Raw genomic sequence first — 288,358 nt, 5'->3', positions numbered from 1 at the left:
CCATTGGTTGGCGGCTTCTACCACTATACGGCTTCTTTCCCTTGTCATTCTAAACACATACAATATAAGAAATAAATACATTTTGTAATGAACGATTGATTTATCTACTTCTTTCTGATGTCTCCGAATGATACTTTTGGTTGTATGTTTTGCAAAAATTGTCTTGCTTTATGAAAGATGGTACAATAGCCCTTATTTTAAATGCATTAGTAAAACTCGGCATAACTTATTTTGGAAATGGGAAAAAATTGCAAAAAGATATACTTTCTCAAACGAAAGTTAACCCTACCATAGCATGTAATATTAATGGAGGACCGTGTTGCAACATTTTAATTCGGCGATGACATATTAGCTATATATTGTTCATAAATAATCTGGGAATATTATAAAAGAGGGTATACTTAAAAACAAAGGCAAAAAATGCCAAAAATAGGAGAATAAAAACTCAAAATGCAAAAGGAAACAGACAAAACCATAGTGAAACCGACATACGACGAACAGTTTACAAAACACTACACGAAAAAGTAATGAATGAATAACGCAAACTTGAAATCAGATGCCCAGAAAGGGTACGCATATTCTGTTTTATATGTGACATCCGTCATGTTTTTCATGGTAAGTACAAATGCGGTAAAGTTAAAATCAATAAAAAAAAAGAAATGTCAAAAGTCCAAATAAAATGATGAGAATGATGTCATTATACCAATCATACCCTATCTCCTTATTCTAAAGTTTTATTTTACCCTGGCCTTGTCCTTACATATTTGATATGATCCCGGTTTTGATACATGAAAAGACTGGCTTAAAGTTATTCCCACTTAGTCCTGTGCAGTTTGTACCAATACTATGATGATATACCCATCACATTTTTGTATTTAGAACTCTGAACTCTAGATAACTATATTGCCACAACATGATTCGGTATCACGTGTTTATAATATTTTGCTTACAACAGAGAAAGTATGAGACAAATGGAATTGGCACACGAAAGCCACGAATCATTTCCCTGTGTTTACGCTTCATAGATAGTATATAGTAGATCTGCATACTATGAAGTCATATTTCGAGGATATATTTTCCTTCTGAAATTGTCAACACAGACTAGATAACAGTTAGATAAAATGTGCTGGTGCATTAATGTACATGGTTGTATGTTCAAAGTGATATGTCAGCTCTACTGTTTTATGAATTACATTCCTAGATGATGTTTATAAATGCGATTTACGTTCATCTTCATTGATCAAAACATTATTTCAGCAATGACTTAACTACACAAAATAGGAACTTGTAAGAAATATCTATCATCAAGGCTTACTTTGAAAATCAAAATATAATTTATTTATTTCAATAAGGTTCACAAGAAGAGGAAAGAAAAACACCTTTTTTACAATAAAGAGTCAGAAAACATTAAACTGAAAATACAAAAAATTACTATGTGATGTTATCTTTGCAGTGAATGTTTTTGATCTTCAACAAACCTTAGGAAAACTCAAAGTAATAACATGTAAATTCAAATAAATAATAATAATATAATAAAACTCATATAATTTGAATATGCAAACTTGGTACGCATTAATGGAGATATTTCAATGAAATCCGACTTGGTATATGCTATTTTACTGCTGAAAAACGGAAAGTTAGAAATGTGCAAAATTAAATTGTCACGTTTGCCATAGATCGCAGCTTGAAGTTGTCAATGTGTGAAGGTGTGTATGTAACATATATATTTTATACTTATCTTCATAACTTTTCTAGTTGTATTGTCAAAATGATTTTGTGACATGGGGCTTGTATGAGATGCTTATGTTTACATAAATATCACTTACCTGACAAACTTGTAAAACGTCAGTATGAATAGAAATAAATCCATGTCGCCTGTGGTGTGGCGGATTATAGTTTTTAGTCACCAATTTGATAACGAACACTACAAGTTGACAAGTATTGAATATATCATTATGTATAATCACATCGACTATAAAACATTGCATATTATTATTTATATCCTTAATTGTTATATTACTGGAATGACTATACACCAAATATTTTTTTTCTTTTTCAAGTCGAGATATTCCATCTTATTTCAGAAAATAATCGCAGATAAAGTCATGTTGATTTTTTTATCCTAATTTTCCCTTAATAGAAATGATTCTAACGTTTCGACAGAAAAACGTAAAACATTACAAAACTGGCTGATACTATATCTAAGGTTTGCTTAAAATAACAATCATTTAACAATGGAATTGAACTTCTGATGAATATTGAGTTGTTCACGGTCGATTGTTCATTGTTAGGTTAATTTCTGGGAATTGCACTGGCTTGCTTTTGCAATTGTAATAATGGAGACATCAGTAAGGTTCAAACGGAAACAAGGAAATAATCTTTAACAAACTGTATGTAATATTTGGAGGAAATTATTTGTTTAGCCTGCCTAATTTCGCATTTTCCAACATAAAATTTTGTTATTAATGATAACAATCTATTAGTTTTTGTCAAAAATCCATGAAAGGCGTCATTGTTATTTATATTTATCATTAGGCTATTGGTATAGCTCCAAATCTACTAACGAGATAAAAAATAACAGTGCAATTTTTCTTAATTTTTTTTTTTATTTTAAAGGAAATTGATTTCCTCCACTTGATTCCAGTGCCACTGATCAGTATATTGTAGACGAAACATGCGGAATGCGCATCTGGCATTTAAAATTAAAAGCCTGGTATCTTTTGTGATTTGATACATGAAATTTGCATGCATTCCTTATGTTTGAATATCGATTGTCAATACACTAGTTATACTTGATATAAAACACACATAAATACGGGTATCGCTGAAAATAATGATACAAAATCGTTTGATTTAACCGATTGTGTCCCTTTCCCAATTCATTTAGACTGAGTGAATTTTCATGGCGATTGACGAATGCATAGAAAGAGCTGATTACTCTCAGGCCTGTCGATACCACTGGTCTCGCTCCTTTCTGATTATCCTGTCGACACAACTGGTCTCGTCCCTTTCTGAGTTCATGTAGTACCATCAGGTTTTTGTTTGATACCTTAAACAGTCTCTTTTTAATCGATTTTCGTGATTTGAACATCAGTAAACTATTTTTTTCTCTATCATGCGTGAAACCGGATCCCATTTCTTTTAGTTAAACTTTTAAATCGTCTCAGCAATGTTTACGTTAAAATATACATTGTTTCTTTTATATAATGTTTATCAACTAGTATTTCAAAGAAATATACATTTGTTTTCCAACGTTTTTCATGATAAAACAAAGGTGTCAATTCCTTCTGATATAAACCATAATCAATCGTGACTGGATGGCCTGTTTCGGATGTACCAATGAAGGTTTTCAATAAAAGCATATGTCTTGAAAACTGTCACACGGTAACATAGAAAAAAAATTTGCCTCCTACTTTGCAGATCTATATTATACGGAATTATCTGCAATGTTGTATTCATTATTTCTATAATTCAGTTGAAAATCAAACCAACTTTTAAACCATAATGCAACATTACAAATTAGAGGAGTTAAGAGAGACCTAGAAACATGAAACACTGTTTACTAAATCTTTGAGTACGTGTAGAGTAAAGAAATACATTTGAAAGCTATTGTAGAATGTACAATTATTAAAATTCATCTCAAAGTCAAATTTCAGTTGAAATTTAGTAGTAGAATATAGGCATATCTAATAACTTACCAAAGTCTATTCTTTTATGAGGTTTGCTACACGGGCAATGCTTTTGGTAGTAGTCATGACCATACTGTGCAGAGTTACCAGAATTGTAGTCACCTCCTCCTCCAGAATGGTGGTCATATACCGGATCATATGCAATAACCACAGCAAAAATTACAACGAAAAGGACTGCAACATATCTTGACATAATTGTTTTCTGTTCTGTCTACAAAATATTTCATTCACATTTAATTTAACGTATACGTAGAGGGTCCATATTTAAGAGGGTAGACCTGGGGTATGGGAAACAGCTCTTAAAAAGGTATTAGAAGTTATTTGTGCGTTTTAACCTAGCAGTAATTGAAACAGTGATCAAGCATTTATGTTGTTTACATTTGCATGGTTATGAGAATGATGCAGAAGCATCTAAGAAAATTATTCAATGCTCACTCCACCAAGCATTTAATAAAGGAATTACATTTTTTATTTAAAAATTAAAAAAATCGAAAGCTGAAAAGATAGAAAATAAACATTCATACATGAAATGCTTTAAAACAAATGAGGGAAACCAACATTACCTATTATAATGTTGACATATCAATTCGTCGCAAGGGTATTCGTCTCCTACTGAAATTCTTGATGAACTTGACTATAGTTGTTTATAGGGACCATATAATTTTCACTTATTTGCACAAATAAAGATTAAAAAAAATGCAAAGAGAAACTGTAGGAGGTTTTATAGAGGAAAAAACATTTTGTCCAAAAAATTCCTTTTTTTTTTAGATCTATAAGCCAAATTTATTGAAGATTTTGTAAATTTAAAGCGGTCAAACTCAATAAAAGTTTGTGCTTTTTAAGATTTATAAACAATAATTGTTTTATCATTATTTTGCAGGAAATAAACGATAACTTTTTTTTGGGAAAAGTATGAAAAATAAATATGCCTACTAGTGTTCTTGGTCGTTCTTTAAGGTACTCAAAACTGGTCATATTTAATATATTCTAAACATAAAATGCATCGGTGAATTTTAACAAGACTTTGCCAGCTGATACACTGACGACAAGCTTTTCAATGCTGTAAATATAAGAAAAATTAAACGAGAGGACATTTTTAGGGTTACCGAGGCCTACCTCCTTAATTTTAAAGACATTATTGCTTTTGATGTAGTTGTAAAAGTTTGTAAAATCGTTCAGCCATTCACTATATTTATCTTTTTTACGAGAGTTAATGGACTTTCTTTTTCCAGACATAATGTTTCTCTTTTAATCTTGTCAGGCTTGTTTTCCCAAATAAATGCATATATTGTACTAATAAGTTGTTTAAGAGGAGTAGTATAGCATAGTGCTTGTAATGTTAAAAACAGATGATTTAATTTTGAAATAATTAGTGTCTTGCTAACTGTTATCTTTCCCACTGGAATAAGTGTTTGTTTAGACCAAATATTTATTATATTTTCAATTTCTTTTATTTTAGGATAATAGTTCAAAGATTCCATTTCTTGCAAATTGACCGAAAAGTTTATTCCTAGTAGTGTAAACCTACTGGAACCCCATTCTAATCCCCACTTTACACACATGGTGTCTTGACTACATTTTGTCTTCCCTATTCACACCACCTTTGTCTTGTCCAAGTTCATATGAAGACCAGACATTTCAGCATATTTATGTAATAGGCGGAGAGATGCATCAAGAGATTCTGGTGTACCGTCAAGAATAATAGACGTGTCATCAGCATATTGAGAGATCAAATATTCGGTATCATCTATTTTAATTCCCTTTATTTCTTTATTTTTTCTAATTAGTATTCCAAGTATTTCTGCACATAAAAGAAATTTATAAGGTGATTAAGGATCCCCTTGTCGACAACCTCTTTGAATTTCAAAGAATTCAGATAAAAAACAATTTTGAGAAACTGCAGAACTTATATTTTTGTAAAAGGTTCTTACCCATTGTTTTATAGAGGGGCCAAAATTGAAAAAGTCTCAAACGTTTTCAATGAAATTCCATGATACAGAATCAAAAGCTTTTTTAAAATCTATGAGAAGGAGCAGTCCTGGTAAATCATTAAGTTTTGTATGAAATTAAATATCATAAATAAGACGAGTATTTTCCCCTATAAATCTACCGAAATGAAACCGGTCTGACCACTGTTTATAATTTGAGGTAGAACTAATCTAATACGCTCAGCTATGCAGCTTGACGCTTATTTATACGTGGTATTTAGTAAACTTATTGGTCGCCAGTTTTTCATGAACTGTCTTCGTTTATCTCCCTTTGGTATACAGGTTATAATAAATTGTTTTTGAGTAATAGATAATTCCCCCTTTTTGTAACCATTAATTATAGAGCGAAATACAAAGTTTCCTATATCTATCCAAAAAAACTTGAAAAATTCATTTGTGAAACCATCTGACCCAGGCATTTTTTCATTTTTCATTTTTCGCAAAGCTGTTGTTAATTCAATATAAGTAATTTCAACCTCTAAAGATTCTTTTATGGTATTATTTAGTTTTTTAATATCAGTATAAGGGATTTCACAATTAAGGTTCACATTATTCAAACTTTATTTTTTGGTATATAGCCTTTTGTAATAATTGTTTGCCTCCTTTAATATTTTATTTTGCTTATTGACTAATTTTGGAATAGTTTTATTTATAAAATGTTAAGAAAAAAGTTTGAAGGTTTTTCTTCTTCTTCTATCCATTACATTTTGGATCTGTTGTAGGACCCCCTCATTTTTTCTTTCCTTAATACTTTTAGATCAGTTTTCTTTTTTTCAATTTCAGTAAAGATTTCTTCTGACAAGATTTGTTCTTCTAGTTTTTTAATATCTTCTGATAGTATTCTTTCTTTTTTATCTTTTTGTTTCTTCCTAAAAGAAGCAAATGAAATTGATTTTCCTCTAATTTCTGTTAATAAAGTTTCTAAAAAGAGTTGATCGTTTATAGTAAATTGAATTTCTAAGTCATTTATCTTTTCTAATGTTTCTCTGTTGTATATTAGTGATGCATATTGTTCTATTACTTTATTTGTAGTCTCTTTAACAGCAGCTGAATATTCAATGTCTGTAAAAGTGAATTGTTAAATTTCCATAGACCTTTACCAATTATGAAGTTATTCATCTTTAAATGTAACATTATTGGGGAGTGAACAGATCTATAACTGTTAAGAATGTGTACATCATGTACATATTGATTAAGGCCTTGTGATATTAAAAAGAAATCCAATCTTGCTTGTTTAATGGGATTAGTTTTTCTCCATGTAAACGTTTTTAGTTCAGGGTACAATTCCCTATAGGGATCTGTTAAATCATAATTTTCTATTATATCTAAAACTTTCTCTTTGGCTTTCGGATAATTTACATTTTGGTAATTATAAGTATCAAGATTTTGGTTTTAGACTAAATTATAATCTCCAGTTATTATAACTGATTGGTTGTTCAAGTTTTTCTATTGTGTCACTAACTCTAGAATAAAATTCAGGTGAATCTTTATTTGGACCATATAAGCTTATCTAAGATATTCTTTTTCCTTCAGTTTCAATATCAATTCCTAACAGATTCCCTTGATCATCTTTTTTTATTCTATGTATCATGTATTCAAAGTTTTTGATAAAAAATATTGCTACCCCTCTTTTGTTTGTTGCAAAAGAATTGAAAATTCAGTCTCCTCCCCATAGATTTTTTATTGATATTTCTTCTTTTTCTGAAAAATGTGTATCTTGCAAACAATATATGTGGCAATTTTTTGCTTTAAGATAATCAAAAACACCTCTCCTCTTCTCCTTTGAATTTAAACCTTGACAATTGTATGAAACAATTTTTATACCATTATCACTCATTTATTAAATATTTATTTTTATAGCTGAACAAAAACTTGAGATTTGATAAGTGTATTTCGACCTTATTCTCCCATAATGTATTATATAAGTAAGTGATAATGTAACTCTGAAATGTCTGACATCCTCTACCTTGTCTGCATTAATTTCCTGCTGTATCCTAAATGCATCATAATTGCTGTACAATATTTAATACTGGGCCAAAATGAAAAAGAAACATAAAAAATAAAAGAAACAAAAAGAAAGAAAATTTGAGATCATAGTGTAAACAACAAACAACTAAGAATAATTAAAAACAAATCACTATTGTAATGAAGAGTAACATATCCACTTGTGTTCAAATATTTTTTAATACAGAAATATTGTATACAAAGGGAGATTATTCTATCTAACTGAAATTTTAATAACAAATATCTCCCTTATATAATGTGTTTTTATATCAAAATCTAAAAGCACTAAATATCACCTGTTTTAGTTGATTAAAGTAAGTTTTTGTTTTGTTTCAATTCAAATGAGTTAAACCCAAAGAAATAATGGATTATTTCAATATACGAAGATAAGAAATATGTGTATATATAGTTTTTGCTTACAACATGTACAAACAGATGTTTGGTTTTCAGTGAAATCAATAGATTTGTTTTCTTTATATTGTTCATGTAGTGTTAACATTTCCAACATTTTGCAGGTATTTTTTCTAGTTATAGTTTACTTTCAATTACAAAAAAAATATAAAAATTAAGACAGACCGTTGCTATTTTCCGTTGCGAATATGAATTCTTGAAGTAATAATATGTTATAAATAATAAATATGTAAGGTTTGTCATGATTGATCACATTAATAGATCGACCGTAGGGAGAAAAAACATCTTGAAAAGTACTTTAATTTCGCTTTAAGATATATTGATGATGTTCACTCACTCTGTAACCCATAATCTCAATGAGTGCTTACATCTCATATATCCAATTGAACTTGAAACTAACGAGACTACAGAAAGTAGAAGGTCTGATTCATATCTGATCTATTCCTCGATAATGACTTAGAGGGACGACTTCAAACAAGAATCTGTTACAAGCGTGACAATTTCTATTTTCCAATTGTGAACTTCTCATATCTCAGCAGTTATTTACCCCTTTCACCGTATGGCGTTAACATATTTCAGTTCATATGCTACATCCGTGCAAATTTTCACTATGTGGACTCTATTCACAGGGGGTGTGCTCTTTTCACAATAACATAGTTTTGATGAAGAATGACTGCAATCGACACTACATAAGTTTTACGTTCATTATTCCGAATTTGTTGACTGAAACGATGTGTCAGTGTCTCAACTAACTAGCGACATGTATTCGCAATTTTAGATCTTTAGATATATTTATTTACCAGTATAGTCGTTTGATCTATAATTTTACACAAATTCCCCTTCTTCTGATTACTTTATTGAATCAATACACAAATGACCTGGTTTTTTATTTGTCATTTTTTTTTAGTTATTATTGTTGCAATACGTTATCGAACTCAAGTATCTTTTTAAAAATGTTATTTACTGTTTAAATTAATAAATTGTGTATCGGAGTCCAAACTGAAACTTGTTTTAAAAAAGGAAAACAAAAATACCGAAATCATGTTTAAAGAATCGTTAAAACTTTATTAAATTACTAAATATTCTTAATCTGATATGCAGCACGAATTCCAAAGGTGGTAGATGCGTCGACAGTTTTTAACGTCTCATGTTATACATGCATTACCCGTTCTGGAAATACACACTGAGTTAAAATGTTAAGATAGGGAATTGGGCACAAAGCATCAAGTTTACAGATAAGACTAGTATTTTTGTATCTAATGATCTAAGCCCACGAAAACTACTCTCTTATGAGTTAGTTAAAGACACTTCGTATTGATCAACCAATTCCTTATGACGACTGTAAAACTTTTGCTGGTTATTAGAGTTCTTAGACAGGTATATCAATAGTAATTTGTTTTATGAATACAAATAATTTTTTACTTTTCTTTTAGCTCAATTATATGGTAAAACATAATTCAAAACCAATACATGAATGATAAACAACTTGTTCCTATTGAAAGTCATATATACAACAACGCCTTACCTTAATGAAGTGCAGGATACCACAATTGTTAGGTCTGAATAAACAGTGACAACCAGCTACTTATATATGCCAGTACCTGGATATTTTTTCTGTTCTCTACATTGTAACAGATGAGAATGAAAAGGTCAACAAACAGTTCGTTTCTCGATGAATATTAAAAAAACATGTATACTCGGTAAACTTATTTCTCCTTGATGACCTTTTCAATATTTATTGTAAAAGTAATTCTTTCTTCTTTATAACAGTTGACACTTTCCGAATTTGTTAAATAAAATTACATGTAACTATCTTGTTAACTTCTGCTGCTGTCGTATCAACACCAAAAGATACAAAGAAACATAATTGAGCACGTAGGTGAATACTAAATTATTATTTCCTAGTCGAGGCTGTGCAAAAAATAAACCAAAAACACTCAAGTATTTATATGATCAGATACCATCAATGAGCAATCACAACGCATCGTATTGCTTAAATATGTATTTCGTAATGCCGTGGGAACAATTAAACTGGTGATTATAATAATAACATTTAGAAAAATATTTTTCGTGCAATGTTTAGCGTAAAAACAAGAGGAACCTTTTTTTAAAAGGGTGCGGAGGGTAGGGGTTCGTATATTGAATGTTAACGTTGTACTGTTATTATAGAGATCATCAAATTTTGAGATTCCTAAACTTCTATACGTTTTTTTTTTTTACAAATTATACTTTCATTTTTATATTCATTATCAGTTGTACTTGTTTACGAAATTTACGAGGTTTGGAAAAAAATCAAGATTGAAACAGATTGCTTCATTCAAAAAATGTTTTATATGTATATAAGTGTAAAAACATTAATCCACTTTCTAAATTTTTAGAATGCCTGTAGCAATTGTTGGCATATTACAGTCAATAACCAATTTGTACATTAATGAAATATTGAAGAAATATTAGAAGCTCTAAATTGACAAAAATCTACGAACCATGGGCATTGAATATATTTTTAAGTTAAGCTCATTTGTGCTGTTTTTTTACACCAAATATAAAAACGTCAGGATAGGTTCTAACCTCTCTTTAAATCTTTTAGGCATTGTCAGGAAAACTATTCGAGATTTGTTTCGTACATTTCTGCACAAGATCAGTTTTTCGACATTTCTAGCTTTGAGAAGGTTGTCACAATTATAACTTAAAACAATTTTGGACAGTTCTATCCTTAAACAGATCCTGACAGTTATATCATAGAATAGTGATGGAAAGTTAAATTAGAAGAAATCTTGAAAAACCATATATATGTTTTATTTTCTACTGGGATTACAATCAAAAACGACAAACTGAAACTTTGTAACCTGTAGATTGTTCCGTGTTTACATAAGTGTACTTACAACTAATATTATATTGTTTTGTTTGACATATGCTCTACAAACCTCCTACTTCTATGAGCTATATAAACAGGTGTTCGGGCTTATGTTTGTCCTACTTACTAGTACATTAAGTTATATGAATCAGATGTTGGTAGTAGCAATTTTCAAAGTTCTTTCTTCTTTCGTATTGCACTATTTTACAGATGTTTTTGCATTGAACTACATTTAAATGTAGCTGTGTATACCAAATTCTTAGATAAAAATAAACACATTATTTTGGGTTTTAAGCTTTATGACTGTCGCATTACAACAGATCAAAAACAGTTAAAGTCTTTGTCCGACTCTCGGTCGTCTGTCCTTTTCAGACTGATCTTTTGAATCCGCTTTCCCGAAATCACTTATATTTTGCAGAACTATTTCATTTACGGTAGACATGTATTTTTCAGTTTTATTTCAAGTCCCCTACAGTGTACTTATCAAGATTGCAATAAAAGGGGATTGGTATATAACAAAACCTAGTTTAACACGTTAGGCACCCTAAGCATGTTTGTTGTTATGTTTTGTCTAAACTTAATGTGTCAATGTAATGAATATAGTCTTGATAGTAAACCTGTTTACTGGTACAGTATAATCTGCTGTCTAGTTGTCGTATACACAACATCGCCTTTTATGATATTATCTATAGATGGGAGATTCAATTAAAAGGAGACTAATGTTGAGATCGAATCAACGGAAGATACTTGATGCTATTTTTCTTTTCTCTTTGTCAATGTTTTATTTAAAAGCCATCCAAACCCACCCAAGCAGAAAGTATTGATCTGCGTAACAACGCAACGGATTTAAAAATATGCGTATGTCTTATTATATTAAAATACCCATGCAATCACGCATCCCATAATGCCTGATAGGACCCGAAACTATTATTATGGTATTTCGGTAGTTAAAGCTTGAGGTGGTCATCTTAAGATGATTTACTTTAATATAATCAAATATAACATATTGATATATTTATTTTTTAATTCTAATTCTTTATCAATAAATATGATGAAAGTTCTGCTATCATCAGGGGTCTAACTGTGAATTTTATGTTTAAGTTTTGAACTTAATTCTAGTAAGCATGTCTCCTACACTTTTATGCTTGCTATACGCAATTATTGGTTCATCATTGAATACTTGTACACATTTTTCGTCAAATTGCAATAAATGCCAGTTTTTCATGATACGTTTTGGTTTTCTTTATTTTACGTATATAAAAATTATATTTAATTATTGAAACTAAAGAAGTGTTTTCTTTTCTTCGATTTGTATTGCTGTAATAATTCAGTACGGTCAATTGGTAAAGCATCAGTAATACTATCATCTATTTTGACGGTATCATAACCCCAATCTAATATTATCACTTTGAATTTAGTTAGATTGTTTATTAATTTGTTATGGTCACTTATTTATCTCATCTGCCGTATTGCTTCACCTTTGATAAATCCTTGGAATACATACTGTAAGTGACAGCTATTCCGAGGCGATGCAGATATAGAAAAGAATTGGTTTCTTTAAAATGTATTTTAATGTCAAGAATGCCAAGCGTGTGTTGTAAGTCGTTAACCTATAAGTACATCAACATCTAAGAACGACATTGTTTCGATTGAGATTTCATAGGTGAACTTCAATAAGGTGCTATAATTAAATCTTTAATTTCCTCGGATGTTCCATTATATATTATACATTGTGAATCCATCGTCCCTATATCTGCTATGATGGAAGATGTTGCCTTTATTTTATAATGCACAAACTATTTGATTCAATATTTCAATCATAAATATGTCATAGATTTCCGGTGATAGGACTGACTAATTGCAGTACCTATCATTTGTTTATAAATTTTCCCGGAGCATTGTTTAGAAGTTTAATTTGTCAAAATTGTCATGTGCTCGTTCAACTGCACTTAATAGAGCAACTTGAGGAAGTTGACAATTGTGTTATATCATACGAAACCAAAAGGCTATTTGCCGTTTGTTTTAATTTCTCAATGAAATTTATGAAAGATGTAGTATCGTTTACATATGTAGACTGACTTTTAACTATTGGAATAAAAAATAATCTACATAATAGCCGATAAGTTAAGTTATTGTATATACATAAGTACGTCTAAACGTTTTTTCAGTCTAGGTGGCCGAGTGGTCTAAGTACGTCTAACGTTTGTTCAGTCTAGGTGGCCGAGAGGTCTAGAGCGCTGGACACAGTGCAGGCCGTGTTGTCTCGATATCCCAAAAGCTCGAGTTCGAATCCCGGCGAGGTAAGAACAAACATTTGCTTTCGCAAATTTGCAGATTTTAACATTGTTGTGCTGATATTTACAGTAATTATCACTATAATATGTGTTTTCAGCCGTGTATCACCTTTTTTACATATGTATTCTCATTGTTCGACTCATGATATACTGAATCCAACAAATAATCTATGAATCACAAGTTTCAAAGAAAATAAGATTCATTTGGCTGTAATTTGTCATGGCATTTATTGCAACAAAAAAAACACAACCAAGTTGTCAATCAAAACTTGATGACGATTAAATTACTGTAGGACCATCCAGCAGAAATAAAGATAGATCAGGAGCTACTGGGTAATCAATAGCAGCATAAAGAAAGTTCGGCCAAATTTTCCAGTTAAGTAACTAGTTGCACAACTGAAAATCTGCCACGAAATGTACCGCATGACAGATTTAACAGCAAGAATCAACACATTTCAAATCACATCAACATCAACATCAAGTTAAATTCAATACAATCAACACCTTTCAAATTTTTATTGATAAACTAAAACAATTTGAACTCAACATTTGAAGCTAGTTTATTCATTGTTAGGGAAAACTAAACAATGAGGAAATTTTAAAAACATTTCAAGAGCATCTTGATTCTGATTTAGAAATATATCATTGCCAATGAAGGAAAGGTGCACCCCATCTTCACTAAAAAGGCCAACATGCTTATCCTCAAAATCTGGATGATTAATCACGTAACCTCCTATTTTAAGCAAATATGAACGCACTCTCTATTTATTATCCGCCTAGTAGTTTCAATAGCTCCAGTGTTATTGAAGAACCTCCATTTAAATCTAGATAAAATACTTGACCACACTTATGCAATGCCAGGTAACATCTTTGAGAGAATAGCTATGGCAAACTTTATATGATGGAGTATTTCTATTATTACCCTACAGAGAATAATCACAGCAAACGGAATACTTCTTCAATTAATAATACATTGTACCAAACTAACCAAATGCTGCCATTTCATATCCGACATACCGAGTCAAACTAACTGACATCCAATTTTCTCTAATCCGAGCGATGCACCAACAGGCCTAATTTGAGCGTGAGCACTTGCTCTTGTGACAATTGAAGAGCCAATTACCGAAATATCTTTCAGGTACCCTGAAATTAAGTTTTTTAATATTATACGAGGTTTGTTCCTACACATGTATATAACCTTTGCAAGCAGCTGATTTCCATCGACCTTTCATTTTAATACTATTTTCATCTAAACCATCAAGAAAAGACTGTGTTGCAGCTCCAAAACAAATAGAACGTGTATTAAATTCAGAAGGATCGTAACATAAAAGGCAAGGGTTTCTTTAAAATATTAGAAAACTGGTACCTAGTTAGAGTTTTTTCTTTTGCATGACAAAATGAATGCCATCATATTTATGTCTCATTGCAAGGTAGTCTAAGGAGCTGGCATGTCACTAACTGCTAGTAGTCTGTTGTTATTTATGTATTATTGTCATTTTGTTTATTTTCTTTTGTTTCCTATTCTGACATCGGACTCGGACTTCTCTTATACTGAGTTTTACTGTGCGTACTGTTGTCATTTGTTTTTTCTACATTGGCTAGAGGTATAGGGGAGGGTTGAGATCTCAAAAAACATGTTTAACCCCGCCGCATTTTTGCGCCTGTCCCAAGTCAGGAGCCTCTGGCCTTTGTTAGTCTTGTATCATTTTCAATTTTAGTTTCCTGTGTATAATTTGGAGTTTAGTATGACGTCCATTATCACTAAACTAGTATACTTATTTGTTTAGGGGCCAGCTCAAGGACGCCTCCGGGTGCGGGAGTTTCTCGCTGCATTGAAGACCTATTGGTGGCCTTCGGCTGTTGTCTGCTCTATGGTCGGGTTGTTGTCTCTTTGACACATTCCCCATTTCCATTCTCAATTTTAACATCAACTGAACAGGACAAACCGAACTAGTTTTATTCCTTTTCAAAATTATCGTGACTGAATTACCCAGCTGATCAGTCTTAGAAGAAGGGATTGTTATATAAAGTGACCATGAATTAATATTGATTGTTATATTGATTCGTTTTACTATTTGGTTCTCATTAAATTTTTATTTTGCAATTTCTCCAAAACTGAAAAATCCAAAAAATGCAAATGAAAATGAAGCTTTCAATAAACATGTTTCATATACTGAAAAACAAACTAATTTCAGTGCATCTAAAAGTCTAGTTAATATATCAATAGTAATAGGCTTACGACAGTCGTGTCGTATCGTTTATCTAAACAAAGCATGCCACTGAGCATCTTAACCCATTAATTTTATGATAAAATCAAATGCCCGGAAGGTACGCTTTCGCAGTCGAATATGAATATTCTTCTTTAAACATGTAAGCTATATAATTAACTAAATGTGAAACAGGGCACGGCCATACCTCATTCAAATTTAGTTGATGTTTAAAGTTTTGAAATGAATTTAGTCCATTTTGATCCACGTAGACCAAGTATTTGAAGAATTTGAGGAATCTATTAGGCTCAACACTTCTGGTTTAAAATTATCCAAAAGTCCGCTGGAACTAAAGTGGGATGTGAATCTGCACACAGAGCCAATTTCTTGTATTTCTGAAATTTTCCACGAGAGATTAAATCAGCAAAAATATTTTAATAACAAGGAATATGAACAGTTTTTATGTGAAAACTACCCAGCAAGATCCACAATACGGTATGTCTAACAAGTGACATAACACGATGTGATTTTGATGAGCAGGAACTAATAACTTTTACAACCGACTGGTTATCGGAATGAAATATTATTTTCTTTCTTTTCCACTAACTAGCCCACAAACACATATCTAATGCGATAGGGATCATTTCTAAATAATTAATCTCTCCGAAAACGTCTTCATTCCAACTCATAGGCCAAGCTAGATATGACCATATCCCTTTCAAATATACACCACATCCGCCGCCTATCCCTTCCACTATCGATAAAGAGATTTAAAACAGAGCTTGACAATCACTCATCGTCCAAAATATAAGAAATCCCATTATAATTTCTAAAAAATAATTTCCAAATTGAAATATCATTCAAAATATCTTTTGATATTCTGATTAAGTGATGAGGTTTTTTTCACTCTCTGACACGCCATATATAAACGTCTACTGAAATCACGTCCAGCTGATAAAGCCCTGGCACAAAAGTGCCAATCAACCACATAAAGGCTGTAATGTTTTTTAAAGTTATTTTTTTATGATTATTTGTATCTTTCAATTACTAAAGCAATTCAATTATTTGTTTTTTTGGAATTTTAATTTGCATTATTTTCGTTTCAATTGTTATACCAAAATATGTTATTAACGTGCCTGGCCTTGTCCTCAGCTAAAGGAACCTTTAATTCAACACATTCATTGTAAAACGTGCTCATTAATTTCCGACAGTTGTCGGTATTTCCGCTCCAACATATAAAAAATCATCTAGATAGTGATCAATATCATTTAGTCCAGATTTTCTTTCTACAGCCTAGTGCAAAAATGAAGAAAACCTATTGAAATGACTACATGAGACCGATAACCCCATGGGCAATGTTTTCTCTATGAAATACCAGTCTTCAATATAAAGCCCAATAGAATAGTCGGGTGCCTCAGAGACTCCGGACTCGGAATCCTAAACTGTAAAAGAGATTACAGCTGGGGTTAATTTCATTACAACTATAGGTATTGTATCAACAGACCCTGCTATTATATTTGCAGATTATGATTCATTTTTTTATATTTACCTTAATCAAGTGAATACCCTGTACATGCTGTATGTTTCTGTCAGTTTTCTGCAAGGACTCCTCTTTTACAAAGAACAAATGTCCAGGCCTCCAAAAGTCCCAAGATCTGCTTTAAACTTGACGTTCGTTGTGGTCAGGATAGCAACAGCAAACTTAATTCTTTCTTCACTTCACACCAACATAATCTCTCTGTCTGAGCTCTACAGTACGTTTGTGTAATATCTGACAGGACATTTTCGTCAAAGATGTGCAGAAGCACTGAGGTGATAAAATGTGATAAAACCTGCAATTTCTCTAGAATTTTCTCTTCACATTGCAAAACTGACATCAATACAAAGTGTGATGTATCTTTATTCCACTCATAGACCTTAGGTAAGGCCCTACTATCGCAAACAAGCATAGTTTCAAGCGTCAGTGAAGTCTGCATCTAAGCAGTTAACTTCTTCACATTCTTGTGGAGAATGGTTTAAGGGGGATAACTCTTGATAACTTTTAATGAAAGTTGCAAAATCTTATTTATTTTGAATTTATACATTTGCAAATTACTTTATCTGAATTAAATCTTTGAAATGTTCAAAGTTGAACATTTCATATGTTTATTACATCATATTTTGTTTGATATCTACTCATAATTGATTTAGTTATAAATGTGGTAAAAGGCTTGACGTGGGGTTTTAAAGTAAAAAAATAAGGTAATTTTTACTAATTTGCCATGGGTGGATTTTTTATATTTTGTTAATCTAATAACAATTAGCAAAGAAATTTATTTTCCATTCGTTTGAGGTGTTTGAGCATTTGATTTTGCCAATTGTTAAGGGACTTTCCATTTTTAATTTTCCTTGGAGTTCGGTATTTTTGTTGTTTTACTTTTTTCATGTATTTATGTGCTCACCTTTTTGAAAACTAGTGACTTAAACTTGGCTAGTAAATGACAAACACAAAATAAGGCCTTATAGAAAGCACCCTATAAGTTTGCCCAAAAAAACGGAAAACGCTTTATAAATGCATAATTTACGACCTTTTATATATATTTCCACAATATAAATGACTAGAACCCCAATAGAAATTATCATGGTGACTTTTAAAGTACTTTTAACTAAACCTATATTTGAAGGAATTTTTAGCTCATTTTAATCAATTATGCAAATAAGCTTGTTACTAAAATAGACAAAATTCAGAGAAGTCTAAAATATATTTTCTGGTTTCGATTGTACATAAGATCTTAAAAATATTCATTAGCAGGAAAAGTTTTAACCGAGGGTGGTACCCTCCGAGACGATATTTTCAAATTTTGCATGGTTTTCTGTGAGACAAGCTCTTAAATAACACAATTTAAATGTTTATCTGCTTTTTTTTAAAAATTACAATTGTATTATCATTTTTAAATTGCGTAGTGCTATTCTTTCGCCCTTAGTAAGATTGTTTTTTCATGTTGTAGAAAAGATAATTCAAGCTTCATTAAACTGGTATAATTTTCCAACGTATGGCACGCAGAAGCAGGTTTATATCCTGTACTGTTACGAAATGTATTAATTTTGGTTTTTTCTTGACTGAACATATATCGACATCGTTGTTTTCTTGTAAATTCACTCAAATCACTAACATAAACATTTTTGAATTTTTGATTGATGGCGTTGGTATAAATTGCAAGTTATTTGCTATTTATTATATTTACTCCGTTCTGTTCTATTGTAGAATCGGAAATTTTGACATTTTCTATTAAAACGAAGTGCCAATTTCGAGTTCACATTTGCTGATTCTGTTAGATACGTTTCAACAGTAAAATTCTTTCATTGGGCTTTCTCAAGAATGGGATGTATCAATTAGCAGGCATGTTAGGTCGGAGGAGGGGTGTTAAATCCTGTATATTGCATACACAGGATGAATGGCACAGTCTCTGCATACTAAATAACACATTAGACAATTCTTTGATGAAAATGCATGAACTTTTTGCCACTGAACAATAAGCGAGCAACACTCGATCAATCAAAACATAAATCCGCAGGATATGCAGGTGTCTCTGTCTTATGTTTATAAAAAGACCTAGAAAACACTAAACGGACGTTACAACCGACACTCGTGAACGTCATGAGGGCAAATGTTATGACGAAAACAGGAGTAAATTATGCCCAACACAATTTGTAATTGGAAAATTACGATGCAAATGTAGTCGAACGTCAGAATTGTAGTGGTCTCAACTTGTTAACTATACACCAATATTATAACAAACTTTTTAAAACTACTGGTGTTCAGGGTATAAAACTTAATTTCACATTTGATGTGTTAAATTATATTTACATGTAGCAACAGGGAATTTATATAAACAAACCACGACGAAGCTGGAATATTTTATAAACTTTCTTTACTTTGCTTGTTTTGTATCAACTTTTGAAATTATACTTTTTTTTATATCTTTTAAATGTTTATCTTATTAAAGGTAGTTAACTGTTATATCCCAAACGGGGTATTAAAACCGTGATTGTCTCCAACCTGTCAACTTTCTCTTTCTTTGAAGTAAATTCCTCCACTATCCAGAACACCACAGGATGTCTGTGTAACAGAGCAACGGATTTAAAAAAAAGCGTATCTTAAAACTTCTTCTGCACGTGCGGGCCTAAGTTTATGTTTAAATTAAATTAACAAAATATTATTGACAGTCACGTGCAGGCGTCCTTCTCTTCAAAGCTGTGTCATTAACTTGAATTGTAGAAGCGTTTTAAAAACCGACCCCAGACAAGAGCTTTCTTAGTTTGGTATAAATTTCCTAGTTTTAAGAGTCTTAAGTTTTTTAATAATAAAGTTAGAATACAGGGGTGTATTGTGTCTAGTGCAATTGATCAATCTTTCAAAGAGGCGAAAGATATTAAAGGGACATCCGATGGAAATGAAATGGGCATTTGTTGACATTTTGTTGTCTCTATATGTCAAAATTATCCCGAGTCTAAATACAATTTGATTGAAAGTTGTCAATGAATTTAACAGAAGAAAACATTTTTACAATTAAAAATCCAATTCACATATAATGAAAGAACAACATTTAGATATACTGTTGAGGTTCATGATCCTTGACGGGACATGCAAATATGAGTATATTCCTGAACAAAAAGAACAAATCCAGTAGCAGAAGATTTGGATTAATGATGTATATTGTAAGATCTTGGACACTTTTCCACTAGTCATGTCTTTTAATGTTTAATGTTTAGGTCATTAGTGTAGTATATGTTTTAAAAGAGAAGAGTTTGATAAGTCATTATGTAGTATATGCTTATGCAGGTTGTATAATTTCCTCTATATTAATCAGGGATTTTAAAGTTATTTATCAACATGATCAACCTTCAGAGGTTTTCGCAGGTATTTTGGTAAATGAGACAAACGGTAATTATGCTCATCATTACTATTGCATACATAGTATGTTACCAGTACATTTATATACAATATAAAAATCTCCATTTGACCTCTAACGGTTAAAATTCCTTAAAGGTCATTATAAAGTCAAGAGTTTACAGGTAGATTAGTACTTGAAATCGTCATTGAACCGTCATTGAATTGAAAGTTCAATTCCATGGTAATCACTAATAATACTCTTCTTTATTGAAACAAAATACCACACTATTGACTTAAACATTATAATACGCATGTTTTGTTTCTATTATACAGAGAACAGACTATTTAAAGCAAAAAGCAAAATATTCGTGTAGGCATTTATTTTTATATTTCTTGCCTTCTTCTCTATTTGCATTGTTGTATTAACGTTGTCAGTCTCTCTACGACTTATCAGTTTTAATTCCTCCTTTGGTTTTTTCCTTCACTTTATTTACTAAAACACATGACTTGTACTATTATAAAGATTATTTGAACTCTGTCCTATAATTGAAAAATAACCATGAAGAGGGAACACATAATAAAAATATAAAAATTCATTTAATATCTTTTATTTCTAATGCAGCAATTTCATCAATGGTATGGACACTTTGCGTCATAGCAGCTTACACGTTCTGGAGGATGGCATTGGTCTATGTTAAAATATCTGTAGTAGCTTGGCTTTGTTGTGTACCCTAAAACATAAATAGTATAAATGACATTTGTATATCACAAACAGTTATTTTCTAGGCTATTGAAATTGCTATTAAAACATAATGACGGTTAAAAAAACCAAAAAAGACGACAGATTATCAAAAAGATATAAAGAGATGTAAATTAAATCGTAAATTTATGAGGCAGCAATTAAACAACAATGCTTCTAAAAGACATCAAGATAACAAAAATAGGCTTACAGCACTATCAGTAACAGCTATGACTGTATAAATCTTCTTATCTTTTCATAAAGTTTCACATCCTAGCTTTGTGACTAAAATAAGTTAACCCGTTCTCGGTTACTTTAAGACAGGCTTATCACTTACGTCATAATATTAGAACAGACGTTCATTTTTTTACAGGAAATTTATCTTTCGGTTTGCTAATGAAGGAAAATAAATCTATTGTTTCCATTATAAACAAATCCACACAAATACAATTACATCATATTGATTTTTTAAAATATCAGTTGATCATCAGAATATAAGCTCTCTTTGATTTCGTCTATTTTGCTCACTCGGCAAAACAAATCATATTATGACTTGCAGCTGATTTTTCACAGTATCAATATGCAGCACACCTTATAGTCGGTACATAGAAGTGTCTGCCAGATACAAAGCTGCAAATTGCCTTTTTTTACTGGTGTGTCAATAATAAACTAATGATCCCAACAGATTTGCATCAACACAATTGAAATAAAAGAAGTTGTATCCTGGATCTGCAAAAACATGATTTGTTAGTGTTTTCTTTGCCTAAAGCAATGGTGTGTTTTCAAATGGACAGAAACGCATTTTTCAGTCATTGCTTATTGTTTGATTTTAATATGAAATCATAGAAGTTAGTATACATTGAACACAAATTTATAGAAATACCGCATTCATTTTAATAACTTAATTGTTAATTTTTCTGTTCCTGCGGAGCAAATATATACCACCATGCTATTCGTATACCTTTTACATCATAGTTAGTCTAATGTTTGAGCAAGATTTTGTGTTTACTGTATTGCATGATATATGTCGCTAGATAAGGTTTAAGTTCAACTTAAACTGTTGTCAACACGATAATTGATTTTACAGTCGCCATCCAGGATTAGGCGATCATTAGGAGCTTTGTTATTTTAATAATAACAGATTTTCGTATTTTATTAAAACATGAACGTAAGGATCTATATTTTAAAAAGGGACCCTAAAGAATAGTGAAGTATGTCTCAGTTAGATTTGTCTGAGGTAGTTGGTTCTTACGTTTCTTAATAATTTCTAAATTTATCAATGGAGAATTACAGAAAGGTATTCATAAATCATGTCACGTGTACCAAAGCACTAGTAACCGAGCTGATGATGACATCGGAGACAAGCAGCGGTACCGAACCTATGCTTGTAAATCAAAATACATTTGGTGCATTCGAATAGTCTATCTGGATTTAAGTTTATCAAGAACTATACTGTTTAGATCAATAACATGAACAAAAACTTGACCATTGACAGTTGACCATAAACATTGTTTAAAGGAAGTTATGTCCAGTAGTTGAATATTCCTGTACATTCAAGATAATAAGCTATTCACAGCATCTAAATATACAGTATTGTATGATAGGCCGACACAGTTAAATAGATTTCCATGAGCAAACACTTTAAATAAGACTTCACAGGAGAACCAAAAAAAACTTGAGTTCCATCCGACCAGTCTTTTCTTTTTTAATCTTTAATGCTGCATGGTTAAGGAAAAAATAACACATGCCAAATCTAAAGTCTTTGGTTTAACTCGAATCCGGACTACAATTAGTAAGTGTAGCACATAGTACACTTGTATCAGAATTTAGAATATGCAAAAAGGTTTAACAGATCAAAAGCTTAATTAAATATTTTGATTGTGTGAAAATTCTCAGATTTGATAATCCAATTATTTAAAAAATGCTATTTACCTCTGACGATATAACATTTTCCTTCTTGCATGCCATCAAAAGGTCCACACCCGGAACCTACATTTTTAAGTGTTTCAAGTCTAGCCATTGGTTGGCTGCTTCTACCACTATACGGCTTCTTTTTCTTGTCATTCTAAAAACATGCAGTATAAGAAATAAATACATTTTGTAATAACTGATTGATTCAACTCCTTCTTTTTGATATCTCCGAATGATACTTTTGGTATGTTCTGCAAAATTTGGCTTGCTTTATAAACGATGGTATATCTAATTAGTAAATAGTCCTGATGGAAATTTCATAGGCATTATTAAAACTCAACATAAGTTATTTTAGAAATGGGAAAAAATTGCACAAAGATATACTTTCTCAAACGGAAGTTAACCCTACCATAGCATGTAATATTAAGGGAGGACCGTATTGTAACATTTTAATTCGGCGATAACATATTAGCTATATATTGTTCATAATTAATTTGGGAATATAATAAAGGGTATACTTAAAAACTGAGACGAAAGATACCAAGAATAGGAGAATCTAAACTCAAAATGTGAAAGGAAACAGACAAAATCATAGTAAAACCGATAAACGACGAATAGAAAAGCAACAGTTTAAAAAACACTGCACGAAAAAGTAATGAATGAATAATGCAAACTTTAGAAAAATCAAGAGTGATGCCAAGGAAGGGTACGCATATTTTGTTTTACATGTGACATCCGTCATGTCGCTCATGGGAAATACAAATGCGGTAATGTTACAATCAATACAAAAAGGAATGTCAAAGGTGCAAATAAAAGGATGAGAATTATGTCATTATACCAATCATACATAATCCCTTATTTTAATGTTTTATTCTATACTGGCCATGTACCCAAATGTTTGATATGATCCCGGTTTTGATGCATAAAAAAAGTGGCTTACATTTATCCCCACTTAGTCCTGTGAAGTTTCTACCCAACACATTTTTGTATTAAGAACTCTAGATAACTATGTCGCGACCACAGGATTCGGTATCACGTATAATTTTGTTGCTCGTATTGCTTACAACATTAGCTAAGAGTGAATATGATATTGATGGAACTGTCACACGAAAGCCACGAAGCATTCCTTTGTGTTTACACTTCTTAGATAGTATATAGTAGATCTGCATACTGTGAAGTCATATTTCGATGATACATTTTCCTTCTGAAATTGTCATCACAGACAAGATAAAAGTTAGATCAAATGTTCTGTTTCATTAATGTACATGGTTGTATGTTCAAAGTGGTATGTTAGCTCTACTTTTTTATGAACTATATTCCTAGATGATGTTTATAAATGCGATTTACGTTCATCTTCATTGATCAAAATATTTCAGCATATTTTATGACTAAACAACACAAAATAGGAATTTGTAGAAATATCTATCATCAAAGCACACTTTTGAAAATCAACATATATTTTCATTTATTTCAATAAAGTTTACAATAAGAGGAAAGGAAAAAAACTTTTTTTGTAATAAAGAGTCAGAAAACATAAAACTGAAAATATAAAAAAAGGACTAGGTGGTGAATGTTTTGATCTTCACCAAACCTGGGGAAAACTGCAAGTAATAATATGCAAATTTATATAGATAATAATAATATAATAAAGTTCATATAATTTAAACTTGGTACGCATCAATGAAGATATTTCAATGAAATCCGACTTGGTATGTGATATTTCACTGCTGAAAAATGGAAAGTTGAAAATGTGCAAAATTAAATTGTCACGTTTGCCATAGATCCAAGTTTGAAGTTTTCAATGTGTGAAGGTGCGTATGTAACATATAAATTTTATTCTAAACTTCATATCATTTCTAGTTATATTGTCAAATAAATGTTGTGACATGAGGCTTGTATGAGATGCTTAGGTTTACATAAATATCACTTACCTGACAAACTTGTAAAACGTCAGTATGAATAGAAATAAATCCATGTCGCCTGTGGTGTGGCGGATTATAGTTTTTAGTCACCAATTTGATAACGAACACTACAAATTGACAAGTATTGAAATATCATTATGTATAGCATTCATTTACAGTGATCATGCACTTAAAATCACATCGGCGGTTAAAACATTGCATATTATTATTTATATGCTTAGTTGTTCTGTTAATGGAATTATTATATACCAAATATTAAGAACACAACTAAGGTCAAAACTAAGTAAACTTAATTCTTTGTTTTTCTTTTTCGATTCGAAATATTCCATCTTATTCCAGAAAATAATCACACATAAAGTCATGTCGTTTTTTTTTATCCTTATTGTCCCTTAATAGTAATGACTCTAACGTTTTAACAAAACATTTTATCGGCGATGTATTTCCAATATCAATGGTAGTCAATACTATAGAAAAACGTAAAACATTACAAAACTGGCTGATACTATATCTAATGTTTGCTTAAAATAACAATCAATTAACAGTGGAATTAAACTTCTGATGAATTTTGAGTTGCTCACGGTCGATTGTTCATTATTAGGTTAATTTCTGGGAATTGAACTGGCTTGCTTTTGCAATTGTAATAATGAAGACATCAGTAAGATTCAAACGGAAAAAAAGATAATAATCTTAAACAAATTGTGTGTAATACTTGGAGGAAATTATTTGTTTAGCTTGCTTAATTTCGCAATTTCCAACATACAATTTTGTTATTAATGGTAACAATCTATTGACTTTTTGTCGAACATCCCCGAAAGGCGTCATTGTCTTTTATATTTATCATAAGGCTATTGGTATAGCTCCAAATTTAGTATCGAGATAAAAAAACAAACAGTGAAATTTTTCGGATATCTTTTTTTATTTAAAAGGAAATTGGTTTGTTGTGTTTGGCCTTCCAATTGGTTTGATTTCAGTTCCACTGATAAGTCATTTGTAGACGAAACATGCGAAATGCGCGTCTGTCATTTGAAATTAAAAGCCTGGTATTTTTTGTGATTTGATACATGTAATTTGAATGCATTCCTTATTTTTGAATATCGATTGTCAATACACTAGTTATACTTGATATAAAACACACCTAGATACGGGAGGGGCCTCGGTGGCCGAGTGATCTAAGTAGTCGAACTACTGTATCACTAGCCAGACAACTCTAAGGTTGTGAGTTCGAATCCCACACGTGGCAGGTGCGCTCGACTCCAATCTTAATTGACTAGGAATGTTAGTTTTTCTACCGAAGGTCTGCGGTTCTCTCCGGGCACTCCGGTTTCCTCCACGAAATAGCACAATAGCTTTGAAAGTGGCGTTAAACACCAATCAATCAATCAATCAATCAATCAATCATAGATACGGGTATCACTGGAAATAATGATAAAAAATCGTTTAATTTAACCGATTGTGTCCTTTTCCCGATTCTGACATTTAGACTGAGTGAATTTGCATGGCGATTGATGCATGCATAAGAAGAGATGATTACACTGTCGACGCAACTGGTCTCGCTTCTTTTTGAGTACCCCGTCGACGCAACTGCTCCTTTCTGAGTTCATGTAGTTTCATCAGTTTTTGTTTGATACCTTAAATTGTCTCTTTTTAATTGATTTTCGTGATTTGAACATCAGTAATTTATTGTCTTTTTCTATCATGCATGAAACCGGATCCCATTTCTTTTAATTAAACTTTTAAATCGTCTCAGCAATGTTTACGTTAAAATATACATTGTTTCTTTTAAATAATGTTTATTTACTAGTATTTCAAAGAAATATACACTTGTCTTCCAATGTTGATTTTCGTGATAAAACAAAGGTGGCAATTTCTTCTGATATAAACCATAATCAATCTTGACTGGATGACCTGTTTCGGATGTACCAATGAGGGTTTTAAAAAAAAGCATATATCTTGAAAACTAAGAATGTTGTCACACGGTAACATAAACATAAATTTGCTTCCTACGTTGCAGATCTATTTTATACGGAATTATCTCTAATGTTCTATTCATTATTTCTATATTTCAGTTGAAAAACGAACCAACTTTTAAACCATAATGCACCATTACAAATAAGAGAAATTAAGAGAGGCCTAGAAACATGAAACACTGTATATTAAATCTTTGAGCACATGTGGAGTAAAAAAATACATTTGAAAGCTTAAGTTAAAATTCAGTTGAAATTTAGAAGTAGAATATAGGCAGATTTAATAACTTACCAAAGTCTATTCTCTTATGAGGTTTGCTACACGGGCAATGCTTTTGGTAGTAGTCATGACCATGCTGTGCAGAGTGACTCTGTCCTCCAGGATGGTAGTCATTCAATCCTGCATAATGGGGGTCACCCCCTCCTCCATAATGAGGGTCACCACCTCCTCCATGATGGGGGTCACCCCCTCCTCCGGAATGGTGGTCATATACCGGATCATATGCAATAACCACAGCAAAACTTACAACGAAAAGGACTGCAACATACCTTGACATAATTGTTTTTCTGTTCTGTCTACAAAATATTTTATTCACATTTAATTTAACGTATACGTAGAGGGTCCATATTAAAGGAGGTAGACCTGGGGTATTGGAGACAGCTCTTAAAAAGGTATTTGAAGTTGTTTGTGCGTTTTAACCTAGCAGTAATTGAAACAGTGATCAAGCATTTATTTTGTTTACATTTGTATGGTTATGAGAATGATGCAGAAGCATCTAAGAAAATTATACAATGTTCACTCCACAAAGCATTTAATAAAGGAATTACATTTTTTTGTTTAAAAATTAAAAAACCGAAAGCTGAAAAGGTAGAAAATAAACATTCATACATGTAATGCTTTAAAACAAATGAGGGAAACCGAAATTACCTATTATAATGTTGACATATCAATTCGTCGCAAGGGTAATCTTCTCATACTGAAATTCTTGATGAACTTTTCATATAATTTTCACTTATTTACACAAATAAAAAATGCAAAGAGAAACTGTAGGATGTTTTATACAGGAAAAAACATTTTGTCAAAAAAAATTCCTTTTTTCTTAGATCAATAAGCCAAATTTATTGAAGATTTTGTAAATTTCAAACGGTCAAATTCAATAAAAGTTTGTGCTTTTCAAGGTTTATAAACAATAATTGTTTTAGCATTATTTTGCAGGAATTAAACGATAAACTTTTTTTTGGAAAATAAATGTGTTATCCTAGCTGCCAATAATTTTTGGCTTATTCGATAATTTTAATCAATTTATTTTCATTCAGGCTACAAATATTACCAAGAAGTTTCAGATTTACTTTAAAATACCATTCTACTAGTCATTTTAATAGTCATGGGTATTCTTAATGGAAACATGTACAAAAACAGACAATAATATATGCCTTCTTGTGTTTTTGGCCGTTCTTTAAGGTACCCAAAACTGGTCATATTTAATATATTCTAAACATAAAATGCAACGGTGAATTTTAACAAGACTTTGCCAGCTGATGCATTGACCCATAGCTTTTCAATGCTGTAAATATGAGAAAAATTAAACGAGAGGAAATGTTTAGGGTTACCGAAGCCTACCTCCTTAATTTTTGCTTTTGATGTAGTTGTAAAAGGTTGTAAAAGCGTTCAGCTACTCACTATATTTACCCTTTCTTTACAAGAGCTAATGGACTTTCTGCTAAAGTATTATCAAGTATGAACAATACAAAATGATGCGTATAGTTTACTTCCATTTACAAAAAAATGATAAAAATTATGACAGACCGTTGCTATTTTCCGTTGCGAATAAGAATTCTTGTAGTAATAATATGTTATAAATAATAAATATTTAAGGTTCTTGTCGTATATCACACAAAGGTTTGTCAGGATTGATCAAATTAAAAGGTCAACCGTAGGCAGAAAAAAAATCTTGAAAAGTACTTTAATTTCACTTTCAGATATATTAATAATGTTTACTCACTCTATAAACCATAATCTCAATGAGTGCTTACATCTCATATATCCCATTGAACTTAAAACTAAGGAAACTACAGAAAGTAGAAGGCCTGATTCATATCTGATCTATTCCTCGATAATGACTTAGAGGGACGACTTCAAACAAGAATCGGTTACAAACGTGACAATTTCTATTTTCCAATTGTGAACTTCTCAGATCTTAGCAGTTTGATAACCCCTTGTCCGTATGGCGTTAACATATCTTAGTTTATATGCTACACCCGTGCATATTTTAACTATGTGGACTTGAATCACAGGGGGTGTGCTCTTTTCACAATAACATCTTTGTGATGAAGAATGACTGCAATCGACACTACATAAGTTTTACGTTCATCATTCCGAATTTGTTTACTGAAACGATGTGTCAGTGTCTAAACTAACTAGCGACATGTTTTCGCGATTTTAGATCTTTAGATATATTCATATACCAGTATAGTCGTTTGATCTATAATTTTACACAAATTTGACTTCTAAGGACTACTTTATTGAATCAATACACAAAGCACCTGGTTTTTTGGTAATTAGTGTTGCAATACGTTATCGAACTCAAGTAATCCTTTAAAAAATGTTATTTACTGTTTAAATTGATAAATTGTATATAGGAGTCCAAACTGAAACGTGTTTTAAAAAAGTAAAACAAAAATACCGAAATTATGTTTGAAGAATCGTAAAAATTTGATTAAATTACTAAATATTCTTTTTCCGATATGCAGCATGAATTCCAAAAGTGAGAGATGTATCGACAGTTTTTAACGTGTCATGTTATACATGCATTATACACTCAGTCAAAATGTTTAGATAGGGAATTGGACACACAACATAAAATTTACAGATAAGACGAGTATTCTTGTATCTAATGATCTAAGCCCACAAAAACTACTCTCTTATGAGTTAGTTAATTATAAATTATATGGTAAAACATAATTGAAAACCAATGCATGAATGATAAACAACTTGTTCAATTGAAAGTCATATATACAATATAGCAATGCCTTACCTTAATGAAGTACAGGATACCACAATTGTTAGGTCTGAATAAACAGTGGCAATCAGCTACTTATATATGCCAGTACCTGGTTTTGTTCTGTTCTCTACATTGTAACAGATGGGAATGAAAAGGTCAACAAACAGTTCGTTTCTCGGTGAATATAAAAAAAAAATATGTATACTCAGTAAATTTATTTTTCCGTGATGACTTGTTTGTTTGACCTTTTCAGTCTTTATTGTAAAAAGTAATTCTTTCTTCGAGCTTCTTAATAACAGTTGACATTTTCCGAATTTGTTAAATGAAATTACATGTAACCACTTTGTTAGCTTCTGCTGCTGTCGTATCAACACCAAAAGATACAATAAAACATAATTGAGCACGTAGGTAAATACTAAATGATTATTTGCTGATCGATGGCTGTGCACTCCTATCTGATACCTAAAAGAGCGCAAATATTAAAATAAAATGAAATGAAATCAAATTAAAAAAAATTAAAAATCACACAACGCAACAAAAAGAACAAAATCAAAAGTATCCGACTAAAAGATTTCGCCACAAATTTGCAAAACATCGATCACTCAAGTATTTATATCATCACAAACAATCAATGAGCAAACACAACGCATCGTATCACTTAAATATATATTTTCGGAATGCCATGGGAACAAATAAACTGGTGATTATAATAATAACATTTAGAAAAATATTGTTCGTGAAATTTTAAGCGTAAAAACAAAAAGGAACACTTTTTTGTAAAGGGTACGGTGTAGGTGTTCATCTATTGAATGTAAACGTTGTACTGTTATTGCAGAAATCATTAAATCTGGAGATGTTCTAGACTTCTTTACGCTTTTTTTACAAATTATATTTTCATTTTTATATTCATTATCATCAGTTGTACATATACTTGTTTACGAAATTTATGAGGTTTGGGAAAAAATTAAAGATTGTAAGTGAAACACAGTGCGTCATTAAAAAATTGTTTTATATGAATATAAATGTAAAAACGTTAATCCACTTTCTGAATTTCTAGAATGCCTGTAGCAATGGTTGGAACATTACAGTCAATAACCAATCTGTACATTAATGAAACATCGAAGAGATATTTGAAGCTCTAAATTGACAAAAATCAATGAATCATGGGCTTTGAATATATTTTGGAGTTTAAATCATTTGTGCAGTATTTTTTTCATACCAAAAAAAAGTTGGAATTGGTTCTAACCTTTCTTTAAATCTTATAAGCATTGTCAGGAAAACTATTCTAAGTTCGTGATTTGTTTCTTACACTTCTGCTCAAGATCAGTTTTGGACAGTTCTAGCTTTGAAAAGGTTCTCACAATTGTAACTTGGAACAATTTTGGACAGTTCTATCCTAAAACATATCCTGACAGTTCTATCATAGAATAGTGATGAAAAGTTAAATAATAAGAAATCCTGAACAGCCACATATCTGTTTTAAGTTCTTCTTGGATTGCAATCAAAAGCGACGAACTGAAACTTTTCAAACTGTAGTTGTTCCGTTTTTACATAAGTGTACTTACAAGTAATGTGATATTGATTGGTTTGGCGTATGCTTAAAGAGCCTTCTACTTCTGTTAGCTATACAAATTATTTGGTCTTATGTTTAACCTACTTACATAAATATTACGTGTAGAGACCATATGATTCAGATGTTGGTTGTAGCAATTTCCAAGGTTCTTTCTTTCTTGTATTGCACTATTTTGGCAGATGTTTTTGCATTATACTACATCTACATTTAGCTGTATACCAAATTCTTAGATTAAAAAAAACAAAACATTATTTGGGGTTAAAAGCTTTATGACTGTCGCATTACAGCAGATAAAACAGTTAAAGTCTTTGTCCGATTCTCGGTCGTCTGTCCATTTCCTACATATCTTTTGAGTCCGCTTTCATGAAATCACTTATATGTTGCTGAACTGTTTATCTACGGTAGACATTTACCTTTCAGTTTTAATTCACGTCCCCCTACAGTGAACTGATCTGGATTGCAATAAAAGAGGATTAGGATATAACAAAAACTAGTTTTAGCACGTTAGGCACCCTAAGCCTGTTAGTTGTTATATTTTGCCATAACTTAATGAGTCAATGTAATGAATAAAGTCTTGAAAGTAGATCTGTTTACTGGTAAACAATAATCTGCCTTTCATTATCTACAAACTGGGGATTCAATCAAAAGGACACTATTGTCGATATCAAATCAACTGATGATACTTGATGCTGTATTTCATTTCCCTATGTCAAAGCAGTCGAATAAGCAAAAACTGATGTTTCTTATGTTGACATTATAAAAATCCTATATTCCAATATACTTTGAAAGATATTATTTCTTACAACTATATTTTCATATTTTTAAGAATGTAATATAAATGGACCAATCAAGATTGAGAAGATTTTGTGATTTAAATATGTTTATAACATGTTTGCATTGCATATAAAATGTTGATATTTTATCAAATAAATACATCAATGCATCTTTTTATCGTAAAAGAACTAAAACAGATGTTTTGCATTTATAGTAAATTAAAGATCAAATCTCTATTTAAGACTTGAATATTGCAGTAACAGGAAACCGAACAGTAGAACGTAAATATTTTCAAGGTTACATTTTTAAAATATGGATTATTACAGTTCAACGATAAGAATAAGGAGATCTGGTATGATTGTTAATGAGACAATTCAACTATCCACCAGAGTTCAAATGAGGTAAAAGTAAAGCTCATTGTTCATTATAACCCCATTTTGCACATTTCTGAAGGCAATATGTAGACCTATAAAAATACCATCGTTAACCGGTGGTCTTTATGTGCTGCGATCTCATTGACAATCTCATACAACAACTCTTTATTTTCAAACGTTTTATTGCAATGCGCATTTCAGTATAAGATATATAATTACGATCTATTATTGTCGAATAATTTTTTTGTTTGTGAAAAGAGCCCCTAGGGCTTATATATAAAGTATAAATATAATTCAGAAATGTTCAACAAACAGCACAGGTATATCCCTGACCAACCTATAAGTAAATGTTCAATGGATAGTAAAAATAAGTCAAATATCTACATTGTTTTACATTCATTTGGTTTATTGTTAAATTTGATAGTTTGTATATCGTAAATAAGTTTAAACAAAATGGGAAGACAACTAAGTTTCGAAATGTACAACTTGGTAACATGGTATTTTTGTAATGAAGGAACTTTTATCTGGATTCTGGAACAACAAATGCGAAATATAAATTGTCCTTTGGATTCTACATGGTCAATTATACCAGTGTCAGTAACTTTCATAGGTCCGAACTTTTGGTCACCGATTTTATTATTATTCCTTCTACAATATGTTTTACTACCTACCGTATATACTTTTTTAGATAGCTATAAAACCAGGTTTAATCCACAATTTTTTTCTGAAAATGCCTGTACCCAGGCAGACATATGACAGTTGTTTTCCATTTGTTCTAGATCTGTTGGTTGATAACGTTTGATTTTGTCAGTATTTATGAACTTTAACTTTTTGAATTTACCTTAAAATTCCTTACCTTTCACCAGCTATTCATTGGGTTTGTGTTGTTCAGTTTTTATTTTTGTATGTATTATTTGTTGTCTTTTTTGTTGTCTTTTCGTCGTTTTTTTAGTATTTTGCAATGACATCAGTTTCCCTATGACTTTTGAGTAAGAACGTACTCTTGGTATCTGAATTTGCGTCTTTTTTAAATGATTATAAATGTTAATTTTTTTACTAATTATCATGAATCGGCAAGATTCGGCAAGAATAATTCAATACAATTACTCTGCACATTGGAATGTCTTTGATTGTAACTGAATTCATTGAATTGTATTGTATTGGTTAGTAGCAAAGGGACTAATATCAAAGAACTAGTAAAGCAAATGGTTAATTGTGGATATGTTTCTTGCACAATATGTCAAACTCTAAATTGTCCTGAGTTTAAATTCATGTTGTTTGAAAGTTGTCAATAAATTTAACAGAAACGATCTGATATCTACCATTAAAACCAAAGTCATCTAATATAAAAAAAGAACAAAAAAACATTTAGTTAAACTACTACTGACAAGGTTCATGCTGTTGAACATGTTGAATAAGCACATTAATATACACGTATACTCATGAACAGAAAGAATAAATCCTGTTGCAGGGGTGCACAGTTAGTTACCTTTTGAATTATGTAGTATAAGAGGCAAGAACCTTAGATTTTTATGACGACAATCAATGATGATAACTCATATGTCTATTTGGTTATTTATATAAAATGAAACATGATAAGGAAAAAGTCAGGAATTATAAAACAATTCCATTGCAAAGATTTCGCTTTTTAATGTAACTGGTAAAAATTTAGAGACTTTTTCTCCGTTATGTATTTTAATGTTTAAGTCAAAAGTGTAGTTTGTTAAAAGATGAGTTTGATAAGTGATAACTATGGATTTGAACTTTCAAATCAATGAAGATTCAATGACCAGTTCACATTTTATGTTACCTGTAAACTCTTGACCGTATGATGTTTTTTCACCATCTTATAATAATGAGAGGTCAATTTGAGGTTTTTATTTTAATTTTATTAATGAATGTACTGGTTACAGATTGTAACATTAGTAACTATTAAAAGACAATATCAAAAGGGAAAAGGTTACCAAGTCCTATAAAGGCATAACAGATACTAAGTAATAGGGGATAAGAAATATTGACAGAAAAAGGGCATGTTGTAGAATTACCTCTGTATAAATTATGGATTTAAGACAAATATCAAGTTTCGGATGTTTTCATGGGGAATTTGAATTTAATGTGTAGTAAAATTTGCAAGGAAAACGCGAATTTTACTAAGAGACTTATTTCAACTATTGCTTACTTTGTATATTAGAAATCCTGACATAATAATTTATCAGTAATACATAGATTACGCTCATTGAAATCTAAAAAGTCACTACAGATACGAATAGGGGGACCGAGTTGTGGTATGTAAACACCGTAAGACGTTGGCAAAGGAACATCTCCATCAAAAAAGGAAAATTAGCAGTAGGGAATGATAAAATCGTCTTTTTTGTAGTAAAGTTTTGTGTAGAGTTTCTCGGGTAATTCTAGATCTAGGAAAGGAAGTTATTGCTGTTAATTTTTGATATATTTTAAGTAAGTTCCTTTTGGTAAAATTCGGCAGCATATCTAAAGAATTCTTGATTATTTAACAAAACAATATCTTCAAGATACCGATAAGTGTTGTTAAATTATTCAATTACGAGTCTTTTCTTAGATTGGCCATAAAATGTGATTAATAACAGTACAGAAATAAGTCTGCTATTATTGTCGTATGACTTTGTTGTGAAAAGAGCCATTTGGGCTTATATATTAAGCATATATATAATTTAGAAGTCGAATATCTCGAATGTTTTAGCGTTCATTTGGTTTATTGTCAAATTTGATAGTTTTGTAATTCGTAAATCAGATTTAAACAAAATTGGTGAGAAAATAATTTTCGAAGTGTACTAATTGGTAACATGTTATTATTTTTTTTTTATGAAGACACATTTATCTGGATTCTGGAACAACCAATGCCAAATATAAACGGTCCTTTGGTTTCTGCTGGTGTGTTTTCGCATGGGCAATTATACCATATACCTTATTCATATATTTAAAGTACTTAGCAGTGTCAGTAATTTTCATAGGCGCAAAATCGAACTTTTGGTCACCGAATTTATTATTATTCCTTCTACAATATATTTTATAACCGTCCGTATACATGCTCTTTCTTTTTTTAAAATAGCTATGGCACCAAGTTAAACCCACCATTTTCTGCGGAAAAATACCTATACGAAGACAGGAATATGACATTTGTTTTCCACTCGTTCTGTTGGTTGATAACGTTTGATTTTGTCAGTTTTTATGGACTTGCCTTTTTTGAATTTACCTCGGAGTTCGGTGTTTTGTTATAATACTTTCTTTAAGTTCCGTACCTTTCCCGAACACTTGAGAACATACCCAGTTATTCATGGGGTTCATGTTGTTCAGTCTTTATTTTTGTATGTATTATTTGTTGTAATTTTGGTTGTCTTTTCGTCGATTTTTTGTATTTTGCAATGGCATCAGTTTCCCTTTGACTTTTGAGTTTAGAACGTACTCTTGGTATCAGAATTTGCCTCTTTTTTACATGATTATAAATGTTAATTTTTTGACCAACTTTCAAGATTCGGCAAGAATAATTCAATACAATTACTCTGCACATTGGGATGTCTTTGATTGTAACTGAATTCATTGAATTGTATTGTATTGGTTAGAAGCAAAGGCATTAATATGAAAGAACTATTATAAAGCAAATGGTTCATTGTGGACATGTTGCTTGCACAATATGTTAAACCCTAAATTGTCCAGAGTTTAAATTCATGTTGTTTGTAAGTTGTAAATAAATTTAACAGAAACAATCTAATATCTACCATTAAAACAAAGTCATCTAATATACAAAAAAAAAAAAAAAAAAAAAAAAAAAAAAAACAACAACATTTAGGTCAACAACTACAGACAAGGTTAATGACGTTGACCATGTTGAATAAGCACATTAATATACACGTATACTCATGACCAGATAGAATAAGTCCTGTTGCAGGGGTGCACAGTTAGTTACCTTTTGAATAATGTAGTATAAGAGGCAATAACCTTAGATTTTTATGACGACAATCAATGATAATAACTCACATTGTCTATTTGGTTATTTATATAAAATGAAACAAAAAAATGGGAAAAGTCAAGAACGATTCCATTGCGAAGATTTCGCTTTTTGATGTAACTGGTAAACCTTTGGAGACTTTTTCTCCGTCATGTATTTTAATGTTTAAGTCAAAAGTGTAGTTTTTTTTAAAGATGAGTTTGATAAGTGATTACTATGGATTTGAACTTTTAAATCAATGACGATTCAATGACCAGTTCACATTCTATGTTACCTGTAAACTCTTGACCGTATGAGGTTTTTTCATTATTTTATAAATATGAGAGGTCAATTGGAGGTTTTTATTTTAATTTTATAAATGAATGTACTGGTTACAGATTGTAACATTAGAAACTATTGAAAGACAATATCTAAATGGAAAAGGTTATCAAGTCCTATAAAGGCATGAATAAACTCATCATAGATACCAGGGTTGAAATTTGGTATTTACGCCAAACACGCGTTTCGTCTACAAAAGACTCATAAGTGACGCTTGAATAAAAAAAATAAAAAGGCCTAATAAATTACGAAGTTGAAGAGCATTGAAGACCAAAAATTCCTAAACATTTTGCCAAATACAGCTAAGGCAATCTATTCCTGGGGTAGAAAAGCCTTAGTATTTCAAAATATTTAAAGTTTTATAAACAGTTAGTTTATAATTATGACCATATGGCATAACAGATACTACGTAATAGGGGATAAGAAATATTGACAGGAAAAGGGCATGTTGTAGAATTACCTCTGTATAAAATATGGATTTAAGAGAAATATCAAGTTTTGGAGGTTTTCATGGGGAATTTAATCTAATTTCTGGTAAAATTTGCAAGGAAAACGAAATTATACTTAAAGTCTTATCTTAACTATTGCTTACTTTGTATATTAGAAGTATTGTCCCCTATGGTCACACATATGTTACTTACGTACCGTAGTTTGTTGATCCCTGGGTTTTTTTCAGGGAAAAGTGTGTACAATTTCGATGTTAAAGGGAGATCAGCAGGATTGAATCACAGACAATGGTAATTTGCATACTTTAACATTTTTAAATGTCAAAAGTCATATTTATCAAACTCAAAAAAATTCAAAATGGAAATTCCCTTATCAAATGGCAAAACCAAAAGCTCAAACACATCAAAACGAACGGAAAACACCTATCATATTCCTGACTTGGTACAGCCATTTCCTATGTAGAAAATTGTGGTTTCAGTCTGGTTTTATAGCTAGCTAAACCTCTCACTTAAACTGCAATCATTATGTTTTTTTATCTTTATAAATGAATAATCAATGTTCTTTTATATACTGGTTGTTTAAAAAAAAATCAACAAATTATCTTCATCGATTTGAAATTGACTGTCATGGTCATGTCGGTAAAGGTATTTCAAATAAAAGTGCTGCTTTTAAAGCTTACCAAACTTCTTTGTTGCATGGTAATAAATTGATTAACAATTATGTTTCATGGAGTTGATTTTCAACGCTCCCTCCAATTTAGAACTTATGTAAAAATAGCCCTACTCTGACACAACATAGTGCTTTTGATGTCATTTTTTACTTAAACTAACCAATGAATTTGCAGAAAGGAAACTTTTGGTGAAAGAGAAATATATTTAGACCATTTTGAGCTAAAATTTACTTGTCTATGAGTTTGCATTAAAAATTGAGGATTAATGCGCTCCATAGTATACTAATCTAAGATTTCCTGAAAACCAGGGGTTATTTTTAGAACTACTTGTTTTCCGAAAGGCAGTTCTTTCTAAGAAGTCTTTAAACATGGGTTGGAAATTGGCATGTAGAAAGGTGATACATGTACAATTCAGAATATACCAGGTTTCTATGAAGTTAAAATAAGGTAAAATATTAAGAAAGCTGTGAAATTGCAAAAATTGGTTGAATAGATAGGGATTTTGAATTGGTGGTCTGACACCTAAAAGGGCACTACTGCATATTCGCAAAGCAAGACAGAATTGGCTGAGTATATATACACCCCACAAATCCAAGCGTACGCCACTAGGCAAAGGTTTCTGCTAAGGCTTTGTGCATCTAGAGAGTCCGGCGAATATCACGTATCTTTAGAGTTGGTTGCTAGTTAATATAATGCAAGGCCACGGACAGTCATAACGTATTTGGTGATTATCGTAGAAAGATATGTGTACTGTCACGGAATCAAAAACTTGAATATTATTTCAAATTGTTTGGACACAAACAAGACATCTGATATTTCAAAAAGGTCATTCCTGAATTCGATAGCTAAGAAATTACTTATTCGATAGCTAAGAAATCACAAATCAATACATGATAGAAGAAAAAAATACAAATAAAATAATATTTTTTGGATTAAACTTTTAAAATTGAACACCGAACGTTTGGAAGGTCGCAGAAGCGACTTATTAAGAGGTTTTATACCTGCAGTACATACATGTAGTTAATTATTTGTACCCTAAACGCAAATATGTATGTGAGACACCTACCCATAGTGGACTGTAATTGCCAGTTCGACAACATGTACCTGATCACAGCTGTAGAGTTGTATTTTACTTAAGGTTACCATAGAGTCTTAAACAATTCGATAAAGTACATGTCATGGTGGGTTTGCACTCATCAAATGTTAAGATAAAAAAAAATAAAAAATAAGGAGATATGGTATGATTGCCAAAAAGCAACTATACACACGAGTTCAAATATTATGACGTGGATATAATCAATTATAGGTCACTGTATGACCTTCAACAATGAGGAAAAAGCAATACCGTGTGTTCAGCTATAAAAAGCCCCGGTAAAATTCATTATCTTAGAGCAGTAGATAACAAAAGAAAGGAAAATGTAGAATCTTGATTGCGTTGAGGTTAATGTCGAAGTAAATGTACATATTTATATTAATCACTACATAATAAATCAATTACCCTCTATGACTTAAAACACCACAAAGAAGGCAGCGGACAGTTTTGTATGTGGGAAAATAACAAGATATTTTCCGCGGTTTTGAATTGTGGGTGTTTTCTCTCAGTTTGGCTTTCTCTGATCGATTTATAGAACGGGAAAAAGAATTTCAGATTTTGGATGTCTTCGAAACCATTGGAAGGCATTGGGTTTAATTGTAATTTTTGATTTTTCATTCTTATTCTTACTGCATTACCGTATGCAGGTATCTCCTACATTCTTCCGTGAATATATTTCAAACTTGCTCTCAGTTGCTCGAGTCGTATCCTTAGATCAATTATGGCCAATTTTAAAGAAAATCTATGAATTTGAAATGTGAAATTTGATGATTTTAAGACAAATTTTAGAACGTTTTCTTCACCTATTGTATGTGCTTTCTACACAAATGTTAAGCCGTTTTTAAAGAATGCAATCAGTAATATTTCAGATAATGAATAAAATCAATATATTACTTTTATGATTTTCAGATATAGTTCCTCGAGCCAAAGTTAAAAAAAATGCAAAATTTTACCAGAATCGATGACATATCCAATTTACTGTTCGTTGGCCTTAAATGATATTTATGCAATTTGCATTTTCAAAATTTTAGGTGTTAGCGTTCCTGATGATGGTTAGCCAAGAAAAGCGTTTAGAACATACGAAATTTATTTTTGGGATTTTCAAATATGTTGCTCGAGCATAACATGAATTATCTTAATACGTATCTGGTATTTTGATTTAGTACTACTATCAATATTAACTACTAGGTCTGGTGGTGGATTTTAAATGTGATAGTATCATCAGTCCAGTAGCCAGCCAGTAATATGTTATTGGTAATAACATACGGAAATGGTCTTTTTGAAATTTGCAGGTTTAAAACTTTGAAAAACATGTGTAATCAAGGAAAGCAAGTCCTTTATATGTAAATATCTGATTTCTTGTCCGGGTTTCGTTTATACCTTTGCTTTTTTTAAATCTAAAAAAAACTTTTTTCAACGTTTATGTTAAGTTCTGAATTTTCAATATGTTTGGCCTCGGAAATAACTAAAGCGACATTAATTGCCGGAATGCTCATTTGGTGCAGTATTAATGTAAATGATACTACTACCACTGGTTCGATACCTCTGTCGTTGTTTATTTAAACTAATACGAATACAGGAACAAAATAATAATAAAAGGAGTACAATTGAAACCCTTATGTAAGCCGTTTTAACAAATTAATTGTCATTCAAAAATGCAGCTTGATGATGTACGTTTCGGAAGAATTTTGTTTGAATCAGAGTTTGGGTTTTCCATTTTTGTTGATTGTTGTTTATATTTGTCCTTCCTTAAAAAGATTAATTGATTGATTGATTGATGGTTAACAACACTTTTAGCACTATTGTGCTATTTCGTGGAAACCGGAGTGCCCTTTGAGAACAATCGACCTTCGGTAGAGAAACTGACAATCCTAGTCAATTAAGATTGGAGTCGAGTGCACCTGCCAAGTGCGGGATTCAAACTCACAACCTGAGTGTTGACAGGCTAGTGATACAGTAGTTCGACTACTTAAACCACTCGGACACCAAGGACCCTCATTTAAAAGCTAACTGTATATAGACTAAAATGTACACGAGCAACATCATAATGTTTATCTAAGTATCAAATTACAAATCACCCTACAATCCGTGTATGTGAAACATGATTTGTTATTTCAGAATTAGTTATGGTTTGAAGAGCTTTTGTTGCAAAAAAAAAATCATGTAAAAAAAAAAAAAAAAATCATGTAGCCTTATCACCTATTTTTATTACTTTTTCTATTTCAGTCAATGTATTAGCATAAACAGTTTTGTAATTCCGTAATATGGGTGAAATTTACTTGATGTTCAACTGTTTTACTGTTTTCTGATGAAAATATTGCTAACAAACAATTTTGACCAACACACAAGTTGTTTTTAATGGGAGACTACTGAAATGTATTCCAAGTTATTCCTTGGTCCTAATATTGTCAAATCCGTGGTGTACGGGAGGCAACTCTTAAAATTAATCTCAATACAGACATAGTAAAAACACTGTTTTAAATAATAAAACTGTCGCACGGGACCCAAAAAAGGAAAAAAGTAAGAACATATCCATGTGTTCATAACAGTTCCCCATAATATTTAAGCTGTATTTGAGCAAGTTACCATGTGTGTAAAAATAACTAAATTTGTTTCAAATCTCTGGTAAATATATGCCACCTTTATAGATGAATTTCAGGGTCAAGCGTAACTCGGTGATATGTATTAATATATTTTTATTGACTTTAAACATTACTTTTTCAATTTTATAAATGCATGTTCCTTGTCGCAACTTTATGTCCGTTCTAAAAAGACATTGATATAACAATAAGTGCTGAAAAAGAATGACAATCCAAAAATTGTCCGTCACTTGCAACAAAAAATCTGAAATATGGTTATTCCCCTTTTGCCACCAATCGATAACTGTAAAGGCTAAATCATGTTCTGAAGAGCATTTTGCCCACAATATCATGTTTGTGAATTTGACTGCATACGCAACATCGCAAGAGGTATGAATCAACTACTGAACAGGTTGTTGGTCTAGGCCCCAAAAATTTACAATTGTCATTGTATCATCAACATTGTGCACTGACAAACACCATCTAAACACTTACCTTGGATTCATACAAACCAGAACCCAGTCAAAATTACTCACAAAATATACTTACTATTACTTATTCCAGGTGATATAACCCTATAGACCTGGTTTGAGGATATTTTCTCCATCCCTTTTTACAACATGTGAAAGGGAGCTTTTATGCTACGTGAATCGTTCAGAGATATACTGAAATAAGAAATGAAATGGCATTGACTAACAACAAATCATTGGCAAAAAACGCGAGGTCTACATACATAGGACACTTCCTTGGAAACTTTGATAGGACCTGTGTCCTGTCAATTCGAACACTTTAATACTTAATTCAATATTATACAATTATTTGTCCGCCCTAAAAGTGCAAATGTAATCAGAAAACAAATTTTACAGAAAACGATTTTAAGATGTACACAATAGAAATGTTGATCATCTTTAAATCTTTTGTATCATATTCAACTGTTAAAATACAGAAAAGATAAATGTTTGATCGGATTGGTCCACACTACATTTTATCATGATAGGGTGTAATACATTTTTTGTTTTAATCAATTCAACTCGGACTGCTGTATGATATGGTCTTACACATGTAACATTAAGCTAAGGTTCTCTACAACTACCGAACCGCCTCGGTGGTCTCGACGTGGTAGCGTGTTCGTCTCGAGTGTGGGAGGTCATGGGTCCGAACTATTATTTTCGATTTATGAGTTTGAATGTCCCTCTGGTATCTTTCGCCCCTCTTTGTTTAGCATACTTTATTGTGACGTTGACCAATAATGTCCTTGGTCTCTTTTTAATTTAGTTACGTGACAAGGTCGTGCTTAGAATATAAATTTCAATTTTATATTAAATGAAAATTTTTAAAAACTTAGGAATAATGTAGAAATATCTCCTTATTTGTGTCTTTTGGCGAGGCTATGAAATATGATAAAAATACACCTGTGAAGTAAATCATTTGTTTAAACTCTCCATCATTTTTTCAGGAATGGAAAGTTATTTTCTATTGTTCATCTTCACTCATCCAGACGTTTTGCCCTTTGGATATTTCTTTAAAAGTGTTCACCCATTGAAATAATTCTAAAGGACGTAGCGCGATATTGAATGAAGATGAAAACTGAGTAAAATGGCTGATACTGATTTTTTTGGGTGGGATCGTAGTAACACAATGAACACCAAATATCTCATTATTGACAAATATCTTTTATATGCGATTCGTTATTCTATAGTATAAAATATAGTATCGTACAATGTATTCCATAAAATTAACTACATCCGCAGTTACCCATTACGTGCCATTCCTCTTCTGTGCATCTTCAAAAATATTAACTGTTTTAATTCAGTTGAATTCTTTAGTAATATTGAACACATTAACATTATTCAATAATAAAAAAAAGAATGAGAAAAAAAAAGTTTCACTTAAAGATTTCATTTTAATTTACCGTTTAAATATCAATCTCCTTGAAATATAGAATGTTGTATTTTGATTTTGTACAGCAAAAATCGTTTGCTGCATTTTAATATATACATGAAAACAGAAGAGTTACTCGGATAGTTTCTAAAATGATATTGTGGCATAATAGAATTAATTGTTCAAGAAACTTAAATGATCAAAATGGCGTATTTGGTATATTTATTGAAATGTTCGTTGCTATAATTTGAATATAGAACTAATGAATAGAATTTGAGGGGGTATGGATAAAATTTGAATAAAGCTTCTGATACATATTAGCCGCGGTTTGTATTCAATTTTGGACAGAAACGCGTAATATAATCAAATTCATACACTCGTGTTGTTATATGTCCAGTGGCAAATATAACAGTTATATCGACAGTGCAAATAACGGAGTTAATTGTGAAATGTTTAAATGAAATTAAAAGTAGTTTTCCATTTAAATTAAAGACATACAAAACGGAATCCAGAAATGTTTTAATCATGCGAATTTTATTTAAAACTATTTTGTTTCCTCTCTGATAATAGGGAAGGAAGAAAATACTTTCAGTTTACTTGGATTGTTATCTAAGATTCATAAAAAAAATGCATACAATTTTTGTTCGTTATAATGAACAATAGGAAAGAAAAAATGTTGGTTTATGCATGAAACACTGTTTTCTTGTCTAATTTTATTTCATACAATAGAAGGGTTTAAAATATAGAATCACATTTTGTTTCGGAAATGACTTATAATCGAACACACCCACATTAGTTAAAGTATTACATACCCGGAAATGTATTCTAGTTATACCATTTCTTTTTCTTATACGATTCTACATATTTGCTACACGAAAAACACACATAAAATTGAGAATGGAATAATCCATAAACATACCTTTGATAGCCGACTATACGGTATGGGGTTTTCCTCGTTAATAAAACTTTTTAAAATTAGAGACCATTTTGCAACTCACACAGTACTGTCGTTGCACAATGGCAGTCAAATGTTCTGCTTTTCATCCCAGTCCCTAAACTTTGCAGGAGGATCATAAATGATTGATGAACAGTTTGATATAATTGTTTTTCAATCATAAAAGACTATGACTGAGCTTTTGTCAAAACCTTTCCAGTTGACGAAAGTAGGTGAAGTTAGAACAGTAAGAAGTGATGGGGATGATTTCAAAAGAATCGACACAATAAACCGAGATAATGAAAACTTTTCTAAAACGCATCCATAAAAGTTGCTTTACAGGTTGTAAATGTAGGCAAATAAATTAGCGTAATCATCAAAATGTATTCCAAAAAAAGTAAATCATGCAAAACGATATCTGACATCTGCCAAAAAGTTCTGCTACATGTAACCCCCCTTGACGACAAACTTGAAATGGTGTCTTCCCGATTTTCCCACTTTTTGAAATTACAGGTAAAAAAGTAATGAAATATTGTGGGACAATCGGGAAGATGCCTGTGGGACAATTGGGAAGTTTTAATGTGGGACAATTGGGAATTATTTTGATAGTGATTAATTTAAGCAGGTAATTACAGGTAATTAATCAATGTAACCCATGAAATTTGAAATAAACATGGAGAAAAGATGGTATTTACATAATTTAATTTTTTTGTGATATTTTGTTAAACTACTGTTTTAATAAAGAACTTCTTAAAAGATTAAATAGACTCTTATATTGTAGATTTTTCATATGGTACATAATTGAAAAATTTAGAAGTATCAAGGATAAAATTAAAATTACATGTTACAAAGTTTCAGGGATTTGTTCTAAAGTTGACAGGTTTTAGACTGATAATAAATATATTCATAAAACAAAGAAATAAAACATATTCCATAAGTCTGATCATAAAATTGTTCAAGTAAGTATTAAATTCAAGCGAACAAAATAGGGGAAAGTTTTTTTTAAATATTAATTAACTCGAATAATTCAAGCCCTTTCCGTGTCCGATTTTCTCCCACACGTTAATGTAGCCTTCGTAGATCAGCGGAATATAACGACTGAATTATTCGGGTTAAATATTAATAAGAAAATCCTTGAATTCGAAAATCATAAACAAATAAACTGCTTCGCTGAGCGCAGCTGGATACGCCCGCAGAGGTCCAACCCTGAACAGTTCAAGTGGGGTAAAATTGGACACAATATTCAAGCTTGATACAGGTCTGAATTTGGATTGTAATTAAATATTTGACATATTATAGGTTTCTGAATAAATGTATTCAAAGAACTTGAAATTGGTTATATGAATTGCATTTATATTCAATTAAAGATTTCTTGCTGTTGTGCAATACATTTGCTGTTGCGCAATACTTAGTAAATCTGTTGTCAGACTATAAACAAATAAAATTTATAAAATTCTAAAGGGAGCTTACATCAATAGATATATTCAATTCACCAAAGTTTCATAAGAATTGCTGAAAGCATTTTTGAGTTATTGTCTGAAAACTGGAAAATCCCCCTTTTTTTAATGAATAAAACCCCATAACTCGGAAATGTAAAATCTAAAATTTATAAAATTCTAAAGGGAGCTTACATCAATTGATATCAACAATTCATCAAAGTTTCATGAGAACTGTTGAAAGCATTTTTGAGTTATTGTTCGAAAACTGGAAAATCCCCTTTTTTTTATGAATAAAACCCTGTAACTTGGAAACGTAAAATCTAAAATTTGTAAAAATCAAAAGGGAGCTCATGTCAATAGATATAAACAATTAACCAAAAATTCTTGCAAGTTGGTGAAAGCATTCTTGTGTTATTGTCCGAAAACTGGAAAACCCCCGTTTTTTAATGAATAAAACCCCATAACTCGGAAACGTAAAATCTAAAATTTATAAAAAACGAAAGGGAGCTCACGTCAATAGATATAAACAATTCATCAAAGTTTTATGCAAATTGGTTAAAGCGTTTTTGAGTTAATGTCCGACATGTTGACGACGGACGGACGGACAGACAGACGGACAGACGGACAATGGTATACCATAATACGTTCGGTAAACGGGCGTATAAACACGAAATAATGTCCTGCTTATGCATTCAACTTGCCACTGGACGTTTAACAGCAATTACTTCATCTTTTTTAATAAAATCACATTTTTTCAGAGGACACTGATGACATTACTGGGCCACATTTATTTCTTTTCCCTAGTGAAAGTATATGTTGGGACCTTGCACTCTACTTTTATTAGATTGATGATGTCAACTCTAATTATTAAGAAACAAAATAGCATATGCTTATGTAACATTGTCATTGTAGATATTTGTTTTTTTAAATCAGTTTATAGACCTTTCAGTCTGAGCGGTCATAAAAATGAAAAGAAGACAAAATTGCGTCCATGTGTTTAAAATTCAAATAACAACTTTAAAATTAAAATAAATATTGATAATTGATTTATAAATAACCTAACATTATAGATATCGTTTATTACATATATGTTATATTAATTAATCAAAAGTGCATTTTAATGATGATTTATTCAACAGTTACATATATATAAAATTGATATAAACTACTAGTTTCTGATGAAAATGTTGTATTTGGCATTGTTTACGTACCCCCTCTTAATACAAATTGCACATCAGAAGAAGCTTTTAACGAGATTGATGTCGAATTCCAAAGATTTTCCCAAAACAGTAAATATATTGTACTACTTGGTGACTTTAATAGTCGCACAGCTAATTTGCCCGATTTTTATGATGAAAGTTCTGCCGATGAGTTTATTGTTCAACATTTTACTGATCAATTTGATTATACTGATGTACATATACTAGATAATTTGAATATACCTAGAGTAAGAAATACTCCAGATGATGTAGTTAACGGCTTGGTAGAAAATTATTAGACTTTTGTAAATCTAACAAAGTGTTTATACTAAATGGAAGAGTAGGTCAAGATGTTAATGCAAAACCTACAAGTAGAAACAATAGTGTTATTGATTATATTATATGTACCTCACATTTTCTACAATTTGTAAGCAATTTTGCAATTGGTGAGTTTTCCAAACTTTTTTCTGATGTGCACTCACCTTTATTATTGCAGATAGATTGTAAATCCTTGATTAAAAATAATGTAATTGAAAATAATTTTGTACAGCAAAATATGATTGGAAAATGGAATAATGAAAAAATAAATGAATACAGAAATAATATTGATACAGATAAAGTTGATTATGTTATAAGCAAGCTGAATACTTATAATGATAAAGAGAATATCTCAAAAAATGACATGAATAATTTGGTACATGAAGTTTCTGATATCTTGATTGATTCTGCAAAACTTACTTTTGGTACAAATATGTATACTAAAACTATTTTGCGTAATTCTAAGAAACAAAACAACAAATAATGGTATGATAAAGATTGTAACAAAGCAAAGAAAGAATTAAGAAAATCACAAAGACTTTATAAGCACTATGGGTCAAATATTTTTAAAGAAAGATTGCACCGAGTGAGATATATTAAAAGAAAGTGATGGATGAAAATATTAAGAAATTTAATGCAGATATGAGTGACAATATGAAACAAGAGTGCACACGCTAAAATGTCTCGCCTTCTTTACTAATCACTGATATTGTGTTGATATTCCTAAATATAAAGCTTTATTACAACTGTCACATAAACTTAACATTAACCAAGAAAACTAAACATTGACCAATGAACCATGAAAATGAGGTCAAGGTCAGATGAACCATGCCAGGCAGGCATGTACAGCTAACAATTCTTCCATACAACAAATATAGTTGACCTTTTGCTTATAGTTTAAGAAAAACAGACCAAAACACAAAAACTTAACACTGAGCAATGAACTGTGAAAATGAGATCAAGGTCAAATAAAACCTGCGCGACTGACATATAGATCATAAAATATTTCCATACACCAAATATAGTTGACCTAATGCATATAGTATTAGAAAAAAAGAACAAAACTCAAAATCTTAACTTTGACCACTAAACCATGAGAATGAGGTCAAGGTCAAATGACACCTGCCAGCAAGACATGTACACCTTACAATCATTCTATACACCAAATATATTAGACCTATTGCATACAGTATACGAAAAACAGACCAAAACACAAAAACTTAACTATAACCACTGAACCATGAAAATGAGGTCAAGGTCAGATGACACCTACCAGTTGGACATGTACACCTTACAGTCCTTCCATACACCGAATATATTTGACCTATTGCTTATAGTATCTGAGATATGGACTTGACCATCAAAACTTAACCTTGTTCACTGATCCATGAAATAAGGTCGAGGTCAAGTGAAAACTGTCTGACGGGCACGAGGACCTTGCAAGGTACGCACATACCAAATATAGTTATCCTACTACTTATAATAAGAGAGAATTTAACATTACAAAAAATGATAACTTTTTTTTCAAGTAGTCACTGAACCATGAAAATGACGTCAAGGACATTGGACATGTGACTGACGGAAACTTCGTAACATAAGGCATCCATATACAAAGTATGAAGCATCCAGGTCTTCCACCTTCTAAAATATAAAGCTTTTAAGAAGTGAGCTAACGCCGCCGCCGCCGCCGCCGTAGCCGCCGCCGCCGGATCACTATCCCTATGTCGAGCTTTCTGCGACAAAAGTCGTAGGCTCGACAAAAATTGAAAAATAAAAATCCAAAAGAATTTTGGAAATTGTTTAATAAGGGACGTCAAAGAGAAAAAAGCAATATATCTATTGGAACATTATTTGATTTTTTTTAAAGATTTGAATAAGAACAAGTTTGAAGATGAATACATAATTGAAAATGATGTGAGTTCATCTTATGACGATGACACACTTAATTGTGTTATTACACGAGAAGAAATTTTAAAAGCTGTTAAAAAGGCGAAGAATAATAAATCGCCTGGGGCAGATCAAATCATTAATGAATACATTGCTTCATCTCTAGACAGTATGATTGATATATACATAAAATTGTTTAATCTTATTTTTGGTACGGGTATATTGCCGGAAACCTGGCTTATTGGTAATGTGATACCAATATTTAAGAACAAGGGGTGCAAATTAGATCCAAAAAATTATAGACCGATAACTTTATTGTGCTTAGGAAAAATATTTACATCTATTCTTAATGACAGGTTGGGATTATTCGTTGATGAATTGAATATATTAAATGAAAATCAAGCCGGCTTCCGACATGGTTACTCTACTACGGATCATATTTTTCTTTATATGCACTTTTTGAACTTCTCAGTGTTAAAAAGAAAAAGCTTTTTTGCGCTTTTGTAGATTTTAAAAAGGCCTTTGGTTTTGTACACCGTAATTCTTTATTATATAAACTCCTTTTGAATAATGTAAAAGGAAAGTTTCTTAGAGTTGTTAAAAATATGTATGATGATGTTAAATCACGTATTGTACATAATAATAATTTATCTGACATGTTTGCAAGTGAAATAGGTGTTCGACAAGGGGAAAATCTGTCTCCTTTGTTATTCTCTCTATATTTGAACGATTTGCAGCAGTACTTAGAAAATGTTAACATTAGTGGTGTACAATCTTTAACATTGGATATAGAAAATGAACTAAATATATACCTTAAACTGTTTGTATTATTATATGCCGATGATACTATTTTACTTGCTGAATCAAGTTCAGATTTACAGTTACTTTTAAATAATTTTTCACAGTATTGTAATAATTGGAAATTAGGAATCAATGTTAGCAAAACCAAAGTGATGGTTTTTACAAGAGGAAGAATATCAAATAATTTGAAGTTTTATATTGAAAAAGAAGAAATAGAGATAGTTAAACATTATAAATACCTTGGTGTTATTTTCTCTAGAAGTGCATCTTTTTTCGAAACTAGGAAATATTTACGAGACCAAGCAACTAAAGCTATGTACAGTGTTATCAAGAAGAGCAGATTAAACCACAGTGACTTATCGACTGAATGCCAACTAAATATGTTTGATAAAGCTGTTGTACCCATTCTTCTATACGGGGCTGAAATTTGGGGATACGAAAATTTTGATATACTTGAGCGAGTGCATTTGAAATTCTGTAAGCACATTTTAAAACTTAAAAACTCGACTCCAAGTTTAATGATTTATGGAGAACTTGGGAGATACCCTATTTCTTTATATGCTAAACTACGAATGATCAACTTTTGGTGTCGCCTTCTTGATAATACAAATGAAGATAAATTATCCTGTTTACTTTATAAACTATTATACATTAATTGTAACAATTATGGTATTGGAAATAAATGGATGTTATTTATTAAATTAAGAAAATATTTGATGAATGTGGCATGTCAAATGTATGGCATTGCCAAGATTATTTTAACAAATAAAATTAAGTATTGAGCAAAAGCTAAAAGACCAATTTCGACAAGACTAGTTTGCAGATTTACATCAATCCTCGAAAAGTTTATGTTATAGAATTTACAAGACCGAATTTAAATTTGAAAAGTATTTATCGATTTTGCCTTTTAATTTTTTATATACTTTGTGTAAATTTAGATGTGGAAATCATCGTTTGCCAGTGGAGACGGGAAGGTGGCAAACTATTCCGAGATCAGAAAGGTCTTGTCACCTCTGCAGCTCTACAGATATTGGCGATGAATTTCACTACATAATGTCATGCAATTTTTTCAACATAGAAAGAGAAAAATATTTACCACATTATTGTAACAAAAATGCTTACATTATTAAATTTAATCATATATTCTCATCTGAAAATGTTGTTGAACTAGAAAAATTTTGTAGATTTATACGATACATATCATTGAAAGTCTGTCCTCCTGGTTAGAGGAACTGTAATATTATTATATTGTTATTTATTTTCACACATGCGAAACATAATATGTATTATATATGAACTGTTATTTTCTCTGTAGCTATGTACTAGTTTATTAGAATAAAATCATTCATTCACTAGAATGCTGATGTAATAATGTATTTTAACTTGATATTGCAAAACAAACAACAATTACATTGTTTATTTAAGAAGATTTAAAATATAAAAATAATGTCGGACAATCAGAACTTTTCATGTGGGACTATCAGAACTCTAAAATTTTAAAAAGTGGGACAATCGGGAATAAACCCTTGAAATAGTCTAATTTTAATTAGAGGCTATCAGGATCATGTATCAGTCACCTGATATTTTTTAATGAGATTGATGTACTGCAATAAGAACATTTTCGTGACTCATTAAAAAATATTTTGGTTTTTCATATACATGCAAGGTGAATAAGCTCTTTAGTTTTTTTACAAAAAAAGAATTTGTAAGAAGTAGCATTTCCTGTTTAATTTTAAGCAAATTATTTATTTTAATCAATAAGTTTGCCTTAAGAAGAAATGTCAAAAGTATGTTTTTAAATTATGTCACTTTGTTATCTCTTTTTGATACTTATATCAATTCTTTATTGAGTTATGCAAGCGAAATATGGGGTGCACATAAAGCCCCGGCAATAGAGAGAGTCCACATGAACTATTGTAAAAATATACTTGGTGTAAAATTGTCTACTAACAATGTTATGATATATCAAGAACTAGGTAGATTGCCTCTTATTTTCACAAGAAAATGCAAGATTTTCAAATATTGGTTTAAATTGCTAAATACTTCTAACTGTATATTGAAAAATTGTTACAATTACTTATATTGCGAATTAGAGAGATGTCCAAATAATAAGTGTAACTGGTTGTATTTTATAAAGAATGAACTCTTTGTTATAAGTTTAGGTGATGTATGGTATAGCCAAAACCTTATTTCAGACTTGCCTGATGTATATTTTGCTGTTATAAAGCAACGGATCATCATGTATGATTGTCTTAATCAAGAACTTGATGCTCAGTTGTTTACTTCTCAAAAATGTTCTAATTATAAATATATGTTAGATAATTTTTGTCTGCAATTTTATTTATGTAAACCAATTCTAAGGTTTACAAAACATGTATAACAAAAATAAGATTAAGTAGCCACAACTTAGCTATAGAAAATGGAAGATTTTATGGTATAACAAGAAATAATAGAACATGTACTTTTTGTAAAAATGATATAGAGAATGAGTTTCATTTCATCCTCAAATGTCCATTTTTTCAAGGTTTTAGAACAATTTACATTAAGCCATATTATTGGAAAAAACCATCGATGTACAAATTTATTTAACTAATGAGTTCAAACAATGTAAAAGAGCTGTGTAATTTAGGTAAATTTATATTTAGATCTTTTAAGTTTAGAACCGAAATGTTAAAATAATGTTTATGTATTACTACAACACCTTCTGCTATTCTGTCACATAGTTTTGTGTTTATGTATTTATTGTATGTATTATTGATGTTGGTGTAATTCAAATGTGTACCTATAGTTTATATAGACTTTGGTAATAAAGATATAATTATTCAAGCACACCATATTTCATTGTGCTTGACAGAAGTCAAAATTGCATCTTTGTTCATCATCTTTAACACAAGCAATATGTAGATTTCCCAATCTATGGGCAATTACTTTGATTTTATAATGTCATTAATTATAAATACAAGGAAACAGATAATTAGGAGATAACATTTATAAAACGAGATACTCTACGTATGATTGTGGTCAAGTTTGGTTCAAAACTGCCTAGTAGTTTGAAAGTGTTTTTTTTGTAAAAGTTATCGGACGACAGACGACTGACGCCAAAAATGAGAAAAACTCACGTGACCCTTTTTACTCAAAATGTATATGTTCAAACTTGATTACTAACTGCTGTTTTTTTAAAGATTTTGTTAGTGTTATTGAACTTTCGAAATATCGACTTGACAATCAATCAAACTATCAAATCATCGTGAACATAACATGTGTTTCAATTGTGGTTCCAATTGAATATTTATCTACCTGCATAGCCCAATAAGTTGTGTTCTGCTGGAAACTGTTGGCTGAAATCTTCTCGAATAATGCCACCAGACAGAAAAAATCATTTTTTTAATTTTTGTGGCGATTGGTAATCTACGATGACCGCCACCGAAGGAAAGAGTTTACAAAGGACCACGTGACGTGGGAAATAAATACAAACAGCTTTTTCGAATAAACCGTTTTACAGATTGAATTGATAATAAATGCCTGACTTATTGTATGATGGTTTACAAAATACTAAGGATTTTCTACCCCAGGAATAGATTTTGGATCCTCAATGCTTTTCAATTTCGTACTTTATTTGGTCTTTTTGACATTTTTATTCGATCGTCACAGGTGAGTCTTTAATAGAAGAAAGTAAAATAACAAAATATCGAACTCCAAGGAAAATTCAAAACGGATGTCATATTCCGGCCTTGGTACATGCGTCTGGCATTCATAATTGTAATCCTGGTATCTATGAGGAGTCTATGGTCCTATACTTAGTCTGCAATGTTGAAAATCCAAGATAGCTTCCACTTCAGAACATTGTTAACACAAGACCAATAGGAAAACAAATCTTTTTCTTAAGTATCGTTTGATAGATTGATTAGATAAATGCTAGTTTTCTAAAAACAAAATGGCCGCTGTTACTTATAATTAAATATCAAGCAAAAATTAACTTATTAAAATTTTATTTTCGTAAACTATTGGCCAATTCGGACCAAATTCTAATGGAAGAGTCTTTTACTGGTCCTTTGTTTATGTAATATGAACCTCCCTTCCGGTCATGATGGCTTCCATTGAAAATGAAACTTGCTAACTTCTACGTAATGTGGTCTCTGACTGGTTTAAAGGTGTCTCATTGACAATCATACCACATCGTCTTATTTTTATATTAATACAAAATTAGGGTTGGTCCTTAGTTACAAATACCCTTTTCATGTATCATCCTATCTATTGAAATCTAAATTGCTGCTTAATATCAAATCAATATCTATATAGCATTCATGTAGAAAATAATTGCTGGAAATAATAATCGTTTAGAAGGACACGAGGGAATTAAGAACGTTGAAATTTTCAGGTGACAATGATAAATTATTACATTAGTAATCCATAATATGCATATTGCTCCAAACATTAACAATAACATATACATGTGCAATATGTTATAAGCCAATTGAGTATAGAAATATTTATTGCGATTGTTTGAAATTATTTTTTATGTGTGTCGCAGGAATTATAACAATAATATAGTTAATTAAATTTAAGTATATGACTTTATTATTCATAAAGTAAAACACGTCATCATATAATGGCAAGTGAAGTTTTAAATTATTTATTGAAATTTTATCGTTCTTACATCTTTCGTATCATCATGATTATTGTAAACTACAAATAATGTATCGAATAAACTTGGTAACAGGATCTATTTTACAAAGTGCTCTTTTATTGGCAACCAGGGTGTACAAAACATGTTAAATTCAAAGGTTTTTAAAGCTGTTACATTTGAATGAAATAAAGTTTTTCTATAAAATACATGGAAGCCGTATTATTGCTTATCATTTTATTAGATATCGTTTCAATGTTGTCCTTTTGACATGGAAGTCGTATTATTCCTTATCATTTTATTAGATATCGTTTCAGTGTTGTCCTTTTCGCTTGATGACCTGTGTGACGACGATGACAACATATGTAAATATCCACAAATGTCTAAACCCGGAGAGATAATTTATGGACGTTGCCATCGGGATGTTGCACTTCGACGCTTACAAAGAGCAAGTTTTCTCACCTGCCTCAAAGAATGTATGAGAACAGCAAACTGTACTAACATTGGATACAGACGTAACTGGAAATTGTGTGATATCAACGGTGAACCAAATTCGCAACAGAATCTTTTCCAGGAAGATGGTTGTCAATTTTCAAATATTTCCACCTGGTCCAAGGTAAGCTACATGTATTGAACTACAAAAAAGTTCTTTGGATATCATGAATCTGATATAGGAAAAGATTTGTTCATGGATTGTGGAGTTCTACAATGGTCGGTTTAGACAGTGTACATGGACAGGGTTTCGATATCTGCAAGCTGAGACGCACCTGCAGGCACTGAGACTTAAACAATTTTGAAACAAGTTGAACTGTTTTTATGCCCCCGCCGCAGCGAAGGGGGCATTAAGTGTTACCCGTGTCCGTCCGTACGTCCGTCCGTACGTCTTTACGTCTGAACGTAGTTCCAAAATTTGTTTCCGTTCTTTAACTTTAGTTTGCCTCAACCAAACGTTATGAAAGTTACACAATGCGAGTGGGAATTGACAATGAAGGTCGGTTAAAAACAAAACTTTACGACTAAAGAGATGATTTTAGCTTCCCAATTGTGAACTTTCCATTTCTGTCTAGGGGCCAGCTGAAGCCCACCTCCGGGTTCAGAATTTTCTCGCTTTGTTGAAGACCCATTGGTGGCGTTGGGCTGTTTTCTGCTCTTTGGTCGTGTTGTTGTCTCTTTGACACATTCCCAGTTTTCATTCCCATTTTTACTATGTAGCAACATTCCAGCAGCGCCTGCATACAGAGTATATATCTACCAATTGATACGATATTTCAGGGCTTGTATTTCCTATCATGATTTCCTTGATAGACGGTTGCTGCTCGAAAGAAAGCTATTAAACCAAGAGTTCCAAGTGGTTAAGTTGAAATCATCCCTTCGTAAATTTTACGAACGCCATCACGAGTTGGTTGAATGTTATGGAATATCCGTTTCACAGATGATAGCTTACCCTTCCGAAGCACCTAAGATCACCCCTAGTTTTTGGTGGGTTTCGTGTTGCTCGGTCTTTTTGTTTTCTATGTTGTGTTTTGTGTGCTGTCGTTTGTCTGTTTGTCTGTTGGTCTCAAGATTTCTTTTTTAGCCATGGCGTTGTCAGTTTATCGACTTCTGAGTTTGAATGTCCCTTTGGTATCTTTCGCCTCTATCTTATTTTAAAAGGAGAAAACTGAGATTACTATAACACAGTGATTATAGTAATCTAAAAAAAAAAACAATAAAAAATGTTTGTACACAAAATGGAATCTGTCTATGTAGACAAAATTATCATAAATTCAATTTGCAATTGTTAAGAGCCTGTTCTCTTAACAGGTTCTGGTTTTAACAGCTATTACAAACAATTTAGTACATATATAATGTATACTTCCTGTTGATTCTTTAATTAAAAAAGTCAAATAACATACAGTGTTGTTACTGTAATTCATTATCATAATCTAATTAGCCACGAAATAATTTATTACAGTAACACAGAAATGTAATAAAAGTAATAAACATATAAAAACAAATAACTTAACTCAAAAGTATGAATTCGAGAACATGATACATTTACTAAATGAGATTTCTGAATTCTACATTCATACTTTACAGTGTCTTTTCTCTTAGGGGCTTATGTCCTATGTTTTGTTTTTGGTTTTCCTTTAAGTTTTGTAGGGGGTTGCTTTTGTTTGGCTCCCGAAGTACATACAAAGTCAATTGATATTTTAAATTACATGTTTTACTTTTCTTTTGAAAAAAATTAAAACCTGAAGATCATTAAAGGCATCTTCTTAAAATAAAATACATTGATAGAGGTATTGATTTCATCAATTTGACTTTACTTTTAATAACTCTACTTTTGACATAAAAAGAAAAAGTGATAATTGTCATATTAACATTAACTTTCACAAAAGACGGAAGCAGGATAACAGAAAACATTATTTTAACAAGTACAAATAAAGCAAATTTAAATTATTTAAAATATATTTGTATACCTGTTATTAGTACAATTATAATGTTGTCTGATTGCAGGATAAAATCGCCTTTTTACTTTTAAAATTCGTTTTAGTAATATATAATATATATAAAAAAAAGCATATAGAAAATTTTTAATTTTTATTGATTTTTTTTCTCTAGAAATTAGCTGGAAAGTGTGTTGCACATAAATGTGAAGATGGATACAAATGTATTCCAAACCAAACTTCAGTTTCATGTGAGCTAGCATGTAAGTAGAAAAACTAATGAATAGTCAACTTAAGTACGTATAGTAATAAATTAAATGATAATGATAATGATAATGATAATGATAACGATAAAAATATTAATAATATTTTTTTCAACTAGCTCTATTGAATCAATAACAATTACAATGATAAAGAAATATTAAAAAAGTATAAAGAAAATACACCTAAAAAATAGTAATAATTTGAAAAAAATAAATGAAAATAACAAAAGAGAGGGAAAACGAATTCCATTTATTTTCATGGCCACTGTTACTGTCACTGTGTCAACTCTATGTCCAAAAGTATTGACATGTACTTAACGCTTTACTCCTAAATATTGCATGTTGTCTAGTTTGTCAGACTTTCAAGACCAAGACATTTCTATAATTGAAAATTACCATTTTTCGTTTCTTGGGTTTTAGATTGTTCTGGAAATCCTGATGTTACGAATGCAACATCAAAGGAAACGTTTGGAATATTTAGAGAACTTGGATATGCAATGATGTATGGATGTAATAAAGGACATAAAATTCGTGGTAGACCGTTCGCTGTCTGTCAGAGATCTGGAACTTGGAAAACCTTGTTTATTTGTGGTATTACTTATCATTTTCGATAAATTATCAGACAAGTCTCACAAAAAAAGCTAAAAATAAGAAACAAAAAGCAAGACTATGTGACAGTAGGACACCTTGTCCCGTTTCAACTATCTTAGTATGTCCATATTCAGTGAACAGTGAAATTTTATTATATACCCTTATTTGGCATTTGTATTAAAACCGTTCACTATAATGGTTTACTTTTATAAATTGTTACTAGGATGGAGAGTTGTCTCATTGACACTCATACCACATCTTCTTATATCTACATAAATTAAATAATGAGCATATTTACTAAGTTTCAAATTGATGTGATCTCTAATTACCTTAAACCAACCTTTAGTCCACATTCAACCAAAATTTCAATCTGATCCGGGACAGACGGCCGGACTGGCACACAGACCGAAAACAAAATGCCCCTCGAATATTAATAATGGGATATACACAAGAAATTGGAGCTTGTAAATGAAAATTCTAATAAAAAATATGAAATACACACAAAAACCATTTGCCTGTTGTATATTTTCAAAACAGGGCCAGGTCAATGAATGTATCATCATTTGTATGACCTAAGATATTTCTGTGGCTTATCTTTGGATGTAAAACAAAGCTATTTTATGATGGTCCTACATTGTGTACATAAGATCGTCCTAAGACTAATTGCATCCTCCTCCTCCTCCTTATATTATCCTTATCCTCCTGAAAAACATCCCTTTCATCACCCTTTTTTTCAATGCGTCTTTAAGCAAATGAACTGTTTTATATTTCAGTAGATAGGTAAATATGCAAATTAAAACTAGTTCACAATAAAAAATGAATCCAAACTAGGCTGTTATCGTATTTGGTCATTTGCGAAATAAATTGATAAAATTTGAGATAATTACTGTAATTTGATTTTTTTTGGTGGTGGGGTGAAATTATTACATGTATACCAGTCAAAATTTCTTTGTCGATAGAATATGATATAAATGTCATTTCTACATTTAGGTGAAGGGGCTATAGTATCACATCGTAAGACAACTGGACAAAGTTCTATGTGGTCATGTTCGAGTCCTTATTACTGTAACTCTGATGCTGGTGTCGATGGAATCAAAAGTGTTCACAACATCTTTCACACAGATGCTGAAACCAGGCCTATGTGGTGGGTCGACCTTGAACGAGTCTATAAAATTCATAAAGTGGTCCTCACAAATGCCATGAACAGCTATGGTAAGTAACTAAAATGTTTATTGAAAAAAGTTATATGAAATCATCCTCTTTTAGAATAAAAAAGCAGATCTCACAAAACATGTTTAACCCCGCCGCATTTTTGGAGCCTCTGGCCTTACGGTAAGTCTTACATGCTTTTCAATTTTAGTTCATTTATGTGTTTTGGAGTTGAGTGTGACGTCAATTTTCATTGAACTAGTACACATTTTGATTAGGGGCCAGCTGAAGCCCGCCTCCGGGTGCTGGATTTTCTCGTTGTGTTGAAGACCCATTGTTGGCCTTGGGCTGTTTTCTGCTCTTTGGTCGGGTTGTTGTCTCTTTGACACATTCCCCATTTTCATTCTAAATTTTATTAATAAGATACATTCTTTGAAAAAATATACCGATGTCGAATAAATATCGTGAAATCGTTTTGAAACTAAAGCAGCTTAAACTGACGGGTCATGTTCAATATCTAATAAAAGAGATAAGCCAAAATTTAGGAAAATGTACAAATTTCTATCAAACCGTATCATTAAAATTTCAAAACGCTTGCCTTTAAATTAGCTAAATGATATGTATGATAGAAATATGATCACAATAAGTTTATGCATTAGTAATTTGTTTTAGTTTCACAATTCACTATATCAATTACATTCTTCCATCCAACGAACATGTTAATTGCTTTCGTCTTGGTTACATCCTTCTAATCTATTACAATTGTTGCGGATATTTCAGTTTGTATTTAACATCTTTATAACAATTTTGAAGTCGAAATGTTAAAAAGCACACAAACGATAGAATATAAAAATGTTCAGTGTCTCATTATAACGACAGTGGGTAAAGAATTTAGGTCAAATTGCCGCTCGTACTGGAACCTTAATTCTCAAATCTCTCGGGGAAATACACACGAATAACTAATAACCTTACATAACTGAAAGTCGAATGGTGTTGTTGCAATAATGTGGTTTAACCTTAATTTTCTATCAATACATTGTTTTGGAGAAATTTTTGATAAAATGTTGAAGGATGTTTATCGTTTATATCTTGTTTTGTTAAAAAAAAGTTAATAACCAAAGCAATTTGAACTGTAATCTGAATTATGTCTCATTAGAAACCTCTCCAAATAAAGTAAGTGATTTGCAAAAAAATATCAGATAAGATCATTATTTTCTTCATATTTCCAAAAATGTTTATATCTACATGTATATCACTATTATCTATCATTATACATTACAGCGTATCGACTTAAAAAACTGGAAGTTCATATAGAAAAGAGTACGAATCAAAAAGAACTGTGTGGTACACACGATTTCATTGGTTCTGCAACAGCAGGCGAAGTGATAGAAGTAAAATGTCCAACATTACTTGAAGGACAAAAGGTTATTGTAACAATGATTAATGAAACGCCAATTAATTTCCATCTTACTGAAGTTGAAGTTTATGGTGGCTGATGATCTACAGATTTTTATTCAATTTAATAAATTAAATTAGTGCGAAACATTAGTAAAAAAGAAGAAGAAAAAATAGTTTGCAAAATAATTGACAAAGTAATATCTATATTATTTTATTTCATAAATTTCATTTTTAGAGACGGATGTGACTACTTATACTTTCTGGTGTACCGGTAGAAGCCTACATTTTTTCGACATGGTTAGAGAAGCAGTCGGTTCTGTATAAGAACCGGACGGGAGGCGTTAAATCACGCGTTTAAAGTCTGATAAATTTGTATGTAAACTTTCAGCAAGACATATTCTATATTTTAAGCTATCCTACATCGGTGAAATGGAATGACTATAAGCAGTCGGATAAACCAGAATGTAGATGAAATAAAAAAAAAATACAAAGATAGTTAGTTGATTCAGTTTTAGTCATAAATTATGATAGAACAAACTCACCCTCTTGGAAGAATATCTTTTTGGTTGTGCCAAATGCGAAGTTTGACTGATGATCACTGCTGTGGCTAATAGTACATATTGTCTTGTCTGTGTGTAATTTTAATCGTTAAGCTGTTTTTTGGGTAATAGAGTGTAGTCTGTAAATATCTAAAAATATAATTGCAGGTGATAGTGAATAAAATTGCAACCCAACAACACGTGTTAAACATTTTTTATGTGTTTTTTTAGTAGAGAGTCAATTAATTATTTCTAATGGTTACCTGAAACAAATATTACAACCACCACACTTTTTGATGAGTTTTAATAACTTAACCACATAGGTCCAAGTAAATTGGCTTGTTCAAAAATGAAAATAACACTTTATAAAAAAAAATGATTTTCGGCCGAAGAGCTTTTCCGGCTTTACGTTCATAAGGAACGCACAAAACCAATTATTTGAAAGTGAAGGATCTATAAGACACGGAAGTTGTGAAGAGCTATATGACAATTATGGGACCTAAAATAATAGCCGACTCAGTTTAACATCAACTAGCTGTGCCTTGGGAAGTCGGAATCATTGTTTCTTAATATTTTTTTAATTTATCAACAAGTAAATTATCTTCGAATTGTATTTTCAAGAGCCTAACTCCTTTAGGCTCACAATGGCATGTGATTATCCAAAGTATACGATACATGCGTTAAATATGGTTAGTCAGAATCATTTTTACAACTCGAATGTTAATTTGAATATAATCAAACATTTTGTTGTAACATTTGTTCGTAGAATGAAATATCAAGTTATAAAAAGTAACAAAATCGGTTGCAATTTTCAAGGTTATATATAAAAAGAAGATGTGGTATGATTGCCAATGAGACAACTCTCCACAATAGACCAAATGACACAGAAATTAACAACTATAGGTCACCTTACGCCCTTCAGCAATGAGCAAAGCCCATACCGCATAGTCAGCTATAAAAAGCCCCGAAATGACAAATGTAAAACAATTCAAACGAGAAAACTAACGGCCTAATCTATGTACAAAATAATGAACGAAAAACGAATATGAAACACAGCAACAAACGACAACCACTGATTTACAGATTCTTGACTTGGGACAGGCACATACAGAATGAGGCGGGGTTAAACTAGTTTGAAGGCGCCAACCCTCCCCCTAATCTGGGACATTGGTTTAACAGAACAACATAAGAACAAACTATAAAAATCAGTTAAAAAGGCTTAACTCATCAGATGAATACAAATAGAAATACATCCAACAAAAACACAAAGTGGACGTGGACGGGTACTTGTACATCTCAACAACAAAAAGACACTTAGCACAGATCTGAGAGTACTCGCAGTTAGTAACAGCTAGTTCAAAGCCAATAACAACTAATAAAAAACATCATGCATCTAAGACTAAATTATAAATCCGTACACATCCAACATCCAATAGATTTAGTGTAAAGACGTCATAAACAGTCAGAGAAAAACATGACCTTGTGCAATGCCAAATACCGGTGTCGATAGATTGTAGAGCCATGAATGTGCATATGTATATAACAATAATATTTAGTTTGATTTTAATTTATTGATAACAAAATCAATATTAATACCAATAAAAAAATATTCAAAGATTTAATTACAGTGTTGAATTGGTAACCTTTTCGAATAAGTTTATCTAAAGGATCGATAAGTTTACCGGGATCATTTCTAAATTTCCGGGCTCGGAAAACAACATCTCCGTAAAAATGAGGATGTGCTATCCCGTTTGAAATAAGTTTTCTACAGGTACAACCAAACTTCAAAACCAAATCTTTATATCTATGGACGAATTTAGTTAAGGTTTTAAGTAATTTATGGTAACGAAATCCCTAATTTAATAAACGAGTTGTGATATATAAAGTTTAACACCGTAAGATGGTGCCAAAGGAACATCACCATTCAAAAAAGGAAAAAAAATAATAGGGAACGAACAATCGTCCCTTTTGTCGTAAATTTTAGTGTAGAGTTTCCTGTGTAAACTGAAATATCTAAATCTAGGAAAGGACAGTTATTACCGTTCATATTTGATTATTTAAAGTAAGTTCCTTTGGGCAGTATATTTAGAAAATTCTTGATTATTTAACGAAAGAATATCACCAAGATAACGGTAAGTGTTGTTGAATTTATCAATTAAGTGCAATTTAGACGGGTTTTTACTGAGTTTGGTCATAAACTGTGATTCATAACAGTACAAGAACAAGTCTGCTATTAAAGGGGCGCAATTGGTGCCCATAGGAATACCTACAACCCGTCGATACACTTTATTGCCGAAACGTACATAAATATTATCAGGAGAAAATTGTCAGCTTCAATCATCTCATCACACCTCTAGTAAGTATATCTAGCATATTTACCTTTCTCATTAGGGAAGAAGGCTTGAAGTGAGTTGAAGCAAATATATTTGCATTCAGATTTACCAAACGACCATTTAATTAAATAGGAAAACTTTTGTTTGATAAGATTGTGTGGAAGTGTAGTGTAAAGAGTTGAATAGTCAAAACTGTCAATAGAATCAAAAGGACCATCAAAAGCACGTAATTTATCTAAAACATCCAAAGAATTGTTTACACTCCAAAAATAGTTAATTCCACTTTTTTCATATATTCTATTACAAAAGCTAATGATAAGTTATTTGATAGTAGTTAAGAAACTAGTTAAAAGCACTAAAAGATTAGTTGTAGAACACTTACTAGAGGCCGAGATGAAACGATATTTTACTGTTTTTTTTTATGTTTGGTTTAGGTAACCAATACATAGCAGGGACCTTCAAATGTTCAGAAGAGGCCTTAAGCTGTGATGTGGTTATGATATGTTTGTTTACTATATGACTCTCTGTGGAGCGCACGGACTTGAATGTAGATGAATTTAAAATTTCATTCCTAAGAACGTCCGTGTAATATTTACGGCATACCACCACCACATTGTTGGCTGCTTTGTCGGTCGGTACAAACAAAAACCGCTTTGAAAGTACTTGAAGTTTGTTTCTTATTCTAGAAATAGGCGCTTTATGTACTCTTTCATTTATTTCTGAATTATTTTCAAAACGTGATATTCAAATATCAACAACATTCATGCATGAATTCTCATAAACTGAGTTTTACTGTGCGTACTGTTGTACGTTTGTTTTTTCTACATTGGCTAGAGGTATGGGGGAGGGGGGAGATATCAAAAAACATGTTTAACTACGCCGCATTTTTGCGCCTTTCCCAAGTCAGGAGCCTCTGGCCTTTGTTAGTCTTGTATCATTTTTAATTTTAGTTTCTTGTGTATAATTTGGAGTTTAGATGTTTAGTATGACGTCCATTATCACTGAACTAGTATACATATTTGTTTAGGGGCCAGCTGAAGGACGCCTCCGGGTGCGGGAGTTTCTCGTTGCATTGAAGACCCATTGGTGGCTTTCGGCTGTTGTCTGCTCTATGGTCGTTATTTACATTCAGCCCCATTCTCCTATTTAGTCAAACGTCAGTCGCTACCCTGATATACCCTATCTTTTGTTTTATTTTTCGGGTAATTTATGACGGATAGTTTGACGTCTTTAGTCGAACAGTTTTATCATATTCACATAATTCAATTTAATGTGTGCTGATTCATATTCTGGACGCCAGTCTTTGCTCCTTTCTAATAAAATCCACATAACAAAAAACAAATATGAAGCTTAGAAATGAAAAAAATATTAAATACTAAACTCGTTCAAAGGGTATCTACACGTCTCAATCTTCAAAATCGCTTATCTGAAAATACTACCATCGCTAACATTTTTACAATAAAAATCGTGGTTACCCTTCTATCGATAAGTGTCATGCCAAAAAATGACTTACATGTCCCTGTCTTGCCACCAACAATACGGTAAGGTCTACGTTTAATGGTCGCACATATTCTTTAAATTTTGAAACTGATATAATTTGAAAATCAAACAGTATTATTTATTTACTCACATGAAACAAACCGGGATGCGGTATTCATTACGTAGGTGAAACTTAACGATATTTATCTAAACGCAAGCAAGAACACCTGTATCGTTTTAAAAGACCCAATAAATTCAAAAGTATCATTTATCAACATCTTAAAAAGCACAGTCATCCTATTAAATATTTAACAGTTCAACCTTTAGAAGTAGTAAATAAGCAGCCTGGTGAATCTCATTCAAAGTTTGTACGATCACGGAAAATAATTGAATTAAATTGGATTAAAAAATTACAGACAGTCTACCCTCTCGGTCTTAATGATAATATCATGGGAATTGGTAATATATCAAGAACCGATTCTGTTAACATTTTGGATATAGCTTCTAAAACTGTTCCTAAAAACCGTTCTCATGGGCGTAGAAAAAATCGCAATCAAAGAAAATTTCGGACCAACCATACAAATATTTCGGACCTAATTTCTATTTCAAAAAACAACCGCAGACATTATCTATTAACCAAGCTCTGTTCTTTACCTATAAATAAATTAAATAAAATTTTAGAGGATTGCGACACAATTTCATATTGAAGTCCTAAGTATGAAATCGTTCAAATTATAATGGCATATTGTTATTCTAAACTGTTTCCCAAAATTGATCGCCCTGAAGATCATAAAAAAACATTTTATTAAAATAAAGTATGTCAATAAAGGTTTTGATTTTGTAAATATTCCCGGTATTTTTAACGACCATTCTGTTAAAGAACAAATTCCTGGATATTTTGATAATACTGAACTCCCTCTTATTTGTTATATTTACAAGAAATCTACACGAAAATTTGTGTTTAATTATAGCCAAGTCTGTAAAGATGTAAATTTCAGTGAAAATACACCTCCGTCATGTAATTGTAGTAATTCCGAATACACTTATGGCCATTTATAACAGGAGACCTTAACATCATTCGCGACCGAGAGTTAAAATCATTTCTCAGAAAAGGATCTAAATATCGTCCCCCGTCAATTATTAATTGGAATGAGTGTCGTAATATCATCCACGACTCACTTCGTGCTTACTGTTTGAAATGGATAAAACGGGAAAAAGCTGACAAAAAATCTTTGGACTATTTTTCTAATTCAGTAATGAAGATAGTTGATATACGTATACAACATTTTAAAGAACATTTTACTCTTAACAACAACCATAAAAATCCTATTTCTCGTATTAAACATAAACTAAAAGAACTAGCCAAGGAATTTGTTTTTGTCCCGGCTGCATGATAAAGCTGCTAATAATATTATTATAGTTTGACGTAAATTTTACATTGAGGTTCTGCAAAAGGAAATCACGAATTCACCAACATTCCAACTGACTTCATTTTCAGAAAACGATATCTGTAACAAACATAAACTATTAGCTACTTCTTTACAAGCAGAACCAAATACAATGAAAGTCCCAACTATGTACTGGCTTCCGAAGCTACACAAATCACCTTACAAATATAGATTTATTTCGTCTTCAAGTCATTGTTCCACTACTAAATTGTCTATTCTACTTACTAGTACACTTGGTACAATCAAAAACCTGATAATAAATTGATCAAATACGGCCTTTGAAAATAGTGGAATTAACTACTTTTGGAGTGTCAAAAACTCGTTGGAAGTACTTGATAAAATGCATGCTAAATTGGTGATTTTGAATCTGTTCAAAGTTTTGATTTTTCTACCCTATATACCACTTTGCCTCATATTCTTATTAAGAAAAAAATCACACTACTAATTAAATGGGCATATAAAAAGTCGGAATGCGAATACATATGTTCAAACTCTTTTAGGTCATTTTTAGTAGCAACAAACAAAAGAGCTATGTCAATTGGACATGCTTTGATACTATATCTGCCCTTGAATTTTTACTTGATAACATTTTTATTCGCTTTGGAGATTCCGTATATCGTCAAGTTATCGGAATTCCAATGGGGACTAACTGTGCACCACTTATTGCGGACCTCTTTTTGTATTGTTATGAGTTACAATGTATGACTAAAATCAGCAAAGACCCATCGAAACAACATCTGATATAAACATTTAACAATACTTTTAGATATTTGGATGATATATTGGCTCTCAATAATGACGACTTCAGTATGTATACTAAAGAAATTTATCCTGTTGAACTTACTTTAAATAAAGCTAATACTAACAATGACCACTGTCCTTTCCTCGATCTTGATATCTATATCATTAACGGGAAGCTTAGTACAAAAATTTATGATAAAAGAGATGATTTTTCATTTCCTATCGTTAATTATCCATTTTTAGATGGTGACGTTCCCTTGTTACCACCTTATAGTGTTTATATATCTCAACTTGTACGATTCGCTCGTGTATGTAACAACGTATTAGATTTTAGCGAGAGAAATTTATGTATAACTGAAAAATTATTACACCAGGGTTTTCAATATCATAAACTAGTCAAAACATTTACTAAATTTTATCATCGGTATAAGGACATCATTCGTAAATATAACTCAACATGCAGACATCTTATACGTTCGGGTATTTCACATCCAATCTTTTATGGTAATATTCTTTACAAAGCACAAACATGTCAGTCTTCAGCTCAAAAGCTAACAAAACCTTTAAACAGACTTATTAAGAAGGGATATAGTTACGATACTGTTGTCAGGTCATTAAAGATTGCATATTTTGGCTTTAATATTGATTCACTTATAGGGTCTTTGCATCGGAATTAAACATATTTATTCTAAAACCAGGTGTTGACATGACACGGGTTATGTTCTTCTCATATATTTTATGATGGTATAATACTAAACCCCTAACAGGAGGGATTTTGCCTGATATTCATATGATGAAGACACAATCTTTCAATCAGTTTAATTGAGGTCTGGAGCTGGCATGTCAGTAACTGCTAGTAGTCTGTTGTTTTTCATGTATTATTGTCATTTTGTTTATTTTCTTTTGTTTCCTATTCTGACATCGGACTCGGACTTCACTTAAACTGAGTTTTACTGTGCGTACTGTTGTACGTTTGATTTTTCTACATTGGCTAGAGGTATAGGGGGAGGGTTGAGATCTCAAAAAACCTGTTTAACCCCGCCGCATTTTTGCGCCTGTCCCAAGTCAGGAGCCTCTGGCCTTTGTTAGTCTTGTATCATTTTTAATTTTAGTTTCTTGTGTATAATTTGGAGTTTAGATGTTTAGTATGACGTCCATTATCACTGAACTAGTATACATATTTGTTTAGGGGCCAGCTGAAGGACGCCTCCGGGTGCGGGAGTTTCTCGTTGCATTGAAGACCCATTGGTGGCTTTCGGCTGTTGTCTGCTCTATGGTCGGTATTTCACATTCAGCCCCATTCTCCTATTTAGTCAAACGTCAGTCGCTACCCTGATATACCCTATCTTTTGTTTTATTTTTCGGGTAATTTATGACGGATAGTTTGACGTCTTTAGTCGAACAGTTTTATCATATTCACATAATTCAATTTAATGTGTGCTGATTCATATTCTGGACGCCAGTCTTTGCTCCTTTCTAATAAAATCCACATAACAAAAAACAAATATGAAGCTTAGAAATGAAAAAAATATTAAATACTAAACTCGTTCAAAGGGTATCTACACGTCTCAATCTTCAAAATCGCTTATCTGAAAATACTACCATCGCTAACATTTTTACAATAAAAATCGTGGTTACCCTTCTATCGATAAGTGTCATGCCAAAAAATGACTTACATGTCCCTGTCTTTCCACCAACAATACGGTAAGGTCTACGTTTAATGGTAGCACATATTCTTTAAATTTTGAAACTGATATAACTTGAAAATCAAACAGTATTATTTATTTACTCACATGAAACAAACCGGGATGCGGTATTCATTACGTAGGTGAAACTTAACGATATTTATCTAAACGCACGCAAGAACACCTGTATCGTTTTAAAAGACCCAATAAATTCAAAAGTATCATTTATCAACATCTTAAAAAGCACAGTCATCCTATTAAATATTTAACAGTTCAACCTTTAGAAGTAGTAAATAAGCAGCCTGGTGAATCTCATTCAAAGTTTGTACGATCACGGAAAATAATTGAATTAAATTGGATTAAAAAATTACAGACAGTCTACCCTCTCGGTCTTAATGATAATATCATGGGAATTGGTAATATATCAAGAACCGATTCTGTTAACATTTTGGATATAGCTTCTAAAACTGTTCCTAAAAACCGTTCTCATGGGCGTAGAAAAAATCGCAATCAAAGAAAATTTCGGACCAACCATACAAATATTTCGGACCTAATTTCTATTTCAAAAAACAACCGCAGACATTATCTATTAACCAAGCTCTGTTCTTTACCTATAAATAAATTAAATAAAATTTTAGAGGATTGCGACACAATTTCATATTGAAGTCCTAAGTATGAAATCGTTCAAATTATAATGGCATATTGTTATTCTAAACTGTTTCCCAAAATTGATCGCCCTGAAGATCATAAAAAAACATTTTATTAAAATAAAGTATGTCAATAAAGGTTTTGATTTTGTAAATATTCCCGGTATTTTTAACGACCATTCTGTTAAAGAACAAATTCCTGGATATTTTGATAATACTGAACTCCCTCTTATTTGTTATATTTACAAGAAATCTACACGAAAATTTGTGTTTAATTATAGCCAAGTCTGTAAAGATGTAAATTTCAGTGAAAATACACCTCCGTCATGTAATTGTAGTAATTCCGAATACACTTATGGCCATTTATAACAGGAGACCTTAACATCGTTCGCGACCGAGAGTTAAAATCATTTCTCAGAAAAGGATCTAAATATCGTCCCCCGTCAATTATTAATTGGAATGAGTGTCGTAATATCATCCACGACTCACTTCGTGCTTACTGTTTGAAATGGATAAAACGGGAAAAAGCTGACAAAAAATCTTTGGACTATTTTTCTAATTCAGTAATGAAGATAGTTGATATACGTATACAACATTTTAAAGAACATTTTACTCTTAACAACAACCATAAAAATCCTATTTCTCGTATTAAACATAAACTAAAAGAACTAGCCAAGGAATTTGTTTTTGTCCCGGCTGCATGATAAAGCTGCTAATAATATTATTATAGTTTGACGTAAATTTTACATTGAGGTTCTGCAAAAGGAAATCACGAATTCACCAACATTCCAACTGACTTCATTTTCAGAAAACGATATCTGTAACAAACATAAACTATTAGCTACTTCTTTACAAGCAGAACCAAATACAATGAAAGTCCCAACTATGTACTGGCTTCCGAAGCTACACAAATCACCTTACAAATATAGATTTATTTCGTCTTCAAGTCATTGTTCCACTACTAAATTGTCTATTCTACTTACTAGTACACTTGGTACAATCAAAAACCTGATAATAAATTGATCAAATACGGCCTTTGAAAATAGTGGAATTAACTACTTTTGGAGTGTCAAAAACTCGTTGGAAGTACTTGATAAAATGCATGCTAAATTGGTGATTTTGAATCTGTTCAAAGTTTTGATTTTTCTACCCTATATACCACTTTGCCTCATATTCTTATTAAGAAAAAAATCACACTACTAATTAAATGGGCATATAAAAAGTCGGAATGCGAATACATATGTTCAAACTCTTTTAGGTCATTTTTAGTAGCAACAAACAAAAGAGCTATGTCAATTGGACATGCTTTGATACTATATCTGCCCTTGAATTTTTACTTGATAACATTTTTATTCGCTTTGGAGATTCCGTATATCGTCAAGTTATCGGAATTCCAATGGGGACTAACTGTGCACCACTTATTGCGGACCTCTTTTTGTATTGTTATGAGTTACAATGTATGACTAAAATCAGCAAAGACCCATCGAAACAACATCTGATATAAACATTTAACAATACTTTTAGATATTTGGATGATATATTGGCTCTCAATAATGACGACTTCAGTATGTATACTAAAGAAATTTATCCTGTTGAACTTACTTTAAATAAAGCTAATACTAACAATGACCACTGTCCTTTCCTCGATCTTGATATCTATATCATTAACGGGAAGCTTAGTACAAAAATTTATGATAAAAGAGATGATTTTTCATTTCCTATCGTTAATTATCCATTTTTAGATGGTGACGTTCCCTTGTTACCACCTTATAGTGTTTATATATCTCAACTTGTACGATTCGCTCGTGTATGTAACAACGTATTAGATTTTAGCGAGAGAAATTTATGTATAACTGAAAAATTATTACACCAGGGTTTTCAATATCATAAACTAGTCAAAACATTTACTAAATTTTATCATCGGTATAAGGACATCATTCGTAAATATAACTCAACATGCAGACATCTTATACGTTCGGGTATTTCACATCCAATCTTTTATGGTAATATTCTTTACAAAGCACAAACATGTCAGTCTTCAGCTCAAAAGCTAACAAAACCTTTAAACAGACTTATTAAGAAGGGATATAGTTACGATACTGTTGTCAGGTCATTAAAGATTGCATATTTTGGCTTTAATATTGATTCACTTATAGGGTCTTTGCATCGGAATTAAACATATTTATTCTAAAACCAGGTGTTGACATGACACGGGTTATGTTCTTCTCATATATTTTATGATGGTATAATACTAAACCCCTAACAGGAGGGATTTTGCCTGATATTCATATGATGAAGACACAATCTTTCAATCAGTTTAATTGAGGTCTGGAGCTGGCATGTCAGTAACTGCTAGTAGTCTGTTGTTTTTCATGTATTATTGTCATTTTGTTTATTTTCTTTTGTTTCCTATTCTGACATCGGACTCGGACTTCACTTAAACTGAGTTTTACTGTGCGTACTGTTGTACGTTTGATTTTTCTACATTGGCTAGAGGTATAGAGGGTTGAGATCTCAAAAAACCTGTTTAACCCCGCCGCATTTTTGCGCCTGTCCCAAGTCAGGAGCCTCTGGCCTTTGTTAGTCTTGTATCATTTTTAATTTTAGTTTCTTGTGTATAATTTGGAGTTTAGATGTTTAGTATGACGTCCATTATCACTGAACTAGTATACATATTTGTTTAGGGGCCAGCTGAAGGACGCCTCCGGGTGCGGGAGTTTCTCGTTGCATTGAAGACCCATTGGTGGCTTTCGGCTGTTGTCTGCTCTATGGTCGGTATTTCACATTCAGCCCCATTCTCCTATTTAGTCAAACGTCAGTCGCTACCCTGATATACCCTATCTTTTGTTTTATTTTTCGGGTAATTTATGACGGATAGTTTGACGTCTTTAGTCGAACAGTTTTATCATATTCACATAATTCAATTTAATGTGTGCTGATTCATATTCTGGACGCCAGTCTTTGCTCCTTTCTAATAAAATCCACATAACAAAAAACAAATATGAAGCTTAGAAATGAAAAAAATATTAAATACTAAACTCGTTCAAAGGGTATCTACACGTCTCAATCTTCAAAATCGCTTATCTGAAAATACTACCATCGCTAACATTTTTACAATAAAAATCGTGGTTACCCTTCTATCGATAAGTGTCATGCCAAAAAATGACTTACATGTCCCTGTCTTTCCACCAACAATACGGTAAGGTCTACGTTTAATGGTCGCACATATTCTTTAAATTTTGAAACTGATATAACTTGAAAATCAAACAGTATTATTTATTTACTCACATGAAACAAACCGGGATGCGGTATTCATTACGTAGGTGAAACTTAACGATATTTATCTAAACGCACGCAAGAACACCTGTATCGTTTTAAAAGACCCAATAAATTCAAAAGTATCATTTATCAACATCTTAAAAAGCACAATCATCCTATTAAATATTTAACAGTTCAACCTTTAGAAGTAGTAAATAAGCAGCCTGGTGAATCTCATTCAAAGTTTGTACGATCACGGAAAATAATTGAATTAAATTGGATTAAAAAATTACAGACAGTCTACCCTCTCGGTCTTAATGATAATATCATGGGAATTGGTAATATATCAAGAACCGATTCTGTTAACATTTTGGATATAGCTTCTAAAACTGTTCCTAAAAACCGTTCTCATGGGCGTAGAAAAAATCGCAATCAAAGAAAATTTCGGACCAACCATACAAATATTTCGGACCTAATTTCTATTTCAAAAAACAACCGCAGACATTATCTATTAACCAAGCTCTGTTCTTTACCTATAAATAAATTAAATAAAATTTTAGAGGATTGCGACACAATTTCATATTGAAGTCCTAAGTATGAAATCGTTCAAATTATAATGGCATATTGTTATTCTAAACTGTTTCCCAAAATTGATCGCCCTGAAGATCATAAAAAAACATTTTATTAAAATAAAGTATGTCAATAAAGGTTTTGATTTTGTAAATATTCCCGGTATTTTTAACGACCATTCTGTTAAAGAACAAATTCCTGGATATTTTGATAATACTGAACTCCCTCTTATTTGTTATATTTACAAGAAATCTACACGAAAATTTGTGTTTAATTATAGCCAAGTCTGTAAAGATGTAAATATCAGTGAAAATACACCTCCGTCATGTAATTGTAGTAATTCCGAATACACTTATGGCCATTTATAACAGGAGACCTTAACATCGTTCGCGACCGAGAGTTAAAATCATTTCTCAGAAAAGGATCTAAATATCGTCCCCCGTCAATTATTAATTGGAATGAGTGTCGTAATATCATCCACGACTCACTTCGTGCTTACTGTTTGAAATGGATAAAACGGGAAAAAGCTGACAAAAAATCTTTGGACTATTTTTCTAATTCAGTAATGAAGATAGTTGATATACGTATACAACATTTTAAAGAACATTTTACTCTTAACAACAACCATAAAAATCCTATTTCTCGTATTAAACATAAACTAAAAGAACTAGCCAAGGAATTTGTTTTTGTCCCGGCTGCATGATAAAGCTGCTAATAATATTATTATAGTTTGACGTAAATTTTACATTGAGGTTCTGCAAAAGGAAATCACGAATTCACCAACATTCCAACTGACTTCATTTTCAGAAAACGATATCTGTAACAAACATAAACTATTAGCTACTTCTTTACAAGCAGAACCAAATACAATGAAAGTCCCAACTATGTACTGGCTTCCGAAGCTACACAAATCACCTTACAAATATAGATTTATTTCGTCTTCAAGTCATTGTTCCACTACTAAATTGTCTATTCTACTTACTAGTACACTTGGTACAATCAAAAACCTGATAATAAATTGATCAAATACGGCCTTTGAAAATAGTGGAATTAACTACTTTTGGAGTGTCAAAAACTCGTTGGAAGTACTTGATAAAATGCATGCTAAATTGGTGATTTTGAATCTGTTCAAAGTTTTGATTTTTCTACCCTATATACCACTTTGCCTCATATTCTTATTAAGAAAAAAATCACACTACTAATTAAATGGGCATATAAAAAGTCGGAATGCGAATACATATGTTCAAACTCTTTTAGGTCATTTTTAGTAGCAACAAACAAAAGAGCTATGTCAATTGGACATGCTTTGATACTATATCTGCCCTTGAATTTTTACTTGATAACATTTTTATTCGCTTTGGAGATTCCGTATATCGTCAAGTTATCGGAATTCCAATGGGGACTAACTGTGCACCACTTATTGCGGACCTCTTTTTGTATTGTTATGAGTTACAATGTATGACTAAAATCAGCAAAGACCCATCGAAACAACATCTGATATAAACATTTAACAATACTTTTAGATATTTGGATGATATATTGGCTCTCAATAATGACGACTTCAGTATGTATACTAAAGAAATTTATCCTGTTGAACTTACTTTAAATAAAGCTAATACTAACAATGACCACTGTCCTTTCCTCGATCTTGATATCTATATCATTAACGGGAAGCTTAGTACAAAAATTTATGATAAAAGAGATGATTTTTCATTTCCTATCGTTAATTATCCATTTTTAGATGGTGACGTTCCCTTGTTACCACCTTATAGTGTTTATATATCTCAACTTGTACGATTCGCTCGTGTATGTAACAACGTATTAGATTTTAGCGAGAGAAATTTATGTATAACTGAAAAATTATTACACCAGGGTTTTCAATATCATAAACTAGTCAAAACATTTACTAAATTTTATCATCGGTATAAGGACATCATTCGTAAATATAACTCAACATGCAGACATCTTATACGTTCGGGTATTTCACATCCAATCTTTTATGGTAATATTCTTTACAAAGCACAAACATGTCAGTCTTCAGCTCAAAAGCTAACAAAACCTTTAAACAGACTTATTAAGAAGGGATATAGTTACGATACTGTTGTCAGGTCATTAAAGATTGCATATTTTGGCTTTAATATTGATTCACTTATAGGGTCTTTGCATCGGAATTAAACATATTTATTCTAAAACCAGGTGTTGACATGACACGGGTTATGATCTTCTCATATATTTTATGATGGTATAATACTAAACCCCTAACAGGAGGGATTTTGCCTGATATTCATATGATGAAGACACAATCTTTCAATCAGTTTAATTGAGGTCTGGAGCTGGCATGTCAGTAACTGCTAGTAGTCTGTTGTTTTTCATGTATTATTGTCATTTTGTTTATTTTCTTTTGTTTCCTATTCTGACATCGGACTCGGACTTCACTTAAACTGAGTTTTACTGTGCGTACTGTTGTACGTTTGATTTTTCTACATTGGCTAGAGGTATAGGGGGAGGGTTGAGATCTCAAAAAACCTGTTTAACCCCGCCGCATTTTTGCGCCTGTCCCAAGTCAGGAGCCTCTGGCCTTTGTTAGTCTTGTATCATTTTTAATTTTAGTTTCTTGTGTATAATTTGGAGTTTAGTATGACGACCATTATCACTGAACTAGTATACATATTTGTTTAGGGGCCAGCTGAAGGACGCCTCCGGGTGCGGGAGTTTCTCGCTGTATTGAAGACCCATTGGTGGCCTTCGGCTGTTGTCTGCTCTATGGTCGGGTTGTTGTCTCTTTGACACATTCCCCATTTCCATTCTCAATTTTATTCATTTAAATAAGAATCAAGAGATTTTTTTATCAGATTTTTCCCTTTTACACCAATTTTAACAATACGATGAAAGTGCGTCTTTTGTGACCTGACGACACTGTTTCCAATAATTTTAGATGGAAGACGATATCTTGGTCCTTTTTTCAAAAAGTTTTTAACCTCTCGGTCTTGAACGATATTGAGGTCCCCCGTAATAACATGGCCATAGGGATCATATCTAAAATTCGACGATTCACAGTTCCAAGTTAGAGGAGTATTATTTTCTACATTGACGTCCGATGTTACTTCTGCTGTTTTTTTTTGTATGTATACGAAATAATAGGTGGTTCTCTGTTATCAAAATGGGAAGGTATAAAGTTTTGAATAGTAGAGTCATTAAATATACTCGATAAGTTGATGAAATCAATACCTCTGTTAATATATTTAATTTTCAGAAAGTGCCGTTTGTGATCTTCAGGTTTATCGATGCGCGGGAACAGCCTATAGTGGTAAAAAGCTGTAATCATACGCGAATATTCATAGAGTAAGCTGAGGAACGAGATTGTGTCACACTCCTTGAAAATATCATGTAATTTACCAATTGATATTTGACCCAGTTTACATAATAATTGATGCCTACCATTGTTTTTAAATATAGATAGGAGATCATCAAGTGTATAATTTATACGATGTTTAATTCGTTGATTACGATTGATACGTTTGCCATGAGACCTATTATTACGTTGTCTTTTATCGACAATATTCATGATATCAATAGAAGTTTAGATATGTTCCCTTGTCCAAGTATATTGTCATTTAGACCCAGGGGATATGCTGTCTGCAGTCGTTTAATCCAAGACAGTTCGATATATTTACGGGAATCTTCAATTTGTTTGTGCGATTTATTGTTCATTTTATACATATAATATGAGGAAAGAACATTTAATGTAAATTCAAACATTCTCTTCACGATAGTTTTTTTTATCAAAATGTGGAATTTATATGGATACGATTCCCAAATCTCGTATATCGATTACGAATATACAAATCAAGGTATTAAACAAAAAAACTGAGGGTACCATATGAACTTCAGAAGTAGTGAGACCGACTGCGTCAGCATGATAAGGTTCTCCTGCTATGCTTGTATCACCTGCAATGCTAATCCACACTCAGTAAAAAACGTCAGAGTCGGGAATAGGACACAATCGGTACAGATCACATGACTTTACTGGTATCTATAGAATTACAGATCACATGACTTTACTGGTATCTATAAAGAAGTTACACCCCGAAAACATGTCGCTGATGAGTTGAGACACCGACACAGCGTATCAGTCGACCAATCGGTGATGGTGACCGTACAACTTGTGTTGTGTTAATTTCAGTCGTTTTCCTCATAACTCTGTTGGAGCAGTTTTTGGTGAAAAGACCACAACCATGTTAACGAAATCTGCAAAAAAATTCATCTGAAAACCCGCGTATATTCATATAACCCTGGATTTATTCGATGTATATTCGATCTGGAATCAAAACCATCCAAAAAACTATATTTGGCGATGATGACAGCCTGTTTATATTTATTCGACTTGCTGTGTTTGTATCAATTGTAGAGTACAGTCGGGAAAGGTTAACACTTCACGGGGGGTATGAGAGTAAACACGGGTATGCCACTGGAATAATTTCCTTTTTTTATTATAGTTTCCTTTTTTTATTTGTGAAATGAGTGCGATTCGACTGAGATAATATATTAATGTGTAGAAATTGATTATGTCAATCGGTCAAAAATTGTCATCTTCTGATTAGATGTCTATAATGACGACTTGTATTCCATATCCGTGTTCTTTCTGAATGATTCCATGTGGTAAATATCTGTATGTGCTGAAAATTTTATTGATACAATTTAAATAGTTCTTTTAAAACTTAGTAAGGGGGTAGACCTAGGATGTGGGAGATATTATCTTACAAATGATTTGAAGTCATTTGTGCGTTAAACAAGGCAGTTATTGAAACGATGATCAAGCATCTATGTAATAAAAATACAAATAATGTGAGAATTATGCAACGGCATCACAGAAAATTTGACAAGTTTGAATGTCGCAAGCTTAGATTGATATTTAATGAAGATTCAATGTTCAAAACCTACTGATAAATATATGAATCGGTTATGATTTTGCCTTGAAATATATATGTTATAGTGAATTTGTAAAATGAGTGATTTTGTAAAATCAATGATTTTCAGGAGTTTTGTATAATCACTAAATTGGTAAATGAATTATGAAATCCCTAATTTTGCTCTATGGATTTACAAAATCACTGAAATAATTGACAACTTTTTTTACAGATTCACTGGCTGCATTTAGGGAATTTATAAAAGGAAATGAATATAATTTTGGTTTCAATACACTCTGGATGTAATTTCTATGACATTGCTATATCCTAAGGTTTCATTTAACACTTGCTCACTGTGCATTAGGAAAACTTTATTGTTAAAAGTTACGGGTGCCACATGTGGAGCTATCTGCTAACCCTTCCGGAGCACCTGAGTTCAGCTATAGTTTTTGGTGGGGTTCGTGTTGCTCAGACTTTAGTTTTCTATGTTGTGTTTTGTATGCGGTTGTTTGTCTTTTGATCTTTTTTCGTTTTTTGCCATGGCTTTGTCAGTTTATTTTCGACTTGTGAGTTTAAATGTCTCTTTTGTATCTGTCGCCTCTCTTTTATTAGACGTTCATTTGAATAGACAGGTCTTCATCGAGATAAAAAAATAGATAAATTTGACAGTTTTGTCTGAGGTCACTTAATTTGGTTAAAGTCTTATATTGAATATTTAATATCTGAAGCTATTTGAATTGCATGGAAGTACACAAGATCAGTCAGCAGGTTATAAAATTTCAATGAATTTTTTATTGTAAAGCAAAAGGTTCGGAATTTACACAAACCTTGACCATATGAATGGGGATGTATATAAAACTCAAGCTGTACGTCTGTATCCAAATTCTTATATTGATTCCCCGTGAATCATTTTTACAATATAAAGGAAAATATGAGTCATTCCGTGGCAAGGCACTGCAATAAAAATAGAATTGGACGTAAAAGTTGTAATTATTGTTTGGTTATGTAATAACTGATCTTAACTTATTCAGACTTTAGTTGTTTGTGAAAGATCAAAATAAAGATAATGATAAAAAATTACATTAACATTTAAATTCAAATGCAAAATTAAAACATGAATTTAACGTGAATATTATTCAACAGTGCCGATCTTTATTTTATAAATACTACCATATTTGGCTACATGTACTACCGGAAGTAAGTTTCTACTTTCGTTATGGTTGAAATTACTGTTTACAAAGTGTAAACAATATGAATGATACAACTGTTAACGTTTACGCTTTAAAACGAAGCATGGAATTTTTATTTTATTTTTTTTTAAATATGCTAAACAGTTTTCAACGTTTCAGAACACAATGGAAGGCTTCTTTGACTATATGAGACTGAAATATTTTGTAGACTGTGATCTTCAAGAAATCAAGGATATGATAGAGGCTGTCCAGGATTGTTTAGAAGATTTAAAGACAGAATTTCATAACAATGAAGAGTGTGGTCTAAAAATAGAAAAGATTTTTATCTGTGGAAGTATGTCAGAACAGACGTCCATTTGGTTGACATTCTCGCAATTTTCAAGCCGTTAACAATTGACATGGAAACTATTTCAACTTGTCCTGGACATGCAAAAATCGAAAGTAGGATGTACCTAAATGAACTTACCATGAATGATTTGCGAACTAAAGCATCACAGTCTTACGAAACAGATGATTGGGAAGGAGTGAATGTTTTTGAAAGGCCTTGGAAAGTAGTAAATCAGTCATTCCAGATATAAATGGACAATTGAGCAATAAAAGATGAAAAAAAATCAGTATCATTCGTGACGCTAAAATTTAACGTTAATGCGAAGCTATACATGTATATTTGTAAAAAACATCAAAAGCTGACACCTTGCATGAGTTGTTTTTGTCTGTCGCCAAAGCAAATGTTGGATGGTTGACTTTCTGCGTTATGGACATTAAAATGAAAATCTGGTTAGCTATATAATTCCTTTGAAGTGGTATTCATATTTTGTTTTGGTTTTTTGAATCACTATTGACAGGTGTATTACTATGTAAAATCAAAGAGTCTCTACTCATACCTCATTTAAGTTGTACCATGAACATTTAAGTTCATATTCTCTCATTTCAACATTTCGATTTAAAAGGTGATCTTTCAACTTGCCTGCTGTTAAATACCTTTATTTCTTAAATGTATGTTTCCCTTTCCTGTTAATTTCAAGCAATATAGACAACAAAAAACATAAATTTATATGTGTTTTCTACAAGCATGAACAATTTCTACTAAATTTGAATAATGATCTTTTCGTTATGGACATTAATCAAAGTTACACTGTATACCATTGGATTGAAAACGGAGTTTGAATTACCTTTTTTAGACGTTAAACACTCAAAAACATGTATCATGACATTATCTGAACATTTTATTTAATAACTAACAAATAAAAACTAACAAATATAACAAAAAACTTTTCAAGAGATAAAATTATATAACAAATGTCTTAAAATTTGAAAATTTTAACAGTTAAAACCATAAATTTCAATTTGGACCTAAATGATCGCTTCTATAATTAATCAGAATAGAACTTGCTTCAATTCACTAAGATTAAAACTCTTTAAATGTTGCTCAAACTTTCAATTTAGATCACAATGGTATTGTTACGGACATTAATCACGATCCTCTTTTCTACGTTGAAATACATTTTCAATGTTTTGCTTTGTTTCTGGTGATATTTTGAAACATCTCCTAGATCTTCCGTGTGGTTCAGGTTCTTTGTCTAGTTTCAATATCACTTGAGATTTTGGTATCCAAATTTCATCTCTTGGAATTGGCCACTTTAGCGTATCCCCGTACTTTCCGGCCTGACTCATGAAGTTTACTTGACATTCTGTTTCATCGACATCGGTAATGACACCAATGAACCAACTAGCATTATAGATAGCTGCCACATAACCACCGATCTCCAGTTCAATCTCCAATTCGTGAATTTCATGGTGTTCTTCTGGAATGTCATTTGTAACAGGCTGGTTGTCGGCATTTTGATTTTGATTTTCTGTCGCAAGAAGTCGATGTTGTTTCCAGTCATTACACTCTGTATTGTCAACATTTTCTATACATGTTTCACAGCTACATGATACCTCACGAGTTAACATGACTTTCGAATCTACTAATGATGGCACAACTGCGTGCAGTTTCATTGTTCCTGGAATACTGTTTGGTTGAGGTCTTCCCAGAAGTTCAGCAGATGCACTGTCATAGTCATTCTGGTCATAGAAAATGTATTTAACTTTGCTTCCACTTTCTTCACAATGCATACCCCATGCATAGAAATCAGACGCTCCCTGGATACTACACTTTCCTTGTTTGACTGCTTGATCTGCAGTTCGCTTCACGCTGGCCCCGAGGCCATCACAAGGGCCCTTTCCGTGACCCGCTTCAAGATAGTTCCATCTGCCTTTAATGCCAAAATCGGCTTCGTGATTGGCAAGAATCTGAAATACATATCTATTCCGATATTGGCTGGTCGGAGAGTCGGTAAGATAATGCACAGTGGTTAATTCCGGATATTCTTCCTTCACGATAGGAATGGTCTTTTTAAGAATTGTAAATACTGTTGTTGCATTGTGTGACACAAGATCTGATACTGCGACCATGCTTTGTAACTTTTTAGTGTGACCTTCGGGAAAGTACACAACCATAGTGTGTAATGAAACCATGGCTGTGTTCCAATATGCGGACTGGATTTCCTCGACTGCGGAACAGTTATAATTCTCTGCAAAGTCCATCCAGATCATAATGTTTCCTTCCTTGAGATTCTCTCGTAAACGTCTCATCTCGATGTACTGCGTTTGCACTCTCTGTACATGACCCCTGAACGCTGTCAGTTCCTTGTTAAAGAGGTCATTGAATGCAGTTTTACTAACTTTCTCTTCAACTTCTTTCCATCTGAGCTTTTCACCGTCTTGAACCCTTTTCCAATTGAAATATTTGACTTCTTCCGTGCATTTTTCATTTATTTCTCCTAGAATCTTTTCGTTACTATCGTACTCCTTAACAAAGACGTCAGGATTTTTCGAAGCCAGTATGCCATTATTTCGAAGACATTTCAGTTTTAGGCAAAGATTCTGATGCTTTGAACAAAGACATGTACGTCTGGAGGAAAAATTTGCATGTACAATATTTGATGGTTTCATCGTATAGAATGCAGACCTGCAAACTTTGACATCTGGGTTTTCCAGCATAAACTTTTCATGAAGATTGTGCATGTAATCTGTTAGAACTCTTTTTTGTTTTACTTCCCGACTCTCCTGATCTTTGAGATGATCTTTCTTTCCTGGAAGGGTGGTACTATTGTCTTCTCTTTCAAGAAACTCTATCACCTTAGCTTTTCTTTCTGAATTCTTTGATTTTCGTTTATTCGATGTTCCTGTTAAAGCTCTAGTTCGTCGGTGTATCTTGAGTTCTTTACTGAGACTTGACACACATCTATATTTCTTCACCAGTTTACATTTTCCCAAAAGACTTTTTAATTTTCCGTCTTTCCTCACTTGCTTTATATCATAGAACAGGGAATTAGCCAAGAGCAACTGCCTTCTGACAGATACATGTTTCTTCCCAGACAAACCATCTTTCTTCATTATATAGTCTGTTCTTTTTCGTGGTGTCATATTCTGTTCATCTGTAAGTTGTTCAACGCTTTCTTCTTCTTTTTCATATTTCCTTCTTAACCTTTCAATGCGTTTTTGAAGCTTTTTATTTGATTTTTTCAGAGATGTGTTTTTTGACTGAAGATTGCTGACGTTTCTGTTTGCTCTCTTTAGGGCTCTTTGGTACGTTTTCCTAACGCCTTTTGCTCTGTTTGGAATTGTAATTGGGAGTTTTACAAGTAAAGGTGCGTGTTGAGCATTACTTTTGGCTCTGGTTCCACTACTTGCAGGCAACTCATTCATTTGTATAGCTGTTTGCAATGTCTCTTTTTTTCTACGGTAGTGATTTTTAACATGTTTATTTATCATTGCTCTTCTCTTCTTTAAATCTTTTTCATTTAGCTCTAATGCAGGAATATATCTTTTCCTTCTTCTCACTCTCTCTTTTTCTAGAAATTCTTCTTTGTTTTTCTGTTTTTGGCGCTCACGCCATTTTTGTTGTCTTTCGGCGTTTGACAGGACCATCTGAAACAACAAAATAAGATTTTAGAGAACAAATACATGTATCTTTAAACATTATGTAATAACATTTAAAATAATTCTATTATTTTACCACCGTTAGACCCTTTATATCATGAATATTTACCCGGCGATAGCGAGGGATAAAAGCTTATCATTTCACCAACACAGTGGTGATACGGGCTTATAGACGGAAAAAGAGATGAATACATTCAAGGTAAGTTTGAAGGAAAGTAATGATCCTAATTCATTACTTTCATGCACATTTATTCACAAGGATTTGGAAAATAAGACATTTATCAAATTCGCTTAATGTCCGTAACGGGTCTCATAAATGACCACAAGCTGACACAAGTTTGGGAAAAAAACTTGGAGAGACGGACGGACGGACGGACGAAAGGACAAATGTCTTGACATTTAGTTGACCAAAGAGAATTATGAAGTATGAATTAAAATGACATTTTAAAAGTGCTCTTACATTTTCCTTATTTTTTTTTTTGTTCAGAACAATTTCGTTGTATGTCTACCTTTATTATATCCGTATAGTATGTCAAAAATGACCTAAAACCTACGTTTTACAAGATAACTTTTAAAAATCCAACTTGTTATGCATCTTTCTTTATCAGTTTTATCATTTTATGCAATTTTAGAAACATTGCTTAAATGCCGTAACGGACACATATAATGTCTATAATCAAGGGCGTTGTTTCGTCATACACCGTCCAATGTACAAACCCTGATCAAAATACTATTTTCAAGGTTCTGCCATATTATCGAATACTATTTCATCTTGATTGTTGAAAAAATATTTTTTTAAATAAGAAAATAACTTCTGCTTACCTTATATAAAGACGTTATTCAGCATTTATGATCATTTCCATCATCAATTTGAGATATTTTACGACGACAAACCAACTTCCGGCGGTGTTACATAAAAATGGTCCCGAAAATAACACCCGGATTAGTTCTATCCTTTAGTTTTTATTTCCGTTACGGATATTAACGTGTTATGTACATTAATGTCATTACTATTCCAGATCATATTGTGTAAAAAAATGCAATTATTTTTCATCACAGCAGCATATTTTATGTAATAATAGTGTGTTTGTTAAAACCAAAAAAGATTCAGGTCTTAAATGTAATGACATTAACGCCTTATATAGGACACATTGAAATTATGTTTTCAAGATCCAATTACAAAATACGGAAAGGCAAAATGCGACAAAGTGTTATGCTATATTGTTGTATATTCAAAAGTAAAACTTTAAACATCTAAATGAAAAATTAAAAGACTGATCATGTGTTTGTCTAGAGTCACTAGTTTTTGTTACGGACATTAAAGCTTTATTGGAGACATCCAAAACTACGAAATTTGAAACATATGATGACCACGGACAACTCCCAGCGTATTTTATTTCGTTAATACAATGCTTAATCTTACTACTAGTAATTATTTTGGATGTTGTTTGCTATTATATCAAAAGAATCATCATAGCGTAGAAAAAATAAGAAAAAGCGACAACCATATTTTACACGAAAATAACATTTCACAGCATCTATAAGTTTCAGAATCTACGATTTACAAGATTCGTTACGATTTTTTTTGCAAGCTTTTGGTGAAAATGAACATTTACCGTGAGAAAATTATCAGTATGATAAAGGAAAACACTAAATTTACTTTAAATAAATCTAGAGACGTATTTTTACGGCTTTTGTACAGATTTTTATGGAATGACTTAAATTATGAATTTCACAATGGGATGCTTTCAACAGTGAAAACGCGATTAAACGAAAATGGATGCTTCAAAAAGGAAACTGACACTGGTATCTGCACTTTGGAGTTCCTTGACTCGCACACCGAGGCTAATCCATTATTTATATGGATCAATAAAAATAATCAGAATATCATTGCTGGTAAAATAGACTTTTTACCTGCCTTTGAGACAACACACATGCCCGAGCCAACTTTCATTGTTGCAAAAACATGCACTCCTCATATGTCTATTTCTGAATGTATCACAGGGTCTTACTGTGACAGCAACTGTAAAGAGCAGTGTTGGAGAGTTTCCCAAAGTATTGAAGAAATGGCCTGCATTCGAAACTCTGCTCGACATCACCGGGACCTCTACAGAATAGTTAAAGTCTTGTGTGACAAAGTTACTAGACATAACTATCTGAGTAAAAGACTATTTGACATAACAGTTTCATCTTCCTTGTCGATTCCGACATCTTATCATAAAACTGTATTATTACACCATATCACAGACTGCAATTCGAATGACATTACCCATTGCTTCTGTGATATACTTCTCAAAATGAAGCAGCTTACAGATCGGGGCAGTATTTTAAACTGGAAATGCACATTTGAACTTGGAGTAGACTGGTATGAAATATATTTTTTTTTCATACTTTGGAAGTTATTTTATCATATTCATCACAAATCACCATTAGAATTTGAATTGGAAAACTGTCCATACGAACTTTTGACTGTGATTGAAGAAAAGATTGCGTTTCTTATCGCGGGTATTTTGGACGGAAAAGTATGTTATACAGATTTCGAAAAACGTTTAGAAAGCATCTTAGCTGTTCCATTATTGGATTATGCCATGGGAATCATGCGCCTAAATAAAGAAATAACATCAAGTGATCGATGCGATTTTGAGCTAGAAAAACGAGCTAAAGTATACGGGTGTAATGGAGTTGAGGTGGGGAGAGAACAATGCGATCCGGAACCTAAACTTATCAGAAGTCACAGTGAAAATGATCTAGATGCACTTACTAATTATTTTGATGACAAGAACTTCGACAAACATTGGGAGGATATTTTTTGGCGTTTGAAGACAAATGGTTTTCCGTCGGAATCTCTAACCCAGCATATACAAATGTCAAAAAATCAAACTGACGTCTTCACGTATCCAGAAGATGACATTTTGCCATATGATAGAGTACTGAAAAGGAATGGATTGTTGCTACGATACGTGAAGATGTGGATTTCTGGTACGATCGTTTGCAAGAAACCTTTGTCTTATTTAGTAACAATGTGGATCTTTAGAGAGTATCAAGTTAGTGTATTAAGGGCTTTATCGTTCCACTTGTAAAGAAAAATCGACATACAAATCATGTTATTGAATTGTAAATGTTCACATTAAATCTTCGTTTAACATGTATTTTTTTGAATTGAGACCAATTTTCAATGTACCTTTTTCACCAGCATACTATAAAAAAAAACAAGAGCTTTTAGATTTTTACCTAAATCATATTTCATAGCTTTGTGTGATTATCTGAAGGTTCTCAAAAGTCAATATTATAAAAACGAGGAGATATGGTATGATTGCCAACGAGACAACTATCAATCAGAGAGGTATCATTGCCAATGAGACAACTATCAATCAGAGAGGTATGATTGCCAATGAGACAACTATCCACCAGAGCGGTATGTTATAGAAATAAGGAGATGTGGTATGATTGCCAGTGAGACAACTATCCACCAGAGAGGTATGATATAGAAATAATGAGATGTGGTATGATTGCCAATGAGACAACTATCCACCAGAGAGGTATGATATAGAAATAATGAGATGTGGTATGATTGCCAATGAGACAACTATCCATCTGAGAGGTATGATATAGAAATATGGAAATGTGGTACGATTGCCAATGAGACAAATATCCACCAGAGAGGTATGATATAGAAATAAGGAGATGTGGTATGATTTCCAATGAGACAACTATCCACCAGAGAGGTATGATATAGAAATAACGAGATGTGGTATGATTGACAATGAGACAACTATCCATCAGAGAGGTATGATATAGAAATATGGAGATGTGGTATGATTGCCAATGAGACAACTATCCACCAGAGAGGTATGATATAGAAATAGGGAGATGTGGTATGATTGCCAATGAGACAACTATCCACCAGAGAGGTATGATATAGAAATAAGGAGATGTGGTATGATTGCCAATGAGACAACTATCCACAAGAGAGGTATGATATAGAAATAAGGAGATGTGGTATGATTGCCAATGAGACAACTATCCATCAGAGAGGTATGATATAGAAATAATGAGATGTGGTATGATTGCCAATGAGACAACTATCCACCAGAGAGGTATGATATAAAAATAAGGAGATGTGGTATGATTGCCAATGAGACAACTATCCATCAGAGAGGTATGATATAGAAATAATGAGATGTGGTATGATTGCCAATGAGACAACTATCCATCAGAGAGGTATGATATAGAAATAATGAGATGTGGTATGATTGCCAATGAGACAACTTTCCACCAGAGAGGTATGATATAAAAATAATGAGATGTGGTATGATTGCCAATGAGACAACTATCCATCAGAGTTAAATTGAAGTGGCAGTAAGCACTTATAGACCATCGTACGGCATTCAACAATGAGAACTATCCATACCGTATAGTCGGGTATAAAAGTCCCGACATGAAAAATGTTAAACAATTCAAAACAGAAAACTAACGTCCTAATTTATAACAAAACAATTAACCCAAAAAAAAAAACAAATATGATAGACATGAACCAACGATACTTAATGTACCACAGTCTCCTGACTTGGGATAGGCACATAAAGAATACTTTAAATAGGTACAAATAAGTTATATAGATGCGTATAAATGAAACAACAATTAAGACATTAATTGATTTCAGTATATATCAGAAAATGATTATTAAGGCCATGAAAAAAAAACAAAGCTAATACTTCAATTCCGGTAAATAAACTCATCATATTTTTCATAGGTACCAGGATTAAAATTTTGTACACCAGACGCGCGTTTTGTCACCAAAATATTCATCAGTAACGCTCGAATCCTAAAAGTTAAAAAGGCCAAATAATGTATGAAGTTGAGGAGCATTGAGGACCGAAAATTCCGAAAGGTTTTGCCAAGTACATCTACGGTAAATTCCTGGGGTATGCTCATGTGAATAGAAATTGTCATTTCTTACGCTTTGGACTTCAACTTACAATGAAGTATATTCATTATGAAAGAGATATAACAAAACCTATATTTATAATTATGCACAATAACTATATGAGACATATATTTCAAAGAGAGCAGCTGTACACATTCTTTCACTATACAAATCTTAACTTAAAAAAACACCAATAAAACAACAAAAAATAAAGAATAAAACAAAGAACAAAAAACAAAAAAAGCTAGAATAAATGCAAAATGAGAAAAGGTGGTATGGAACCTCATAAGGGGATGTTATGTCTTTATTTTTTTTGGGGGTGGAAAGGGGTGGGGGAGGGGGGGGTAAGGGAATAAGATGTTAGATTCGATGCGACGTAGTCGGAAAGAGTTTATACATCTGTCTATTGTTATTCTGAAAATTAACAATTTATTTCGTTAATTTTTTATCATATATTTGAAAGAAAATACCATATAAACACTAAGTATTTAAGAGAAAAAATCATGATGTCTTACTAGTTTTGTCCTCGGTCAATAATAATAGAAATTACTTCTTTTTTAAGATTAGTTTTATATTTTGTACAGAAGTGTTTTTACAATTTAGTTCATGTCTTTTGAAGTCATAGATCTCTAGATACCAGAATAGTCGACCAATCTGTAATTGTGTCGTTTTCCTGATATTTTGCCGAGTGTGGATTTGCAAGATGGGTTGTCCATGCATAGCAGGAAACGCTTACCGTGTTGACGCACCCTAGCTGTCTCGTTCGTGGGATTCCCTGATATTTTGAATTTTTATTCTTGGTTTGTCTTTTTAATCGATGAATGAGATTTTAACATCAGTAAAGTACGTACTGTTGCTCAATTCATTATGCCAACGCCAGCTTTATAGGCAATATTGATAAACACATTGTATATATTATTTGTACTTATAATTAAAGTGTTACTGTAAACATAAACAAATGTCGAACTTGAAAACTGGAATCTGGAATTACAGCCTTTCAAGAATGAATCGAGAAATGTCCAATTGAGTAGGAAAAACGGTAACTAGGCAATCTATAGTTGCTTATTTGCACGTTATTTGGAATCAGTGGCAATCATACCACATCTCCTTATTTGTACTGTATAGCTTTGAAATAATGGATGCCAAGTGTCCAGCTGTAACTGTTAAATGTCAAGTTGGAAGTTAGAAATGTTAAGTTGGAAGCTAGGTTTGAATTGAGAAATGGGAACTTTAGGCTAAGACATATGTGAAGTTCAAACTGAGCTATTCTAACAAAAATGTGACAACTGATCTTTCTATGTTTACTTTATATTTATAACACAGGGCTGCGATATAAAAATATATTTTGAAATCCATTTTCTATTTCAAAACTTTCATTGATCATTGTCGTATAAGAAACAAATATATAAATATTAATAAAGTAATGCAAATATTCTTTTTAAAAAATAGTTACCTAAGTCTAAAAAAAATGTGCTTTTGTTTTGAACTTTTTTACTTTCGATTTAAAAGAAATTCCACCAAGCCGACCATGTCATAAAATTAATTTTAAACGGTAAGTAGCAGCCATTTTATCAGTCGGTTTTAAATATATAATTTTCATTTTATTGTACGTGAACACGATACCTTTATATTTTGTATATCTGAAACTTATACTATTACACATTAATACAGTACACACGTACACAATTTAAGTCACTATAATCGTAGTTGAAGTGGAACACAATGCAATGTCGGCTTTTAACGAACAGGAAATAAAAAGAATGATAATATCTTCATCCTGATTGAAGAACGGTTACCGTATAGTGATATTCATGAAAGCATTTAACATTGTAGGACTTATTACTGTGATTGACTTATGTCTATATCTATATACAAGTATTTGTATGGTCCAATATATATATGTTTAAAAGAAACAACCACGTGTAATTAAAAGTTATTTTGAAACTAAAATTAAAAGACCATTTTTAAAAGTACGGATTTTGTAGATTGGTTTATTGTTATTACAATAATTTATTTCTGTTGATTCTTTGTTTTATAAAACAATAATTGAATTTGTGTACTCTCCTTTAAGTTGTTTTTTTTTTACTGTGTGATACTTAAGATAAGAATGACCTATTTAATTCTTACTTGATGTGAAGCAGTAGGTCAAATGATCAGACTCGCCTTGCCTAATTTGATTGACTAGGGAGATAGATGAAATCGGTCAGCACAGATAACACTGGATGTCAAAAAACACTTATGTCCATTCATTTATAAATTTGTATCGATTAACGTTTGTTGTAACATTGACAAAACACTTATTGCAAAATAGTTATATCTGAACATTCACATGCAATGTAGATTATAAATGTGTACAAAATATAAACTGATATAAATAAAATACAAAAGATCTTCAAAAAAGTTCACTATAACGTATTTATAGCAGTTTGTTCTTCAAAATTTATGAATTACATATTAACTTTCTTAAAATTTATACTGAAATCTGTTTAGAAGTGAAAGGAAAATGTATAATAAGCCAGGTCATTTTCTGGCTCCTTGAATTCGAAAATATTTTCAAAAAAAAGTATAAATATACTTGATAATATTCTTAAAAAAACACCAGTATTTATGCTTTTGAATTTTGTCTGTGTCCAACATGTTTGCATCACGGCTTCAAGCTTCTTATTATTTTGTGCATGACTGCAAAAACTTTCAATCGCCAATGGCAGTCAGCAGGGTTTAAGAACATCCGTTGTTCGACCTGTTAGTCAAATGCGTTTTGTTAAAATATACTTTTTCACTTTTTTGGTCTTTTGGAAAATGTTGTTTGTGCTGTATTTAGACCCCTCTACCAAGAAATTTGTTTTACATGCACACGTATAAAAATTGCGGTTTTTATCCAACGCAATCATAGGTTTGATCGTTGTTTTCAATTTAGATATTATATATTTCTTTATTAGGATGATTTGACGAATCCAGATAAATCGCAAAAATCGGTGTCCGGACAGGTGACATGGTGAAATAAAGATAGAATACTATAACAGTGCATTGGAGATTCAAAGAGATATGCAAATGTGTGTGCCTTGTGCAGGACGCTGACAAATCGAACAGTTATACCTATACAACTGATATATATATATATATATATGGTAAGTCTGATTGATTGTTGTTTGTTTAATGTTCAGTGGCAAGTATTTCATGTATATTCAGGACGAGAACAAATTAACAATAAATGCAATAGGTAGGTCCTGTAACAGGGGTCGACCGAGATGAAGGGCGGGGAATGTGTACTGCCACTGGAAAATGAGGGTTTATTAGACAGTGACAGAATTTAGTCTTGCAACACCCTTCAAACAGTTGTTGCAATGATTTATAAAGTGCAGAGAGTACAACTCGAGGCATCGGATTTAACGTCTCAATTTTAACCGGACGTTGCTGCGTATTTATACATCCCTCACAACCAAACGACTGCCCCTTTTTGGCAAGGGATTTATAACCGGTCAGAAGGAGACCAAGAATGACCATATTTCTATTCCATAGTCACCCTTGAGGTAAATATGGTAAGAAGAACACACCATGCTCAAATAAAAGATTGCAGATTTAAAAGACAACTAACTGTGTACGCCGTATTGCAGATACTGACAGCTGAAAAAATAGCACTCTCAGTAATTGTTGTGATACAAAAAATACACAATGCAAAAAAGACTATTTTACATTGACGCTAATTGCAGTTTTAAAGATATCAAAGGCGCAATTAATTAAAAATCATAGGTATGAAAAAGCGTCAAAATTTAACTATCAAAAGCGCAAATTTATCTGTACGATTAAGAGCTATTATATGTATATATGTATCTTGATATTACTATGCAGCAGGTAAGTAATACAACATTGTAAACGTGTGTCTGTTCACTAAAGTTGTGAAAGTCACAATCCTTTCTTATTTCAATCAATTGAATAATAAGAAGAAGTCACATCGTTCTGTTTTGGGTGATTGGTTGATTAATAGAAATTGTAACGCGAAGTATCGAATATTTCATGCATTTTATGGCCGAGAACAATTTAACATGACATTCAATACGCAAAATAATAATGATCTGTAATATAGGTCGATTGTGAAGAAGATCGGTAAAATGAAATTATTATACTGTAACAGTTATACTAAGTGCTCATTTTCTGTGAATTTACTGTTTATGAAATGTTGAATTATTTAAAACAAGTTTTTTCAACCCCAATGAAAAGATTGCCTACGCCATATTTGGCACAACTTTTTAGAATTTGTGGTTTTAATGCTCTTTAACTTCGTATTTGTTTTGGCCTTCCAACTGTTTTGAATCGAGCGCCACTGATGATATAAATAAGAAGATGTGGTATGAGTGCCAATGAGACAACTCTCTATCCAATTCACAATGTATAAAAAGTTAACAATTATAGGTCAAAGTACGGCCTTCAACACGGAGCCTTGGCTCACACCGAACAGCAAGCTATAAAGGGCCCCAAAATGACTAGTGTAAAACAATTCAAACAGGAAAGCCAACGGTCTAATCTATATAAGAAACGAGAAACGCCTATGAACCACACCAACAAACGCCAACCACTGAACAACAGGTTCCTGACTTATCCTGAGTCTGATTTAGACGGAACGCGTGTCTGGCGTACCAAATTACAAACCTGGTATCTTTAATGAGTTTTATACTAAAAAGAGGTGGTTTCGATAGTGGCAACTTTTTTGGCATTGCAACATGTCACCTACGGACCTAAGAAAGATTAGTTGCAAGGGTTTATAAACGACATGAGAGTGTGACAGCCGCTCTTCACGAGGCTTCGAATTTAACACCCAAATTCTGACCAGACGAGGCTGCGTTTTTCACATCTGTTAGCCAAACAGGCACCTTTCTCTAGCATGGGTTTTAATGCCAGACAGTACATTGGGACACTATTGCAGTACCCTATGGTAGACTGATTGGAATATTTAGCATTCGAAGTAATACACTCACTATCAAAATATTTTAATACCAATATGCTGTATCAATTGATGCGGTGCTGAAATAAACAACAAGAATTGACAAATATAATTGCAAAAGAAAATCCAAAATATATATTTTTTTTAATTTAAGATGGATGAATTAAATTGTGAGAAGATAGGTTTTATAACATGTATAATATACTTTTAGAAAATTAAAAGAACAAAAGTGTCACCGAACTTGTTTATCTCCTACAAGGAAAAAGAAAATTGCATTAACATTCCTTTATATAAATGCTATAGGAATTAACTCCCCTATGGCTAAGTTGAAAAATTAAATCGAACAAAAATAAATATTTGGTGTTTATCAAAACAGTCTAAATAATGCAATAAATCACTTATTTTTTTTATTTTAATGAGCAATCTTACACCTAAATTGCCATTCTGTCTCAAAATGTGCAGATTTAAGCAAAGAACTAGACCGATTTTGTACTGCTATTATTCATTTTGTTTCTGTTTTAGATTATCTATGGAGGAAAGACAATGGTACATTCAGCTGTTGGCATTTTCCTACGGTCCTGCTATTGACATTCTTCATCTGTTTTTTGAAAACAAAATTTTGCAAAACACAAGTTTCATACAATTTTTGAACGATACGAGGAATAAACATATACTTTTTCATGAGTTCATACCAACAGTTCAATGTTGTGAGTGTACAAAACTGTCATTGGCTGCACCATTTAAGCGAAAAAAACAGTTTGATGTTCTGTATGTCAGTACAGCTTCTATTAATTCAGGTCATGTCAAGAGGTGTGGTCGGGATATTATACAACATTGCTTATGCAGATATACTGCTAATACATCCGCTTTGGTTGAAGATATAGACATAACATTACTATATGCTATCATTTACCATTGCTGTCCACCACCCTCACAACAGTTATCATGGCTGAAAGATCTAAAGAAAGTGCGCAATTTATTAGTCCATCTTGGCAATGGTCAAATAGAAGAAACAAACTACAAGATACAATGGAAAATTTTGGAGATAGCATGTTTAGGCTTAGCTGGTGTTATAGGAAACTCATTTGTGCGGGTGTTTCAACGAGAAATAGAAAGACTCACTGATTGTTCTATTGATGCATTAAAGGACATAATCAAGAAATCAAAAGAAAATCTTTCAGAGGTACACAATAAAGTTATTAAGTTATTTTGAATATAAGTCATAGGAGCGGGTAGAATTTCAGGCATTTATTTTTTCATCACAATTATGTCTAGAACAAAAGTTGAAATATATTAAGAACTTAGTAAAATTGATTTATATGTACTGATATAATTAATCATGACAATTTGAATTTATACCAAGGTAAATTAGTGTCGAGGAAAAGAGAGGTTATATCATATATATCTATACTATTAAATGAGAAGACCTCATTCTTTGTGTCGCTTCTCTTCCTTCCACAATAAATTAATCATCATGCCTCTGTGTCCTATAGGTACCATGCAATAGTCGCATTTGTCATCCTCGCTTATGATTATTCAGTTTGGGTTATTTTGTGAGGAAAACGAAAATAAAGGCGTCCGGATATTATTTCCGTCTTTGGACGGACTTTGATGGAGTCATAGACAAGACTATCCACGGCGGTCACTGCATGATATATTATATAGAGAGTCTCTATATAATATATCAGTGACCGCCGTGGATAGTAAACTTGGAATTAATAATAAATAGCAAATACACTTTATTTATAATATATGTATGTTCATAATATACAGAAAAAACGCCAAAATAATTAAAATTAAAAGAAAACAAAAAATAGCGGACTTTGGAAAAAAGGGGGAGGGCTAAAAAAAAATTGTCCTGTCCCCAATTACCTATGACTTTTGAAAATTTTCCTGAAATTCTCCAGTCATAAAATCTTTTACAAAAATACATCCTACTACAGTTTACATACTTTCAACAACGCTCTAAATACCCGTGATTTCGCGGGTGTGTTCTAGTTATTCTAAAGAGAAGTTGTGTCATATGAATTGTACCCAGAGGAAGTTGTGTTAAAGAATAATGCGTCTTTTGTAGACAAAACACGCGTCTGAGATACAAAATATTAATCCATGTATCGATTATGAGTTTACATATATTGTACTTAAACAAGATTGTACCCTATATGATAAACGTAAGTAGGGTTGTAACACATGTATTAAACTAAACAAAAGTGTTGTCGGAAATGATGTACACAAGGTAAAGGATACTTAATTTGGCGATATTTCGGATTTTGATGAAATTTTGTATGCATTTTAAACTCGCTGAACTGGCAGTCTGCTTTTGAATATCGAGAAATTATGTACGTAGCCTATTCGTGGCGGTCAGTTTTTATATGTGGAGGGCCGGAGTGCCGGGGACAAAAAAAATGCAAAATGTCTTTAAAAATATAGAATAGAAAGAATGTAATTGATTGTCGGCGAAAATTGTGTGTATTTTACTTTAAATTGCGTTTTCATGAAAATCCGTCCACAGAATTTTGATTTTTGATATGTAGCGAAAAATAGGGTCAAAAGACAAATAATCGCTAAGTCGTGACGGCGTCACACTGCAAACTCGTAGTATTCGTGTTACTCATAGACATTTCCGGAAACTACATAGGACTACACTTAGACTTACGATTACAGTAGACGAAAAACAAGGGTCATCTCAAAATAAAAAAAAACCAAAAAATAAAAGAGATCATACATATGAGTAAAATAAAAAGATTTTTTTTTAAATTATATAAATAAGTCTTTTCGACGACACACAAAGGCAGCGCATATGGTCACAACAGATACTAATCGCTGTCTTGGATGTCGCCACAAAGTCTATACCTTTGTATTGTTTTAATTCTCCGATGGCGTGTTAATTCAACCTTTACTCTATAGCCTGTAATACATTTATTTAATTTACTACACTTTCTCTGCATATTCTTGCGTTTAAGAACAATCATTTGGCTTGTACAAGGTGTCAATACTGGATGTCTTTTCGGATATATTTTGTTGCCCAGCAAATATAGCTCGATCAGCCGGGAAAGATTGTTCTTGTCCAATATTTTTCATTAACATATATAATTACTAAGCATTGTTTTCATCTCATGTCCGAGAAATCAACACTTAACAAAACATATCCTGCCTTCGTTCGTTACACAATATAGTGTTCAAACCCACCGGAGGGCAGTTCTTTTAAAATAATATGGGGTGTCTGTTCGTCTGTGCGTTACTCCGAGTTTTGAATGCGCTCGCGTGGGATTCTTATCGTCAAATAACATCCATAATTTAATAATTTTTAGTATGTCTTTTCATGTTCGATACTTTTATAGTTGTTTGACTTTTTAAGCAGGACCTACAATTTTGATACGGTAAAAGAAAAATGTACCGGTCTCGGATCAGGCGGCACTGTTCATGCTTCGAGCATACCAACCGCACTCGTGTTCATGGGAGAGAAATATCGACACCGTAAAAGAAAACACGATTTAAAGTAAAAATGCATATTTGTCGCCGCTTGTAAATTGATATATTTTTTTTTTACTTTAAGAGGAGATCACTGTCTTTTCTGTGCTACCTTTTAAGTCAGGTGATCATAATAGCACGTTTTCCGTAGTTTTACATGAACAAGAACAGCAATCACTTCTAATCTCTTATGTCACGAAAAAGATTTATCAGTTTGAATCATTTGGATGCTAGACAGAGGTAGATCATTAACAGTTCGTTGGTTGGATGGACATCTCCTTCCATGCAAGAAATATCCAACTTGTCATTTCTATCTTGTGTCCTGTTTTGAAATCACGACTATGAAAGTTTTGGTCGTTGATTGATAGTTGTCCAATAAGCAATCTGCCACATCTCCTTTTTTATAAGGAATCCAGGAGAAATAACATTAAAATTAGGATCTATTGAAAGGAACATATGTCTTCGAATAATTCGGTCAAAAAGATTTCCTTACAATACACAGAATTGTATTAGGGATGTAGAGCTTGTGAAGTGTAGGTCAAAGACGTCATTTCGATGATATTCTATAAAGTTTATGCGTCCATGAAACTAAGATGAAACATCAATAAAATACTGTTGCCTATACATTCACCGGACCTAAAAAATAAAATAAAACATATCCTTAAAGCAATGTATTTCTTTTTTCTTTCAAGTTGCATCACGTTCTAAATGGAGTAAAACCATTGCAGACTGTTATTAACGAGTCAACGGGAGTTATCAAAGCGATATCAGTTCAGCAGAAGGAACATACCGACACATTGATAGCACAAGGAGAAGATATGAAAGACATCAAGTCAAAATTAGGTACTATGATTGAATTGAATATTTATTCTTTGACGGAATATTGTGTACATACCTTAACGGTTTAGTAAAGTTTATGAAAATTAACCATTGATTATTATTTCTTAAAGTACAGTATTTGACTACGATAAGTAACCAGTAACATAAAACACTCCTGCTAATGATGATTTCAAGCAATTCCGCAATTTTGTCTCAAGTCTACCCTTTTCGACTACCAATCTCTCATTGTCAAATTGCTATCCGATCTTTTCAAAATTGTTTTTTTTCCTTTTCTAATGCAAGTTGTTTTGTTTACTAAAGTAACAAATTAATGTCATTAGCATTAATACATATATTCTCTCCAAAACGTTTATTTATTTTCGACTTTTTCCTCTTGACCTCTGACTGTTTGTTAGAAATCAATTCCTTTTTAAAGTATGGGTTATGTTTGTTTACCATTGTCCACTACTTAAAACATTTCAAAATATAAACTTATAGAATTGACATAAACCAACAATAAAGCCATTGGATAATGTTATAATTTATCTTTTAGAATGTAGTCTTGTATCTTGTTCAAGTTACAAGTACATAAACTTGATATATTGTGTAATTTTATTTCAGATTTCCTTTTATATGCTCAATTTGGAGAATTAAAAACAGTTTCTGAAGTAAAGCGACAAGAAGGGGACTCCAAAGAGACAACAAGTTTAACAGGTATAGATACATCAAGCTATATGTTTTATTGTAAAAAAGTAAAATGACAGAAATACCGAACTCCAAGGAAAATTCAATCGGAAAGTCCCTTATCAAATGGCAAAATCAAAAGCTCAAACATATCAAACGAATGGAAAACAACTGTCATATTCCTGACTTGGTACAGGTATTTCCTTATGTAGAAAATGGTGGATTAAACCTGGTTTCGTAGCTAGCTAAACCTCTCACTTGTATGACAGTCGAATAAAATTCCATTATATTGACAACAATGTGTGAACAAAACAAACAGACATAATAGGTTAAGAAGTCAAAAATAGGGGTACAACAGTCAACATTGTGTTATAATCTTAAATCACTATAAAAACAAACAAATATGTCAACAAAGAAAAACAAAATGGCATATAGACATTGCACAGAAGCAAAAATGAAAGACACATGTAATGCTTATAACCAAAAAACGTACTCATAATCTACACATCCGTTTACGTATACCTTTTAACCTATCAGATATAATTAGATGTCTAACGACCTTTTTAGGACTTGCAGCGGCTGTGGGAAATCCGAGTGCTGTCCATACCAAAACATGGAAATTGCACACACTTTAAAATTTAAGGTGGACAGTTTCTGGCTCGACTTGTAATTTGTATTCACGAACTAACATCCTGTAGCACTAACGAAATTATTCCCATAAACCCCCGTGTTTTACTAGTCATTTCCCTTCTAATAAGTTTTTACGTGACTGCGTTAATTCATTCCGTACGCATAGAATGTTAATCTATGCATATGATGCTGGTGCCTGCATATATTAACGGGTTTATCTCCTTCTACCAATCCATTGTATGCAAAAGTAGCGCATTGATCATTTGCTTTCCCCAAAATTGGCTCCAATGATTACCACTGTTGCTAAAATGGAAGGTTGATGGAAACAAATCTTTCGTTTTGTCCTACATGGGAGCAAAAGAATAAAAGTTACATCTTTGTGCAGTTAAAATAATAAGGCATTGCATGATGTGTGATTTATCTACTTAAAATTGATCTTTCACAATTTCGAGACAGAAATTTACTACCCCAAGTCTTGGTCGGAAATATCCTTGTTTTGTATATAAAGACTGCGTTCTGACGTCCCACGGTCCCAGCAATCTCGTACTACTTATTAAAATTCTAGACTTTCAGTTTGAAAAAGTTGTAGATAACGCGTTTAAGTATATTGTTTTCATAAAATTGATTTAAAAAGCAGATCTTAAAAGTGGAAAAATATTCTTTAAAAATTTTGGTTATTTCGTCAATGAATAATATGATATAATTAAGACACGGTAGTCCAGAAATTTCAATTGCGATATGATGTCACTATGGCGTTATGAACATGTTTTCAGACAAAATGTACATAGTCATTATGAGATTTGAACATCTATGTACTTCCATTGCCTCAAATGCATATAAGAGTTCAAATGTCAGAAAATATTAAACATATGTAGTAACGTAACAACCTGAATAACATATCAATTCATGAATGTGCGCATAGCGCATTAGTGAATGATCAATTGTGTTTGTTCAAGAATTTAATATTTTACTACGATATTTAAAGTGTTTGGTTAATTATTTGTTTTATTAAATGTAAATAGAATTGAAAGTTCTAGGTACTTCATCTATTTTCTGAGTGTTACCTTTTTCATGCACTACTATATGACGTCAGAGAATTGAAATTACAATATTTTTTCACATGACAAATATGTGTTTTTGTGTCATTGCAACCATTTAAGTGAATGTATTTATATAATGTATCACGAACAGTTTCAAATTTGAGTATCATACTAAAATTAGGGCGTGTAGTGTTATTCGCTCTGAATTTGTCATTTCTATACCAAGATGGTTGTATATATATAATAATGATTTGAATACATGTCAATTTTTTTTATTGAAAAGGCGAGAACACTTCTTCAGAACATGACATTTTAATTAGACTCGAAACACCATTGTCTTGGAATAAAGAAAAAATAGAACAGAAGCTGAAAGAGAAACTTAAACAAGATAATTCCTGTTCGGAAGATGAGTTACATTTGATTAAGTTTAAATTCAAATGTTTGATATTAACAACTAGAGCATCGACGAAACTGATTAATGACAAACCTGCCTTAGTTGAAGCAATTGGGAAATTCCTAAAGGATATATTTGAGGACTGTGAAATAGACACCCGTGTACCAGAAACATTGTATATAACAATAGATATATACTGTCCAATTATATCAGGTAAGTTGAAGTAAACAAACGTTTGTCACTTTTAAAATGTTTTTTTTTTTTAAATATTCCTAATAATCAGATATAGGTCAAATAGATTGTAACTAGTGTGCTCATTGGACCAAATTAACATTTTGTAAAATTCTGAGTTTATTTTAAATCACAAATACATTGTAAACCATAAAAAAGATATATATTAATGTACTGAAAGTCATCTAATTTAATGTCCCTTAATCGTGAAAAATATGTTCATGTACAATGGGAAAACCAACGACGCGGGAATAATAGAAAAGTCACTTTTCTTATGATAATGTCGGCAAAAACCAACTGTCTGTGTTTTACCTGTAACCATCACTAGTAAACCAATTTTGATATGAACGGCTATTTCGATCTGAACAGCTCTTAAGGATGTACACCTCTGAGGAGCCAAACATTTCTTGAATTAAACTTTTTTTCATATCCTGGTTTTTGGGTTTATATGACCGAAAGAAAGCAATTGATTAAAGAAAAATTCATATGATGGTGCACTTCTTTTTTTGCTACGGCCATTTGAAAGTACCTTAATTTTAGTGATTTTTCCATTTTTCATCAATTTTTATTACAATTATCACAATTTAACTTATTTTCATACTTTCACTAAAGTTGAAGTGGAGCAATCTAAATAAATTCAACTTAAAAAAACTATAGGTTGGTGTTAATATTAGAAAGTTTTATGAAATTTTGTGGCTTTTTCGTGTCAAATTGATCATGCATGCTGTCAATTTTGTAAATTTGGGGGTTTTTTTTATATAGCAAAAAGCGTATTATTTCCACTTCTTTGTTAAAAATGATTGGAAAAATACATATCCAAGAATTTTGAAAAGAAAAAAATTGATATGGGATGTACATTTTTTTTTTGATAAAATCATTTCTTTGTACCCCTCACCCATTTCCTCAACATTTTGGCTGAAGACATTGACTGGATTGGTTATGAAATTTGAAAATTTTATTTCTCAAAAACTATTTATTGTAAGTACGTAATTTTTTCACAGAGTTTAGTTTGATAAAACACTTTTTAAATTCATTAATATTTTCGACTTGTATCACATGTTTTTGAAATAATTCCCGAACGAGATTTCAACGAGACTGAAACATAAGAAGAATACATGCTTAAAAGACCGAACAATGGATTATAAAGTCATTTTCTGTTTTCAGTCAATTTTCAGACTTATCCACTGCGGTAATTTCAGAACTGTTCAGACATTTCCCTTGCAGTCAACTAAGATCTGTTCAGTCAATATTCAGTAGCTGCTATTTACCTCTACACATCAACATCATACTGTATTTTGCAAACGAACTGTCTGAAAGTACTGAATTAAAATAATGAATCGAAGTTAAGTATGGACACTAATCATGTTCAAAATCGTAAAGATCATACCAACATCACATGTAAATATATAAATTTATTCAATATTAGAATTGAATAAAACTAGACGAAGTGCTAGCAAAAGCAAAGTTTTAATTTGGCAAACAATCTTTTAGTAGGAGGAGAAGCAGATATATTGTAAAGATAAATTGAAAAGTATGGATATGATAAAGCCAATGTCATTCCATTGTGAAATTAAGTGAATTTAAATAGGCGCAAAAGTATGTTGTATTGAGTATTTCTTTTGATAATAATCATTAACGGTTATTTTGTGTTCAGTTTTATAAAATATTGTCATAAGACGGGGGTAACTAAGTAAGCATGTAGATAATCTGCAGTGCAGATAAATAGTTCTTTGAATGAGCCGTTCATAAAGCTTTAAAGTGTTTCTAATATAGGATGAAACTATGAATGTTTTATAATATCATTTTCCCGTTCGCTATTTAAATTGACATTAAACCTTGAAATGTACTTTTAACTGTTGCCTCTAGAATTGTGCGGTATTGTATTTGGAAATAAAAGATTTTGAACGATGTCATCAAGTATGTTATATGTTTAAATTTGCTATATTTAATGACACACACTTGGATCTCATCATTTAATCAACCGCCATATTACAGATATTTATTACATTGATATGCATTGATATTCCAAGATTTTGCTGACAGGTTTAAGGACTAATGTATTTTGCTGCTGAATCTTTAAATGGATGTGGTTTGTTTTAAAAGAGGATTAAAAAAATCCGAAAACAAGAAACTTTTGATGTAAGGAAGACTTCATATATACTACTTATATTTCTTTATTTTGTTGTAATCCTGACATTATTGTGATAATGTGTGCGCCTCGGTTGACAACATTTCCTAATTGAACACACTAAGGTTTATGTAAGCTCATTTCAAAGGCTGCTAATCTGCATTGAAGATTTATCTGCAAGCTTCCCCGTTAAAGTTCATCGTATCAGGACAAAAATTAGAAACTATTCATATATGATATTCATATTGTGATGTTCTAAAAAAAAAATCTGAATGTTTGTAAAGAAATGTGTGTGGTTCTGTGGATTTTTTTTTATAAATTAGACACACTAAATCTTTTTTAATTTGAAGGCGTATCTGCAGTGGGAATTATCTACAAGCTTATTATAATTGAAATACAACCACTTACTACAATTTTATAAAGGAAAATACTGCATGATTATATAATGATAATTAATTTTGAAGAAAGTAAATAACATGAAACTGTTTGTCATACTTAGGTTAGGTTTTTTTTTATAAATTAGACACACTAAATCTTTTTTAATTTGAAGGCGTATCTGCAGTGGGAATTATCTACAAGCTTATTATAATTGAAATACAACCACTTACTACAATTTTATAAAGGAAAATACTGCATGATTATATAAATCTGCCTCATATCTTGACTTACATCTAGAAATTGACAATGAGGGTCGGTTGAAAACAAAACTTTACGACAAAAGAGATGATTTCAGCTTCCCAATTGTGAACTTTCCATTTCTATGTAGCAACATTCCAGCAGCGCCTGCATACGGAGTATATATCTCCCAATTGATACGATATTCCCGGGCTTGTTTTTCCTATCATGATTTCCTTGATAGAGGATTGCTGCTCACAAGGAAGCTATTAAACCAAGAGTTCCAAATGGTGAAGTTGAAGTCATCCCTTCGTAAATTTTACGGACGCTATCACGAGTTGGTTGACCGTTATGGAATAACCGTTTCACAGATGATATCGGATATGTTCCTTATGTCGTAACTACAATACCCTTCCCTTTTCACGAATGTGACTTACCGAATTAGACTATTTACCGGATTTGTAATAACATAAGCAACTCGACGGGTGCCACATGTGGAGCAGGATCTGCTTACCCTTCCGGAGCACCTGAGATCACCCCCAGTTTTTGGTGGGGTTCGTGTTGCTTAGTCTTTAGTTTTCTATGTTGTGTCATCTGTACTATTATTTGTCTGTTTGTCTTTTTATTTTTGGCCATGACGTTGTCAGTTTGTTTTCGATCTATGAGTGTGACTGTCCCTCTGGTATCTTTCGTCCCTCTTTTAGGGATGATAAGGTTGTGGACGTTAAATGAAAAATAAAATGCTTTATAATTAATCAAAACAAATTAATAAGAAAAATCTTGCATAAAATTTTTGCAGAAAAAAAAATCTTTTGTTTATAAAAAGTGCAATAAAATAATTGAATCAGTGATAATTACTTGTAGATATTCTTAAGTTAATTAATATCAAAATGTCCTATGCTAGGATTTAATCATTAAATGTATCAAATTTACATCTTACTTTAGGAGCTCGACATTGTCAATCTCATCGATATGGATATGCAGATTGTTTTTAAACTATTAATAATAGCAGCCTGTTAGAGGCTAACATAAGCCCTCGGTTTTAAGCTTAGTGTTAATGCTCTGTTTAATAAACATCAATTTATTTCGAATGCGTATTGATGAAAGACCTTTCTGGAGCATATGCTTTCATCCCTGGGTTTTGCTGGGTTCGTGTTTCTCAATCTTTAGTTTCCTGTGTAACTTTTTGTTATTTTTATTTGTGCTTTTCGTCGTTTTTATTTTTGACATGGTGTTGTCTGTATCGATTGGACTTATAATAATTTTTCTTTTTAAAACATAGATAAGTTGTTCTACAACTGTATTGTACCATGTCTTTTTCAAATATTTTGCGTTGTCAAATTTTTACATCCTAACAACCTGCCAGAATATAAAAAAACACAAAAGCAAGAAACACACCTACAGCCAAAACTTGACAAACAGTGTGATGTCATTTACTGTCATCAACATTATTTACTCATTTTCAATTATTCTATATCATTACATAAATTACACATTATTATGTTATGTTTTTTTTTTTTCAAACCAAATAATGATCAAGCAAAATATGTTTGAACAACTAACTAAATTACTTAAACATACTAAATCATTAACACAAGCACATTTCCCTTTTCTCCTGCAGAATAGTACCAAGCAATATATATATATAAGATAACAAAGAAGAAAAAAAAGAGAAATGAGTACTTTTCCTACAATGAACAACATAATATTTTAATAATACATAATTTATACATTTTCTCATCTATAATCTAAGAAAAGAAAGATAAGATATCAAGGTGATCACTTATTCCCTATTGATATTGGAGGACACAGTTTTTGCTATATAAGTGGCACTCGTAATGGTGCTTTGGACAGACAAATTCTTCTGACAAGTTACATCCTTGATGTCCCAACGTGAAAAGGGGAAAGGGAAGTCAGACAAATCGTCAGTGGTTATCTCTATTCAGAGGTCAGTGTTTTTTTTTCGGTTTTGCTGGCAATTTTTTGGAAGAGTCCGGTACATAAGTGAACATGAAAAATGTATGGAAGATGGAGTCTAGAGACTAATCTACTTGAATGCCTTTTAAAATAAAGGCGAACGATACCAAAGGGACATTCAAACTCTTAAGTCAAACTAAAATGACAACGCCATGGCTGATAAAAAGACAAACAGACAAATAACATTACACAAAACACAACATAGAGAACTAAAGACTGAGAACACGAACCCCTACAAAACCTGGGGGTGAACTCAGGTACTCCGGAAGGGTAAGCAGATCCTTTTTACCGTTAAAACAACATATGTTACCTCTCCTTTAGAAATATAAATGTGTCTTCTATGTGTATACATCATTCTGTTGAGGAATACATAATTCTGAAATACTACAAGTATCAAGAATGTACATCAAATCTATCAAGGATGCACTGAAGCTAAGATTAATTTTCAATTTTCAAGAAACCCGAACGAACGAATGTTGACACGTCGTTGGAAATCTAATCAACGTATCTAAAATATAACTGTTAATGTGATTTTAGATACGAAATGGGACCCTGCATCATTTCTATTAACTTAATTTAAAACTAAAAATAATAATTTATAGGTATTGTGCGTCTAAAGCTTTTTCTTGATTAAGCATCGTTAGGAACGCCCAAAGCCAAATTTTAGAAACCCAATGATTTATAAGTACCGAAGCACGTGAAGAGCTATATCACAAAAATGGACCTACAAATAATAGCCAAATCTATCAAAGTTCATATTGTTAATTGAGATTTTATTTTTTGATTAATGCGAATGTAGACAACAGATAGTATATGTATTGTCAACCTTCACTAACCTTACTATTGTTCAACTGTATGCATTTAGCAATAAAAACGGAAAAGAATGAAACAGATTCAGAAATTCTTTCTGCACATTCAACAAGGAAGCAAGAAGATTCAACAAAAGACGTGAACAAGTTACAAAAAGATGAAGCAGTTCTGAACGACATTGCAAATACACAACAAAAGATTAATTCAATGAATATTACCGACCCAAGAGAGAGTAAGTTAATTAATTAACCGATTAATGAAATATTAGTCTGAATCAAAGAAAGGCGTCAAAGAATGAAGAATAGCTGTTGACGAGATTGTGACATCACCGAATGAGACTTTTTATCGAAATTTACTAGCCATGAGCATCACAGGTGCCTCCAGTGGAACTGGAACTGTTGACTTTTCATGAGTTCATCGAATGTTTTGTAGTGATCCATGTTGTTCAAATCTTTAGTTTTCTGTGTAGTGTATTGTGGACTTTTTGTCGTTTTTATATTTGTCATGTTTCCTTTCCCCCTTTGTATTAGACTAGTGAATTTGTATTGCCCTTATCTTTCTTTTTTTCTATTTTCTACGAGATATTGAAGATATGGCCATCATCAATTTGCTGTCAAATCTTGATTGGCATTGCGCATTTCTTCTAATTTCATTTTTTTAATTTAATGTAGAGAATTGTCGAGTAATGCAAATCAAAACATGGACTTCAACAAGGTATCAACATCTCTCATCCACAGCCTATCTAAACAACTGGCTGCCATTACATTAGATATCAGAGAGTCGAATGGCTATGACGGGGAGGCACCCAATATCCGCATGCAAACCTTAACAACTGGCTTGAGTATTATGATATATTTTGAGAATGGTTCTAGTAAAATGCAAATCGGCACCTCCTATCTTTTTCTCTTTTTGATAACACTTCCAACTTTCTAACTGGTATTATCAGCAAATTATTTTTTGAGGTTTCTTGTCGGAAGTATAGACTGCCAAACAGACATTTGTCAATAACAATATTGTTGAAAACCGTTTGTTGACATTTTTGCTTTATTGTGCTTTTGGAGAATACCTTGAAAACATTTTGTCCAGATCTAAAATAACACGTTCCATTAATTCCAAAAAAACAGGATAAAAAAATCATTCCTGTGGTTTCAATTAAAATCTAAGATAAGTATTACAGGAAGTTTGAAAAATAAACAATTTAAACACAAACACACTCAGACCTTTGTCATTTGCCTTGGCTAATTCTCTTGTAGTGGCGATTGTAATTTTCATTTTAGAACCTTCTTTTTTTCTAATACCGGAATGATCATTTAATAAAATACAATGCATATGCCTATAGGTCACCAGCTTTACTTTTTAAAATAATTTCAGCTACCAAAGGAAAGAACAAATTACGGGGTACTATGAAAATGGCCACAGAATGATTATTATGTGACTTGTAAATATTGTTCTCAAACATTTTTATGTGAAAAATGCATGGCAAGAGGAACGAGAACTGCTTCATTAGAGGCTAAGCTAAACAAAATATTCAGCATTATTAAAGGTTAGTATTCATATATACAATTTATATCAATAATTTAGCAAACCGCACATTAGAAAATATAATTGTACCTATTTCAATGCGAATATAACTTGTCTTACTTTATATCTTATGTATATTATTCAGCTAGCACATCGATGTTTAATATATGCGGACAACAGTTTAAGTAATAAAGATACAAACTCTACAGATTGGTCATACACTTGGTTTAAATGGGAAAATTTGTACATATAATCGCAGATTTTTAATGTAATTATCAATAGGTATGTTTATACTTTAAAACGACCCAGCAAAAAAGAAATTTTCGATATTATTAGACAACATACAATCTGTAAACAAACCAGGGTATTCCAAAATGTAATTGAAACTTATTGCTACTAAATCTACTCATACAAAATTAATCGATCAAAATATTTTTTGACAAAAGTTGGAATCTCATGAGGACAAAGTGGAGTGAGACCAGATACACCTTCATGTTTGTGTCAGGAACAGATACATGATTTAATATTATAAGTTTTATGGTTTACTATTGACCCCGTACAGATCCATAGGGGGAGGGGGGGGGGGTGAAGCCGAATCCCCAAAAGAATTTTTCTAACCCTCATTGAATCCATAGAGAGTCGATTTTAAACCGTATACCAAATTAATCACACACCGAACTTTTCTTTCCAGGTTTTGTATAAAAATGAACAATGAAATTCAATACCATTTATAGTCATGATACCCCTATGAAATCTGCTGGAATTCTTTTCACAAAAGAATTGTTCGACAATAAATGATCCTAAATCATACCGATATTTTCATGACTAACGAGTAATTTTTCTCGTAAAATGTTATGTGAAGTACCCTCTATGCGTGCATAGGGGTCATCACGTGACAGCGTTACACCAATCACATTGTTCCTTATTTACCCGATGTTTTATAAGGGGATGATGTCAGATAAAGATTAATAATAAAGAACATAACAAGTTATATGGTTTGCTATTGATCCCTATGGATCCATAGAGGTTTAGTAAAAACCCTATGGATTTAACTAACCCTCTATGGATCCTTAGGAGGTCAGTAGCGAACACTATAACGAATTTATCGCACACAGGTATTTGCATGCCAAGTTTTGTATAAAAACAAACAATGAAATACAATAACATAACGTGAAGTCATGTTACACCTATGGAATCTAGTCATCCCCACGGATCCATACGTGATTATCAATAATTTACCCAGGTAACATGAAGGTTTTTTTTACAGAGTCAACATGTTACGGTCATCTCATTTCGTGGTTGAATCAAGACTGAGATGGCCGGGTTGCACTGAATGTCCTTAAATAATGGAGAATAGTATATACTGAATATTGAGTAATTAGGAATATAAAATGTAACAAAAGGAAAACAAATCTTTAAACAGCTCAATAATGGAAACTTCTTTTTAGACACTCTCAGCAATGCAGTAACCAGAGCATATTTGAATGTATACTCATCTCAGCAAAAGATTGATGAAACAATTTTACGGTCTGGTTACATATCTTTAGCAGATCTACAGAAATACGAAAATATGGTACGTCCTTCTCAATAATAATAATTATAATGATGGTGATAATAATGATAAAAATGATGTTTCAAATCAAAAAAAGATATGACATTCATGAAAATCTATAATAGTAAAACTGCACATGGAATTCATAAAACTGAAAAGCTTCAATTGCCAAGGTTGATGACATGCCATAGAAACCAGACGAATACTACGACCCTTTAACTCCGTGGTTTATGAACTATTCGTGTAAAGGATGATGTTCTCACCCTCTCTGTTCGTGTAGCTCGACATCCAAAACTTTGGTATATGTATATATATTTGGTGCAGTTAGTTTCAGGATAACGTGGTTGAAAAAATGAAAACGTATTTTAGTGTGTTCTTATGTTGTGCGGTTACACCACTTTCCCAGGTAAGAGGAGGGTTGAGCGCTTACAAACATTTCTCAACCCGCCTAATTTTATTTGTGCCTGTCCCAAGTCAGGAGACTGTAATTCAATGGATGTCGTTGATGTATGTTTGTCATATATCTTTTTGATAAATGGTATTGTGAAATTGGGACGTTAGTTTTCTCGTTTTAACTGTTTCACATTTTTTCATGACCGGGCATTTTTTAGCTGACCTCACGGTATGGATTTTTATCATTGCTGAAGACCATACAATGACCATAATTACTTTTATCTGCATCATTTTAACTTGGGTAGATTTTTGTCTCCTCGGCAATTATATCACATCTAATTTTTATAATATAATAAGTTTTACGGGTTTCAGTAAAAGTGCTTACGTTTTCTACATTTTGAATTATTCGTTAGATTGAACATGCAGCAACAACTTTCTGTTTTTAAATACAATTTGCATCAAACATTATTATCTAGCATGAAAGGAAATATTTTTTTTTAATCAGGATTGGGTAATTAAATTCTGCATTAGTCTTGTTGGTCCGTCAATCACACAACAGAAATAAAAAAAAAACACACTACACAAGATCTGTATGAAAGAATGATTGAATAATTTCTATTGCTACAAGTATTATCACTTCGACAATGTTATTATTTGAGAGAAATGGTTTGCTATAACTGTTACACTGGTTATATATGTCAGTGGTTAAAACACAATTTTTAAATGATCTTTATCAACTCTCTCGTTGCCTTTTTGAAACGTAGGCACTAGTATATGGTTCCAAGTAGAAAGAATTAAGAAATAACTGTATTATATTTGAAGCTTTGCGTCGGTAGTTTTACTGTCTCAAATTTAGTTTACCTGGCGATGCGCAGCGGAGACAGGTAAACGGATATTTGCGATTCTAAAACTATCGATGGACGTCAGCAAAGTTTCAAATGCTATACAGACATCCCTATTCTAATGCAAATAAACATGTCATTCAATTTAAGTCATTATTTCGGAGTGAAATTTTTATTAAACGAAAATGCCGCGAAATGATGTTATCTTCTTTGGCATCTAAAGTAGGTGACGTCATAGGTATGCTACGGGTGTCAAACGTAAACACATGGCGTTTTTCTGGGTTCGTGTTTGCCTCAGAATGTAATAAAATTTGATAAAAAGAAAGGTTTTAGTAGAAAAATGTGAGTGTGTTTGCTAATTTTTGGAGAAAATACACGTCAATACATTCCAGAATTCCCAATGTCGGTATCCCTTAGTTTCAGATAGGTATATAGAGAATTGTAGGTTGATTGTCTAAATCAGAACTATTGATACAACATAGTTGCATTACAAATGATATAAAAATAAAATATGAGTATACGAGCTTGATTATGTTTATAGTTTTTTAGCTCACCTGGCCCGAAGGGCCAAGTGAGCTTTTCTCATCACTTGGCGTCCGTCGTCCGTCGTCCGGCGTCGTCCAGCGTCGTCCGTTGTCGTCCGTCGTCGTCCGTCGTCGGCGTTAACTTTTTACATTTTGAACTTCTTCTAGAGAACCACTGAATGGAATGAAACCAAACATGGCATGAATGTTTCTTATGAGGTGCTGACCAAGTGTTGTTACTTTGTAGTCGATCCATCATCCAAGATGGCCGCCAGCGGGGCACTTAGTTTAACATACGACCCTATGGGAAATGCATACAAATGACTTTTTTAGAGAACCACTGAATGGAATGAAACCAAACATGGCATGAATATTCCTTATGAGGTACTGACCAAGTGTTGTTACTTTGAAGCCGATCCATCATCCAAGATGGCCGCCAGCAGGGGACATAGTTTAACATAGGACCCTATGGGAAATACATACAAATGTCTTCTTTTAGAGAACCACTGAATGGAATGAAACCAAACATGGCATGAATGTTCCTTATGAGATGCTGACCAAGTGTTGTCACTTTGAAGCTGATCCATAATCCAAGATGGCCGCCAGAGGGGGACTTAGTTTAACATAGGACCCTAAGGGAAATACATACAAATGTCTTCTTTTAGAGAACCACTGAATGGAATGAAACCAAACATGGCATAAATTTATCTTATGAGGTGCTGACCAAGTGTTGCTACTTTGAAGCCGATATATCATCCAAGATGGCCGCCAGCGGGGGACTTAGTTTAACATAGGACCCTATGGGAAATACATACAAATGTCTTCTTTTAGAGAAACACTGAATGGAATGAAACCAAACATGGCATGAATGTTCCTTATGAGGTGCTGACCAAGTGTTGTTACTTTGAAGCCGATCCATAAACCAAGATGGCCGCCAGCGGGGGACTTAGTTTAACATAGGACCCTATGGGAAATACATACGAATGTGTTCTTTTAGAGAACCACTAAATGGAATGAAACCAAACATGGCATGAATGTTCTTTATGAAGTGCTGACTAAGTGTTGTTACTTTGAAGCCGATCCATCATCCAAGATGCTCATCAGCTGGGAACAGTGTTTAACAAAGGACCCTATGGACAATACATACAAATGTCTTCTTTTAGAGAACCACTGAATGGATTGAAACCAAACATGGCATGAATGTTCCTTATGAGGTGCTGACTAAGTGTTGTTACTTTGAAGCTGATCCTTCATCCACGATGGCCGCCAGCAGGGGACTTCCTTTAACATGAGACCCTATGGGAAATATATATAAAAGCTTCTTCTAGAGGTGCAATGAATGGAATGAAACCAAACATGGCATAAATGTTTCTTATGAGGTGCTGATGAAGTGTTGCTACTTTGTTGCTGATTTACTTTTCAAGATGGCCACCAGGATTTTTTTTTTAAATTACAGGGCCAATATTAAATCAAATTTGGCCTCACTCATTATTAGGGTAGTTGTTATGATTTTAATCTATTTTAACATGATTTCCAAAACCAAAGTAGAATCAGGTGAGCGACACAGGCTCTTGAGAGCCTCTAGTTATTGTTTTAACAGGTTGTGTATATATAGGACGGCATAGCATGAAATTTTTTTTTCAATTTCAGAGGCGGGAAGAACAATGGATGCATGTAATAAACAATTTAACTGATGCCATTATACAGGTCGTTGAATTTGCAAAGCAGATTCCAGAGTTTGGTGGCTTCAGTGACTCTGATAAAATTATCCTACTTAAAAACGGTAATTATTAAAAATATATAATATTCTCTTTACAGTTTGATATGTGTTAGCTTGATTCAATAGAATACAACAATAGTTTACTTATGTTGAAATTGTATTTTAAATGTACAAATTATAAGATAAAAAAAAACCCTGAAGAAATCAGACCGACGCCGTGTGCGACCACAGGGCATTGTTTCATGTTATGAATGAATAATTCGCCATGCCAACAAAATGCGATGCAGTCAATAAATAAGTAAAACCTTATGCTGGTATATGCAGAATAATGGCTGCATAACATATCTTAAAATGGCACTTGAAGTAATTTAATATCAGCAGGAATATGAACAGGTGGATTAGTGCCTACCTAAGTACAGAACTATAGTAATGGGTTGCATTTGAGAAAACCAGTTTGAACCGACGCATTCCTACTGATCTTAACAATGATCAGTCTTCTGTTCATATTCTTGCATTTCAACTGCAGTCAAAGAGTTTCTTTATGAGTATTTGCTATTGCTTAATGTTTTACTTTTTAGGGACACGTTCAAGTTTCCAAAAGACATTTAGAATAACATAGGCATACATTAGAGGTGTCTAAACACATCTGAATTGACTTCGAGCGAACTTTCACAATGCTACTTTATCTACCACAAGGAATATAAGAGAAACATACTCGACGTTGGGATAGTCAGTTATCATAAATAGAATAACGGTTATATGATGAGAATCTCACAAGTTTTATCTTCTCTCAAAAATACACATATTAATAATTTATGGTTACCTTCAGCTGCTAAAGTCTACATCATTTGGTCTCCGGTGGAAAGTTGATTCATTGGCAATCATTCAAGGTCTTCTGATTTTTATATTCATCATTAATTGACGAAGTCAACAATATTCTTTGAAGTCATGTTTATCATACCGAGAAGTAACCGGCAAAACAACACACAATATAATACCTTAAGTTCTTTTTTATATGCTCATACGACGTGACAAATTTTATAATGATGCTAAAGGAAAAAAAATGTTATGTTGGATAAGAAGTCGCATTGATATGTTTGATGACAAATAATGAAAAATATGTGCAAGTATGGTCTCTACGAATAAGTGGAAATAAAAATTCAAATGCTAAATCTTCAATCAGGAAAAGATAATTCGAGGAAATACATTATGAATGCAAATACATGTCGATTCTGGTTGATTTTTTCAACGAAATGAGGGTGTGAAAACGAAAGACTTATATGTGAAAAATGAATTACCCAATGCGTGTGCAAAGAATAATACGCAAAAATTAAGAAATTCCAATTCTTTACAAATCACTTACTAATAGAGCATGTGGGATAAAACGTTATAAATCTTGGATCTGACGACTTTTTACAACCACTAGGTTGGTTCTACAGCTGACGGAATATGTTTTTGTCCCTTAGAGTTTCAACCTCCAAGAAACATCTCTTTGCTAGCAGGAAATATCATTAAGGCGTCAATTTTCTGTAAATAAGTGTTCACACAATGCAAAAAAATGGTGCAAAAAATGGTAAAATTTTAGTTCTATCTAGCAACCATTGTTCATATGTATAAAAATCTTTCGCACTCTAACTTGAAACCACCTTGTTGTTCGGGGATGAGGCTTTGCATGATTATTCACCACTACTAGAAAATGTGTCCCGAATACAGAGGAAATCCTACATTGAAAATCTTGCCCAAGAGCTTAGTTCAACTTAGCAACCCAGGTGAAATTTCACAAAATCCCAAATTTCAAACCATTGGGGGTCGGGATGAATTAAAGCATGGTTATAAGGTGTGTCGTGATCCTGATAGACAACCGTGCGTTCATGATTGTGGTCAAAATTTAGGTTAAACAAAACACCCCTGTCCATATCCATTTAGTTACAGTGTGCTTTTAACCTAATATGATAAACACGGGGTCAGTAAATTCCGTATGGTGCGGGAACAAGCGAAGCTCAAGCCCCATATGGAATTTATTGACCCCATATATATCTGTTTAGGTCATTAGCACATTGCGTAACAAATGTATCATACCGACTATCTTGATATAGGGAATTTAGATGTAGTTGTAAACCTTGATATCACAATTTTGCACAATATTTTACAAAACTATCAATTATTTACCGTGAGAAAGTCGGCGTCTCTCCGAAAAGATTTTGTCTAAAAGCATGAACAAATTTAATCATGTATGTTTACAATTTGTGCTAATTTGAGAACAGCAACATTTTTACAGGAACGTAACTCTACTACTAACTGTGTATTTAAAATAAACCTAGCCCACTGGCAGTGTATTTAAAATTAAACACACCCACTGACCAAATATTAAATATACACGGTTCCCACGTGTTCGCTTTTAACCAATGATATTCCTAGAAGTGGATAGGAGATTCGATAAATTGCTATACATAGAATAACCCTAATGCTAACACAATTTACTTATTTACATGCTGCGTGATCCTCTGCGATGACTCCCAAAACTATCCTCCCTAATTTTTGTAAGTGCTTAGTTTGCAATTTAAAATAGTTTCAAACTTTAAAATGAACTTTTCGACAAATTATTTACATTAGCAAGCGCATTAGAATGTGGAAAATTTATGACGACTGAAGTTAACCATTCTACCCAATCTGTGTATTTTCAGACAATAGAGAAAAAGTTTTGAAAGTCCTATAGCCTTTTAAAAGTTGCTTCCTATGCGACGAGACATTAAAAAAACATACTCTGTAATTGCTTTAAATATCTGATGTTTGAGTGTGATTCGACATTTTAGTATCAATCTAAGAGTGGTATAAAACTATCGTTACCTCATTGAAGTTCTTAATTTGCAACGTGCATTTCAACTGGTGTGCTGGCTTAATGGTTAATGTCTTGTGAATAATACATGTAGATTTTTACTCTTTGAAACGACATCGTTTAGTTCAGACTTTTGTAGCGCTCGAATGAGTTATTCATATGTTGCTTTTTTATTATCATCATGATGTACATAACAATGCTTCCATTGCTTTTCAGGAGTTTTTGAAGCTTTACTGATTCTCTGTTCGAAGGTATATGACAACACACACAATAATGTAGTTTTTGGTGGTTCATTGATGTCTCTACGTGCATTCAAATCTATCAGTAAGTCTTAAAACTATATGTACAAATTGTATCTAGATAATTCATATTTTTAATTTTTTATATGAAATATGTAAACATCTTCAAATAATTTTTTTCTACAAAAAACATGTCATCAGTGCAAAAAGAACATACATCACACCTTGATTGTTTGTGGTATACATCTAAAATTGACGCATAACTTCTAGTAATATTAAACATTTATCCGATTTTGTTGGGTTAAAAAGTAGAGTTGATAAAAATTGGTACTGTCATTTGAAAATTTAAATGGTTTGCAAATGACCCTATTTCACCATATACACAAAATATGAACCAATCTTTTCAAACCGTCAGCCCGCCCGACGTCATCTTACTATAAGCTGGATTTACACTTTCAGCATCCTCGTCAGTAATTTTCAAAAATCTATCAATTTCAGTTTGTGGCTTGCCTTGCAGCATTGATTTGTTCTCAACTTCTCAATACGTCACAACGGTGTTATAATTCGAACTTAACATGTATCACAAGTTTTAGAAAATAAAAACAAATTGAATTTAGACTCGCTTTTAAAACATCAAAGAAATGTAGGTTTGAGATTTGGTACGGTAGACGCGTGTTTACGGGAAACGTAGATACAAATTCCTTTGTTGAGGTCATGTCATAAAAAAACTGATAGTTGTGAAGAACCACACTGCTTCCTACAACAAATATACTGAAGATGATACCATTAAAATGCTGGACGTATTTGTTGAGTTTGGTGGCTTGATATTTAAGCAGACAGTCAGTATTCAAATTGGAACTAATTGTGCACCAATAGTGGTCGTCTAGTTTTTTATACTCTTATGAAACAGATTTCGTACAGAACTATCTCAAAGACAAATATAATCTTTAATTTCACTTTCGGATATATTGATGCTGTTCTGTCACTCAATCGCACACATTTAAATGAGTGCTTACATCTCATATATCCTAGGGAACTTGAGATTAAGGATACTACCAAAAGTAGAAGGTCTGCTTTTAGTACTTACCTTGCCTTGATATTGACACAGATGACTGACTTCAAACTAGAACCTATGACATAGATGACTTCACCTTTGCAATTGTCAAACTCTTCATTTCTCTGCAGTAACATGCTAATTGCATAATCGTATGGTTTCTACATATCTCTGTTAACGCGTTGTGTTCTTACATGTTCACACTATTCGGACTTCATTAACAAAGGTGTGCTCCTTACACACAAAATGGTCCCACAGAGGTTTGTGGTGTCTCAAATCACCTTTTTACGCAGTCTTAGATCTTAAGATACCAGTACAGTCGTCTGGTCTGTAATTTTAACGATTGTGACATTTTGACTGAGTGGGAATTCGCATGACGGGTGATACTTGCTCGGCAGGAGTCGCTTCTCCTATCGCACACCTGGTCTCGTTCCTTTTAGAATTGTTTGTTACTTTATATTTTCTCGTATTAGCGGATTTACAATTTACAGAGATTTGGTTAACTACTGTCGCCTTTAAATGTGTGCTTAAATCATTTTCCCTCAGCACCGTGTTAAACATACAATACGTTATGGCTTTTTTTCCCTTCCAGACAGAGAAGAACAGGATTTTTTAAAAGAAGTTTTTGAATTAGTTCAAAGGTTGAAATGTCAATGTCTGAATGACACAGAAATGGCATTATTGTTAGCGCTCATATTAACACAGCCAGGTAAGATTTTGCACCAATGTGTTTATATTTCTCCATAACATTTCAAATCAATTTGTTTTATATGGATTGTATGCTGTAGATTGAAAACAAAAACCCGCTTTATATCAAAGGCCAGTTATTTTTACACATTTGGAAAGTTTTGTCCGGAACCAAAAAACAACGTCTTAAGTCATAACAAACCATGTGTGTAGCCTAAATGTGTTAGCATGTAGACAAAAGATGTTGGAGAATCCCTCTTTTCTTTTCAACAACACTTAATAAATATGAAAATCTTTTTTTTGTGTGTTAATATACTCTTAATGCATAATGACGTCTTCTAGGACGAGAAGTAATTGATAAATTGAAAGTATACAGGTAAATGTCTAGCAGAAAGGAATAAACGACACAAAAAATACCTCTTGAGGTAAACATATCGCGTCAACTTTCGGCAAATGCCTTTACAATATTTCATGCTTCATACCGTACCCATTCTCAACGCAAGAAATGAATAAAACACACGGAAATTTTCAATAATCTGCCATTTGCACCAAATTACATGAAGGATTTTACATGTAAAACACAACTAAAGACAAACATTTTAAAGGTTCTAAACTTAGGACAGGCAAATATTCGCCAAAAAGTTAACTTAGTTTTTTTTTCATCATCCATTATTATCACCATGTTTTTAATCTCGATCAGTGAAATAACAAACAATACATAAAAGATCACTTCAGGTAAATTACTTATATAAAAATAAGGAGATATAATACGATCACAAATTGTACAAACTTTCCAGAAAGATCGTAGGAAGAAGATGTGAACAATTAAAGATCACAATGTCGACAAAGCCCAATATAGTGTAATAAGACTATGTCCAATATTGCAAAAGGTGAAACAATTTATAAGGGAAAATCAACAGTCAAACTTATACCACCAAAATGAACGAAATACAAATAAGATACACAGCAACCTACGACAACCACTGAATTATATGTTCCTAGTTTGGGAACAGCGGAGTTTAACATGCTTTTGAGCGCTCAATACCTCCAATAACTCATGACAGTAACAACTCATTATTGGAATGAACTGTAAAAATCGGTTGGAAAATGCTTGATCGACAGTAAGCACAACACAAATAAATTAACAAAGAGAAACAAAAGAAACACTTTAATTATAATTAATCCAAACATACATTTCTATTTCTCCAAGCAAATAAAGATACATCTGTTTGTTTTAGATTTGCATGGTCTTATGGATGCTGAAGGAGTAAAGAAACTACACGCCGCATTACGGAATTCTCTTAAATTTGAAATCTGCAAATCACATTCAAACAAACGTGGAAGCATGGATATACTGTTTGACATACCAAAAGAACTTCGGAGATTAAATACTAAACATGCAACGCTTCTGTATAAGTTTTCTCTATCAGTCCCAAATATTCAATTTCCTGCTGCTTATAAGGAGGTATTTAGTACAGCAAAATTGACATGATGTAAGATGATTGAATTGAGACAAAATGTAACTATTATGATTACACGGTTGATAGTGCGGTAAATACAAACAGACCACGCTGTAAAGATAATAAGAAAATACATTCAATCAAAAGAAGAACTGGAATTTTTAATAGACAATATGAATTCGAAAAATTTGAACAGAGCGTAATTGGTGGTTATTGTATTGACATTAACAAACTATACAATATTAAACAGCGCAAACTGTATAAATTGGCACACTTCCAAAGAACATCGAATGTTAAAAGAAAGTACAGAAAACTGCTAGGTCAAGAATTCTTGAGGTGACGGAAATTGTTTCTTTAGATGCTGCTTTTTATCTAACTATGTAATCGACAATAAAGATTCTAATCCCATTAATCGAGGAATCGAAAATATGATGAAAGCTTTGACATTTTATAGAGGACCAGCACGCAAATATTTTTTTTATTTACTTTACAAAATGTTTCTCATGATCATGCACTTGCTTGCAAACACGAGCTATTTAGGATTTTGCTTCACCAAACAAATAAAATTATAAAATTTATCGTTTATGTTATTGCTTACTTTAAACAATGTTTAAAAACATCTTTTATCTTTTTTTACTAAATATTATTTTAATCTATTGGGGAGTATAATCAAGATTATCATGCTTTTAGCATGAACAATTTTACCAAGAATACCTACATTCGACCCGAGAGTATGGCAAGCCGTTATCGTCAAAACTATGTTTAAACCCTATTTCGAAAAAATTACACACTGAAAACTAAAAAAACCACACTGAGATTTTACCCTAAAATAACACACTGAGAAATCGTAATAACATAGTACTCAGATTTTAAAATTACGCACTGAGATTTAAAAAAAATGAAAAATACACACTGAGAATTTAAAATTACACATTGAGATTTTAAAAAGACACACTGAGATGAAATAAAATTGAAAAACACACACTGAGAATTGTTAGTTACACACTGAGATTAATATGCACATTGCTAATGAATATTCATGAGATGAATAATTCAACAGATTAATTTCTTGGTCTCCCGAACTCTCGTCATTATAATGAAATGCGGTTCCTTCAACCAACATTCGTAATAAATTTCAAGCCTTAACCTTGTTTTTAGCTAACTCATATCCATAGGTTTGTTGCCTATAATTTAGATTATTACTAACAGTTTAAGCAAGGGTCCCTTTTCAAAAGTCTTTCAACTGTTACCCTGATTTCGCAAGGTAATCTTTTTATTACGTTTCTATGTTATAATAGGCACTTGGGTAAAAATTTAACTGCATTGTTTGTCTTTTTGCAGATTGTTCCAATGTTTTCGTGTAATTTTGATAAAGATTTTCACCATTTGGTTATATTTTGTAATGAGAGTAAGTGGGTATTTTTCTTGTTCTATTGGTCTTTAATAACGTAGTTTTTCTATACGTTGTATTTCTAATGTTTTTAGAAAACATTTGCCGCCAAATTGAAGGACTAACGAGTTGTGTCCCCTAGTTGTTTTAAGCTTGTTATAGATTCAGATTAAGTATGCTAATTAGATATGAGCGCATAAAAGTGCGCACAAATCTCAGTGTGTAATTTCAAATTCTCAGTGTGTGTTTTTCAGTTTATTTCATCTCACGGTGTGTCGTTTAGAAATCTCAGTGTGTAATTTTCTATTCCCAGTGAGTGTTTTTCATTTTTTGTAATCTCAGTGCGTCTTTATGAGATCTCAGTGTGTAGTTTTTAATTATCAGTGTGTTTTTTTTTAGGTTCTTTACTCTCAGTGTGTTTTTTTTTTTAATTCTCAGTGTGTAAATTTTTCAAAAAATGGTTAAAAATAGTTTTGACGAGAACGGCTTGCCATACAAAAGTCCGCTTACGGGATTGAGAATATTGTGTCAGGATCCAAGCTCGTAGTTTTTAATGGGTTTCGTTGAAGAAATAAACTACAGGGCAGTTTGTAACTAAGCTTTTATTTGATTGCTGTAGAATATGAAAATTAAGGAGATGTTTGAATACACCCAAAATCACAAATAACCAAAAGACATATGCCTGTCGTCATATTTCTATAACCCACTAAAAACGAAAAAAGGTTCACGTTTCTTAGTGTTTGTAAAAAAACAATGAAGCTTTTGTTTCAATTCTACTTCTACGGAAGTCAGATAAAGTACATGTAAGGGTTTAGTTTTATTTTAAGTCTGTATAACGAGTGAGCTAAGTCGTGATAGCAAGTTAATGTAGCTAAGTCGTTATAACGAGTGACTAAGTCGTGACAACGACTTAAAATAAAACTATACACTCCGACACTAACAGGCTTCGGTACCATTCAACCGTCCTGTTGGTTTTTTTTCTTTCTTTAACTTCACTGAAATAAATATGAATGCATGAAAAGATCATGTTTAATTGTACAATGTTCTGTTGTCTAAATGTACTTTTGGGTTAAATTATCGTTTTTTGTCACTGATTTGATATTTAAAAAAATAGTATTAATGAAGATACGGAACTCTATACAGTGACGAAAATCGAATTAACGATTGATTTGATTTGATTTGATTTTTGGTGTTTTAACGCCACTTTTAAGCACCGCTTTTGGGCTATTTCGTGGCGGCCAGTTTTTATTGGTGGAGGAAGCCGGAGTGCCCGGAGAAAACCACCGACCTTCGATAGGAAAACTGACAATCCTAGTCAATTAAGATTGCAGTCGAGTGCACCCGCACGAGCGGGGTTCGAACTCACAACCTCAGTGTTGACTGGCTAGTGATTACAGTAGTAACTACTTAGACCACTCGGCCACCGAGGCCCCTAATTAACGATTGAAGGCAGTAAAGTAATAGAATATTGATATATTGATATATATATGAACAAATTCGATGGGTATTTAACGCTATAGTATACCCAATAGTAGTGTCAAACATGTATCAGATGGTATCGAAATACCAAGTATAATATGATATTATCAAACCAATTTCAATGGCATAAAAATAAGCGTGTCAAACTTACATGTATGTAACAAAATTTTACCGAATATCTATCATAGCCAGAAATTAGTAGTACTTTTGCTAATAAATATTCATAATATGTAAATGAGAATTGTACCACGTGATAATAGTTTGAACTTGACTGGCTTGGTATCATTAAAATCTTTAAAACACGGATATTATAAGTTGCCCGTCACAGAGTCCTTGTTTATAATCACTCTGATATTTCTGTAAAGTTGTCAGGCGGTCAAAATCAAAACAATGAACGCGAATTTAGTGAATTTTTCGTGTTTTCGTGAGTTTATTCTTCTTGAAATTGGGGCATTTTAACTTTACGTGGGAACCTAGAGTTCAACGACTACACATACAAGGTTTGGACTTGCTTATTCTTTGGACATTCAAGTTTCAAGTTTCATCCCCGCAACCTGTTTTTGTAATGACCTTGTTAGCCAATTTTCAACACGAACTTTGCAAATTTGACGTTTCAGCCATTTTATAGATATAAGAAGATGCGGTTTGAGTGTCAATGAGACAACTCTCCATCCAAGTCACAATTTAAAAAAGTCGACCATTATAGGTCAAAGTACGGTCTTCAACACGTAGCCTTGGCTCACACCGAACAGTAAGCTATAAAGGGCCCCAAAAATTACTAATGTAAAACCATTCAAACGGGAAAACCACCGGTCTAATCTATATAAAAAAAGAGAAACGAGAAACACTTATGAACCACATCAACAAACGACAACTACTGAACATCAGATTCCTGACTTAGGATAGGTGCAAACAAATGCAGCGGGTTTAAACGTTTTAATGGTACCAAACTTTTAGCCTGTATTTTATACTGCAATGTTAAAAGCCTCTCGCTTCGATTTTTAAAATAGCTCAAGAACCTTGATTTTTGCAACGACAGTCATTATGTTTCGTTTAAATGGTGTATATTGTTGTGTATAAAATTGAGAGTGCAAATGGGGAATGTGTCAAAGAGACAACAACCCGACCATAGAGCAGACAACAGCTGAAGGCCACCAATGGGTCTTCAATGCAGCGGGAAACTCCCGCCCCCGGAGGCGTCCTTCAGCTGGCCACTAAACAAATAAGTATACTAGTTCAGTGATAATGGACGTCATACTAAACTCCAAATTATACACAGGAAACTAAAATTAAAAATGATACAAGACTAACAAAGGCCAGAGGCTCCTGACTTGGGACAGGCGCAAAAATGCTGCAGGGTTAAACATGTTTTTTGAGATCTCAACCCTCCCCTATACCTCTAGCCAATGTAGAAAAAACAAACGCACAACAGTACGCACAGTAAAACTCAGTATAAGAGAAGTCCGAGTCCGATGTCAGAATAGGAAACAAAACAAAATAAACAAAATGACATATTCATTTTCTGTCCCCGCGCAACCTGTCTATCACTTAAATTAAAGTTAAAACAGACATTTTTGTCAAAATTCCCTATCATTTCAATATAATTTCCGTGACCCGTATCCGATTTCTTTAGTATAATATTCAAATAGGCAAAGTGGCGTTGATTTCTGGATATGATACTACTAAAATAACGAGGTCCACGAGGTCCAATTTGTTAGCCGGCATGACGCAAAAACGACGAATCAAAGAATTCAACTTTATATATAACTAATATAGGACAATGGTGTTGATTAAAAATTACACCATTACAGGCCCTTTTGTTTTCCACATAATTAATATTACCAATAAATAACAAGTTCCGGATCGAATCAGATACCGATACCAATAGTAAATGTCACATGTAGTTTCCGGTTGTAGTTTTTCTTTTATTCTTCCCTCCACTATCTGGAATACCACTACTATATTATAGTAAGAAAACCATGACGGGTTCAAACAAAAAGATTATTAAAGCAGAGAAAACGGTAAACCTCATAATCAGCATGACTTTATCAAATGACATGACGAATACTGAAAATCAAGGATAAAAATAAGGCGTAGGGACTTTATTCAGTCACGGACCCGTGATGTCGCGGGTGTGTTCTAGTGCTACATGTGTACCTATGATCACAGTAGTAAGAGATAGACTTGTATACTGTAGATATTTTTTATGTTTTCTTGTTACATTGTAACATACGTATGCACAAATCAAGGAGAGGTACCGTAGCCAGACAGTAGTATATAAAAGTAACTCTTTGTGTTTGCGTCCGATTAGGCTTTATTTATTTACCTTCACCAGGAACCCTAAAAACCATTAACAATCAAAGGTAAGGATGCATAAGTACTTGAGGAGCTTAAAAAAAGGGCCATAAAAGAATAGCCAAAATCATCTAACGTCAACTTTTCTTGAGGAAGTAAGAACCTTAATTTCTTGATAACTAATCAACCTATCAACGGAATATTTAACAAACGTACGTTAAAAATAATGTCAGTGGCGAAGCACTGATTACTGGATATGTTTTCCCTCTGAGACTTACAGGGTCCTTCAATTCTATATTCAGTTTATATTTTCAAAGTCATTTTTCTCTATTTTTTTTATAAATTTTCTTTATATTATAGCTCCCCATTATTCTCTATTCTTTATTTTTTGGTCCATTTTTCTGCAGTATAGCCCCATTATTCTCTATTCTATGAACCCCATCCAGACTCTAGCAGATATCAATAATCCATTAACCAATTACCGAGTTTGTTTCCAATTTTAGATTGTTTGCAAAGGGAAGACAAAAGTTGTATTCCTGCTCATACAAAGCAATTGGAACGTGCATGGAGTGGTGTGCGGTGGAAACTGATGATATGTTTTACTACATATTATACTATGTGCATTATACATTTATGATAAAAAAAAAAGGGAATTGCAAAATAGGGGATTATGCAATGAAAATTCATAAAAGTTTAAGTACATTAAAAGCATCTTTACATACGGTTTGTATGGGCAGTTTAAAGTTTGTCCTGCCTAAGTGTTGTTTCCCTTTGCAAAAAATATAGCATAAGAAACAAAGTCGGTATTTCAAAAATGTACAATTAACCAAGATACATCGAAAGGGCAATACACATTGAATCCATGGGTTAAAACATAGATACACGGATATATGGGGGTATACCTCAATTAGACTGCATGACAATAAATCAAATTGAAATTATCTAGTAAACAAACAAACAATAAAGTAATAAACTGTTTGCACAGAGATGTGTCTCGCCTTTGTTTAATTTTAGTAAATTGCAAAAATTACAGGGCTAAATAATCCCCATGGAAATGAGATGTGCCAATGATTATACAACTGCATACCAAATGTCGTTGGCTTATAATAACTGATTTCTCTTAAACCGATTTATTCACAAAATTAAAAAAATTGTTGACGCCGCCGCAGGAAACAGCATACTTAAGTCTCGCTTTTTAACTCCGTCAAGGCGAGACAAAAAATAAAAGTTTTCACTCTTGGTTATATCAGAGTTTCTTCCCTTTATATAAGTTTCTGCTATTGGTCATTTGAGTATAACACAAGAATCAGAACCTCGATTTAAATTAAAATCTCCCTAATTTAACAAGACTTTTATGGAGGTAAAGTTACTGAATTAGGTTCGGTTGGGACATGAAATAACAAAATGAATATAATTATAAATGAATAAATAAAGTAGAACATAATAAAAGAAAATCTTTAAATTATACCAATCTTAAATTGTTTTTCACGTTTAACGTGCGTAAATGGGCGTTCCCAAGGGATTTTATGAAATGTTTCATGAAACTGGAGCAAGCAGCAAATGAATATCGCAAAATTGATATAATTATGTAACGTGTGTACTAACCAAGATAAAGCGATTTGAAATGTCTACAGATAGTAGAAATGAATAGAATGCACGAAATATTAAGTTTAATATTCTTATTATAAATTACCCTTTTTCAAAATTGGTTCTATATATAAAGTTTCTTTTAACAACGATAAGTAATTGACAAAAAAATCCATGTTTGGAAAGGGGTTACCGAATTAGTGTTTATTGAAGTTTTCCATCGAAATCAAACGGCACGCTTTCGATGAGTTCTTGCAGAAAGATGTGCACGATGTGCAAGTCAGTTTCGGTCGAGGGTGAAACTCGTTTGTATATTCAACTGCTCAACATATTCAAAACAACGAGTTACTATGTTACCAGGTTTGTACTAACATGAGCAACACGGCGGGTGCCACATGTGGAGCAGGATCTGCTTACCCTTTCGGAGCACCTGAGATCACCTCCAGTTTTTGGTGGGGTTCAGTCTTTGGGTTTTCTATGTCGTGTTTTGACTGTTGTTTGTCTGTTTGTCTTTTTTTTTTCAGCCATGGCGTTGTCCGTTTAATTTCGACTTATGAGTTTGAACGTCCCTTTGGTATCCTTCGCCTCTCTTTAATAGACTATCAGAATCAAACCAAATTTAACTCTAATCTAACAAATATATCAGATATGGACAATCTTCATTTGAACTTTGTTCGATATTTGGCTCATTGGCAATCTCACCACATCTCTTTATTTTTATATTAAAAATTTACTCAGTCCAGGGATGACAGAAGTTGCCAAATTCATTAATGATATTTTTTATTTAACATTCGTACACAAAATGTATCTGTAAGTTAATAGCCAACCTTTTGCACAAATGAAATTGATAAATGACTTTCTTCGAATAATTGATGTTTAAATATTTTATTAAACAAAGTGCTGCTTAAGCCTATAGATAATGGCTAATATTTGTATTGCAAAGTGCATATATAACGCTGTATATATTCAGGTTGCACTATAATAAACAAATACATATATCAAATAAAATTTTCAAGTGTGTGTAATATCTAAATACATCGACAAAAATAAGATTTCAATGCACAGTGCAGCCTCTGAGTCACGAAGTTACCTAAAAAGAGAGGCGGAAGATACCAAAGGGATATTCAAACTAATAAGTCAAACTGACAACGCCATGACAAAAAAACAACAAAAAAAACAAACTGACAACGCCATGACAAAAAACAAAAACAAAAAAAACTGACAACGCCATGACAAAAAACAACAAAAAAAACAAACTGACAACGCCATGACAAAAAACAACAAAAAAAACAAACTGACAACGCCATGACAAAAAACAACAAAAACAAACAAACTGACAACGCCATGACAAAAAACAACAAAAAAACAAACTGACAACGCCATGACAAAAAACAACAAAAAAAAAACAAACTGACAACACCATGACAAAATACAACAAAAACAAACTGACAACGCCATGACAAAAAACAACAAAAAAAAAACAAACTGACAACGCCATGACAAAAAACACAAAAAAAAACAAACTTATATGCATGAATTTTTTTATCAGTTGTTATTGACTTTGAACTAGCTGTCAGTAGCTGCGAGTACTCTCAGATCTGTATTAAGTGTCAACTAATTGAACCCCGCCACATTCTGTATGTGCCTGTCCGAAGTCAGGAGCCTGTAATTCAGTGGTTGTCGTTTGTTGCTGTATATCTTATTTGTTTTTCGTTCATTGTTCTGTACATAAATCAGGCCATTAGTTTTCTCGTTTGAATTGTTTTACATTTGTCATTTCGGGGTCTTTTTTCGTGGATAGTTGATTTCTTACTTTAAACGAATTCTGCATACAAGCCACAAGAAAAATTGGTGTTTTGTTGAACACGTGGTATAACTTTACGTACCCCATAGATCAAAGTCGTGACCTTGAATAACCATTTTCTAACCATATAATGCTTGTAAACAGACCCTTTTTCCGAAATCAATATTGGGAAGCTCTCTATCTGAAATTGTGTGGTATATTTGTACGAAAACGAATCTTTCAATCTTAAATCTACACCGGTAATTTTCAATATATTACACGATATTGTATTTTGTTTCGTCTGTGTATTTTAACAAAGCGCAACACTCAAAGATAATTGCTGTTAGTCTTTTCACGTCAAACGTTTATTTTCGTTCTCGTTTTTCTATTTAAACAAAGTTAACAAACTCTCAAATGCAAGTATAGGTTTGTCAAATCTAGCAATTCTATACCTTGTCCGTGTTCATCAAGCAGTCAAAGCGATTTAAAAAAAAGAAATGTTGAAATAGTAAACGTACATTGTATATGTACTTTAAGAAACAGTCTCGATCAGTTTAATAACAATAACATTTAAATAAACAGATTAAGTTACAAGTACACGTAACCCAGTGTTCATAAATCTTAAAATTCATGATTTGAAAATATGAATAAATGGTACTATTTTAGCTACCAATTTATAGAGCTGTTATTTTGTATCATGAACTTGTGATTCGTCAAAGGATAAGGTACGATAAGTAACAGAGAACGGCCCCCAATTTTTGTTCAAATTATAGATGACGTACCATAAATTATAATACTATTTTCAAAGTTTGAAACCTATATTTTTGTAAACTTCAGTAGTTTTGTCAACTTCCGCTGATTTTATCCATGTTTTGTTGCGGTAAACAACTCCAGATTCGCGAAAAGGATAGAAAATGGCAGTTTTCAAATGCTTTATGTATTTCAAACTATGAGCGTACCTACGGCCTACGATCATATTCATACAAGTCATTCCTTGGATATACATGTTGATGCATTTCAAATATCTGCGTGGGCCGTAGGTACGCTCATAGATAAAATTTAAAAAACTGTGACAAAAACCGTCGTAGTTTTCATTAAATCATCAAAATATTTAAACAAACTGCAGTCCGGAAATGATTTCCGGTATTCACTGGATCCGACGATATAGAAATAAGGAGATGAGGTATGATTGTCAATGAGACAACTATCCACCAAAGTTCAACTAAAGTGGATGTAAGCAATTATAGGCAACCGTATGGCCTTCAACAATGAGAGAAACCCATACCATATAGTCGGCTTTAAAAGGACCCGACATGAAAAATATGAAACAATTCAATTGAGAAAACTAACGGCCTAATATATAACAAAACAATTAACGAAAAACAAATATGACAGACATGAACCAACGACTACAGGCTCCTGGCTTGGCTTACTAGTCAGAGAAAAACATGACCTTGTGCAATGCCAAAATACAGGATCGACAGATTGTAGTACCGTTAAAGTGCATATGTGTATAACAAAACTATTAGTATGATTTTAATTTACTGATAACAAAATCAATATTTATACTAATAAAAACAATATTTAAAGATCTAATTATAGTGTTGAATTGGTAACCTTTTTAATATTCAGTTTATTTAAAGGATTGATGAGTTTACCCGGATAGCCTTTTCTACGAGCTATAATACTAGTAAGTTTCTTTATGACTTAAATTTTACATCATTCTACGAAAAAGGAACACAATACTTATTTGTTAATAATTGCATGAATTTAAAGTGATTTAAGACATTGTCGAGTTTTGACACAATATCAAAAAGGAACTTCAGGGAAATTTTGGGAATTTGAAACCACACTTTTTTTAATAATTGTTTCATACTCGAACTTTTCTTATTTGACTGAATTTCAATATTTAGAACACTGCAGCACAGACGTTAATCGGGGTTTGGCATGTTGAAGGATGACACGTCTTGTTTAACACAATCTGTTATGCAACCGCTTTATCCTAATCGGTACACACGCTACATGAAGATGGGAAGGTCATGAGTGCAAATCTCACAATCGAAAATTGCTTTTTATTTCGTGTATTTATTTTTAGCTATATTTTTCATCTTCCTCACAAATTAATTAAAGCTTTCTAAAAACCAGTACACTTTAAGAATACATTTTTCGATATGACGAACATTTAAAAGACCTTGAATTTAAAATCTCACATTCGTTAAAAATACATTTTCATAAATTTCTTTTTTGATCTGCCAGCTTACATAAAGGGTTGGACATGTAGGAGAACGGGAAAAGGGTGTCAATAATTCCATAATTGTATTAAATTACATTCTTGTAAGGCAAGGTTAAGGTTATACATAGTAAGAAGATGTGTATGTAAGAAAAAAAGTTAAGGTCAGGTTATGTAATATTATGATAGCGTGGGGCCTCGGACCCCTTAGATAAAAAAGAGGCCGTAATTTTTCCTTCCTCCTTCCTTTTAGGATAGTCGGATACACAACTGAAAACGTGCGATTGTTTGAAGCATTGGTTAGAAAAGTGAAATGAACTATACAAGATAATGGAGAAAAAATAAGTCATTCAAAACATTAATTCAAACAGATGTTTTTTTTTTATTCTTTGGTTACTAAACGGAAAGACAAACACACATCATATTTGAAACATAGAAAGAAAGAAATAGAAAATATATGAATGTACTTTAATTTTTATACGACCGTATAATCAAATAATAATGGTATGATGTTGTCGACGTCGTCGTCGTCCGAAGACATTTGGTTTCCAGACAATAACTTGAGTATAAGTGTATGGATCTCTATGAAACTGTACTACAAGGTTCCATACCACCAAAGGAAGGTTGGGATTGTGTATGGGGGTCATTGTCCTAACTGTTTATGAATAAGAGCCAAAAATGGCCAAAAACAAGCATTTTTCTTGTTTCAGGACAATAACTTGTGTGACTTGGATGGAGAGTTGTCCCATTGGCACTCATACCACATCTTCTTATATCTACTCTATGAAATTGTACCACAAGGTTCAATACCTCAAAAGGAAGGTTGAGATTGATTTTGGGGGTTATGGCCCAAACCATTTATGAATTAGGGGTAAAAAAATAGGATTTTCTAGTTTCCGGACAATAACTTGAGTATAATATTTAAGTTTATGGATATCTATGAAATAGTACCAAAAGGTTCCATACCAAAACATGAAGGTAAGGATTGATTTTTGGGTTATGGCTCTAACCGTTTAGGAAAAACGAGCCAAAAACAATACTTTTCTAATGCTTTGTATAAATTGCTTATTTCTTGACCAATTTCAATGGGATTTAATTCTGTCTTGAATTCTAGAAGTTCTTTGATATGCAGAATCTAACCGTGTGAAACATTTTGTTTTATTTGCCCCGTTTTCAAATTGGTCAATAGGGTCCAAAATTTAACTTTGTTTGGTTTCAACATAAAATAAATTCTTTGGGTTCTTTGATATGCCGAATCTAACCGTGTATTTAGATCTTTAATTTTTCGGCCCGTTTTTAAATTGATCCACATTAAGGTCCAAAGGGTCCAAAATTTAACTTTGTTTGATTTAAAAAAAAATGAATTCTTTCGGTTCTTTGATATGCCGAATCTAACCGTTTATTTAGATTTTTAATTTTGGGACTAGTTTTCAAGTTGGTCCTAATCGGGGTCCTAAACTTTGCTTGATTTCAACAAAAATTGAATAAATAGGCAGTTGTGTTCATAAACAAAATAAGTTATACAGTGAAATGAGAAAGGAACTTATCATACAGTTGATTCGGTAGAAAGGAGGAATATTGATAGCATAAACCATGCTTACAATGAAACGAAATTGAAAAAAATCGCTGTTTCATAATGACTTTGACCAACGGTCTAATGAAATATGTTATAGTTTTAACATAGTTGGATTTAGTCTTGTTGACATTGTTTGTTTAACAACACCGAATGTATCATGGAACGGTTGGACAGGAGAGAATGCCATGACGCTTATTCTACAAGGATATGGATAAATGAGAAAAAAATGTAACTCATTAAAAAACAAATGAAAATAAATTGAATAAGCGTCTACTCCTTTCTCTAACGGTAATTTACGCCATTGGCTGCCATGCCTTTTACTTCAGAATTGAATGCTTCTTTTTGTAATTGTATAAGGTGTAAAAGCATTGACCGAAGCACATTTAATATGGAGCGGGTGCTCAAAGCTTAAACAAATCTTTATTGCCAAAAGTAAAACCCTAAAGGGTTAAATACAATTATATTATGACATCCTTATTTGGCTTTGAGCCGCGTTCTAATTAGCACAAAATATGTTTGACACATGCGCACAAACTTACTGTTTACATTCTCGTTATTTTCATTTTTATCCTAATAAAATATATATATTTTAGCTGCTCACATCAAATTTTATTGTATATTGTTATTAAAACGTGGTAAACTTATCCTGCTGTTAGTTTTAAGGTTATCAAAAATAAAAACGTAATGTACATAATTAATGAGGAGGAAAAGGGAAACGCCAAACATTCCTGAGGTATTTTCGTACGCTTCGACCTATAAAAATACCATATTTGTCCTATTAGAATCGAAATAATTCCTTCATGTCATGCTCTATGTTTATTTTAACATTTCTTAAACAAATTACATGTACATAAGTAACATACAACACACGAATAAAGTTCTAGTTTAAACAATATTTATTCAGATAAATCATCACAAAACGATATGATACATTTGGAATAAATATTAAGGATTCAGAAACAAGCAAATTTGCTTTTACAAATCTGTCTCTTATTACACAAATAATACACTTATTGAACAATACATCAATATAAATACTGACATGCTCTGTAATAAATATATAAATATGAAAAAGGTGGAAAATACAATAGAGAAAAAAATATAAACATGAATTTGTGTAATGTATACAGTGTGAAATGCCTGGGTTCCTATTGAATGATGAAGCAGTAACATCAAGGGTTAAAACGTTTGCTTTTGATACTATATTTCTGCACCAAACTAAATAAATGACTATTTTGCTCATCTGAGAGTACCACTGATCCAAAAAGTAAAATGTTTGTGTCAACTTGGACAGGAAGAACTGAAACAGAAGCTAATAGTTCATGTCTTAAATCGGTGTATATGGGACACGATAACAGGAAGTGAGAATTTGTTTCTAAATCACCACAATGACAGTTTGGGGAGTCTATTAAATTTCGAAGGAATAGGTGAGAATTCAATGAACTCGAATCAATTCTTAAGCGAGCATGAAGAATCTGACCAAGACGATATCCTACAAAATAATACATTGGGAGTGTTCCATAGTCTTGTTGTTGCTGAGATAATATATTCAGAATATAAATGGGTCTATGTGTTGAGTTGTGTAATATTATTTCTTTGTCTTGTATGATGAGCATGTCTACTTCCTACTGAATTGGGCATTAAGTCTCTTAGATACTCTGGAGTTTTATTATTCAAAATTTTGTGATAAAGAATTAGTCTATGATTGCGTCGTCTAATATCAGATAATTTTTCCCATCGAGTTTCCACATATAAATTATTAATACTGGTAAGTTTAGTACCCCCCCGTGACGAAACGATTCAAGTTAATAAATATATAAGTAATATTATAGGATTGAACGTATTTCTACAGGAACTTATTGGTGTATAAACTGGACCAATTCACCCACAAACAAATAAAAGTCCGAAGGATTGTTTGTGAGTGACTTGGTCAAGTTTACACACCAAAAATTCTGTTAAAAAGACGTTTAATCCTTATTGTTCTTTAAAATTGGAGATAATTGATATAAGTTCCCCACCCGTAACCTCTAACACGCGTAAATTGTATATTTGTGTCATTGAATTGGCCTGGCGCGTGAATATATTTATTGGTTAACGCAAACAAATTTATTCCATGAAATTTGCTTTCTGATCAAAAATAAAGTACAAATATATCTTATTATCATTCAAATGAATGTTTTGTGTTTATTATGCAATTTAACGACGAACACGAAGTGAAAATGGTTTGTGTTATCATCGCCGCCATCTTGTATACATTGGTTACAAAAAGTAGTTCCGTCAACGTCGTCTATCGAAAAATAAATTCAAGAGCAACTACCGGAAGCCCACTCGACCAATCATAAAAACGTATTTCCTAATATGCAAATCATGTAAGAATCAATATAGATAATAGACCAATATGGACCTCATTTTCGCAACTCCATGGATTGCTTTATATAGCCTACATTAGGTTTGACAAAATATCTTTACTAGGATCTAAAATAATTTTAAGTTTGTATTTTGAGTCAAGCTGGTTAAAATTAGGATAATGGATTTTAATTGCATTTATAAGGTGATTTCTAATACTATTACTGATTTGGCAATGAGGGAAAAGGTGTTCCTCGTCATCTAAAATTTTACAAACTTTACACACTCTATGTTCTCTTGTAATTTTCTTGTATCGACTTATTTCAATTTTAAAGTTATGGTCACTCATACGGAATTTTGCTAAAAGTTGACGACTACTAAAAAAGTTTAGATTGTGCAAGTAGTCTTCCAATTTAATTTCATTTTTAATAAAATTGGGAATGGAAATGGGGAATGTGTCAAAGAGACAACAACCCGACCAAAAAACAGATAACAGTCCAAGGCCACCAATAGGTCTCCAACACAGCGAGAAAATCACGCACCCGGAGGCGGGCTTCAGCTGGCCCCTTTACAAAAATGTTTACTAGTTCTGCGAAAATGGATGTCACACTAAACTCCGAAACATATAAATGAACCAAAATTGAAAAAAACATACAATATTAACAATGGCCAGAGGCTCCTGACTTGGGACAGGAGCAAAAATGCGACGGGGTTAAACATGTTTTGTGAGATCTCAACCATCCCCTTATACCTCTAGCCAATGTAGAATAAACAAACACACAGCAATACGCACAGTAAAACTCAGTTTAAAAGAAGTCCGAGTACGATGTCAGAATAGGTAACAGAAAAAACTAAGGAAATTGACAATGATACATAAATTAACAAAGGACTACTAGCAGTTACTGACATGCCAGCTCCAGACCTCAATTAAACTGATTGAAAGAATATGTCTTCATCATATAAAAATCAATCACAGTCCCTCCCGTTAGGGGTTTAGTATCATACTTTCATATACGATAAGAACATAACCGTATCATGCCAACAACTGGTTTTTGAATAAATGTGTTAATTTCCGATGCAAAGACCCTTTGAGTGAATCAATATCAATTCCAAAAAAATGCCATCTTTAATGACCTGACAACAGTATCGTAACTATATCCCTTCTGAATAAGTCTGTTTAAAGGTTTGGAAGAGCTTTTGAGGTGAATGACGACATTTTTGTGCTTTGTATAGAATATTACCATAAAAGATTGGATGTGACATACCTGAACGTATATATGGCAAGCCGTTCTCGTCAAAATTATGTTTAAACCATTTTTCGAAAAATTTACACACTGAGAATTAAAAAAAAACACACTGAGATTAAAAAACCTTAAAAAGCACACTGAGAATTAAAAATTACACATTGAGATTTCATAAAGACGAACTGAGATTACAAAAAATGAAAAACACATACTGAGAATTAAAAAATAATTCATGAAAGCCATAGATTTGTTGGAAATTTACACATGGCCCAGGCCATGTGTAAATTTACAACAAATCTATGGCTTCCATGAATTATTTCGATTCTAATAGGACAAATACGGTCATTAAAAAACTGAAGCGAGGGTGGGTATGCCTTGTGTGTGGCTGTTCTTTTTTAACCTGTTCGATAAAGCTAAAACATTCTAATAAATCTGTAGCTTGCATGAATTATTTCGTAAACAACCGCTAGAAAAAATGTGGTTAATTCTTTTAATTCTCCAACCCAACATTTGCCATTTTTAATTTACATTTTTTTCTCGTAAGCTACCTTCAAATCCAAAGTTGACATCTCGTTACTAAGGAGCCGCCATGTTGACTTGCTGAAATCAGTTAATATGCGAATAATGCACTAAAATAGAAAATAAAACAACACCTACCTCAAAAATCCATTTTAATGTAATATTATACGAATTTTGATGGTTCACGTAACGGAAAAACCTTCAGCTTTAGCGTTTTCATTTGTATGACGTCATGTTTTGAAATGACTTAAATGCGCCAAAAGCATTAATGGACTTAATGAATCTATTAAAAGCTAAAAACAACTAGGGGACAGAACTCGTTAGTTCTTCAATTTGGCGCCAAATGTTTTATAAAAATCATTAGAAATACAATGTTTAGAAAAACTACGTTATTAAAGACCAATAGAACAAGAAAAATACCCACTTACTCTCATTACAAAATATAACCAAATGGTGAAAAACTTTATTAAAATTATAAGAAAACATTGGAACAATCTGCAAAAAGACAAACAATGCAACTTTATTTAAAGTCAGTTAAGCAGGATAAATTTCTTTATTATACATACCGAAGTCGTCATTAAGAGCCAATATATTCAAATATCTATAAGTGTTATTAAATTTTTGTAATAGATGTTGTTTCGATGGGTCTTTGCTGATTTTAGTCATAAATTGTAACTCGTAACAATACATAAACAGGTCCGCAATAAGTGGTGCACAGTTAGTTCCCATTGGAATTCCGATAACTTGACGATATATGGAATTTCCATAGCGAACAAAAATGTAATCTAGTAAAAATTCAAGTGCAGTTATCGTATAAAGCAGGTCCAATTGACATAGTTCTTTTGTTTGTTGTTACTAAAAAATGACCTAAAAGAGTTTGAACATATATATATATATTCGCATTCTGACTTTTTAAATGCCCATTTATTATAGTGATTAGGTGTGAGAATTTTTTCTTAATGAGATTATGAGGTAAAGTGGTATATAGGGTAGAAAAATAAAACTTTGAACAGATTCGAAATCACCAATATGAGCATGCAATTTATCAAGTACTTCCAACGAATTTTTAACACTCCAAAAAGTAATTAATTCCACTATTTTCAAAGGCCTTATTTGAACAATTTATTACCAGGTTTTTGATTGTACCAAGTGTACTAGTAAGTAGAATAGACAGTTTAGTAGTGGGACAAATTACAATGGCTTGAAGACGAAATAAATGTATATTTGTAAGCCTAGGTGTTTTGTGCAGCTTTGGAAGCCAGTACATAGTTGGAAATTTCATCGTATTCGGTTCTGCTTGTAAATAGGCAGCTTAAAGTTTATGTTTGTTACAGATGTCATTTTCCAAAAACGGAGTCAGTTGGAATGTAAGTGAATTCGTGATTTCCTTTTGCATAACCTCAATGTAAAATTTAAGTCAAACAATAATGATATTATTGACAGCCTTATCAGCCGGGTCAAAAACAAATTCCTTGGGGAGTCATGTGCAAAACAGTGTAGCCGAGACCATTGATTGGCGCGCTAAAATATCCCATTGACTGGGTCAGATTAGGTGAACGTTCGTCTGTAACGCCCACAACTCACGACGTATTTATCGTAGACATTTAAACTGTGGGGTCACCAAAGGGTCTCAACGCCTAAATAAAATAATTCGAAAAACTAATCAGGAATAACCTTTGTGTTTTGATTTATATTGAATACTTAAACGTTCTTTACTTATGTTTTTGTTATGTTTTGATAATGAATTTTTATGATATCGGACGTTCTTTCAGCAAAAAAGGATTTAACTGGCTTTAAAAGTTACAATGGATGTGTTGATTATTATCTTTTTTTCGGACGCCAAAGCGATTTAACAATTGCCGTTGTCCAATTATGTCATCTTTGAACTTTTATCTGGTCAAAATTTTATTTTAGAACGAATGCATGATCAACTTTAAAAAGTGTGCAAACACAAAACATATAGACAAAATATACTTCTTTCCTGTCTTTTTCGTACTTGCAAGTTATTAGACAGTAAAAAGGCTATTTGGATCAAGCCTTGTGAAATTTGCATTTACGTTTTTGAATAGGTACACTGAAATGCAGTCAAGTTTAGCGATTGATAATTCATTGATAACATTCTGGCGTATCACAAACAAACAACTTGTAACGTCTCATTTCATTGGCCGAAAGATTTAAATACAACAACAATTGTAGTGTGCACGTGAATTGACACAGGTGACCGACAATGGAATGTACTACGTTACTACGAACGTAAAAAAACAATGATTTTTGGTCGAAATAATTAAATAAGTATTTTGTGAATTTCAAATAGTGGGGTCGAAATATTATACTAATAATTTGTGTTAAGTAATATTCTTTATGCATGCAGCATGTGTACCGCACTATGAAAAATATAAGGATAAAATAAAATACATGTGCCGCTTTTATACGGATGAATGTATGAACCACTTTAATTTCTTTCATATTGACGCTAGGTTATTATCCTGGCAATGTCGTAGTTACTTATAATAAGGATCTCATAATACTGATCCATTTCAAATTTATGATGGGTTGCACATTCCTCTTTTATTGTTTTCATGCTATAAAACGAAAATAAAGTAGCTAAGCCTTTGGTCATTCAGAAATGACGTGTCATAAACGAGCAAATTGTCCCCGAAAGATCGTATCATGTGTGCACGTGAATATAGATGTACTATGCAATGTACTATCATGGTCACCACGAAATTCAAATGAATTCAGTGAAGGCATGTTGGTGTAAAAAGGTTTGAAATGTTTCATCGGCGAAGATTTTATTTTGCATGTGTGGAACTAAAAAATAAATAAATACTTGTGAGAAATGTCGTAGTTTATAAGGAACTATATAAATGTACTGTTTTCGATTTTAATTGGTTGAAAATTTATCCTTTAATTTCATACCGTAAGAATAGAGCTTTGCATAACATTGTTGAACTATCCGCCAAAGTAACGTGTGGCATGCGTGCGTATTAAAATGAAATACAAAATCATACATGTATGATAAACTTATAAACGAAATATTAAGAAATTAAGGATGACTACTGTAAAAGTATGTACAAAAATGGAGTCACCTTTTATCAATACATTAAGTGAATAACCACACTGTTTAAAACTGATTGTTTTCTATGCAACTATTTAAATATTTACAATATATAATTTTCAACCGAGGATAGCAAAACAGTTAATTATAAATTAAGAAAGTATATCGCTGGAGTTTATAAAGTACATTTCCTTCCACTGTGCCATGGTTTGCCATCTCCATTTTTTCTCTAAACAAAGCATGGCTGGTTACATGTTCTGAATTTACTTAGAATTTCGGGATTTTTTTTTCAAAATCAAGTAAACTAAATCAGAAAAAAATCACACTATCCTAAAACTTATGAAAGAATATGAATAATGAACATGACAGTTTATAACACAAACCCATTTACTATAAAAATCGAGCAATATCTTTAGTATGTAATTTGGTTATTTTTGTAGTTAAGTACGGTTTCATTTCAAGTACAACGTTAATTCATCAAGTCCATTGAATAAAAGATAAGGCAGGGTGAGCAACTTGACAAAAAAAGGCAGGATGACGATTTATGTAAAAAAATCAGGATAAACTAATAAATATAGTCAGGACCTAACAGACTGAAAAATAGAAAGACAGGACAGAGATAACAACTAAAAAAAATGCAGGACAAAATGTTTCATCCAAGTCCCCCACCCCCAATCAAAATAAAATGGTAGATCCCTTAATCCAGAACCAATTGAGAGGAGACAGTTGAATTAAATATTTCGACGTGACTGTTAAGATTAAAGTTTAAAATTTTACATGCACATGTATAAAAGCTAGAATTGCCATGGGATAATCAAGAACACAATCATGTACGTGAATACGACGATGGAAGTTTTTAACGACCTTGACCGGCTACGTGAATACTGATCAGTCCATTCAGCTTTATAGTACGCGTGTTCTATTTTCGCAGGTGTGAGGTCGAAGGTTTGAATTCACCAATGAAAACGATCGTTCCTTAACGAGTTAATCCAATAAAGTTTGTTTGACTGATTATGTTGCACGACCTTTCGCTAAGCTTGGCCGCAGTTCAGTATAAAATGTATAGTTTGATGATCTTTTCTGCTAACTACTATACTTGTGAAAAACCCTTGGCAACAGAAACATATTCAGCTTTTTTTTTAATCGACCCAATTAAAAAAGTAATGGACGACTTCGTACATTTTATGATCGCAAATAAAATATGTATATAATATACTGTGCACTGTAGTTCGTATATATACTGAGACCCTTTGGCAACCCCACAGTTTAAATGTTTATAATAAATACGTCGTGAGTTGTGGGCGTTACAGACGAACGTTCCCCTAATCTGACCCAGTCAATGGGATATTTTAGCGCGCCAATCAATGGTCTCGGCTACACTGTTTTGCACATGATTCTATGTTTGACACGAGACATAGGGCTATTATGGTTGTTGTTAGGAGCAAAATGTTCTGTAAAATGTTTAATACTAATAACAACTATGTTCATTATCGAATTAATTGTCAGCCTTTTCTCGTTTTATAAATTTCATGGGAACTGGGGCCATAAATGTATTCGGAATTACTGCAATTTCATGACGTAGGTGTATTGTCACTGATATTAACATCTTCACACACTTCGCTATAATTAAACACATATTTCCGGGTAGATATTTTGTAAACATAACAAATAAGAGGGAGCTCAGTATTATCAAAATAGCCAGGAATTTGTTCTTTACCGGAATGATCATTAAAAATACCGGAAATATTTACAAAATCAAAACCTTAATTGACATATTAGATTTTAATGAAATGTTTTTTATGATCTTCAGGGCGGTCAATTTTGGGAAACAGTTTAGAATAAAAATATGCAATTATAATTTGGACGATTTCATACTTAGGACTGCAATATGGAATTGTGTTGCAATCCTCTAAAATTTGATGTAATTTATTAACATGTAAAGAACAGAGCTTGGTTAACAAATAATGTCTGTCGTTGTTTTTTAAAATAGTAATTAGTTCCGAAAATATTTGTATTGTTGGTACGAAATTTTCTTTGATTACTATTTATTCTACGTCCATGAGAACGATTTTTACGAACAGTTTTAGAAACTATATTCAAAATGTTAACAGAATCGGTTCTTGATATATTACCAATTCACATGATATTATCATTAAGACCGAGAGGATAGACTGTCTGTAATTTTTTAATCCAAATTAATTTAATTATTTTCCGTGATTGTACAAATTTTGAATGAAATTCCCAAGGCTTGTTATTTACTACTTCTAAACGTTGAACTGTTAATTATTTAATAGGATGATTGTGCTTCTTAGGGTGTTGATAAATGATACTTTTAAATTTATGAGGTCTTCTAAAACAATAAAGGAGTTCTTGCGTGTGTTTAGATAAATAGCGTCCGGTTTCACCTACGTACTGAATACCACATCCCGGTTTGTTTCATGTGAGTAAATATATAGATAATACTGTTAGTTTTTTTCAATTTATATCAGTTTCAAAATTTAAGGAAAATGTGCGACCATTAAACGTTGACCTAACCGTATTGCTGGTGGAAAGACGGGGACATGTAAGTCATTTTTTGGCATGACACTTATCGATAGAAGGGTAAACACGATTTTTATTATTAAAATTGTTAGCGATTGTAGTATTTTTAGATACTAGTAAGCGATTTTGAAGATTGAGACGTATAGATACCCTTTAAACGAGTTTGGTATTTAGTATTTTTCCATTTCTGAGTTTCATTTTGTTATCTGTATTTCCAATTGAAAGGAGCAAAGACTGGCGTCCAGAATATGAACCAGCACACACGAATTGAATAAAGTAAAAAGATAAAACTGTTCAGCTTAGTTTACTTAAGGTAAAGTTTGAACTGTTATCTATATTTGAAAGTTTTTCAAAAGTGAGGCGAAAGATACCAAAGAGATATTCAAACTCATAAGTCGAGAACAAATTGACAACGCCACGGCTAAAAAGCGTAAAACGACGAAAAGACATTGAACAGTACACAAGAAACAACATAGAAAACTAAAGACTAAGCAAGACGAACCTCACTAAAAATCCGGGGTGATCTCGGGTGCTCCGGAAGGGTAAGTGATCTTGTTCCACATACATAACCCGTCGTATTGCTCATGTAGGTACAAACCCAGTGATAAATCTAATTTGGTAGGTCACATTCGAGGAAAATTGGACGGGATTGTGGTTACAACAATTGGAACATATCCGTCGTCATCTGTGAAACAGATATTCCATAATGGTCAACCAACTCGTGATGGTGTCCGTAAGATTTTCGAAGGGATGATTTCAACTTCACCGCTTGGAACTATTGATACGATAGCTTCCTTGTGAGCAGCAAATCTTTATCAAGAAAATCATGATAGGAAGCACAAGCCCTGGGATATCGTATCAACCGGGAGATATATACTCCGTATGCAGGCGTTGCTGGAACGTTGCTACATAGAAATGAAACGTCTCTTTTGAGGTAAAATTTTGTTCTCAACCGACCCTAATTGTCAATTTCTAGATGTAAGTCAAGATATGAGACAGACTTAACTGTATTTATTGTTACCATTATTTCAAGTTCTATGGGATAAATGCGACCAACATAGTCACCAAACTTTAAATTATTTAGTGAGAGGACATCATCTGTATAGCGAAACGTAAAGTTAAAGGATAATATAAAAATAAGGAGATGTTGTGTGATTGCCAATTAGACAACTATCCACCAAAGTTCAAATGAAGTGGATGTAAGCAAATATAGGCAATCGTACGGCCTTCAATAAGAGGAAAACCCATACCGTATAGTCAGCTATAAAAGGCCCCGACATAAACAATTTGAAACAATTCAATTGATGCCAGCTTCTTTTCATTCTTCCTAAGAAGCTCCTGTATGGAACCATCCTCATAAAAATAAAAGAAAAAGTCGGCAAAAAAAGGAGTACAGTAGGTTCCCATGGAAATGCCGATTGTTTGTTGAAAAACACGTCCTCCAAAGATAACAAAAAGAGTGATTTTATCATACTTTTCTTTAACAATATGTTTAATTGTTTTAAGTGAATTTTTCAAAAGGTTTATCATCAAAATCAACATTTTTTTCTTCGTCAATATTAAATTCTGTAAAAATGTGGCAAAAGTATAACGTCACGGTACCCAAATTGCACTGAGTACCCAAATTGCACCTATTTAGAAAAATAGCAGCGGAAATCTTACAAGTTTTCTTGGATACTAAAATATTTGTATTTTTATGATTTGACATTTTGCACGTCTTTCAACATAGCTAAATATATTTAAATACGCACAATACGTTCACAGTATATATCAACAGATGAAGAATTTACTGGAAAAAGTAAAATCTGAGAAAACGTCCAATGCGACGTCGGCAAAAAGGTCAACTTTTGAAAATGAGCAATTTTAAAAAAATATGTTACAGGTATCCATTTCTTAAAAAATGAATAGTAAGCATGGACTATTGTCAAATTGTTCTGAATATTTGGAAAAATAAAAAAAAACATCAGTTATTCGATTTTATGTATGGATGCAATTTGGGTACGACCTCATTACAGAATCATGGATCGTTTGGAGGTCGGTTCAAAGCCATTTTTCTATGATTCAATATTGATTCAAAATTAAATTGATTAAACTATATAGTAAGTAAGGATACATCTACAAATAAACACAGAATGGAAACTTTTGTCTGGATCATAAAAAAACGTAGATGAAAAAACTGTCAAAATGGGTGCAATTTGGGTACCCTCACGTTACCAAGTATATATTCCATATTCAGACATAGACTTATTTGTTGAGAAAGCTTTTTAACAAGAAGATTATTTCCTGACAATTAATTCTTCAAAAATATAATAAAACTTGAGTTTTTATAAATGATTCAAGTGGGAACCGTCCATACTCAGACTTGGCACCTATATTTTAGGAGGTTCTTTTAATTCCAAGAACAGTTTTACAAAATTTATGATGCACTTTCTCAAATCTGAATCTAGCTGTCAAGGATAAAATATCACAGTTAGTTCAATGCATTTAGGCTCTGTTTGTGACTCTAAAAATGGAGTAAATAAATATTCTTCCATAAACCAAATTTTACTATTATATAAAATTATGGTTTTAATTGATGAATCAAATATTTACATGATGAATCAACAGGATCAGTAATGAAAATTAGACATATATTTTTAGTGAGAATAACGCTTTAAGCGCTTTCTTGGATAGTTCCTGTGTTGATCTCAAAATCTACCTTTATTATCAATAATGTTACGAAGAAAATTATACTCTTTAACTTCAGTTAACTGATTTTGTTTATAGAAAAAATTTGAAAGAATTTTTAGAATGAAAAATCATAATTTTAGTTTAACTAGTATTACAAGTCAATTGCCATTTGTAGCAATATTTTTCCAGTTTGTTCAAAGCAGACTGTAAACCATTTTGTGATTCTCATAGTATTTAAAAAAGATCATTAGCAAAATTGAGACTTCTAATTGATGCTTCGTCTAAGGACACAGGATCAAACGTCCAATAAAAAATATGAGATAATTAATAAGGCAATTGAACAATGTGGGGCTCAAACTATCCCCTGTATGACCCTTTTATTATTATTATCTATTTTTACTGAAGATTCACAACACTTATATATATCTCTAACTACTTCAAATACTTTCTTTCCAACATCATCCTTCTTAATTTGTCAAGAGACCGGCATGCCAAACAGTGTCAAATGCACGACGCAAATCAACAAAGCAAGAGTAAATCTTAAAAATTTAGCAATACAATTTTGAGGAGAAATTCCTCTATGATTATTAATATCTAGCCTGTCTCCAGCATTATGAATAAGTATGGTAAAGGATTTTCTCCAACTTGATTGATATTTACCAGAATCAAGAATTAAGTTAAAAAGCTTAGTTATAGCTTTACAATTATGAACACCGCTATACTTAATATAATTTCATTGGAAATTTGATCTGGACAAGGGCTTTTCCCATATTTGTTATTTTCGTATACATTCATTTACTTTATTGATAGTAAAAGAATTATCTAGAGGTTTGTCAGTTGTCTCATTGAATAAAACTTCAGTTGCTTCTTTTAGTATATCTTTTTTTTTCAATTTTAGCTTTAAATTCTTTATCATAGTAACCTGTCTCTCCTTGGTGCTTGAAATGATCAATAATTTCTGGGAAACCAGCTTGAAGCTCAATTTAATTATTATTGTTCTCATATTTTATTGATTTTAATAATTTCCAATATTGTTTAGGGTCTTTATCTCGAAGGGCTGAAAGCTTATTATATATATAACCTTTTTATATAGATTTTTCTTCTTTTTTATTACATCGCGATGACCGTGAGGTCATTTCGATGTATTGCTATCGCCTAAATTTCCATTATGCAAATTAGTTTTGGGTTTTCAACCGATCTATAAAAATTATAGATCCGCGGTCATTACAAGTGAAAACAGTGCATTTTTATACATGCGATTCCGTTCTCCGTTCGTACGATGTTTCAACAAAATATGGAATCATTTCAGTTGTTGATTTAGTACTGAAAATTTGACTGAATTATTTCTTATTAAATACGGTTTTATATGTTTAATTGGTGTTTAAGAAAGAGGTCAGGTGCTCTTGTTCATTCATAAATTTATCGTAGAATCAAAATCACTACACAGGTCACACAGGTTATATATATATACATGTACGTAGTGTCAAATGATTACCTGTAATCTAAAAATAGACAAACTTAACTGACTCCCCTTACTAATGAAATGGACCTGAAATTTATTTCACATGTTTTCGAAATATTGAAGATAATAATAATAATAATAATAATAAATTCTTTATTTAACGAAGGTAACACATTTAACAAGATAATTTTTCGCAATGTTTCCTGAAAATTAATAAATATCAAAGCAACATAGAGCTGTTTGTTCTTGTTCGTATAATGACGATTTAATGTCATGTTTGTCTGTGATGACCACCCTTTTCGGGATTGCATCAGAATTATAGTTATCTCGTATCGCATGAGGATGACACATATCAACTGAGCAATTATGTTTGGGACTTAGTTTTAAGAAATGGTGTCAAAGTAACATTATGAAAATATTTTTAGTAAGCTGAAATATATATTTATTTTTTACATGTTTATGTCTTATAAGATATTTTATTTCTGTCCCGTTTTTTAACATTCGCGTCTGGAAAGTTGAAATGTTTTAACTGAATGGTTAATTTAAATTAATTATGAAAATTGTTAAAATTAAATCAATAAAGGAAATTATTGCCCAGTTACAAACACTACCAGGGGATAATCCATAATGATTTCTTTTTGAGTTATATGTTTCAGCACATGTATATATATTAACCCCAACTTTAGCCTGGTAAACTTGTTGTCTCCTTGTGAAATATAAAACATATTAAAAAATATTTCCTGCTAAAGTCTTTTATTGATATAAAGTTAAAACCTTCTTGTTTCTCACTAGACAACACTCCTGTCCTGTCAGGTTTAATTCTTATATATGTGGATGAAAAATAAAAGTCCCCAAAACATTAACATGGCAGCAATTGCTTTTACAGGCTTTGATTTTTTTACAGAAGAGTGTCCACCATGCACTTGCACTGCACTATAATAACAATAGAATAGAATGATATACAAATAGATGAAAATTATATATACATGCAACCGTAATATTAATATAATATATAACAACAAACCAGTTAAGTATAATAGTCCAAGGTATACTGATTTGTATCACTACAATAAAATACTTATTACGGTGAGGTTGAATTTCCTGTCATTTATTCATCATCCAAGCACAAACTTGTATCAGAAAAAAATTCTCTGTAAATTAACCTCAGTTTCAGGTATAGAGATGTGATCTGTTTCTGTGACATGTGCTTTTGACCATCCACAAGAACCTGCGGTCATCCGATGTTCAGTACTTCAGTACTTTGATTAGTTTTGTAACTCTTAAAATTTGGTCTTTGGCAGTAGTTTTTTTTCTGTGACCCAAGAAATTAATTTCTTAAATTGAGATCATAAAGAAAATTATTTCTTAAATTGAGATCATAAAAATGTATTCTTAACAGTCTGGTAAGATTTTGTACCGGTGCATTACATTTGCGCGCATTACCATTACATTTGCGCGCATTTATTTTACAGGTAAAGTCAGGCAAGTACAAGTTTATCAATATTTAGCTATTTACAAGTACCCCTTCCGTTAGCCTAGCAGGTATGTCGGCTGTCGCTTTTTTCTTTACAACCGCACAGATAACCTGAATCTCAAGGTTTCTAGAATTGGATTTATGTGTATGTTCACAGTTACCATTTTTTGAATGGCTGTTGAATTTACATCCGTTTTGTCATTCTTAACGGTGCATTGCCATGACATATCCCCTGACTAAAGTGTTCTGTCGATTTGTTTCTGACAAGCGAGACTCCATGTTTGTGCCTTGACGCAACTTTACATACTGACTTAGATTATTTACTTATTCAAAAGCGATCACTATTCGGTAAAATTAGAAAACAGAATACTATTCAATCTGAAATATTCGCAATTAAGTTACATGTATACCTTAAGATATTACGGGATTTTTCATGATCACTATTTTTTTTAGAATTCGGTATGAAAATATTTAATTTAAATTAACAGATATTTTCAAATCTAATCATTTATAGTCATATTTATTATGAAAATTAATGATCTATAGTCATATTTATTATCAATTACCTTTATTTTACCTGTTTTACCTGTAAAATGAATGCGCACAAATGTAACCAACAGCTGCGCGCAAACGTAAAAGATTTTAATCCCCAAATGCGCGCAAATGTAATGCGCCTTTTTGTACAGTTTTCTTTACATCCGTTAAATCTCTATCTTCCCATGGCTTGGTCTTTTTTAATTTCTGTTTACGAAAGGATTTTTCAATCTTACATTAGCGCATGGTTAATGTTTCAAATATTTTATTTAGTTGTGTACTGCTTTCTCAACCCCATAGCAATTTATTTTAAATGGTGTACTCTCATAACAAAGAGTTTCATCTCTGGTGCTTCTCTCTTCAAAACAAAACCTTTAAAATTACGAAAACAAATAATAATTTTTTTAAGCTACAGCCATGAAATTAAGACATATGTCAATTTTTTCGTTTGTTTAACTTTATGCATTGTTGTGATGTTGTCGCGGGAAGCACGTGCTGTCATTAGTGTTGCATTACATAGGTAATATTAAGTATAACGTGTGAATGTCTCGTGATTGTCGTCTGTAAATCAAATGTACGGATTCTTGTGAAACACACATGTAATGTAATTATAAATTGTAAACGAACGACATTATATTCATTGGAATACAGAATACCAATGATTTATGATATTTAAAGCATGCATGGACGTCCTTGAGATTACAAATTTATACAAATTTCGTCTTAACTGTGTCAATGTATAAAGGAGTAAATATTGTCACATCGTCTCACGGACAATATACTATTCTCTGATGTACGTTAAAGTAGTTCAAAATGAGAAATATATGAATAAACAAACTTATAAAGCCATTTAAATAAGTTTGTTGTATTTTTATTGCAATTGTGTATACCTAATATGCTGTAAACCAGGACGTCTCTCTTGTATGAAATATACATATCGAAGTCAATATCATAGATCCATGTACATTAAAGTAAAATAAAATGTCAATTTCATTATAATTCTCTAACAAAATAAACAACAGTGCATAATACTAGTTAAGCAAAGTACATTTACTTTCCAATCAACTTAATAATATTCCTATACATGACGAGGTTATAAAGTGATTACTGTTGTGATAAAATATTCTTATGAATCTATATTAGTTGTACAATAATGTAACAAATAAAAAAAGAGAACATTCTCATACTTATATACTCAATAAATTCAAAATTATTCCTATTGCATATTATCTTAAAGAGAATTCTTCTTCTTCTTCTTTCCTTTCTTCTTCTTCTGATAAGGAGTTGGTCTCATACTTGAGTGATTTAATAACTCCACTCAAGCATTTCATAAACTTTCCATAATCTTATAAATTGTTCCAAAAAATACTTTGACAAAGAATTCGGATTTCATTTTTTTTCATCGTAGCGTCAGTTTGGAATTAAAAGATATGATTTTGTTTTTATTTAAGTATCACCAGAGATATATACACAATGTGTATATATGTCTCTGGTATCACCATTCATTACAATATCTATGTATACACAATATCATAAAAACGTAACATTAAGTAAAAAAGATGCCAGCCGAATACGACTTATGAGACACTATAATTAAAACAGACCTCTAACAATACATACATAAAAAGAAAAAAAAATAGAATGTGAAAGTGGTTCTTTAATAAAAACAACATTTATTAATTAAATAACTTATAGATTACAACATCTTTTCTCCGGTTAAACATAGAATAAAGGGAACTAGCCAAAAGAGGAACCATATATAACACATAGATAACAGAGTTTTTAAATATCACATAAAAAAATCAAAATCATCATTTAAAAGATAGAATTCAGACATCGGATTTTCATTATCTTGGAATGACATATCATACGGAGGGCTTACATGTTAATATATGTATATATAACACCTCCTATACCTTTGTCTCCAAGATGATAGTTTTTATCCTTGATAGATTTGATCCACGCTATCAATACCTTATTACATAACAGTATTTAATATCAAATAAATTTTAATTCTTCTACACAAAATTACATATAATTACATAACAATATCAATACCTGGTTGTAATTATATGATTGTGTAACACCATGTAAAAACATTGTATGGAAAAACGGCTTATTTGACATACAATAGCTATAGTTAACTTGGGACAAATACAAACAGTTATACTCAAGGGTGAACATTCCTGTAACGCTTCGCTGATTTCAGATACAACTTTTTGATAACAAAGACAAAATTGAACAACGTCAAAATCAAAATCACGCGAAAAGTACTTTAACTTATTTTTGTGTATAAGTTAAGAAGATCAGTTAAAGTTCGTCGAAGCAATAAGATTTTTTAAAAAATTAAATCAGCAAGTATAAAATAAAAATCGTTCGAGACAACCAAGGATTTGTATACAAACATACATACAAATCCTTCAGACAACGGTTAATTTTTGTAATTAGGCATAAAATTGCAATGCATACAGGCTTTTGATAAGCTGTAATCATCATAAATTATATAAGTGTTGAGGTGGACGTTCATTTATACTTTGAAAAGAAAATTCGCCATGCGGAAACTAAAATAACCACATATCCTCCCTCCCCCTCGAGTCACCTTTTGTCTCAAATCATCTTTTATTTTCTATGTGTACGTGAGTAAATACCAGTTCTCAGCAAATCCTGTTATTTTGATTTATTCTTTGTTTTTGATCGGATCGTTGAGAAATATTTATTATTTCTCTATATTTATTTTAAATGATGATGAATTGATGTTTAACATCCAGTGGCAAATATTACATGCATACCAGGACGAGAACATGTAACTATGCTATGAATATCAGTGGCGTAGCTAGGCCATTTTTAAGTGTACGCCCGAACCTCATCGAGGGTTTTGAGGTCCAGAACAGAAGACCTCCTGATTGGGGGCGAAACCCCAAGGATGTTCACGCGTTATTGAGAAAAAGATACCAACATATGTCATTAAAAACTCATCAATAGCAACATACTTGGTCGGTTCAGAACAAAACTTTACGACAAAGGAGATGATTTCAGCCTCCAATTGTAAACTTTTCTTTTCTATGTAGCAACATTCCAGCAGCACCTGCATATGGAGTATATACATGTCAGTTGATAAGATATGCCAGAGCTTGCATTTCCTATCATCATTTCAAGTGGTGAAGTTGAAATCATCACTTCGTAAATTTTACGAACGCAATCACGAGTTAGTTGACCGTTATGGAATATCGGTTATACAGATGATATCGGATATGTTCCTTATGTCGTAACTACAATCCCGTTCCCTTTTCACGAATGTGACCTACCAAATTAGACTATTTAACGGCTTTATAATAACATGAAGACGACGGGTGCCACGTGTGGAGCAGAACCTTCTGGAGCACCTGAAACCAACCCCAGTTTTTGGTGGGGTTCGTGTTGTTGTTGTACCCCTATTTGTGACATTTTGTTCACGCATCGTTGTCAATATAATGGAATTTGATGCGACAGTCGTACAAGTGAGAGGTTTAGCGCTATAAAACCATGTTCAATCCACCATTTTCTACATAAGAAAATGCCTGTACCAAGTCAGGAATATGACAGTTGTTGTCCATTCGTTTGATGTGTTTGTACTTTTGATTTTGCCATTTGATTAGGGACTTTCCGTTTTGAATTTTCCTCGGAGTTCAGTATTTTTGTGATTTAACTTTTTCCTTGATAGATAGTGGATGCTTACAAGGAAGCTACTGAACCAAGAGTTCTAAGTGGTGAAGTTGAAATCATCCCTTCGAAAATTTTACGTTCGACATAACAAGTAGGTTAATGACGACGGATATGTTCCAATTGCTGATATTACCACAATCCCGTCCTCTTTTCCTCTAATGTGATCTACCGAATTAGACTTATCACTGAGTTTGCACACGTGGAGTAGAATTTGCTTACCCTTCCGAAGCACCTGAGATCACCCCCAGGTTTTGGTGGGGTCCGTGTTGTCAAGTCTTATGTTTCTATGTTGTGTTTTGTATACTGTTGTTTGCCTTTTCATAGTTTTTCGTTTTTTGCCATGGTATTGTCAGTTTGTTTTCAATTGATGAGTTTGAATATCCCTTTCGCGTCTCTTTCAGAGTCTAATTTGTTTTTTACAGTTAAATTTATTCATTGTATTGATCTGGAATATAATGGTAATATATTAAGAGAAAAAAATGCCCAAAAACAGTTGCTTAAAAATATGTTAAGAAGCAATCTAAAATTTATATCTATATTTACTCGAATGCTCCTTTCTTATGAGTCTAACGAAATCAGAGAAATATATTTTAATTAGATTGGTTTAAAAGGAGATGTGGGGTAAACAATCAATCGACAAAAAAATCGAAACTTTATATAGAGATAGTCAAAAAGCAATTCACCATTTTAATGTTGTCGTTCTATTGATTTTTTGGGAAAAATACAAGGCTCGTGTGCTTTTAATCAGTTCTTATAATTTATTTGGGTTCAAATATTTTTTTTTTCTTCAAAATTTATGTGTACGCCCGGGCGTTTTGACGTAAACGTAGCTACGCGCATGAATATGAACCCTGTTTTGTACTTGACCTACATACTTACATGCGCGTAGCTACGTTTACGTCAAAACGCCCGGGCGTACACATAAATTTTGAAGAAAAAAAAAATATTTGAACCCAAATAAATTATAAGAACTGATTAAAAGCACACGAGCCTTGTATTTTTCCCAAAAAATCAATAGAACGACAACATTAAAATGGTGAATTGCTTTTTGACTATCTCTATATAAAGTTTCGATTTTTTTGTCGATTGATTGTTTACCCCACATCTCCTTTTAAACCAATCTAATTAAAATATATTTCTCTGATTTCGTTAGACTCATAAGAAAGGAGCATTCGAGTAAATATAGATATAAATTTTAGATTGCTTCTTAACATATTTTTAAGCAACTGTTTTTGGGCATTTTTTTCTCTTAATATATTACCATTATATTCCAGATCAATACAATGAATAAATTTAACTGTAAAAAACAAATTAGACTCTGAAAGAGACGCGAAAGGGATATTCAAACTCATCAATTGAAAACAAACTGACAATACCATGGCAAAAAACGAAAAACTATGAAAAGGCAAACAACAGTATACAAAACACAACATAGAAACATAAGACTTGACAACACGGACCCCACCAAAACCTGGGGGTGATCTCAGGTGCTTCGGAAGGGTAAGCAAATTCTACTCCACGTGTGCAAACTCAGTGATAAGTCTAATTCGGTAGATCACATTAGAGGAAAAGAGGACGGGATTGTGGTAATATCAGCAATTGGAACATATCCGTCGTCATTAACCTACTTGTTATGTCGAACGTAAAATTTTCGAAGGGATGATTTCAACTTCACCACTTAGAACTCTTGGTTCAGTAGCTTCCTTGTAAGCATCCACTATCTATCAAGGAAAAAGTTAAATCACAAAAATACTGAACTCCGAGGAAAATTCAAAACGGAAAGTCCCTAATCAAATGGCAAAATCAAAAGTACAAACACATCAAACGAATGGACAACAACTGTCATATTCCTGACTTGGTACAGGCATTTTCTTATGTAGAAAATGGTGGATTGAACATGGTTTTATAGCGCTAAACCTCTCACTTGTACGACTGTCGCATCAAATTCCATTATATTGACAACGATGCGTGAACAAAATGTCACAAATAGGGGTACAACAACAACACGAACCCCACCAAAAACTGGGGTTGGTTTCAGGTGCTCCAGAAGGTTCTGCTCCACACGTGGCACCCGTCGTCTTCATGTTATTATAAAGCCGTTAAATAGTCTAATTTGGTAGGTCACATTCGTGAAAAGGGAACGGGATTGTAGTTACGACATAAGGAACATATCCGATATCATCTGTATAACCGATATTCCATAACGGTCAACTAACTCGTGATTGCGTTCGTAAAATTTACGAAGTGATGATTTCAACTTCACCACTTGAAATGATGATAGGAAATGCAAGCTCTGGCATATCTTATCAACTGACATGTATATACTCCATATGCAGGTGCTGCTGGAATGTTGCTACATAGAAAAGAAAAGTTTACAATTGGAGGCTGAAATCATCTCCTTTGTCGTAAAGTTTTGTTCTGAACCGACCAAGTATGTTGCTATTGATGAGTTTTTAATGACATATGTTGGTATCTTTTTCTCAATAACGCGTGAACATCCTTGGGGTTTCGCCCCCAATCAGGAGGTCTTCTGTTCTGGACCTCAAAACCCTCGATGAGGTTCGGGCGTACACTTAAAAATGGCCTAGCTACGCCACTGACTTAGCTGGATCTTTAACGTGTCAGTAACAGTCCTCAAGTAGAAATATTACGCTTACATGTATGACTGAAAATCCGGAAATACCAATTTTCAATCGGTCATATTGATTAAAGAAAGTACATCATTACGGCGGAGCTAGATGATATAATACTTTAGACAAAACTTTCATGTGTATAAACTTAACATAGATTCTGTTCCTTACGAAGGAACACATTTTAAATCTAGGAGTGCATAGTATACATGAAAAGGAATGCTTGTTTTCTATTGTAAACTCTGTCACTAAAATTAGTTTAACCCAATATTTTTTTTTATTTTTAAAAAGTTAACAAAAGATAAATAAACAATATAAATACAAGGATTCGAAAACAAGAAAAAATTATAGAAATCAGTCTCCCTTAAATTGTCAAATTTGAAAAGTATTGATTAAAACTCCAATGTTCTAACAACATTGTCTTCAGAGACTTTTCGTTCGATTAAGTCTGGTTTTGGCAAGGATTTGTATTATATTGTATTACTATACAAATCCTTGGTTTCGGGCAAGGAAAATGCTTATTTCTTCCCGGTTTAAGGGAGCTACCATTTCATTTTTATTGGGGGGGGGGGGGGCTAGGATGAAAAATTTGGTCCTGCATTTTTTGTAGTTGTAATCTCTGTCCTGCCTTTTTAATTTTCACTCTATTCGGTCCTGCCTTTTTTTATTACTTTATCCTGACTTTTTTTTACATAAATTGTCATCCTGACTTTTTTTTGGCCAAGTTGCTCATCCTGCCTTTTTTTTACTTAAAACTCCTGTCCTGTCTTTTTTCAAATTTTATCCTAGCCCCCCCCCCCCCCCCCCCCCCCCCCCCCCCACCCCCTCCATAAAAATCAAATGCATGGTAGCTCCCTAAACCAAAATCAAACCTTCTTCCCTAATTATATTAAAGACCTGCATGCATGAGGCGCCCTTTTAATTTTTTCATATGTGATGGCAACAATGTACAACTAAAAGCTTGTGGAATAATTGCCAATAAGACATCTCTCCACCAAAGACCAAATAACGTAATAGTTAACAACTGTTGGTCATCATATGGTCTTCAACAATGAGCAGAACCCATACCGCATAGCAAGCTATAAAAAAGTTCAAATGATGTAGTGATAATAATCTCATTTCTTAAGATTTGATTGGAAATTAAAGATATTTATAGCAAGTCATTATGCCTGAGTAGGTGAGTTAAAATCTCTTGGAAGTCTTCATTGTTTACATCCTATCCGCTTTAAAAATACTGATAAGGTCGATCGTCTAATACAGGCGAACTATCAGTTTGTATGTTTTCATGACCATTTTTGAAAATGTCTTTTTAAGTATACATCAATATGCTCCACTATATTATATCAACCGATCTAGACTCCTTCAAGCAGAATATTTGTCTTATAACACTGGTCAACTGCAATATAGAACGCCAACTTCTGTTATACAGGTAAACTTTGGTCACGTGACACCAATGAATTGTGAAAAGCCTAAAGAACATATATACCCGGTATACACACCAGTTTAATTAGTATTGATATGAACATCAAAGTACAAGTTTCATATCATAAAAAGGAAAAAAAATGGCAGGTGCCCGCTGCTGGACCATACTATATTGTCTTATTTACGTTTCTCAAGGTAAGTTCTGTTATGTTATGTATATAAAACACCTGCTTATTGTTATTACAAATTATTGATCTTTTAATCCTGAGATCATAACAATGAAACAGTGATTTACTCATGTTTCATATGCATTTAAATTCACATTCAAAAGATTTTCCACTGCTGTATACAAGGATAAAAAAGAGGTCAAACAGTTAGCTATTTAAGAAGAGCACTATTATTCGATTTACATATTTTTTATATATTTTTTTTCTCAAGTGGGACCAATTGACAAAGCAATCTGATCTATTCGACATATAAAATGACATTTCAATACCAGTTATTTTATAAAAAAAATAATAATCATTGTCAAAAGGACTCTTTTAACATTTGCAACAATTAAAATAGTTTCAAGCGTGTAATCAAATCACATGCAACTTATAATTAATTTGTATTGATCTGGTAATTATTATGTAACTTATCTCAATGACATTGTGTATGTACATTTTAAAGGAAGATAATACTAGTATGTTTTTTTACTAATTGTGTCTACTTATGCTTAACTTGGACCGAGACTACTCTCAGATTTTGACGAGTTAATGTTAGCCGATACAATGTTTATGCATGGATGTGATTTTTGTATTTATTTGCTGTATACATTGTTTTGGAACATTTATAATTTTCCTAATGCGTTGAATCTATTATTATCAGTTATTATTTTATTCCTGAAAGTTGATATATTTTCTACTTATTGGATGTGAAAATGTTCATCCTCTTAACATTAAGTATAAAATATTAAAAGCTATGTGTCATCGCTTTCACAAATGACGTTAACAAAACATTTAAAACAATCGTATGACAAATAGTTTCTGGCTATGAAGATTTTTTAAGATATACAGATAAAATACCAAAATTATTTTGATTATTTTTGCGATTTCCAGTAAAACATGAAATCACCTTTTATCATACATGTATAGGGCATTAGTAAGTAATTATGAAATGAGCAATGACGAAATAGCCTCAAATAACAAACAAATTTGGATATACATCTTTAAGTTATACTGCTGTAGTATATATCTGGCGTTTTTAACCATCGACCACACTTCAACTGCCAAAGGCATTTCGTGTGTATTTAAAATAAAAGACAGTTGTATTAGTTTCCGCTCTTTGTCACCCTTTCAGATCAGATCGAAAGTAATATATGGTCATACAACTGCACCATGCATGATGCAGATTTAGTAAAAATGTTCACGTCATTTTTATTAAAAAATGTTCAAATGCTCAAGTGCGAACTGCATAACATGAATCTTGATATCCCTTACGTCCAAGTGATTCCTGTACGTGCACATCACGGCATTATTACTAAGACAATGCCACTATTTAGATGATACTATCATACTTGTCATTAGATGGATGTTTTAATTGCTACAAACCCACTAATCATGGCTTAATGCGGTAGCAGATTCAAGTCTTAAGATGTGTGCTTCCCTTTCAATAATCTGTTTATTTGCAATCAAATTCCAGATAGTGAATGAATGAATGATTTTATTCTCATAAACTAGTACATAGCTACAGAGACAATAACAGTTCATATATAATACATATTTTTTTTCGCATGTGTGAAAATAAATAACAAGATAATAGTATTACAGTTCCTCTAACCAGGAGGACAGACTTTCAGTGATATGTATCGTATAAATCTACACAATTTTTCTAGTTCTACAACATTTTCAGATGAGAATACATTTTTAAATTCAATAATGTTAGCATTTCTTTTACAATAATGTGGTAAATATTTTTCTCTTTCTATGTTAAAAAAATTGCATGACATAATGTAGTCGGAACTATGTAAAAAATTGCTGTATTATATGATTTTTAACCACTCAACTACTGGATAGTCTACGACGAAAACTGGCCACGTTAGAATAATGTCATCAGGGTATTATAAGCTTGCTATAAGTCATCAGCCTTGTACAAAGCAATGTCTTTTTTATTATTATCTAGTTACGTACCATGAAATGAGGAGAACGATTAGTTTCGAAATTAGAAATAGTCTCAGTATATGAAAATCTCAACAATATAATTAAAAAATAACGTAATTTACCCCATACTAAACCTATACGTAATCCTCACCCTGGTCAGGGTGATTGTTGTATACTTAAGTATTTAAATACATTTTGTAGTTCGTTGATAAGTACATTGTTTGCCTCGGGAAACACAATGTACCCTTTAATACAAATGTGTTAATTCATTCGTGACATGAGGCAATTTTATTGAATTTTGAAGAATTGCGAAAAACTTTACAGTCAAGTTTATTAACATCACGAGTATGTGCTTTTAAAGACGTGTTTGTTTTTAAGATATTTCATTTTAAGACGCACTACTGCCTTTAATAGTATAAAATAAAGAAAGTTAAGTACTTTGAGGTTTCTATTAATGGTATTTATCACCAGACTGATTGCTCGTTGGTATCTTAACGTCCGATGGCAAATATTTCATTCATGTTCACGACGATATTTGTCACCAGAATTATTTTACGAGCAGTAAAACCAAAACATATCAAAATTTGTTTTTAGTTATATTTAGTTTTTGCGTTCTATTTGGGTTGCTGACGGTTTACTCTTCATTTCTTTTATTAATAGTTATTGTTTGTTAAAAATAGTTAACTGGCTTGTCGCTTAAGGTATCTCTCGGTTATTATAATATAAACATAAAATACTCATCATTATAAACAATTTAGAACTAAATATTAAAATAAGTCTCCTTTGGCCATTTAGAGTTTACCATATGATATGGACGACTGGTAACCGTTGGATACCATATACTGTGACCTAAACACGTTCAGTTTCAGAGATTTCTACGTCGTTTATTACTTAATGCACCTTGCACATTTTATCTGATTTAGACATTCAAATAAGATACGAAAGACCAAAATAAAAGATTATTAAACACACTCACATGTACAATCATAGTATATTTAGTTACGTTCCAATAGGCTTGACAATAAACACTGTATCATTGATCTTGTAAAAGGTACTGCAAATTCCCTTAGATAGACGAACTTAAACAGATGTTCAATCTTTTTAAGAATCAACACATCTGTTGTAGGCTTTATAAAAAAAAATTAAAATAAATGATCTGTCTCAAAAACTAGAAAAAAACATATTTCAATATTTTCTGAAAGTTTTTAACTTTGTAAACTAGTTCAACACCACCACTCAGTATGTGTTAAAAGCCAAGATTTATATTTGAAATATCTTTTTTTAATCTAGCATTGTTTAACATTCAGCTGTAAAAAAATAAGTATGCAACAATTGGACAATTACTTAATAACTAAATAACCTGAAAAGGAACTTAGTCTCTTTTTATCAAACGGTGATTGGTTGTTTGTTTTATATGTTTGATTAATGTTAACGTCTGACCGAACGTAGCTGCGTATACATCACGCACAACCAAAAAGACGTCTCTCTTTAGCAAGGGGTTTTCTTTCGGACGGGTGAATACGAGGGAAGATTCTATATTGAAACCCTATTCAACTTCTGGGATGATTGTTGTATACTAAATATTAAACTCTTAATCGCAACGATTCTAGACAATTTGTAAACAGATTAAACACATCCAAACAAAAATCTGCCATTTTAATCAAATTCTATAAAAAATAACTCAAAAACAGAAGGATATAAAAAAATCACCGGCGATGTGTCTGCCTTGGACATCAGCACACCTCCATAGTTAAGTTCATAAGCAAAAGGCACACACATTACGCAAAATAAATATTATTTCTTTTTATAAGGCACTCGATTCAGTAGTAACAGTTTTCAGAACACACAAATACAGTTACATCTTAAGCAAAATAATACAATACTGTATTAAATAGTAATATAATACTGTATCAAACAATACAATACTGTATCAAACAATACAATACTGTATCAAATAATACAACACTCTATCAAATAATACAGCACTGTATCAAATAATACAATACTATATCAAACAATACAATACTGTATCAAACAATACAACACTCTATCAAACAAATACAATGCTGTATCAAATAATACAATACTGTATCAAACAATACAATACTGTATCAAATAATACAACACTCTATCAAATAATTCAATGCTGTATCAAACAATACAATACTGTATCAAACAATACAACACTCTATCAAACAATACAATGCTGTATCAAATAATACAATACTGTATCAAACAATACAATACTGAATCAAATAATGTAACACTCTATCAAATAATACAATACTGTATCAAATAATACAATATTGTATCAAATAATACAATACTGTATCAAACAATACAATGCTGTATCAAACAATACAATACTGTATCAAATAATACAATACAATACTGTATCAAATAATACAATGCTGTATCAAATAATACAATAATATATCAAACAATACAATACTGTATCAAATAATACAATACAATACTGTATCAAATAATACAATACAATACTGAATCAAACAATACAATACTGTATCAAACAATACAATGCTGTATCAAACAATACAATACTGTATCAAACAATACAACACTCTATCAAACAATAAAATGCTGTATCAAATAATACAATACTGTATCAAACAATACAATACTGTATCAAATAATACAATACTGTACAAAACAATACAATACTGTATCAAATAAAACAATACAATACTGTATCAAATAATACAATGCTGTATCAAATAATACAATACTGTATCAAATAAAACAATACAATACTGTATCAAATAATACAATACTGTATCAAATAATACAATACTGTATCAAACAATACAATACTGTATCACACAATACAATACTGTATCAAATAATACAATACTGTATCAAATAATATAACACTCTATCAAATAATACAATGCTGTATCAAATAATACAATACTGTATCAAACAATACAATACTGTATCAAATAATACAATGCTGTATCAAATAATATAATACTGTACCAAACAATACAATACTGTATCAAATAATACAATACTGTATCAAACAATACAATGCTGTATCAAACAATACAATGCTGTATCAAATAATACAATACAATACTGTATCAAATAATACAATGCTGTATCAAATAATACAATAATATATCAAACAATACAATACGGTATCAAACAATACAATACAATACTGTATCAAATAATACAATACAATACTGTATCAAACAATACAATGCTGTATCAAACAATACAATACTGTATCAAACAATACAACACTCTATCAAACAATACAACACTCTATCAAACAATACAATACTGTATCAAACAATACAATACTGTATCAAATAAAACAATACAATACTGTATCAAACAATACAATACTGTATCAAACAATACAATACTGTATCAAATAATACAATACTGTATCAAATAAAACAATACAATACTGTATCAAATAAAACAATACAATACTGTATCAAATAAAACAATACAATACTGTATCAAATAATACAATGCTGTATCAAACAATACAATGATGTATCAAATAATACAATACTGTATCAAACAATACAATACTGTATCAAATAAAACAATACAATACTGTATCAAATAATACAATACTGTATCAAATAATACAATGCTGTATCAAATAAAACTTGCACTTATCGATCGAAGGAACTGAGTTCAGAGTACTTAATCTGCTGATTTCGGATGTTTGCCTACAAACATGTACACCCAAATATTCTCGTTGTACAGTATACTTCCAAATAAATTTCTTAAAGCAGCCCTTAAAACAGTACAAATATAAACACAATCAAAGGCAAAATTTGTTTCTCAGAAAGATTGAGTTTTAATGGTTGGTGCAGTTGGTTAATGTGTTTAATGTTTGAGCTGATTCTTTACAGTTTTCATCTTGAAGAAAGACCATAGAGATTTTTATTCTCATTTTGAGGTATCACTGTTAGTATTGTAATTTTCCATGTGGTTAAAAAACGGAAAGTAAAACGGCATGGGGGTATATATTATGTAAAGACTCTGTTTTATAACCGTCTTACTATGTATTATGTCATCTTTAGAAAAAACTTGTAAACAAAATAGAAGTACACGAATATCGATCTTTTTTACTTGTGTATAATGGACACCGCCAGATGTATGTCTTTAGCATGCATGAATAAATTATGAAATACCTTTCATATTATGTGGATATTACGATGGTTTTGTAATGTATATAATTGAAAGGGATTAGTGTCTGGTATTCATGAGACATTATATATATATATATATATATATAGTGTTAATGCATTACTTTTTCTTCAAGCATTTTTAGTCCAAAGCTTTATACATCGTAGAAAGATTTCTGTAATGAAAAGGTTAGGTAAATGTTTAATAAAAAGACCTTTGTCTTATGGAAAGTGTCCTTGTAGGATAAAAATATACAGTCTCCTATATGTACAGTTACATTCATTTAAGATAGAATATAATTGAGAATGGAAACGGGGAATGTGTCAAAGAGACAACAACCCGATCAAAGAACAGAAAACAGCCCAAGGCCAACAATGGGTCTTCAACACAGCGAGAAAATACCACACCAGGAGGCGGGGTTCAGCTGGACCGTAAACAAAAATGTGTACTAGTTCAGAGAAAATGGACGTCACACTAAACTCCGAAACATATAAATGAACCAAAATAAAAAAAAACCAAACAAACAAGACTAACAAAGGCCAGAGGTTCCTGACTTGGGACAGGCGCAAAAATGCGGCGGGGTTAAACATGTTTCGTGAGATCTCAACCTGAACTTCGTTTGTTGATTGGACTTTACATAAAAAGAAATAAAAGAATACGAAAATTCAGCGACAGTTTGATAGTTGCTTCAACTACAAATGTATCTCATGACACGGTAACTATAAGACAATCTCGAAGCCTATGTAGTTTGATAATTTAATGAGTTAAGAATCAACACATAAGATGAGTATATTTATCATTGAAACAGCAACCAAGCAGCAACTTATAATAAGAATGACATAAAGGAATTAAAATAAAAGTGCCTATACAGTTATAAGCTTGTATAGCTGACTATACGGTATGGGCTTTGCTCATTGTCGAGGGCCGTACGTTGACCTATGGTTGTTAAATCTATGTCATTCGGCGTACAATCCGTTTAATAGAATCTAAAACCTTGAAAGTATCTGGCCTTCAAAAGTTTCAATGTCAAGAGAAAAAAGTCTGGTATCTTTGCAAATGAGTATAAGTACGTATGCGGTCTAGTTTGGCTTATTGAAGTAACAGATACACATAAAAATGTTCATTTTTTTAACCATATATAATTTTGTTTTTATATTTCTATCAAAGCCCTACATTAAATGACCTTTTTAAAAAAGCGTCAATAAACCGACAAAAACATTGACACTGAATACTCTCTTGTTAGAAACATCTATATAAACGCAATATTTAAATGTTTGTTTGGATACGGTTTGTTATTTGACGTATGATGAAAACAGAATCAAGTATGAAATTCGTTTCATAATAAACGAAATGAAACAATTTATGTTGTGTTTCTATTAATTGCTTGACAAAAATTAAAACGGAAATTGACGTCTGAAAAGAATAACAATAATTGATTTGTGGGTTCTTTCGATTTATTCATACGTCTACAAAAATACACCAATTACAAAAGAATGAATAGTTCCATTCAGATTGTTCAGCCAGTTTGAAAAAATCAAGAAGGTCAATAAATGGGACAAAACTAGTACAATAGATACTGAACAACAGTTTATAAAAATTTAAACCACAAAACTAGGCTCTGTCAGGAAACTGCTACAAAATAGTCGTTGTAGAAAGCATTATATATATTTTATATTTGTGTATTAGAAATTCATAAGATCATATCCTCATGCGCAAAACACATGATAGTTGACGTTTTTATAATCAGTGCTGGTTGGTGACAGCTACTTAGGGTTATTGGCCTTGAATCCTTTTAAAATTAATAACTTGGTAGATTATTTTTAAATTTAGCAAAACAATCTCACTGAAAGGTTGTAATATGTCGGACAAAAGACAAGTTCATCTCTGATTTCACAATAACAGTTAGTACATGGGTTGATGTATGTGTGAAGGATTATACGGTTAATGTGTCTTGTTGGATAGAGGAATGATATGTAAGCCTCTTTAACAGCATGTTTATAATTTGGAGCTTGATAAATCATAATCATAACCGAGGAATTTATACAGCTTAAAAAATAATGTAATCAAACAACATTTTATTAAAACGGTTGAACTACGATGCCTTAAAATGTAAATGTATGTCAAAAAATGTCTCAATAAAATTTGAAAGAGGCATTTCAGTGCAACACATTTGTTTTTTTCACTTTATTATTTTCCCGTATTTACCTTACGATTTTCTGGGCATAATTATATAATCTAAACGTTTTCTTCCTTCGGACTTCAAAATTTATTCTATATGACTATTAGAATTCATATATTCTTGCTTTGTAACTTTTCGCTCTTTCGGACTTATTTTTCCATCTAAACAGTTAATTTTGTGGGGCCCTTTTTATATTTTCCTCCTTCGGACTTCTATTTACCAACTGAACTATTATAATTTGTATGTCATGTATTATATCCTTTCCCCATTCCTATTCTCTAAACGTTTCCAATAATAGTTTTATGACATATCTTCATATCAAAAATGGCTTTCTCATTTCGTTGACCATTTATAGTGGAAGATATAGTGGTTTCCTTTTCATTCTTCCTCTCCTTTTCGTTATAACATGTAATAAAAAGGGGGCGATACCAATAGGGGAATAAAAAAAAACATGACAATGTCGTCTGGTAAATCCGTCCGTCCAAGGATTTTTACCCATTATTTGCATTGCCAAAAAGCTGCAAAAAAAAAAACGTCGTTAAAATTGTACCACGTGTTTGATTAAAGGCTTGATTTCATGAAATCATAATATTTTAATGAAAACGAGCAAAACCATCCCGCTGAAAAATCTTCAAAATAAGTTGGTTTTTACCATATTTTTATTTGAAACAACCTTGTCTATTTAATCCGCCTGTATTTAGATATTGCTTTTATAAAATAGATTTTTTATGTATCAGGAAGAAAGACAGACATGGCCATTACCAAAAGACAAAAAAAATAACAAAAAAAACCTGGACGAACAAACAATCTACAAAACACTACACAGAAAAACAAAATAATGAGTAACAAGAATAAAAAAGGGGGGGGGGGGGGGTAAACTTAGATGCTTGGAGATCTTAACATTTCCCACTGGACTTCAAATATATTCCTGGCTAGTTCTATTTTTTGAGAAATTTATAGTCCTTTGCTTGCCACCATAAGTAGTTGCAAATCTCTTTAATTTTAAGATTTAGACACATTGTGATTGATTCATTGATTGTTGTCGCTGCTTAAATTCTTGTGACAAACATTCAAGACAAGAATAGATTAAAAGAAACCCAATAACGATACAATCTGCTAAGTAGGCAAATTGACCAATGAGGTTTGGAGCGCAATGTATTTCAGGTAAGGGCAGCTGCAATACATTTGTCTTGCGATAATTGTAGGTCATCAATGGTTAACAGCCAATTGTGACATAGAAATTTGCCCCCTTAAAGTTCGAAGTTAATTAATCCAAAGGTTGATACAGGTGTCTTCGGACTGGAACGAAACAAGACCATACTTGATTGTACCTATTTATACGTTCTAGTTGGATTGAAAAAAGCTACGGATTAACTTGAATGATATATATATACATTCTATTGATATTTGCCCTTAAGATGACATCTGGTTATTTGTGTTGTTGATTATGTCCTTTAGCAGTCGTCTGGTTATTTGTGTTGTTGATGTTGTCCTTTAGATGACGTCTGGTTATTTGTGTTGTTGATGTTGTCCTTTAGATGTCGTCTGGTTATTTGTGTTGTTTATGTTGCCCTTTAGATGTCGTCTGGTTATTTGTGTTGTTGACGTTTTCCTCTTTGTAAATGTCTGGTTATTTGTGTTGTTGATGTTTTCCTCTTATTGGATGTCGTCTGGCTTTTTGTGTTGTTGATGTTTTCCTCTTAGTAGATGTCGTCTGGCTTTTTGTGTTGTTGATGTTTTCCTCTTATTGGATGTCGTCTGGCTTTTTGTGTTGTTGACGTTTTTCTCTTAGTAGATGTCGTCTGGCTTTTTGTGTTGTTGACGTTTTCCTCAGTAGATGTCGTCTGGTTATTTTTTGTTGTTGATGTATTCCTCTTCTTGTATGTCGTCTGGCTTTTTGTGTTGTTGACGTTTTTCTCTTAGTAGATGTCGTCTGGTTATTTGTGTTGTTTGGATGTTGCCCCCTAGATGTCGTCTGTTTTTTTTGTGCTGAGGGGATTGCTTTGTCATTGACGAATACTCAGCATCTCCTTTTAATCAAGAGAAATAAGCTTGTCTGGAAGGTCCATCGTACTTCAGAAAAGTAGAATATCTCCAATAGCCGGTAAATATTTACACGAGATGATGAATTTAACTTTTCATGAATATACATATTTAATATACTTAACATTACGTAAACAACTGAAAATAAATGTCATTTACGCAATAATGAGAAGTAATTTGATACGCTTTCCATCATCCTGTTTTTATAGGGTTTTATTATGAACTGTGAGAGATATATATACTTTACCTATCGTCCATTACTTTTCTATAAAATTGAAACGGCTGGCCTGTTTTCATTTAATTAATATATAAAGACCACGTTATACTATCCATGAAGCTGATCGAATCTTAAAAAAAAATAGTGTCACATCAATCAAGAAGCATTGCTGTGAAAAAAGTACTGTAGAATATTATAGAAACCACTTACACATATACATATCTATAAACTGATTAACGAGGGGTAGATTGGAACTGAAAATATAACATGTTCAATTTCATTGAACAAGAAACCCAAAGGCATAATTTTCTAAGCGATAATTGACGAAGCATGAGTATATTGTGCACGATATTTCACGAAATCAACATAGCTGCCAGTTAATACAGTGACATAACAAACGCCAATTTCAAAAATATTATTTTGAAGCCCGGAAAGTTAGAGAAGATATAAAAGTAAATTGTAGTACTAACTAGTTTCCAGATTATACTCCAAATCTTTATCATTGCCTCATGGCAAATGGAACAAGGAATAGATTTTATGGTCATACACGCTTTAAATAAACCTGTAATTGTTCCAAAACAATGGGTACACCATCCTCATTCAGATGCCTATGAATTTGACTGGTCTGTTTAGGTCCATGCATATTTTTATGTTCTGTAACGCTTTCGAAGATTATTCAAGGAAAATACGAATTGCGAAAAAGAAATAGGTATCGTATGTTTTAGCATACTTGGGAAACACCTTTTTCATCATTTCACCTAGCATTATAACATTAGGAGGAGGTACATCATATTACTTAATTTAGGACAAGTTTATATTGTTGAAATAGTTTTATTAAGCTTAAAGGGTTTTACAATGTTAGATTATGTATCACTTCTCTTAACCTTTTGTCCCTATTATGTATCACTTCTCGTAGCCTTTTGTCCCTATTATGTATCACTTCTCCTAGCCTTTTGTCCCTATTATGTATCACTTCTCCTAGCCTTTTGTCCCTATTATGTATCACTTCTCCTAGCCTTTTGTCCCTATTATGTATCATTTCTCCTAGCCTTTTGTCCCTATTATGTATCACTTCTCCTAGCCTTTTGTCCCTATTATGTATCACTTCTCCTAGCCTTTTGTCCCTATTATGTATCACTTCTCCTAGCCTTTTGTCCCTATTATGTATCACTTCTAGCCTTTTGTCCCTATTATGTATCACTTCTCTTAGCCTTTTGTCCCTATTATGCAATTGATGCATCAACTTTAGTGATTTTTCACCTATAGGTATTCAACAATATGTACTAGTATCAAATAAAACGTTATTTTATTTTCGCTCTAACACAGCGAGTGTAATGTAGAGAATTATATTATTGCCATTTACCACTTTACCAAAAGAAAATCGCATATTAGGCTTTATTTCAAGGATACTGTTACCTATTTTCTGGTTTATTGTGAGGAGTTTGGGACTTATTAATTTTATCAAGAACTCACCTAAATTTTCAAAGTTACACTGTCTGTTATTGACGAATTCAAATTTGAACCCTGCAGCATCTGTTCTGCGGTCAATTATATTTAATAAGTACCATATAAAATAAATAAAAAGTAAAAACAAAGGTCGATTAGTAATGGAATTCTGTTTTTGATTATTAAAATCAAGTGCGATTTTGCAAAGGTTTCCGTGGTAAGAAGTTTGTTAGTACTAACATCCTAAAGCAATAGTTGAAACGAGCAAACAGGATATATTTGTTCAGATGTACACAGATAAAAAACAATTACAGCAATCATACAACTAATGTTGTGACTATCCTTGTATTAGTAAGTTTTGGATGCGTACAAAATAATAAAACTCGTTATTATAGTCTTAATATGAATATAAAAGTATAGATAGAAAAAAAGGTAAATTTACTAGCAATCGTTGTTGTATGTGTAAGATTGTTGAAAGAAGTAAATATGCTGTATAACATATTTGTTTTTCGTTTCTTGTTTATGCCTTTAGTTTTCTCGTTTTAACATTTGTCCTTTCTTGGTCTTTTATAGCTTGCTATGCGGTATGGGTATTGCTCATTGTTGAAGGTCGTGCAGTGACCTATAATTGCTAACCGTCTACGTCATTTGGTCTCTGGTGGAGAGTCACATTTACAATCATACCATATCTTCTTATTTTTATATTTAGTGTTACTGTACATAATTCTTTCCCCTATGTTACATATAAATGTCCGCCCATCGATCATTTTACTTCATCAGAAAGAAGATTTTTCACGTATATCTGTTAGATGCTTTATAATTGAATAAAATCCTATTTCGGCTTATGTCTATACACGCATTAGAAAAAGGTTGAACTCAGTGTAGACATTTTCCCACGAAATGCAAACAAGAATCATATAAAGATGCACAGTTTATCAGCGTAGCATCATGGTAAAAAGCTACACTGTGGATACTATGTTTCTTTAAACACACACAATATACAGCAAACACCGATTATATATATTATATCATCACGTCATGTATATTAACGTTATTAAAAGTTTTCAACTCTTCAAATATGTTGAAATAGAACAATTGACATTTTAAAAGTGTTTTGTGCCTTTTTGTCGAGCCTTCGACTTTAGTCGAAAAAGCGAGACATAGCGATCCTACATTCCGTCTGCGTCGTCGTCGTCGTCGTCGTCGTCGGCGGCGGCGTCCACAAATATTCACTCTGTGGTTAAAGTTTTTGAAATTTTAATAACTTTCTTAAACTATCCTGGATTTCTACCAAACTTATTTGTTATTTAAAACAGAAGCTTGTTTATGACCATAAGATAGTATCCAGAAATAAATTTTGTAAAAAAATAAATTTATTTTTTCCTTATTTTACTTTTTAATGGACTTAGATTTTCTGCCAGGAAACAACACATTCACTCTGTGGTTAAAGTTTTTAAAATTTTAATAACTTTCTTATACTATTTTGGATTTGTATCAAACTTGGACAGAAGCTTGTTTATGATCAAAAGCTAGTATCTAGAAGGAAATTTTGTTTTCTTCCAGTTAACATTACATTCAGTCTGCAGTTAAAGTTTTTAAACATTTATTAGATTCATAAACTATCCTGGATTTTTACCAAACTTGGACAGAAGCTTCTTACAATCAAAAGATAGTATCAAGAGGAATATTTTTTATTGATTTACTTCCTCATTTTTGTTGAGCCTGCGATTAACAGAGAAAGTAGGCGAGACACTGGGTTCCGCGGAACCCTTACGAATTTTTAATGTATCGTTAGTACTGAAATTTAATTATTGTTCAGAAAAGTTATTTTGATTTCATAGAAAAAATGCTGGCCGGGTGTATTTCAGGGGGGAGACAATCATACAATATGGACCACCGCATTGGTTCGATTTTGGTAGATAACCACATGTTCCATACATAGGCATGTTGACCTCAGTGTTATGGATTTTTTTTATATAGAATAGATATAAGCATCAAAACTGACATTTCAGTGACAATGTCGTTGTCGTTCTGTGTTTACAATAAGGCGAACGTACCATTTCGTACCTTGCATCAAATAATTTTAAGCCACTGAAAAGAGAATGATCCTCAGTTTTCGGGCCGCTGAAGATATCAATGGTCTTTTTCGTTTTTGTTTATCGTGTCTTGAGATAATAACCAATCATAACCGATGCGAACTTATCAGAAAATGAATCTTTGTTTTCGAATCCACCCGTTTTCGATAGACAGAACGTTATCTCTATGTTTTTCAACTGTAAATACACTTGTACTCAGTACTCAGTGTATAATGTTCAAGCATTACTTTTAGTGACCTGTAATTTGTGTCAACAGTTTTTTAAATTCAAAACATTTATTATTAATGCCAAAAATAACATATTGTTTGATATGTGTCTCATTAAATGTCTGAAACAAGTTTCTCTTTAAATAGTAGTGATATTTTTCCTACAGACTGTATCATATTTCTGTTTAAACCTCCGATCATGTACAGGAATTTGATCTGTTTATAGATGTTTTAAGTTAAAGAGCGGTGACACAAGATTTAAAGCTATAACAAACAATCCGTTCACGTTTATGTGGACTACCAGTTTTCTAGGTGCTTAGCTTTGAGCTACTGTGTCGTCATTTGTAATATATATAATAAAGATTCCACAAAGTGCTAGAATGCTGCATTCGCAGAAAAACAGCCAAACAAATTGAAAGTGTTGGAATGCAATCAAAATCGATTCTTATATTTTGAAATTGAGATTGAGAAAGTATAAATTATTACAAAACATTTTAGCTCATTCCTTTTTTCTTACATTTTGACCTACAAACCGTTCTCTCCTTGAAAATTTGTCCAAAAAATAAGAAATAAGACAATGGAGCCACTTATATATATATGTACAGTTTAAAACAAACTAAAAAAGATTTGAGGGTTGCTGCTCACAAGTAAGCTATTAAACCAAGAGTTTCAAATGGTGAAGTGAAGTCATCCCTTCGTAAATTTTACAGACGCCATCACGAGTTGGTTGACCGTTATGGAATATCCATTTCACATAATAGCAGATATGTTCCAATTGTCGTCTATTGTAAATATATACTAAGTATACTCATATTCTGTACAGCTTAAATACTTAGCAGCTAAGAAAAGTATCAAAAGGTTGAAATCTAAAGCAACTTATAGCTAATGCTATTGATACAATCATTAAACACTTTTACCAAACATAACCTAAAATTAGTTGGAATTGATAAAAAAAAAATGACATTAAAGGCATTGTAATATCATATTATAGTGTTTATATTAATTGACAAGATACCAACAACAACAACAAAAAAGTATGGAACGCTTCTTTTTTGCATCCGATATTTGCATTTAAAATTATGTATATAAAAAAAAAAAACATATAGACTAACAGCTTATCTTTGAATTGTAAACCACTGTTTATAGAAATCACAGGGCTACTTAAATGAAAACTGTCAAAAACCACTACAAAAGAGTCAGTTATGCTCTGTAACGTTAAATTTTTCATAAAGGTACAATACCTTTCAAGATAACGTAGAATAATAATGTAATATAATATAATAACTTTAAAATCAAATACAAATTATGATATTTACAATTGGTGGTTCTAAATTTGTGTTCTTGTACCCATTATCACAAATCATCATATAATGTCCACGTATGCTTAAGAAATCAATAGATATATAAACATAAAAGATAAGAAGAGTTAATTTCAGAAGCCTTGTATTCAAAATTGCCATTATTTTTGGCCCGAAGTTTTTACCCTCACTAATACAGTACTGAACATTAATATCATAAAGGAAACAAAAACCCAAATAAAATATTGATAAGATCGAACCTGTTCTTTATATTATACATACTATTCAATGCTGCTTTCCCACTCTAATTTATACAAATAAAAGTAAGTGACGTTCACACTTTCCATGAAGCGCTTTCGCGTCTTGTTAAATATCTCATCGTTATTTTTTTTCATTTCGTATGAATTTTCAAAAACACAACATTCATTTCTTATATTTACAGGATTTCGAAATATAAAACAAATAGTTAAATATTTTGAATCTTAAGTAAAAAGTAAAATAACAAAGATACCGAACTCCAAGGAAAATTCAAAACGGAAAGTCCGTTATCAAATGGCAAAATTAAAAGCTCAAACACATCAAACGAATGGAAAACAACTATCATATTCCGGACTTGGTAAAGACATTCTCTTATGTAGAAAATGCATGCATGGTAAACCTTTTACACAAAACGTGAGCAAAAATTGTCCCGAGGTGAACGCTGTATCACCCCAGGGGAAATCAATTACACGTCATATGCATTAGGTGAACTAGTAACTGAAATTTGTATAATGCAAATGTCGATTTCAATATAGATATCTCATAAAATATTTATCAAATTTCAATGATTATTATTAATGTATATCATCACCAGTGTTTAGCAGTAAAACCTTGTAAAGAGTACAATTCAATAAATATATCTACTAATTATGTTTACTTCAGACATGTCTGATCGACATAGATTTTAAGCGAACTTTTAAAAAAAAATATTTTCATTTCATCGTTTAAAATTCAATGCATAAATACACGTAGTCGTGATATAGCTCTACCGCACATGCACTGCCAGTACATCTTTTCTCATTACAACTTCAGCATCTAACTGAACTTTTGTTTATTCGAATCATTCCAGCATTGAAAGAATACCAAATAATAATCCACATCTCACTGTATAAACAAGTGTATTTTCTTTGAACTTTCCACGTTCCAAGGCATAATTTTATTTTATTTCAGGATGTTTTGATAATAATAAGGTTCAATTTCTTTCTGCTCGATTTAAGTCAATTCATAACATACGTACGACATTTACATATAGACGATATTTTGACAGCGTGATATTTTAATAAAAGTTTAACGTTTTTAGATTGCATACTGGGTCGCATTAACCTTAATTTGTGTAAAAGAGTCTCATTATATTTCGTTCTCGTGTAAACCCATTAAAATCAAAATAAGTTGTTTTGTATATTCAGACGTTTTAACAATTTATTCAACTGCTTCACTTACATTAGTTGATATTTTATTACGGTATATTTCGAAGTTATTACAATATAATGAGTATATTTTACGTAGAGGCAATTTTTTGCTTCCATTTTGATAAACAAGCCATTATCTGCATTTGATTACTTACCTTTCTATGAATTCCAATCTTTACTTAAAAATGATAATGCTTCAAACGAAGCTCTATACAGATGAAAAGATAAAAGGATATTTAAAAGGGTTAACCATTTAAAAAAAAAGGTTATTTCATGAGTGAAAATGAATGTTAGTGCTTGATAATGTAATTTGCATGGCACAACTATGTAAATATGCGCATTTGAACTTTTAGAATATAATTCTTAATTTATTGTCATGTTGACTAGATTAAATTTAATGGACAATGGTTCCAAAGCGACTGTGCTTGACCCTTATAGAATTGATTCGTCGTCGCGTATACTCAATTCAAATATATAATTACACAAAAGTGAAATAGCCACAACTTTTCTTTGTTCAGAGATATAAATGTAAACATACGGGTTGAAAGTTGGATATATTTACTGCTTTCATGCTTTCTTAGATACGAAATGTTTTCACGAAGAAAGCTAAAATATATTACCCGAAACTGAAAGAATGTGCCAACAAACATTTGTACTGGCTGATCATTATTTCGAATACATATTTTAAGTGAGTTTCGGATATCACAATGGGCACCAACTGTGCTTATTCTTTAGCCAAACACATCCTTTCAGTCAAAACAAGATGGTATTGAATTTATTACATTTTCATAAATATGTTTGTTCATATACAATATACAATTAATAACATGTGGTATGGTTTCAAAAAACAACTATCCCTATCTACCAAAAAACCGAAGGAGGATGTTCAACTATAGGGCGATATTTTATAATCGTTATCATTATAACTGCGTGTTATATTTAAAATGCTAGTAGGATGTTTTTTATTGATTGATTTATTGTTACTTGTTTTTAAGACATACTAGATAAATGAAGGTATTTAGTGATGCTTTTCTCAACAATTTATCCTTTTGAGTCACTGTGTTACAATTTTGATTCAGAACTTCAGATCTATTATAGCCTCTAAGTGGTTGCGCTACGAAATGTTATCTTAACCAGCAATTTTACGAGGGAGATGTCCTTACCAAGTTATTTACGTAGCATTTATATAGTTACTGAAAGTCTTGAGTGTCTCTTGTTGTCTCCAAGATTGTATTTATCGTGCTTTACCGCATAATATCGTCACAGTTTAGTTTATTCTTATTTACTCCTTTGAATAGTTGTTAAATGCAATAAAATTTATATATATACTTGTTGTTTGATAGAATAACATCGATCGTGTTATGTTTGAAAGTTTATCTTGTATATAGCGTTAAATCTGTAGGTAGTTTAACATTTTCACGATAATAATGTATTGAAAGTAACTAAATTAGACAATTAGACAGACATTAGGTTAAAATACGACTTTTTAAGAGATTTTATTGGGGGCAGTCAACCATAGTCATTATCCTTTTAAATTGTCCCATTTCCACAACTTAACAAAGATAGTTCAACTTGTATATAAACAATATTATTAAAGGATGCAGTTTTACGTATATGATACCTGGATCTTGTGGACATGACCTATTGCCAAAAGTTATATGATGTGATATTACCGTCTCTGTAATGACTGAAAGCTGTTATCAGATTACCTGCTGGTAACAGTGTACATGTCGTACAAGTTGTTCACATTTATAGTTTCATATATATGTCTGTACACATTGCAGCAGTGTGTAACTTGTATAAATAAACAGTTATTTATTGCGAGATCCTCATCGTTTCAGCAGCACTAATACAAAATTAGACGTTTCCCAAATCTACTCATAACGGGGAGAACTTTTACTTCTATTTATGGTTTGATGTTCTATTGTTACGTATTAAAAAGTAGCCACTGGTCAATCAATCATTGGGGACGATGGCATCAAATATCATCCTGTCAGTTATTGTTTATTTGGTATATTGCAAAGGTTCGTACTAAAAATGTATCTTGCCTGGAATTTTACTTTTTAATTTACCCTTTAATGATTGTCTGTGGGTACTCTTACATCGATCCTTTGCCTCTTTTATTTTAGTTATTAGTTGTTATCGTTAGTAGCGATCTTACGTCGAGTCAATTGTTTTTTACACTAATGTCTCAGAAAAGCACCAGGTTTGATCACTAACACACATGTTTAACCTGTACACATGTTTGTCCTAAGCCAGGATACTGAACCTGTAATCCAGTGATTGCATGACGGTGGTTACTGTCTGTCATATTTGTTTTTGGTTATCTCTATTGAAAGCGTTTTCACACTTTGTCATCCCGGGGCCTTTTAATGCTTTCTATATACAATATGGATTTTGTTCATTATCAAAGGTCGTACGACGACCTGTAATTGTATCAATATTCATCCTTTGGTCTTTAATGGATAATTGTCTCATTGGCAATGAAACCACATCTCCTTATTTTCAAATTGAAGATATGATCAAATACATAACATCTAATCAGTTTATTGACCTTTATGTTCAATTTTATGTAAGGTGTCTTATACAAGCGTCTTTGACCTTTGTAACTTACTTGTCGTATCGACATTTAAAATTTCTTTCTCTATGAACTTCACTAATTGTAAAATTATACAACCCTATGAGTGACGGTTGATAGTAGAATTGATAAAACCACATGCAGAAATTATCTAGCATGTGTTCTGTTTTCATATCCTAAAACATTCGACTAAAAAGGAAAAAAAAAGGAAAAACTTTCTTCTACTATCTATTCCTACTCGAATAGAAGTGTTTTAAATGTATAAAATCTGTCTGACATTGACTCCTGTGGTCAACCTTGAATCTAAAGTATGATTTATTCTTTTATATGCGAACAAAATCAAAATACATTCTTTCTTGACAATATAAAACGCGACAACTAAAGGAATCAGTTTTAGGCAGGTAACATTTATACCGTAAAACCGTACACACTCATTGACTCGTGGGGTAACCCTTATTTGATTGCCCGAAATTCTGTGAAGCTTTATGGGCCCAAAAAAAGTGCAAGTGTATAAACTATTTGTTACATCAAGTATACATTTCATCAATTATACAACAAATCTGTCCGAATTCTCTGTCCTGTCTTTAAACATCGCATATAAGTGACTACTGATAAGCAAACTTGTGTTCTGTTTCGCAAGATAGGACAGCGCAAGCTTTTGAAAAAAAATACAGCTAACTGCCTTTTTCACTATTAATAAGAAATGTGTATTGTACGGTAATCAGTGATTTAGTGGTTGCAGGATTTAAATAGTACTGAATTGCTGCAAAGTCAGTTTGTAAATTTGATTTAAAATTTAAGTTGCAATCCCGTAGACCAAAGTTGACGATGGATGAGTTTGACTGTTATCCACTGTTCAGTATAAATCATCCATGCATGGTAAAAAAAAAGCTAAGATATGTCCATTTATTTATGTTCTAAAATAAGATTAACTTTTTGAAGTTTTTGTTCATTCATCAAGTTGACATTTATCTGTTTTCTCTCACTCTTGTAATTTTAATTTGAAAGATTAAAGCTAGTAGTATTGTTTAGTCACACATTTTTTAAAGTATTTTCAAGCCCGTTTGTCATTTTCTTTTGTCTACATACTTTAACAATCTGTCTTTATCATTCTATTTTATATGTTCTTGTATATTGTTTGTTACTATTACATGATTTAGGTAATTCAAAGTGAGGTCGTAGATGAAACAGTTTGCAATCCGACAAGCTAAGATTCGGTTGTTGAATTTGTGTTAACGGGCATAGGGGACACAATTTTATGCTATACTTTACTGTGTATTAATGCACGATACTATTGATCATTTAAATTGAATAAAAATGACACTTTGACTTCTTATTGTATTGACTTAGAATTTGAGCTACTTTATGTGTGATAACTAATACTGAGATATGAGTCGGTCCTCTTCGGCATACTGAAGGCAGTATCAGTTATTCTGTAGTGTATAATATTTCAGTCAATTTTGTTAACGACAGTTTTCAATTTAGTAATTATGGGTAAACTGCCCTATGTGAACTTGACCTGACTAGAACAAGGCCTCCTCGTCGTATAATCGTGTCTTTCTATTTATAACATTTGATCACGATTTTTCATAGCTGTCATCTTTTTTTGAAAATAAATAGTGCATAGTGTGTCTTCTAATATCATTTACATGTTGATCTTTCGAAAGGATGTATGTAAGATTAACACGCAGTTTTTTAAAATTGAAACCTGAGCTATTTAAAAGTATGGTATAGTAGCAAGTTCATTGACATTGAGCGCTGCTACGAATCAATACAATATACCGGTACCTTGTTGTCTTTTTTACATTAGATCAAAAAACCTTTCAACGACAGCACGGAGAACAACATATACGTGTAATTCAATAAAAGAAACTTTTAAGACCGATTAACGTGAAGGGATATCATCTACCAAAAATATATAAAATATTATTTTATGACTTAAGAGGAGTCATGACTGTAACGCAATGATTACATCACAATTTCACGACTGTTTCAAATTTTGTTGTATTTGGAGGCGGGATTTAACATGTTTAACGACAAAAAGCGATTTAAAATATTTTCTGGGTTAGTTGAAACATTTATAAAATTGCCAAAGGAAAAGTTGATTGTATTAAGCACCTCATATAAATTACGTATTCCTCCCCGTATTACAATATATAACAAACTGATACTTTTAGAATGAGCATGTATACAATACATTGTGAAACCATTTCGTGTCAAGTGAAAAGGGCAAACTACTACAAATTGTAATGAATAGATGTTTATGTGAATGGACGGTAGGTTGACCACCACTATTATGTGACTAAATATTTCAAACGTTTTAGTCAATTCAAGTACATGTTTGAATATCCGCATGTTTTGTTCCTTCGAGTGAGTAATTCGATTCATAATTCTATAAATAGGTCAACTTTGAATAGGAGCCAAATAGGATTTTTTTTCTGGCTATAATAAAATCTATGCAAAACTCTCCCATATGCGCAGTTGGAATAATAAACGAATTAAAGAAATAATGAATACTAGTATATGTCAAATAACTTGCACAATTTAATCAAAATATTTGTTTCCGGATGACAAGTTATTTTTCAAAAGATATCCCACTTTCCCCTTTCTCTTCATGTGCCGTTTAGGAAATTCAAAATAAAATCATATTCCAAATCGACTTAAATTACAAATGGAGCTTAGAGTGTACATAAAACACACATAAAACAACAACCCATCAACACGCACAAGTACAATACATATCTAGAGATCTACGTACATATCCTCTTCAACTAATTCAATGGTCTTTACAATATGCTAAGCTCTATACTAAGCTATTAACTAAACTATAAACTGAGCTCATAGTTAATCTAACTAAGAAGCTATAAATCAGTTATTATCTTGACAAAAATAGATGCATTCATCAGAGAATACAATGTTTGGGTGATGTTGTCTTGTCTGATTGATTTTCGTAAAATATCAACTGCTCGACACAATATGAATCCTTTATAGGTCTTGCACTGTGTTCATTCGACAAACGGCTTCCTATATTTTGACTTGCAGCTGATATTTTACAGTGTCAATGTATCAAGAAAACCTGATAATTGGTATTGTCGAGCCTGCGACTTTTGTCGCAGAAAGCTCGACATAGGAATAGTGATCCGGCGGCGGCGGCGGCTACGGCGGCGGCGGCGTTAGCTAACTTCTTAAAAGCTTTATATTTTAGAAGGTAGAAGACCTGGATGCTTCATACTTTGTATATGGATGCCTCATGTTACGAAGTTTCCGCCAGTCACATGTCCAATGTCCTTGACCTCATTTTCATGGTTCAGTGACTACTTGAAAAAAAAGTTAACATTTTTTGTAATGTTAAATTCTCTCTTATTATAAGTAGTAGGATAACTATATTTGGTATGTGCGTACCTTGCAAGGTCCTCATGCCCGTCAGACAGTTTTCACTTGACCTCGACCTCATTTCATGGATCAGTGAACAAGGTTAAGTTTTGGTGGTCAAGTCCATATCTCAGATACTATAAGCAATAGGTCTAGTATATTTGGTGTATGGAAGGACTGTTAGGTGTACATGTTCAACTGGCAGGTGTCATCTGACCTTGACCTCATTTTCATGGTTCAGTGGTTATAGTTAAGTTTTTGTGTTTTGGTCTGTTTTTCTTATACTGTATGCAATAGGTCTACTATATTTGGTGTATGGAATGATTGTAAGGTGTACATGTCTAGCTAGCAGGTGTCATCTGACCTTGACCTCGTTTTCATGGTTCAGTGGTCAAAGTTAAGTTTTTAAGTTTTGGTCTTTTTTTCTAATACTATATGCAATAGGTCAACTATATTTGGTGTATGGAAATATTTTATGATCTATATGTCAGTCGCGCAGGTTTTATATGACCTTGACCTCATTTTCAAGGTTCATTGCTCAGTGTTAAGTTTTTGTGTTTTGGTCTGTTTTTCTTAAACTATAAGCAATAGGTCAACTATATTTGTTATATGGAAGAATTGTTAACTGTACATGTCTGCCTGGCATTGTTCATCTGACCTTGACCTCATTTTCATGGTTCATTGGTCAATGTTTAGTTTTCTTGGTTAATGTTAAGTTTATGTGACAGTTGTAATAAAGCTTTATATTTAGGACTATCAACATAATATCAATGATCAGTAAAGAAGGCAAGACATTTCAGCGTGTGCACTCTTGTATTGCTATGGGAATGTTCTAATTTTAAAATCTTAACACTTGTGTCTCATCTTAAAGGCAATCGTGATGCTTTTTTTCTATTCAGGCAGTATTGAATTTGTTGTAATTTAATGTACATGTTCTCAGATCAGTTTAGCTTAAGATGTTAAAATAATTTGTTGCAAAGCAGGCGAAGTATTTTCCAGCATGAACAGAAATTAAATAAGAGTCGGGTGATGGGGGGATGAATTACATTTATTGAGTTTAGAGAAACGGACATTTATTTGATATGAAAAAGGTGCACTTGAGCAGAGTCGGAGATGATATGAAATCGAATCAGAATGAAAGTTTCAAATTTTACTTTTCATTATTTTTTACGTTAATCCCCTTTTATATTTTCAGTTGCATCAAATGACAAAGGATTAATTGTATCAACGTTTCCAAATTGGATGTATAATGGACAACTTAATGTATACCACGGCGATCCTTCGACGTTTATTACTGAGCAAACTGTAGGCCTTTCTAGACATGATGTTGATTATGATGCTCAAGTAACGTCACTTGCGACTAATACAGAAGACAATTCAGTTCTTTTCGTAGATGCAACAAAAAATACACTTTATAATTTTGATAATTTTAACCTTTATATGAACCAAACTAGTCAACAATTTACAGCTATACATACCGGTATATCAGCAACAACCAGTCAAATTGCGTATGACTGGTTAACAAAAAACGTATACTGGACTGATGGATTCTACAAATGGATTGCTACGCACCCAGTCATGAAAAAAGAAGATATGAGCCTGTATAAAGTGTTAGTGACAAAGCATTTAACAAAACCAGAGGGCATAGCCGTTGACCCTTATAAAAGGTAGGTTTATTTGATTTCTTGTGTCTGACTGTCTATTAGATTGCGTTTTTCTGATTGTCTATTTACTTGCAATTGTCTGAATGTCTATTAGATTGCGTTTGTCTGACGGTCTGGTTTTTCTTTAACCCTCTTTTTTCTTATTGTCTATAATACACTTGTGTTTGTCTGACAGTTTATTTGCCTGCGTTTGACTGACTATTTGATTGCGTTTGTCTGCGGGTCTATTTGATTGCGATTGGTTGACTGTTTGTTTACTTGCGTTTCTCTTATTGTCTATTTGATTGCTTTTGTTTGATTGTTATTATACCTGCGTTTTCTTAGTGTCTTTTTACTTGCGTTTATTTGACCATCTATTTTCTTGCGATTGTCTGTCTGTCTTTTTGCTTGCGTTTATTAGGCTGACTATCTATTCACTTGCGTTCATTGGACTGACTATTTGCTTGCGTTTGTCTAACTGTTCATTTACTTTCTTTTGTCTTACTGTCCATTTATATTTCGTTTGTTGGACTTTATATTACTTTCGGTTTTCGAACTGCTATTTACTTGCTATTGACTGTCTATTTGCCTGCTTTTGTCTGACGGTCTATTTACTTTTGTATGTTTGACTGTCTGTTACTTGCGATTGTCTGACTACCTATATACTTCCGTTCATTGGACTTACTATTTGAATGCGATTGCATTACTGTATTTTTGCTTGCGTGTTATGTTTTTTTTTATTTTTTTTTTTTAATCCCTATTTATTTGCATTTGTCAGACTGTTTATTAACTTTCTTTAGTCTGACTGTCCATTTACTTTCGTTTGCTGGACTGTATATTACTTTCGGTTGTCGAAATGTCTATTTGTTATTTGCCTGCGTTTGTCTGATTTTCTATTTCATCTTTGTTATGATTATCAGTAAACCATGTACGATCTTATTCAGATCAATTTAGTTTGGTTAACTCCAGATAGGTAAGAGATATTGAAATCTTACATGCTATAGCGTTATTATCTATTCGGATATGTTATCTTTGAATCCAACGGGAATATGATATTTTCATCAATATTTTAAAGATGTTTCTATGGAAATATTAAAAGTAGTATATTAAAGTATAAGAAAGGAGTACAAATGGCCTTGACATATAGTGATAAATGTTGTATATCAAATAAGTACGGTTAGCAATACATATATTATATTAGTTAGAGAACAAAAAACGAAATCCTAGTCCGTGAATAACTCATACTACAATAAAATAGTAAGGTACGTATATACAGTAAATGTAAATTTAATGCATTAATCATTTTGTGGAATGTATTGAAACATACCATCTCCCTTTACGAGTTTTTTTTGGGGGGGAATTTGAAGCGTTCACCGTAAAACATTTTGTCAGAAGCGGGAAGCGCTTCATACTTAAAATTGTAGACATTCAACTAGTATGCAACGATATAGAGCTACAAAAAGGAAGTATGAGATAGAGAACTATCAACGGTTGCTCGTACTGTCATGTTTGGATGTTACGTTTTATTGGGATATAAAACATTATTGTAAAACTCCACGTGATTGCTGTCTGCAAATTAAAATAACGGAATCATTATGAAACATTTTCGAAATTCAAATATTGATGCGAACAATAAGCTCACAATCAATTCAAAGTTATGGACATTAAAATAAAGTTTGTTATGCATTACATCAGTGTTTTAACATCTATTCACATCGAATAAGGCGTTTAATATTTGTAATTCAGTAACTATTTCGCACCTTGAAAGTGCCATAGTCTTCCACTATGCTCAGATCTCTTAAACTTGTTAGTGTTACTTGGCTATATTTTTTGTTATTCATTTGTTTTTTTTAATTTTTATACCTGGGATTGGGGAGTGTTATTGCCTGTTTTGTAAATATTTATTAAGTTCATGTTTAAATATGGTCTTTCGTCTAAATTTAACATATTCATTTAAATTGCATTAAAAGAACGCGTTATCTCTAAAGTTTACCGACATCTATTTTAATGAAGTTTAGAATTTGCCATAAACATATTCAAATTATTTTAATTTTATAGTTAAAAATATATGAATAAATTGATGAAGTGACAATCTGTACCATCTTCATTTTATAGCCCTAGATAATTATAAATCAATTCGGAGTAAGTCACAAGCTTGTATGATGAGTATCTATATACTATATATAGTAGTTCTTAAAAACACATCAAAGAAAGTCTATTAGCGTAAACAGTCGTTAGAGTGAAAAGACGTATTGTACCACAGAATTTCACTTTATAGCAGTTTCATTCGTTTAAACAAGAGTGCAGTACATTGATGCTGTCTTAATAACAGCTTACAAAATATATCCTTAAGCGATATATAATGAAAAATTGCTGAAAGGGCTAGACAGGTACCATTGTGACCCCATGGGTATGTAGTTATGTTGGGCGAGTACTGCTCTAGTGGTGTCTGCTTGTTTTATCGTCTGTTTGTTTATAAACTAAAGAATCGGCATCGTTACATGAGTTCATAAATACAAGTGAAAAAAAGTGAGCATAATTAAATTCTTTCTTTAATTTGACAACCTTAAAGTATTCAAAATTATGAAGTGTTAAAATCTTGTTAGAATAACTTCTTTGAACTCAACTGTCAACGACGTATTTTTGCACCGTTTTTTTTTGTTACATAATTCTGATATACTCTGACACAATGAAAACTTCAAACCATGATTGTAGGGTAAAAAAAAGCGCATCCGGTTGCCAGCTCGACCGAAAATGATATCTCGTTAACTCAGTAAAATTAATATGTTTCATACATACAAAAATAGTAAGAAAGAATGCAAAATGCTCCTGAAATGTTTCCCAGCGGTAATATGACGCTACAAGTTTAAATAATAGGTGGAATGGCATACCTTCGAACATTCTGAAAATATAAACTAAGTTCAATTATCTGAATTGCAAATATATAAAGTTAATATTTGCAGTTCTTGACACGTATTGTGAAATGAACTTATTCGTTTTTCGCTTGTATATAATTTTATTCGAAATACCAGTGTCACATGAAAGTTTTTAACTGAAATATTTTACACTTAAGGTTATATATTAGTTCCATAGTTATTCTGAAAAATGACAAATTTCAGTAAGTTTATTTTTCCATTCCGTAGTTGTTTGGATTTTATGTTAAAAATTTAGTTTTCAGTTTAAACATTAAAGAATTCGTTGCTAAATATTTATTTCTACAGGCTTTAAATAGATTTTGAACGTACATTTGTATATTCCTGACATAAGTTCAGTAAAGCCTAAGCATTTATCTAAAATTATTTTTAAATTTTTATATGAGTGTTTTCCAATATAGTTGATCTTGTTTTAATTCAAACATTATTAATACAGATGTTTTCTGTATTTGTTACAATACACACTAGATAATTATCGATGTTGTGTTTGTCATTTGATTTTCGTTGTTGCTAGATTAAATTCAGTCTTGTCTGGTGACTATTCATTATGGATCATTGTCTGTGCAAATCTTTAAAGAACGGGGTTAAGTGGTAGAATCGTTTGAGGATAAGGATTCAGAGGAAAATCCAAATGGCAATGTTCCGAGTGGATATGGCGCTTTTAATTAGTGTGTGGTGTATCAAAATTTATCAAACTGGTCAAAACCAATTCAAATGCGCACAGAATCTAAGACATTTTTATGGAGCTTACTTTTTGTAGGCCGGCGTTCAAGTTTACTCACCCAGTAAGGTTGAAGAGCTAAATTCACTATATACTGATATGACTGGATTAATAATGATTTGAATTAGAGTATATCATTAATGACTTGTGTCATTTTTATCATAAGACATCTTTGTAAATAGCCATATTTTCCCAAGCCAGATGATTTTGATCATAAAAATACTTTGATGAATTAAAGAATCTACTTGAAAACCATAAAGCACTTAATAGCCCCCTCCCACTAAAAAGCTACGAATAATGCCAATGACAATAATTCTATTCATGATTATTTTTATCATCATTCTGTAATCTATAAAGAGTAAATACTTATAGTTTCAATTTTTTCCAGGTACTTATTCTGGTCCGATGTGATCGGTCTTAAATCTAAAATAGAAAGATCAAACTTGGCAGGGGACGAATCAACTCGAGTAGTGCTAGTTCAAAGTGACAGTCCAATATGGATATCATCTCTAGCAGTAGACACTACAACAGAGACATTATACTGGGCAGATATTGGTCGTCAGACGATTGAAACCATTGACTACAGTGGATCGAAGACCAGTAGAAAAGTTCTAGCAAAGCTTCTAGGATCTGCATTCATAGCAATATCTTTAGCTAAGGTAAACACATCCATAAGAATAAGATGTTGCTCGACCAATAGATGATGATTCAAGCTATTTGTGAACCATTGAAATGCGACACTGTAACATGAACACATGAATTTTCTACTTAGTCTTAAATGATGCTACAAAAATAGCTAATGAACCTTATCAATAAGCCGTTGTTGGTACTGTGTAACATTTTAGATATTTAAAACTTTACAAAATGTTTATGATGAATATATATTGGTTGTTACTTGTTTAGGGAAGAAAGTTAAATTCAACTATAAAGTTCAAAGATAAGTTTCCTGTGAAAAGAGGATTTTCTGTATGCATGCATTTGTAACACCCTGATTACCACTTATAAAACGAGTAGATGATATTCCCTCTATTTTTCTTGGTGAATAATTTCATATGTAAATGCTGCCGCGAATTAAATACGAACAGTACTAAGGTGTTCTGTACATAACTATTTACATTTATAACTATTCTAATTTAAATTTACATTTACTTGTCGTTACCTAATGAGTAGTTTTCCTCTTTGACCGACAAAGGTTATTAGACAACACACAACTTTAATGTGTATTTTGTAAAAAAAACAGCAAGTGAAAGCTAGTTTTCACATCTTTTACTGAATTTCTATGATAAATTATAGGAAGTAACTAAAATGATCCTCATCAATTTTTGTTTTGTTTTTAGCCATTGTACGTATTGTCTGTCTCTTTTCGACATGGTTTGAAAGGTCACTTTTGTATATTTCCTCCTCTCTTTTTGTTTAATGCCTCTGCATGAAAGGAAAAAAAAACATGTCAGTAATATTACATGTGAAATATTATTTACAATATATATATATACCATTCCTTGAGATACTAAAAGGGCGTCTATTTAACAACTCACGAAGTTCATGAGAAGAAAACTTCATAAGCTTAATGTACAGCATGTGAAAAAACCTTTATAAACTATATAACGACACTTGCATAACATTGACTTACTGCATGAGAAGGAACTTCATTAACTTGATGTATACAGCAAGTAAATAAATCTTCATATTCATAAACTTGACGTACAGCAAGTGGAGAAAAAAATCATAGGATTGACGTTTTGCAAAAGAAGAACATTGTTATCAGATTATATATTGATTAAGACTTGTTAAATTTTGCTACCTATATATTGATATTCTTTTTTCTGGTTGTAGGATGTAATATGTGGAAGTAACTATAAAGATCTCAGCGTGAGGTGCTATGATAAAATAACGGGAAATAACACGTGGTTTACAACTTACTATTACAAAGAACCATGGGCAGTGGCTGTATATGACAAAGATATGCAAACCAAAGCAACTCGTATGTATCTTTACAAAAGCAGACTGTACAATTGAACTGTTTATTTATATAATTATACTTAAATCAACTCTTTAATAAGGATAGATAAATGACAAAAAATATATGTTTTATGAGATAATAACACGATGCTTAACTTTTAAAGCAATTTTTATTCAACAGATTTCTGTGAGTTAAAATTTCATTTGAGCGGCACGACAGTTATCTTAAAAGGTTTTAATTTTAGTTTCAAACTGAAATGTACATGTTTTAAATGTTGATAAACACCATTGTAGATCCATGTCAAAGCAAACAATGTGCCCATATATGTATCAACATTGACCAAGCAAATGCCAAATGTCTGTGCAAGGAAGGATTCAAATTGAAATCTGACGGATTGTCGTGCGAAAGTAAGTTATTACATACGACTTTGTAAAACCTATAATTTAATGGAAATGTGACAAGTATTGTTTTATATGACCGAGGTTTTGTAATATCGATACAAATACAGTAACACAACAACCTCAATGTACTTGCATCATTATGAGTATCTCGACTTCATCGAATTGACAATTATTCTTAAAAGACACATAATAAAAACATGTATCATGTATAAACTAAAGTAGTTTTATTAACACATAATAAACATACTCCATATCATTATAATGAAACAAAAACTGCACATCATAGAGCTTTCAATCATACAGACAGACAGAGTATAGAAACATAAAAACAATAAAATGGGGGAAAAAGTTTCAGTAAATTCTCATGAACGAAAGTCCATCTTAAAAATCAACCAGTCTTCAACATTATTTTGTGAATTGCAATATCTTCATTTGATATATATATTTAGATGATTTTCGATTTCACACAGGATGGCTGTAGGCGCTATATAAACCCATCTGCATCTCTTACCTGTTTCAGGAATTTATTAAAACAATACATTTGATATATTATTTCTTATTTTATCAAACAAACATCAATAAATCTATCGTCTGTTTATTTATCTTTTTACACATCAGAAATGCACGACAGATACAGTAAAAATGATATTTCAGGATTCTCACTTTGTATAGACTGGACCTGAGGTGTTTTTATTAAATAGATTAAATTATCAAATTCACGATAAACCTTGTTAATTTATACTACCGTCTATGATGTCAATGCTTAACGTTTTATAAGCTTGTCTAAACCTGAAAATTTAAAAAAGCGTATTTCATCTATAAACCTTTTTACACCAAACATTTAGCTTTAATGGATAGTCTTTGATTTTGGATTTGTGAAACAAGTTCGGATACAATGTACAATAATTCTAATATGTGCAATTTTAAAAAGAATGTAAGAATTTAAGCGAATATGTTATTCGTAGTGTTTTTTCCCCATCATTTCGTTCAACTCTGACCATACTAGTATCACGTCATATTAAAAGGTCAACAATACTGTTGATTAACGTCCAGTGACAAATATGCCATGCCTCTTCAGGATGAGAACAATTGAAGATTAATATCATAGGTAGGATCATTAAGATAGGGATAACTGCCACCGGTAAATCAGGGTAGGATGGATAGGACAGACATTAAGCCTTGCAACAGGCCTCCTTAGTACCCCTGAAATAGTTGTAACAAGGGTTCTTTTTAACGGACAGTAAGCGAGGCATTCTCCCTACACGCGGCACCCATCCCTACACGTGGCACTCTCCCTACACAAAGCACTCTCCCTACACGTGGCACTCTCCCTACACGTGGCACTCTCCCTACACGAGGCACTCTCCCTACACGAGGAACTCTCCCTACACGAGGCACTCTCCCTACACTCGGCACTCTCCCTACACGTGGCACTCTCCCTACACGAGGAACTCTCCCTACACGTGGCACTCTCCCTACACGAGGCATCTCCCTTCACGTGGCACTCTCTCTACACGTGGCACTCTCCCTACACGAGGCATCTCCCTACACGAGGCGCTCTCCCTACACGAGGCATCGGATTTAACGTCTGCATTCCGACTGGACATGACTGCGTATTTGTACATCCCGCACAACCAAACGGTTATAGAAAGTAATGTACTGCTAGAACGGGAGAAGTCAAAGGAATGACTATCAACAATAATACATTACACAAGAAAACATCATCATGTGTAGACAAAATGTATATGAGTTCAAGTCATGTTATGTCAACAAACTATGTGCAAATAAAGAAGGAAACATTTTCTTTTTGTGGTCCAACAGTGAAGAATATACTATATCATCCAGTGGAACTGTATCTTCATTCACATATTCACAAGTAATTAGATTTTAACAAAGTATAAATTTGAATTTCCCATGGAATTCGGTATTTTTGTTATTTTACTTTTTACAATGTATTATTTTTCTTCAGGTGAACATGGATTTTTGTTTGGAAAAGCCATCATAATGGCCAATTCAACTGATGCTTGTATGTACGATGCTCACATCAGCACAAATGCTAAACCTACCGCTGACTGCTTTCTATCAAATATGTCAGGCTTAATGTATTTTGCTGTTGACAGTCATGAGCGCCAATTTTACTACATCGACGAAGTATCAATGTCGGTTAAACAAGTTGATATGATAAGTAACATTGAGAAGGTGATCTATACAGATGCTACAGCATTCTCAGGTATGTAATCCACAAGAACCACACGTTTTATATTATTTACAAATACGTAGTCAAAATATAACATATTTACATGTATATAGATATTATCAATATTGTATAACATTTTAAATAAAAGCAAGTGAGCTAAGTTTCAACAAGTCAGCAATTTAAAAGGTTCACTAAACAAGATAATTTCTTAAATAATGAATAGAATAATTAAGTAGTTGATTGTTTAGTAACGAATCGAATGGATTTTTTAAAACGTTTCAGTGACGCCTTTTTCCATCTTTCTCATGAAGACGACAACAGAAATAATATATACATACGTATGGAATATGTAAATCCATAACAACACAAGTTCTTTTCGTTTTCAAATGATATACTTTTCAACTTTTCAAATCGTGCTTTTGAAATTTTTAACACAAATAAGTATATATTTGATGGAAAGTTTTCACTTTTGTTTTAGGATTTGCATTTGATTGGACAACGAAAAATTTGTTCTGGACTGATTATCAGGGAGGCAAGATTGTTGTTCATTCCGTGTTAACATCTACAACGGCAGATTTAGTAACTTTGTTAGATAATCCGAGTTATATCACTGTAGACCCTCACATGAAGTAAGTAAATGGACAGGTTAAGGACATATTTACTGTTGATTTGCGTTTCTCTCCATTTATATGGTCAAGATTATCATGCAACCTTTACCCAGCTTCCTTATTTTCCCTTATAAAGGATATTTTGCGCGACATTACGTCATATTATACCAGATACATGTGTTTTTCTACTATATTACGGTAATAACCATAACTGTTTACATCCACTTCATTTGAACTTTGGTGGATAATTGTCTCATTGGCAATTATACCACATCTCCTTATTTTTATATATATCTGGTGTATTTCATGCAATGTGTATTATCCATACAATGTGTATTTCCTGCAATCGTGCGATAACATCAATATCAGGTGTTTTTCCTCTAATGTTAAGGTAGATACCCATATCAGTAGTATTTCCTGCAATGTTACGGTAATATCCATTTAATAAGTATTTCCTGCAATGTTACGGTAATATCTATATCATTAGTATTTCCTGCAATGTTACGGTAATAAACTTATCAGTAGTATTTCCTGCAATGTTACGGTAATATCCATATCAGTAGTATGTCCTGCAATGTTACGGTAATATCCATATCAGTAGTATTTCCTGCAATGTTACGGTAATATCCATATCAGTAGTATTTCCTGCAATGTTACGGTAATATCCATTTAATGTGTATTTCCTCCAACGTTACAGTAATCTCCATATCAGTAGTATTTCCTGCAATGTGACGGTTTGTTTTCCTTCTTCCTACGTGTATGTACTGAGATATATTAAAACAGAAGTGCTGGGAACGGGAAAAATGTGTGGGTCGATTAAAAAAAAACAGCAACATTTTACAATTTAAGGTAAAAGATGATGAGCAAATCAAGAAGGAAGCACCTACTTGCTGATTGTTAAGTTGAAAGATGACTGTACTTAATAATTATTTGGTTTATTGCATTATTATTCACATTCACATGCAGCTGCATCATTACTGGCTTATTTATTGTTATAAGGATCAGGATCCTAAGCTATCACATACGTTGAGAATTGTATGTCGTCTTTTTAAATTTCTTTTTAGAAAAATGTATTGGATCACAGGATATGGATACACAGCTACTCTGGAAGAAGGGAATTTAGACGGATCTGGATTAAAAACAATTCTGGCTAAAGGAGAAATAAGTTATCCAGAATCATTGTTTTGGGATGTAACGGCACAAAAGTATGTTATTTCCCAATTCATAGAATAGAATAGAAATCACACATCTTTTGTGTATCAATGATGAGACTGAAATCTTGTTTGCACATCTAATTTAAGAACAACGCGAATTTTTCTTTTCTTAGGAGTACTATAATGATGCGTAAATTTAATCTGATTATCTTTTAGATACTCTTATGTAACGCTATGACTTGTTTAGGACATTACATTATTGCTTACGAAAGACTGATTGATGTTTGTTAGTGACAAAATATTGAATGCACATTCAGGACGAGAAAATTGTTTTATAAATGAAAGATTGATCGGTGTATTCGACAACTAGACAACAACCTTAAAACACAATCAAGCGGTTTAGCGGTCATTTTAGGGTCTTAAATAATAAAAGTGTATAAATAATATTTCAAGATGACAACTATCCAAAGTTTGGACACGTTATCAAAAAAGAAAAAGGAATGATAAGGATTATTATTTGCACCACCTATCAAATATTCAATGAGCACTAGTATTTCGGTATTTATAAATGAAAAGCGTCTAACATATTTGCTTGGGTCCTTTAATGAAAATGTTTTATTTAAGGCCAAACTGCAAATCTGCCCATCAAGCCTCATTTAAAGATCTTCATATCACATTTTTCTAATAATGATCAGCAGTCTTATCTAAACAGAATGTTGGCTAAAGCCTGTCTTATGCAATATGTCAATGGGATCGTTATATCCCTTTTTGTAAGACTTTTTGGTTTTTTAAATTATGACAATACTGTATGACATATGCGTTAAATGTCAGTTTCGACATTACCATGAAGTCACAATGGCATCAAAATGACATAACTCCGCCTAGGTGATCACGCTATATCATTTTGTTCATTGAAATAAAAAATCATTAAAACTGCGAAAGGTTTGTAGAATACTACTGCAATTACAAGTGTCAAACAAAAAGACCTTAATCTTGCATCCTACATCATTAGTGATTATTATCTTCATGACATATATGTTAACTTTCTTCAATATTTATATAGATTATATTGGATAAACAATGGTGATCTAGTGAGCATGAAACCAGATGGATCAGAGCCTAAATATCATGCATATGTAGGTTATGCAACTCATATAGCGATATATCAGGTAAATTGTTCGGGATTCTTATTTTTTATGGATATATACAGAAGTTCGAACAGTACAACAAAGTATGAATAACAAGAATGTGTCCATAGTACACGGATGCCCCACTCGCACTATTATTTTTTATTTTCAATGGACCGTGAAATTGGGATCAAAAATCTACTTTGGCATTAAAATTAGAAAGATCATATCATAGGGAACATGTGTACTAAGTTTCAAGTTGATTGGACTTCAACTTCATCAAAAACTACCTTGACCAAAAACTTAAACCAAAAACTTTAACCTGAAGCGGGACAGACGGACGAACGGACGGACAAACGAACGAACGAACGGACGGACGGACGAACGGACGAACGAACGGACGCACAGACCGAAAAACATAAGGCCCCTAGCTGGGGCATAAAAATGTGTTTTTTATATTTAGTGAAAATCCAACCATGACAGACTTGAATAATAATTATAATCCATTTAAATTGTGTAGAAATTTAAATCGTAAATCCATGATTCTGAATATATATAAAGTTCACTGAAGTCTATAATGTTGACTATACGCTATTTGTCCGCCATTACTGGACATCACAAAGGTTTCCGTAAACTTTTGACGTCATAATAGAAAATATCTGATGCCACAATGGAAAAGTGATTGTTGTATGACGTCAATAGTTCAAGCGGCGCAGATTCTCGGGTCAAGCAGTGCAGATTTCCAAATAGCGATAAGGTGTATTGACGAAACCAGAAAATAGTAATTTAGTGCAAAAGTGTACCATTTAGATATGGCATTGTATTTATCTATGATGCATCCCATAGTTTTCACTGCAGCATCAAAATGGAGTAACATGCTTTAATTATTTTATTTCATAATGATTATCATCTTTGTTCTTACCAAATTGTTTGATAATGTAAGATAGCTGAATGTATATTTATATGTGAAAGACAGAAAATATGTCGTTATATTCTTTTTTTGTTAAAATTAAATAGGATTACACACTTTGGACTTCTGGTGACGACATTCTGGAAATCGCCCATTTAGATTCGTATTATCCTGATACTACAGTCACTGCCAATGATTTGAATATCATCAAAGGATTAGGAGTCTACGATGTAGACCTACAGCCAATGGAGATCAGTAAGTTTAATGCATAAATATATGGAATAACATTAACACTTTAATCATGCAGTGAGTGAAATGTTTTAAATCGGTTTCAAATAGGAACAAACTATATTTTTTATGGGTTTCAGGAAAAGAAGTTGTCTTTACTTGTACCTGTTTGGTACAGTAATCATATCATTTATATTTTAGATTGTGTATGAAATATACATTTTTAAGAACACAAATTCAGATCTATAGACTTTAAAGAAAGTTTTCAGTCAGATTATTTATCTTTGAATCCTTCATGTCAAGTTATCTCTTATTCAGTTTTTTCTATCCAAATAAAAATGGTTACCATATATTAAAATTATTAAATTGTCTTACTCCGGTGTATACACTATTTCAAAAGTTATAGTGTTCATACATGCTTAGCTTATAGTCAGAATTGCAAGTTACTTTGAAAAAGAAGAAACCTAGAATATCAGACAATTATTATACAATTTTAAATATAATTTGTGACTATTTAATAAATACTAATCATCCTCAATTAACGAAAATAAAACAAAAATAATGCAATTCCTGTGGAGAGTAAAATAAAATTTCTTACAAATAATCATTTTGAATATTTGAATAACTATGAATATCCATCACCAAACATGCTCCAGGTCCAAAAATTTGGAAGCAAAAAATACAGAAACATTGAAGAGAATTAAACACAAAAGATTCTAATAACAACCAAAATCGTGTAAGGTTATCTTTGCCGCTTTTGAGTGGAAACCTTAATTTTAGTACAAGCACATAATTTCTTCTAATAGTTTATGTTTGTGATTTGGTGAATTTTTAACCTGAAAAACTGTCTCATATAACTAATTTTATGTTTCCATGAATTCTGTTATTACTGTGGTCATCTTACAAACTTGACAGGCATTCACATAAACCGTGTTGGTTCAATAGGCAGAGTCAGATTGATACAGTCATAACCTTTATACACGTTAACTGATAACAGTCAAAAAATGCCCTTCAGAAAATATTATCAGCCTAGCATACAAATCCTAAGGACAGTTCGAGTTCAGCTAATATGTCTTCGGTCACAGCTGGAACATACCTGTCCTGAAACTGATTTGATGGAATAGGCTAGACAAAACTTGTTGACGGGTATCTTCTTGACCAGTCATATGAATAAGTCTGATCCTAAGCACACCTGTTGCATGATTGCTTTTGGCTATACAAGGGGGCATGTTCCAACCTATTTGCTTTGTATAATGTGATTGTTATCTCTAAGATTTGCAAACTTTAAAAAGATATCGATAGGATACAACTTATTTCTGTTTTTGGCGACGATTTCTGTTATTCAAGTGTATTTAGAAATACACTTTTATATTTATGCGCTTTTATTGTACTACAAAATGGTAGAATTCGCGATTCAGCTGATATAATATGGCCCTATAATATTTGAATCATCTTAACCTCTACATGTTTATGTTTTATTATTTTTTTATCAGATAACTGCTCAAACTACAACGGAGGATGTCAACATATTTGTCAGCCAACAACAACTGGAATGCAATGTTATTGTAATTTTGGATATCAATTACAAGCTGATGGGAAGTCCTGTTCAAGTAGTAAGTACATTCATTGTTTTGAGAACATCAGTTTTTATCTTTTATCATTTTTTTTTTTTTTGGTTTTAAATTTGTAAGCTTGTTAAAACAATATTTATATCATATAAACCTACGGCTATTTAAATTTTTTTAATGTGTCCGACAATACGGTACAAGATTCGTTGAGATCAAACAACACACAGTTTTGGCCTCATGATATTGAAGAACCAAAGAGTGAAACTATTAAACATATTTTAAAATCATTAAGTAAATTTATATCAGAATGGTGTTATTTTGTTTAAATCCTATATATTTTCATACAAAATTCTGTTTCAAAAAGTTTGCATTCATTGTCGTGTATCTTTTTCAGTACCTTTTTGATGTAAGCAATGCTAATTTTTGAATGCACATGAATCATTTATAACATCTTTATTTATACTTATACCTACTCAATTTGTATACTTTTAGCTCCTTTTGATGATTCCTTTGCACTCCTTCCCGATGTTACACATGACAAAATATATCAAGTATCCTTGTCAAACGGGGAACTGCGAGCACTAGATATTCCTGACGTCGACGTTCCAGTCTCTATTATATATGATAAACCAACAAAGAAACTATACTGGACTAATGCTGTCAAGACAGAAATCCGAAGTTCCCCCCTGAAGGCAGCAGTATCAGAAATAATTTATGATACCTGTAAGTTGGTATCTATGATTAATTTTTTTTCCCAACGTGTATAGTTGTATGAAACATTGGTTATAAAAATGAAAATTGTGTAAAATTCGAATATTAATATCAGTTAACAAACACGTGTCTTTTTTAACAATCTTATAAGGTACTTAAGAATTCAACAATTGTTGTCCTACTTATTTGGGGAATAGTTTAATTCGATCTCTGTCCTAACAAAACTAATTTCCAACTACGCAGAACAACTCCGAGAGTAAGATCAGACGGCCAGTTTTAACACAAGGGTTAGGCCAATACTCCCATTACAACGCAGGCTAGTACAATATTCCCATAACAATCAGAGAGTAGGGTTAACTGCGCAGTTCTAATCTGAAGGTTAATACAATACTCTCATAAAACAAGGGTTAGTACAGTGCTTTTATAACAACTCAGAGAGTAAGGTCAACAGCGTAGTTCTAATCTGAGGTTTAGTACAATACTCCCTTTACTAGATGAACTATTACAATAATCCCATAACAATAAGGATAGGAACAAAACTCCAATAACAATGAGAGTTAGTACAGTAATCCAGGTTAGTATAATGCCCTCTTTACAATGGCTACTGGATGGGTTATACTTTTAAAAACTGTCATTACACCAAGAGTGAAACCATCTGAATGGTGATTACTATAAATATACTATAAATACCGATGTCTTTGCACGCCACACAGGCCCCTATTATGAACAAAAAAGTACACTTGAGATTTAATCTGACTCTGAACCTTCAACCGATAACAGATCGTACGATAACAAATAACAGCTAAAGATGTATAAGTAAAAAAAAGATTAAAGATTGACGGAGTGCTACCTTTTCAGAAGAAAATACACAACAAATAAACAGAAAATCTTATGCCATTTGATAATGGAACGCCAATTTTGATTAGATGACGTATGCTGTCATTTACATGGATGTGCAATTACGGTCAAAGTTTTCTGGATATGAAGATATTTTATTTTGATCATTTCTTGTGTATTTAAATAGCAAAGAGATAAACGTACTATGTTGGATGCACTGCCGCGGATAATGGGGATTTAACTGTTTAAAATTTTCTCCATCTTTGCAACACCAGCAATACGTTATTTGGGAGCATATATGTGTAACCATAAGGAATTTTCTTTCTTTTGGGAAATAAGAATTATAGAAAAGATGTATAATCGGAGAATTTCGGTTATGATAAAGTCCTCAACAAAAATTAAATGGATTGTTTAGATTGTTTTGTTATGTTGAAACATGATTTTTTTTTCATTGTTTACCATAGTGTGTTTCCATTACAGGGTCCACATTACCAGTTGGCTTGGCATTTGATTATTCGTCGGGATTGTTATATTTCACAACAGAGTATTATTGGGATCCGAGTTTCATAGGATGTATTTATCCACACGTAGGAAAAGTCCACAAGATTATTTCAAATTTAGATTTACCAAAGAACATTGCCTTGTATCCATCGAAAGGGTAAGAATTTCTTATGAAATATTGCATAATTGCTATGCATTTCAAGGCATTTGCTTTGACATTCACACTTGTTTTTTGGAAGAACTTTACGATTAAAAAAGCTGGAAGAAATAAAAAAAAAAAAGAGCGTATCATGTTAATGATAAATTTTAAATTGATATTGATAAAACCAACACACTTACAACTTTAAAAATGATAATTAGAAATCCAAATTACCTTCCAATAGAATATATATATTAGTGACAATATTTACTTTTCTCCCTAGAATACTGTTCTGGACTGATATTTCAACAGACCCTTCAAGAAATTCTTATATTGGATCTGCATTTATGGATGGCACCGGGATGAAGAAAATTGTTGATTCGAATGTCAACTCGCCTAATGGAATCGTTATTGATTATACAGGTATTTTCTGACACATACATCATGTACATGACTGTTGAACACATAATTTATTTGAATCCATTTGAAATTCCTTGATACTTAATTAAACCTATGTAACAATATCATCGACATTGTGTGATACTAATCATTCATATTATTTCGAAAGTTTACACCTGAATCTATGTTTTCTCTGTTTTGAAAAAAGATTTATAAAATTGTATTACTGTGTAAAAACGATTAATTTGTAGAATAACTTGAAAATCCTTTTGAATAATTTCATTTTTATTTTTCATTTTTTTAACATAATTTTTAGAAAATTCTCCAGACGGAATTCACCAATTTACATGTTCTATAAGTGCAAAAACTCTTATCTCCTGAATATTGCTATTTTACAAACTTTGGTAAATCTGAGTTTTGTTTGAAATTGTTAAGACAGTTAGTTTTATTATTGCAGCTGATAGAGTATATTGGGCAGATGCTGATCTTAGTACAATATCAAGTTGTAGACTTGATGGTTCAGATAGGAAAATAGTTATAGAGGAACCTGGAGCTATGCTTGTTGGCGTTGATATTTCACCACCATATCTGTACTATGTTGGACGAAATAAACAGTAAGTCATTGTTTAATAATGGAATAATATTTATATTATTATGTTTATTATATATATAAATATAAATATAAAACAACAAAAGAACTAATAAATGATACTTGGAGCATAACTTTGAAAATTAAAATTGTAATTCATTGTACTTCTTCTCTAGCATTTTTTCTGGTAATAATATAATTACAAAATAATGAAAATCCAATCAGTAATGAAAAATTGTTACTTGCACAGAATGTGAAGATACATTTATTTTAAATTTGGAAAAAAAAGTCTAAAGGTAAAATGGGTCAATTAAAAAATATTAAATGGAATAAATGGAGATGTGGGGTGTACGCAGAGAAGACAAAAGCGAACTAAAAACATAACCACTATGATAAATAATATATATAATATAATGATATTAAATGATATCGATAAATGAGATAATTCAGTTGACTCAACGAAATAATATTTGGACAGTGTAAGGTGGTCCTCCTATTTTAGGTTATTGTTTAGTTAGTTTTAGTTTCCTTTTAGCACTGTCTTTTCAGTAAGGTTTTTGCTTTTATAGTAGTTTTGAGTTTAATATATATTGGACTTCAAATATTTAGTTTCCAGCACCACTGATGATAAGTAAGGTTTAAAATGCGCAAATGATGCATACAAATTTTGATCGATATCTTTCAATTTGCTCATTCGCAGGTCCATTTCAAAATTTGATCTGAAGTTGAACACTAAGATAGAATTCATGAATGATGTACATGCACTTGGAAGAATAGAGTCAATCCGAGTATATCCAGAACAAGCACAACCAGGTAAATGCATAATTATGAACATTGTTATATGAAAATTGGTCTGATGGACAATAATAATGTGAGCTATATCAATTTTCGGGACATACAATTTTTTAAGGTGAAAATTTTATAAGATATTATTGTTTAAGATATCGAAAGTCATTATAACATCAATTCTGAAATATTTTTTTTTTACTCAAAGGCTACAGAGGCTACTTTAAAGAAAAGATTCTATAGTCAAATGTAAAAAAAATAGAATAAAAAGTCATGCTATTCGATAAGGCACACAAAATAAAAGTGCCATTATCAGTACATTTGCTGTTTATAAAATGCTCGAATCATTGTCAACAGAATGGCGTTTCTATTTTGTGGGCGTAGGTGGCAAATTTGTACAAGGGTTTAATTATGTGAATTCCTGTTTTCATTTTGTTTAACTTCGTGATTGGTCTTTATTCAAATGCCTGTGATAAGTGTTAAGTAGAAAATGTGATTTTTGCTTTGATTGAACACAATTTAACAAAAATATTTCAGGAGTCTTGTTAATTTTAAGTTTTTTAAATGGCTGCTTTGATCTCATCATCTGTAATGGGTCCCATTTCTATTTCTGTTGTCGATGTAGCCTCCTCTGGACTGTCAACTGAGATTTCTGGTTCAGGTCTATTTAAGACCTGTTCAAAATTCTCTTTCTATCTTTCCAATTGTTATTCATATTTGCATATTATCTGGCCATCTTTGTCTTTGATGTTAGTACTGGTGATATTTACTTTGCCACTGATTTGTCTTGTGATGTTATATAGCATTCTCATATCTCCAACTTTAGATGCTATTTCAGCCTCTTCTGCAATATTATCTATGTATGCCTTTTTGTCTGATTTTGCATTTTTTTCACTTCTTTTTCTTTACTATTATAAATCTCTTTCAGTCCCTCTAGTTGTTTTCCTGTTTCTTGATTGGTTGTTGATTTTAATGCTCTTCTTTCCATAATTAGAGCCCAAGTTTTATCAAATATCCACTTTTTTCTTTGTTTTTGTAACCTAAGATGTCTTTACTTGTATATAAATAAATTTCACTCATATGTTGCCATTCAGAGTTAATGTTAATCTCATTGTCTTCAAGTTGTAAGACCTCAAATCTGTTCTTCAGTTCGATATTGAATTTTAGGTTTGTTTCAGTTCGTTGAAGTTTACAAAAGTCTGTCATCTTGCTTGGTGTTTTGCATTTGTTTTCCTTAATTTTAGTCTGATCTTTCCAATGACTAGATGATGATCACTATATACATCTGCACCTCTTTTCACTTTCACATCTAACAGTGATGACCTCCATTTCTTATTAATCAATATGTGGTCGATCTGTTTTTTCTTTTTCCCATTCGCAGATACCCATGTGGCTTTGTGTGTGTTTTTATGTTCAAAGATTGTTCCTCCAATTATCAGATTGTTTATAATACAATCTCTACTTATCTTTCACCATTGTTGTTAATTTCTCCTAGCCCATGTTTTCCCATCACTTCTTCTAAACCTGTGTTAGCTGAACTTACTGTTGCATTAAAATCTCCAATGATGGTAAGTACATCGTGCTTTGGTGTGTCCATTATCATCTGATTTAATTTATCATAAAAGTTCTCTTTTTCATTATCAAAGTAATCATTCATGTGCCCATACTTAGTCTTCATGCATATTTTTATCATCCTTTCATTTGCTGCTATCCATTTTACAAGACTTGTTTGTTCTACCCAATATAATAGCTACTCTTTCATTGTGTCTACCATCTGTACGTTCTGAATAGTAAATGTCTGTAACTGAAAAGTGTGTAAACTTTCCTGGATCAGTCCATCTGCATTCGCTAACACCCAATATATCTTCATTTCCTGAATAGTTTGAGCAGTTCTGCTTTTTTTTTGTTCATAGTTCCAACATTTCAACAACCAAAAGTTAAAGTTTGTTTAGGACACAGATCAGAATACTAGTACAACTAAATCAAACAGGAAATATAGACAAAACAATTAACACACACACACACACACACCATCATGACAACTAAATATTTATAAATACATGCATTTGATGAATTTTTTCCCAGTGGTTATTTTTATCGGTTTAAATAAACGATGCATTCTTATCCATCGAATAAATTGTATTGAGCTCTTTTGTAAATATATCTATAAAATTTTAAACAGTATAAAAAACCTTTCATTCCATCTTTTCCCTTGAAGAGAATGCTCAGTGTAAAAAGGAGAATGGTGAATGTGCTTTATTTTGCCTGCCAACTGCCACAGGAAGAACATGTGCTTGTGAAGATGGCGAAACACTTAACGCTGATGGCAAAACATGCACTGGACGTAAGTCAGAGTAACGCACTTTAGAATGTAATTAATATTTCCTTTGTAACTCCGTATACTGCATAATAAACTTTCATTTGAACAATTGATGTTTTGTTCATACATTGGTTTCCTTTCAAATAATGATAGAACGGTAAAAATTAACATTTATTTTAAATGTATTCTCTTCAAAATACTAGTACCAAAGCATAGGTTACTGAGCGAATCGTAACCTCGACGTTATGACAGTCATGTGCAGATACTTTACCTATTTTAGTGCACACGAATAGTGTTTCTGGAATTTTATTTTATGAAAGATCATGATTAAACTTGTAAGATAGTCAACAATACATTAATATGTTGGTCTGAACTCAATACTTTCAAATGTAAATCTTCATCTGTGTAACTATCATTTTTGTATTGTTACAGATATCACCTGTACTTTGAGAGTTCCAAATGCCATCCTTGAAGATAGATGTATAGGACATGCAACTGGAAGTTGTAATTTTACTTGTGCAGCTGGATACGAAAAAACTGTAGACACATTGGATTGCGATGAAAAAGGAAACTGGAATCACCCCATCTATACTGCTTGCCAAAGTAAATCCTACATATTTTTACAGTACAGTTGGTTACTGTCATAACTTGTACATCAAGATAACACGATGACCAGATATTTTGACTGGTTAAAGTTAACTTGACATGTTTTATGACTTCCCCGACAGGTTCTTAATCCGTAAAAAGCAAACTTGGTCTTTGTACTATTTTTATGACTGCCGAAAAAATTACAGTTCCGCTTCTGGTGTTAACTCGAGATGAAATTAAGCTCAAATGAATACTGCACACAAGTTAACTTCAACTCGAAACGCCCCTTTTGAACCATAACTGTCACCGCTGGTTTTGTTTGATGAAAGCTGAAGTAAACCTGTGATGAGAACAGCTTTGTATCTATTTATGAAATATTTCAAAATGGCTTGTTCTGGATATCAAAATGCAACATTCTATTACATACATTCTGATGTACAATTTACAAAATACAAAAAAGTTATTTTTGGTTATAGACAAAAGAGATTATTGTCTAATATCATTGATGAAAACGACTGGTGAAATGAATATGTGCACAATCTGTTCATTTTAATAACAGATGTGTACACAATATATTGTCCACACTTGATCAAAACGTCCCAACAAACCCGATATAAGTCTATCTGTGTGTATATCACGTCAGGAATGTGCGTGTCATAATTCATTCTATGTTTAAGCCCCCTTTTTGTTATGTATGTGATTCTGTTTGTTTTTAATATTAAATATAACAGTTAATTTATTCAACTTCATATAAGATAAATAACTTGTTTACATTGAAAATTAAACGATATTTTAAAACAAAATCAGACATCATTTTTGAAATTTATAATTATAAAAATTCAGTTTCATTACCGCCTGTTCTATTCCCGGTTTCGACTGATTGTGGATTCGCTTTGAGGGCAATGCAACCATAGCAGGAGATGATTACCTTGTCGACGCACCCGGTCTCGCTTATATTTGAATCCTCATTTTTGCTAAGCTATCTAGAGGTTTGATAATCAGTAACTGTTTTTCACCACACAAAGTAATGGAAAACGGACAAGTACTATGCAAAGAGTAAATGTTTTCTGTTCAAGTTGTTGAATTGCCTCTACAGCCATTTTTAAATTATCTAATTAATTGATTATAAGTATCAGTTTATCATCATTACTTGTATCTTTTAGGTGTAACTGGTACGTGCAGAGCTTTCATTCCATATGGACACGTCACGCCATCTTGTGATAAGAAAATAGGAACAACATGCTCATTTGTATGTAATGCAGGATATGTTGCAAAAGATAATGATCAGACTATATTATGTACAGCCAGTGGTGCTTGGGATAAGCCTTTAGGAGACCTCTGTGTTGGTAAGTGATAATTTTTATTGACTGTTTGATTGTTGCTTGCTTAACGTTCAGTGGTAAAGATCTTTTGTATCTATTTGATTTATCATTTTGATCAATGTTTTGAATAAAGGAAGTGAAATCTGTAAATCAAATTGTTGATTTCAATGAAATATAGTAAAGAGTTAACTATAAAAATGCTATAAGAATATAGGGTACCCTTTCTTAGCCATATCAATACATGTAAATAGCAGATATATAATCAATCGAAAAGTGTTCTTTTATGTTTTATTTAGCTATATGTTCATGTCTTCTTTTATGTATTATTTATCTATATGTTCATGTCATTTATTTTGTTGTTGTTGTGTAAATATGCTTTAAATGTATGTGATTTATGATTTAAATTAAACAAGTCTTTATTTTTTCCTCTAGAAAAAGGTAAGAAAGTTTTAACCCAATACCCATTTGCCTTTTAGTTGTTTAAGTTTTTATCAGTTTCATTTGTGTTGGTCATATATAAGTTGCTCATTGATATCCTTATTTGCATTAAACAATAAAGGATTATGTAAAAATAAGTCAATTACATTTTTAATTCAAACTAATATGTATATCTGAATTTGTAAAGCAATTCATTTACTAGAACTAGCTTAGATTATGGCTTACTGGGTCAAAATTATTATATAATCTTAAAAAAAGACAAAAAGGGAAAAATTAAGAGATGAATCCTGATGTGCAATTTGAAGTCTATATAATTTTGAATTCATACAATAGAAACGTTTAAACAAAGTTTATAAGTTGATATCAGATAAACAATCAATTGTAACAGAAATGCATGGTAATATCATAAGTCATCTTGAGAAATTACCTTTATTATGAATAACTTTCAAGGAACACACACATTCATGAAACTGATAGAATTTTTATAACTTGGTTTAATATTCCCAAACTTAATGTTGTCTTTACCTGCATTTACTTCCATTTCAATTTTCTTCCTTTAACCTGACGAAAATTAAATAAAAAGACGCTAATATGAAGAATTAGTATGTTTTAAAAAAGTTTCTGAAACACTATTCATTTGGTTTTGACTCTTGTCTTTGATCAATTTACAGTGGCTCCATGTTTTAAGGTTTTAGTAGCCTGTCGCTACTAGGACATGTTCGAATCGATTATTTTAGATTTTAACAAGGTGTTTCACGGCTACTTGAACATTTCCATTTTTTGCTTTTAGAGTGTATAAGGATCCTGTCACCATTAAAAACTCCAGTCATCTATTGGAACTTTCTATAAACACTAGTTTTGTCATGAATAGGCATAACTTATTAATAGATGTAGTCACTTTTCAAGGTCGACTAAGTCTTGTGAAAAATTAATATAGATAAAGAACAAACTTCAATTGTTAATATTCAACTTTAATTTAAAGACTGGACACATAACATGACCATTAGCACACTCGTTTGTTTCTTTCTGTCAGTTTGAGCATGCATTAGGTGTTTGGATGATGAGATGTATTTTCAACCTTTCAATATCTTCACATAGTTTTAACAAAATATTCGCCAAGTTTTATTTGAGAACGACCGATTAATTGTATTTGACATCCCATTGCAGTCAGATAAACTGTTTGGTGATTGTATTTTATTATTGATTGTAATTTTGCATCAAAATGTATTATAAACATCTTAACACCACCATTTCATCCTCAGGTCGTTTGGTAATATAAAGAAAAGATGACACAATGTGTATTATGTGATATAGAATGCATTACCGTTTTGATATAAGACAATTTTGATTGCAAATCTGGTCCGATTTTCTGCAGTCATTTTCGATCCAATGTGGTGAGACACATAAATACAATCTTAAACTTGCAGGCAATGCAGAATCGTAAAGTTTATTGAATTATATTTTATATGAGGGTTGACAATTGAAAATTCCAATCTATTTCAGCATACAAAACTTATATTTGAAGAATAATTTTTGGTGACTTTGAAATTTTATTTTTTAGCTTCCGCCATTTATTGTCCAAATACTATTACAAATGGCCGGCTTGATTCGCAGTGTCCACGTTCATCAGGAAGTCAATGTGACTTCTCGTGTAATCAGGGCTACACGAAAAATACCGATATAACTGCTTTGGTTTGCCTTGGAAGTGGACAATGGAATATTAAAGGAGAGTTATGTAAGCCAGGTATGTATTATATAAGTATCTCCATTATGGAGGATTGGCGGATTTTACCTGAAAAGCTAGTTTGACATCTTTTTCGGTAGTCCTATAGGGTTGAATTTAGTTATTCCTTCATGATATCTTATCTTGGAGTTCCGTATTTTTGTTATACTTTTTTTTTTACAATTTCTTAGCAGTAGCATACCCTCTGCCCTATTGTATGGAGTTTACATATCTCAATTGCATTTCCACACTATACGAGTTTTTTTGGCAGAAGGAGTACTGCTTACACAAAGATGCTCCAACAAAGTTTTGAGGAACAACGATTGTGATAAAAAAAAACATACCCATGATTGGTTTTTGAATTGATTGATTGATTGGTGTTTAACGTCACTTTCAGCACTAATTGCTATTTCGTGGCGGTCAGTTATTTATTGGTGGTGAGAACTGGAGTGCCCGTAGAGAACCACTGACCTACGGTAGGAAAACTAAAAATCCTAGTAAATTAAAATTGGAGTGGAACACAACTGCCACGTGCGGGATTCGAACTCATTACCTCAGGCTAGTTATACAGAAGTTTGACTACTTAGGCCACTCGACCACCGAGGACCCCGAAACGCATTATTGGTACCGTTAATGTGCACGAATTGATTGAACGATACGACATGTCTGTGTTCCAAATCAAAAGCGACATGTTTTCGTAGCCTTTGATCTATAAATACTAGAAAAGTCGTCGAATTTGTAATTATACCCACTGTGTATTATTCCCGATTATGAAATTTTAACTGAGTGTGGATTCGCAAAGTGGATAATACATACATCGAAGGACACGTTTATCCTGTCAACGCACCTGGTCTTACTCCGGTTGGGGTTTCATGTGATTGGGATTCATGTTATTCCCTCAATTTTTGTTTGTTACCTTGATTTGTTCCTATTCGATTTGTGAGATTTGAATATCGGTAAACTACTGTTACAGCAATTTACCCACATTTAGATGGTCTGCAAATTTCTTATCATGCTACGGAAATTCTCTCAATAAAACACACTTGACGATATATCAGTTTGTAGACAATAGGAAGACCTTTTTTTGTACAATGACTGAAATAACTGAGAAATGCTTAAAACTAACGTATGCTTTCAATATCTTCTTTTTATTAGAATCAACAGTACGATGTCCATCAACTATAAAAAATGGTGCCTTTGGCAATCAGTGTTCCTTCAGAGTAAAAGCCTCATGTCCTTATGTTTGTGATAATGGATATGACAAAAATCCAATAGTAGACCAAGTAATGTGTATGGATACTGGCCGTTGGAATTTCAATTTGATATCTTTATGTAAACCAGGTAAGAACTATGTTAGGACGAAAGAATATTCGGTTTTAGTAGTATTACTTTCATTGAATAGAATACATGTGATTTTAAAGAGACAGACTGAATAACCAAAAACGACAAAACGTGAACTATGTTAGTTAGACCAAACACTACTAGAGTCACTAAAGGTAAGCGCAAATTCAAACGAAGGAATAAAAAATGCAGGTTATGTTTTCCATGTACATTTATGTAGGTGCTAGCAAAATCAAAAAGCCACGACTTTTGCTGGTGTTTTAAACGTATGAAATTTGTATTTGTATTTTAACGTGAGTTTACTATGTATTTTGGAATGTACTTTATTCATATGGTTTTAGTGCCAACTTTTGTATAGTGTATAGTATGTGCAACAAGCTGTCCAAATGTCAATGACAATACCTTAATTTAGATAAAACATTAATTAACAGCTTAGAATTGAAAAATGTGAGGTGTACTGTATGTTATAGATATTCTGAAAGTTATCGTGTTCATACAAAATTTAGAAATCAGAAATACATGACAAAAATACAATTTGAATACTCGAAAGCACGGATTTGGGTTTTGATCTGGCCATTATGAAATTACTGGAATACTAACAGACCTTATTAAATCAATAAATTCTATAATTCATCGCGGATAAAGCATAACATAAAAATCTGAAATGTTTAAATTCTTTTGTTATGTTTTGTCTGAGTTTATTACATGCATATTCGTTACGTTTTAACCATTGATCTAATTAGTCTCAGATGTAAACAGATCTACCTTGACGACTGTTATTAGGAAAAATGAACGATCACAAAAATGTTCACTGATGATATGATGAATGCCCTTTTGTTTGTGTTTGAAGATAACATGAAGAACGGAGTAGCTTTTATATTTCAGCCTAATACTACAACTTGAAATTGGGAAGGTGTTATTACAAATTAGTTGGGTTTATATTTCATTCGGATAACATTTATATTGTTAGCACTTGAAAATTGATGTCTCTTTGAAATTGTAAAAGGATTATCAGAGATTGCAGATCCTTACCCATACACTTGTGTATTCAAATATCGTTGGAGCTTGTTATTAGTTATTGTTATGTCAGATGTATTTCTTGAACCATTTAGTGAAGAGGTTGGACCGGTGTAGGAAATGTTTACAAACCTTGGCCTAGTGTTAAGAATACATAATTTCAAGTCACCAAATTTAAGTAAATGTATTTCGAAAACTTATTTACGTTCGTAGTGCTCAAAACCAAATACATGCATTGAAATTGTGAAAGCGTAAAAAGTTGGGAATCAACATAGAATGCCAAAAACCAGCTTAGAATATAATTTTCTATACAAAATTCAAAAATCAGAAATACATGACCACTTTTAACTACATTCTTATATTATATTTCTTTTTGATTTATTATTTGTGGGCGCTTGCATTTTTTAACAAAAAAAAGAAAATCGCTTCTTTTAAACAAAAACATTGAATTACCGAAACATTTATTCAGGGAGTCAAAAATTGTTTGTTTTAGTAAAATGTTCATGCGGAAATCCTTATTGTGTTCACTTTTTATATTCTCATGATTTATGTAAGCGATTTCCGTATTAACTTGGTTACTAACACATTAAAGCCGTGGACGAGAAAAAAATAATGCTGGTTAATAGGGATGTGGAAAATTTAAAATTTATTTAGTCTCGTGTTTTGGATGTACACAAACTTGTTCGTTATGTTCGTGGAAACAAATTTAAGTTTTGTATAAACCCAGACGCAAGATCAATTTTATCGTTCGGAACCTAATTTGGAATTTTGTTAACTCATCCATGGCATCACTCAAATGATTAATTGTGTCTTTTAAGCATTTTAAACATGCAAAATATTGTATGAAAAAAATGGCTTATAACTTGTTATGCCACACGTGCTTTTTGTCTACATAAGAACATCAGTGGCGCTTTAATAAAACAGTTGGAAAGTCAAATCAATACAAAGTTGAACATATTTGATATTGCACCTATAATTTGAGAGAGTATGGGGGTAAACAAAATCCTTATTACTTTCTTATATCCTGTAGTTTACTCTTTCCTTTATCTTTCACATTTCTTTATTCCAACCTAACCTGACAACCTCCTCACTGAATGCTTCTAACATGTTATCTATTGTAATGAGTGTGAGTTATTGTTATTTCGTGAATGTTCCTTTTTAGCAATGAGTTCGTGTGAGAAAACTTTCATGCATGGACACTTTCTGGAACCTTGTTCCGGATCACATGATTCCATATGTGGCTATGTTTGTGATAATGGATACATCCAGCAACCAATTGTCCAACATGTCATTTGCAATGATGGTAAATGGGCGGTAGATAGAAATTCGTTGTGCATTGGTAGGTATACTTACCTTCAATGAAATAAGATTTCTAAGAGAAAGAGGGATATTGTGGGTAAAAGATATATAAGGTCAAATAAAGGCAATAGTAGTATACCGCTGTTCAATAGTCATAAGTCAAAATGCGTTGTTACTGTTTTATATAACTTCATACTTGAATTATTCTTCACATTTTTTTATGAAAAAATAATGTTTCGTTTAAACATAATAATCTAAGATAAATGGACCGTTTTTCTTTATGTGTACAATTTTATATTGTACAGCTGTTTGTTTGCATGTGCATATTTTTTGTGCTTATAGAATAACAAACTGTAGCTATTGTAGAAGTAGTGGCGGCGAGAATGAGGCGTTTTGTTTCCGGCGGCTTAATTGGCGTCGGCTAGTTGTTTCAGTTTTAATTATGTCAGTTTGAGGGGAACCACAAATGATAAATCATGATATTTGTCTTACATTTGTATAGGATTGGCACATGTCATTGCTATGTTTATTGTCTAACCCTGCCACTCAAACAAGATCGTGATATTTGGCTTACATTTGTATAAGGATTGGCACATCTCATTGCTATGGTTATTATCGAACCCTGTCCCTCAAACAAGGTATATTAACAAGTTTGTGATTAAGCCAACGAAAGGAAAACAACTTACGCATTGTAATGGTCAGTCAATGATATTTTGGGATCCAGTTGTATTAGAATACGAACATCTCGTGTCCTTGAAAATTCCTTGATCCGCTTCCTCAGTCATGTATCAATGAATTTGAAAGTTTTGCATAGTTTACATGTTAAAGTGTTGCAAATTAAAGCAAATATCAGGAATAGTTTGGTTGAATTGACAAACAGCACATGGATCGCCATGATTATTGTTATGTCAGCGAATGTATAGAAGCAGAACTCACCGACTATGAGAATATCATTATTGGAGAAGCCTGAGATCTTTATTATGTTTCAATATGCATGAGGTAAAAAATAAAAACCACGAGTTTTGGTAAATTAGTAATGTTTATGAATTCACTGTCGTCTCATGGATATATATCTTAAAAAAAAATGAAAAACAGTTTTAAACCAACACTTCATTATCATATTAAATGCATTGATTAAAGTTTAATTCTGCAATTTTGTAGAAATTTTGAACTACAATTGATTTTAGGTCCAACCCTATATGATACCGTCTATACAATGCAGTCTTTACAGGTTTTCTGGTTCATATAGTTATCAGCTTAGTATATGAAAACGTATTCGAAAAGTATTCAACAATATATTTCGATATCATTTGATGATGTGCTTGGAAACGTGAATGCTACAAATCTTAAAAGCAAACACAAGACACTGATCTCAGATTTCACAACGCTTGTCTTTTTAACAACCTACTCCACTACAAGTTTGGAAAATAAAAAAGCTAAAAAAGCTTGAGATCAAAACTAAAAGCATCAAAATAGTGTTTAAACTGGAGAACTCCGACTGTTGTCGCTAGTAGACCAAAAACCTACTAACTCTTTGGAGCACATTATTTCAACCCCGTTATGTTCTGAAGTTTTTGTTACTCAATCCGTTTTTATAAAAAATAAATTTGTGGTTTTTGATTTCCTCCTTGGTATTGGCACCATTTATTATGAATAATATTTAGCATATATCTATTGATAAGAACGACTTTTTCGTTTGATACTAATACAGAATCTGAAATATATTTATCATGCATTCGCATGTAATTATCAGTAGTAAATAGAAAGTACTTTTATTATGAAAAATATTTGGCCTCGTGCCATCGTTGTAGGTAATACAATATTTGCTAGCAGCAGGTAGAGGAAAGCATACTCAATTAAGTCTCGGTTCGGTATTTGATAAGATTTATTGGTTCCATATTCCGACATTAGGCTGTTCAGAATAAATAAAAAAACATAATGCAAGGTGAAAAGAGTATTTGAATAACCTCGTATGACCGAAAAATTAAAAACAAAACACACAAAGTTTGCCTTCAAGAATAAATACGTACAAAGGATAAATTCCTTTGATGTGAAAGGATTACTTTTCTTTTTGAGACGAAACGCGTGTCTGGCGTACACAATTTCAATCCTGGCATCTATGATGAGTTTATTTAATTTATGCCTCTTTCCGTCTCTTTTACTTTATGAATGATGAAGTTATCGTCCAATAGCTTATCTATTGATCTAACACCAATCAAAAGCCAATTGATATCTGAAAATATACGCAACACACGTTTATTAAATTCTGAAAGGGATCGAATTTAATGAGAATTGAGGAATAGTTATTTACAGTTCTATTATATTTACTTTCAGAACAAACAGGAAATGTGATGTCTCCCCAGAAACAGGTTTCAGAAGGTGCATCCTCAGGTGCTGTTGTTGGTGCAGTTATTGCTGCTGTTGTTATTACTGTGATAGTAGTACTTGTCATCGTGTTTTTCATATTCAAGTGAGTATTGAAATGAAAAATAATTGTATGATTGTCAAAATATTTTTAATAATAAAAAGGACACAAAGCAATATTATAAACTTATTATCACATACTATCAAATAAATTCTCCCTGGAATCTTTTAGTACAATCCTTTTTATAATTATTAACGATGGAATGATATTATCTGAAAAAAGCAAATATGAGCTAGTCGCCTTAGATTTATTCATCACTCGTTGTTTTTTGTCTCGTCCATTGCCTATTTGTAACTGTATTTTCGCTGGAATCTTGTTCTTGGACAGGTCTAAATATTTTATTATTTCGACAACGTTAAATGATGTTGTTACGTTTATAAAATATAACTGATACCAATAGGGATATACAAAATTTGGAAATACAAAAGAGGCTATCAGATAGTCCCATCTTGAAAAACAAACACCAACTTGGCAAAGAGAAAAAAAATTTGACGCAGCACAAGATGGGAGAAGCATAAATTTAGTAATGAAACACATATTAAAGTTTCTATTTTCTCATCTTAATTTGGTGGAGCAGGATCTGGAGCACCTCAGTTCACCCTGTTTTTTGTGGGTTTCATGTTGCTCAGTTTTTACTTATCTATGTAGTGTTTTGTATACTGTTGTTTGTCTTTTCGTATTTTGCCATGACATTGTCAGTTTGTTTTTGCCATGACATTGTCAGTTTATTTGAGTTTGAATGTCCCTTTGGTATCATTTGCCCCTCTTGTTTTCTTTTCATTGATGTAACTAACACTTTATACAGGTAAAATAAAAGATTTTGATCATTTGTTTTGTTATTTTAAGGATGAAGCGTTTTTGTAAGCAAATCTCTTTGTAAAAGACATATTAATTATAGAATAAGGACAATAGTGTCATTCCAAATTACTTGATTTAAGTACACTAACCTGGTTATAGAAGTTGATACAATATACTTTTATTAATTTCAGGAAAAGGACACCTGCAGGACAATATGTTTCGAACAATACCAACTTAAAATTTAAACGATTCGATGACACCAATGTGCCAGTCGAACAAGGAATAACTGGGTTTTCAAACCCTATAGCTAACCAACCTGACTATGGCAATTTTAGTCATCTCCGTGATGAAGGCTATGTCACTACAGAAATCAATCCAACATATGAAGGAGCAGATCCAAAAGATGTTAATTTAGACGTTGCCAAATCGCCGTCAACAAATGGTGTTCGTACAAACAGCGAAGCATAATATGATTATTGGTTAACTTTTGAAATAATAAGCACAGCTTAAAATATATGAACTGTGGTGCATTGTTTACATGCAACACTCATTACAAAGTACTACACAAATCCAGCATTATTGCAAGGAATCATATACATTTCAGTCTGGTCGGTTAATACATAATATCTTGTAATACAATGTGAAGAAATTGAATGGAAACAATGTGTAAAAATGTATTGCAAGCAACAGTTATTATTTATTCAATCGTGTGATTTATATTGTTCAAGTGGCCTTATTCCAGTTTATGCAGTGTTTTTATAAACTTTAGAGACATTGAGAATGTGTATGTACTTTTCAAAATACGTATGACCATAAGAGAAACAATATTCTGATTTGTTTAGAATTAATGTAAAGCCCTCTGTTGTTAATTGATACAGATTACTTACTATTTTTTTCAGTTGCACTTGGTAGGACACTCAATGCTTCGATGTGAAATATTGTTTTGTATTGTAGTTGTTAGTGGAATAAGTTTAAAATTTAATAACATGTACCGTCCAAACAGATTTTTTCAAAAGTATGTTTATATTGTATAAAAATAGGAAGATGTGGCATGATTGACAATGAGGCAACTATCCACCAAAGACTAAAGGCAGAAGATTAAACAACTAAGGGTCACCTATACCATATAGTAAGCTTTAGAAGGGAACATGTCAACGGAGAAATCGAACGGCCTGACTTATGCTAAAAATAATAAACGAAAAACAAACATGGCATAAATGGGATACTAGTAGTTGTTTCATTGGCAATCATACCACATCTCCTTATTTTATACAGACAATTAACTACCAATGATAACCATTGTATTACAGGCACCCGACCTTCATTGTGTTTATTTATCCAAAATTGTTTTGAAAGTTTTATTGATTTTACCTGAGCTATTACTCTACAAGATTCTTCTAGTAATTACAACTTTCTCTATATGATATAGCGTGCCTTTGCTTTTTTTTAAAGAAGGTTTGTTTGAATACAGTTATTCACATGTTGATGAATAAAGGTCGATAAAGGTATCAATATGTGGTCATCCTGAATCTCTTATAGTCAGTTCAGAGTTTTAATTAATTAAAAGAAACTTTATGCTGAAAGGCAATTCATTTTTTTTTAATTTTCATTGATAGCTTTTTTGCCAACTTATACTAAAAAAGTTTGAACTATTAACCTATACAGGATTTGATTTATGAAAGGATATAAATGAATTAATTTAATTTTGCAATACATTGTACTTCAAATGTACATATTTTGTTTTTTTATAATTTAATGAAAATGTTGATCTCGTTTTTCCAAAAATGTATTCATTAAAATAATAAAAGCAGGAATTGTTTGTCCAAAGCTTCTTTTATATGAAAATAAATAACAAACAATTTATAAAAAAAAGTGAGTGTTAATCTATCTCAGTGTCTTTATGTCTTGCATATTTAAAAATATCTGGCAAAATGGGAAATTTAATGTTAAAGTATGTCTTTAAATTTTCAGTAATTTTGTAAGCATGACACAAAAACTTCTCTATTTGTAACATTCATTGTTCCTAAAGAATTGTGTCCTGTTGTTTACACAATGTTAAAATATTTGGTAGGAGGGTGTCTGTTCTCTTGCGGCTAAAAGGTCGGTATAAATTGGTATAGAAAACTGTTGATTAGTATGGCCTAGTTTTTATTCTTTTCACGACATGTATTTCTGTCATGTAAAGAATATGCTCTCAATATAAGTGAATCTGGCACATCTTTAGGCTTAAAAGTAATTTCAGTGACGTATATTTTTTTCTAATATTTAGAAAACAATTGAGAAAAACTGCATTTACTTAAAGTTTGAGGATTTTTATCAATTTAAGTTTAGAACCCTCATCCACCTTCAGTTATGTTATATTTTTACATTTGTTCATTTACTGTAGATAAACTAATGTGTGACGTAAATATTTTTTTGTAAGTTTTGAATATTCCATATACTTATCCATATATACAAGAAATCATTTTTATAAAGTGTAAATAGTTATGAATATATGTGTATTCTAATTATATATCTGTATTGAATCATTTTTTTACATTGTATTTAGGGCATTATATTTGTAAGTGTAAGCGAATTATTGTTGAATTCTTAGATTTCATTTAATGCAAAAAAGATATTGGGCTGGTCCCGTATATTTTTACCATTACAATGTAATACAAATTATCAAATACAGATTATTTTCAATTTAAGATAAATATATTGATATTAAAGTTTGACTTTTTGTAAAGTAATTCGGATGTTTTATTGAATTAAACGATTTACACTTGGTTTTGATATAATTAGACACAATGTGCTCTTTCACATATCATAATTTTGGACATTGCTCAGAATAGCTAAATTTAGGCAACAGTATCAAGTTGCTCCTTTTAATCAGGTTATTTCATATATCTTACAGAGTATATGTAGTTTGAAAATTAATTCTGAGTTTCATTGATAAGTTATGGGGTGTTTCCTGGCTTTTAATCATTTCTTGTATTGACAATTATAGTAAGACATTTTACCCATTTTTAGTATGTTGGTTCAGAAGTATCTTCCTCCGGGAAGAATAAAAAGGAAATGAGATAATCTTTCCAGTTTAAAAGAATAATTGTGTTGACATATTTTGATCTAGTTTTCTAGCAACGGAACCGAAGTGTTACCTTAAATTGGGGGGATATGATTTGAAATGCAAGCAAAAACGACATTGTGTGCAATATATTTTTAATCATTGAAGCTGTGCCTAACTATTTCATTATCGATCTTGTTATTTATTTAATACACGAACAGGGTTATTTATATATTGGGGTTCTACGGAGGACACACAACCCTTATCCCAAAGTTACAAAAATTTGAATATAACATATCTTTTTTTCCTAATGAGGTTGAGATACAAATAGGGCTTTAAAATCTAACACAATATTTCAAGATACATTAGAATTAGAAATTATCTAATACACAAAACGAGATTTGACAAAATCTTTGAAAGATAAAATTTTGTATAGTGACTTTAAGAGCGTTGAACTGCAATGGCAGCGTTTAAAAGGCAAAAACAACAATGAAATCAAGGCGTTATTTAACTTTTTAGTATTTTTATTTCAATAATCAGAAGTTTGTTGTATACCTCAGTACAAACAGTTCAGTTGATTAATGAGAAACTTGTTAAGGAGATATTAAGAAATGAAATAGAAGAATGGTGTGCAGAGAGATTATCATTATTTTATGTTATTGAATTGTATTTTTCTAAATAAAGAAAAAGACAAATGATGTTGTTTTATTCTAATATAGTCTAAATGCATCATTAACGCTTACCAATTACTACTAAAATCATATCCGAAATTAACCATTTCATAAACTATAAAGATTTGTATTTCACTAATATATAAAAAGGATAACAAGAATAACAAAAATTATTAAAAGACCACACTAATCGCCAGCAATCGACTTGTCCGACTAAAACATGGAGGTGCTAAAGAAGACAATGAACAACAAAAAGCAGATGGTCCACGTAGCCCGACTTGGGTGATGTGGTGAGTTACTATTTGAGACGAGATATGATAAAGTTAAACCAGTTTTACGTGCCCACAGACCTACCCTTTTCCCTGTGTAGACCATATATCGTTTAAAAGCACAATAAAAAAACCTGTTCATTCCAGCCTTTAACAGAATGACCACTTACTTTTACAGGGAATCTAAGATTGCACACAATTATTATAGAGCTAGTTAGTTGATCACGTCAGCAGTGCGTGTTGTCAACAGAAATAAGAACTTTGAATTCCATAGTCCAAATATATCTGTATCGATATAGTTTTCACTTATAATCATAAATATAAACGTAACTCTAGTTCTATCACAAAAGTAGCAATATTAAACTTAAACAAGATATTTATTCAAACAGTCGTTTACAGCATTTGCATATTAAAGAAGATTCCTGATTCTAACTAAATAATTTCACACATGTAAGCAGTATACTAAAATCTTTTAAGTTTGCATACAAGATACAGACAGAGAAAGGTTTACAACAGTTAAAATGGCATGAACTCCTCACGGACGGGAACAGTATGAATCTATTTTTATGCTTTTATTCATTTATGACACCACACTAGTGTCCAGTAGCGTAAATTATAAAGGTATGAATAAAAGAGGTGTTCGGTATACGTCAGCTTACAGTGCCCTGCATAGAAAGTAGACCCCAGTGTACACATGAACCACTAAAATTCTTAGATTTGAGAGAAACTGGTCTGAACATGGTAGTCTAAAGAAGACAATTTCAACCAGAAATCCGGACTTGCACGATTTTTTTGCGATGTTTGACCACGTCTTGAATCTGCAATCGACAGTAGTAGTTACAGAAGCGTATTGGAATAAAAACGCGGTCAGTTATGCTATGTCCGAAGCGCTTTTCTGGATTAACCTTCTTTAGGAAGCTTAAACTAAAAAAAAACTTTAAAACCAATCCTGTATGAGTACTAAGGGAGCTACCATTTGATTTTTATGGGGGGGGGGGGGGGGGGGGGGGGGGCTAGGATGACATTTGAAAAAAATAGGCAGGACAGGAGTTTTGAGTAAAAAAAGGCAGGATGAGATTATTTGCAAAAAAAAAGGCAGGATGACAATATGACAATTTATGTAAAAAAAAGTCAGGATAAACTAAAAAAAAAAAAGGCAGGACTGAATAGAGTGAAAAATAAAAAAGCAAGACCGAATAGAGGGAAAAATAAAAAGGCAGGACAAAATTTTTCATCCTAGCCCCCCCATAAAAATCAAATGGTATCTCCCTAAAGGGATCATTAACAGCCAACTCGATCTAAGGTCAACTTTGCCCGAAGGAGTTAAGATATCTTAGTTTCTAAATGGTTTTTTTTATCAACGAGGAATATAAGAAAGGTATGCTATAAATCATGCTAGTACCGAAGTACTGACATTAAATAGGGCATTCAGGGGTAATAACCGGGTTTTCAGATTTTTCCAAAAATTTCAAGATACATTGAAAGTAACCTGCTGATAATTGTATCCAGTGCCAGATGTGCCGTTACTGCTTTAGTTTTTGAGGGAAAAGCCAAAGACTACAGTTTTGTTTTACTCCCTTGTTCTATGTTAAGCAACAGCTGTCATATCTGTTGACCAATCAAAATCTCGGACATTATTTATCAACTAGAAATTCAAAACAATATTTACACTAACTTCAGTACAAATTCGTCTAGTGGTTTCAGAGAAGAAGAAGATATTTGATAAATGTTTACGCCGACGACAGATGACGGACGCCAAGTGATATCAATATGTCACTTGAATTTATTATCCAGGTGAGGCAAAAAGCATCAATAACCATTCCCTCAAATTTTTGCAAATCATTACATATTTGTGTGTTTGGGAGAAATACTTGCTTGTCGTACTGCAAAGTCACACTAAGATCGAAACATATTTACAACTTGAAGGCTGTGTTTGTTTTGAAGGATGTTTATTAAAATAGAATTAAAAATCATATAAGAATTACAAATGAAAAAAGATCGCTTAACAACGGAAAATCACTCAAATTATATTGTGTCTGAAACTTTTTCGCACGATGCTGTTTTTTATTTTGCAGAACAGCGTTAATCGAAATTTTTCATTTGTAAGAAGTTTGCAAATTACCATTCAAATATCATGTCGAAAATGGTTATTTTCGATGAAAAATTGGTAGGTATATCTATAATGAGACCACTTAGCCCCACACACACAAAAGCTGAAGGAAAACTGTTTGAGTTACTGAGTTACTAAATACAGACTACACGAACACTCTGGCATTTATGGCAAACACTTTTGGATACCGGTATATATGTCTGAAGTAAAGTTATGTTATACAAATCAGCCATTTTCATTAAGGATTTCTTTCGATGCAAAATACCACAAACATATAAAATGCTGTATTTTGTATCAGTATTGTCAGCAGCAATGGATAGCATTTAACTACATTTTTTGTATGATAATTTGTTGAAACATTTGTAAATAATTTCATTAACATATAAATAAGGAGATATGGTATGATTGCTAATCCGAGAACTATCCTTCAGAGTTCAAATAAGTGGATATAAGCAATTGTAGGTCACCGTATGGCTTTCAACAGCACAACACAGAAGGAAAAGTTCCAGTTGGCACTTGTACCCATTTTGCCAGTTTTTGGCAATAAAGTACCCTGTAGTGCATGTAATGATGAAATTAATTAACTGTCAAAGGTATGCATGTTGTGACATATGAGAAAAACATATTTAAATCTGTTCAGTGTGAAAATCATCGTTATTTAAGATTTTTTTCAAATGAATTTTATTTTGCCACTGTATTCGTGGTGTTGTTTTTGTTTTTCAGTTTCAAGTTTTTATCAGTCGGAATTGAAAATAACGGATTTTTTATGAAAGGTGAACGGAGTTGAAAAAGAGTAATGTGTTGTATTAAAACAACGTGTCAAATTATTAAAGAATTTACTCTTAAGAAACCAACAAAAAAAACCCCAAAAAATTCCGCAAGATCCTCGCATATTATTTTTTATTTTTTAGCCTAGAAAAGCAATGTAGACTAAACAGCTAAAACTTATTCAAACAATACAAACAAAAATCTCAATCCGCTCTTTGTCATACGTCAGGTTTTTCAAGAAAATATCGTATTGCGTGTTGACATGAGGAACATGAAATAATTAACAGACAATTAATAGAATGACTGAAGCATTTCTTATTCTTATGTTGGGAATGGTCTTTGCGAACAAAGGACCAATTCGAAAAATATCAACGTACCGTCCTACCAAAAGTGTGGTCTAAATTTTCATAGTCTTGTTCCCAATAAGGAAACATTGACTTTATTCGGAAGATTAACTAAAGGTTTATCCTGTTTGTACATGCTGTACACATATTTAACCTTTGCATGTACTTAGAATAGCTTATGAGCGAATGGCAAGATATGCTAAGACACTGGACACTGGACACGATCATAAAAATATCGTTCATCAAGATAGGTATGGTTATAATCACTTCTATTGTGTCTACTATACATACTTAAGGTAACATATTTTTTTTAAACACATTATAATACTAGTACAGAAATTGTTAATTCCTTCTTATTTTTTTATTTATATCTTCTCAGAAAATTATTTCGGGGACACAGTCATGCATAAGATCAACCCCGACTTATGGTTGTGACTGTGTCAACTTTAGTTTTCTGCGTATTGTTTTTCGAGACTTGTTTGTCTATTGTTTGTCATTTTTAACATGGTATTGTCTGATTATCACCTTGGTCTGTTCTGGCTTTTTCTTGTTAGGGGACCCTCCTTTACAAAACGTATTAATAAACAAACAAGCAGAAGAAGAAACAAAATGACACATCACCGGGAAACAAATAAGATTATGATAACAAAATAGTCAAGCATGTTTTATTAGAAGGAAGAGAAAAATCATGACTATAACTGAAATTGCATTCAAATGAATAACTCAAAAGTTCGCGAGTCATAACTCGTGCTGACTCCATGTGATTAAGTTTGAGACATCGTTTGATTTTGGTGAAAGGTATAGGACTATAAAGAATCTCACTTCCAAGATCCCGAATCTGATTTTTTTACAATTACAATTGACTTCAAATTGTTTCTCATTTTGGAATCATACTGGAATAATACATTTGAATAATGCATTTCAGTTCTATACTTAAATGGTAACTGCCCGTTTGGTAACATGATTATACAAATCTAATTTACTTTTGCTTTGAAAAAGACACGGACAACAATATTTCGTTGATGGTGTCGTCGCTAGTATCAGTATTTGAACTTTCTGTGTTACATCTAGATGATTCATTTTCCAGTATATTTTAACTTTTAGTAGGTTGGTTCGTCAGATTACCTTGGTTTTCCTTACTTGATATTTTGTAATATCAAACAAACATAATTGTAAGTTTTCTGAAGAAAACTGATTTTTTAATAAATCCTGCAATTTCCTTCTTTCATGACTTTTATACATGTTTATATATATTTGCCATTTATATGTCTTATGCACTTAAGGAACGGTCATTTAACATGGGCGGGGGGGGGGGGGGGTTAGCATTTAGCACATATTTTTTGGCAAAAGCTTCCAAAACTAAAAAGTTTACCGTTTTCTTCTCCCTGATCAAAATATTCCTTCTTCAAAGCTGGGAATCAGAATATTAATAAAGAAAGTGCTCCGCAAAATTTTTTCACTGCGTTTATGTTTCAAAGGTCGATTTGTATACTCAAAGTTGTTTCCTGAGTTTATGTTTCAAAGCTTGCTTGTTACCTACAAAATGTTTTCTTTCTGTTTATGTTTCAGGTATAGTTTGTTCTTACCTATCTTATGCTTATGTTAATGCCGTATTTACACTAAATCCATTGTATGTTGGATTTGTAGTGATTGATATTGTAGTCTTAGATGCATGACTTTTTTATTAGTTGTTATTGGCTTTGAACTAGCTGTCAGTAACCGCGAGAACTTTCAGATCTGTACTTGGTTGTCTTTTTGTTGTTTGGATGTATAAGTACCCTGCCACGTCCACTCTGTGTTTTTTTTAGATGCATTTCTGCTTTGTATCCATATGATGAGTTAAGCCATTTTTAACTGATTTTTATAGTTTGTTCTTATGTTGTACTGTTACACCACTGTCCCAGGTTAGGGGAGGGTTGGCGCCTTTAAACTTGTTTAACCCGCCACATTATGTACGTGCCTGTCCCAAGTCAGGAGTATGTAATTCAGTGGTTGTAGTTTGCTGCTGTTTGTTTTGTTTTTCGTTCAATATTTTGTACATAAATCAGGCCGTTAGTTTTCTCGTTTGAATTCTTTTACATTTGTCATTTCGGGGCCTTTTATAGCTGAGTATGCGGTATGGGTTTTACTCATTGTTGAAGGACGTAGTTGTTATTTTCTGTGTCATTTCGTCTTTTGTGGAGAGTTGTCTCATTGCCAGTCATACCACATCTTCTTATTTTTATATTAAAGTAATATTCCTGTTCTTGATATTGCTGCTCTTTCGCAGAATGATTCTGTACCAGAAATTGTATTGTATTTCCCCTGAAGTTTTCCTGAATTCATGTCTCAAATGATGTCTGTTATACATATAATATGTCGCACTATACTTATTTTCAAAACAAAGCATTTTATTCTTCTAATAATGTCAAATGTTTAGGATTGATTGTTTGATTGGTGTTGAACGTTACTTTCAGCACTATTGGCTATTTCATGGCGGTCCCTTTTTATTGGTGGAGGAACCCGGAGTGCTCAGAGAGAACCAACGACCTTTGGAAGGAAAACTTACAATTTTATTTTAGCATTGTTTTGTTATAAATTAGACCGTTAGTTTTCTCAGTTGAATTGTTTCATATTTCTCATGTCGGGACCTTTTATAGCCGACTATACGGTATGGGTTTTTTCTCATCGTTGAAGGCCGTACGGTTGCCTATAATTGCTTACTTTCACTTTATTTGAACTTTGGTGGATAGTTGTCTCATTGACAATCATACCTCATCTCCTTATTTTTATATTACAACCCTAGTCAATTTAGATTGGAGTCGTGAACACCTTCCACGCGTGGGGTTCGAACTCACAACCTCAGTGTTGGCATGCTAGTGATACAGTAGTTGGACTACTTGGACCACTCGTCCGCCTAGGTCCCCAATGTTTAAGACGATTTATGAATAATTTTATTTCATTATTCTTCTAGCAGGTATTGTTCTTTTCCTTTAAAATATGGTTTTGTTTGGGTCAGCTTTAACAGAATGCGGATCAGAGCATTGTTCAACTCTTAATGTAAAGTTTATTATTGATAAATCATTAGAAAACAGTTTATTTAAGTATTGAGTAACTTGTAATTGGTAAAAAAAACTGAGACCCAAAAGCATTGATAACAAGAAACAAGTGAGTCAACACAGAGCAGCTACAATGTAATCCTTGTTCATGTTGACCTTGGCTTTGGAGCTTAACAATTGTTTTAATTAATATTGATATTTTTGAAAAGTTCGAAAAGTTTAAAAATGTATATAATAAAAATTTAAAAAGTGTCAGTGCAGTTATAGGTTTGGAATGAAATCTTAATTGCGTCTATATTTCTGTCATCAAATTGATACATTATCACTGCTTTTGAATGGCATGTTGAATTGCTGTACTATCTTGTCTTTTTTCTGGATTAATTGCCAAAATCTGAACTTTTTGCTGATAAAAGGATAACACTTCTATGTAAATTAAGTAAATCCAGAAAAAACGCTTCCGGTGCAAATTTATAAAGTGTTATTTTCTTTTACATTTACTTCATATATAAAATTTCAAAATCTTATCTTTTTGAACATTGCATAACAACTCTGTAGAATAGCCCCATTTTGTTATTTGCTATTAAATTAATGAAACATTATGTAATGATGTTACATTTGTCAACTTCCGAAGCAAGGTTGTCGGCTTTCCGAACTTTCCCGAAGTCCTGCATTTAACAATTGATTGCCGAGTTTATGAGCTTCGGTCCTTGCTTGGAAGTTTTATATTTGTAAGTTTTTTTTCTGGAACTCATTTCGATTTCGAAAAAAAAAGAAAATGACATCAACGAATATGCAACCAAATAATTTTGTAACTTTTAAATAATAATAATAAAAAAAATTCATCGCATGGTATTTGTTCTTGTGTGTTTTTGTGTGGTTATATATTCTCAAAGTTTGGTTTTTATTATTTATAAAAGAAATAAGAAGATATGGTATGATAGCCAATGAGACAACTCTCCACCAGAGACCAAATGACATATAAGTTGACAACTATAGGTCACCCTACAGCCTTTACCAATGAGCAAAACACAAACAGCATAGTCAACTATAAAAAAAAACAATTCAAACGAGAAAAGTAATGGCCTAATTTATGTACAAAACAATGAACGAATAACAAATAAGATATACATCTACAACCAACAGACAATCGCTGCATTACAGGCTCCTGACTTGGACAGGCACATACAGAAGATTGCGGGGTTCAACTAGATTGCTGGCTTCAAACCTTCCCCCTAACCTTGGACAGTGGTGTAACAGTATATTTGAAAATGAAGAAATAAGACTCTGTTATATTAAAAGATGAGTACGGTCTTCCAATGTTTCATTTGGATTGAATTATTGCGTGTAAATAATTCAACATCTTGCATTTAAGTTTTCAAGTCAAATCTGATCAAGAACCATTATCTGATTGACAATTCTATTTGAACATCGGTAAACTGCTGTTGCTCAACTTAGAGTATATCTCTTCACATTTTTTTCAAGCTAACTTTAAGTGTATGTTAAACATAGTAGAATCGTAGATAGTGGGTGGTTACTGGCCTGGACATCCGGAATATGCTTCTATTTGGCGAACTTATTTATATATTTTCTTTTTTATACATAAATAAGAAATCCCATTTCATTGAGGAAAATTGATACCCTCTTTCTTGTAACCAATCGGACAATAACAGTACCTCATACAGCATTATAACATGAAAAAATTGTTGAATCAATGTAGAAATATATCACTTTTAAGGCTTGATTAATTGTTTAATCAGATGGTGCTTCGTTTTAGTCCTTGCAAAAAACCAGCAGTCAAGTTCATTTATATGTTTTGGAGTTTAGTGTGACGTCCATTTTCACTGAACTAGTACACAAATTTTATTTAGGGGCCAGCTGAGGACCACCTCCGGGTGCGGGATTTTCTCGCTGCGTTGAAGACCCATTGGTGGCCTTCAGCTGTTGTCTGCTCTTTGGTCGGGTTGTTGTCTCTTTGACATATTCCCCATTTCCATTCTCAATTTTAAGTGATTTTTGCAAATAGGTTCAAGCTTAAAAGAAATACAAATGTAATTGCCAAACCATAGCATTATTTCACCAAAAATCTTAAACGGCCTTGAAATGGAAAATGATAATGAAAAATGATAAATAAAAGTATGTCAATTATTAGAGTCATATTCATCAAAACCAACTGGTCGAATGCGTTAAGGTACATTTTGTCTCATTGTTTTATATTCAGATATCATACATGTAGCAACATGATGTATAAATTGAAATTTCAACTTCAAATTAAATAACCTTAAAGGGATTTTTTTCAATTTAATTTCTCTTCTTACAAATTTCAAAGAAAAAAAATAAGATTAAGAAAACGAGGTCATCAAAATAATTAACATATCACGATGTTCTACAAAGCACCGTTTCTTTATCCAAAATTAATGGAAGCCTGATTTACATACAAACAAACAAACCATCATGTTTATTTACTTAAAGGCAATAACACTGCAACTGAATAACTTTATCAGAGACGTCATATATCATTCATATCGTGCCGAAATCTATGTAAACTGCCCTACATGAAGACAATGCAAATGTAAGATCCGATGATTATACACCAATCATTCAGTAATGACTATACACCAATCATTCAGTGATGATTATACACCAATCATGCAGTAATGACTATACACCAATCAATCAGTGACGATTATACACCAATCATTCAGTAATGACTATACACGAATCATTCAGTGATGATTATACACCAATCATTCAGTAATGACTATACACCAATCATTCAGTGATGATTATACACCAATCATTCAGTCATTACTATACACCAATCATTCAGTGATGATTATACACCAATCATTCAGTAATGACTATACACCAATCATTCAGTGATGATTATACACCAATCATTCAGTAATGACTATACACCAATCATTAAGTGATGATTATACACCAATCATTCAGTGATGATTATACACCAATCATTCAATGCTGTATTTGTATAATTTTCTTTTTGTTTCAGCCGTTTGTCACAATAACCCAGGCGTGGATTTCTTATTACTTAATTCAACAAACATTTGTGCCAATCCTGTTTCACATCAATATTGTCCTGACTTTTGTGGGCACTGTACTAACGTTATCCAGTCTTCCTTTGGATAGGGTCGGAAATGTTGCTATTAAATGGTGTTCCTTCGCATTTATGTTATTTTTAAAAAGATTGGTATTGTAGTTTCGTATAAATAACACACATGTTGATGTTATATGTTATAAATATTAGAATTTAGTTACGAAATTGTGCCCTTTTTGAAACCGTAGTAAGAGGCGAAAGATAACAAAGGGACATTCAAACTCATAAGTCGAAAAAAAAACTGGCCAAAAACGAAAAACGACGAATAGACAAACAGCAGTACACAAAACGCAAAATCAAAAACTAAAGAGTGAGTATCACGAACCCCATCACAATACAGGGGTAACCAACAATTGAATGATTTAAAAAACCATCATGGTGTTTTACTGATGCAATTTTAATCAAAGTTGATGTTAGTGTGTATAAACAGAACGATGATGTATTCAAAATGGATTAAGTCTGACCATACTGTATCATTGGTTTATTTACTTTACATATTTTACTTTTATATTTAATACACCAGTTGATATTCATAAAAAATCAAAGGCCAATGGTGTAGCTTTCAGATTAAAAAAGATTCAAAGAGTAAAATAACAAAAATACCGAACTAAAGAAAAATTTAAAACAGAAAGTTCTTTATCAAATGGCAAAATCAAAAGCTCAAACATATCAAACGAATGGAAAACAACTGTTATATTCCTGACTTGGTACAGGCATTTCCATATGTGGAAAATGGTGGATTAAATCTGGTTTTTTAGCTAGCTACTCTCTCACTTGTATGACACAAAGAGGTTAGAACTTTGAACCTGACAACATGCTTGATTTTATTTAATTGACAATTACATTGGTACGTTTGATTGACAGGTTTTATAACAGACAGTCAACATTCTCATGGAAACAAACTTTTCTCCTCTTCTCACCAGCATATTACGTTATTCATATAAAACAGACCCTATAGCCAATCAAGTTATAATCTATACATGCATTTTAGAAAAAAAATCCGAAACACATAAAGATAATATCACCGAATCCATGCATGAACATTTTTAAAGGTGCTCATGGTTCTACCGGAATGGAGGTTTTGAATACGATGTCCCGAGTTGGGAGCGTGTCAAACTAATGCATGTTAAAGAAACATTCCAACATGTATCTTTAGGGTCCGTAGGTTACCTCTCGCAAGACAAAATGTTCTCTTTTTCTAGTTGCAGCCTAAAAGCTTTTCATTCATCGTGGTCTGCCCGATTTGCAGAACTTTTTGATTAAATCCAAGAAAGACAAAACCATATCGACAAAAGGAAAAAGTCCAAGATATAAACAAAAGTTTTCAAAACATAAACGTTGCAGTCAACTAGGCTACAACTACCACTACGTTTTTAGGATTTATAAATTCCCTTTTTGTGTGAGATAATTCAACCAGCATGTATATGACATCAATTTAACCACATGACTGAGCATTGTGTAAAGCGACAACAATTCAGAATGTCCTGATTATCTTAGTATCATATTATTGATTTAAACGATTGAAGCCACGGTGATTTTCGTTGTTTCAAACGTTATTCTTGTATTGAGAAATCGACATGGGGGGAATACAACAGTATTGTATATGCATAGATCAGGACAAATGTGTCGTAAGAAAAGTACCTATATCCAAAGATCTTAAAATAGCAAACTACAAAAACATAGTAAAATAACAAAAATACCGAACTCCAAGGAAAATTCAAAACCGGAAAGTCCCTTATCAAATGACAAAATCAAGAGCTCAAACATATCAAACAATTGGGAAACAACAGTCACATTCCTGACTTGGTACAGGCATTTCCTTATGTAGAAAATGGTGGATTAAACCTAGATTTATAGCTAGCTAAGCCTCTCACTTATATGACAGTCGCATAAAATTCCATTATATTGACAAAAATGTATGAAAAAAACATACAGACATAATGGATAAAAATGTCAAAAATTGGGATACAGCAGTCACCATTGTGTTATAATCTTAATCACTATAAAAACAAACAACTATGTCAACAAAGAAAAACAAAATGGCATAAAGACAAAGCACATAAGCAAAAATAAAAGACACGAATACAAAAATTGACCATAGCACAATAACACAATGGCGGGATGTATAAATACGAGCCACGCCAAAATGATATAACCAAAAATGGACTAAACAGTAAAGGTTATTAAAATACAAAAACAAATAAAAGAACACTATAACACGTAATTAAGATGATAAACAACGTCAGTACCTAGAATCTATACTTCAAGACCATCATGTAGTATTTGTGAAGTTGATACGGAATATTTATCAACAAGGTCTTGGTCTCTTCCGATGAACTTATTTTAGAAAAAGGACGAGACGTTCTTTGACATAACCCTGGTTCATCAACTTTCTGCAATACATTGCAGTTTAAATTATTCACATAGGACAGCTGTGCACACCAAATGCATATATTCAATCCTAAAGAAAATTCCAGTGTACTGCGTATTAACATGACTAATAATAATATTCATATGTATCCCTTCTGATGGCACTGGGCATCGGGAGACAAACTTTGGACTTGCTTCGAGATTTAAATGTTTATATATATATAACATGATTGTGTATACATAATTAACCTTTGAATGTACTGAAAGTTATCAGCTTATGACAAGATAAGCTCTGACTATGGACACGATCATGAACACGGCTTTGTTAACGATAGGTATATTATCACTTCTTCTGTGTCTATTTTGTATATAATTACATGTATTACAAATTCCGTTAATTATATATTTGTCTTAGAGTTAATATGTTGTATTTCAATTGATCTCAGTTTCCCTACCTGCTATTTGGTAGGGAACTTTATTCTCCATGCTACGGTCTCAATATAACCAAATGTTTCATTCAAACAGACCAGCAAACAAACCGACATCTAACCATATAGAAAAGTAATAATTATACCACACATGGTTCAAAAGAAACAGAAAAAACACATGCCAAGAAAACCGAAACCTATTCGAAATTGCAATCAAATAAATAAGTCCAAAGACAATGTAACGAGTAATCTATCGTGTTGATTCAAACCCAGTAACATTTTCTTTTTTTTTATATTGTGTTATACAATGACGTGAATGCTTGTTAGCAGATTTAAAGCAAAATGCTTATTTCATTTATATACACATTTATTAATAGGGCATAAACTGTCAGAGCAATGTTAACCGATTAGACACAAATTCTAATATTTGAATTATAACATACAAAAATCAAAATCACAAAACGTTACAAAAATACAATTAATAATGCATGGACTGGTTATAATGTATCAACTTTTGGTGTGTATTTTAGACCAGACACCATCTAAAACCATCGAGATAACCTTCGACAACTGGTGGTCATATGACTCGACATAAGCATAAATATAAATATAGTCAAGCACGTTGAATCGTATTATTACGATTTTTTGTAGATCTATTTGATTTCATGTAAAAGATTTGAAAATATGGCGATCGTCGTTCTTATCTGTATAAGAATGATCTTTTGTGGGACAAATTGGTCGACGAAATGATTTTCCCGGTTGCTCCCTTGTTTCAATTTCAATTTTGACATTCTTATCTTTTTAATAACTGAACATGCTTAGCACATGCATAATCCATTTAAAGCTAAAGGTTAAATTAGCGGTCGCATAGATGCGGATTCAAGTGAGGTTGAATTATTGACTTGCAGCCAATAACAGATCAGCGATCTTTTTGATGTTTATATTGATAAAATTGAACCAAACTGACTGCTAGCAACGAATTATTACTGTTTACACATGACATTTGTTCTCATCTGTACAGTGGTTTTAATTACCTGTACATGAAAATTGTTCACACGAATAAACTGGAAGTACACGTAATTTATATGTACATTACATAGAATTTAATGGGAAATTTCTCTGTAATCTTCTTTATCTGTAAGCAAAAAATGGTTAGGCACAGACCAATTAATCTTTTCATGGTGTTGTTGTTTTGTTCGGAGGAGGGGACCCAAATAAATTGCTTAGATACGGAATTTCTTTAAAAGAAATATATATTTCAGAAGAAAAATAAACAGAATTCTTTGAGACCATTGAAAATAGGGGTGGGAGGTGGATAGTTAAATAAAATGTTTGGTATGTTATTGAACAAAAAGGGTTTTGTTTACTACAGGAAACCCAAATGGTTTATCCAATGATTTACCCACCTCGCAAAAGATGATTGCTCGGTGCTAAAACACTGTTTAAATTATCTAGATTACTTTGATAGTTATAAAATTGTCACGACTACGCATGCTACAGCACCGTAACAATAGGCAAAAAGGATTGAAATGTTATGGTTATATCTGCAACGCAGGATTACTGAATTTTTACCTTTTAAGTTATTGGTGTTTCCTGTACATACTATTGAATTGCTTCTGTATATAGTTCTGCTGTCATTAGTTAATTAATCACCTATTTTCTGTTTGAACTCACTCAAATAGAGGGGATAAATATTCTGGCCGGGGAATAACTGGATGAAAACCTTGCCTAAGACAGGATAAATATTCTGTCCTATAAAATGCACGACAATGCAGGAAGTAGTCCAAAAGTAAAATCAAATGTTCTCTCGAAATTGATAAGCCGTAGTATCAGTAGTTAAATATGTATCGAATCTGCAATAAACTACTCATATCTATCAAGAGCTGTTTATTTGGTCATTAATTATTTACCTCTAACCAGCGATTAATTATATTTGAAGAGCAATCTGCGATATAAGAAATACAGTTAATTCCTCACAGAATATCAATCGCTGCACGGAAAACAAACATGACTTTGTTGGATAGTTGTCTCATTGGCAACCATACCGTATCTCCTTATTTTCATATAGCAACAAGGGAGATAATCCAGACTTACCATCATTCCCATTTAATATATAATTACTTACAAGAGAGGCGAAAATGACAAAGGAATATTCATATGTGACACCCGTCGTGTTGCTAATGTTTTACATGTTCTTATTAAGTAAATAATAATCTAATCAATAGTTCAATAAACATATATAAAATAATTGTATTTTGTAATCGTATAAAAAGACACATTTACAAAGGCGTGATGATTACAAGTCACTGATACGTTTTATCATTCAATGAGAGGCACTACTGGGTTCAACGGATTTGATATTATCTTGTCTATTTTATAGGGAGGGGGGAGGGTTGATTTCACAACTTTGTAACTTTGTAAGTTAACAGTCCTGCAGACGAAATTAATCGTTCCTTGGTCACGGGGCTTTTTCAAGCTACAGGTTGTGTAAATTTGTCAGATTTTGTATGGATTATGCATGAAAACCCAATTTTGTGTGATAAAAAGGAAAACTTAACTTTATAATGTTAAGATAAAATATGAGAATATAGCTCTTATAATGTGCTTTGAGAAAATAACTAGAAAATTTGGGTCACAGGAATCATGTTCTTGCTACAAATCAAAATAAGTAAATTCATAACACATTCCTTTACAAAAGTAACATTATCTGATGTATCTTCCCTATTATAGCAAAGTACGAAAAAATTGAATCAAACAACACATATTTTATATTTGTAAGAAACAATCGTAAGAATATGATAAAACACTCCTCATTTAGTTGAAAAGTTTTACAAATGAATCACATTCTTTTCTCGATATTTCCCCATTTCATGAAATGTGTTTTGCTATTTTACAATCCGAAAAGGCGGAAGACACCCGATCTACATTAATCAATGCATACTATTTTATTTCCCGAGTGGCATTCATAAAAAAATCAATTAAATGAAAAGAAGAGACAATGCCGTAACAGGAAACCGACAAATCGGGTATCATTTTGGTATTCAATACTCGATTCTACCCAATAATACTCGAGTATTTGAGTACTCGTTTACATCCCTACTGTTTTAGTATTATCCCTGTAATCATATTCCAAATATTGTTAACATTCGACAGAATGCCTCCTAGTAATCATGCATCAAAATTTGCTTGTATTCCGACAGACGTTTTTCCTTTGTTTATGTTTTCAGTTTATTATGTTACCTACATAATATTTGTCCTTGTCCGTATGTTAGAGGCATCCACATGGAATTATGTGTTAGATGATTTAACAGAATGTTATCAATTTTTCTTACAGGCATTGTTTGTTTCCTTCAAAATGTGATCTTTATTCAGGCAATCCCAGTTACGTGCGGATCACATCATTGTTCTGGAAGTCTGGTGGTAAATTAAATTATTGATAAATAATTTTGAGTTCATTTAACTTAATTAGTTGCTTTCTTAACTTTTTTGTTGGTCGTGGTTTGCGGGGCAATTGCAGCATTCTACACAAGAACCAATCAAAGCAAATGAGAGCAACTAAATCATATAACAGTTTGTCATGGCGAGTTGAACTATGGTTGTAATAAATTTCATCGATATCTTCAGAGTTATAACGAAAGGCATATATCAGAGCTTATACAGTGCTTCAAATTAATTTATATATCAAATTGATATGTAAACGTTTAAAGATCTTTATTAAACAAAATACACTCAACTAATCTGAGTAAACAATGAACAACAAAACTGACCTCCTTTTGAAATCAGCTATAAGTTTTAATGTAAATGTATATGTTGACGATGGTTTCTTTATTTTTCATGTTGAAATCATTGTCACACCAAAGAATAAAGAAGACGAAGTCAATTAGTTTGTAACCAAACAGCGCTAACACAATATCTTGAATATCAAACAAAGGCCTTTATTCCCTTTATAAAATTATTTGGTATTTGCAAATGATGAATTAATTATTTTTCACAAAATTTTGTACTTAGTTCTTGTATATATTTGAAAACTTTTACATGTGCTTGCCTATTTATTTGAGTACACATATATTTCAGTATTGTGAACTATTAGTAAACAGTGGTGGTTTACAAGGACAGTGTCAGGTATGCAAGTTATTCTTACATGATATACTTTTCATATTTTGTTGATATATCACTTTCCCAGTTGATAAGATATTCCAGGGCTTGTTTTCATGATTTCCTTGATAGAGGGTTTCTGTTCACAAGGAAGCTTTTAAACCAAAAGTTCCAAGTGGTGAAGTTCATACCTTCGTAAATTTTACGGACGCCATCATGTGTTGACCGTTATGGAATATCCGTTTCACAGATGATAGCGGCTATGTTTCAAATGTCGTAACTACAATCCCGTCACCTTTTCCCCGAATGTGACTTCCCGAATTTGACTTGTTACCGGGTTTGTACTAACATGAGCAACACGACGGGTGCCACATGTGAAGCAAGATTGTTTACTCTTCCGGAGCACCTGTAGTTTTTGATGGGGTTTGTGTTGCTCGGTCTTTATCTGTTGTGTTTCGTGAACTGTTGTTTATCTGTTTGTATTTTTTTAGCCATGGCCTTGTCAGTTTATTTTCGACTTATGAGTTTGAATGTCCTTTTGGTAGCTTTCGCCTCACTTTTAGTAAATGAGTTAAAACCAAGGTTCCAACTCACTACGCAAAGTTGACATCGGATGAATTTGGGTATTATTTTGAAATCACTTTTAGTCATTTTGCTCCATACGTTTATAGGTCTTATACGTCATTGCTCTCCAATTTTTGAGTTTCGGGCTTCCTTATTCATTTATTAGCACTGGGTTGAAAATACAAATGGTGAATTGTTAGTCCTGTATGGTATCAACCGCTCAGTAATCAGTTATGATTTAAAACTTTTTTTTTCTTTCTTGATGAAGATAAAATCTCCTCTTTATCGATCTGATAGATTTGGACATCGGTTAACTACTGTCGCTTTAATTTACTTATATAGTAGGAACACATACGTGAAATGTAGATAACAAAAAAGAAGATAAAACTTCAAAAAAAGGAACATAAAAAATCAATGTGAAACAAATTCTTGTCATAATAAGTGTTATTCTATCTAAATAAACGCAGGCTGTTACCTGGAGATTGCAACACCATACAATACATGCTTGTACAGCAGCAGGAGCTGATAAAGAACATTGTTACTGCACTAATCAGGCCTGTGTGAATAGTGTCAAGGATCATTACGGTACGTATTGTTGATACAATACATTGCCCAAACACAGTAGGGATATATTACAATTTGTATTCAGCATGAAAATAATAATACAATTGTAAAAATACTCAAAAAGCGATTGGAAAACAATTTTCATTATATCATTTTATTGAAAGAAACTGGAGAATTTAGTGTTAATTACTTTATTTTAATTTATTATACACGAAACACGACTTCGAAACCAAAGATAAATCATTCTTGAAAAAAGTACATAGTTTGAATTTAGTATCGCGGTTCAACCTTAAATATATATTTCAATTTGATAACCATTGTCGTCTTCTAATTTTGAGAAATTCTGAAAGGGGAAAGAAAATTAAAATTCAGTATTTTAAACTTGGTATCTATGATGGGTTTATTTATAAACACAGGGTCGGAGGTTTTCTTCCCGAGTGTACATGAATCACCAGCCCAGTAATAATCACTTCTGTGTTGACATGAATTAGCACTGATATGGTCATAATTATAAATTAACTGTTTACAAAACATAGAATATTTTGAAATACTATGGATTTTCTTCACCAGGAATAGATTATCTTAGCCGTATTTTGCAAAACTTAAAATAAAACTTGGTCCTGATTGCTCTTTAACTTCTTACTTGATTTGGCCTTTTAAACGTTTTTGATTTGAGTGTCACTGATGAGAATTTGTAGATAAAACGCGCGTCTGACGTACAAATTTTAATCCTGGTATCTATGATGGTTTACTTTTTTCAAATTGTGACTTGGATGGAGAGTTGACTCATTGGCACTCATACCGCATATTCTTATATCTATATATGATATGTTTATAGTCGTCTGAATTGTAATGTTACCGATTGTGTTCTATTCCCGATTGTGATAATTTGACTGAGTGTGGATTCGTATGACAGGTGATGCATGCATGTCATTAGACGCTTAACCTGTCGACGTACTCGGTCTTGCTCCGTTTGAGTTCGTGCAATTCCCTCAGCTTTTGTTTGTTGTTTTGATTCTTCGTCTTTTAGTGATCAATTTACGAGATTTGAACATTCGTAAACTACTGTTGCTTTAATTTAGAGGTTCGAGCTTTCATGATAAATGTAGCACAAACGAATTTGTAATATTTTTTTATTCAAAAAGAGTACGCCATTTAAAATGGTGACTTAGATTCCTTAACAAAATATTATAACAAGGACATGAGAAGTATACTGGACATCGCTAGTAAACATGCAAATTTTTGTGCCAACTTTAATAATTTGATACAAAAAACCGGAAACTAAAACCAAAGTCTAATTACAATGATTTAAAAAAATTTAACCGCTAACCGAGTCTCTATGGATTTACTGCGGTTATCATTTTATATTATTCTTTGGTATCCTCATATGGGTAGTCGTTTTTAGATTTTCCATATTTGTTTCGTTGTTTCATAGACCTTGATTTACATGTGACACTTGCAATGACTATATATAGAATAAAATACAAGATAAATTATATAATATGAATTTTTAACAAATCGCTTTTACAATTTATAGCTCTTCACCATCCATCACTCCACTGTGGAAAACGTGCTTGTCATGATGTAAGCCATACTTATTTTCTTAGTTTGTTTTTTGTTCAAAGGATATAATTCATGACCTCTGCTAGGCCTGTGGGTTATACCTAGTAAAAGGAATAGAAATATAAATTCATAATTTTGACTTATGAGTTTGAATGTCCTTTTGGTATCGGGATAATCCTTCTCCTCTCTTTCATATAATTTTCGTAACCTTACTTTGATGTTTTGCTTCGAGATTTCATATTTTTCAAATATCTGTTGATTAGATCTAAATATTCTTTTGGAATTTGCCTTTTTCATATTTGCTTTAAGAGATAACAGTTGACAGTTTGCCAATGCTCCAAAACTTGGCTTACTTAAAATGCTAGCTGTATCAATGGCGTCACTGAAACTAAATTTCAAATATTTTTTATACGGCATGAGATAACCCATCAGACAATTATCAACCAAAAAACAACGACCTTGCTACTGCCATATATATTCTACTTGGAGAAATTTATTCACCAAAATTAATGCAATGACATTTTTATTGTATAGAAAAAAAACCTGTTTGAAACATAGTGTTGCCTCTAATAGCGACACCACTTTATTTGCACAAATGGAATATGATATTTTTGTGCCTACTAACTTTTGATAACGTTTTGTATGAAACATGTTGATGTTGTGCAATAACTGTTATTATTTGTATGTGATGTGACCAATAGTTCTTGCTTTGTTTCCTGCTCTGTTTGGAATACTTATCTTCGGTAAAAAAAACTCATCAGACATCCAATTTTTTATATGGTACACCAGAGGCGCGTTTTTATAAACAGAAAAGGCACATGTGAAAAAGCTGTGTTAAAGACGTTCAAAGCAAAACATGTTTAGAGGTAAAACCATTTTAGTGTAAAATAACAAAAAAAGAATTTATCAATGGCATTTTATGTATTATCGGTCTGATATTGTGAGTACTTAATCGTATCTTTTTATGATCATATGTGAAACCCAAGGTAAATAGAAATTTAGTTACGTGCCATTCACAGACACTTTAGCAGGTTTCAACATTGGGTTTTTTTCCGTTCATGTAACATAATTTTTGTCTTAATAATTGCAATGAACGGACTCAAATAAATTTTATGATAGTTTAATTGATAAAAGTAAATTCAAAAGGCGCTTCAGAAACATCAAATTTATAAATGATTATTTTCATCTTTTGGGAAACCCTTAAATGGAATCGATTTCAACATAAAATTCAGAGAGTCAAAGCTATATAAATAAATATCTTAATGCCACAATGATATCATAAGCGAGGAAGCCTGTTGCATAGAAACAGGAAATCTCCACATGTATGACTCTTGTGTCGTAAAATAAACCATACCGCTCAAGGAGATTAGGTTTGAGACAGCATTATTCTAAAAAGAAATAAAAGGAAACATTTTTTATAGGACTTGGTGTTTGAATTTCAGGAATATTGTATGATATCCGATCGTGGAAGATCGCTTCACTGTGGAAATAAAACCTTACATGTAAGTTAAAACGAAAAACTGATTCAGGCTAAGACGTGCACTAATAAGTGTCCAATAACTATGCAGATAAGTAAACATAGTTCTTTTTATTCGAATTACCCTTTTAACATATTTGATAACTCTAGTGATGTCAAAGTGCCTATAAAACATTTCATTGCCAAACAAATTGTCATACTTTACAATTAACATGATTAAACATGATGAATTAAAGCTTCCAATCATGTACACAGCCAAACAGCAATTTGTTTGTGTTATTACACATCAGGATTCGTCAATAGATAAGTAAAAATAGTTATCTGGTTGCAATTGCTGGGCATTTTTTCAGCATCATATATAACGAAAGTAGATATTTTTGTTACAAACTGTTTCTATTTATTAACAAAAATGAACACATAACAAAAAGTAGAAATACAAAGTAAGGTTTCCAACAATTATTAAATCTTCCACTAGGTGATAATTCAGGATAAAACGTTGATGCAGTATGTTTAATGTGCGGAACAATCCAAAAAATGAAAACAACACGTTATAAATTCCATGCGTCCGAAGCGCTATTTTGGATTTACCTTCATCAGGAATGCTCAAAGCCGAATATTTTTAAAGCCAAGGATGTATAAGCACCGAAAACGTTGAAGAGCTATAAACCAAAAAGGACCTAACAAATAGCCAAATCCATCTAAGGCCAACTTTGCCTGAAGGAGTTGAACCCTTACTTTTTTCTAATTTCAAAATTTATTAACGGGCAATTTTAGAAAGTTTGTTATGAATCATGTCAACACTAAAGTAGTACTGAAGTATTGACCTCTGAGGTGATGATACCCTCGGGGATTGATAGTCCACCAACAGAGGTATCGACTCAACTGTATTACCATTGAATGATCAACAATAGTCAGTTTTACAAGGCTAATCTTGGTATTCCTTTCATCAATGTAGCATACACATTAGGGCAGTCATCATATGTACAAACACTAGTTTTTTTCAATGTTGGCCTTTGAAATGTTTGGAAATTGACAAATGATAGATGCATTACATGTATATTTCAACTAGTATCAAACTTTTGTAATCCCTCATGAAGAACTCGAGAAATTAAACGCATCCTTTTCTGGATGATCAAGATGAAAGATCCGTGACGTATACGTGATGTGATCAACTACAAATTTTGAAATTAATTACGTCACACTCAGGCAATCTAGAATGAATTCTTCACATGCTTCACATCAAATAACCTCATCCTCGATATCAGTTTGTTTGCACTAGTTGTGTAAGTATCAAGATAAAAAGGGATGCTTACCTTACCGGTCTCTCGCTCCTTTTGAAGTTCATGCGATTCAATCAATATTTATTTTTACCTTGAGACGACATAGATTCAGAATGATTTGGCATCGCTGAAGCACATGTACAGACCCTGGCATCTAAAAATGAAATTAATTTACAAACAAGAGCCTTAGAGATTTAGTTCAAAGAAAATCAACACCAATGCGAGACGTCAAATTTATTAGGACGATAACGCGGCCATGGAATGTCAAAAGTGTGCATTGAAAAATAAAAAAATCCTGCTGGATGAACTGCGTAAGAAGTAAAAAAAGCTGACTAAATATGAAAATAATTTTCATTACTAGTATATTCCGAATAAAACATTCGAATTTAAGAATAAACACTTCCCATTTGTTAATTCCTAGTTGGATATCCTTTGCAAAAATACAACCCTCTCATCCAATATCAGATATCCCCACCACCTCTACTTGTTCGCACTTTTTAATTCGTTTAATGTCAAAAGTACAAACAAATATTTCCCGCATTTGGTATGTTTTGACAACATTAACCTCATTTTTCATCACTATGCAACATCAAAAGTCTCAAAAGAATTAAATGAACAAACTTTATGGTGTGCCAGTATCAATTGTTGAACAGCAAAGAGCAGCCAGGAAAAAATAACTGACGATAACATGGAGTGAAACAAAAAATAATAGGGGAGAGATTAGCAAACGACGTCAGTTTTTATATTAAAGTCATAATGTATATTGTGAAATATGGTAACTAATCCACCATCCGGACCCACCATTATGAAACTCGTATTGTTCCTTGCATACTACTCACATACTTGTATATGAAATCTCAAATTGAACAAATGCCATAATAAAATTTTAAAGTGCCAATAATTTATTTAGATAAAGTACATTACTTAAAATAGTGGTTGTGGTATAGATGTATGAAGCTTTATGGTTGCTTGCAGCTTGCAGTTAAGTGCATGTGGAATTTTTTCTGTTTACTCACTTAGGATTCGTATGAAACCCATGATTTAATATTCTGGTGACATTTAAACTTTATTATTTCTATTATAGAAATCTAGCTGTTCTTCTTCACATGATGATAACACAGTCTGTTATTGCAGCACACAGCGGTGTATCGATAGTTATCTTGCTAAAGGTGAATTGTATAGATAATTATCAAGACATAGTAATCATACACCCACTTTCATGAGACAAGATTTACAAATAAGTCAACATGACTCACATCATAAGTCGACTCCTTATAGGAGGTATTGCCGCCCTTGACCGAAAACTTTAAACTTGGTATCTTTGATGACATTTTACAACCACTGGGTCGATGCCAATGCTGGTTGGAATTTCTTCCGAGAGTTTATTACTAGTCGAGTAGTCATCACTTTTTTGTTTAGAAAAAAATATTCATATATTCATTTTCTGATAAATATACTATTTTTGAAGTGTTGAATATTTTCCAACCACCCTCATAGCATAAACCGTGTTTGGCATAACTCACCGTAGCCAAAACGATTAACAAAAATCTACAAATAAAGATAAGTGACTACAATCTTCAGTCAACACGTTTAAGGCATTATTGTCCTTTTGACTACCAAAGTTATCTTTAAAACAGCCAACAAATAAAAAATGACTACCAGTTACACATTGTAAGATAAATCAATTCATACACTAGTAAATTACGCTTGCAAACGAGGTTTTACTTATTTAATTTTTGAGGGGTCAAATGGGGATTAAATGACTTTCTTCCATTCAATATTCATTTAAAGAAAATTCAGTCGTATACAATCTAGAATGAAAAAGAATTTTCGTTAATACAGTAATACCAAACTTATGCATGCTTGTACATCCAAATGCATTGTCCTACCATATATATCCTGAAAATATGGCACAGTTGATTTATAAATTGCTATAGAAAGCATGATAAAATTGTTATTTAATTTTTTTTGTCAACATCTAGTTATTTGTAATTATATCATTAATCCGGTGTTGTTTTTTTTAATGAAATGGTTCTGGTATGTCAGTTATGTATGTTAACGAATTTTGAATTGTAAGATGACATGTCAATTACAGCACCAGTGTGTTTACTCTTAACGAGGACACAAGTCATATTGATTTTAAAACTTAACTTAAGATCACAAGTTTAACTTTTTGAAATCAGTACACGAAAGGCAATCGTATAACACTACAAGTATTTGTTCGGTTATGTCATTCATACAAATATCCCCAGAAATATTATCTTTATATTAAGTCAAAGCAGGAATTTGTCTTCTCTTAGAGCGTCTGTATGTAGACGACACGCGCGATTAGCCTGTACAATTATAACCTGATATCTTTGATGAGTTTTGACTTCGTAGACAAATACCGAGAAATTGAATTCATTGTAACGACCGATGATATAGGAGCTTGAATTACTTTCATTTAACAAATCCATTCAAATTGTGTTGCCTGAAACAGTTTAATCAATCGAAACCAGATATCAAACTGAAGATTTCTTTTCTTAATGGTTCTATTTTTTGTATTGATCAGTTAAACAGTATTTTGATACAGTATGAAAGCCTGGTGGAAAGTATAAAATTCAGCGCTTGGCCGATCAACAAATGGAAACAAAATATAATAAAACAAAGATTCCTTGCATGAAACAATATGAGGTTGAGTCGTATTATAGCAATGCCAATATCCAACCTAAATATAGAATTTGACAGCTGGTAGATGACTTAATTTTCATTGAAAACCATATGATATTATTCCTCTAATTTCTATTAAGTACCAATCTGCCTAAGAATCAGGCAGTGGTGAAAACATGAAAAACAAAACCCACTCAAGTTTACATTAATGTATGTTCAAAATGTATAATGGTGCACGAATATAACATTGGTTTCCTTTTCCTGTTCTGGTAATTCAAGATATGAATTGGTTGAAATGCACTAGAAATTAAAAATTAAGAGGAGCTTACTCCGTAATTTGCTATCATTCTCACCAAAAATTATCATCTAGAGATTTTTCGAATTACCAGACACGCAGAAACGAAAGACCTACCATTCTTAAAATTAATTACACCGAATCTAGACTACATCGATCTCAGCATTCTTTGGTTCAAGGTTACTGCCATTTTTGCAAAAATCACATTTAAACACAAAATCATCTTTTTTATAATTGTAAAAAGATCAATCCTTTAATATTAGAATTTAAAAATATATTAAAAAAAGTACGCTTAACACATGAATTAATTCTACAAGAGAGAAATATGATTCTAGGTATTTATGACAGACCTTTAAATGAAATTATATTTGGCAATATCCTAATATGCATAGCCAAATGGACAATATGGAAACTTCGAAATCTAATAAAGTTTGAAAACATCACTAGCAATAATAATAGAATTATTAGACAATTTTATTGTGAACTCAAAGAAAATATCGTTTTACGTTTAAATCATTTACAAAATAAAAAACCAGATATCAATAATGATCTGGTAAACTTATTAGATCAGATAGGTAATAATTAGGTCAAGTATGTACTTTTACTCTTTTAAGCTAACGCATCGATACATTCAATTGAAAAAAAGGTGATTATGTCTAACTTCTTACTACATTTACATGGTTTATTTATAAAAGAATAGAGCAATGTATATAAACTGATTAAAAACTTACCTTGTTGTAGATAGGTATCACTGTTTATAGATCTGGTGAGATCGATTTAATGTATTATGTTGGGTGTGTTTGACTTTGTGTTAATTTGATACAAGAAAACTGCAATATGTAATTTTATAAGTAAAGTGGACATTTATCTCGCCTGTTTTCTCTGGACAGGAGAGAGAATGTAATACAGGGACCCTAAGTATGCTCTCTTGGGCTACTAAGGTAATTGTAACAGGATATTGGAAATAAATTGTATTTGAATTTAAACAAAAAAAAAAAGAAAAGACATACCATTTCTAACACAGGATGAGGGTGACTTCAAAATAGGATGGTTAGGTCTGTGGATTTTTTCGGCCATGTTTTGAAATTCTTCAAAACTGCCTGATTCTTACAAAGACTGGCATTTAACTTCTGAAAACAAATTATTTTTTAGTAACGGAACACACAGACAGTCATGTCACATGTGGAAATCATACTTGTCATGTTCATAGTGGTGATGTGAGTAACTGTTTATATTTACGAATACCATAATTCAGATAAATGTAGAGGCATTTGTAGTATAATACAGCCTTGCATTTGTGATAAGGAAATTTACCATTTGTGAATGGATTCAATATTTGGTTTACACGAGAAGAGTGTTATAGAAATAACTTTTCAGACTTAAACATATAGGATGAGGTATTCTAGACGCTATGTAACAAGTTTTTATGTCCTACTGTTACTTTTTATTCTACAGATTCTGTTACTCTGGCACCTCATTTGCCAATGTAACCAAAATGATTGAATGTAAACACACTGTCAGTTCGCAATGTGATTGATTGATAAACATAGTGTGAAGAAAAGGACATTGTTGGCTTTATATGACAAAACATACGACTGCATTTAAAACGTCTAAATATGAAATACGAAACTACAGTTACTTTTTAACATAATATTCAATAACAATATTTTCAGGAACAAAACCAATTTATTTGTTTTTCTTCAAGTATTCTAGACGAGAAAAAATAACGATAAAACAAATATGCAAATTTTGTATTTTGAAAATATAAACACTATGCTTTCTAACGAAGTTCCGTTGCCATGGTAATGCGATGGTTCAAAATATTGTTTTGTTGCCATGTATTTTCTAAAGAAAAGTCATTCAGTGAGGAGGTTTAGAAAAAACATAAGAAATATCAGATTTTATTTTAGGTATGTGTATTGACGAATGATGGTAAAACACATAATTACCACGGACATACGTCTAGTTTTAACCTTAACTGTCATAAAGAGGTAAGATACGCGTGTGCTTCTTCTAAAACAAAGTTAATAAAGCATTAAACGTAAGTATAAACTGTCCGGAAAACCCAGAGACACCGAATGAGTAATTTAAGCGTTAGTTCCAATAAATTTATTTTTGGTATCATCTGCTTTTAACAAAACTGAATAATAAGGACGCATTTATATTCATGGTATCGTAATAATAATTCATCTATGTAAAAAAATATATCCCTCGAAATACTAATTCATAACATGGTTTTGCTACAAAGACAATCTGACAATTAAACATATTAATTTGATGTAATGTATTTTCTGAACAAAAATTACTACTGTTTTATGTTTCATGTTTAGATAAACAAGTCCTATGTGAAAATGATCGATTATTTTCGTAATTTTGTCATTGTGTTTATCCGTAAATTATTATGATTACCACTAAAGTTCCAGGAGGATGTTAAGAAAAAAAAATTAAATATAAGTTTTCTATTGGTATATGCATTGATATATAATTTACATGGAAATGTATCCAGTTCTTAGCTTATATTAATTGCAATGCAGAGGTAAGATAATCGTGCACTATTACTTAAACAAGTATAAAAATAAGGAGATAATAAGACAACACTCCACCAGAGACCGAATGACGAAGAAATTAACTATAGGTCACATTAAAAATATCAACACCCATACTGCATAGTCAGCTATAAAAGGCCCCGAAATAACAAATGTAAAACAATTCAAACGAGAAAACCAATGGCCTGATTTATGTACAAAACAATGAAAGAAAAACAAGTATGATAAACAGCAACAAACGATAACCACGGAACTACAAGCTGCTGACTTGGGACAAGCACATACAGAATGTTTGCGGGTGCACAATCCTGCCCATAACCTGGGACAGTATTGTAACAACACAACATATGAGAAAAACTGTAAAAATCAGTTGAAAAGGACTTAACTCATCAGATCAATACAAATCAGAAAAACAAGTAACAAAACACAGACCAGACATAGCAATGTATTTATACATACACCCCACAACAAAACAAAAGTACAGACCTGAGAGTACTCGTAGTTACTGACAGCTCGTCAAAGCCAACATTTATATATAATGGAAATATATACCTACTTCAAGTAAGCGCAATATTATTATACATTCAATTAGAAATTAAGTTTACACATTATATACAATATGAGTGGTTGTTGATTAACAATTTTTTTTCTAAATTTTTTTTTTACATGTACACTAGATATTTCCTTCTCAAAAACTGGTAAACGAATTTTGAATTGAAGGGCTTTTCTTGGAGTGTAATACGCCCTGCTTGGTACTTACAAATGATCTTTTCTACATACAACATTATTTAAAATGAAATGCATTGTTTCTAGGAAATGACAGCACTGTTCATAATTTAAAACGAATAAAAAGTATCAATCTCATGAAAATTCGATATATGCAAGATATTTTATAGGGACATCAGTTACACACCACTCCGAGATGTGTATCTCCTCCACAATATGGTCAGCCATGTTCTTGTGTCAGTCAACCCTGTATTAAAACTTTCTCAGCAGGTTTGTTGTATCTATATTTTTTAAAGTTTAGTATTTAAATTAAACTTCTTTTACGTTGTACAATATACTGTAAACCAACTCATAAGCTCGAGCTATTTTTTTTTTCTTGCGACTTTCGAAAGGAGAAAAATTTCGTGAATATAAAAAGTCGCGAATAGGTAAAACTTGGATCTTTCCTTATTTAACTTATATCAAGTATATTTGAAAATCGCGATATTCAATCGCCGCTAAGTGGTCTTGGAACTGCCAAACGTGAAATAGAATATTCGCGAAAATAAGCTGGTTTACAGTATTACCAGGCACAAGTTTACGACCAGTTTCTAGCAACCATTCAAGGAATAAAACCACTTGTTCATAGTCATATTGCTTTCTGTGTTAATTTCTGTAATTTAAAGCATTAATAGTTATTTCGTTTGAAGTTTAGATAAAGTCATTTCATGTTATAATTATACCTGGTTTGTGCTGTAAAATTAACTATATTTGGAGGGTATCGTGTTACTTACTCATTTGTTTTCTATGTTGTGTTTTTTGTACTGTTGTTTGTCTTTTTTGTCTTTTTCTTTTTTTTTTTGCCATGTCGTTGTCAGTTTGTTTTCGACTTCTTATTTTGAATGTCCATTTGGTATCTTTCGCCTTTTTCTTTTTAAAGCGCACTTGTTTCCCGGAAACTTTGTAGTACAAAACAAGGTACTGCTGAGCTAGGCAACAGGAAAAATATTTAATTTCATATATTTTGTTGTTTTTTTATTATTCAACAGAAACTTTCAACAAGGATCTACAATGATGACACGCTTCAATTTTATACCAAAAACTACCCAACTATTAAGCTTATTCATAAAGTTACAGTTAGTTTAAGAACAGTTTTGCCCACAAAATGAGCAAAGATGTCTGTCCTTATACAGGTTAACAATGACATGTATGAAAATATGTGCTGTTGATACCTCACATGGTTTTTGGCGCTACCTTAAAAAACAAAGACTATTACCCAATACGATTTTACGAAATCCAATAGAATAAAGCTATAATCCAAAAGGATATCACAAGTATCCTCCGGGATTTGTTTCTTTTTTAGGATTAACAAATCCTAAGCGATATTTGTTCTCCATAACATTTTGTAGGATATATATCTTTACTGATAAAATAAATGCAAATCTTTATGCAAATTCCAGGCAGCAGTTCACAAGATTATATTTGTGTTTTGTCCTAAATACGGTGTTTTGAAGCGTAATTCAACATAAGTATATTTGAAATAACAAATTTACATTTTAAAGTAACAATGCTTGCCGTATAATTTGAAGATGGATTGTCGGTTAAAAGCTTGTTCAAAGAATAAAACAGATTCCTATCACATAATTGCTGATATCTTACCTTACTGTACAGCAATCAAGCAATTTTATTTACTTTCTAAGCTTGATGTATGATGTAGTAGAGAATTGATAAGAAGTAGTGGATTCGGAAACGATAATCAACGAGCGACGTCAGTCGCGAGTTGATTATCGATTCCGAATCCACTACTTCTTATCAATTCTCTTACTTAAACCATTGCTATGGATTCTTTGTACAATTCTTTTTTAGGATGAGGAACAGTATCCTCCCCCTACGATTATTTCAACATTTTTTACTCGGAACCTAGTAAAACGTATCCCTTACGAATCACATATTCTCAATCAATTTTTCACATAAAGTGATTAAATATTCACTATTCGAACTGATTTGTTTCCTTTCATGGATGGATTATTTCAAAGCTGAAAATAAAAATCTGTTCACAAAATAATTTTATGGTCTGAATTAAAAAAAATACGAATTTCTAGAACAGAATATTAACCATATTTATTTTATTGAAGATACAAATAATAAGCATATATCAAAAATATATTTAAAAACGATGCTATATTCATCACTATGTAATAATATATTCATCACTATGTAAAGATAATTGGAATTAAAAAGTTTTGAACTCACCCCTTAAAAGAAAATGTATAAATGTATAAGTTTGAGTAAAAACAGCTCATCAAAAATTGTATGACAATGGAATCGGACGATGAGGATATATTTATAACTCAATCAAAGTTTTGTGATAATTCTACGAAAAGTGATGAGGATATAAGTGGAAATTTTCTTCTTATGTATGAAGATATATCATCTGCTTCTGAAAATGAAGCCACTCTTCCCAAAAAGCCGATTTATGAAGATATATCGTCTGCGTCAGATGAAGAATTAATGTGTACTTTAGTAGATCGTGTAGACTCTGACTTACGCAGTAAGCCAGGACCATCAAGGTTAAGCAAGATTGTGTCCGACAACAAAATAGAGGAACTTTCTGTTAGGAGGTCAGTATTATATTTATTCGAAATAGTATTGTGCTATATACATTATTTTAAAATACCACCCCCCCCCTTTTTTTTGCCTTTATACAAAAAATTACAAGATTACGCTTGATAGACCCCGTTCAGTACTAAACCTGATTAGGATTGAATTTTTTGAGAAAACGAGTCCAGAGTAAGTGAAATAATATGTTTGGCATTCATTTTTGGGGGAAATTATCAAGATACTTATGTCTACAAATAAAGGAAAATGGATGAAAAAAAGTTACAGAAAGAACTCACTCGATAAGTTTCCAGTTGCATGACTGTTATGAAAATTTCAGGTTGATAAGTTTGCTAAAACAAAGTCCGTTTAAAACTGAATTTTTAACCTGTATTTTCTCTTCTTTTAACTTAACAATTACAAAGAAATATGAAAAGATATTATGGGAAAAACTTAACAAAGTACCACAAATAACTAAAAAAACAAAACATTAGATTTTGATTGTTCGATTATCGTTTCCGAATCCACTACTTCTTATAAATTCTTTACTACTTCTAACCAAGATTAATATATTGGTAACATTAACCGAGCCCAAAAGGAAATGCATGATTGTATTTAACACGAAAAAAGATTTACCCTATTCAACTTGTTATTCTAACACCGTTCCGTATAAAAAATAAGGAAATGTGGTATGATTGCCAATGAGACAACTATCTTCCAGAAATGTAATGAAGTGAATGTAAGGAAATTATGGGTAACTGTTAGACCTTTAACAATGAGAACCTATACCGTATAGTTGATTATAAAAGGGTCCGACATGAAATCCGACCCTTTCCATATTCTACATGTCAATTTTTAAACAATAATATTAGCAAGCCACGGGTCGAATCAAATAGCTTAAAAATTCGAAAACGAGAAAGTCCTTTAATTAAAAAAAATAGATATAAAAGATGGAGATGTGATACGATTCAAAAGCTACAAATTTGTCAGATTTTCTCAAAATTTTGTAAACACCTTTGGCTCCTTAAACTGTATATGAAATTACTGATTCAGAACATTTTTATTGCCTCGCCTTGACGGAGTCAAAAAGCGAGACATAGGTATGCTGTTTCCGGCGTCGGCGGCGGTGTCAACAATGTATCAGTTTGTGATTAGGTCTAGTTTATGGTGAACCACTAGTGGTAGGTCAATGATATTTGGTATGCAGTTGTATAAGCATTGGATTATCTCATTTCCATGGAGATTATTTGGCCACGCCCCCTCTGTCATGGTCTATTGACTTTTAAATTTTTGCTTAGTTTTCATGTATTAGTTTGTAATTAGATCAGTTTAAGGGGAACTGTTAGTGGTAGGTCAATGATAATTGGTATGCAGTTGTATAATCATTAGCAGATCTCATTTCCATGGAGTATATATGGTCCTTACCCCTCAGTCACGGTCTATTGACTTTGAAACTTTTGCTTAGTTTACATGTATTAGTTTGTGATTAGGTCAGTTTAAGATGAACCATTAATATTAAGTCAATGATATTTGGTATACAAGGGTATAGGTATTTGCCAGTTTCATTTCCACTGAGATTATATAACCCCACCCCATCATTATGGTTTATTGACTTTGAAACTTTTGCATAGTTTACAAGTTAATGTTTGTGTTTAGGTTTGTGTAAAGAGAACGACACATGAAAAGTCAATGGTATTTGGTATGCAGTTGTATTAGCATTGGCACATCTGATTTCCATGGATATTGTTTAGCCCTGTACCTTCAGTCATGGTTCATTGACTTTAAATATTTGCATAACTTACATGTTATTAAAGTATTGCTATTTTAATTTCAACATATCCATTATCAAAATAACAAATAGGCGAGACATATCTCTGTGTTAACAGTTTTTCTAGATTTTCGACGCTATCAATCAAATTGGTGGTTTTTTTTTAAATATTACACCATAAGGTATTGGGGAAATCTAGATTCAGAATATTTTCTTTGCCATCTGCTAGACCAAAGTATTTTTTTCATCAAATTGGGGACCAGAATATTTTTTTTTTAGAAAAAAAAAACATACCCCCTTTTTGAAGTTCATTAGGCATCCGTTGTAAACATTAAAATCTAGGTCGTTGATTTTAAAAGTTTTGGGCTGATATGTATAAAACCACTCAAGTTAACATATCCAATCGTAGTAATAATTTATCTTATGACATGCCAAAAAAATCCGTTCGTTCGGGATAAATCTAAACTTAAGTAGTTTTATGCATATCAGCCCTGGTCAATAAGTCAAAGCAAGTAAAGTAAAGTAAAGTAAAAGTAATCTTGTTTAAATTCGGGTTGCATATATACATAATAACAAGGAACATGAGCTCTTAACTGCTTAAGTTTAGTCATATTTTTTTTTTTCGATAGATCGTTCGAATAAACTTTTGAAATAAAATATGATGATTATTATATTTAAACGATTAATCGTTTAATATGAAAAATCGTACTCACCAATGTAGTCCACGTTAAAGTATCATAATATACACTTGTTTAGAATTTTGGAACATCGTAGGTGTGTTCGAATAATAAGTATCACTTTAAATGTACCTAGTATTATACCCGACAAAAAAGAAATGCACCACCCTTCAAATTGAAATTCGAATATAAAATGTATAATATGAAATGTATAATAATAAAAATATCTGATAAGATAAATATGTCACCATCAAAATATTTTATTTTCAGTTTAGCTGAGAGTACTAAAAAGAAAATTAAGTGGGCATATAACCTTTTCAACACATGGAAAACACAAAGAAATGCCATAGCCGTAGCTGATCTCAGTCTTAATATAAGTATTATTTCACCAGATCTAGAAGTGATGACAAAGGATGAATTGTGTTTTGCTCTTTCTAGGTTCATCTGTGAGATCAAAAAAGAAAACGGAGAAGAATATCCCGGTCAAACCCTTTACGAAATTTTAATAAACATACAGTTATATTTAGAGGGAAAGGGGAAATATTTCAAATTTCTAAACGAAGATTGTTTTATCCAAATAAAGAATACACTCGATCACACTATGAAAGAACGAGCGAGTTCTGGTTTAGGAACTCACAAGAAAAAAGCACAGGAAATTACTTACGACGAAGAAAACATGCTATGGGAGAAAGGAATTCTAGGAAATACTACTCCGCAAAAGCTCCTTGATACGACTATTTATTTATTTGGTTTAAATTTTGCTCTTCGTGCTGGAAAGGAGCATCGAGATCTAAGATGGGAAAACAGTCAAATATCAGAGCACACGGATACAAATGGTGACTCCTACCTTGTATACAGAGAGGATGTTTCCAAGTCAAACCAAGGCGGACTGAAATCGCGGAAGTGCAAGCAAAAAGTGGTTTTTGCTTATGAGAACAAAGACAATCCTGACAGATGTATTGTAAAATTTTATAGAGACTACATATCTCATTGGTAGGTTTCCTTTAGCGACAAAGATTAAATTGCCAGTGTACTTTTTTTTATTGTCAACAATTTACCTTAAAATGCTAGCTTTTAGATTTCTTCCTACATGTTCTATTCTCAAAACAAGTAATTTTTCATGAATAAATTTTGCACAACTTGTAGCTTGAAAAAAACACAGGGACCTATATAATAAGAATAAGGAGATGTGGTATGATGCCAATGAGACAATTATCCACCAAAGTTCAAATAAAGTGGATGTAAGCAATTAGACAATCGTACAGCATTCAAGAACGAGAAAATCCTATACCGTATAGTTGGCTATTAAAGGCCCAAACATGAAAAAAAAGAAACAATTCAATTAAGAAAACTAAAGTCTTAATTTATTACAAAACAATTTTAGAAAAGAATATGACGGACATGAACCAACGACCACCACTGATCTATAGGCTCCTGATGGGATAGGCACATAAAAGTAAATAAAAAACCAAGAAAGGGGAAGGTTTAGTAAGTCCTTGGATTATACTTGAAAGATATTATAAAGTGTTTTGTATTTTTCAGCCCAGAAAAAAGACCAAAAAATGCCTTTTACTTGAAACCCATACCAAAATCGACTGGACAAGTTTGGTTTGCTACTATGCCCGTGGGTATAAATATGCTGACAGCAACAATTGCAAGGTTATGCAAAGAAGCCGGACTAAAGGGATTCAGGTCGAACCACTCGCTTCGTGCCACTGCTGCTACCAGGTTATATGAAGATGGTCAGGACGAACAGCTGATATCTGAAATAACAGGCCACAAAAGTAAGGCAGTTCGCGAATATAAAAGAACAAACACCGAAATGAAACGAAAGGCCAACCAGACGATCAACAGTAAGCCGTCAGAACAAAAGAAACCCCGTTCAGAACTACAAATAAACAGTGCACCGTCTACCTTTCAAGTGGATGGCAATAATATCAACATAACGCTTCAAGTAAACTTTGGGAATTCAAAGTAACGTGTGAAGGATTTTTATTTCAATGCTGTTTAAGACACAACTGAGTCGTGGATCAACTATCATGTGAAATAAATTTATGTACATGTACAAATATCTGATCTTTTTCATAAAGTGTCTTATGAATAAGAATATGTGGTATGAGTGCTTATGCCTTCATTGAATGTTGCTCGTGAACCGTTAAAATGTTATCAATCACATTTTTTACTACACACAATAAAATTTAGAACGGAAATGTGTCAAAGAGACAACAACCCGACCAAAGAGCAGAAAACAAGCATTTTATTCAATTGAGTTTCCAACCAAACAAATTCTGGGTGCTTTTGTTATCAGTTCTACGGAAGCGTATTAGCGCCACAAAGGTTTGCGTTAACGCAAACATAAGAAAAAAACATAAAAAAAATAAATTGTGTGGCGCTTATACGCTTCCGTACAATTCTTCTGTGTTCTGTATTGTCAACAACATTTGTTTATTGGTAAACATCAGTCATTTCTTCGCTTGTAATGTAATCTACTCACTCATCTCTTCAATTCAATGAACCATAGTGAGTAGTGTTACATTACAAATAGGTCAAAACTTCAGTGGATTCTTGAAAAATAATCAACTGTTTCTTGAATAGATGACGTCACAACAATGGTTTAAATATATATATCCATTAAGTGTGTAGAAAATATCTATATTTTTTCAACCGACTCTGTGACCTGAAGGTAGCGTGTTCGCCTCCAAAGCGGGAGCTCGAGGGTAGGGACCCCACCCAAAGCTACATCAAACCAAAACATTGAAAATTGGTATTTGCTCTTCGTCACTTATCACGCGATGTTTAGGAGAAATAGCAAAGACTAGTTGGCTTGTAGTCCAAATAATATGTACGAGAAGGGTGACATGTCTTCTTGTGAACTGTTACCTTAAATTGCAACTAACAATTATAATTCCTGGTTCACCATGTCGGTTTAGTACAAAACAGGGTTCATAATCATAACTCATCGTCCCGATATGCATGTTATATTTTCCACTGGACGTTACTCTGCAGTATTATAATTTTGAGATGACTTTGGTTGCAATGTATTAACACGCAATTATATGTGTTTTGATAATTCTCACATTTTGTAGATTTACCACCAATAACTACATTGCAACCACGAAACACAGGTATATATATATATGATTGAGGATACTCCGTTTTTTTTTAATTAAGATAAAAATATGGGTATAATATTAAAAAGGCATTTAGGGAAGGAAATAATGTAGTAAAGTTTTAATCTTTTTTTTGTCATTAAATTATTGGATGGTATTTAAAAAAAAATTCTTCTTTTGAAGGTTGAACGATGAACATTTTTTCAAATTTGTCTGCACTTGTTCTGCTGTTTTATGAAACATTATGTCAGATTTCTGTGATTATTATAATGATAAGGAGATGTGGTATGATTGCCAAGGAGATCCACCTCAGTCCAAAAGGACGACGACGTGAACAACTATAGGGTATTGTACGGCCTTCAACAATAAGCACAACCAATACCATATATTACGCTATAAAATGCTCCCGCAAGACAAAATGTAAAACAATTCAAAAGAAAAATCAATCACATGATTTATGCTAAAAACAACAAAAGAAAAACAAATACGAAAGAAACCAACACCTACCACTGCATAACAGTCTTTTGACTTGGGACTTTAATACACCATAATACACCATAAAAATTAATGGGAAGAGGCATTACTAATTATATTAGCACTAGGCAAACCATACAACCCAAACAAAAGACAAAAATCATTGTATCTTTTACGAACTGTATACACAAATTCACCCTAAGAATTATTGTTGTTCGTTTTATATTTTTTTAAAGTAAGTTCCTATATTTAAAGTCATAGTTGTTAACATTTGTTGAACAACACACATACGGTTCTAATCAATATACATGACTGTATTCAAACAGTGATTAAATACATGAAATATTTTAAAATCAAAATAATTCATTTGCACATTAGAATAAATATGTCTTGAAATGTCAACAGTTTTTTCTGGATTTGCAGGTTCTTGCAGTGATATACCAACGCGTACAAAGAATCGGTGTGCACGTTACCAGTCACAGTTACAAAAGTGTGAAAGCACTAACGCAGTTGTCAAGAGTATTGCATTTGGCGATTGTAAAACATATTGCTTATTGTGTAGATGTAAGTACTTTTTTCTTCAAATGCATTTTTCTCGTTGTCGTATAATCCATTTAGATGATTTCTTAATATATAAACTACTTTGTGCCATCTTCGCTAGCTGTTGACATTTATGTACGGTTTTATCAAGACTGTCTTGTGTCGTCTGTTATACAAAAACAATTGATTTCAGAACTCTTTTTTTATTTTGATATTGCATGGTCTTCCATGTACTCCGCTTGTTTTGACAAGAGAAAATTGAGTAAGCATTAAACTATATTAAGACCGACACATGTTTAACGTTCCAGTTCAGAGTCAGTGGCTGTCGTTTTTTAAATTCCTAATTAGGTGGACATAAGTTTATGAACACATCTTTTAAAAATCATCGGCACGTTTGTTCCAACCCTTTTCATCAATATATTATAAGCTTCTTAGTAACAAAGATTGTTTTATTTTTTTTTACAGTTATCTCTCGAATTTAGATGTAACCTCTTCTGCAAAGTTAGTGGTTGATCTTTGGTATATTTTAGTCACTGTTGAATTTTAACAAAATTAGCATATATCGGTAAAGATGCGCAATTCATTTCAGGTAGGCGATAATGGTAGCCTTATCATCAATTCATCTGCCCAAATCTTATACTTTGCTATGTATGATGGCTCGTTTCGAAACTGAGACATTTTCACATATGTGGTTAAATTTTCGGGGTACGCAGTGAATTTAATTTTTTCCCTAATTTAACACACTCCGAAAAGGCTTTAATGATGCGGCTTCTCGAGGTAAAAAATCCTTTCTTTCAATAAATAAGTTCTTTGAAAATTTTGTTCTTTGCATACATTTAATAACTCCATAGTTTTTACACCTTTATTCTATGGTCCTTTGCACTCCAAATCTCCGCAAATGCTTAAGCTCAGTCACTAGTTGAAAATTGTAATATCACTGCACAGAGATGTTTTGTTTACGCACTACTTTTGTGTTCCAATTTGAGGCACTTTTGGAATATTGACCAATATTGAAAGCCATCATTCTGATTTTACCAATATTTTTGTGTGATCTATTTTTGTATGACATTGTGAATAAATCTGTGTATTTTTGTCCATTTTTGAAAGAAAATTTTTTCAGCACTATAAAGCATTGACCCTAATATCGCTAGATTTATTAATTCTGAATACTATGTGTAAGCATAATTGATTTCTTCCAGTATACCTTCACAGGTCACAGTATGGATGAAACATCTGATGATTACCTTCAATTACAACATACAAACTCTGTTGAAGCATTGAATAACATTTTCTGATGTCTAAAAGTACTTTTTAACTGAGAAGTTATGCAAAAGTGTCGATTTTTCAAAAACCCTAATAAAATAATTGTTACCACTAATAATCTGGTATTTTCAACCTTAGAAGCCACGCTGAACTGTTGTGAACGCTGAATGCTGAATAAAAAACAACCCCTAAATACATGGATACAAAACACTTCGTTATTGGAATAAATCATTCCGTTTGGAATATCTACGACATAACAAAAGTTGACATACGAAAAGCCATTATTAAAGCCAAAATCTTATTAGGAACATTCATCCTTAACTCTGATAGAGATAAATCAAACCAGTCTCTAACATCATTATGCTAGCTATGTCGTTTATCCGATGAATATATTACTCATTTTCATCTAGACTGTCCACTTTTAGCGAAAATTCGTACAACTTATTTCGAACCGATAAAAGAGGGGTCATACAAAATACTGTTGCCAAAACATGCCCGGATTATTCAACAACAAACTGGATATGATTAGGCTGATCATAGACTGTAGAAACTTTACCCAACTTTAAACTGACACCAATATCATGGATACAATTGAAGCATCTACTAGGGAACTTTGCTACAGGCTTCACATCAAACGCTTGAAAATTCTTGAGACAATCGGAGGTTGACGGTCTAAAGCAAACACTGTAAGACCAAAAGATAAAAGCGAAAGACATTTGTTTAAGTATCGTATTCCGTGTATATATATCGTACTTTCTGCGTGTATAAGAAAGTGTATATATTAACTGGATTTTACCTTTTACCGAGTGAAAAAAAACAATTTACCGTGTATATAGATATAAACATTTTATTTGAATTTATCCTTGGTGTTCCTTATAAAGGAAGTTCATACAGGGAGAAGAAGAACGTCATAGCTATCATGTTATTTAAAGCGCAATGATGTGCAAATTTTTTAAAAACTTGTCTTTTTACATAATTCTACTTAAAAAAAAGTTTGTTTAAATGTATTTAAGTGAAGACCCTGCATCTGTGAGAAAATGACATTTGGCTTTTAAATAAACAGTATGGCATCACACATATAATGATGTCATTTAATTACGGCTGATTAAAATAATGCTAAGCACAGTTTGCAGTGTTACATTACTAACAATTGCATGCATAAAAATATAGCAATTTACACATTTCTTAAAATTGTTATGATATTGTAATTATCATGTTTATTTATCTTGGCCTGATTTGTTTTGTGTGGCCTTATAAGATATATAATTGGGCTGTTAACTAATTATAGATGTTTACAAAATAATGTTATAATTGTGCAGTTTAGAAATTGCTAGCACAAGCATAGATACTGATGGAATGATAGGAACTTTCTATTTGACTTACATAAAAATTCCGAAATGATCATAATCTACGATGCGTGATTTAAACTTCTACAATATTCTAGAAGTTTCCCTTCTACAGTTTTCTAGGGGTTGGATTGACAATTTTATTTACGAACGACATCATACTAGTTTATAAACGTACTGGACATATATTCCATTGGATTCCGTACAGTTAAGAGAAAAATTCCGTATAAAGAAAAGACAAAGGATTTGACATATATCTTAACAGTAATTAGTTATTTCTTGTAAAATTGTGTAATAAATCATGTTGAATTTATTATTGATTTTTTTGTTGTTGGCTACAATTTAAAGGTGATTTCTGACCGTAACAAAATATTTGTGTCTGTTTATTTGACTGTTTTATTGACCAGCTGCTAATTAATGGTCAAATAATTGGTGTAAAACACATGTTTCAAATCATCGTATGACGTATGTTGTTTCCCTTGCATTATCAGCTATTCCTGTAGATTTGAATGATAATGGCATTATTATGTCTTTTGTGTGTCATGTTGACTCACAATTTAACAATATTAAATGCTCGATTAAATGTTTTCATAAGAAGTAAGTTCCTTATTTAAGTCAATGACATGTGCCTTTCAGCGTCTTTTATAAACAAAGATTTTGATTGTGTCTAAAAGAAGTGCTCTAGTCCGGTGCCAGTAATACATTTAAAAGCTTAAATTGTTATCTTTATAAATACTGTTAATATGGAACCAAATGTGATAACTATGTATTCATAAAAGATAACTTACCCTCATTTTCATAATTTTCTCTAGTGTACACGATGCAATCACCTATAAATCAGTCTGATAACTTCTAAAATAAAGTTTACAAATTGGGTAATCAACCCAGGTCGGCGGTAATGGAAGCCTTTTCATCAATTCCTCTGCCTATATTGTATGATATTGTATGATGGATCGTTCAAAGCTGAGACATTTTCAAAAATATGGTTAAATTTTCGGGGTACAAATTGAGATTAGTTTTTTCAGCAATTTAGCACACCCCGAAAAGCCTTTTCTAATGCGGCTTCTCGAGGTAAAAACACCTTTTTTCAAACAATAAGTTAAGAAAATACATTCAATAACTCAATAGTTGTTACACCTTTATTTTATGGTCCTGTGCTCTTCAGATCTCAACACATGGTTAAGTTCAGTTATTTGTAAAACATTGAAACATGTCCAATATAACTGCATCGAGATTGTTTGTTTACGCACTAACTTTGAGTTCCTGAATTTGAGGCGCATTTGGGTAATTGACCCATATGTCTCATGCAGCAAAAATGTTCGTCTGATGTATCAAATTTGATCATTGGTATCTTTGATGAGTTTTTGTCTATACTATACGATTTGTAAACTCTTCCGTTAAGCAAACAATTTTACAAAACAGGAAGTAAAAGTCATCATTGATCAGATCAAGAACAAGTAAAAATGAAAAAAAAAAGGAAAAAGGTTAGTGCTTATAAAGCTATGTGATTCCACCAAACATCAACGTCATCTAAGATATCATTATAGAATTTATATAACAATAACACAGTCAGTAATATTTTATTAAGCAACGACAACAGAAGCGCCAGCAGTTACGACCCAGACTACTACTATCACCACTAAACAAACCACTACAGTACCTAGTAAGTAATGTTAACAAAAACAATTATAAAAAGTTATAAATATAGACACCAGACAGCTAAATACATATAGGATAGAAAATAGAAACTGAGAATGTGTCAAAGAGACAACAACCCAACCAAAGAGCGGATAACAGTCCAAGGCCACCAATGTGTCTTCGACAGACCGAAACAATCACGCTCCCGGAGGCGGGCTTCAGCTGGACCCTAAGTAATAATGTGTACTAGTTCAGCGAAATGTACGCCACACTAAAATCCAAAACATACAAATGAACCAAAATTAAAAAAACAAAATAAAAAACAACACAAGACTTACAAAGACTTACAATATGCTACTTAAAAAGAGCAATATACATTTGTTCCAATTGGACAACCATAAACAATTCGTCGACAAAATACAAAAAGAACCAAAATTTTGGAAAAAAGAAAAAAAGATGAGTAGACAAATAATAGTCAGCTCATACCTAAACTTCCTTCAATGGAAATACATTTGTATTCCTTTAACAGGTAGGAGTAGATCTTCACAAATTGGATATCAGTTTACAGTTATCAAAATTGAATTTTGAATTTCCTGCCATGGCACACACTTTTATTTTACAACATTTTTTCCCTTTAAAAACAAAGTTCAAATGAAAAATTAATTAACTTAATTGCTTAACCAAGTATTTGTACAGTCAAATCCTTGGTTTAACAAATTAACTTTTTGAAGGTCTTAACTTTTATTTATTATGGTAATATTTAAGAATGTATTTGACAAACATATTGCCTTTAAAATAAACATGACAAAAATTTTCTCAAAAAACAGCAAATATCCTGTTTCCTGATATCCATAGTTTTTTTCTTCATTACTGCATATTGATGCATATGTAAGATATAAAATCCATTAATACGGTTATACACATATGATGATCTTCAACAGCTTTTATCAAAATGTATTACAAATGTAAGATTTTATTATGAAACTGTGATTCAGCATGTAGGAAAACAATCAAAATCTAAATTTCGAAGTCAACTTAATTAAACACCTATAAGGATTTTTTTTTAAACTTTTAATTTCAGTTAAAATAGGAGGAGATATGATAAGAAAAAATGTGATAAAATTCATAATGTTTGCCCCTTAAAATGAAAAAAAAAAGATTAACATATGCATACCAATGTATCGCTGTCTAATGTCTTATAAATATCTGACGGATGTTATTTTGTAGATTTCAAATACTTTTTTGAATTCAAGAGACCAATAAAGTAGTCTTATCATACTTTCTCCTATAATAAGGTACAGTCAATTAGTATTGTAAGCAATACAAAAACTCGGGATAACAAAATGAAAAAGATTTCTAAAGAAAAAACCGAAAGCTTGATTGTATCCAATATATTTAACAAAAACAAATACGACAGACAGCAACCATCGACAGCAACTGGACCATAGTCATCTTGATTTGGAAAGGCACATACATAAAATGGCAGGGTAAAACAGCTTTTTGAAGGCATAACTCTCCTAATCTAGGACAGTTATGATACAATAAAACAATAGAACAAACTTTAAAAGTCAGCTGAAAAGGGGATGATCTAGAGGCTTACGACCAGTTAACAAAAGTAAGTTGAAAGCCCAATTTCAACTATTAAACTGACCATGTTTTTAAACCTAAGGTATAGATAATGACATCTGCAAACTATTTATTGTAAATACGTCATAATCAGTCTGGGAAAAATATGACTTTGAGCAGTGCCAAAATATAAGCATAAACAGGGCAAATCGTGTGTTAAACCCTAGATAAAATAGAAACATGTACATTTTGTAAGGCTAATTTAAGTACTAATTTAAATGTATCAACTAATTAATATGTTTACATTTTAGCAACGACGGTTGTGTATCCAGCATGTGTACAAACAAACTGTGCTCACTTGTATCTGGTCAGTCGCTTTATTGTTTGCCAGCAGAATTTAGCTGTTAAAGCATTGCTATCATCTTAGGCACCTACCATTCATCTTTTGTCGGGGTGAATACTGTTTTTAATAAATTGTTGGACCAAAAAAATATTTGTTTCAGTAAGATAAAGAAAACAATCAAGTTTAAAAAAAATATCTTGTTCCTGTATTCTACTGAACAAACATTATTTGTTTTAGTTTTTATCGAGATCGGAATAAATTGTTTTTCCTAAACAAAGCCATGATCCCTGGCCTTCAAAAACAAAAGACGAATGATAGATGCCTTATATACACGGTTGAACATTTTTTGTCGTTCATTCTTTTTTTTAAGTGTTTTATAGTAGGTTCAATTAAGTATGACAAAACACTACACCGAATGCGTGAAATGATCCCCGACAAAACTAGCAGTTTCTGATTCACTATTGACCCATGTTAAGTGCCTCGAGAAAAAAACCATTAAGACAAATTGGTGATAATAATTGATTCCATTTCCTTTCAATATATATCTCTTGTCCTACCTTACGACATTTCCATTTCCATGCAAATTAATTCCCTAAGGCTTTTACTTGAGCAAATGTTATTGTTTTCATATTAAAAACATCATTTTAGGACAAAGGATAGAACAAAACAAATCATATTTTAAAATATGACATTATTAAAACTGTTATCAGTATTATCATTTTATCAACAGCTGTTAGATATCAAGTCTGCATAGGATGAGGGATGGATTAATACCCTGAAACGTGCGGTCTGTCTTTATGTTTGTTGTTTTTCTGCTTTGTGTCGATCTGACGAGTTAAGCCTTTTTCAACTGATTTTTATAGTTGGTTCTTATGTTGGGCTGATACACCACTGTCCAAGATAAGGGCGAGGGTCGTACAGTTGCCTATAATAATAGCTAACACTCACTATATTTGAACTTTGGTGGATAGTTGTCTCATTGGCAATCATACCTCATCTCCTTATTCTTATATAGTCCAACTCTACATATGCATTTGTCAATAATAACTGCAAGGTGAAATATAACCTATATTACAGTTCATGACATTTTGAATATAAGATAATTAATTTTTCTTCTTTCCAGCGATATTGTCATCTGTACCAAACTAACAATGTTATCGAAGGCAGATGTATGCCGTTCCAAGTAAGCAAAAGTACTATTAAAAATGTAAAGAAATGTTAGGAAATCCTCATAAAAGTATATTATACCATTTCATTCATAGTATATCATAAAATTTTGTATAATTTTGTTCGCCCCTCTATTTTTTTTTTTTTTTTTGGGAGCGTTTAAATTATTTGACTTGAGACAATTCTTGTGTAGAGAATGCCTGATGAAGGTGAATCAATAGACAGTTGTGAAATATCACGGGGCAGTGTAAATCCGTTCAGTGTGTACTGATTGATGTTTTCGTCACGGAGAACTTGGTTTATTCGTTAGTTGTGAATGGTTTTGAGCTAGCTTTAAGTAACTGCTAGTACTCTAATATCGGTGCTTTGTCTCTTTTGTTTTCATGTTAGTTGGGTTTTTTGTGATTCTTACAGATCTCTTGAGTTAATCAATTCGCTACTGCTTTATAAAGTTTGCTCTTGTGTTGTGCTTCAACACCACTGTCAAAGATAAGGGGAGGGTTTAGTTCTCAAAAAACATGTTTCACCATGCCACATTCTTTATATGCATGTCCCAAGTCAGGCGTTTGTAGTTTAGTTGTTGTCGTTGGTTCATGTCTCTTATACTTCTTTCGTAAACTGTTTTGATATAAATAAGGCCGTTATGTTGAAGACCATATGTTTACCTCTTATGGCATTCATACTAAATCTCCTAATTTCTATATAAGAAAAAGAGGCGAAAGATACCGAAGGGACATTGAAACTCATAAGCCGAAATAAACTGACAACGTCATGGCTAACAAAGAAAAAGACAAACACAAATAACAATACATAAAACACAACATAGAAAACTAAAGGCTGAGCAACACGATACCCACCAAATACTGAGGGTGATCTCAGATGCTCCAGAAGGGTAATCAGATCCTGATCCACATGTGGCACCCATGGGTAGCTGTATCATTGGCGTATACCGAAATCTCATTTCAATCTTGTTTACTGCTGATTGGTATCTTTATTTGTTTAAACTATATTTCACTGTTTGCCTATCAACAGGATTGATTTTAACGCTACATATGTAATTTTTTAGAGGAAACAACTGTCCGCAAACCAATACACTATGTATTCATTCATATACCAAAAACTTTGATTTTGATTTATTCAGATAGAAATTTATGACAAATTGAACGCATACACGTTCCTGTTTAAGTTTTCAACTATTCTGGTTATCCCAAAGAAGTCACTAAAAATAAACGTAGTTAACAGCCATTCTGCCTCTCGAACTTGCAAGATCACTCTTTCAATATTTAATATTTAATTCTGAAAACAACAGAAACAAACAATATTTAATTCTGAAAACAACAGAAACAAACAATATTTAATTCTGAAAACAACAGAAACAAACCTTTAGATAAATTAAAGAAATAAATCGCAAAAAAGGAAAAAAAAAATCCACAAACAAATAAATATTGTTGCTAAACATTTACGTCAGTTTGGTCTCTGGTGGAGAATTGTCTCATTGCCAATCATACCGCATCTTCTTATTTTCATAAACACCCACTGACTTGATTAAACGATGCACACCCGGTCTAGCTACTTTCGGAGTTCCTGTGATTCGTTCTGGTTTTAATAATGAATTAATGAAATTGTTGGCTCTAATTTAACACCTGAATATTTTGACTCCATCAATATAATGTAAACTTAGGTTGGACCTGTATGTAGTAATTACACAGAACTACAAGGCAATGGATGTACATGTGAAACAACAGAATGCTCTATACATATTCGTAAGTGCAATAATTATTATTATTGTTATCAAACATATTATTTTTCTTATCATTCAAATCTTTACGTTTGAGGTTTATGTATTCTTATGTTACAGTTCAAGCTTTAAAGCAAGAGACAAATATATCATCTTTTGCAGCTTAAGATTGAAAAAAAAAACGTCAGTTTCATGAACGTTATAACTTTTACATGTACATCTTCTTGAAATGAAATGATGATTTGCCAAAAGATATAATGAAGCAATCACGAAATGAATCAACCAACCATTATATTGTTGATTGATTGTTGGTTGTTTAACGTCCAATGAAATATTACATGCATGTTCAGGACAAGAACAATAACTGACAATTAATACAACAGATAGTTTCTGTAATAGAGGCCGTCCGGGATGAAGATCGGGGAAATTTAGACTGCCACTGCAAAATGAGGGTTAATTAGGATAGGGGTGGAAATTTAGCTTGGTAATAGGCCACCTACGGACACCTCAAATAGTTGGTGCAAGGGTTCCTAACGTAGAGAGAGTGCCGAGGCATCGGATTTAACGTCCCCATTCTGACCGGACGTGGCTGCGTACTTGTACATCCCGCACAGCCAAATGGACGCCCCACTTTGACAAGGGTTTTACTGCCGGTCGGAAGAAAACCTGTAGTGACCTTATGTCTATCCCATGTCACCCTTGGGGTACCAGCCATTATAATGTCAAGTCATAATGATTCTCAAATTGCAAACATTTTTATTTTTAATTAATTTTAAAAAATGTATTATCTGTAAATGATCTTGATGCCGAATTTTCTAGTTTTTGTCTATGTCCTAAGCCCCCTTTTTGATAAATATTACAAAACAAGTAGGCTCTTTGATATCGAACTTCGTTTTTATTCATATCAAACGTTAAGATATATTTCTGGACAAACATCATACTTTCATGTATGTTGAATACAACACACGTATGCTAAACGATTGGTTTTTAAACATCAATAATGTAATAACGGTTTATGACAGACCAAAGTCTGTTGCTGTTTCGATTGTTTCACATATTAGTATTTTGTTTTCTCCAAAAATATCATATAAAATTCTTATTTTTTGCAAATGTCAACCTTTGCAGTTTTACACGCCTTTCCTACATCATTCATTATACTTTCAAATGTACTTATTTACAAAACAAAAAAAAAAGCAAACAAAAGTAATAACAAAATATCAAACAAAAGGAAACGAACAAATCAAACGTTTGAGAGCACAAAATGCAATATCGACTACATAAAATAACCCCAAAAATTGCAATCTATGTTCAGTTTCGTATCTTCTAACATTTATGATAAAGCGAATTCATTTGGATATCATTGTACTCATTTTATATTGACATAACGATATTTCTTGTTTAAAGTGACAGCGTATTCTCATCACATGGGGCCAATATTCACAACAACGGTTCCTACAGCTACATCTACGATGAGCATCTCTACAACTGTAGATGGTTTGTATTGTTTTCACATTTCCATAATTATAAACTCATCAAAGAAACCAGGTATACACTTTAGTACGCAAGACATGCGTTTCGTCTACGAAAGACGCACATTCGACATTCGAATCATCAAAGTTAAAAAGGACAAAATAAAATACGAAGATCAAGACCATTGAGGACCTGAAATTTCGAAAGGTTTTGTCAAATACAGGTATTGTAATCTATTCCTTTGGTAGAAAATCCTTAGTATTTCGAAAATCCAAAGTTTTTTTCACAGATAATTTATAATTATGACCACATAATGCATGTATACTGGGTTGTTGTTGCCCTCGTGGAGGAAATATTCACCAGCAGTGGTATCGACCCAGTGTTTGTAAACAAACTCATCATGGATACAAGGATTTTAATTTTGTAACCGTGTAATAGGTAAATACTTTCTATTGCAGCACATAGATATAAGAAGATGTGGTATGAGTGCCAATGAGACAACTCTCCATCCAAGTTAAAATTTATAAAAGTAAACCAATATAGGTCAAAGTACGGTCTTCAACACGGAGCCTTGGCTCACACCGAACAGCAAGCTATAAAGGGCCCCAAAAATTGCTAGTGTAAAACCATTAAAACGGGAAAACCAACGGTCTAATCTAAAAAAAAAACGAGAAACGAGAAACACCTATGAACCACAACAACAAACGAAAACTACAGAACATCATGTTTACATTCATTGCAAATACAATAAAATATTCTATCAAACAATTTTCATAACTATACCTATATTTTGCTTTGTTAAATTTGGCGTTAATTTAAGGTAGAAGATAGATAACTAGATAACAAACTACAATTGTTGATCGTTGATCAGAAAAAAATGACGGAACATACTAGGAGAGCAATATTCATGACACAAAGAGACTCAGACAAAACAAAGGGAAAATCAGAAAAATTACTAAAAGACAAACAACAATCTACAAAACACTACATAGGAAACCAATGACTAAACCCTGCAAACCCGTCTAAAAACCGGGGGTGATCTTAATTCCGCATAAAGGGTAAACAGACACAGCTCCACTTGTGAGATCTGTCGTATTGCTCATGGTAAGGTAGCATTCATCGATTCGTTTAATTCGTCGATGTATCACTTGGAGACATGAGGACGAGATGATGGCTAGGACAATTTGGACATCTTGGTGGTCATCTGAGACAGAGATGATTCATAACCGCCAACTCATGATGGCGTCGTAAAACATTTGAAAGGGATAAGTTCAACTTCACCACTATGAAACCATTGGTCCAATTGCTTCCTTGAAAACACCAATCCCGTATCGAGGAAATCATGATAGAGACACAAGCACTGGAATATAGTATTGAGTAGGAAATATGTACTCCATAAGCATGCGCTGCTACAATATTGCCACATAGAAATGAAAAGCTCATATCAGACATATGAACTACAGTATTGTTAATTCCTTTATCAAAAGAAAGCAGACCAAATAAAAAAGGGAAATATGTACCAGGAGTAATACCAACATTGTTTTTCCCTTTAAGTCTTTGTTAAATTGTTGCTTTTAAAAAACAACTGTGCAGAATTTATCTTTGTCTCTAATAAAGTAATACTTAGCATGAGCAAAGTTTTAGTAACCATTTAACCTCAATATTTTATAGAAACACCAAATAAAAAAAGAATGGTACTTTATGACTCAGAAATTTTTCTCTGCAATGTAAAGAACTTTACCTCGGAGAGATAGTTTAAGCTTCATTTGAAGTAGAATTCTAACATTACTAAAGTTTAAATAATGTCAATACTGATGCATTGGGTACTGGCTTGATTGTATTTTCGAGAATTTAATGGGTTCCAGTAGTGGAATCGACTCGAGTAAAATTCAAATTTTAATACGATTAAATCTTCAAATTGTCAGTTCTGCGTTTAACTTTTGTAAATGATTCAATATGTAGCTTAAATGGGTTTAAGCCTTTGAAATTTAAATATGTCATGAACTACATCTTTTTCACTTTAGGATACGAATGCTTCGGACAAATATGTTCGTCCACTAACGTAAGTATATCTTAAAATTTAATAAAGTCTATCCTCCAGTTGAGCTTAGAAATTGTCAGGAAAACCATCCATAATATGCAAATCAGTCAATTCAATCCAGTAGTATTCTATAAAACTTTACCCAATTCGTCTACAGGACACTAATTTAAGCACATGCTGTTAATTTACATGTCATCATTTTACGACCAAGATATTTTGCTAATATAACATGAACAATAATTCAGAAAAAATATACTTTTTGTTTTAACAAAATAGGTAATTTATAAGAGTAACAGGAATATGTGATAAAGGATTCGTTTATTATTTAATGTACTTAATAGCAGGAGACCACTCCACTGCCGAGGCAACCGGTCTCTTCCATTTTAGGGTTCACGTAAATTCCGTCAGATTTTGTTTGTTAAGTTGGTTCACCAGATTTGAACATCGGACATACACTATTATCTAATTTTCAGGACTGTTGCAAAACGAAGTACGACTTTTATTTATCTTTTTCCTCAACATGCACGAAGGTTTCGACGACGATACATACCAATGCTTGGCACATTAAATTCTATAAGCATCATTTCAATACTTGTAAAAAATCACTTTGTGTATCTTATTTGTAGAAATAAATGCGATCTTTTCCAACTGTTTAATGTATTTATAGTATGCCGTTACAACATTTTCTAACACTTAGATTGCAAACTGATTGTTTGTTTTATTTTAAATTTGAGTCGTGTGTTTTGGGGGATTAAGTGAATGACTACGACAACAGTTGCTTGAAGGGGCCTATTTTCGAATCAGTTTTGGTGTAGTATCTTATCTCATCAAAAATATTTTCATTTTCAGACCTTTTGTCATATGTATGAATATTTGGACCACTTTGATACAAGATGTATGCCTTTCAATGTAAGTTTTAGATTGATTCAGTAATAGCAATATTTCCTGTTTTAATATTTTAATATTGTTACAACGATGAACTGTCGTGAAAGGTTTACAAAGCAAACCCCCCCCGGTTTCTGATTGGGTTCGTGTTGCTCAGTCTTAGTTTTCTATGTTGAGTTTTGTGTACTGTGTTTGTCTATTGTTCTTTTTCTTTGTCATGGGGTTGTCAGTTTGTTTTCGACTAATGAGTTTTGATATCCCTTTAGTATCTTTCATCCCTTTTTAAAAGCAATCCAATATATATCCCTTTATATGGCTTATTTTGTGTAGTAAGTTTTTTTATGAAATAGTCAACAAGAAATTTATCCTCTTTTTATTAATTTATATTGCATCTGTTGTTTACAAAGGTAGTCACTGCTATTTCATACGTAAGGTTTCATTGATCTGCCAGATTATGTTCAAAAGTAATAGCGTTATAGATAATAATTAAAATATATATGTATTCCAATAATCCAATGATTTCCTCTATACATTTGGAAATAATTTCGTCCGTCTATCCTTACCTCTGTTCGTAATTATTTTATCGCATAATGCTACGTACATTCACCTTTCAGAGCTTCTTGCTACATGTATTTAGCATCAAGATTTATATTTGTAAACTATACCATGTAACCCATTTTATGATACATCTGTTATGTACTTCCTGTTTGCTGCATTCATATTTAAAAAAAATGATCCTCACATGAATGTATGATGATTTTCGTCGCATTTTGTTTCAGCAACTACATATCCCAACTTCTGACATTTGAAAGCAAGCTATATATTTATAAATTTTGCTGTGTGACATACTTTCATATCCGTTTCCGATCCAATATTATGTATTTCTATACCAATATGTTCTTCGCATCTTATTGCTGCATTTACAAGAAATATGTGGTGCATTGTTTTTAACCTGAAAGTACCAGCTGTTTCATCTTTGCTAGTAAGTTTGATATTGGTAAGCTGAAACGTATGGTTATTTACTCATTTGAACTCTAATGGAAAGTTTTCTCTTAGCCATTATATCACATCTCCTTATTTTTACCAAAAAAAAAGGATCCCACGATCCCATAACAAGATATCTTTAAACCTTATTGCAACACCAAGATAATAAAATGAGAGAGCTAAATTATCAATGGTTTGTTTTTTTAAATAGTTCTTCATTTTTACAGCACTGGATCGATATCGCTGCTGGTGGACTATCAGTCGCCAAGGATATCATTAGCGCCTTGGTACTGACATAATTTATTACAAATCTTTTTTAAAATGTCAATCTAAAAAATTAAAAATTGTTAAGAAACTAGGATTTCACCTCTCCCATCAAAGTTGACATTAGATGAATTTTGCTTATTTTTGTAGGCCTATTTTGGCCAAAAGTTCTTCCACTGTTTCGATTTTTTGTATATCCTATATCAGTGCCTGAAGGGTATCATCAGCTTAGTCGTCAGTACTTCGGTACTGCCATGATTTATAGCAAACCAAGCAGCAATTGTCCGTTTAAAAATATAGAAATTATTAAAAAATATAGAAATTATTAAGAAACTAAGGTTTCCCTTTCCTCAAGCAATATTGACTTTAGGTTGATTTGGCTATTTTGTATGTCCTTTTTGTTCATATAGCTCTTCCACTGCTTGGTTCTTACACATGCATTGCTTTCGGATATTTTGCTTTGATCATTCCTGATGAAAGTAAATCCAGAAAAACGCTTCGGACGCATGCAATTTATAAAGAATTGTTTTCATAATCATTGTTGTTAAAAACTTGTTTTCATTTTGTCAGAATTGATATTCAACAAATACATACTACTGAAAAAAGTAAAATCACTAAAATACTGAACTCCGAGGAAAATTCAAAACGGAAAGTCCCTAATCAAATGGCAATGAATGTCCGTCATTTCTTCCAACATTAAGGCAGTAAAAATACGTAATTTGTTATTAAATGGAATTCAAAACTTGTTTTTTCATAAAAAAAAAAGTTTTGACATTTTTTAATCTTTGATCTGATATCTTAGAAAGTGAAAAGTAAAATAACAAAAATACCAAACTTCAAGGAAAATTAAAAACGCAAAGTCTCTTATCAAATAGCAAAATCAAAAGCTCAAAAACACCAAACGAATGGAAAACAACTGTCATATTGCTGACATGGTACAGACATTTCCGTAAGTAAAAATAGTGGATTAAACCTGGTTTTATAGCTAGCTAAACATCTCACTTGTATGACAGTTGCATACAATTTCATTATACTGACAACAATGTGTGATAAAAAATATCTTAATATAATCGGTCCATGTAAATGTTACAGGGATTTTCTAAATTTAGACATTTTGAAGGATCAGTGGATTTCTTTCTTTTTAACATATTATTATTTATTTTAGTAACGTTGTGTATAAATCTTTTGATGATGCAGCTGTCACCGTAATTGCTCTAAATACCATAAATAATAAGCCTAGGGTAACCTATTGATAAACATATTTGAAAATTACAATTTACAATTTTCCAGAAATAAAACATTGATTTTCTGTATATCATTAAGTTACTTGTAAATCGTCCAAAAAATGAATGAAAATATAATTGCAATTTTTACACAAAATTTCACAAATTGCCTGTTCTGTTTTATGTAATACATAGAAAAGATATCATAAAAAAGAAATAAATATGACCAAAATCACTATATCTTGTAAAAAAATAACTAATGATTGTGTAAAACTTAGAAATACTTGAAATGAAGATTTTTGGATGGGGACAGAAAAATATTGACAGAGCTGAACGTGTCATGGTCCAGGCTTCACCAAAGTTGGTAGTAGTGCTAAGGCCAGATTTAACGCTAAAGGATGTATTTTTTTTTAATTAGGACACATGTGTAACAGAACATCCCAAACACTCTCTGAAATAGCAAAAAATTGTCGGGTCAAGTGCTTGTGGAATTTTTTAATTTTATAGTAGAATTTATTTTTAATTATCAGATTTCATAAATCGCAGGCATTAAAATTCAGTAAATATTATGAATAAAACTGCTCTGTTGTTCAATACTTTTATTTGCTTAGTTTTTTCTTTCCATTCAACAATTTTAAGCATGATGTTAAATGTCTTTCAATGTTTCCGTGCATTTTATAAAATGCCTTAAAAAAAGTCAATATATAAAATGCCTAAATTCTACAGGTATTTTAGAAAATTGCCTAAAGTTTTCACGCGTACTACAAACACACCTGTTAATATTTCATAATTACATTACATGTATGTTTTAAAATAATACGTTATTTTGATTGGCTAATAGCAATCTCGCGTCATTCTGATACTAACCTTCATTTCAAAATGAAAAGTAACATTCATGATGACACGAGCTTCCACAATAAAGTGCACAGGTAAATAAAAGAAAAAAATTGATAGAAATCGTGTTTTCATGATCCTAGCAAAAAAATGCAATTAAAAGTATTGAATGCTTCTTTAAGTAATTTTATAGGGTTGTAAAAGCGTTGATCGTGCGCACATTTTTAGAATGAAGCGCTTTCGCGCTTCATACAAAATGTACTTCGTTCAACGCTTTTACAGCCTAATAAATTGTCAAAAAGAAGCATTCAATTTTTAAATACAGCTCACCAGTTCCATTTTGATTAGTATTCCATGGCTGTTGACATTCCACCTGTCAAAACATAAAATGGTAGAAATATGTTAGACATGGTATCGTCTCCTTTTATGCATTCAATATTTTCAACTCTAGACATGGAATGAGTGTAAAGTATATACAGACCTTCATGGAAGTGGTTGTTCTTGTACTTCCAAGACATGTGCAGAATCTGTAGGTAAGTTGGGAAAAAATAAGTAAATTTGCAATAAGATAAATTGGTTGTGTTTGGAAACAAAACACGCCATCATATTTGATAAATGTACTGTCTGTAGTTGTTAACGAATTTGCTATCCAAAATATGTCATTTTCAAAATTGTATTTTCAAATTAGTGTGAATGAATTCAACAGACGCTAGTGTAGTTGTTTTTTTTTCGTGTTGTATTTTCATTTTTGCCTTTTTCTGTTTTTTTTTTTAAGAAATCCGCTGCATGTGGTGATATCATCCAGTTTGTACGATCTGAAAGATGAAATATATGAAATGGAATTTTATCGCGATATATGCATAATTTCTCTACTTATTGATAGAAAGACATATTTTAGGACCCTGTGTTAATTTTAAACGAAATTATGTTTTTTAGACCGTCATGATGTTCCTATGTTGACTTTATAACATTTTGTTATTGTTTTTATTTGTTGATTATGGAATATGATTTTAAAAAATGTGTGCTAAGAAAACCTTTTAGGATCTGCAAGCATTCTTGCATAATTTATCAAATGTTTCAGAATGTGACGTCATACACGAATGAATACTTCGTTACGTTACGTGTAAAAACACTCATCAAAGATATGATTGATTGATTGATTGTTGGTTGCTTTACGCCGCATTAGCACAACAAGGCTATATCGCGGCGACCAAAGATATGAAGCTTTGGTCATGTATAAAATTAAATTATTGATGTTGAATGCTGAAGCCTATTTGCTCACGTGGTTTTCTGTCACTCTATCTCGTCTTATTATCCTAATATCATTAAAGTTAGCTCGTTATGCAAAAGTGACATTCTAGACGGATAGGCAAACTCTGATTAATTTTTGACGACTGGTTTTCAAATTCTGATAATGTAAAATGAGCTTATAGTTGTTTATTCCAATGTCAATACAAGAAAATCGTATGCAATTATTCCCAATTGCTTAATCAAATTATGTTTGAACTATTACTTTCTCGATATAGTTTAAGAAACATACCTATGAATTTAAGTATGTACTTTTCTTCACAATGTACCAACAATAAAAACTCTGTTCCTTTGCTTCTTGTGTTTTTATGTGCATATACTGATTTGATGTCATGGATGAATACCCCATATGATTTCCTTTATATCAACAGAGGAACGACATCGATTATACGTCAAAATTTGGTTTTGAATTGGAAAAATATCTATATTTTGTCTTTACTATTAAAGCAGCGTTATAACAATAACAGTACAATTTTTACTAACTAGATGAGAATTCCGAGAATTGTCTTTACAATGATGCTCGAGTTTAAAATATTTGAAAATCCAAAACATATTACACACGTTGAAGAATTGAAAAGACTATTCCTACCAAAAGTAAAGCCAACCCCACAAAAGGAAGCAGTAAATGACAGGTTGATTGAAAATGTTTCTTTTTTTGCAGTGAAAGACTACGTTAACCATATTTCAATCACAACATCAAGACAAAAAAATATATCAACTACTATCAGTTCAACAAGACTGACGACCACATCCCCAACAACGATATCTCCAACAATGATATCTCCCACAACAGGTAATTTTTACTTATTATTTGCTGCTGGTCTATAAAAACTAAGTAACCATACCAGGCTCATGATTTGGTACGCCAGGCGAGTGGTTCGTCTACATAAGACCCATGCACTAGAACAGTCGGAAGGCCAATTCAAATAAGATGAAGAACTTAAAAACAAAACAGTTTGGCTAAATACAGCTAAGTGTCGTATATACCACAAGTATAGACAACGACCAAGTGGTTGTAGACACTCATGAACGGTATCAGACTATTAAAACGGTACGCCCGGTTCATCTACATTATAAGACTCACCAGTGACACTCGATTTAATAGAGTTGGAAGACCAAATCAGAAACGAAGTTGGAAAGAATTTAGAACCAAAAGTTCCGAAATAAGTTGTATAAGATATTACACATTATCATGGCTTGCATGGAATATGCGTCCAAAGTAAATGTATAAGATGATGCAAACTTTCTGTAGTTTAGGCATAAAAATAGAATTAAAGATAACAATAGTATGCTAAGCACAATCAGTAGTCAATGCAAGAAGAGTTGAAATTTGGGATAAAAAAATAGACGTAAGATAACAACGGGACCTATAAAAATAAGTCCAATAACAAATAAATCGGTTAAACTACTTTGAAGGCGCCAACCCTCTCTTAACCTGGGCCAGTGATGTAAAAGTACAAGATAAAAAAACACAATATGAAAATCAATTGAATATTAACTCATCAGATCAATACAAATCAGAAATACATCTAACAAAAACACAGACCGTAAGTGGCAGGGTACTTACACATCCCATGCTGTTAAGAACAAATATATGTTCAACTTTTTGATGGCGTTTGCTAATTTTTGACTTGTTTTTATAGGACTTCATTGTTTCAATACTTTATGTGCTGTAAATGAGGTATGTAACATTGCATTGTAAAAACGAACACAAATGAGTCAAGTCAGTAACTGCAGTGGATGTACCCTTGTTTTAATTACACATCTTGTTTTTAAACATGTTCCTTTTATCATACGACTTCCCGTTTCAGAATATGAATTTAGGTCGTATTATAATGTAAACACAGGAAAGAATATAAGAATTTGCGATATTTGATTCAAAATCTTACATGTCAAAACAAAAAGCAGACTTTTTTGAATGTTTGAGATAGGGTTTGAGCATGGATTAAAAGTTAAACCACTATGCAAGTTGAAGATGGCCCAAATATTAAACTGAATAACGCAATATATGTATGTTTGCCACAAAGAACACACATACATATGTGCTATCGACTGGTGTATACGACATACAAAATAACTTGTGGCAATACTTTTACGAAATCCTAATAGATAACCGGGTTTTAAAATGGTCGGTATTTATTATATCTCAAATGCGGTCCCGCGTAGCAAAAAGTATACACGTAACAACAATACAGCGATGACAAACGCATTTTGTCGAAATAAAACGTCAGTTTGGATCAGGAGGCTTTAGTCATGACACTTTTGTGAAAACCATTTTGATATTTTGACAACGTCAAAAAATATGAAAATTTTATTTACACTTTCCAAGCATCACCGCACGCCACTCGTTGAACACTGTAAAAGCAGACCGGACAATAGTGGCAAAAGACAGTTAGAAATACAAATTCATTCCAAAGATGAAAATTTTTCAAATTTTCAAAGATCTTTCCCTCGATCATCACTGACGAGACATTAATTGTCGAAATGCGCATCTAGTGCAGTAAAATTAGTATCGTTCATGTTATTGACATACATAAAAATATTATTCATACAGTAACTGTCGTATATCAGCCTGATATATAGAATATCTATTATTATGTAAAAAAAAGGTTTTTTAGGTATGCAGAGTGTACTTAGATAACGCAAATTTATATGCAGGATATTGTATTTTGAAAGTGAGTATTTTTCATTAACTCTGCTCGGTAGTGATTTATTACTTTTTATACAGCACAGAATAAAAAAAAAGAAAAACAACTAGATTTTGGTCGAATTTTTATATCTTTTATTCTCGCGTAGATTTGAAGCTACACTTAACAAGATAATTGATTATTTTGTATATACTTGTAAGGATTTGATGTAAAACATGATAAAAATTATAATAGCAATTCGTTTTTTATGCGATTTGCGTTCATCTGTGTATATTTCATACTAAGCTATGACTATCAATCTCTTTAATTTCTTATGTATATTTGAATAGAGTTAAGTAACAAATATCATAGAAAACGCAAAACCGTTTTACTTCATTCATTGTCATTTGCAGTTCTGTGCCATGACACTAATTGAGTGAATGCATTGAACGATCTCCGCGAGTACATGTCTCTGTGGAATTAGAAAAATGCATTTGTGAAAATAATAGATGAGAAATATAGATTAAATTTCTATCAACTTCATATTCCATTAAATTAACCTGAAACGAATCATTAATTAATAGAAAACTCGTTTCATTATTGTTCTTTAGTATAATAATTTGTAAAAAATAATGCCATGTTCATATGCACTAGTTTCAAATCCAGAATTACAAAAATCGTACCATTGACATACTTCCAAACAAACAGATACATAATAAAACAAAAACAGAGGAAAGACATGTGACACAATATGAAAAAGGTTAAAAAGATAAATATTAGCATACAAAACACTGCAAGGAAAACTTGATTGAACAACACGCACGGAGTGATTTAAGTGCTCCAGAGGGGTACACAGCTCCACGTGCACGTTTGGCACAGGGATTTTAACTAATTTCAAGTATATATCCGGTGATAACTTCTGTTTGGTGACAAAATGAAATTCTGAGGCGTAGCATTTCATATGATTTTATTTACATTCACTTTTGAATTTGCCTGCATGTATTCAGTATATATGTTATGTTTTTAGTGGTTTTACAAATCAGATTAGCTCGATATCGCTTTGGCATCTGACAGCTTTTTCGGAATTGCTGAGATTGTTGGACCCACAGTCGGAACAAGTCACAAAAAAAAAACTTCGAACGTTATTTTGTAATCGTGAAGATTTATGTATCAACTGAATGTATTTTTTGAGATGTTTGTGTTGCTAAAAGAATGAGTTTTATTTAAATCAGAATGTAGAAGATTTGTTGATTTGCAAAAGTAGTACATTGACCCTGTCGACAGAATGTGATTGTTCATTACAGAGTTGTATTGATAGTTTTACAGGTAAATATAAGAACTGTGTGACTGTGTAAATAGCAGTTGTCTTTGGTGGATGGATTCAAGAAAACTATAGAAACTAAACAAGTTTCCTAACATCTTTTTGCTATTGTACTTGTATTTGTTATGTTCTTGTTATGCATCACTAGAAAATGAATGATTTGTCTTAAACGGTCAATTTGATATTAACATCAACTGAAAAGTCTAATATATATTATTCAGTGCTGTTCAAACAATTCACTTGCGATCAATCCAGTACTATTCAGTAGCTTTTCAGACAATTCAAACAATGAATATAAGTTGAATACTCGCATATGTGTGCAATAGTAAATCATTACAAAGTGCAAGGAAAGAAAGCATATCGCAGAAATATAACAACGACTCAATTTTGTTTTAAACAAATCAAAATTATCAAAAGTCAGTTATTGATGACAAGAATGTAATAGAACAAAAAGTTGCATAATAAATAATTTAGAAGCATACATATTGTTTGCACATATCCTTTCTTTTTGACCACAAACAACAAACAATCATATCAAAAGTGAAAAGATAGGCAGTTTCACACATATTCATTTCTTGCTATGTTTCTTATATAGTTTATAGTTTTCTCTGTTGAGTTTTGTAGACTTTTGTTTGTCTTATGGTCGTTTTTCGCTTTTTTTCCATATCATAAGTTTTTTTTTCGACTTATGAATTTGAATATCCCTTAGGTATCTTCCGCGTTTCTTATGCCGTTGAAATGGTAGCTGTAAAGCAAAATTTAAACAAATCGATGTCATAAATTTAATTATATTCGGTAATTGAATTTGACTTACTGCAATTAGCATCATATATTTCTTTTTAAAACAATATGAAGATATAGTTACCATTTCAACGTCAAAAGAGATATCAAAACAATATGTATGCTTCTAAATTATTTTTTATGCAACTTTTTTGTTCTATTTCATTCTTGTCTAGTTGAGAGTTGTCTCATTGGCAATTATATCACATCTTCTTATTTCTATATAGAAATTTATTAATTCAAAACTTTCAGAAATTAAGTGAAAACAAATCCTATATTGGCTTGTATTTTACGATCATTTAAACTCAAATTATTGTTTTTCTTTTCATACCAACTATTCATTGCATCATTTCCATGTATAATGATTTAAATTAAGCATTTTCTTTTTCAAAAAATCTTGTTTTGTATAATAGTTATGCTATATGAAATATATTTAGATGACTGATAAAGGCAGTTTCTATGACTGCCTTTATCATAAAATCTGCTAATAAGAACCGTTTTCGGCTATTTGGGGTGTAAAATACACATTGTTTGGTTTTTTTTAATTTCATTTTATATCTACTTTCTTTACAGTCATTGCTTTCTTTTTCTAGTCTCAAAATCAACCAATACTCATCCAACAACTACCATGCAGACACTAATTTCACCAAAACCACTAATCGTTACAAATGCACTTTCTTCTGAATTAACCACTTTGACGATATCAGCATCATCGCCAACACCAACATGTAAGTTTATCCTTATATTTCATCACAATTCTAGACCACGTATGTTTAATTTAAAAGATTGAAACTTAAACAGGACAGCAGGAATTACCGAAAATATTGGTCAGTACAACCACCACACCAACCATCACAAAACAATCCTATAAACACCACAGATGCACAGAAAGCAATAACTAAAGATACATGGTCCTAATAGCTTGATTTGGTACTGACTGAAAATGGGGTTGGGTGTTACCAGTTTTACCTGAAAAACAAAATCATCGCCGATTGACTACATGGCTCACATGTCGTAAAATTCAGACACACAATAAAAACCTGTACAGTCTAGCTACACATAAAGTAGTTAATAACTAGTACAAGGGAACATTTTTAAATATACTCAAAATAGTGCTTGTACTAAAACAATCATGCTAAGTTTATCAAGATGTTAGTTGAATACTGCTGTTCAAGAAGCAAAAACACATAACAGTCTTATTTGTTTCCAAAATTTAATCAAATTTGATTAAAATCAGAAGTTTTTGTGAGATGTCAGTAAGAATTCAACCTCGTCAGGCTTACGTAAATTAAAACAATATTTATGAATTTGACCTTGCCATTTGAAATACGACGGTTGGCAAAGTTGAGCAAGATCTGCCTACTTTTCCGGAGAACCTGGTATTGTCCCGGGTTGATGGTGGGGTTCAAGTTGCCTAGTATAAAATTTTTAATGTAGAGTTTTGAAGACTTCTATTTGTCTGTTCGTCTTTTAATTTTCTATTTTGTTGTTGTTATAATTGTCAGTCTCTCTTCAACTTATGAGTTTTTATTCCTCCTTCTTTGTCTTAATTGAATAAGTTTATATATCACACCTGCAGCCAATGTTCTTGAAATATTTTAGAAAATTCCCAAGTTCAAATATGTATTTTTTTTTAAGTGTTTAGCTATAGATTCGTATCCTATGTAGGAGGTTTTTCTGTTCATGTAGTTATATAAATGTCAGAATCACTTTAAACATCGAATAAAAAACTGTTTTAAAGCTCATCAAAGATAATGTTTAACATTTTATAAAAGTATTTTATTGATATGGTATCATATTCCATAGTGGAAGATACACATCCTTTTATTTGTAAACAAACAAACAGCAAAATGCGAATAAAGCAAAAGGTGTACGTTATAATAAAAACAAAAGCTGTTATTTTCTGGTCGTATTGAAATGTTCAACACAATGATTCTGGCTGAATTAACTATATTCGGGTATTATTAATGAGGTTTTGGAACCAGTTGGCAAATAGCACTGCAGATTAACGTTTATTCTATTTGGTTTTTACTCGCTTTTGGTTTCAAATGATCTGCAATTTTGCAATCGATTTGGTCTCATAACTGTTTATTCGAGCGCCACTGATCAGTCCTATATATACGAAACGCGCATCATATGTTTAACAACATAATCGTGATATCATTATTGAATGTTTTGCAAATTGATCCGAGCTAAATATGATTAAAATATGTTAGAACTGTAAATATATAATTTCCTTCTCTTTCAGCCGTTTGTCAAGATAAACCCGGAGTGGATTGTGTATTGCTTAATTCAACAAATATTTGTGCCAACCCGTTTTCACATCAATATTGTGCCCATTTTTGTGGTCACTGTACCAGAGTTATTCAGTCTGCCTTTGGATAATGGATATTCTGCTATTAAATGTTATTGCATGTTATAATTTGATTTGTTTTGCGAAAGATTTTTCTTTTGCTTCAGTTAGTTTAAAGTGTTAAAAGTAGTAGAATACACCAAGGGAGCATTTCAAAACTCAAACGGAAACCAACAAAATACTAATTTAAACTTAAGACTGAGCAAGCTCTTGCATTCAATTACCGAATTCACCTTCTGTACGTTTTGTTGAAGGCTAAACAGTGCGCTGCAGTTGTTTACATCACCATCCGTTGGTCTTTGTTGGATAGTTGTTTCATACCATTTCTTCATATTTCTATATATAGAACAGATATATCAAAAATGTAATTTCGCGTATTAATCTTAGAGAGGGTTTATATTATACATCTTACTGTGATTATCCTAAAGACTATCAAAATACCAATTGCTAAACTATTTCAACAAAATTGCAGTTTGAATTCATCTCTACAAACTACAGAACTACAAATCGGTAAGGTTAGAAAGAACACATAAGACGTAGAACATTTCTAACTTTTTATTATTAGTTCATACGCAAATTTTTAACATCAAAACGTAAAATGCCTGGGTATTGTGGGTATGAATTGAACCTTTTAAAACCTAGGATAACTATTGAACCCTAGTTGAACTTTATTTTAAATAATAAAAAAGTTGAAAAGAATGACATATTTTGTCTTTTTCTCAGTTCAGAAGTAAATGCACTTCCTGTAAAAATGCAACGAAAGGTATGTTGAATTTTTCAGATCAATCCAGGCTAAAATTTTGTTTTGACATGAAATGATAAAAATTGCCTTATTTAGCGTTAAGTAGTTTATACATGTAAATAGATATAAGAAGATGTGGTATGAGTGCCAATGAGACAACTCTCCATCCAAGTCACAATTTGTAAGAGTAAACCATTATAGGTCAAATAACGGCCTTCAACACGGAGCCTTGGCTCACACCGAACAGCAAGCTATAAAGGGCCCCAAGAATGACTAGTGTAAAACCATTCAAACAGGAAAACCAACGGTCTAATCTATATAAAAAACGAGAAACGAGAAACACTTATAAACCACATCAACAAACGACAACCACTGAACATCAGGTTCCAGACTAAACTAAAATCACTGATACACTAGAATGTTAATTATTACTTTTTTTGAACATGCACATGTAAGAATAAGATATAGATGATAAAAATAGACAATAAAACTTTTTGTATTTCAGTTGTTGTGGTTAACACGACTTGCACTTCTTTGTTTTATGCGACTGTCATACAAGTGAGAGGTTAAGCTAGCTATAAAACCAGGTTTAATCCACCATTTTGTACATAAGAAAATGCCTGTACCAAGTCAGGAATATGACAGTTGTTATCCATTCGTTTGATGTGTTCGAGCTTTTGATTTTGCCATTTGATTAGGAACTTTCCGTTTTGAATCTTCCTCGGAGTTCGGTATTTTTGTGATTTTACTTTTTTCTTTCCGTTTATGACAGGACAATACAAACTCTCTTCATTAGTCATGTTAGAATTTATTAAGCTTTGATAAATACAAATCCATAATTATGCTTCGCAACTTTTAATCCTCGATCCGTTCAGTTCTATCACTGTGCAAGCCAATTGTCAATCAGCTTTTCACCCCTGAACTCTTTTTTTTCGATCTCTGTTTTTGGTTATTTTTGTCTACTTTGTTCCTTTTAATGCTTTGTTGTTAATTTCATAAAAAACAATATTATTAATATTGTTTTCTTTTATTGTTTACATTGTCTTAAAATAATCGTTTACAAATCATTCCGGATCTGTTATAAAAAATTGCCGAGAAATGTCGCAGTTAAGTAGTCTTTAAAACTTGTCCCAACTACCGCCAATAGAGAGAAATCGTCTTTAGATTGTCTTGAATGCATTATTTGTCAAACTAAAAGCCCGGAAAAGTTAGATATTTTCACTGTCAAGGGAAAGTATTTTAGTGAAAGTACTGACGTATGGAGAGAGGAGATTTATTGGAAGATTGTTGAAGATTTGTCTTCTATCAATCATACCATTTTGGAAAAAAAATTGAGGTAAAATACTATAGATATTGTTGTAAATCATACACCAGTAAACCAATTCTTACTCGGTATAAACAAGCATTTATGGAAACGGAGGAGAAAACCGATAGCGCTTGCATAATCTCACCTACTGCAAGCACATCTAAAATAACAACCCGATCTGACTGATATTCCTGTATATTTTTTGTAAGAACAAAACCTACAAAAAGACGCAAGACTAAACAAAGTGGAATCAGAATGAAATATAAATAGAAGCAGCCAGAAATAATTCGGATCATGAAATTGAGTCAATGGTTGTACATAAACATTTTAATGAAAATGCCTTTTATCATTCGGCCTGTATAACTAACTTTTTACTGTAAAAAAAAAACACCCTAAAAAGTGAAAACAGAAGCATTTGACTATGATACTGGTTTTGTTAAGTTGGTATCAGAAATACATTCGAAACTGATGGTTAAGCATAAGGCTTTCATGTTTTTGACCTTTCTTGAAAAAATTTGGCGCCTTACCTCCAAAGCAGTATGCCGACAAATACACAACGTATACATTGCAAAATAGGTTGTCGAATTATTATTGCGATTCAATTATTATACAACCACAACAAGGTCAAGCCAAATCAAACGTCGTGTTCAGCAGCTCCATGTCTATCGATGATTCCATTTGAACTACAAGTCAGGTAAAATCTGAACTCAAGATAGCATTTTTGTAAAAATCACCTGGAAACATAAAATCATCTTTTTTATAACTGTAAACAGATTTACCCAGTAATAATAGAATTAAAAACTATATTCACAAAAGTACATTCGACACATGAATTAATTCTACAAGAAAGAAATATGATCCTCGGTTTTTATGACAGGCCTATAAAGGAAATTATATTTGGCAATATCCTAATATGCAGTACCAAATGGAAAATTTGGAAACTTCCAAATCAAACAAAGTTTGAAAAAATCACCTGCAAAAATATAAGAATTATTAGACAGTTTTATTGTGAACAAAACGAAAATTTCGTTTAATGTTTAAATCATTTACAAAATTAAGAACCAGATATCAATAAGATCAGACAATCAAAACGTCAAGTGTGTACTTTTACATTTTTAAGTTAACGTATCGATACATTAAGATAAAAAAAATGGTGATTATGTCTACCAACTTATTACATTTACATTGTTTATAACAAGAATAGAACAATGTACATAAACTAATTCAAAACTTACCTTGTTGTAGACTGGTATCATGTTTATAGGTCCGGTGTAATCGAATTAATGTATGATATTAGGTGTGTTTCACTTTTTGTATTAATTTGATATAAGAAAGCTACAATATAACATTTTATAAGTAAAGTGGACATCTATCTCGCCTGTTTTCTCTGGAGAGGAGTGAGAATTTAACACAGTGACCCTAAGTATGCTTTCCTGTGCTACGAAGGTAATTGTAACAGGATATTGGAAATAAGTTGTATTTGAATTAAAAATAAACGATATCACAGTTAGATTTGGAAATTGGAGATTCCAAATATACAATAAGTGAAGAACAGATTGTATAGAAAGCTGCTAATATTTTCAGGCATGATATACAGAGTCGTCTTGATTTAAACTGTGATTATTAACCGGTGCCTTGTAAATATTCTCTTCTAATGTCAATTCAATCTGTGCCATCCAACCTGACTTGGATGAAAAATCTTTTCTGGATGTTACAAACAAATGCCTTATGTCTGCAGAAAAAATGCGAAAATGCATGTCGCTTACGAGAAGCTTAGTAACAATGAGTATGAATGTAATTACCTCGTTTAAAATTGGTCTTCCTACATAAGGAAATGAAATACATGTACCAAGTCAGGAACAAAGCAGTTGTTTTCAATTCGATTGATGTGTTTTAGCTTTTGATTTTGCCATTTGATAAGGGACTTTCCGTTTTGAATTTTCCTTGGAGTTCGATATTTTTGTTATTTTACTTTTTGCTTTATAATTGTACCACGAATTTGGCCTAAAAAGATAAGTTGATTCATTACATGCTCATGAGTTTTGCAATGCATATGATAAGGCTAGGCGATACCTCACAAGCTTATTAAGTTAAGAAATTGATAAGATCCAAAATGGTTTGTATGTTGCAAACGATATCGTTCCGTTGTCGGCTGATGATTGTTTTATCCACGAAGGATCTTATAAAATAGACATTAATACAGAAACAAAAAAAAACTAGACTCAAGTGGTGTGCTGGTGACACAGTAAATAGTACACAAACAAAAATACCGAACTCCGAGGAAAATTCAAAACTGAAAGTCCCTAATCAAATGGCAAAATCAAAAACTCAAACACATCAAACGAATGGATAAAAACTTTCATATCCCTGACTTGGTACAGACATTTTCTGATGAAGAAAATGGTGGATTAAACCTGGTTTTGTAGCTATCTGAACCTCTCGCTTGTATGACAGTCGCATAAAGTTCCATTATATTGACAACAATGTGTGAACAAAACAAACAGACATAATAGGTAAAAATGTCAAAATAGGGTTTCAGCAGTCAATATTGTGTTATAATCTTAATCACTATAAAAACCAACAAATGTGTCAACAAAGAAAAACAAAAAGGCATATAGACAAAGCACATAAGCAAAAACGAAAGACAAGAATACAAAAATTTACCATAGCACAATAACACAATGACGGGATGTATAAGGACCGAGGCACGTCAAATGGATATTACCAAAAATAGACTAAACAGTAAAAGTAATAATTTATAGAGACAAATAAAAGAACACTATAACACGTGATAAAGATGATACCTAGAATATATACTCAAGACCATCGTGTATTATTTGATAAGTTTATACGGAATATTTATCAACAAGGTCTTGGTATCTTCCGATGAACTTTTTTAGAAAAAGGACGACACGTTCTTTGACACAACCATAGTTCATCAACTTTTTGCTCAGACACTGGTGACGTTTATAAAGTCTGAGTAACAGCTGCAATTGTCTCGTTTGTCATAGATTCTGGTACTTAGATGGCGACTTATGTCAAATTCAAGGTATAGACTAAAAGTGAGGCAGAGGAAGCCGTGTCTGTTGTTTCTTTAATTTCTAGTTCTGAAGGATATATTAATAGAACCCAATCAGAAAAGTTTGGATTGTTAATGGAAAGAACATCATCAATATATCTGAATGTGAAATTTAATGATCTGGCTTCTTTGTTCTTCTTGTTCTGACTCATACGAAAATAAGAAGAGGTCGTCAAGGAGAGGCGCACAGTTCGTTCCCATAGGAATGCCGACAATTTGTTGAAAAAGTCTACCTCCAAATTCAACAAATATGTTGTCAATAGGAAACTCAAGCATACTGATCACTTGTTCCTCTGTGTAGCATGTTTTACCTTTTTGTTGACTAAAAACAAAATATGCCGTATGGTATCCCAAAGTAATAAATTTATACCGTATGCTACCATTTTTATGTTGAAAAGCATTGTGAATTATTTCTTTTAGACCATTTTTCAATTTCACATGGGGAATGGTGGTATACAGGGTTGAAAAATCAAACGTTTTGATAGAACTAATTTCAGAGAAAGATCAAGTTTTAAAATTATCCAGAAGTACTTTAGAGTTTATTAGAATCCACATATGGTTAATACCACTACGCGAGTAGACAGTTTCACAGTATTTCTGAAGACCCTCTTTCACTGCGGACAGAATTTTTGTCAATCTAATGGACAATTCCTTCTTCGAATATGCAGATGAGCCGGCAATGTACCGTTGTTTGTACGGACTTTTGTGAAGCTTAGGTATCCAATACAAACAAGGTAAGTCCACCGATTTTCTGTTCAATGTAATGTTCATTGAAGCCATGAAGGACTTAGGATTCGCCAAAATCTCATAAACTATACTCAAGTGGTGTGCTGGTGACACAGTAAATGTGCATATACACTCAGAGCTAATGTTATGTCGTACTTTGGCTTTAGCAAATTGTCGAGAGGATGTTACGGTTGATAAAATCTGTCCTATCCAGTTAACCCAATCTCGACATTCATTTTCCATGACGATGGCACAATCCGTAAGTCTTACAAGGCTCACAAAGGTTTCTGATCTTCCACACTTTAATTGTTAATTTCGTTTTTTCTATACATGTATCTTAATTAAAACACATCATTTCTTCACAATCATCAAATTTCGAGTCGAAGTAGTTGACGTCATCTATCCATTTAATGGGAAGTGACCCATCTTCCATCCATGTTTCTTTGGTTTTAGAAAAACTACTTTTAACTCAGAAAACTTCTTAAAATCATTGATGGAATTGAATAAAACACAGAACAATTTTCAGTAAACAAGTGATATTTGTATTTCAGTTTCCCCAATTATTATGGCAGATATTTGATTGATCTTACGAGTACTAATGGGCCAGCAGTTCGACGGCCAAAATGAAATTAAAAAAAGAAGACAAAGAACACCTCTTTTAACTTTGAATGGATTATAACTAAATTCATTATCAACTTCAAGACTAGATGTAAAGAGTACCAAGTCAATATTCATTTCTTAAACTTGATGCCAAAAGTAAAACAATCCAATGTTTTTGAATAAATTTCCTTATAGCGGATAAAACGCTTTTTCAAAATTGCCTTGTATTACAACCACTGAATAATTCTTTTATGAAGGGGACAATATGATATGAGCAAGGAGTCGTAGATGTTCATTAATGTATCAACCAGCAACATATCATATCTGATCCATATCTATAAGCTTTGGATGAAATAGTTTCATTCTTTCCGCAATAACGTTGGCTAATAATTTGTAATCTAAATTTCAAAGAGAAAGTGAATTTCAGTAATCCATAATCATATAAATCTAGTTCGTCTATTTAATATCCTATTTACTCGTATATCTAGCAAGTGCATTATATTATTTTAAACAACTCGTTATGTCTAAAGAAGGATTTAGAATCGCATAAAAATCCCCGCCCAAAACAAAATTTTTATCAAACTTTTCGTCCACAAAATTCTTGATTTTGTTGAGATAATCAAAATTTGTTCTTTTTCAAAATTTTGGGTGAGTGTATGATAATTTTGAATATATAGTTTCATAAGATTCAATGCTGTGTGTTTCTTGATAGAATCATATGTCACTTTTTAAGTTTTTGCAACCAAAGAAACTTGAATTTCTGTTTAAAATAGTTCCTAAAGCCATTTGCATTGAGAGATTGGATGTGAACTGATTGATACTTTTGTCTGGGAGAACATGATTCCTTCACATCACGGTGCGGAGCTATTAGTTTCAGTCGATATACACGCCATCTTGAAATAATTACTTATCACATATATATTCTGATTGGTTGCTTTATGATGTGGCTGAGATACAGCAACAGCTATTGGCTTAAATAAGATAAAGAATTACAGACTTTTCTCGTCTCAGGATAAGACATCAAATGCCGGAAAATTAACTATGTGTATTTCAGTTCCAATCAACTGACATTAATTCATGTTCGTTTTATTATGCATATATTGCACACGGAAATTCAATATTGAAGTATCAATTATTAATACGTGTTTATTTGCTATGTTAATCTGCAATATGCACGATATGTTTTGCTAAACAATGTTCCTATACAATGTTTACAAAAATGCATTATCTGTATTTTATAACTTCTGCCAATCTAGGCACACCTCCAGAGAGGCACACCTCCAAAGTCGTGTCTATTTGTAAATGTTTTAATTTTCAACAAGTAAAGTGAACCAAATTTTAAAAGCATAGGTGTATAACGCACACTCTTAAAGTAGAACAACATCATTTTCACTGAAACTAAATATTTATTGCTGTTTCTTATTTATTTTAACTTTTGTATATATCGTTTGGTTGTACAAGTCTTTGTTTACTCCTTGGTTTTGATTGTTATTGTCTTCATCATTCGAAATCATGTTACTCTTAATCAACATACCTAAACATTCATATATATCTAAATAAATTATATACAGAACTAGCAATCAAAATCGCAAGTCAATGACCAGCTGAAAGAACTAGAAAACTACAATCCTAAAAAAACACTTTGACAACTAAACACTGAACAGCCAGTTTAAAATTTCAGAAAAGTTCATCTTAATTTATATACAAAAATTGATATTTTAAGTCTAAGACATCCATTTTATATCAATCAATACTAAATCAACAACCACATGCACACATATTACCTTAAATTAGGATAGAGCGAAGCAGTCCACAGCTTTTAAGAAAGCTCAAACTTGTTGCTTTCAGTAACTGTGTGCAATCTTAAATAGGTGCTTTGAGACTTTTTTGTTTATGTAAGTTGTTTTTGTTGTTCTTACCAATCTAATGTGTTAAACCATTTCCAACTATATTGTCGATGCCAATGCTGGTGGACGTTTCGTCCCCGAGGGTATCACCAGCCCAGTAGTCAGCACTTCGGTGTTGACATGAACATCAATTATATGGTCATTTTTATAAACTTACTGTTTGCAAAAGTATAAATTATTCGAAATACTAAGGATTTTCTTATCCCAGGCATAGATTACCTTAGACATATTTGGCACAACTTTTTGGAACTTTGGGTCCTCCTTATACTTGTTTGGCTTCTAACTATTTTGATCTGAGCGTCACTGATGAGTCTTATGTAGACGAAACGTGCGTCTGGTGTATCAAATTATAAGACTGGTACCTTTGATAACTAACAATTGCAGTTGTTCTAATGTTATGATGTCACACCACTGTTGCGGGTAAGATGAGTTTAAATCGGCAACATATTCTATTTGCCTGTCCCAAATTCGGGCGACAGTAGTTTACCAATGGAGAAGAAAACAATCTGGGTAACAAACTAACCTGGTACGTCGACACGGAAAACATTTCCTGTTAATATTCTCAAAATTCCTGCATCACCTGCCACACTACGTCAAAATGTCACAATCGGTAAACAACAAATCAGACAAATATACTGATATTTCAAAATCTAAGATCACGAAAACATGTGGCTAGTGAGTTTAAACACAAACACTTTGTATAGGTCAACCAAATTCGTCATGATGACTGTTGAACTTATGTAATGCCGATTTCAGATATTCTTCCTCATAACTGTGTTGGGTCATTTTTTTCTGTAAAGAGCATACCCAGCTAACAAAGTCCGTATAGTGTCAGCATGTACGAAAGTAACGGAGATATGTAAACGCATATTGACATTGACAATTGGAAAGTTCAAATCATCACGTTTGTCATAGAAACAAGTTTGAAGTCGTTCATCTCGGACGAGCCACCACAGGACATTCTTTTGAAAAAAATCACCTTTACACCTGAAAGGGTCAGATACCGTGTGCTCATAGTGCATCTTAGATTTTGAATGAGTTTTTGAATGCATTACCGAACTGACTTGATCCATTGAGATAAAGTGGCCAGGAAAGTTTAATCTGGCTCTCGCTTTATCTATTTTCTGGCATTATTCTCATATGCATCCATCAGTAACCTAAATATATTCTTCCAGTTGATAGGCTGGGGAATTCGGTATTTCGGACTTTTGGCTAACCATTCTCTAAGTTCTTCTGTGTTTGCGATGTCAAGGTCTCTAGCTGGACTATATGTGTATAAAGAGCAATCGGAAAGATTAATTTTTTGTCATTTTAGGTTGAAGGTCCATAAAACCATATTGTGGTTGAAAATGTTAGATGCGATAGGTTTTGTGTAGGTATCTGAACTGACAGGTGCACTTTAATCTTTGAAGTAATCAGGTACTGTTTTCTGTGCGGTTTTTCCTTGGAAAAAAATTGCTAAAATTGATGGCATACATACCCTTATTAGCGAATTCCACTGAAAAAATCAGGAGCACGTTATTCAGTAATTCAATTCGTTCATTATAAAAATACGGAGATGTGGTATGATTGCCAATTATCAACCAAAGTTCAAAAAAAGATGGATGTAAGCCATTTTGGGCTACCCTTCGGTCTTTTACAATGAGAAGAACCCATACCATATAGTCGGCTATAAATGCCCCGACATGAAAAATATGAAAAAATCAATTGAGAAAAACTAACTGCCTAATCTATAATAAAATAAATTGCAAAAAACAATTATGAAGGACTTGAACCAACGACAACCACTGAACTACATGCTCCTGACTTGGGACAGGCACATAAATAATGTGGCGGGGTTAAATTAGTTTGCTGGTGCCATACCCTTCCTCTAACCTGGGACAGTGGTGTAACATTACAAAAAAAGAACAAACTATAAAAATAATTTGAAAAGGGCTTAACTAATCAGATCGATACAAAGCAAAAAACATCTAGCAAAAAAAACAGACCGGACGTGGCATCATATTTATACAACAAAAAAATGACACCAAATAAAGATCCGATAGTACTCGCAGCAACTGACAGCTAGTTCAAAACCAATAACAACTATACAAAAATCATGAATCTTAGACTGAATTATCAATCAGTACACATCCAACATCCAATGGATGAAGTCATTGAGAGTCATAGAAAAACATGACCTTGTGTAATGCCAAAATAAGGCTGTCATATTTCCTTTTGGTTAATTGTTTTGTTATAAAGCAGGCCTTTTATTTTTTAATTTTTAATTGTTTTGCAATTTGTCATGTTTTATAGCTAACTATACGTATGGGTTTTGGTCACTGTTGAATTCTATACGGTGACCTATAGTTGCTGACATCCACACTTCATTTGGACTCTAGCAAATAGTTGTCGCATTGGTAAACTTATCACATTTCAATAAATAAGTCAAAATAGATAACGAATTGTACGGTCTATAAATGCATAAGAATACTCTCAGTTACTGAAAACAAGCTTAAAGTACTAGACCGTTAAAAACAACATGATATCCTACATTTAATATTTTGATTGTAGTTAAAAACAAAAAACTACCGACATGTTTTGAATTGCTAAATGTAATGATATTTGTTTCTGGTTTTTAATGTTTTGGCACATTGGTAGCTAGAAGATTTGCATATATTGAGAGTCTGTTGACTATGTATCTAAAAGAAAGGAGAAAAGGGAAGCCGACAGAAAACATTCGGGAATGAGGGAAACAAAGTCTCTACCCTCCCTTATAAATCGAAGCTACATATACTTAGTATTTTCAATGTTTCCGTTTTGAAAAACAATAGCGACGGACCTTTTAACATACAAGGGGGAAGTTTACTCGAGGTCACTGAAGAGTATAGTGTAGTGACAGATTGAATTTTTCCAAGAACTGTAAAAAAAAAAAATTAAACTGGCTATGTATATTTCATATGAAGTGCATACTTGCATTACCATCAATCCCCCTGTTCACTCGCACTAACGTACACTTCACCGTCCTATAATCACAATCTATGATATCAGAATTTTATTAACACGCTTGATTATTGGTGATTTAAATTTTACCAGTTTGAATCGATAATCAATGTTTTGA

At 32.1% G+C, this 288,358-nt stretch overlaps 5 protein-coding genes across 6 annotated transcripts; all 5 read left to right on the top strand.

Annotated features, from left to right (window-relative positions):
* Positions 1–54,846: 54,846 nt before the first annotated feature.
* On the top strand, positions 54,847–61,914 carry LOC127729269 (uncharacterized). The gene is made up of 5 exons (XM_052237003.1): positions 54,847–55,370; positions 57,359–57,446; positions 57,867–58,037; positions 59,028–59,249; positions 60,468–61,914. The coding sequence occupies exons 1-5, from the start codon at positions 55,026–55,028 to the stop codon at positions 60,680–60,682; spliced, it is 1,041 nt and encodes a 346-aa protein (XP_052092963.1). The 5' UTR covers positions 54,847–55,025; the 3' UTR covers positions 60,683–61,914.
* A 32,065-nt stretch (positions 61,915–93,979) lies between these two features.
* LOC127729271 (uncharacterized) lies at positions 93,980–119,439 on the top strand. Of its 2 annotated transcripts, XR_007994568.1 has the most exons (11): positions 93,980–94,417; positions 97,398–97,548; positions 98,146–98,238; positions 100,162–100,485; positions 106,089–106,265; positions 107,405–107,576; positions 109,003–109,127; positions 112,516–112,648; positions 115,638–115,745; positions 117,307–117,423; positions 118,640–119,439. XR_007994568.1 is itself a non-coding variant. In XM_052237006.1 (7 exons), exons 2-6 carry the CDS (start codon positions 97,524–97,526, stop codon positions 107,455–107,457), a joined length of 672 nt encoding a protein of 223 aa, XP_052092966.1. In that variant the 5' UTR covers positions 93,980–94,417; positions 97,398–97,523; the 3' UTR covers positions 107,458–107,576; positions 108,822–108,996. The 2 variants fall into 2 exon arrangements, 1 of the variants encoding a protein (XP_052092966.1); XM_052237006.1 differs by lacking the exons at positions 109,003–109,127; positions 112,516–112,648; positions 115,638–115,745; positions 117,307–117,423; positions 118,640–119,439 and adding an exon at positions 108,822–108,996.
* A 35,376-nt stretch (positions 119,440–154,815) lies between these two features.
* LOC127729268 (low-density lipoprotein receptor-related protein 2-like) lies at positions 154,816–214,427 on the top strand. The gene is made up of 24 exons (XM_052237002.1): positions 154,816–154,998; positions 179,196–179,667; positions 183,686–183,956; positions 185,131–185,278; positions 185,551–185,664; positions 187,628–187,888; positions 188,334–188,484; positions 189,528–189,668; positions 190,681–190,786; positions 191,762–191,909; positions 193,376–193,495; positions 193,943–194,173; positions 195,479–195,656; positions 195,922–196,061; positions 196,495–196,651; positions 197,327–197,439; positions 199,631–199,756; positions 200,165–200,335; positions 201,484–201,666; positions 203,642–203,824; positions 204,959–205,144; positions 207,324–207,500; positions 209,795–209,930; positions 210,875–214,427. Exons 1-24 carry the CDS (start codon positions 154,944–154,946, stop codon positions 211,149–211,151), a joined length of 4,245 nt encoding a protein of 1,414 aa, XP_052092962.1. The 5' UTR covers positions 154,816–154,943; the 3' UTR covers positions 211,152–214,427.
* A 32,574-nt stretch (positions 214,428–247,001) lies between these two features.
* On the top strand, positions 247,002–250,235 carry LOC127729263 (zinc finger MYM-type protein 3-like). The gene is made up of 2 exons (XM_052236999.1): positions 247,002–248,616; positions 249,166–250,235. Exons 1-2 carry the CDS (start codon positions 247,817–247,819, stop codon positions 249,599–249,601), a joined length of 1,236 nt encoding a protein of 411 aa, XP_052092959.1. The 5' UTR covers positions 247,002–247,816; the 3' UTR covers positions 249,602–250,235.
* A 5,715-nt stretch (positions 250,236–255,950) lies between these two features.
* On the top strand, positions 255,951–277,552 carry LOC127729264 (uncharacterized). The gene is made up of 14 exons (XM_052237000.1): positions 255,951–256,019; positions 257,872–257,927; positions 259,027–259,086; positions 260,752–260,833; positions 262,213–262,302; positions 264,303–264,340; positions 265,169–265,228; positions 268,961–269,042; positions 270,479–270,610; positions 271,461–271,498; positions 272,436–272,492; positions 273,677–273,770; positions 275,139–275,273; positions 276,794–277,552. The coding sequence occupies exons 3-14, from the start codon at positions 259,075–259,077 to the stop codon at positions 276,928–276,930; spliced, it is 957 nt and encodes a 318-aa protein (XP_052092960.1). The 5' UTR covers positions 255,951–256,019; positions 257,872–257,927; positions 259,027–259,074; the 3' UTR covers positions 276,931–277,552.
* The last annotated feature ends 10,806 nt before the right edge of the window (positions 277,553–288,358 follow it).

The sequence above is a fragment of the Mytilus californianus genome, unplaced genomic scaffold (genome assembly GCF_021869535.1).
Source record: "Mytilus californianus isolate M0D057914Y unplaced genomic scaffold, xbMytCali1.0.p SCAF_2, whole genome shotgun sequence".
NCBI classification, from domain to species: Eukaryota; Metazoa; Mollusca; class Bivalvia; order Mytilida; family Mytilidae; genus Mytilus; species Mytilus californianus.
Note: the sequence above shows the minus strand (reverse complement) of the source record. Positions and strands in the feature narration are given on the sequence as shown.

What these genes read in the sequence shown, in the direction of transcription:
- LOC127729263 (XM_052236999.1), top strand. Translation starts at nt 247,817, where the DNA reads ATGTATAATATGAAATGTATAATAATAAAAATATCTGATAAGATAAAT. An exon ending in AGAGACTACATATCTCATTG is followed by an intron (nt 248,617 to 249,165) that starts GTAGGTTTCCTT and finishes TGTATTTTTCAG; the next exon opens with CCCAGAAAAAAGACCAAAAA.
- LOC127729269 (XM_052237003.1), top strand. Translation starts at nt 55,026, where the DNA reads ATGGAAGTCGTATTATTCCTTATCATTTTATTAGATATCGTTTCAGTG. An exon ending in AGTTTCATGTGAGCTAGCAT is followed by an intron (nt 57,447 to 57,866) that starts GTAAGTAGAAAA and finishes CTTGGGTTTTAG; the next exon opens with ATTGTTCTGGAAATCCTGAT. An exon ending in AAATGCCATGAACAGCTATG is followed by an intron (nt 59,250 to 60,467) that starts GTAAGTAACTAA and finishes TATACATTACAG; the next exon opens with CGTATCGACTTAAAAAACTG.
- LOC127729268 (XM_052237002.1), top strand. Translation starts at nt 154,944, where the DNA reads ATGGCAGGTGCCCGCTGCTGGACCATACTATATTGTCTTATTTACGTT. An exon ending in AGATGCTACAGCATTCTCAG is followed by an intron (nt 187,889 to 188,333) that starts GTATGTAATCCA and finishes CTTTTGTTTTAG; the next exon opens with GATTTGCATTTGATTGGACA. An exon ending in AATCGTTATTGATTATACAG is followed by an intron (nt 196,062 to 196,494) that starts GTATTTTCTGAC and finishes TTATTATTGCAG; the next exon opens with CTGATAGAGTATATTGGGCA.
- LOC127729271 (XM_052237006.1), top strand. Translation starts at nt 97,524, where the DNA reads ATGAAAGACATCAAGTCAAAATTAG. An exon ending in AGAGACAACAAGTTTAACAG is followed by an intron (nt 98,239 to 100,161) that starts GTATAGATACAT and finishes TTTATTGAAAAG; the next exon opens with GCGAGAACACTTCTTCAGAA. An exon ending in ATACTGTCCAATTATATCAG is followed by an intron (nt 100,486 to 106,088) that starts GTAAGTTGAAGT and finishes GTATGCATTTAG; the next exon opens with CAATAAAAACGGAAAAGAAT.
- LOC127729264 (XM_052237000.1), top strand. An exon ending in CAAGATGTATGCCTTTCAAT is followed by an intron (nt 265,229 to 268,960) that starts GTAAGTTTTAGA and finishes TTTCAACTCTAG; the next exon opens with ACATGGAATGAGTGTAAAGT. An exon ending in TTGTATTGATAGTTTTACAG is followed by an intron (nt 273,771 to 275,138) that starts GTAAATATAAGA and finishes TTCTTTTTCTAG; the next exon opens with TCTCAAAATCAACCAATACT.